Source organism: Dromaius novaehollandiae, chromosome W, assembly GCF_036370855.1.
Source record: "Dromaius novaehollandiae isolate bDroNov1 chromosome W, bDroNov1.hap1, whole genome shotgun sequence".
Classification (NCBI taxonomy): domain Eukaryota; kingdom Metazoa; phylum Chordata; class Aves; order Casuariiformes; family Dromaiidae; genus Dromaius; species Dromaius novaehollandiae.
In genome coordinates this window covers 15,407,792-15,659,969 of record NC_088130.1, presented here as the reverse complement: position 1 = coordinate 15,659,969, position 252,178 = coordinate 15,407,792, and the positions used below count along the sequence as shown (strand labels likewise).

Here is a 252,178-nt window from a genome sequence, read left to right as displayed (position 1 = left end):
AAGACTCCCAACCATTGTTCTGGCAACTCAGCAATGGGAAGCTGAATGTGTTTTCTTTTTGTTTATAAGATGCTATGAAAGTAGATAATTATACTCATTTTTTCTTCCCTTTTGCATGAAGAAACACATGAAAGATGTTTGTGTGTTTAATGTTCAGAATTATAAGGAATGTTGTCTAGTTTATAGCAAAACTTTAGATATCTTAGATGTAAATTTTACTGTAATTATACCACCTGAGGCTTTGTCTAGTTTCAGAATTACATCATTTTAACTAAAGGTGTAACTTTAGTCGGAGTTTAACTAAACTGGTTCAAAACCTTTTATTGATATTCTCGATTTGGTTCAAGTTGGCTTGAGCCAGTATTTTGATTTTGATGCAAATGGTCTCGTCACTGTAAATTCATTTTCAATTGTGTGGGTTTTTTAGTTGATTATTTCATTGGGTTTTTTAGCCAATTTAGAATGACTTTGCATTGATTTTTAAATCAACTATCTGTGGAAAAAATAGCAAATCAGAGATGTCTAGTCAGAGTTGAGAATTAAAGTGAAAAGAAAACTGCAAAGTTGGTTGACTCAGAGTAAATCAGGACTATTAGATTGAAGGCAGATTTTTCCTCTTCAGCGGTACCTTTTAACAAGAATCCACTAAAAGAAAAAATGTTCATAATTATTTAGAATTATTAGGAATATGAAGTATTTTAATTTCTATGGAAGAATTTTTTTTCTTCCCAGTTAATAGAGCAATGTAATAATAAGGGTGTGTATATATATCTACTGTGTGTTTGAAACGCTTTGCCTTTTGCTTGGTGGCAGATATGAAGAATACTAGCAACTACAAACCCAATCCTGTCTTTTAATGAAACATGCTTTAAAAGTAGTATGAAAAATTGCTGAGCTTTTACATAAATACTCAGTTCTGTGAAAAGCTTATACTGTCCTAGTTGTTTTTACCATGGACTTGCCAGTGCTTTCAGGTTATCTTGCATGCCTGGCAGCTGTTGGTTGCCAGCAGCTTGTATTTCAATGAAGAAAACCTTAATTATGGGAAAGCCTAGAGATTTTCAACTGAGAACTGGCTCCCTCTATACTACGGACTCCATGGATGCACGTTAAACTCTTTAGGACAGGAATTGTTTCTTAAACAAAACTTTAACAGCCAAAATAAATGATCCTGAACCTTCTTCCTCATCCTTTCTTATACCCAAGTTTTAATGTTGTTTCTGGAAGAAGCAGAAAACCAGCATGCTCACGTGTCCTACGCTGACAGGATTTCTGTGATTTTTGGCAGAGCTGGTAGTCTAGCTTTTTGAGGTGCCATGCAATTCACGCACCAGAAACTGCTGTGGTGGTGGCAAAACAGGCCGTGAGCCCATTCAAAGTGGTGCAAGGACATCCTTTGGTCCACTGCTGGCTGGTGAGATCTGAGATGGACTCTGGGTCGTATTGGCAACCTCAGTGCGGCATTAACTGTAATGTTGGTGTGGAAGCTCCCCATGTGAATTTGAGCGTTGTTCAGAAGTAAGTTACTTGTACGGTAATGTACCTGAGGCCTGTTTCTTTCTACTCCAGTTTTAAAACCTTTTAACGGATTTTAAATTGGTTTGGTGGAAATGCTTTGGACGACTGGAGCCGTGTTGTATTACACTCTGCCAACTTAACGTCAACTGAACCAACTTAAACAGGGTGCCTGAGACACTATCCCTGTTGTGGACCAAGCCACCAGAGGAGGCAGGCTGGTGTGGCAAAAGGTAATTCTGGGATAATTTAAAAGGTAAGGTGGAAAGGGCATTTGCTTCTAGCATGCAAAGGTGTCTGCATTTGGCGCAAAAAGATGGTTAGGATGCTGGCACTACAACTTCCTGGCATTTAGGGCCTCACTTGGTGACTTGGGGTAACTTATTTGGTACTAAGCTTAAATTGGTACTAAAATTGACAGATTTGTTTGGTCCAGGTTTCATTCTAGCTGTGTAATTTTATTTTTAAAGTAGTAAATGTTTATTAGTGAGATATTGGGTTTACCCTTAAACTGCTGCTAAATAACTTAAAAGCCAAGGGAATTAACTATCCTCTTCTAGGTTCAGAAGCTGTAGAGAGCTCGTATTCTCCCTCCTTCCTCAGAGGAAATCCTCACACAGCCTCGCACAGCCGCCCGTGACAGCGCACCCAACGCCTCTCCCGCACTCACGGCGCTGGGGCGGCGCGCGACCTACTGCGCCTGCGCGGGCCCGGCGGCGCCCGCCCCGCCCCGCCCCTGGCGCGGCCGGTCGGCGCATGCGCGCGGCGGCGGCGTTGTGGGGGGAGCGCGGGGAGCCCACGCCCGCGGAGACAGCTCCCCTTTCTAGTAACTTCCCCGATGCGGCGCGTCATCAGCGCGCGCCGCGGCCGAGCCGGGTAGTTTCCGTTCGGCGCTGCGGGAGCGAGTGCCGCGGGGGCGCGAGGCCGCGGCGCGCAGGGCAGGGCCCGCCCGCAGCCGCCGGGAGCCGCGCGGTCCGAGCCAGCCGGGCCCCGCCCGCCATGTCGGAGAGCGCAGGCAGCCCCGCCGGGGGCCGCAGCCCCCCGGACTCCCCCGCCCAGGGCTCCGCCGCCGCCGAGCCGCGGATCATCAAAGTCACGGTGAAGACCCCGAAGGAGAAGGAGGAGTTCGCCGTCTCCGAGACCAGCAGCATCCGGCAGGTGAGGGGCCGCGGCGGCGGCCTGGCGGGAGCCGAGCCGGGCCGGGCCCCGCCGGCGGCAGCGTGCGCGGCCGTGGTTCCGCCTCCCACGCTGCGGGGCCCGGGCCCTGCCCGGTGACAAAGCAGCTCCGGCCCGGCCCGGCCCGGCCCGGCCCAGCCCAGGCGAGCTGCTCTGGGGCGGGCGGCGGCGGAGACGCCTCCTGCCTCGGCGGCTCCGCTCCTGATGGTTGCGGGGCTGCGAGCGGGGCCGGGAGGGGGATGGAGCTCGTTTCCTAATTCTGAGTTGTGCTGTCGAGCTGAGTCAGGCTGGCGGCAGCCGTCCCGCTGGCCGGCTACCGCGGCCGTGGAAGGCTGTGCGGTCACCTGCACCTGCACGGCGGTGCTGCTGCGGTGCTACTGGCTCTCTTGGTCTAAAACAGGCCTTAGAATGAGTAGGCCATGGCGAGCGATGTCTTAATTTTTGAGAAGCCATGTTTTTAGATCACGTTTGTAAAACTTGCAGTGCCAATAAAGCGCAGCTTCTGTGCTTCTTATTGATATGGTAGTTAGTGTTGTGGTATTGTCCGGGAACTCTGGGTTGTCAGGGTCTTTGTTCTGTATTCTCGTGAAAGTCAGTGTCCCATGGTGCCTTTGGCTCAACAGAAACAGTGACACCTACTGAATCATCAACACTTATTTCCTGCAATGCTTTTTATTTGGAGGCCTTCCATGCAAGTATTGACTAGGCCTTCATTTGTTTAGATTACGTAGCTACAAATCATAAAAAAGTCAAAGTATGAGGCAGGTGCCTGCAAAGCTAGAGGCTTGTGACGGATGTAGACTTTAGTACACTAAAATATTGCAGAAGGTGAAGTTCCTGGAAGGAGACCTAGAGCTTACTTTGTTTTCCATAAAATTTCTCTGAAATTCAATGTACACAACTGAGTTTGACTTCATGGGGGTTTTTTTTGCATAGTTGGTAACTGCAAACCCTCCTGAAAAACAGGTTACACGTGAAAGAGTGCAACTGGTGTCTAGAGCTTGAAATTGTTAGTTATTAATGAGCCAAAAGATACTATGTTGTTTTCAGAGGAGAATACAGAAGGTGAGCATAAAGTGTAGAGTCAGCACCCTGGCTAGAATATCGGACTCTTGCCCCACCTAGTTGCTGTGAAGAGACAAAATGCTAGTATTTCTTTCAAGTTGTTACTCTTGGGGCAGTTCAAGATTCATTTTTTTTTTTTTACATCAGTGTCCCAGGCATAAGTTTCATTGAGGTCTCTTCTGAAGCTGCCAAAAAGGTGAGATTATTCTCTTGTCTTCAGTGGTCTTTTGGCAGCTGCAGTATTGCACGCTATCTGCTACTCTGTCTGCAAGCTTGATTTCTAGGCTTTTCTCCCAAAGGTGAAACTCCTGTGTTTGCTTTTGATACTGTCCAGCACTTTCCCAGGAATCTCAGTGTGAAATGAGCACTTTTTCACTTCACTGTTTTCCATAGGTTTGTGAATAGCATCAATGCAGCTGCTCTAAAATTCTTAGTACTCCTTTTTTTTCTAGAAAACATCATACATTTTATCTAACTTAAAGATTGTATTTGTCCTGAAAAGCTGTTTGATTGCAATTAGATTAGATACTTCAGGAGTTATAAACAAATTCACGTAAGATGTGAATTTTGTAATATATATGACTTTAAGAAGATTATTTCAAACATGAACCCGGTGAAAATGCCAGCTTTCCTAGTAGACTGTCTCAAAAACTGAAATAGTTAAACTAATTAAAACATATATTTTTACTGAAAACAGTCATACAGATTTAAGTGATTAATAGAAAGCACTGCTTAACATATCTTTATTGTTTACATGTATCTTAAACTTTTAACGTTGTCTTGGTATCCCTTTCAGGTGCTATTATCAGATTAGTTATACAATTGAATCTTGATTCCTGTGAAATAAGACTGCTGCTGCTCCTGTGGGACCACTGTTTGCTTTGATTCCCAGACAGTGTCACAGCTAGCACCAAAAAAAATGCAAGACTTGCAGTCCCTGTAGTGTGACTAGTATTGGTTGTTTTTCTTAAACTGTCAAAATGACCTGTTGTTAATAATAAACGTCAACAATAGATGTGATGTTTCTAGTGCCAGCCCTGAAAATAGCTTAGTCTCAAATAAGAAACAAATTGAACATCTGTTCAAATGCATTTGGGATCAACAAGTGGGTTGTTTTGCTGGGACAGACCGGCCAGCAATGTCTGCCATATTTGCAGGTGAGGAAAAAAAGTGGCCTAAACTCATATAGCAAAATAAAAGCCATTTGGTTATGTTTCTGTAGCTAATATTATGACTCAGTGACTTGACTCCTTTTTTATTTGTTTATAGTCATTTCAGAATACTGCCAGAACATAACTCTTGAGATTTTTTAGGTAAATATTTTGGGTCCTGGGGCCAAATTTAGGGCTATGCAAAGTGTATTTTATGTTGCTCCATTGATGTAAATCAGGTTAGCAACTGTTCAAAGCTGAGGAAGATTTTCCTGTGTTGGAAGACTTAAGTAACAGAAGGTTTATTATTGTTGATCCTATGTTGCACATCTAGAACAGGCAGTATGTAACTTGGAATGGAAAATAACCTTTAACTACAAACCACTCGGGAAGGTCAGTTGACTGCAAGTGCCACCCATCCATCTTTATTTTCCGTAGAACCTATTTGATTATACTGAGCACAGCTTGGCTCAGTATTAGGACGCGGACTAAATATTTGCTTTCTTGACTGGATATGATACTGAACCTGCAGGCCCGTACACCGTTTTGTGCAAAGACTTCTATTCACGTTAGGTAGATGAATACCTAACTGCTGAGCCTGCTGACTTGGAATTCCAATACATGGGAGACTTCAGCTCAGTAAAACTGTTTGTCTTTCATTTTTTTTCTTTTTGCATGCTTGGTTTATTTTGTGAGGTCATGGCAATACAGTCCATGCAATTCCTTGCTTACTAAACTTAATTTAACAGCGTGTTTTGGTAAAGCTCTTATAAACAGAGCGACTGAGCGGTCATGTTACAGACTTCTCATGCATTAATATCTTTTCTTAGTGAATGACTTGAATTGTTGGAGTGATGAGGTGCTGGAACAAGTTAGGGGAAAAACAATTTATTCGTTTAGTCCATTTAATCTATAGGAAGATTTTAGAGAAGCTAAAGCTTGCTGAGGCTTCATGGTGCACTTCTTGGAATGCCAACACAGCCCACTGTTGGAATTTGCAATGTTCAGGGTTTTACTGTAATTGATTCAGAGTTACTATCCGCTAATGTGTATATAGACTGCAAGATATCAAGTTAGGCATTTTGCAAACACTGCAACTATGAAACAGAATAATGTGGCTTGCCTTGTATTTTTAACTGTTAGGCCTAGAGCACTGTTAATTTTAGAAGCCCACAGTTCAGAAGCCACAGAGAATTATTGTCAGTTCTAAGATTATCTGAAAATTTCAGGGTAATATCTATTTGGAAAAGTTAGTAAAATCAAGTTTAGTTCATACAACCGTAGAAAACGATTTCAACTATTTTCTTCATTTTTATTTAACTTCAACCTTTTTATGTAATTTTTTCCAGCAGAGGGTATAGTTTTCAATAGTAATATATTTATCATCTTACAGTATATTTTGTAAACTAATTATATTCCTGGAATATGTGCTTTCTGTTTTGTGTTCAGTTTAAAATAAAATGCTGACATACTGAATTATATGTGTAATTATATACATTATGTTGGGACTGCGTTCTGACAAGTGGAGGTCTGTGCAGAGTTGTATCCTCTGATTAAAACTTGAATATGGACTAAAGATAGTGGTTGAAACTCTAAATCCAGTGTTTCAGATTTGTGCCTGGTTCTCACAATCGCAGATTGCCCACGTTCCCCATATAAAGATCACATAAGTGTATATGTTAAGGGGAGCACTGGGTGATTTGGTAGTAGAGTCTCTTTCCTGACTCGCATATGCTTTTAATATTTCTTATAGTGCTTTATTTCATAAGGTCAGTTTAGTTTCAGTTCTTTTAATGTAATCCAGTTCTGGCTCAGTGTTTTCCCTGTAGTCCGTGGATTACTGAATGGTACCACCAAAAGAGGTTGAAACTCTATAGTAGTCCAATCTGTTGTTCTTTTTTGTTATTATGATCTAGCTTTCTGTTGGCACTCGAGGAACTTGAGTGCATGGATTGTTTAGCACTAGAGTTAAAGCATTGGATTTTCCATTGTCTTGTGTCTGAGTGTGTTGAAACACATCACTGATGCATCTGTGTGACTGTTTATGGAGTCAGCCTTGTAGTATGCTCTGATTATTCATGTTTCTTTGAGATAAAGAAACCCTATTTGATTAACTATTCAGCACCTAAGTCATTTTTTTTCAGAGTTTGAAACTTGATTAAAAATTATTTAGAACAATGGTAAACTGCTCTCTGATGAAATAGAAACCTTTAGAAGGCAGTATATTGACTTTTCTGACAGTTGGGTTAGTTAATGGATATTTTAAAGATGCACTTATGTAACGTAGGTACTTAAGTATTTTCTGATAAATGACTAGCAGATATAATGGGATATTTATATCTTTTGAAATAATACTCTGAAATCTCTGCTATGCAAATACTATTATGCAGAGTAACAATTTCATTTTGACATTTCCAGTTTTTTAATCTGTTTAACTGCTTATCCATGTCAAATAAGGCACAAATACACTCTTCCTCCCTACTCTGATTTACCGTGTGTTTGTTTTGTTTTGTCTGGATCAGCCATCCTCAGTCTCGTAAAAATCACAAAACTTTAGAAGTTTGTCCTGTATACTGTTAAAATTTTCAACAGCGAAAAGCACCCTAATGGATGAACAGCTATTGCAGAGGTATATTGGTAAAATATTCTATATGCTTCTTTTAAAGCACAGTCAACTTCTCAACCTAGTGGCTATTAGCCTCGGTTATATAGGGAGGGCAACTAACTACCCGGACTGAATTTGGGACAAAAACTTAAGAATTGTGGGTTACATGGTGATATGAGGAAAAATGCTTTTGTATGGACTACTTCTTGCTGCTGAGATTAATAGTTCCTTACCCCTAACAGGATGAAAAAAATTTTAGCTGTAATGTGTGTAGTTCACTCATGTTTTATATTCTGTATCCCTTTAAATTTAAAACTTGCTGAAGCTAAACAATTTAGAGAAATTTACCTAGAAGGTCAAATGAGTAAGAATTCTATTGGCAGTAAGTCAAATGGCAGTTTTTCCTCGGGAAAAATGGATGTTGCCCAATCTCTTTCCAGTTAAGTAGAAAAATTAAGCACCTTGTGCTGTCTCGTGAAAAGACGAGTGTAAGGCTTGGTTCTCAACGTGCAGCTGTACTACGAGAATCACTATTTACATATGATCCTTTTATGCCCCTTTCCAATCTGTGACTTGCTCCAGAGCAGACTTACTATGTTGCAAGTGCAGCACTTTTAATCGCTAGATTGCAGAGTGCCTTTACCAAGGTAAGTGCTTGCTAATCCTTCCTCCTCGCTCAAGGTGCGGAGGAATGGAGTGGCTTGCTAAAGGCTGCCTGGAAGGGTTAGATTGCATTGTCTCAATTTTCTTTTCTGGACTACCAGCCTTGGAAACTCAAGAAGCTGGATTTGTTTCTTGAAATGACTTTTTGATAGATGTGACTTGATTGCAGAGATTTGAGGAAATGATTTGGTTGCAATTGGCATGTATAATCGACAAGGGCTAACTTCTAGGCATAGGAAGATAGTAACCCTCTGTCGAGTCACGAAAGTCAGAAAAGGCTTGACAGAAACCTAATTTTGGGTGCGCTTTATAGCTGCACTTCCTCTGCTGTAAGCCATAGGCTGTGCCAAAAGTGATCTCCTGCCTGAAACCACAAATTCTTGTCCTTCTTTCTGTATAGTGTCCAGCAGTTGTGCAATGTGTCTGTTTTCACTGAATCACTTTAATTCACAATTGTATTACCAGATATGATTCATGAGGAAAGGAGACTGTACCTTTCAGCAGTTATATTGCCCTGAGTGTATTGTAAAACTTAACTATTTGCGTCCTTTTGTTTCTTTTTTACTTCTTGGGTTAAGAAGACCTGCAGCCATTAAATCTGTTGTATGAAAGAAGTCTGGAGCTTACAGATGTCTGCAGTTACTCTCTGTTGAAACTTCTGGGACACGGGTATAAGAAAGACTAGAATCCAGTTAATGCACTTAACTACACATTTTAATAGGAATAGCAGTTGAAAGTTTAAGTCATGGTGGGTGCGACTTGAAGCAACAGTTCTGAACACGGTAATGTCATGTGAAAATCAGTCTTTGCAATAGAACTGTGATCTAAGGGACTGCGGGCAATGTAAATTTTAGCTCTGCCATCCACATACAAACCCTTGCCTCCGTGTCATCCACCACCCTGTTAAAAACAGAATTTGGTTTGGGAAGAGTCAGCAACTTTGTTTCTTTTTTATTGTTATCTAGATAAAGTTGTAGCTTAGTATTTTCAAAGCAGTTGCAGTTTTTAGGAGCCTGTTTCAGTGGGTGTCGAATGTTTAATTCCATGAGACCTCATTCAGACTGATACTGAAACCAAGGTTAAGAGGAACTGGGAAAATATTTTTAATTTAATTTTTGTTTTCCTCTCTTTTTTTCTTTTTTCATGGCACTTTTTCATGTGAATGGACAGTAATGCTACTATAGTTGCTCTTTTTGATGGCATACTGTGAGTCAGCAAAAAGCTTTTGAATTGTTACATGGTGGTAATGTATCAAAAGACAGTTTTGTTTTAAGATTTTTACTTCATCTGGGATAACTTTTTTTATGGAGCCTTGCGAGGCCAGCTTGTCAGAAGTTAACAAGTTCATGTTTAAAGTATGGATCTGCTATGCAAAGTGTCTGTACAAAAAGGTCCCTTTTAGTCAGCTGTTCTACTTCATGTGTATTCAGACATTTGCTTTGTTCAGTCACAAAACAAAAGTTTACTAGAACTAGCTCAGTTACGAGAATGCAGCTTGGATTCCCTTTGCGTTTGTTCAGAACTGTGCATCAACAGAGTTGTGTTCACCTACATGTGGCAAAAACCTTCAGAGGCAATCGAACGGAGCAGGTGTAATAAAAGTCCTTACTTCACTTGTGGACTCTGATTTTGTTGTTGTTGTTGTTGTTAGCTTGGAACAAAAGAGTGGAATTTTGCTAGCAGAGTTTTGGGTTGAGTTTTATTTTAAGGTCCTGTGAACTTGAGGATATTTGGCGTGGAAACCAGTGAGAGTGAAAACAAGAAGTGTTGGAGTGTTGCTAAATGTGTTCTCAGTGTGAAAAATTATGCTATTCCCATCCTTTTATTTATATATATATATATATATATATATGTATGTATGTATGTATGTAGTATATTATTAAGAAGAAACAAATTAACTTAGGGTAAATTGTTAATGCAAGCAAGGTGCTTCAACAGGACTAGCTTCAGCTCCTCTTAATTCATGTCAAATCTACAAGTTACCATGCTTTTAGAAGTCTGTAACCTTGAATTAATTCACTCTGGTTAAGAATGCTTTTGTTTCCTTAAGGAAACCAGGCTGCTATCTATCTAGATGGATAATCTTCTGTTTCTGTCCAGTCTTTCCACTGATGCTACTATTACATCTAAATAACTAACATCACTTTTTACCTTATTTTTATTGAATTCAGCTACTCAAGCAGTACAAAGAACAAGTTTCTGTGAACGTGCTATATGTCAAATATGGCAAAATACTATTTATTTATTTATTTTTACATCTTCAAGCCCCTTTTTATGCTTGGATAAAAGCAAACACCTTTACTATCACAATGCATAGTATTATTACAAAACTCGTATTTTTGAACAGTAAAACAATTTTACTGAAGCCATTGTTTATAGTACTACATGTTAATAAAAAGAGAAGAGTCAGTGCAGTGGGAGAATCGGACATAGTTTCCAGCGAGTTGGTGAGACTTTGAACTTCCTCTTCTGGTTTCCCCAAGTGACAAACTGTTACAAAGCATTACCTCCAATTTACTGTTAGAGTTATCTAGCTCAGTTCTACAAATTGAGGATGTAACCATTTCTAGAGTTTCTTTTCTTACAGCAGCCTAAATAGGTATTAATTACCATCTTTTCTCCTTTCTCTTCCTCTCTTTGTTGTCAGTTGCGTATATTTAATTTGAGGCACTTGGGATGATAGTACTAGTTTGACATTTGCTATTCTGTTTAGGGAAAAGAAAATGAAGCTAGTTGTCTTCACTGCTCACATCTAACAGCTTGCAGAAGTTGTATTGTTTTCATTACTGTGGCACTGGAGCACCTCATCCCCTGAATTATTTGTTGCCAGTAAGAATGGTGAGGAGTCCTATAAAAACTACAGAGATAAGGCCTGTGGGAGTAAGAGTGGAATTGCCAGTCATTGCTCTGATCCTTTCACTGTCTGAATCTAAAGAAACTTTTTTTTCTATTCCTTTTTTTTTTTTTTTTTTATTTACTGTGGGGGAATGGTCTTGCAACTTAGTTACAGTTAACAGTGAGACTGAGAACAATGAAGAGGGGTGTTTGCCCACAGAGGATGGTAAAAAGATCTCTCTTCCACACATCCCCATCACCTTTATTTCACAGTGCAACCAGTAGTGATTTATGACAAACTCCAGCCCACAGCTAATATTCTTCCATTATTGGCAAAGATCAGGTGATGGTGAAGTCTGAATTATATTTTGATAGCTTTTTCAGAAGCAACATGTTAGATGCTGTCAATTTAAAAAAACACTTGTAATGAAATTGGTTTTCAGGACTCTACAGATATATAAATTACTTGCTTCCCTCTGCCTCAGCAGGAAAAAAAATAGTGTGATTGTAGATGTGTTAAACTATTATTGATGGTATCTTTGATTGTTAACAGTAATCAGGAGACTGACTTGCAAAACATATAAGATAGTAACCTAGGTTTTGTATGGTCTTTTGTTGTGGATGAAAGTTCAAACAGAAGTGTCAGTTTTGTTCTTAACTTTCTCATTCTAGAGTTGTGAGGTTGTGCTGAATGCAAGGGATGCTGGTGAAGAGACTTGACTTTTTTTGCAGCTGTGTTAGCCTTTTAATGTAGATATATGCTTCAGGTAGCTGGAAGTGACTGAGTATTCACAACAGTTTTATTGTCCTGGCTGGAAAGAGATCCCTTGCCCTTTGGATCATCCACATACACTGCTGTAGGAGTTCTTTTATTGTCCTGGTACATTGGCTGTTGCATTTGTTTCTTACTGCAGTTTTGTTTGCAGATGATCTAATTACCATGGCTACATGTTAAGCAGAGAAAGGGAAGTGTATGTGCTTTGTTGCCTGTATATTGGTAATATTAGATACTCTGTGGTTATGTTCTATAATAAGTGTCTTGTTTCTTTGACCTTATGGTAAATAGCTGCTTCAAGAAATGTGTAACAAGACTTGGTTTAGAATAAAGTTAAAGTAATCTGAATGGCCATTATCCTACAGCATCAGCCTTCTGACAACAACTAAGTTGGGGAATTTGCTGTTACAACATATTGTAGAAAATATGATAGTAAATGAGTTTGGATTACTCTTTGGTCTAGCACAATATGGTAGTTCTTTATTCTTATGTATTAACTTTGTACCAAATTTTGAGGGTTTCTGCTATTTTTTATGATAAACTGGAAAGTATATTGTTAAGGATAACTTTCCTGTATGGATTTTTTCATTTTTTCTTATAAATGGGAATACAGCTTGCAAGCTGAAGAGTTTTTCCTTTTGTTCTGCTAAATATGGATAAGAATTTATGTAGAATATTGAGCCCAGCACTTACAGAAAGATATGATTGGATTTGGATATCTAGAGAGTAGTGGGAATGATTGCAATAGAAAACATAACTTTCAAGGAAAGGTTAGCCTTGCCGCAGTCCTTTATCCTGAGGAGGAGAACAATCTGCTTGCATTGTCTATGGTGGACGGGACAACGAAGAAGCAGGATAGTGAAGCACTGAAACAGATTTCTTTTAAGAGTTAGAGAGTCTCAGTCACTGGGGATCTCTGAGAACAGGCTAGATAAACGTCAGGAATAATTTAGGTAAGTAATCTGCTTTGGGCAGGAATGGACTGCATGATTTTCTAGAATGCCTCCAAGTCTAAATGTTACCAGTATCAAGGCTAGCTTAAAAACTGTTTCTCTAAGAACTGGAACAATTCTGTGTGAGCAGACTTCTAAATGACCAAATGTGCTGCTACCCAGGCACAGTGATTTCTTACCTCTGTTGTCTCTCAGACTCACTTTTAGGGTCTGTTTTGAATCTTTCTATGATATCGACCCTTTCAGTTAGACACTGAAGGTGAGACCTAAACCAGCAGGGTTTTCCTTGCCTGATATGAAATATAATTATTTAGTAATAAGTTATTGCAAGATTAATATTTGGGGTTCCTGTATGGAATGAGAATTCACTAGGGTGTTTGGAATGGGATCCTTTTAAAATTAAGTTGACCATACTACTTTAACAGTGTTAAATACGGTGAACTTCTAGAAGGCTTCCTAACTGCCTAAGATCCTTTCAAAATTACTTTGTCTACTGAGTGATCATGTTGAATAAATTTATCTGATTTTCTTATAATCAAGTTATTTCTTAATGTTTTTCTCAGGTATTTCCCATTTTCCATTTTGTGAACTTTTTGCTTTCTGGGAGAGTGCTTTTCTACAGAATAATGAATCTTTGTTAAACTCAGTCAAAGCATGATCTGCTTGTTTTTGGCTAAGAAGGCAGGAAGGAATACTATTGCTTTCCATATTTAGTTGTTTTAATAAAGGTATGATTTTATGGTCAGCTGAAATATGTGGCTATTCACCATGCCCACGGCTGGAACCATGTTTCATGTAGCTGTGTTGGGATTTGAAACTTTTGACTGTATGGAGAGGAGTGCTAGTTTTGACACATGCAAGGCTGCAGAAATACGTGAGAGAAGAAAGGATACTGCTCCTTTCAATGCACAAATGAAGACTGATTTAACAGAATTGTGACATACCATCCTCAGAATGTTAGCAGTGGATTGCGTCAGTGATATATGTACCAGTATATTTTTATTGTGTCATGGATGCATGCCTGATTGAAGCCACAGTATAGCATTTAAGTGGAAGCAGATTATTGCTAACTATATAACTGGTGATCTAGATATCAGACACTTTTGGTTTTTATTGTATGGAAAAGGAATGACTTGATTTCTTGTCTTCTTTTGGGGAAAAAGTGTTGAGAAAACTTAATGGTATTTCTAGATTGTGTAAAGCAGAACATATTGTGCAAGTTGTTTAGCATAATAAATGTGAATAAAATAGCCCTTCCTTAAATTACAAAAATCTAATAGTTTGATATTCAGTTGCATAATTGTGTACTATTAACTTTGTTTAGTTCAAGGAAGAAATCTCTAAGCGTTTCAAGTCCCACACCGATCAACTTGTGTTGATATTTGCTGGAAAAATTTTAAAGGATCAAGATACTTTGACTCAGCATGGAATTCATGATGGACTCACTGTTCACCTGGTCATCAAAACACAAAACAGGTGAGCTTACTGATGAACAATCTTCTATTTACCTCATAAGAAGTAAAAATATTCTTAATTCCTAGTTATAACAGCTTTATGTCGGGCAGACCTGGATTTGACTACAGAACACATTCAAAAGCAGTGAAAATGCTCCTACTGTTGAGCAAGAGAAGCACCCCATATATCATATATAGACTTTTTGAAAGTTTAATGTTACCTTCTAAACTAAACCATTACTATTAAAATCACTTTCATCAGTTCCTTAGTCAGTGTGGTTTTGCCCCATAGTTTTCTTGGATATCAGTTCTCGGTGTCCATGAAGATCTGCTGTGCAGCTTTTCTTTTAACATGCAAAGAATTGTAGTGAATTCTTGTGCACGTTTTTGTTAAAAAATAAGGAAAGAAAATTCTTACGAGACAGCTGCTGTAGCGCAACTAGTTCATCTGGCTGAGCAGAAAGTCTTGGATTTTAAGAATTGTTCTTTCTGGGAGGCTACTTTTAAATGACGATGAGAAAGGTACATCAAGTTGAGCTACGTCATCTGCATGTAACTTTCCTTGAAATGACCAAAAGGAAAAGAATTAATTGAAAAATCCTTTCAGTAACTAGGACAGTGCATCCCTCATTTGAATCTAACTTGCTTAGTTAACATGTTAGCTCTTCTAGTCTAAAAGCGTTCCTGCTCCTTTTCTACTTATGCCTCTCCTGTTTGTGGTGAGGATCTTTTCCAGTGGAAAAACTTCAGATGGTGGAGAAAAGAGCACGAAACTAATGAGAAAGAGGAAGCACGCTTTCCTTTCTAGGCCTCACTAAGTTGCAAAGGCCTAAGAGTAATAAAAACCTCCAATATGCAGCATTAGCCTTAATTTAGGCACCTCTTGAAAATGATGTGTTCAGTTACATGCTTGCGTCCCAGCAGCACTCTCTTCTCTGTCCCGGAGTCTTGTCTCTTGCAAAATATTTTTCAGTTAGCCCTGGTAGATGACTCCCCTTCTTCCTTCCTTGCCCTACCCCACTGCCCCCTCCAGCCTGAAATTTAGCCCTGGTGACCATCCCAATCTTGTAAGCAGTATTAGCTAATATATAAATTTTAAAACTACTGCTTTTTGTTTATACACTTTTGAGTGCGGCAGAGAGACTTCATAAGATGTGGTAGCAATAGCAGGATACTTTTGACTTGGGATCTGCAGTAGGTATAAGTACTGAAATAGCAGTGCCAGTGGCTACTGATGCTGCATATCTGAATTAACAGAAGTTCTCTTCCAAAACTAGATCTGAAAAAGGTGATCTTTTCCTTTCTAAACAATATTAGATATGTGGATTTCAAATGGGAATCTTTATATATCAAGCCTGGTTGGAAAGAAGGATAGTTTTGTAATGACATGCTAGTGTTTACAGAAAACAGCTTCTAAAATAATACAAGCTTCTGTTGTAATCTTTAAGGTGGCCAATACAATTTCAAAGTAGTAGTGATTAGCAATGGTTAGTGAAGACGCATTGAATTTCTCAGTACAAGGTTCCAAGTGAAAACCTAGAATATGTTCACAACCTGACAAAAGAAAACTTAATTCTGAAGTAGATGTATAATAATATGTGCGCTTTACAGGAATTTGAGTCACTGAAAGAAACATCTTTAGGGTATATACTCTCAGTTTCTAAATGGCAGTGCTATGAGTTAAAAATGTACCACATCAAAATAAACAACAATTTTAACAATCTTTTTTTTAAAAAAACACTCATTTCTCAGGAAAATCACTCCCATATTCTCTTTTTACTTTCCATCTATGTCTAGGAATGTTGCAGAAATTTCTTCTGCGTGGTAATTGTTTCTCTCATAGGTATGGATTATACAATACTGTTGCAATAAATACCTTAAAATAATACAGAAATAGGCAATCAGTTTTTACATTCTTGTCTACTTTCCTGTCCTGCAGCAAAACCTCTGTTGCTTGTTACATCAAGAGGTAGAGTTGCATCTCAAAAGAGAGTTTTTCAGTTGCAGAACTGAAGAGGTTTTTATGCTTATTTTCTTTTTTTTTGCTTATGGGGAAAGGATTGATATGTTTCTGAGACAAAAAAGAAACCAAATGTCTTCATTAGAAAATCATCTTTGCCACAGATGATCTTCAAGACCATTAAAGTTGCAGCTGTTTGACCAATGGTAGTAGTCTTGTGTTCGATGTTGGTAGTTGCTGTTAATGTTACAGAGTATTAATGCTTTTTTTTTTTTTTTCCTTCTTCCTGCAAGAGCCCAGGTTTTCCCGCACTGTCTCAGATCAGGGCAGCCTATTTCAAAGCTGAGTATCCAGGTGTCCCCTTACCTGGATTATTAGCTTTTATCTGGACAGTTCCCTCTAGTATGGTTTTCACTCAGCAGTATCCACATATGTTTGGATAGACCTGAAAGTAAACAAGAAATCAATACAAACTCAAATATGCAAAATCAAATTCATAGGCATCATTATGGACTTTAATAGCAGCTGTAGCAGAATTTTTAGATCTTGTAGACTTAAATTCATGTCTTTTGGTTCACACACAGAACATCACTGGGAATTTGACTGGGGTTATTAGGCCCCATCGCACCCTATACCTTCATGACTGGGCATGCCACATTTTATTTACTTATTCACAAGAATGCTTGGCATAAGGATAATGGTCAAATTAGCAAGGTATACTAGCAGATGGGCTACTGTAAGGTAACATTGTTGATTTGGTGAAAGAACTTGCAAAGTGCGCACAGGATTTCATACTCCCTTCGGTTTCTGCCTATGACTTAGATGGCGATGCTTAGCTTGAAGTCAGAGAACTCTCAGAAAACTCGGGGAAGCCTTTGGGGAGTATGGACCTAAGGCATCTCTCAAGCTTGTTTTGATATGGGTTTTTTTGGCCTTTGCTTTAGGGAAATAATCACAGAATTCTATTGCACCGAAAGATACTCTGAGATGAATTGAGGAATAAAATTTAGTGTACTGTCTAATCCTCAAGTCTTTCTGTGAGGGCTTAGTGCATAGTAAGTACAAGTTATTTTATTCTGTAGTTCTGCAAAAACATGCATGTGTGTCATTGATGAACCAGATAGGGGAACTGACGAGGGTGTAAAACTAGCCTCTTTGCTTTTGAATAGAGACCAGGTTAGCTTTCAGCCAGCTCAGTTCCTTGATCTGTTTCACCACGTGTCACTGCCTGTGCTTATGCCTGTGCAATAGACAGGTATGGTGAGCATATGAATTGGGCAAGTGGCCTTTAGTGCCTGTGTCGGTTTATGGTGCCTTTACCTTTGTGTAACTTCACTGGTACCCTATTCTTAGTTGAAGAGTATGGAGATTCTGATATTTGCCTTGAGATGAAATAAGATTTTAACTGAATTTCAGAGTCAGTGAGGCATCCTATTAAAGGTGTGGTATGGAATAAATCTTGCCTTAGACCTTGCTAGCTTTTTCTTTAAACCCTGGGCGTGGAATCATTATGATTTTGAGGGAATTGGAGTACAGCTGGGGTAAGGCTAAGGATCCCTAAAGCAAGGTAGGGACTGAGGAAACAATTCATTGGCAGGCGTCCCAGACATAGGATGAAAAGGTTGTAGTGGCTGCAGTGATGCCCATCCATTTTTGTAATGTTTGAAACTACTGTTCTGAAGAACTGATGACATTACAAATGTCTGAGGATGATTTGTTACAGGAAGCCATCTAGAGATAATAGTGTAATTTTTTTTGAGAAATAATCAAAATGTAAATTAAGATTCTCAAGTATGACGCTATTACTGCATTAAATAACGTGACTTAAGTTACCCTGTTAAACTTGTAATTTTTTTAACTTGCTTTTTTTTAGATCACAAGACCACCCAGCTCCACAAACAAGTACCACTGGGAGTACTGCTACTACATCAACGTCAAGCAGTAGTACCTCAACACCAGCTTCAACAAATAGCAACCCTTTTGGCTTGGGTAAGAATGTTTGTTAGGTAGCATGGTGGGTATATTTTTTAGGATTCAACTAATTGTCTCTGGAGATTTATGTTCATGTAAAAAGGACTTAAAAAAATTACTGGTTATAAAAATCTGTGGTATTGATTGTAAAAGGTTTCCGATCAGTAAGTTATCAGGGGAAAGATATTTCCTTAATTTTTGTAGACAGAACTTCACAGACCTGTGCTGTGTCATCTTCAGTGGTAAGGTGCACCTGATGTCATGTTCTGGCACTGTGGGTAATGAAACTCCTTGCAGTCTCTGTTTGCTCCTTAACAGCATATCTAAATTGGCCTGAGGAGAGTATTGAAGAAGTCGGACCCATAACATCAAGCCAAGATTTGGAACAGAAGTAACAAAATTACTGCTATCTTAGGAGCAAATGTTTCTCAAGTTCCGAGTCTGATAGGATTGTCAATCATCTGTTCCGGGAATAAAGAGGCTACAGAGGCTTACAGTCTACTGATTTAAAAATACTGTCTCTTTCCATAGCCACACTGGATTTTGTTATTCATGCTTCTTAATCTCATTTGCTTTCTGAAAAGTAGAATCAGAGAAGCTAACCGTGTTAAGTGATTGCTTTTTTAGGTTTAAACAGTTCTTCAGACTGACTAGGACCTTCTAAAAGTCTGAAACTTTTGTGGTTTTGGACTCAGCAAAGGTAGAGAATTCAGAGCATTACTTGCTTTTGGTAACACTTCAGAAAGAAGAGTTCTGCTTTTAATTAGAATAGGGAATATGCATTGTATCAAGAGATCTCTCTTGGTCATCTGTCTGCTCTTGGTTAGACTATAAATAATTATTATGAATGTGTTGGAAAGTGTGGGGGATAAACCTGACACCCCAAAACTCAAACATCTCTTGTACCTTAGCTATAAAAAAGGGGAAGAAAAGCTCTTAGAATTTTAACAAGTTATATTTCCGATGCAGTTTGTTGGATTTTTAGTTAAGTGTCTTGTTATTTAAAGAAACAAACATCTCAGTGGATGACACCTTAACAGCCTTGCAAAAATGGAATTTCCATTGGGTTTCATTATTTTGAAGTGTGGGATATGTTTTAAGTGTTTTGTATTTAGAAAGATCCTGGATGTGTTTAGAAGTATACCAGAAGCTGAAAGTTCAATTATATTTTTTCATCCTCTTAAAGGTGGCCTTGGAGGTTTGGCAGGTCTGAGCAGCCTGGGCTTAAATACATCAAACTTTTCAGAGCTGCAAAGTCAGATGCAACGACAACTTATGTCCAACCCGGAAATGATGGTTCAGATAATGGAAAATCCATTTGTTCAGAGCATGCTTTCAAATCCTGACCTGATGAGGCAGTTAATTATGGCCAACCCTCAAATGCAGCAACTGATACAGAGAAATCCAGAAATCAGTCACATGCTGAATAATCCAGATATAATGAGACAGGTATGTAGAAAGATCTCTGTAAGTTCATGACCTTTGATTATACTGTAACTGCGAACAACAGAGCAAAAATTGGACCTGCTTAGATGAGTGCTGAAGCATGGTAGAGGAATTTAGGCATGTTAAAAAAATCTGTAAAAGGTCATTGTAGGCTGCTGATGTTTCTATTTCCAGTTGTTAGTGTCTGAAATAGGCTGCTAATTCAGAAAACTTGCAGCATAGTTATGAAAGGTACTGATGACTTTATAACCCTATCTTCTGAGTTAGAATTGAATGTCACTGTGCACTTGAAATCTTCTGTTTAGCCAATAATGACTTTACCAGAAGTAGTAATTCTCCAGAATACACTACTATTTCCAGTTTATCTAACTGTGAGTACTTCTGAGTGCTACTAAGGTTACAAGGTACATAAAGTATGCCTATGCATGCCTTAAGTGGTAGACAGTATCAAGAAACAAATTGAGGCTTTTGAAAATTGAGGTATTTATTTTTAAAGTTCATGTTATAAACTGCATGCCATACTGATATTAGAAACGGTAGGGATATATTGTGTTGAAAAGGGGAAGAAAGAAAAGGATGGTACATTCAAGCTCTTTTTTTCTGTTTAGTCATGCTTTCTGACCCAACCAGCATAACAACAGTTGTGGCAGAACACTGACTAAATATCAGGTCTAGTTGACTCCCACTAAGCTGACATCTTGATTTGGCTCTAATCATAAGTTCAGACTGAGCTAGACATTAGTAACTGTGGTAATGCCAAATGCTGACGTTTTCACTTTAGAATGGATTTCTTATTAATACAGATTAAACGTTCCACTTCCTTAGACACTAGAACTTGCTAGAAACCCTGCAATGATGCAGGAAATGATGCGAAACCAAGACCGAGCCTTGAGCAACCTTGAAAGTATACCGGGTGGATACAATGCCTTGCGACGTATGTACACAGACATTCAGGAGCCAATGTTGAATGCAGCACAGGAACAGGTGAGAAATGCATGTAAGCACCACTAAAAGTTGACCTTTCTTGAAGGGAAAGAAAGGTACATGATGTAGCTTTTCAAATGGGTACTTGACAAAATCTACTTTCTTGAAGCTTGAAGTCAGGAAGCTTGCAGTCACTGTGTGTCCTGTTCCTCTGAAAATTCTGTGCTCCTTAAGCTTGAAGGAATAAAGATACTGTTTTGTGGGTTTGAGAAGCTATATTAAAGTTAATGAATTTTGATATTAAATAGATATTCTAAATTCAAATTTCTTTAATTCTTTGACTTACAAAATTCCAAGGCCCAGCAAAAATTTTTAAGGGTGTGTTTAGTAACTTGAAACTTAAGGTGGGAAGAAAAAAGGCTTTGAAGTTTGTTTTTGAGTTGGAAACCACTATGCAAGATGCAATCTTACTGTGATCAAAGTAGTAGTATAGTAGCAACATTGCTTTCAAAAAGAAATGTTACTGTATTTTTTGGAGATGCGAGTATCTCTTTTTCAATGTTGGTATCTTTTCAAAATATTTATGACTTACTTTAGACTGGTGAGTATAATTGATCAGCAGCCATCAACATTTATCTTCATGTATAATTTTGGAAAGGTAACTTGCTATTTCTAACACACTTCAAAATAGTTGGCTTTAATAGATGATACGTGTTTGTTTTTCCTTCCTCCGTAGTTTGGAGGTAATCCATTTGCTTCTTTAGTAAGCAATGCATCATCGGGAGGGGAAAGCCAGCCGTCTCGTACAGAAAATAGAGATCCTTTACCAAATCCCTGGGCTCCTCAGTCGAGCTCTCAGAGTTCCACAAGTACCAGCACCAGTGGAGAGAGCGGTGGCGGTAGTAATGTTGGAAATAGCACCTCTGGCAATACAGGACAGAGCTCAACTATACCAAATTTGGGACCTGGACTAGGAGGTATGCTTGTTGTTGCAATTGTATAGATTTGTACATATGCAGGAATTTGCTGAACTGATTCTTTTATCAGAAAGAAAGATTTTGATTCAGATTTTTTACTGTTTTTTGCTTTCATAGAACGTTTGGCTAGTATCAAAGTCCTTTGTAGAAAAAAGAACAAGAAAAGTAAACTCAGAGTACTTGTGTATTGCCTTAAAATGAAAAAGTGAATGATATTCTTCCCGTTTGGAGCCAAACATGAAAACAGCTAATAATGTAGACACTTAGTGGAACTGCGTGTTGGATACAGCCTCTGTCTTAACTTGTTTTTAGGACAGATGCATCTGTGTGAGCAGAACCACATTGAAGCCTACTTAAGGGACTGAAACTCTTAAAAATGAAGAAGTTATATCCCAGTTTTAGGCAGTCTAATTCATTTGATTATAGACAGTATATTTACTAAAGTGGCCTTTTACTTTTTTTTTTTTTTTTTTAAGCTGGTATGTTCAACACACCAGGAATGCAGAGCTTGTTACAGCAGATAACAGAAAATCCACAGCTTATGCAGAATATGTTGTCTGCACCATACATGAGAAGCATGATGCAGTCATTAAGCCAGAATCCTGATCTTGCAGTACAGGTAAATGCATTAGATGTAGCAATTAGTTTTGTGCATTAAAGTGGGGAAAAGGGAGTTTGATACGGTTGTATTTTCACTGTATGGTAATTCTGCCAACATCTCAACAATCACTTGTTTGTTGTGAATAGTCCAGTTTTTAAAGTATGTAAAAGCCTAGCTCACTGAAATTATTACCTATGTAAGCTTCTTCAATTTGTAGTTGGAGGTCATGCCAGGCATTATTCTGAAATAACTTGTAAGTGTATGATTTGTACAGCCCTAAACTTGTGACCTAGTGTCAGAACCAGTTAGACAAAACAAATGCTTTGATCATATATTAAAATAGCTCTCCTAGTGAGTAAATATAAGGAGGAGGAGAGAGGTGGAGTGGAAGGAGTTGATGCTATATCTTGGTGTTAATCTGGTTTTCATTTCTCATCAGTGACCCTTGCTCACTATAAAAGAAAGTGCTGATGCTTACTGCTGTTTTGTGAATGGTATCACGGAAGTGCTTTCCAATTTTACTTACAGCAATAATATCCAGAGTCAAATCTTGAACTAAGAAAAACATACTATCTTTTGTATATTAAACACTTTGGAAGGTATCCCTGCCTTTTTGCAGATGATGTTTACAGGAAAGCTGTCACTACTGTCTGACCAGAAAAGGATTTTCTTGTCACATAAATGAGGTGCCTTGGCAAGGATCTGGCACAGCATTCACTTAAAAAGTGTTTTGTTTCTGTTCTTATTTTTAAAGCAGGGGGTGGGGGCGGTAAGAGGGATCAATCAGTTCAGTCAGTGTTCAGGCTGGTGGTTTATAAGAAGTCCTAGCCAAAAGAGAAGTAGGAGGTAATTATTCTGTGAAGTTAGTTTCATAGATGATTATCTTGTTCTGTATGATGTGTGTTTGGTAAATAGTTGTCTTAAAATCCACTCTAGTGTTTACTGCTTGATCTTTGAAGTTACATATTTTTGTCCCATAGATGATGCTGAATAATCCTTTATTTGCTGGAAATCCTCAACTTCAGGAACAAATGAGACAACATCTTCCTACTTTTCTTCAGCAAGTAAGATGTGATACTAGCTGTCGTTAATAAATGTCTGCAATTCAATGAGCAATTTTTGCAACAAATTGGTGTTTTTCCTTGATTTGGCTAAAAGCTAGATTCTGTTATGTATATTCTTTTTAGCTTCAGACACCAAGTTGGATTGTCCCTTGATGAAGTGGTGCTTGATTCATCTCTTTCTTCTTTTGAAAAGTAAAACCTGACTTTTAGTGAATATTTTCGGCTGTAGCTTGTGCAACTGCTTTGATTTGCTCTTGCTTCTTTGTTTAGGAGTGACTTGTTCTTACGGAGCGCCAGTCAGAGAACACCTCTTTGCTACATGGTTTGTTTTGCAAATTAAAGAAAAAGATCAGTGCTTTTCCCACTACTAAAATCAGCTTTTACTGTGCTTTTCTTATACCTCCTCCACCCTGCCTAAGTTTTTGTATAAAGAGACCTTACAGCATGACCTGAAAGCACCAAATCACGAGCTAATTGAAAAGAAGTGGAGTGGGTTCTGAAGTTATGTGCCTGTAAAGATTGCCATACCACCAGACTCCTCTCTTAATACCAGTGAAATGGCAGCCTGGATATATGCTTGATCTTGGTTGTCACAGTGTATATAATAGGACTGTGTACTCTACATAGAAGTAAGCAAGATTTTCAGGATTTGAAAATATAATCCGGTGCAGGAGTTCCATCATTAGGCAGTCCTTGCAAGTCAGAGTAGATGTCTGTTGCCAGGATCTCATTGCAGGCAGTCAGTATTATGAGTAAAATAAGTAATTTATTGACATACATACGAATTAAAGTAGCAAGTTCAGCGTTCAGAAGAAACTCTATAAATTGTTTTAAGCAGGTGAATGGTTGTAGCATTTCATAGCGACACTGCTTTATGATGACTCAGTAGTATCTGAGGAGCTAATACCAAATTTGTGTTTTGAAATCTGTAAATCAGTGCTAATTAGTATATCATGCAGAGGCAGCAGAAATCCTTTCTGCCTCCTTTGGGTATCTCTTTCCATCGGTATCACTTCAGGGTTTATCTGTGAACTGCTTTATCTGTTCCTTTCACATGAAATCTTACCAAGAATTGCTGCTAATCTACAGCTAGAATTAATAATGTTAACAGAGATAAGATACAAGTCACCTAAATGCTCAGAGAATTGTTGGGCCACAGTTTTCTGTAAAACAACTCCAAATATCAGACAGTAATTCATGGCTTAAAGATCATTTTCTTGAAGTAGTCACAGCAGCTTACTTCAGAAAACCTAAAATGTTTTCATTCACTAAGAACTTGGATAAATTTCACCAGCTGTGAAGCTGACTTCTTTCTATCAGGAAGATAAAAATCCAAGAGACAAATCGAGAATAGTAAAAACATGCTGTGCTTAAGTCTCATAACACACTCATATTCCATGACAGAGTCAACATTTGTTCTTTGTGCCCTATTCTGCACTTCTCTTTTGCAGCAGAGGAAGTTTAATCTGTGCAGTTCTCTGTGAATCAAAAATATGTTTGCTGCGGAAGGAATTTGGTCTAGTTGCCAAGTGAAGGCTGCTAAGATTAATCAGCCGGTCTGGCTACCAAGACTGCCTCACTTGTGACTGAAACAAATAACTTTTCACTTACATGTGGCATCTCTAAGCAGAGGTGAGAAAAGGCCATCAGTTTGGGTTTCATATCTAAAATAGTCCAGTTTTTGGACATTTAATTTCAGAAATCAGATGGATTTTCTTTTTAAATCATCTGCAGATGTGAACACCAATTTTTAGTTGAAGTTGCAGTAGAGTGATAGTTCTCGAGTATTAGACATCTGCTTGTTAGTATGTTTTGTACAGCGTTTGTATGTCTGTAGGCTGTGATTGCACTATAGATGTGAACAGATGCACAAACTGTCATGAGCAGACCGCTGTGGCTTGAATTTAGCTAGGAAAAATAAATATTTTATAACTCTCTTAGATATCTTTTGATCAAGTTTCGTTGTATTCAGCCTTGTGGCTTACCAGCAGTTATGATATAGGAGACTAATTTTAAAATTACGTTGGACAATACACTCCTATGACTTTGGAAGATGATAAAGTCTAAGAAGACTAGAAAAGGTAGTTTTCATTACCTAGAAGAGGTAATGAAAAATACTTTTCTTTACGTATTCCTTACTTGGAAGCCTTTGTTCCAGCCCAGGGAGCACCTCCAGTAAAAGTTTTCTCAAAAAAAGAAAAATATCTCAAGGATTTAATGTAAATATTGAAATAGAAAGTTGAGAAACAGCAAGTTCTGAAAGCATGTCAGATTATATAAAATGTCTGGTGTTAAAGATTAACTTTGAATGTCTGTATATGATTCAGTTACGGGTTTCTCTCCTGTTCCTAGATGCAGAATCCTGACACATTATCAGCTATGTCAAACCCTAGAGCAATGCAGGCTTTGCTACAGATTCAGCAGGGCTTGCAGACACTAGCAACAGAAGCACCAGGACTTATACCAGCGTAAGAATTTGTCATACAAATTAACTTTTCTCCTGTGTTGTGTTGTTCTTTCAGCTTTTTGCCTTTTCCTTTTAGATGTAGAGATTTATCCAGTTTTACAGACTGTTCCTCATGCATTTTCTAGTTTCACTAAACTTGTTTTAGAATCTGTCATGTTTTTGTCTGCAAAGCACTTTTTAAACAGTGATGCATGGTCTTTGTCATCCACTCCTACATTTATTTGACAGGATTTTTACTCTGTAATTAAAGATACGATGGGAAGCGACATTACGGTTAAGTTTTTTTCATTATTAAAATGATGTATTTCTCTTTCTGTCATCTGTGCAGATTTAATCCTGGTTTAGGTGGATTGGGAAGCACTGGAGCTCCTACAGGGTCCACTGTCCCTAGTTCTGTTCCTAGTGAAAATACAAGCCCAGCATCAGGAGCTGCTGAACCTAGTCACCAGCAGTTTGTCCAGCAGATGTTGCAGGCGCTTGCTGGTGCAAATGCCCAGGTAAAGTAGATCACTATATTTTAGGGCTCTTTTCTTTTGGAATTTTTCAATGTAGACCATTAGAGAGGAGAGTGTGCTGAGGAGAGAGCTTGCTGAATACTTCTGGCCAAAGGAGAGAAGAGGAGGCTCAAAAGTGTTGTAGTTGTGCAAATAATTGCTAGAAAAACTTGAGTAAAAGTAGTAAAAGAGTAAAAGTGTCCTCCGAACAGTTGTTATACACCCTTAACAGCTTAAGTGTACTGAACACCTTTATCTGTGTTTTGTGTCTGCATTGCTGGCCCATATTCTGTAGCTTTGATTAAGCCTCTGTCCCATGCTTCAGGATAGCCACGCTCAGGTTATTTGGGGACTGAATTTGCAGGATGTTACATGCCATTCTGTAGGTCCGGGCCATACAGTACCTTGTGTTAATGTCCTAAGTGGAGTTCAGGCTTTCCAGAGGGTTCCAGCAAGGGTGGCAGCTTTGCAAGTGGTTGTAGAGTGCTGAGCAAGAGCAGATTTAAAGGAGGCGCACTCCTAACAGTGGAGAGGTATCTCAAGGGGGCTGTGTGAAACAGCATCCTTACCCCGGGGTATGTAGCCAGTGTCATAGCAGACTGCTGGTAAAAGGCGCAGTCCTGCTCTTACCTCCTCTGTTGCCACAGGGTGAGTCAGTTCAGTTTGCTGATCTAAGAGGAAAATAGTTGTATTATTGTTTTATTTTAGCTAACCACAAAACAGTGGTGGTCAGTGTAGCTGTGGGAAACCATATTCCCTTTGATTTTTTCACTTTTGATCTTGCTGAATCTTACAGTACAAATTCAGTATTCTGTTTAGTTTTGCTTGGGGGAAGAAGATGGTAGGGGAGTTTTAATTTCAGTTGATGTCTTTACACTGCATTGATATGGAAGGCTATGTGGATTTTAAATACTGATAGGAATTTCTCAGTGTATGAAACTGTTAAGTAGAACAAAAGGCAAATTAGTAGTAGCTGCAGAAGTCTTTTGTTGATTTGATTTTCAAAAAGTGACTTCCGAGTATTACTCCAGCCCTATATACCTAAAGCGTATTATTTTCATGCAGTTGTCGTGTTTCAGAAATCCCTGTGAATTGAAGTTCATACCACTGAAATAATTGAGAATTTTGCCATCAGTTTATGTATGAGCAGGGTTAACCCATAAAGCACAGCTGGCGGTTTGCCTTAGGCTGAAGTTTTCTGACAACTAGAATTCTGGTAAATTTAGGTCAGTGAATACTTGGATCATTATAAAAGAAGTAATTTTTATGCCAAGAATAAAATAGCCTGCCACATTCACTGTTGCCAACAGAGAGGTCATCCTAATCCTGCTGTCCCATGTTACTAGATTAAACTGTTTCATTTTCAAAAATGATCTATGTGCACATCTTTAAGAAACTGTTCTCAGGACACAATTTACCTCATTTAATTTTGTTTTTCTTTTTTATTTGTCAAACAAGCAACACTTCCTGTAGTTCAAAAATGTCACATAAGTGTAGATACTCTTAAAATTTGAGGTGAGCCTGACTTGCTCAGTAATTCAGTTGTGGATTGAATTTATATCATAGCCTAGTTTGGGGAACTTGGAAATGCTGTATTCAGAAATCACTAAAGACAGGGAGTGGTGCAGAACTATGTTTAAATCCTGTACTTTGCCAAATGTGTATTGTGCCTTTATAGCTTGACATTTTTCTTCTTAGCAGTTACAAAATCCAGAAGTTAGATTTCAGCAACAACTGGAGCAGCTGAGTGCAATGGGCTTTTTGAACCGTGAAGCAAACTTACAAGCTCTAATAGCAACAGGAGGAGATATCAATGCAGCTATTGAAAGGCTGCTTGGCTCTCAGCCTTCATAGCAGTGTTTCTTTAACTTGAAAAAATGTAATTTATTTTTGATAACAGCTCTTAAATCTTTAAAATACTTGCTTTATTTCATTCAGACTCTTGGGATTGTCTTGTTATAACTAAAATCAGTCCGATGCATTTTAAGGTGGAGTGCAGTAGTTTTCTTCAAACAGTGGGAATCAGTGCATTTTCACTCAGTTGTTGCATGCATCACACTTCTTTGTTCTGCATTATTTGTGATTTTTTGAAACAATATCAGCTTTCACAGTTGGGTGAGCAGGTTTTGTCTGACCTACAACTGTCGAATTTATTTACTACTTAAACATTAGCCTTCAGTAGTAATTTATGTAGAATACAAATTAAAAAGGAACAAATTAATTGAAGCTATAATTTGTGGGTACCAATACTGCTTATTGTGACTTCGGCATGTATTTTTTGCTAGCAAAATGCTGTAAGATTTATACCACTTGAGTAATCTACCATTTTTGCTTTTATTTGTATAAAGTATAAACACAATATATACAATGGAGACAGCTCATTTCTAGAAATTTACACATTGCAATAGAATGAAATTATAAGTAACCAAAAAAAGCCAGGAAAAAAAAAAAGTTGTAAGACATGTTTTCAGTGTAGAATCTTCCAGCATCTTTGGTAAACATCTCAGCAAAAATGCTTAGGCAAATTCATTTAAAATATACTAGAATTGCTGTTCTGGTTATCTCTTTACATCTAATTGTACAGAAACTTGCATTGTAACATTGTCTCAATATTCACAAAGATTAACTGTAAATTACCTTAACCTTTGTGCAAATTAAAGGAGCACTGCCTTGTGCTCCGAAACTGCTTCTAAGGCTTTTTGGCTTGTTCCATTGAGATTCTAACATGTATTATGATTTGTAATTGGAAGCATTACTTTCACTCATTGTCATGTGATATTCTAATTACTTTTAACCACCATGTAAAAAATACTGTATATCTTTTGAGTTTTTATTGGTAGTTACTTCTCTTGTGCACAGGTAATAAATGAATTAAAAAATCTTTAAGCATCTTGTCTCAGTGTGTTTGCAGTTGATGATTACCTGGCATTCAAGATGACTGACCAGCTTAATGGTTGGCCTCTCCCTGTAACTTCTGGGAATATTTACCGACTTGGGGCTAGGTTAGTAAGCAATACTTGAATTATAAATTGGAGGGGAGAGAGGAAGGGGCATACGATATTGAAGACCATTAATTTGGATAAAGTGGAGGTAGTGAAATAAAGCATTCTGCTGTGTGTATTAGTGAATAGCCTCTGCCTTTTTTGGTCTTTGGTGTCAGTGCAGTTGTGAGTACTTTGATTTAATTCCTGTATTGCATTAAACAGTTAATGTGGACAATCTTCTTTTGATAGTACAAATATAAATTCAGTTTGCTCTAAAAAGACTGCTTGCAGATGGTTTAAATTTACCAGTCCTAACTCAAAGTTGTTATTTGGTTAACAGAAGCAAAATTATGTTGGGGTATAAAGAAGGATGTTGAGCATATATTGTCTTTTACGTACGGTGCAACTGTTAAAACTCTTGGCAAAGCCAAATAGGCAGACTTTGCAGGGAGTAACTGCTGTATTCTCACAGAAGTGTTTACTGTCCAGTAACCTCGTCTCCTACTTTGGCAGTAAGTAAATTGATCAAATACTGCTGATGCACAGTACTGGGAAAAGGTCAAGACAATCTCTTTGTTGGCAGGCCTCTGCCTCTGGATCAAAGTCTCATATATACAGCAGCACGGTATTAAACAAACAAACAAAAATCAATTAAAATAAAATCCCTTGGTAGGTCGAGTTTTATATGATCAAAGCGTTTTAATATACCTATAGTTTGGGTGGGAAATTATTATTACTTTTTTTTCTTTACCAACAATAGTAAACCTGCAAGGGATCTTACCTTCACAGTGACTTCGGTTTGGGTAGGTGGCATTTGTTGCACTGAGTATGAGGTTATGATAGGGAAATGATAGCAAGTAGTTTCTGTAGAACTTTTCAGTTATTTTCACAATTACTCTTGGGCTCTTCAAAGTAAGTTACCTGACTTGACATTTTATAACGACCTTGCTTTAAAAAGTGAGACCTCCAGTCATTCAGAAGGCAGGTCTTTTTAAGAATAAAACGCATAATTTCTAAAAAGGCCACTGTCAAATGAAAGACCCAAGGATGAGGTGGGGAAAAGAAGTGATTTTTAAATGATGATTTTACTGGTGATTTTAAAAATTACCAAGCTGTACCAAGATACCAAAACACTGAATATAGCCTACATGAACATCCTTTTGAGATGACATTCCATTTACCTATTTAAGTTGCACACCAACCAAGAAACACTATATTTGAAGTCAATTCTGTTGAAATTTAAGAAACAATGAAGTTTGACCTGAATTCCGCAATGAACCTTGAGCTAAGTTTACTTCTTGAGGTATAATCAATGTTTAATTTATCAGTAACTCTTGTCAGCTAGACTTTCTCGTAAGAAGTGGTAAAACAGAGACATCTTTTGCATAGGAAGAACTTTATTTTTTGTCAGAAAGCACTGTAATGTTAAAGGTGGTAGTAAGTGGAACAAAGTCTCTAGGTAGGGAAAACTTTTATTGCCTCTTTAGTAACAAAAGATGATCACACTTGTTGGTTTAATGGCATATTAGAATCTTCCTGTTTGCTCACTCTCTCTGAGCAGATACTCACTGCCCCTTCTGCTTTCCCTCTTTAAAATTCTCTCTTCTAGAAGTCTCATCTACTGTTTCTTTCAGAAATGATCTTACAGTTAACTCTGAGCAGTTAGATAACTTGTATTTGAAGTCTGCTGCTTGCATTTTGGACCAGAAGAAGAGCACGTGTGCCTGAAGCTTGTCTTTTTATTTCCCTGCTTCCCTCTTTTGCCCCCCACATTGGACTAAATGATCTCATAGGATTATATACAAAGCTGCCTTGCCTGCGTCCTTAGGTCATCACACTACTGCTAAAGAAACTAATAGTAACTTGCAAAAAGAAATGCCTTCCCCCCCCGCCCCCCACATACCCTAAAAGTCAAAAGTTCAAAGTGATGGAGGTTTAAAATTGGTACATTCACATCAAACCTTGGTAAGTACCATTGGGAATTTATTTATTATTTATTTAACAAGATGGTTAGTTTTGTAAATTGTTGGTCTGACTAATCCTCTTCTTGAGGGGGTGTCTGCATAATAAAATAGCCCCGTCAGTTTAGAGCTGAGATGGCAGGCAGTTGGGTTGGTTCCTTTGCTTGCATAGATACTCTGCAGTTTAAGACTCTACCCTTCCCTTGTTTTATCTGTGAATTGCTACCATTATTGGAAATTACCGTATCATTTTTAATTTCCTCAGTATAGCATTGTGAAATGTTTACTCCTTTGTAAACATTTCTTGTAGTAGGTACAGCATTTACACGGCATGTTACCAGCTGTGCTCGGCCCACATTCCTAAGTGGTACGGTGCATATATCTTCTGAAGATACTAACTTATATTGTGGTCACAGCAAGGTAGGAAAGGCAATTTCTAACTCCACATGTGTCTTCCTTAGTTTTTGGGTTCCTTACTGGTTTAACTGTATTTCAAAATACAGACAGAAAATTTGCATCAGAAGAACTAAATACAAATAACCTGCCTGACTAATCCAAATTGCAACAAGATACTCCTCACTGAGTGAAAGTTCATTTAAAGAAGAAAAAAAAAAAGTAAGTAAACCAAATGTTGCAGGAATATGCTTTTGGATGATTAGCATCTTTTTTTTGTTGTTCATGATAAACAAGCAGGAAAAGTGATGCTGAAAGACAACAGTCTTTTAGATTAGCAGATAACAGACTGTTTAACAGATTGAGTCGACAACAGTCTTTTATATGCAGTCTCAAATTGTAGAGCTGGTGGGATCCCAGGGAAATGCAAGTTCACATTTTCTTTCAAGCAGTTTGTGCGTTCCTGCAGCCTTGCATGTGAAGCAGGGTTGCAGCATCCGAGCAGGCTTTCTCCTGTAGTGGGAAAAATGCCAACTGTCCCTGCAAGCCACTGTGGCATTGCAAGCATTGTACAGTTAGGAGGTGTAACACTGTGCCAAAAACTTGCAAAATAGTGAACTAGGATGGCTGTACTCTGCTAATTACACAAGTCTTGTTCCATATTGGCAAAAATAAATCAGCCAATGAGAAGTTGTTTCCAAAGAGTCTTGCAAACTTCCCTTCCTAAATGAAATGAAAGCAGGAGGAGTTTGGAGGGAAAAGCAAATATGGAAAGTTGTCTTGCACAGATGATTTTCCCATGCTTCCCACAGAGAGTAATGGTTTCTCAGATGTTACTTGGGTTTTTTGTTGAAAGGGAGGTTCTACTATTTTGTGGCTATGTCTGTGATTCTCTGAGACTGAAAGAGGTAGGGGCAAGCTCTCCTGTTCTGCAGTTATGAAGAAGAAAGGAAAGATGCTTTTGGCCTTGTCTTCAGATCAGAGTTTTATGAAAAAAAGTGGTATATTTTTAACATCCTACCATGGTCAGTCATTTGTCAGCTACCCTTAAAAATACAGGGTTCTCATGAACATTAACTCGGCAACATTTAAATAGCTTTAGATGCAACAAAAATGTACTGATACCTTCTGGCTCTTGCGGAGGTTAGAAAATCAAAGTGCAGAGGTGTCAGCTTCTAATGGAAGTATGTAAGTAGGTATTATGACCTTCAAGCACAGAGAGGATATAACAGGTTAAAGTATTGAACTGCAATAGCAAAATCTGCACCTGTCATTCATAATGTTAATGGCATAGTATTTAAATGGTTGATTTGTTGTCTTCTCTCATCATTTGAACCGGAGATGTTTTGTTTTGCTTTAAGTTCAAGCAAAAGGCATATGCATTTAGGAGCAGGAAATATTCCTCTCATTGGAGATAAGGCACATCAAAGCTGACTTTGAAGGAATAAAATATGAAAAGTAGTAAGAATGTACTATTTTGTTTAGAAAAGAGACTTCCAAGGCAAGGTGCCTAAACAGACTGTCCCACGAGAGGAGCGATTTTTAAGTGTGGAGCACAATTTCCTGTTGGTGCCAGCCAGTTTGTAAGCATAATATAAATACACAGATCTGAAAGAAAGGGCTCTCCTATGCAGGCAAAGAATCTAGCTTTTTAGATCCTCCTACTTAAAGATGCCCAGTTTCTTTTAGTTATGAGGTACTGAAATTGAATCATCTGCTTGATACTCTGTTCTGTGACAGAACACAGCTGCTTTCCCACCACTGTTATGTCCTGAATTAAAGAATTCATTATTGCATCTGAAAAAAGTGAGTGTAAATCTGCATTTAATAGTGGGCATATCAGAAATGCTGTTTTCTTGTAAAATGGCATAATGGGAAAATATGAAGACTTCATTAAAAATGATGGTACCACAAGAGGGTGCCGTTTCTTTAATTTTCATAGTGATGAAACGTTTTTACAGCTCTGATCAGTGACTCTGAATAGCTGCAGCCTCCGAATTTTGAGGGTGTTAAGAACCACTTGGTCACTTCAGTTTCAGTTTTCACTTTCAGTTCACTTTCAGTGAACCTTGCCTCAGAGTCTTCCACTTGCACCCTGGCTGTCCCTCAGAACAACCATGAGTGTGCAGAAATCAACTCAGGATGACTTGAGAAGGTTTTTCCCCAGTAATCTACAGCTGCACACTGTAAAACTGCTAACTGCCTGGTGTCTTCCCTCCGGGTCAAACACACAGGAAAAGACTACTTCCGTGTGGGTGCGTTTACAATCCCAAATCAGTATCCAACATGTTTGATTTCAGTCAGATTATGTTCATATATAATACTGGGCTAAGCACGGTGGTTAATGTCTGGCAAACCACAAAACCCCTACTACCACTACAAAATGAGAAACAAGATGAGCATCTTTCAACTAGTTATCTAGATAAAAACAGATCCAAAGATGCTTCAGATCACAAGTTTTGTTTGAAAAGGAATTAACTAATCCCCTTAAAAGTCATAAATTTGCATGCAAACACTAAAAATAATAATCTGTGTGCAATTGCACACACAGATGATTCCATTCAGTCTAACTTGTGGAATCTTTCCAACAGAAATTACTGTAACCTTATGAAAACTTTGCAGATAAGAGGCATCTCTCCTGCAACAGGGGAAAAAAAGAACTTTAAAAAATTGGCAATAAAAAAAGAGGATTTAAACCTTAATATCTATGACTATATTCAGAATTTCCTGATCAGAGAAAAGAGTTAAACAAGTATAGTAGAAACGGTTTGATCTCAAGTTTTAAAGTAGCTGTATGAAAACCTATCCATAAGCATACAGTGGACTAGGCATAATATAGGCTTGGGTGGAAGAGTAAAGCATGCCAAAAGAGAGAAGTGAAAGAGAAGGCCCAACACTGGAAGAATGAAAGTTAGTTTTTTAAAAGACGGAAATATCTATCAGTCCTGTGCTCAGTATCTTACCTTGCTGGCTGACTCACTTCTGCTGGCTTTCATCAATGGGTACACTTTGCATATGAGGAATGTTAATTCAAAGCCAATATGATGCCTCTTTCATTTTATTTCCAAAGCTTTCCAGAGAATTGCATTTTGTGTATTGCATTTTGTGTATTGCCTCCCCATCACTGCCTTTTTTCCCCTCTTTTTCTAGCTGCTGTTCAGATAACACGAGTTCATAGCGTCCCAGCCCCCCGGTGGGGTTGCCAAGCACACAAACATGGAAGCTATAACTTGTTCAAGATCTGACAGAACTTCATCATTCAAGTTCCTGCCTTTTATACTTGTAGAAAAATAAATACAGCTTTTTACAAAGCTGTTTATTATTTCATTACTCAATGGCAGATTTGCCCTTCACCTCCATGTTTGACAAAGTAAAAAAAATTAAAAACAAGAATTTCAATTACTGTGTGACTCCTGATGGGATTTTCAAAAGCAGGTTGTGCTTAGGTAGCTCCACTTTCACCCATACTAATGGGAATTTTAACTTCATACGGAGATGCTAAACAACATTGATGGATTTTGAAAGTTCCATGTTATACACCCTTTACTGAGCCATGATAAGAATATTGACAGTAATAAAACAGCTTGTGATACTGCAATCCATTTAAGTATTGGGAAAAGTAAGTAGATTAACTTAAGAAAATAATTAAAATGCTGTTTCACAGCTCAAACATCCTCGAGAGAGTCTCTGTACATATAATTTAGAAACAACTCTGAAAAAGCCTCACTCTGAAAAAATAGCTTTCTCAATTTCCAGCACTATTTCGGAAAGAGATTTTTCTACACTGACAGTAATAAAGTTTTCTGGTGCTCTAGGAGGCTCCAGAGTATCAAATTGAGACTTAAGTAATTCAGGTGGCATAAAGTGTCCTCTCCTCTTCTCCAGGCGACGAGCAATGAGCTCTATAGGCCCATCCAAATGGGCAAAGAGGATCTTCAGTGCTGTGTTTTCTCCTGGCTTCTCTGGCTTGTTGCTTTCAAGTGCCGATGCTCCGTTAACTAATATACATCTATACATTTTCTTCAGTGCAGAACAGGCCAGAACTGCATCTTGTCTAGATGATTCTTCTCTACCAAGAAGAAAAAAATATGTCCACACTTGGTATATTAAAATAGCAGCTATTCTGTGCTGTATCTATAGCAGACAACCCCTGGTTCCTCGCAGAGAACAGCCTTAGATGTACTGACATTTTTTTGTTATTTTGACAGGATTTTGAAATCAAATTTATAATGAATGTAAGGACATGGTTTGAAAATAAGAGCAAGCCAGCCAGTCTCCTGCTAAAATCTCTATCTTAGGGTGCTTCTGTATTATTAGAATCTGATTGAAAGAATGGTGGCTAATAGTGCAAGGAAGTGCCATGAGCATTTCCTTAATTGCAGAGAAATGCAGCAACTGAGTATCCTTAGAAACTCCCATCCATCATCTAAAAAATGATGATAGGCAACTCTCTAGAGAGTAAGTGACTGCTGAACAAAACAAAGCTCTGTTATTGAATGTATATTCAGGTTTATTTTCAACACCTGTTTTCATTGTTTCAGATTTAACTTAATTGTTTGCTGTAGCCATAATTACTAGGAGCACTGCAGGTGTGCTCACTTTAAGTAATACAAGGGATTGGATAAAATTTAATTCATACTCTGTGCATGTATTTTTTCCACTGACGAGGTTTCTTAAAATAAAGACATAAAAGTTGTGGGGGTAGTCTGTTGCACCAAAAATGCAAATCTAGAATTAGTTTTGTCTTTATGAATCAGAGTGACTGAAATGTCTGCACAGGAAAATACATTCTCTAATCAAATTAAAATTAGGTATATTTAACAATCATGCACATTCCTCAAACAAAGAAAAGAGAACTTGTAACACGTAGTGTTATCACCTAGGTGAGCCCATGCCAGCCTCAGCTACTTACAAGTACAAGCACTTACACCTTGGCATCAGGCACTGTTAGAGCATACTTGATATTGCAGAGTTTCTGGAGCTGCCTTGGGCAGGCGTGTCACAGAAAGCCATGGTTCACGTTCCAGCATAACAAAGCCAGATAAATTTCTCAGTAAATTAACCCACACTTCAACAAGGTACAATCTCCTGATGCACATGTGCAAGTAACAGCCTGTGGGAAGGCACAGTAAAGAGAAATTTGGGGAGCAGGAGATACAGGGGAAGCTGGGCTAGAGGAGAAGTTTTGACAGAATAACCTTTGAGACTACTTTCGTAAGCAAGGTGGTACAATGAGAGGTAAGTGGCTGATGCCATAGGATGGGTGGCTAGCTTCTCCTTCCTTCTTCTTTTATCTATCCCTAAATGGAGCCCAGGATCCAAGAAGTGATGCAGCTTACTGGGAGCAAGCTAAAAGGAAAGGGCACTTACTGGCTGTGATCCTCCTCCTCTTTCTGTTTGCAGTAAATGTACGAAGAGGTGAAATGCAGCATTACAGAAATGCAGTTGCGACTGGAGAGCAATCATGGGATGAGTCATAGCTCTAACTAGCTGTGTCAGGTGTCCAGTTCCACAGCATTTGGTAGGTATTTTGCCAGCCTGAACCTTCCCCCTACTCTGAGTTTCAGGTGCTTCTAGATGCTTCTGAATAGGAACCAAATGCCCCCAAGGGTTGAGGCCCAGCAGTTCATCAGCCTCCTGCCGTTTTTAGAAGACACAGATAAAACTCACAGAAATTGTTCTTTTATCTCCCACTTACTTGAAACATCAAGAGAAGACCTGATATCGGAGATAATGGAAAAATATGTGGCCAAGGATGCAGAACACAAATTCAGCATTTTGACCATGCTTGAGCTCTTTGGAACTTCTTATTCCTCTTGACAAAGGAGGCTTGCTAGGTGTTAAGTATAATAAACCAAATTAAAGCAGGGTGAAAAATAAAGTATTTGAGCTTAAAGCTATATGTTTTAGTCTTCTCACTTTCAAGTTGCATGAAACTTCCTTTGAATTATCTTTGCTTGTTTCTGAACATTTGAGGTAGGATTATTTAGGAAGTGTGTGTTAATAACTTCAAGGTTGAATGATGAGTTGGTCGGCTAATTTAAATCTTTGAAAATAAATGTTTCTGAAGAGAGATTCAATTTTATGTTTAGCAAAGCTCTAATCATTTTGGACTGTATTTGAGTGAAACTAGTAAGATTTTAGAAATATGTCATCCTAAATTCATTACCAATGTATTCTGTGGTTATGCCCTCTGGAAGCAGCTAATGTCACATTTAATATTTCAAAAGATCCAGTTCAAAAATAAGTTCTTAATACAGACAGTAGAACAAAACTATCATTGCCAACAGCTTTCCCACATTATTACTCAGGAGTTAGCTCACCCTTATTATGATACCTCAGATCAATGAAAAGAGAATGGCTCTACTAGCTGCAGAGTATTTTTATACCACTACATATATTTCTGCTTTGGAATGCAATTGGGAAAATACTTGGTTTTGTTCAGCTACAACTCATTAAAGATAGAGGTTCTCTTACCTCCTTAATATATCATGCAGTGCACAAAGCCATGGAATCCTGTCCTAAAAACAAAACAAGTTAGCTCAAAATTATTTATGAAATTGATTTGAAATAATCACTTCTAACATTCAGAGCATCTGACTAGAGAGCAAAATTAGCATTGTAATGCAGAGCAAGTTCAGTTTTGTATCTCTGCTGCCACTGCATTAAGGCTAACAAGATGTGCTAGTCTTTTTATCAATAAGAGGTTTTTAGTGGAATAGTACTTTTTATATTACAAATATCTAGAATTATCTGATGGAAGTAATATGTATTTATGCATAGCATGTGCCTTGTAAATCTTTGAAGAACAGTCAAATTATCTCTTGCCTCTACAGAATAGACTTAACATTTGAAATGTCTAAGACAGCTGCTTACGCAAGTTGAATTGTTATTTCTTTTCCCTTGCACCTTGGGATACTCAGGTAATGCTTTGGATCAAAGTTGAGGCTTTCAGGAACTACTCCGAGGTATCAACACAGATCTAAATGTACTTATCTGCAATAAATTAATAATATCATTTTTATATCAGCAGCAATCACAGATAAATGCAATCACAGCCACATTTTGCAACACCTTTGCCCAGTAGAGTTTGGAAATGCAATGCAAGTGATTAAAATTAGATTATATTGTGAATCTGATCAATCTTTAAGCTCTTAGTATCTTTTTTCAAACCTACGAGCATTAAACCATTGTTCCCATTTCATCTTTCAACGCACTTACTGCTGGATGAATGGAACAAATGACAATGTGAACAAATAAATGCAACTTTTTTTTTGCTATTGTCATTACAGAACAATTTCCTACTGCCATCGAAGGCAACCCTCACAATTTTGCATTGCTGATGTGTCAAAAGAACTACCTCCCTCCTGCTTGGCATCGTATGCCAATGAAGAATGGTCTAGTCATTCAATTGTGCAATGCTGCTTTGAAAGAGATACTGCCTTATATGAACTCCCAACCACTAATGATGAAAGACAAGAACTTTTAATAGGAATCTAGAATATTTTTCTCAGTCCCTAGTCAGTGTTTCAAAGAGCACCCTACTTCAGCCTTGTGTTTCTAGGGATTTCCCAGAAGAAGTTCAAAAGCATCTCATCATAATTTTTGTAATTTACTTGAGTCTCTAATTTTGTAAGTATTATTTATAAAAGTAAGCTTGACCAATCTGACCTGTTTGGGTTGAACAGCAAGCTAAAGGAAAGGAATCTCATTTTAAGTAGGATTGTATAAAATGCAAGATTATGGAGTAATTACTGTAGCAACTGAAAGTGGTGAGATGTATTTCCAGGAAAGAGAAGTTTGTCTGTCTTAGTGTATTTAATTCAAAGTAAAACATGTAATTTAAAGCTACAGTTCTCTGTATATTGACTAAGAAACAGAGATTTCTGATAGATGCTGGTTCAGAATTTAACTACTTGTGAACTACCAAGTATAATTTAATAGCCTCTACTCTTTTTATGCATAACTCTTTGTTACGTAAAAATGCTCCCTCTCTTCCCAGCTGCAGCCGTACAAATTCAGCATGTGTTTACAGTCAGTCTACCTTACATAAAGCACAACATACCATACCATGATTTGTCAGAGCTTGTGAAGAAAAGTGTGTTGATGGCTATTCTGTCAGGATGTATACAAAGTTACCTCATCATTTAGTGGTATTCCTTCTGCCATCTTCTTTTTATTCTCTGGAGAATGATAATCATCTGCATCATAGAGTTTCCATCCCAACTAATAAAAAAAAGGGAAAAAAAGGAATTGGGAATCATTCCCCTAACCCAGATATTAACTAATAAGAATCTCAGAGTTTATCAAGACACCTAAAGAATTACAGGCCTCTTGCACCACAGTATGAATCACCATCTATGTAATGACATTTGCCATAACTACAAAGTGAGCTTAATAAGACATCACAACAGCTGACGCATAATGGTTGTTGTTTAAGTCAACTTAGGCCACACTGCATTGGTGATAGCCACCCAATCCCAATTTAGTGAGAAGACAGACTAACCTGATAAATTGCAATTGTTCTGCCATGGATAAACACTAGCTATTTGTGAACTACAAGCTGCCAGAAGCAGCAAGAAAAAAAAAAGCCCTATAGAAGAGTGGTAATAAGCACCCAACATCTGGAACATAACACAACCATACCTTTGCTGCCAAACGCGACCCCACCGTGGTTCTGTAAGAGAGCACAAGAAGCCCGTTAGATAAATATCACTTTATAATCCCCTTTCTCTCTGAGAGAGGAGATGTTCTCCTGCCTCCCCCGGATACAACCTGGTAACTTGTTATCATTCCTTCAGCCTGCTTCTTCCTGCCCCAACAGCAGCCAGAATGAGACATCAAAGAAAATGCAAGCCTTGACCATGTCAATAAGCCCAGTATTTCCAAATAATACCTCCCAATAATCCCAGCATATTTAATAATTACTTTAAATTTACAAACAGACTCCAGCCGCAGGAAGGGCACCCGGGACAACGCGGCAGAGGTCAGAGAAGCCGCTCACGACCTCGGCAGTGCCGAAACGGCCTCCCGGCCGCCGCCGCCGGGGCGGCCTCGCCTCGTCACGCACCCGGCGGCTCCCCGCGGCGGCCCCGCAGCGCGGCCGGGTTTCGGCGGCGCCGCCTCGGGCTCCGCCTGGGGAAGAATCCCCCGGAGACGGCGCAAGGGCAGCCCAGCCGCCGCCCGCCCGCGGTACCTACTTCCCCGAGCCGCTCACTCCCATGACCACCACCAGCACCATGGCGAGTCCCGCGGCGGCTCCCGTGCCGCACCTGCTCCTCCAGCCCGGCCCTTTCCCGATCCACCGCCCCCCCAGCCGCGGCGCGGCGCCGCCTCCGTGCCCGCCCCGGCGCCTCCCCTCGGCGGCCGCCGGGCGGGAAGGCGCCTCGGCGCGGGCGGGGACGCGCGAGGGGGAGGCTGCGCGTGCGAGGGAGACCTCGCGGCGGCCATGTCGGGGGGCTGCCCCGAGCCCCGCGGGGGGGCAGTGGCGGGGCGGGCGGTCCCCGGGCTCGGCACGGCGGCGGGGCGGGTGCCCGCGGCCGCGGTGGGGCCGGGCCGGGGGTTGCCGTTGGGCCGCGGGCAACTCGGCGGGGGGGGGGGGGGTGACCCTAAGATGGCGGTGCCGCGGCGGGAGCGCGGGGCCCTGGGGTGAGGAGGCGCGGCGGGCCTGGCTGGCCGCGGGGAAAGGAGGCAGTTTTCTGCGAAATCCCTCTTCGGAGGGGATTACCCCATAGCCCTGACACCTGTTACGTTGGTCCTGAGAGCGTGAGGACGTGGGACAGGCCATCCCGGGTCAGATGCCGCGTTCACAGCCCGGGGAAGAGCACAAGGGCAGGGCGAGCGCCACGGGCCCTGCCCCGGCGGTTTGGCCACAGAAAGGGGCTTCCCGAGCCGGAGCGGTGTTGTCTTGGGTAGCCAGCGGGGTTTTTTGCTCTTGGTGCCTCTGGCTGCCTGGGCACCGCAGCCCCGTGGTCCAGAGTACTGGCAGCGTCCGCCACGGCTTGCAGAAGTGCCTCCGCCGGGTCCATGTTGCTGATGGCATGTCGCTCCCTTGAGGTGTCTTCGCTGGAGGAGACAGCGAACTCTTCCAGCGCTCCTCTCCGTCAGCCTCTTGTTACACTTGTACCTTACCTCCCTCTCACTCACGCCCCTGCCAGGTGCAAGGATCTTAACTTCAGTTGCTGCTTGGATTGAAATTACTGGATAGTCTTGTTCACCCTTTTTTCCCCGGTAGCTTTTCTGTCTGGTTTAGGTGTTTCTGGTTTTCTAGTAATTCCTAACATTGTATTTACTACTTGCAGCCTAATAGTGTACACGAATTAATAAGCCTGCGTATTTATATTACCGTTTTTCTGCTTTAGCGACATTATTCTTTAAAGATCAAATGGAGTGGTACTGTAGAACGGCTGGGATTTGATTATTTCTGAATACGGAACGCAACATGTATTGGGATCGTGAAAGCTGTTCTACCTTGTGGCTTAAGACAAGCATCAGCCTATTATGTATGCCCTGCATTAGTGTCAGACAAAAGACTGTGGTTCTCTGTAGATGTTTATTTTGAAATCTAACCAAGAGAGCCCTTGCTGTATGTCTCTAAAAGTCCCTTTTTTGAGCGCAGTCTCTGGAGGAAGACCATGAGAACTTTCCTATCTAGCTCATTTTTGGCTTCCTTTCTTAGAGTTCACCTGTGCAGGATCACATCATGCCCTAGCCAGAGACACTGCTGTCCACAGCTAATGCTGCAAACAGTGCTGCAACACAGTAGCAATGAGAAGTAACAGACTTTCATGCATGTAAAAAGAATTGGGTGACAGTCCCTTCACAGAAAAGATTGCAGTTTGAACAGAGAATACAGACAACAAGAAGGTATGAGGTTTTAGTCTTTTTTATAGTCTTTTTTGCAAGGGTTGTGCTAGGTCTGTATCTTCGAGGGGGGATGGACCGCTTTGAGGGAATGGGTAGAGGGATGTCTCAGACCTACAGCTCAGGCTTCTTACTGGTGGCCTTTGCCTGCAGGTCAAGGTAGATACAGAACGTACTATGTTGCCCTTGCACAGGCCATTTGCAGTACACGAATAGCAGAGTTGCTCTGTGCTTGTACAGTGGGCATGGCAAGCATTTATGGACTTGGGGAGGTTGGTCCGAGCTGCCACTCTGGCTAAACAGCCAAATGTCCAGAAATTCCAAGCAAGTCCAAAGTCTGTATGTGCTACCCACACGCGGTTTCCCAGTGGAAAAAGAGAATGTGTTCAACAGTGCTCAAACGTCTGTGATTCTAATGGAGGGAAGAGCTAGCCAATGTTAGGGCACTGGGAAGGGAGGAAGTATCTAGGAAAAAAGTGAAATGCTGGTCAGACACCAGTGATGATTATATGATACTGAATGTTCTGTTGTAGCTGTATGGGTCAGCCGCTAGTTTATGAGACACCACAGCTGTCAACGTGGAGCAGTGCATAGTGAATACATCCTCTAGGTTACAGATACCAGATTGCCATAATAGGCAATAGTGCTAAATATATTAAAGCAATGTTTCTCATACGTGCATGATTATTTGACCTTATATGATAGATTTCTCAATGTTTTAATGTAACTGGAGTTTAAAATCATGTTTTATAATAATATTTTCTCAAATACGCTGTCCTATGAATTTTGAAGTAGTGTACTTTGCTTACTTTGCTTTCAGGCTTGTGTATGAGAAATAGTAGCTTAAAATAATAAAAGAGGTCTTAAATGGCCACATTATTAATAACACAATGCATCCACTTAATTTGATTCTTTCCTTTCAAATTTCGTGTGCTGTTTTTTGTGTTATCATAGAAACATATAGAAGAGTGCTTTTATTTTTCTTTAATTGGCAGAACATTGTCCGTTCAATTGAAATGTGAAGACTTGATTTTGTCAAGGGAAAATATCTGCTTATTTTCATTATATGTGTTAGATTTCCTCTTTGTTTTTTTCCTGCAAAGAAGGGCGGTCTTGACTGCAAAATGAGTAAGTTTGTGACATTGCACATACCAAAGAAGAGAAACTGTGTTTAGGTATGAGAACTGATAGTGTTTGCATTTTTAATGAAATGGAATACATGTGTTTTTTCTTTAACGTTCTTACATACACTTACTAAATGTACATCAGTTAAGTGAACTGTATCACTAGTTTCTCAAATAGAAGCAAAATGAAAAATATTGAGTCAGTCCTAGTTCCTAAAGTTAAAAAGGGTAGCATGACTTTATATGAATCAAGCTTCAGAAGAAATTATCAGGAAGCATATTAAGTCTCCCACTGCCTATGAAACTTTTATTTCCTTTGCAGAGCACTTCAAATGATGTAATGAGTGATGAATGCCTTGCCTTTTTTTACTGCCATCTGTCTTTGACCATTTCATTGAGATTGGAACAGCCTGTATTTCACTTGCTTATTAAGAATTTCCTAACAAAGACCAGAACTTTGCAAGTTACTAGGCTATCATCCAAACAGCCCTGTCTACAAATTACTAGTAGACCATGATGACACCTTTAAGGTATTCATTGACTAAATAAAAATTATGCTTTAGTAGCAATGGGATTGTGCTAAAGCGAATTGAATTTTCCTGGTATCTTACTCAATTTCTTGGCTGATTACTTGTGAGGCAGTGGGAGATGTTTCATTCACATGAGAATTCTTGGGAGATCCAAATGTCTTGTATCTCACAAGCTATCAATTTCTAATGCTGGTGTGAACAAGCTTGAAAAACACCCATGGTCATTTACACCTTGGAAGCATTGTCAGACTTGCTAATCCCATTCCCAGAATTAAAATTTTAATTTATCTTGTTCTTTCACAACAATCATTGAGATTCTCTTGACATCAACAGCAACTGACCGCGTAGCCTACCGTGCACGTCTAACTCTCTTTTCGTAACCAGATTATCACAGTTTTATCTGACTTGATTATTACAAAACATATTTTCTCTATTTGACAGCTTTTTTGGTAACGTATAACTTTGCATTTTATGAAAAGCTCCAAGCCAAGCTGGCATGACATCACCTAACAGCTATTTTTGTGTCAGTGTATTTGCAGAAAGTCTTGCCAGGAGTTCTCTTTTCCTGAAGCTTGGGCTAAGCTACCATGCGAACATGTGCTCATAGTGCTGTGTGAGCAGCAACGCGCTGTGCAGATACTGCAGAGAGAGCAAGAGGAAAGGGAGAAAACTAATCAAATTTTACAGACACAGAAGCCTGTAGGCAACCCGAAGGTGGTATAAGAAGACAAACACATTCAGACTTCCTGCTGGTGTAGTTCATTTGATTTGTGCAGATGTAATTTATATCACTAGTCAACTAGACAGCTGACTGGATAAAACTCAGGTAAAAGGTTGAGTCTTAAAAGGATCACATTATGTATGCTTCAGTATCTGCTTAAAATGTTTTTAGTTAATTCATAGATCCATTAAGGTCTGTGAATCCCTTTGATTTGAGTTGAATGAGGATTTCACTCCTAGTTCCAGATAAAATGTGCTTTTTGTTAGTTTTTATTTCTTTAAACATCATAACACGGAGGAGTGTGGTATTAGGTTTTGTTAATTAGGAATCACAGGAAATTTATTGTGGTACTGTAGTTCCAGTGAAGACCGTTTGCCATAGTGGGAATAGGCGCCTTCTCTGTAGTGTTGAAAATTCTTGTTATTTAGCATGGTGGCAGAGCATATAGCTTGGTTCTGAAGCTTTGATGTAGTTATACGTAATAAGCTGTGTGGTTTCATGAATTCCAAAGTACACTCAATTCAAGCAGGAGACAAATGTAAATAACTTCCAATGTTTTATTTATTACATTTAATATGTAATAACAAGTGAACTTAAAATACAGTGATGAAGGATGAGCATTCAGGAATTCAAAAGCCCAAAACTAAAGGATACCTATCAGAAAATCCTTGTCTTGCATGTGCTTCTAGCCCCTTAATGACATTTAGTGTCTATTTTAAAATCTAGTATCTGAAAAAAGTCTTAAAAAGGTGAATATTTTATGACATTTTGGAATGTCTCTTCCTGAGCCTTTCTGGTTTGACTTATTACTTGATACTGAACTCATAAAAGTCAGTAAAGCATTATCGTCAACTTAAATTAGTTGCCTAATTTTAGAGAAGGGGAACACAAAATATGAATTTAGTAACTCTAACCTTCCTGGAAGTATTTCTATTTATCTTTACTGTATCTGCCTCCTTCCCAAAGATACCAGGAAAGGCCTGGAAAAGAATGAGCATTCTGTTGTATACAGAATATTATGAAGTCCAAAATGGAGGAAGAATGTACCCTTCCTGCTGCTAATTCCTAATTGAAACTTACCACAACATAATGGAAAACTCCTATAAAAGTTTTAAGGTCTCTTAAAACTTGCCAACAGTATCCAGCATCACAGATGCTGGGTTTTTTTCTTTGTTTTAATAAAAGTGAGGGCTAGGATGCATTGGGTTATCTCAACTTCCTGAATCATAAAGGGGAGAAAGGCTATCTTTCAAAGAGCTAAGGCTCAAATTACTGAGACCTTTAGGGATTCAAGTGAAGTCCTCAATAGCTAGTGACAGGAAATATAAATGAGAGATCGCAATATGATACGTTCTCTGTAAGAAGTGCCACTAAATAGCATACTGTTTTGTTCTGTACTAGACATAATTAATCCTCATTATGAAGTAAATTGGCTTCAAATTTTGGCTGTGTTAATTAAAATCACACCAAAAGTTTTCAGGGTCTGTTTTACATAATGTGAAATCAGTCAATATGCTGTCTAAAATCCTTTCCCTTTTCCTTTGGTCATACAGTAGATACGTGGGAGGCCGAGGAGAACTCAGTACAACCAAAGTGGCGCTCTGCTCCAAGCAGGATTTCACAGTACTGAGAAAATCATCCATCTGATGAATATGCCAAGCTTTCAGCAATTTGGGATCGGTAAATCAAACTAAAGCTGCTGTAGCTTTTATAAAAATCACATTAAGTATTTGTACATGTTACCTTGTGCCCTTTGTTCATAGTGAAGTGTAGTGCTTTGGGCACACTGCACGTGAGATGAAAGATGAGTTGTAAGTATTTTTTATTATACTTCCAGTTTGCAATACAAAAAAAAAAGTAAAAGAAAATGGGCATGATTTTTCTTCATTGCTCCTGTATAACATAAGTATGTTCTCATGTTGACTCTGAAGCTGGAGAAATGACTAAGTAAGTGAATCTAACTGTAGTTAAGAACGCAATACTTCGTACTCTGCTAAAACCTGTACTCATCCTAGTTAACTAATTCTATAAAGAGAAGCTTATGAAAACATAGATCTAAGAGTTAAATACACTTAGTTCTAAACACAGAAGCTATTGTTATTCCTTTTTAATTTGGCAGCAACAACAAAGGAAATACTATGTTCTGCTTACCTGATGGTTAGTTGATTAACTTTTGAGAAAATTAATGTAGATAAGCAGTGGAAAATTAGTTGTGTTTCTGACATGGTAGTTCCTTAGTCTTTGAAAACAACTTTATGGGCTATACTGTATCAGTGTAATGCAGTTGATAGCAACTCCAGGTTTTCACAAGAATCTTGCCAAACTTAATTGAATGTAAGAAATCAAAGTCTGTGCTCCCACAGAAAAATTCCTCCCTGCAACCTGACTAAAGTGGATGCATTAACGTAACCACAGCATCACAGAACGACTGAGGTTGGAAGGGACCTTTAGGGACCGTCTAGTCCAACCAGTAAGAGTCCTCACAAATGTTCAACAAAGGAAAATCTGTCTGAAAGCTTGTATAATAATGTGTTATTTCTTGACTATGTTGGAAATGTAAAAAATTAGGAAATTGGAAAGCTGGGTTGTTGTTTTAGTCCAGAATAGCAGCTAGTGCTGCAGCAGTGTAGTTCAAAGGTGACTGAAAGTCACGGCTTTCTGTTCTGGGCTTATGTCTGATGCTTTTGTGCTCCTCTGGAGCAGAGTTAGGAAAACACCTGGATCTTTCTACCTGGGTGTAGAAGGCTGCTGAGGCCATGGAGTTATGGGAACAAAACCAATTTCCTTTAGTCTCTTCAAAAGGAAGTCTGGCACAGCTAAAGATGACACCAGCAGAGCTATGCTGGTTTTATTCCAGTTTAAATGAGATTAGAACCAGCTTCCGCAAGATTACTTTCTCACTCTAAAAGCTTCTGGTCTCCATTGGAAGTACAGGTTCTACAAGAGCTATATTATTTTATCTTCTCATCTGTCACTTGCCTTCTAACACCCAGGGGGTAGAACTTACATACTCTATTTCATATATACATACATACATACATACATACTATTTCAACATTACTTAGGATAACAACAACAATGTGCACTGATGTAGCACCATGAATTTTGAAAGCACTCAATGCATTAGTAAAATGTAGCCACCTGTAGAGTTTGGAGGGTGGCAAGGGGAACAAGTATATTTTAAAATGCTGCTCCTAAAAAGTAACTTGTAAGATTACTCTTACTGAGCAATTAACAGTGAATGCTTTTAAAATGTGCTTTCTTAGTGTATCTGAGGTTTTTTGCATTTGGTTATTCCACATCTTGTTCCTGAATAGTCATGCTTTCATTCTGCAGTCACTTATGAACATACTTAAGTGTTATGCCATACAGCCTCTCAAATGCAAGGAAGTCAGCAACAAAGATAATTACAATTTAGGATCCTGCCCTTGTTAGTTCTTACATAATTAAAAGATCTGGATCAATAAAGAGCAAATAATCCTTGAAGTAATTTAGAAAGGAATTAATAACAAAAATCAGAAGCTACAAAGAGAGCTGTATCACAAACTGAATATTGTTGCACAGGATTATTTAAAAATCAAGGTGCTAATTACTTTAATAACAGATTCTGTGTAGAAATTTGATGCTGGCAAGGTTAACAAACCTGAAATACCTGTATATGATCCACATTCTTCCTGTACTCCCTAATCTGTGGGCAAAATGTACTAGGAACCTGACTTGCTTATGTGCAAAGCAGAAGTTTTATTTTGTGGACTCTTAACATGACTTACACTAATAAGAGCCAGGTGTAAAATTTGATTTTCCATATAGGCCCTGACTTAGAAGAGAATTCCTGCTTGGAAAAGTGCTTTAAGCCTATTTAAAGTTAGACAAATACCAGTGTAGACAAAGGATGCAAAATCAAAAATGTATGACGGAAATATTAAAAATCAAAATAACCCAAACGAAGAAAAGGAACTGTAAAACAGCCAAAACCAGTCTAAGCACCTTCAGCTGTTTCAAAGTGCTTGTGAAGCAGCTATGGAAACAGGACATTATTGGAAGCAAGTTCTGCCCAGTAGTGGCTAAATTTATCCAGTAACAAGAACAGTATAAAAGAACACACCGAGTGAGTGAGTGAGAGTGTGCGTGTGCACGCGTGTGTGCGTGTGCATGCGCGCTCTCTGAAGCCTGGCTCTGAAGATGTTGCAGGACTGGCCATCTGGTAACTTAGGTTAACACAGATTTTCTGTATTTTGTGACTAATGTTAGCATAATGATCAACTTTCAGTCTTGCTTTTATCTTCCATGCAATGGTCCTTATTAATGTTCATTAATTATTTAAAAAAAAGTAACTGGTCTAACAGACTTTTTTTTAATTGGAGCCTTATTAAACACTCATTTAGATAAATACTAAGAGGAGCTATTCAAGCTAGAGGTGGGCACTACCTCTTTATTCCACCTGCCAACACTGATTATAAGAATCTGCAAATATACCCCTAGCTATTAAAAGTCTAACTTTTTTTGATGAGCAGGTACAGTATGATGTGCATTGCTATATTCTTTTCCCATGCACAGATCCAGTCAAGAAAGCACAGCTCCAATTTTAAGCTTGATCCTGAGATGCAGAGTATCTTCATTTGGACTATTGAATCATCGATGCAAGAATGTTTCTTTGATTTATCAGAGACTGGTAAGATACATGGATGTGGTACCTACCCTGCATTCAGCCAGAGACAGTCGTTTTAGGTAATGAGATAACTATAGACATCTGAAACCATCAGTTGTGTTACATGCAAAACCTGTTAACCTTTCAGCCATGTGAGCTGTAGGGTTTCTCTGGGGCTGGTAGCAAGTGCAGAGGCTACTGCATTGATTGTATGGGAGCAACTAGAGAGAATGGGTAGTGAGAGAAGTATTGAGGAACATGGCTGTGGGGGGAGAGAGAGGCTCCTTGGAGAGGCAGCGATGGAAGCTGAGAGGATGCTGCCTGCTGTTGTTTTCCTGATTACGTTGTTAGCAAGCATGCCTGGGTATGCGTTCTCTGAAATACAGAAGTATACAAGAGTATATATGTATAGAAGTGTATAGGAAAGTTGCCTGCCCCTGCTGGCAGAAACATCTTGGCAAGGCCCTGTACCTAGTGAATATGATAATTGTCTCACTAACTTTGTACCCTCTGAACCAGAGGCTCTGAGCTGACGTTTGACTTAATGGAAATTGGCTCATGGGTTAAAATCAATGGAAGCTTTCTTCTAGCAGGCTGTGTTCAGATGTGGTATTGTGCAACCCTGTTTAACAGGCTGATAAATGCTGTTTGGTATCTGAGCTTCAAGGTGACATCTGCAGGAAGCTTGGTAAGAAGTTTGTACAGCAAATGCAACCCTTTATTCTGGAATGGTGCATGGCAATGCTTTCCTAGCACCTCTTCCCGAGTCTCAGCCAAGATTGCTAAACTTTCTGCAGCAGTTGCAGAAGAAAATACATTTTTCTGACTTGCCTTGGCTCCCCCTGTGAGCCGTGCCCTCGTCTGCCTGCCATGCATAAGGAGCTCAGGGGTCAGCAAGACCATCTGCACCATGCAAGCTGTGGCACATCCCTGCTGTTATCAGTAGGACGTTAGCTCTTTCTGCTGGGATAAGGGTGACCAAATATGTGACCAATAGCCCTTCGTTTTAGTGAACTTGCAATGAGAGCAATGAACGTGTGGGGTTTGGGTTTTTTTTTTTTTTTTTCTAATATAAAAACCTTGAAACCTGGTGTGGGTTAGCAGCCTCTGGCTCAACTGTGTTCTCATTGTAATCAGTAGGAGTTTTACTATTTAAATATTTTTTTTCTTTGTGAATTATGTGTCTTTAAATACTCTTAGGGTTTGTTAAGACAGTAATAAGAATTATAAAAATATGCATTAGTATTTTATATACAGTCTAAATTACTGGTGTAATATTCAGATGTGAGAGACCTTCTATTTCCAGATGCAAAATAACCCTTTTTCTTAACAATTGTTTGTTGTTATGAAGTGAAATCAATTGTGGGATTTTTTTCTTCCAAATGCTTACTTAAGCTTGAAACAAAAGTCTCCAGTAGATGTGGGATCTGTTTGAGTACATTACCTCTGAAGAGCTTATTTGTTTTTGTCTCTTGAGAACTGCCTAGTATATCCAGCTCTATTACTACCCAATATTTTTATAGTTTTTAATTTGAAGCAACCTTTGTAACACTCTCTTCTTAAATGAAGTATTTTTAAGGATAAACCAAATTGTTATCTGTACTTTGTGTTACCAAATAAGTATTATAAAATATCACACAGCAATTGCTATGCAATAAAAAGGGATAGATAAAAGGTCAGTAAGCAATATTACATGAAGAGACTAGGTTGAAGTTCACTTTATTTCAGTACTAATTTAGTCTTGGCTTCCAGATACATTTTGCACAAATAGAATGTGCTTTTCAAAGACAATGCCATGGAAGAAAACAAAGTATGTGCACAAGCGTTTGTAAACTTGGCGCCTTAGTACAAAGAAGTCATCTGGTGAACTGGAGCCTTTATAAATCATCCAAACCTCCTTCAGTATAACTGCACATCTAGAACATGTAGGAAGCTAGGTCTTCTTTGTAAACCTTACGGTATTGAGAACAAAGTCAGACTTCCCTGACAGTGCTCCTTAAAACTTTAGCTCATTGCTGGATCAACCTTCCCCCCCCCCTTTTTTTTTTTTTTTTTAGTATTCTCTCACCTTCTTAGGAAATATTCTAGAGAAACCTAATGTCCAGACTGTCTGTTTAAAAAAACCTTAGAGTTACAAATCCTCATCCTGTTGTAGAAGGGGACGGATTCTAATCTGAGCTGTACTAGAACTGATTTAATGAAGTTGCTGTTATTTGTTTATGTTATTGTGATACCTGAGAGACCTAGCCGCAGCTAATCGCTCAAAGTGCTGTGTGGCCTGGCTGTGAGAACCTTATGGGAGGCCCAAGCCCAAGGTGATGGATAGATTTGTGGGTTTAGAGGAAGAAGGATAGTGATGTGGCACAGGACACTCCTGCGGGAATGCTGAATTGTCTCTCTGCTCTGCCTGTGTTAGGACTTGAGGTCTGACCCAAGGCAGGCATCTTTACAGCTTCAGCAATTCTATTTATGGGTTAATATTTGAATATTTGGAAATGCACATATACATATATATTTGTCTAAATTACAAACATTAATTCAAAGAGTTAAAGTCCATGTGCTGATTGGTCACTGAAGTTTCCCCTTGACAGTTACATTCCACAATTTAAATCCATGCAGAAATCAAAGTACTAGTCAAGCTTAACAGTGATTCTTGCTACCCCTGAATCTAACCTCACATCTGGCAGCAACCCCTAGGCAAATAGGGTATATAGGCTGGTGTCCCTTACTCATCCAGATGTATACAGCCCTAAGCAAATTCATTCAGAAAACAGCTAGATGAACAAAGAAGGAGAACGCTTCTATTATGGCGAGAGTGGTAACAGCCCTGCAATTGATGAATCTTAAACACATTTCAAGCACATGCCTACCCACCAGGATTTGCTCCAGCAGCCGTAATTACCTTGTACTGTGATCTCTCAGCAGATCTCGCAAACTCAGTAGCAGGAAGCCAGGCCTGTGCTTGGATAGAGCTCCCTGTAACGCACTGGCCTTCCAAGCTCTGGTCTTGGTGGCGATAGCAGCAGTTGATAATCTCCCACTGAGTCAGAACTGAATCAGTGTATGGGCAGTGGCTTTTATTTTATCCCCCTCTGTCAGCTCAGCATCAGCTGTTAACTGAATTATATTTTTTACATGAATTAAATTAGAAAGTATTGCTTTGTTTTCTGATACTGACCACTCTATTTGATGTGAGTTCCTGAAGTACTCAGCTTTTCAGGTGATGTTTTTAAACAGCTGGATAAAGATTGTTTGGCCTCCAAGGTACAGCAAAAAGGGGTGCATTCAGGCAGGCATGATTTTTGGAATTTGTGGGGTTTTCTGTGTAGTTTGTAGCAGTACGTTACATGTAAGACTCCTGTTTGTAGAAAAAAAGACCCATAATGATTTTTGAATAATGTGGAGATGCCAGTCATAATATCTGGAACAAAATCCAGCTGGTGGGTTTACATCCTGTAGTTTTCAACTATATTTATTTCTGTTAGATTTTTTTTTTCCTGTGGGGTGGAATATTTGTTTCTTTTCATTTGCTTGGTAGTGGAGTAATCCTGTGTGTTGCTAGATAACTGCTGTATTCTGTGCTAGTATTGTCTCTGTGCATGAATGAGATCTAGAAATCTGTTACTCATTTTGCAGGACTCCTGGGCATCTCAAGTCTACATGGGATAGTGTATCACAGAAGCAAATGAAGTGTCAAAAAGACATGCCTGACCTGTCTTTAAAACCAGGTAAGTAAACTTCTGCTGAGTTCTGTGCTCCTACAGCTGTGCCATCTGTATGTGCTATTTTACACTTGCCGTGTACCAGTTTACTGTAGACGTTTATTCTGCAGTGCAGTCAGCACTGCCCATAATACCGAGAATGCCTAGGAAGTTGATTTCTCTGAATAGAGCTCATAGTTTGAAGAATGAAGGGGAAAGTCCTCTGACTAGTAAACTCTGACCTGCTCCATAAAACTGTAGCTCATCCTTGGCTCAACTCTGTCTTTCAGTTTCCCTTTTGGGTGGATGGAGGAATGCGTGCTGGAGAGACCAAATGGGAAGGTAAAAGATCTGACTTCAAAAGAAAAGATTCCTCTTCTGGTGTAGGGAGGAAAATCTGTGTAGCCTCCAAGTAAATCCACATGTGGGCTGAAGTCCTGGCTATACTGAGCTCCCATGGGTCAGGACTATTGGACAAAAAAATGTTACTTCAGTAGGTGGATGTGCACAGCTGGTGGCTCAGCTGATAAGGGCCATCTCCTTTAATTTGTGGGCTGACTGTGGCTATTGAGGTAAATAATCTAGCTTGCTTCACCATTCACAATTAGAAGCATTTATCATTTATGAGAAGCATATACTTACAGTTTTTATGTCCCACATTAAAGGACTTTGCATGTTTATTAGCAAAGTAGTCAGCATTATATATGTGTGAATGCTTGTTTCTCTGGTTGAGGGTTTGACTGACAACATCCTGCATGATATACTTATTTGTTCATGGTTGTATTTCCTGCTGCTAGTTGTCCAGCAGAGAGCTGAAAGAAGAGTTTGCAGGAGTAGCAGTGCTTAGGCTTTTCAGTGATTTTCCAAATAACATTAAAATCACACAGAACTATTTTCGAAATACAGAAGTCTCCAGGCCATCAAGGATGTAATTAGGCAAAATGACTGCAATACACTGTGTGTGGCTGTCAGCACAATTTTCTCTTCTGTAACCTTTCGATCACATCCCATTTCACACCGGCTGTTGTGCACCAGAAGTGCTCCTCTTCCATCCCGCTGTTGATCCCTGTTTTGAAGGCTGGTCGATTTTAGCGCTTACTTCCTACATACTCGGTAAAGTTTTGCACATATATACACCCTTCCACAAGAAAGAGCCCAGCAGGGAAGCTACTGCAGGCTGTGTTTTCTTTCCCACTTACACAACAGTCCGGACGAGACAGCTCCTCCCTAATGGACCAGTCTTGCCTTGGGGAAACAAGTTTCCAAGACTTAGCTCAGGCTCTTAGGTGAAGGGAAGAAGAAGTCTGGTTATGTGCCCTTCTAGTTTCTTGCAGCACCCTCCTCTCACTGCGTGGTTTTTGTTGTATTTTTTTTATTTCACAAGGTCCCCTTGCTGCATCCGCCTGCCACGACAGGACAGCGGGAGCTCATGCTGCGGGCGGGCGGGCGGCGTGCGCACCTCGCTGCTGCTGCTGCTGCCGCCTCCTTGCGAAGCACCGGGCGCTGCCGCACGAGCACCGACAATTCAGGTAAACGCCAAGAAAAGCACGGCGCGCGTGTCCCGGGGAAAAACACACACGCGCGGGCGCCGGTGACTGCTCGCTTTGGGAGCGCTTGCGTTGGGCTGGGGGCTGCCTTTCTGCCGGGCGGCGGGAGCGCAGCCCTTCCGCCGAGAGCCCCCCGCAGGCGGGGGCGGCGGCGCAGGTGAGGCGGCGGAGAGGTGCCCGGGGCCGGGGCCGCGCCGGGGGCGGGCCGGGGGCGGGCCGGGGGCGGGATGCGGAGCCCGGCGAGCCCGGCTCGGCCTGACGCAGCGGCGGCGGCGGCCCCAGCCGCGGCGGGCGGCGGCGGGGCGCCGCGGGGCTGAGGGGCGGCGCCGCGCTGTGCCGTGCCGTGCCGAGCCGAGCCGAGCCGCGCCGCGCCGGGGGTGTCGGCCGGGCGCCGCTGCAGGCTGGCCGTCTGCGGCTGCCTGCGGGGCGGCGGCGGCGGCGGGCCGGCGGCCGGGATGATCCGGTTCCGGAGCTCCAGCATCAGGTCGCTGAGCCCGGAGATGAAGTGCACCGTCCGGCTGCTGGACGACTCCGAGATCGCCTGCCACATCCAGGTGCCGCGGGCGGGGAGGCGGCGGGGCGGCACCGCTCGCCGGCGATGCCCCTTCCCCGGGCTGCCGAGGCCGGGCCGGGCTGCGGGGCGACGGGCCCGGAGCGGGCGGGGAGCGGCGGAGCGCCCTGCCCCGCGCTCGGCTCCGCGCACCTGCGGCGCGGGCGGCAGCGGCGTCCCCTGCGCGCGGAGACGCTCCCCGGCCCCTGCCGAGGTGCGGGGTCGGGGCGGCGCCGTGCCCCGCTCCCGGCGCGCCCCCCCCCTGCCGAGGGCCGGGCGCGGAGCCCGCTGAGCGGGAGCGCCCGGAGGAGCGCGGCCCCGCGGCGGCAGCGCCTCCCGCCCCGCCGTGCCCTCGCCGGGCGCCCGGGGGGGCTCCGCGGTGCTGCGCGAGGCGGCCCCGCTCTGCCGTGCCGGCAAGCGCCGCTTCCAGAGCAAGGCCCTGGGCGCGCAGCCCCGGGAAATCCCGGTACGGAGGCAGCGCCCCGAGTTCAAAATGAAGTGCCGCTCGCCTCTCCTCCTAATTCGCAAGCTAACTTGGGGGAGGGTTTTCAGTGATTAGCGGTTGTGCGCTTGGAAAGCAAGCAACTTTAGTCCCTCTTCCCGGTTCCTTAACCAGTCCTCTTTATTCCTTTAAGGGATAAGGGTAAGGAGGCAGAAGGCAAGGAGCCCATCAGTTTCTCATGCAGCGTTATTTGTGCTGTGTGCAAGCGGGGATTTTTTTGATGCGTTTGGGTGTGACAGGAGGCTCCTAACAAGCCCAAACTCCGGTGTGTTGTGGAAGTCTTGCAGATTCCTCAGCTGCAAGCATCAGAAGCCAAGTTACTCTGTTTGAAATTTCACTGACGTTAGCAGAGTCGCAGTGACATGAGCTTTTGGCGTTCAGATTGGGAGACGTGAGGGGTCTTCTAGGAAGCTGTTGGTCACTCACAGTTGGTCTCCTCTTGTTCTGCTTTCTCTCTCTGGCAATGCCGAATATCCACAGCTCTAAATCAAGTCAGTAGTCTTGTATAAAGGGTAAATATGTCTGAAAAATCAAGCATCATGGTATGCGTAGCTACCTTTTTTTTTTCTTGGAGCGAATTCTGTTGTTATTAGTCCCGATGGAGCCATTTGAAGAGATACAATGAGTTACACTCAAGCAATATGTAGCCTGGAAGTAACAGGAAATTGCTGAAACATCTTGTATATATACTGTTATAATGCTCTTGTTGATGCATAGTGTGGTTATGAGATCATAGCTTTAATGTGTAAGAACCAGAATGGCCTTCGGAGTGTCTTTTCTCCGAGCTTAATGCAAGCTTTGCGTAACATCTGTCATCTTAAAAAAAATAATTAGGCTCTTTAAACTATAAAGACTTTAAAGTGAGAGTGTAACGTGGTGTGAATCATTACAGTTCTGTGGATTTGTAGCTAAACAGACTTAGGCCTGCTAAAAGTATGCCGTTTGCCCACCAGGTTGAAGAAAAAGTCATTACTTTAAGAATTCTGTTGTGCAAGGTGAGGTAGCGAGCTCAGAGCTGTGTTGTGTTGTACTGCCATGGCTCGTTTCATATCTAACATGTGCAGGGGGAAAAGTGTTTTATACTATGGGTTAAAATGTTTTTAACTATCATAGTTCCAAGGGTAATGCTAAAAACTGAATTCTGTTATAAACTGATCTAAAACTTGTTTTGCCGAATCTGCCAACAGACTAAAAAGATGTAAAATGTAGGAATGGCTCAATTTTTCTTTTTTTATTTTCCAGGAGTTTTAGGTGCTGAAATCCTAAGTGTATAAATACAGATCCTAGTACTAGGAACTTCTTTGCTCTTAGTCACTTTAGCAGAAACATCCAAATAACAAGGACTTTTCATGCTTCTGAGTTACCTTTCATTCTTCCTCTGTGTCAAATGCTCCAAACTGCCTTATCCTCTCTACAAATACTACATCTTGTCTATCATTGCCCAATGGTATACACAAAGGAGATATAACTTAGCAGTATGAGTTATTTAACCTCTTGTATATATTTAGCTTCTGATACACTGGAGATTAGCAAATCCCAAGCTTTCTGTCTTCAGCCTCTTGATCAGTTTTGTATTTGAACTTTATAACATGGACAAAACTTGCTAGGAACTTTTACGATGCTGCAATTTTGTCTTTCCGTGCAAAAAAGAAAGATGTTGCGAGTTAGTCGCATATGTGTGTAATGATGCGTATTCAGAGGGACAAAACAGCCCAGATGATGTGCTGCTGGGTTAATGGCAGAGATGCCAGGGCTGTGCCAGCTGGGACATGTTGGACAGCTGTGTTTTGGTCATTAAGAGGATAAGAAAGCCTAATTCCACAACACTGAGAAATGGCAACAGAGTCTCATAAGGACATGGGATGCTGTAAGAAATGGTGAAGGACTGAAATTCTAGCTCTCCTTTTTTGGGGGGGAGGAGAGGAGATACTCAGCTTGTCTGAATGGTGGGATATGCAGTTGGTGATATGCTGCATTATAGCTCTCTCAGTTCTGACACACCGTATTTTTTCATGTATATCTTTTCAGCAGTTAGCTTGCACTCGTGGGCTTGTATTTGAGGGCCCCAGTAACACTTCGGTGCAGAGATGTCTGCTAATTAAATCTTTGTGGATGCACTGTAGGTCTTTGACCCTACCAAATGTGCAACCAGAACTGTGTTACTCAGCTAAAGCATTGGGAGGTAGCATGGAGAAAAGTTGAGAGAAGCAGACCTGTTTAGGTGCTGTATAGCTATATATTTTTTTTCCCTGTGTAAATTTCATTGCGTTCAGGTAGGAATATAAAATACAATTTTCATTTTAATATTGGACTTCTTTCAAAGCTACCCAAGATGCTAACAGTGCTTGCTCTTGGAAATTATATTTTATAGCGAATAATCAAATGACAACATATGGGATGATGTGGGGAGAATCACAGATGAATCATGCATTTGCAGACTGCAGCCAACTAGTTATCGAGCTGTGGAACTGTCATGTAGGTCACCGAGTTGCTCAAGGCTAGGTTTGCAGCTCAAAGGTCAGGATTCAGTGTGTCTTTGTTGGAAAGACTTCATGACTGCAGATCAGATGAAGTGGTGACTGACATGGTAAAGGGTTGGGGCCCAAGGGAGGCTTAGCTAATTCCTGTGATGGCATTTATTTTCCAGTGCCTCTTATTTATTTGTGAAGCTTCTCTGGGATGGGTATGTCAAGCAGTCTTACAGCAGCACTAGAGTGAGGTTGTAGTAGCACGGCTGAAACGGAGGGGATGTGAAAAACAACCAATGTCCACTGTCTATTTCCATTTGCAGAAGAGAGGTGACCTGCTTGTGCAGACTGCCTTATAAAGTGCAGAGCCAAGGCTTAAAAGAGGGCACTGGGGGAAGTAGGTCTTCAAAACTATTGGAAATTTGACTGGAGCAGCAGGAAGACCTCCTTTCTGGAGGAACTAATGAGATATTCATTTTCTGAGTCATTGAGATCACAAGCACTTTAATTCCTGTTTTTGCAGGCTTCATGCAAAACTTCATGCATCTTGTTAACCTTTTAGGGGTAATAACCTAAACAACTTAAGGAGTAAGGGAAAAGCATTTTTGACTGGTGTATTCTGGATGATTACGTGTGTTTATTTCAATAGTGTGTAAAGTTACCAGTCGAGGCCCTGCTGTGGTAGGCTGTTTGTTATTAAATAGGCAAGTGTTCCTCAGCCTCAGAGGTGCCTCTTGAATGTTTAAAATTAGTCACAGTCTTAAGTATACCTTGTTGAGTTGAAGTCTTAATTATTCTTCTGTACCTTTACCTGAAGGTGTATTCTGGATGTCAGTGTTTGATCAGGGACTTTTGAGTAGGTTACTGTCACATTATTATTATTATTTTTCATGTAAGTGTGTATTAGGTACCACTGTGTCTCTAAACTTATTTTTCCACATATGTTCATAAACATTCTAGGCCCATTCCCTAGGAAAATGGTACTTTTAATATGTTACTTCATTTTAAAATTCATGTAAGTTATACTCCTTGAGCTGTTCAGTTCAAACTGTGTTGACTGGAAATATGGTTGGCATGAATGACTTTTCCTCCCACCTAGAGCTTATTATTGACAGTGATAGTAAACTGCTTTCTGCATGATTATTTGCAGAAATACTGTATGACTTGATCTTTTTGTGCCTCAGTAAACCCCAAAGTAGAACTGTGTGGTAATGGTACTTATCTCGACAACAGAGGCGTTGTTTTGTATGAGCTTTCCCAAACAAAAACCCGTGTAGATATCCAAACAAATACCACTTGGCTATGCTACTGACTTTATGTCAGTGTCTAAATGATTATTCAAGTGTCACTTAAAAGTACTAACTTAAATTTCTGTGTGTGTCCAGCTTTGCTCGTTTTCTTCTCAATTTCCAAAACATTTTTAAAATACTTTTTTCCTTGCTGGAAAGCAAGACTTTGATTTACTTATGGTCTGCTCTTGGACCTTGCACCTTCCGTCGTGTAACTGAGAATAAGGGTGACAAAATCTGAGGATTCCCCTCTGCTCCTAGTGGTCTAACAGTATAAGACTGCCTTGTGTCTTTTTACTCTTAATTCAGGAGTAGCATCTGTACAGTTTGAATGCTGCTGTCTGTAGTTTGGGTAGTAACTGGCTAGCTTGACTTTGGTTTTCCCCCCTCCTTTTAAAGTGTGGCGTACACTGTTAGCTCTGTTTGTTTGTCCTGTTTTTAACACATTGGTGACTGGGAACATGCCTGTTTGCTTAGTGTTCTCTCCTTGTTCTGTGTCTTGCAGACAGATGCTAAACTTAAAAGAAATCCGTAACCAAAGAACTCTCTTTAAAATTCGTGTCCCTCAATGAAGTGTAAAAAACAGCAGAACATTTTGAAGTGAGCTTTGAGATAAAAGGGCAGTGTCCTTTGGGGAATGAATCTTACTGTGAAGATATGCTGAATGTTGACAGTTTGGAAAAACAAGAGGGAAAGGGAAAGCAGCATGGGAAATGAAGAGAGCAGAGAGGCCAGGGATGAGGACAAGGCAAAGAACCGTAGCTGCGGAAAGGGAAAGGTTAAGGGATTATGTAGACAGCAGGCAGGAGATTTAGTGAATTTATATTTATCCCGTAAGCAACGTCAGAACCGTAACCAGCAAGTGCCTTGAGCTGCTGGGATGATGCTGTAACGCATCAAAATAGTAAGATGAGATATGGAAGCGGATGCAAGTTAGGACGGATTCTGGGCCATATTTTGTTGACGTATTTTAAGAAGAGCATACTAAGGCTTGTATTCCTAACTCCATGTTTGAGCCTCTAATTGTACAGTTATGACAAGTGACTTGACACTTGGCAAGAGTTGCAGACGAAAAGCCTCCCTTATCAAGTTGAGCCTATGGGTTAAACCTCCCTCTGTTGTCATTTCATGTGTGTGATTAAATTTGTAGTAATATGTTTTCTTTCCTTGTTTTTAATAGCACTTATGGATGTGCTCTTTGCTCTCTTAAGGGCTGAGTAAGAAACAAGAAGTAGAGATTATTACTAGAGAGGTACTGGGGTATCGAGAGTTCTTATTTATGAATTATCAAATCCATCTAGACAAGTTATTTTCTTAGATGTTTATGAAGCTTGGCAGTTGCTTAGCACTGGTTTTTATATCTCTGGTAGGAGAGAGGTGCATATGTTTGCACATTAGTTATGTGCTGCTCCTAGATCACAAACTTTCTTGTTCTTTTTCATTTATTATTCTTAAATGAAAATACTTAAGAAGCTGGCTTATGCAGGATGATAGCTAGTATATACTGAACTGTGGCTGAAATGCATTTCTGCTAGAGAAAGCTTATTAATGACATTGCGTTTGTCTTTTTCCACGCACCAGGTTATGTGGTTAATCAACAAAATCTGAATATTATATATCTTAAAGGTGATGCACTTGCCTGTTGTTTTAACTGTGTATTTCCTGTGTATTGTTTTTGGCACCTTCATCTGAGTCTTGACTGCTGGTAAACAAAAGAGGGGAAACTTAGATGCATGCTTAAGGACCTGCCTAATCCGAGGTTGAAGATAAACCTATGTTTCATTAAATGCAAATGGTTTAAATATAAGCAGGTATTTCAATATGCTGCTGAGGCCTGGTGCTGCGATATGGGGGTGACAAAGGAGATGAAAAATACAGCTATCCTTACACAAAGTTAGCTAACAGTGGCAAGCTGAAAAGATAGTTACTGGTTTTAAAATGTCATTATAATCTTTTGACTTTTACCCACCTTTTGTTAGTTTTACAACTTTGACTCAAAACTTGTGCGTTCTTTATTGTCATGTGTGTTTGGACACTGGCACTGCTTTGGGCAGCAGAGGTGGAGCTATAATAATAAAAGGCAACTGGAAAATCCGTAATAGAGTTCAGCACAGCTTAGGTCTCCAAACTGCAGATAACTGCTTTGATCCCGTGAGGTTGAAAGCGGCTCCCATGAGACCCAGGAAAACTGTATCCAGGAACTTCATATACTGTTATGTCTTGAAAGGGCTCTTGGCACCTCATGAGGTTGCGTTTTGTGGCCCCCTGAGATATTCTCATTTGTATCTTCAATACATTGATATGCATTTAATATATGACGCAGCTGAGAAGTGATCTTTCAGCAAAAACAGTTGGCCTAAGGTTAGACCTGAAATGAGTCATTGGTGTAGAAGTAGCGTATTTTCATTTTCTTGGATGTATTCACTTAAATTGAATGTTCTGTGTTGTTCGGGGATTATTTTTTTCCAATAAGATACATCACTTTCACCAAAAAAAAGAAGATGATTTGTGCCTTTTCTACAGGAAGTGGCATTAGGGAGATCTGGATTTTGACAGTACAGATTTGGCTGGTCCTCTGGAATTGACAGTCTATAAAAAGCTCAGGACTTAAACACTTAGGCAAAATGGTATCTGATTTTTCTCTTCTCCCTCAAAAAAAAAAAAAAAAGAAAAAGAGTGAGAGAGATGGGTTGGGAGAACTGAAGGGTAATTCTTCCTCTTCCTGTGAGAAAATGCTTGTTTTTCTGTAGCACCTCTTCCTGTAGAGGAGAGAGGCCTCTCTCCTTCTGGGTATTTTATTTCATTAAATCAAACATGCTGTAAAACTGCTCTCTTCATCTTGCTGTTCTTCTCTTGCTCTCTTTTTGCCCTCTTCCCCCTGCTCCATGTGGATAATATCAACCTGTTGTCAAGGTTCATAACATCCAGATAATCTTTCTCTCCTCTTCCTGTTACAGTCAAGCTGTCACTGAATGACTTCTGCTGTGTATTTCTCTGATACGTATGGAAAATACCTACTTTTAGTTCTTCCTTCAGCTAAAGCTGCTTGTCTGTTCCTTCGTTATTTGTTCTTTTAAATACAGCAGCCTTTTTCTTTCTCGCCTTCTTTTCTCTGCTTCCCTCTCTAGACCTTACAAATCATTTTTTAATCCGTATCTCAGATTCCTTGTGCTCACTCTGTTTTAATCCCTTCTCTGATAATGAAAACACAATTTATTAATTTGATAGTAATTAAATTAACACTAAATCTGTTTCCTTTAGACCTAAAAGTAGAAGAAAATGAAAAACACTCCTTCTTCCTCCCCTCCTCCACTTTTGGTTTATTTTATCCTTTCCAGCTACAGGCACTTTGCTCATGAAAGCATTCTTGTTTTCCCTCTTTGTTTTTGGTGGAGGATAATTGATTATCAGCTCTTGCTATTTCAGTGTGCTGTCAAGAAAGCTGTTCGCTAGCTCGGTTAACTGTATTTCAGTAGTAGGCCAGGTATGAATAGTAATCACGCTATTCGCGAACGCTCTTCATGGGAGTTACTGAGTAACTTGATTAAGAATGGACATCCGTATGCTAGTAATGTTACATTTTTCACCTGAGTGAAAGTAACCTAGGAAAAAACTTCCGATAAAATGGATCATAGAAGTCTGCATAGGGTGAGCATATGTATAAAATTTTTCAAGACTGCTCACAGCCAGCAAGCAGAAGGTACAGACTACATACAGCGAGTGCTTTCTCAGCAGAAGGGTTCACAAAAAGAAATCACTTCTAGAGCTGCAAGAATTGGAAATCTGGCCATTCAAAATAGTTATGATTAGAAACATGAGTATTAAATGGCTGCAAAATGATTGCTCTTTAAAGACTTCCTCTGGAAAAATGGTAAAGGAGTCAACTTTTTCATTATAAGCATTTGTTATTTCTCCCTTGTTTACTTAAACTCCAGGAAAAAATAAACAGTCTGGATTGAAAACATGCATTGCTTATTGCAAACGTATTATCTCACAATGATATTTTCCCCATAGCAGCAATCTTCAGAAGAGAATTTTGTCTTTAAAAGAAAAGATTTCAAGATGTGCACTTGGTTACTTTTGGCTTGATGTTGTAATATGTAAGCCTACTATAAAAGGGGATGTGTTACAAAGGTGACTTTGGGTATTTCTGACAAACACTGTGCAAAAGGTTTTGCCCCTTTTTCCATACAGTTGGTCGGTCTGTCCTTGTGTTTGTAGGTCTTTCACATAACTACAACAGGAAGCCAGCAAGAAATGAGATTGCAAAACTAGAAAAGCTATCAGGAGAATTTATGGCTGGACTTAATAATTTAAGTCTAAAAAGACTGGAAAGTAGTTAAAAGCAATTTCAAGTTAATGGTGAAATCCTGCGGAAATTGATGCATAAAGTTCAGATTATAAGGGTCTGTTTGTATGGGTAAATGAATTGTTTCCAGGCACGGAGGCTAGTAAAATATGTTTGCCTCTGCAACAGAGTGGCTGCATGCACGCTGGCTTTTGAGAATGGTTCCTGGACCATTATATCTGCCAGTCGATGCCTGGGAATTGCTCAGGAAGAATGCTAATTGGCACAAGCCAGGCTTTTGCCAGGGAATGGTCTAACATGGGTGATGGGTTTCAACACCCCAAAATGCTTGATTTGGGTGTTAATATAGATGCAATCTCTGTTTTCACAAGAAAAAAATATATTTTGGGAATGACTAAAGATGTACTTCTGATACTTAAACATGTCAAATGGTAACTGTGTTCATAATGCTCTGTCCTTCTAAATGGAAAAAATGAAATATTGTGTGCAGCATCTTAAACTGTTAGTGATAGTTAAACTAAGAGCAGTAGTGGTTTTGGTAGGTGCTTACAAAACAGCTGTGTTCAGGATTTGTGGCTGTAACCTTGGATTTGAACCTGTAATCTCTTCTGGGAAGGCAGATTCTTGATTTTTATGGTTTTTTTTGAATGCTCGTAACTACAGGGACTTATACAAAAGTACTCTGCAGTGTCAGGACCTCAAGTTGTTGGGTTTTTTTTTTTACTGGCACAAATGTCTCTTAACCCCAAGTCCTGTAGTAGAATACAAAATGAAGCATAGTTTTTTCTTTGAAGCCTAAATGCACATGCAGCCTCTCTGTAGAGATACTAGAGGACCTAATTTTAATCCTGTTTCTTCAGGGGTAAAATATAGCTCATCCATCACTTTCCCTCTGTTACTTTAAAATTGCTTAATAACAACAAATACTCCACAGAGTCGTGGTTTCTCTAGTCTTAGATGGGATAGTTAGCCAGGCTTTGAGTTGAACCCTGAAGCTGTACAGCACCAGCTTGAACTCGAGTAACTTCAGGGATTTATCCTGAGCTGTTGAGCGTGCCAGTATGGAGTATACACCAAACATGCTACCTCCGCTTTCTCTTGCTCTCACTCTATGTGAATTTTCTTTAGCTCCATCCTGGAAAAGGAAAGAAATAACACAGGCTTTTACAGATGGGGCTGTGAGTGATTCAGTGTGCAGCCTCTGCCATTCACAGAAAATTACTCCAGCAGCTCGCTGTGCTTCAGGCAGTTGCTAGGTGCAGAATCAGAGAGGCTTTTCTGTTGTGACTGGAGAATCCACTCACGTTGCCAGGATTTCCGGATTAGTTTTCTTATACAGTCTGGCAGTTTGTACTTTACAACTGTCAGAACTGAGGACACTTAAAGAATAGGAATCATCAGTCCACAGACAGCAAATCCTGCTGTCTGGTGTCTATTAAAGAAAAAAAAGAGTGGTACATGTAAAGGAAACACAAACAATAATGTATAGTTTGAGAATGTTCTGTGTTGTCTGCTATTCTGGTTATTTGGATTAGAGGGGGAAACTAAGTAGTAATTCTCATCTCGTAGCTCCATGCGAATCAGAGGCTGGTTTGTATCATGCCCAGAAGAGTTTATGGTCTAATCTGAAGGAAGACACAATACGGAAGTGTGTAATTAGTGTTGTGATTATGAGATTGCACAGAGTAATTTGTTTAAGTTTTGAGCAATGGAAGTTGGGGGATGATGACTACTGTAGATGATGATAATGATTTGGATGCTGGTTTGTGTGGGGAAGGAAAGCAAGGGACTTCTGAGGTTACATGGTATGTTGCAGAGAAGATGGCAGTATTCGCTACACTCTTCCTCATTTGTGCCTGGTTTCTATTTCATTCCGTTTTTCTGTGTTATTTGTAAAATAAGGTGGGGTTCTACTGTAAATCAGTGATTTCGTCTGCTGTGTAGTTTTTACTCTTCTGATCTGATTCCTTCCTGGTTGTTGACTTCATGCGTGTACGAAGATGGCAAGAAATCAACTCAATTGTAGCTAGTCGTATAAAGGATCTGCTGTCTCCCTGCTCCATGACAGGCTAATGCCATTTGTGAATGTAACCAGATCCACAAAGGTTTGGTTTGGGATGGTAGGGGGAAGAGAGATTAGCTGTAATTCGGTCCTGTAGATACATCAGTTTTGCTTTCTACTCCTGCCTTTTGGAAACTCTTAGCATTATTGCTTTCTCTATCGTGGATGAAGATATCAATGCCAGGCCTAAACCCAAATGCCTGAATATGCTACACCTTCATCTAAGACACCAGCTAGCATCTGATTTTCATGAACCTTTTCTTCAGTCCTCCAGAAGGTTTTTTGTTCCTCTTTGCAGTGTTTGTATTCACGACACTTCTAAGTTATATGTATATATATATTTTTTGGAGTGGGGCAAGACACTGTTAGATACGCAACAAAAATCTAGATCTGTTAATAAATGTTATTCCCTGATCAGCCTATTCTTGTAGTTATTTTACAGTGAATGATCAAAGAACTTTTATAGACTTGCACTAGATGTTTCTTATTGACTTTTTAAGGGTTGGTTTTTTATCTTGTTTTGATGATGATCCGAAGTTAAGAGTTATTGGATATTGATTACCAGAATTACTACTTTTGGAAGTTCTGTACTGTATTTTGTTTTTTGCAGTCCTTTGGTAGTTTGCTGGCTCAGTGAATTATCTTGACTCACTTCTTTTAATGTTGTTGCTTTTGGCCACATATTGTCTGCACATGGTAAAACTGTTAGCACTGTTTTTTAGATATTTGTCTTCTGTATGCATATTCACATCTTTTAATTTTTCCTGTTGTGCTGGAATTTATTCAGACATGCTGTCTTGTTTACAGGAAGTTGTATGTGATAAATAGTTTATTGGATATCTTGTGTCCTGAAAAGATAAATACAAACTGAATGTTTATGTATTCATAGCTCCAACATCTGTCTTTTTAAGTATTTTTTTCCGCTCTGTGAATATTTAGGCTGTTGTTGCTTTGTCATTAGAGCTGTCACTGTAATTTAAAAACAGTAAAAAAGTTGTATTTCCTTCTCAATATTTCCTTATATATGAATGTGTTGAGGATGGGAAAATTTTTGCTGCGTTTGATGGGTTTAAGCTGCTTTTGTGAGCTCTGGCTAGCAATATCTTTAGCGATTAGGAAATACAGACAAAGGAAGATGCAGATACGGATTTTAGGCACCTTCTCGTCTCATCCCCAGTCTCCACAGCTGGAGCTTTTGGCTGTTTTCAGGACACTGATTTATAATAGTGATTTTGGTGTACTCCTCCCACTTAACCAAGCTGTGCTTCTACAGTAATTCAAGGAAGATGAAAACTCTACTAGGTGTTTGCTGTTTTGGCAGGTAGGAATAATTTCTTCTTGATGCCCAGGCAGGTCACTGGTTAGGCCTGTGATGTTCTCCTCCTTCTGCCCCCAGCTGACCTCCGCAGTTCTCTTACTGGTTACCTGTCTCACAGGTAGATGCAGACCTGATCTAAACGTGGGAGCTGAGCAGCTGCAGACACGCCGTATGGCATGAGCTTTGTAGGCCGGCGACAGTGTGGGCAAGAGACATGAATCCTTGTTTTCTTCTGGCAAGATTATGCTTGGTCCAGCCTGATGTGTCTTGAGTTACGGAGGTGAATGAGTGATGCAGGGTACAGTATTGTAAGACATTTCTTCTTTCTCTTTAACAATATAAATAGTTAATATTAGCCTTTTTATTTCTGTGAAGGAAACCTCCTCTTTGCTTTCAATCTTGGCTACCCAGTTAATCTTTTAAAAAGAGAAATTTCTTCTGTTCACTGTGTCAAAGTGTTTTTTTTCTGCTTTTCTACTTTCTGTGTTTTTTTTTTTTAATAGAGCAAGCAGGTAGGCATGGCGATATGTAAATGCTCTTTGAAATTCCTAATTTGCTGACTTGACAGTACTTACAGAAGACAAGAGCTATGTTCATCATGAAGCTGCAGAGCTGCTTTGTGCCCTACATAATGTTTGGCATCTCTGAGAGAGATACAGAAAGAATTGTATTTTCTAACCTCGCTCTGCTTCCTCTGTCTCCAGAGGGTTCACTGCTTACGCAGAAACCAAAATGTTTGCTAGAAGAGGATTCTGTGTGTGTTATCCTGCAGGCTGAATGATGAAGAAAGGGATATGATTCTAGGGGGAAGGGAGTTTAATGAATTCTGTTTTCCTATTGTCTCCATAAAGATTTGATGTTGCTTTATAATTAAAATTGGATCTCCATCTACAGAGTGCTCTCTCTCTCTCTCTCTTCATTTTGAACTATGTAACCCTTTCTCATGCATTCCTGAAATAGAACAGCCAGACATATGCTTAAAAAAGGAGGGATATAAAAGGGAAAGTACTGTCCTCCCAAAGGTGTACGGGGATTCCTGTATTCATGCAGCAGCATTTCTTTGTAGAAATATTACTGAGAAGATGAGTTGCCTTGCCCAGAGAGGGAGGTTTCTGCTTTATGAACAAGATAATTGTATACTTCTGTTCAAAGTAAACATCATTCTGACACATTTCATGACCGCAAGGTATTTTATGTGCTCACTGGAATAAACAACGCACAGGGCTGTCTCAGACACTTAGTCAACGGCTAACGCTGTGCCTGAACTTATGCATCTTTCAGCTAAAGCAGAAATGAAAAGCAAACTCCAGCACTTGAGGGCATGTGGGGTATTTTTGACACTCTGGAGGAAAGCAAGTCTGTAAAGCCTTAATGATTGCTCCTTCATCTATGCAGATTTGCTTTAACTGGTGCCAGATCTGCTGTAATATTGATGACATTCTTCATCTAATTAATGGCCCAAACATAACAGAGTGTATGCTGGTAATGTAGTTTTTTTTCTTGATGTAGGGAGAGCACAAATGACGAAAACTGCATGTAAAAATGTGAGGTATGATTGCAAATTTGATATGTAATATGATTTTTGTTGAATGAGTGAAATATATTTTCAACCATGGCTTTGTTCACCGGGCCATTTCATGGCTTAGCTGCCATAAGAAATTTCCTTAAGCATATTCTGGAATCGTTCCCTGACAGTGAGGCAATTAACATAGTGTAGCAACATATATTGTTAAGAAGAAGGCTGAGTGATTTGTGACTGCATTCATCCCAAACACAGTATGAGAACTGGTGGTGGTGAAGATTGCCTGTTGCTTTTCACCTTGTCACCTGTCTTTGTCTGTGTAGTTTGGGGTTTTGGCAAAATGTTTTGTAGCTAGAACAGAGCAGTGGTTGGTGAAAAGTTAAAAAAGGGTAATATGTATGTTTAGCTAGACATGACCGAGCAGTAATGGAGTTTATAAGATTGGGAATGATCAAATTTGACAAAAGTGGAGCTGTAAGGACACATGGTCATAGCCAGGATTGCCCCTGGGAACTGGGCTGGCTGATACGGCTTTGTCCCTCTGAGCAGTAGGAGACGATGTTAACAGAAAAACTCCATCCGCTGACATTTTATGGCCTTTGTGTGACCGCACATCCTCAAATGTCTGTTTCTGTTTCCATGGGGCATGCTGTGAGCCGTATATCTAGATTTTAAGGGTAAAGGTTGCTGTTGGGGGGGGCATCAATGAATCCGTTTAATTTGGAGCTCTGTAAAAGTTTTACAAGAGTATCTACAAACTTTACAAATTTGGGATAGAAACACTAATAAATGGCTTCCTCTCTGTACTTGTACATGTAGTTGTGGGGGAATGTCTTCCCTGAGATTCATAAGAAGTGTTTTGTTGCTCGGGTGTTTCTTTGTGGGGCAGTTAACTTCCATTGGGATTGACCTTGTGTTCCCGAGGGTGTCAGAGCCCTTAGTACCTTGCTGTCTCATGATTCTCACAAGCAGAGGTATGGCTTTGCGCATGGCAGCATTGCTTCTTGACCTCAGGTACTCGGATTTGAAGCATTATGTTTTGCTATATTCTTAACGAGATAACTATTCAGCAGTACGAATTGAGTGTACAGCACAGGGAAGCGTTCAAAATTCAGCAAAGGCCAAAATTCACACCACATGCCTTTCAGAGGCTCATAATTTGGCTAAGGCAGAATCAGGTTTCTTTCAGAGCCCATTGCTCCATAGTACTAGTATTGTCACAAATTTCTGATGGATCCTTTCTTGTTTTCTTGCAAGAGGAACTAATAGGAATTTTCTTCCATGCTAGCAATTTGTTTTTCTCTACCATATTATCATTTTATTTTTTGGAGGATTTGTGATTTTTAATAATACATGTACTGACAAGTTTGTGCAACTTTCATTAAGAATGCATGCTATTTCATTTATCTATTTAAAAATAAATCTCAAATGCTTCAGTTGTTTCAGTATATCAAACAGATGCAAAGAGCTTAGGGTCAACAAGCAAGTGGAAGCTTGACACAGAGAACTAAATGTGTGGAGTGCTTCTCCATGGGTGGTGATAGCAGTGTTTACCATATTATCACAATAGTGCCTAGTAGCCCAAGGCAGGGGTAAGGACCCCGTTGCTATACAAACACAAACTAGAATGCATTTCCTTCACAAGTCGGAGGTCATGGACACCTAGTGGAATACAGTGAGTGACATAAATACAAGAGCTTACTACAATTTAGAGGAGTCTTACTTGAATCTATCTGTGCTTGTGGCTCATGGCAACCAGAAGCAAAAATGTAATAGCCTGCATCTTTTTTGCTAATATATTTTATATATTGCAGCTGGACATTGTTTACCAAGATGGGCAGTAATCTACTGAACCTTCAAATACAATTGAGCTATATTACATACCCACACCTTAAAAATAAGGCTGTAGGAATGGGCAGACAAAGAAACAGCACTGGGCAGCATGATACAGTGGTCTCAACATATTGTCATCTTTGCCAAGAAAACAGAGCTTTGGAGGATTTTAATGGAGGATGTTTGTGGTCCCTCCTTCCTGGAAGGAAGGATTTTCCTGGAAGGAAGTGCTAGCTTGCTTGTTTTGTAAATGTAAGAAGTGGGCAGTGGGAGCTGAAAAGGATAGGTTATTGCTCTTCCCTCTCGCTCAGCAGCAAGAAGACAAGGAGGGGTAAAGTGAGAGGGGCCTTGTTGGTACAATTGGAGTTATAACTGAGGACAGACAGATGAAGAGTGACCAGTGGGAATGATGAAGTCACTGGAGGGATGCACAGAAGGATATATTGAAGCAGAAGACTAGGCTTCAGGAATAATACCGGTGGAACAAAACGGCATTTGGCAAGGCCAGAGAATGTGACATTGGGATAATCTAGTAGTAACATGATGGTAACAGAATAATGTCTTGTTTCATTATACCCTTGTCTCCTTTGGGGTTAGGAGGAGTAGTGATTATTTGTAATAAGAATATGATTTCATTAAACGAAGTACAGTGTGTGTTAGTAGAACATCAGCTTTGACATGCTTAAAAAAATTAATTGGGCAAATAAGAGCTTTTTAAAAGCCTTCTTTGATAGGCCAAGGATGCATGGACTGTGAAGCTGGTTGTACTGCATAATAGGTGGGTCCTCCGAGAAGGTAATAAATCTCTTGACGCTCAGCAGTAGAACCCCATTTTCCATTAGGAAATTGTATTTTAATACTTCCCTGTTTGGCATAAAGCGTTCTGAGTAACATACCAGCACCTAGTTGTGCTCTGGCAGAGTCGCAGTCTTCTGGATGATCTCATTTAGATTTCTTCTGTTCTGGGATTGTCCATAATGCAGTCTAAAGACTTTAAAGGTGAGTCTCAATTCTGCTGAGCTGTTCAGCTACTCCAAAATCGCTATTCTTGTAACTTACCTAACAAATTACATGTACTCGGACCGTGAATGATATGATTTTGTTACGATCAGCAGCTTTTAACGCTTCAAGTGCTATTACACTCTTTAACAGTAGAAGAAGGTTGACATTTCTATTATAAAAGTTTTAGATAGCAAAATTCAAAGAGGTTCCATGGAAGATCACAAAATTACTGTAATTGCAAGGTATTGGTGGCCATGATCATCATGTTATGGATGCTGGGAAGAGAAAATTGATCTACAGGCCTAATTCTCCTTGGAGGAGAAATGTAGAAATTCTGCCCTTCACAATCTCTTTTAGCTTTAAGGTTGGCTTTAACTAGGTGTTAGGGAATGCTGCAATGGGTAAAAGTGCTGATGAACTCCTTATTGGCTTCCGAGGTAGTTTGCTGCTTTGAAGAAAAAGAGTTGAGACACTAGGGAAAATGAAAATGCGTTTAGAAAAATTAATGTGAATATTAATTTATATGAAGTATTTGATTAGGTTAAGGGAAATTAGACTAGATTAGTTCACTAGACTAGATTAGTTAAAATTAGACTAGGTAACAGGTTTTTGGAATAAGGCAACCAGCACTGATGCTGAAAGACTCAATTCTGGGATTGTCTGTTAGAAAATTAATAAGCTAAAGAACCTAAATACTTCTTAATGAACATTTCACAGTTGTTTTTTAAAGGATTGTTTAATGTGATTACGTATTGTGTGTCGCAGAATGCTAACAGACTGCAAGTGTTCCCAATTCCTGACCAAAAATGTGAAGGAGAACTGGTTGTACGCTTATTCCATAATTCATGAACTATTCAGAGGTATTATGCATAAGGCTTAATATGGCATGTCTGAAAGGGGTTTTCTTATTAGCAAGAGATTTCCCCTTAACTTTATTGACTAATTAGAAGTGAATGCAAGTATATATAGTGCTCTCCTTACTGCTGACACGAGAGCAGTAGGAATGGGAAATGCAAATAAAGTACCTTTCATTACATCTAATTTTTAAAGTATTTAAATGTTTTTTCATCAGTTATAAGTAGACTATGTGCCAGACTGCTTGTCTGTCAGCTGCAAAACAAGGATTGAACAATGGATGAAATGCCTCTGAAAAGAAGATGGAAAAGAATTTTAGGCACTTTAAAATGCTTTGTCACCCATTTGACCAGGCCAGAATCTTTGTTTTTACGTGTTTTAATTCTGGCAAGAATGTTTCCTGCCCACTCACTTCCTTGTCTAGTGTATAACTAATGGGATGGATCCATGCCTGTTCCCTTCAAAGCCATACCGCTAGCAGCTGAAGTTGGAAGTTAAATGCTAGCTTTACAGCTAGTCTCTGTTACTGTGGGAATCATGTTATAATTTAGATCAACCTTAGGCATAGCCATGCAATGGAAAATAGGCAAAGCTTTCACAGAAGAACTTTATTTAGGTTAAGATGTGTACAACTATTACTTGTTTAACCAATTGGTGACATCAGTTAAAAACAAATCTGTAATACAAAACATCCAGCAGGAAATGGATCAGTTTTCAAGTGTAAAACATTTCAAAAGCTCGGGATGGGAAAAAGAGGTTTTTATAGAGATTTGAGTTTGAAAACATGGTTAGCTGTTTCTCAAGAGTGTCCTCCAAAGTGTGCTAAGGTAGGTGGGACCAGCTGAGTCATCCCAATGCAGTGAAATCAGTAGGGCTTAGGATATCTGGAGGGTGCATTGTTACACGCAAGTTAGATGTTGCTTTCATTTCCAAAATCTTACTTGAAATCTTGAGCTGCACATGCACAATGCAGAGAAGTAGTGGTTCTGAAATGCATATGGTTGCTTTTTTATTATTTTGTGGTATGCTTGCACTGACCAGGCCCATTTTCTTGCATAAATGACTTCATCTTGTTTTTTAAATACACTGTAAGTAATTTCCCAATTTGCTCTTGTCAGGTTTACAGATAAGAGATTTGGAATATTGTATCCAGGTTTTCTGGTGTAGGCATGTTCATGCTGATAATCTTCAGCAAGAACAGCAGTTACTGTTTTAACAGATACAGCTTTTACCTTCAGTTTTGTTCTTCTAAAAGGCTGAGCATGCACTACTGAAATCACTTGAGCATCACAATGAACTTTGAAAGTTAATATTTTGTAACAAGTCCAAGATCTTGTCAGACCAGATAAATAATGTGTATGAGGCTACATATTTCTCACCAAGATAGTCTTTTGCAAGCACTCAGAACACTGAGGTTGTTTGCTGTATGTACTTATAATAAAGCTGGTTTTATGCCTGATGCAAACAAATAATGAACTTGAGTTTCCTGTGGTGATGCTGTTAAAGCTGTCTCTGATTTTTGAGTTGCAGTCAAGTGCGAAGGGAAAGGAATAAGCTATTCCACTGCCATAAGAAGCTGCTAATCCATATTTTGCTTCATTTTCTCTGCACATTATGTTAATGATTAGATGATGTAATATGGAAGGGAATCTTATCTTTGGCATGTTTTAATGGTGCTAAATAAAGAAGTTTGCCAAAACAACAAACCTTACGAAAGCTGACCACTTCTTAATGGTTTCTTTATACCTTACTTACAATGCCTTTTTCTTGAACAATCATGCAGAAATTATTGGTTGTGTATAAGTAGCTGATTAAAATTATTTTAAAACACTAAGAATATTTTCAAAAAAGCTATTTAGCATTACGATAAATTAATAAAGAATCCTCCATTAAGCATCTTAAATGAAAACCAGGTACTGCTTAATATTATTTGTGGAAAACTTTAAAAGAAAGTCTAGCTCCTGAGATCACAAGGCAATCATTTAAACCTAGAGTTGGCATGGCAGCTTCTCCTTCTCAGCATTAGCCTCCTCGTCAGATGAGGAATGAGTATTTTCATTCCACTGCACTCAAGCAGTTCATCTCAGTGACTCGTGCAAACTTCAGAAACTGCTCGGGAGAACTCAAGATGAAGGAAGGGTTTTTTCCTCTTCAGACCTATAAATGAAATGATTGCAAGAAGATGCAAGTTCAGGAACATACAAGAAAGTAGAAATATGAACAGTTCGAATCTCCCACTGTACATCTTACTTTCCTTTCTTTGGTAAATTGTTTTTACATCTAAAACACATTTAAGTAACTTGTTGGATTCCCTTCCAATTCGTATTTTCGTTTTACTTAATAGACACTTCTGTTTTCTTTTCACTTGCATTCTAATGTCCTTTCAGTTAGAACAGAACACAGATTATAAGTCAAATGCAAATGAAGTATTGATCATCTTCTGAAATAACCAGTCCAAGTAAGCTCATGCTTAGCAGTATAATTGTTTAAATAATTCTGTATGTGTACTCAGTATAATGGCATGGTTATATTTGTTAATCTGTTTTTAAGGATTATCAGCTAAAAGCAATTAACATAGAAGTGCAAATAAAAAATTATTTATTTTTCATTGAAGTAGTTTCCTGGTTGCTGTTGTAAATCACATTAAATCCACCTTATCCGTGCACAGGTGGTCAGCGGGCATAATGGCTGCGGTGTCAGTTTGCATTGAGGTTTTACTAGCAGAAACAAGCAAACAAACCTCCAACTAGTTTATAGCTGCAGATTCTTCCCTGTTACTGTAAAGTGTGCCTGCCAAGGGATTTTTGTAAATGTTTCCACCTCTGCAATTTACATTGTGGGCTAAATTTGGCCTCTAAACTAGAACCTTGGTTCATCACTTATCTCACAGTGTGGAATGAGTCTGGGCTGGATTTCCACCTCAGAGCTGACAGCTCCTGGGTTCATATGTTGGCTCTGCCACTGCCTTGCTTTCTGTTCCTGGGCAAGTCCCTCTGCTGTTCTGTGCCTCATTGCCTCTTCACGTAAAATAGAGTGAATTGCCAATTGACAGAGGACTTGCAAGGCTATGTGTCATTTTTTTAAAATTGTTGTGTTTAGGAGGAGACAAATAGAAAGGTCCCAAGTATTACTGTTATTCACATTTCTAAAATAGACTTGCAGGTAGTTTTTCTTTGCAGAAGGGTCACAAAAGTGTGACAGTCCTAACTTTTATGATTTTTTTCATAAAATGATTTTTGAAAGCATCCTAAAAGAGAGAGCCAGCATTAAAGTTGGAAATTCCTTTTAGCAATAAATTCTGCTCTGAGAATAGAAAGGCAGTGTTCCTGGAGACGCAAGTCTTATTCTGCTTATGAAGTGGATGAAAAGAATCAAACTCATTAAGGATATGAATTTTTGTAATTATTTTTAAGAGCATACACCCAGATTCTGTCTTTTTCAGTCACATAAGCCTGATTTATCCAATATAAAACAAGCACTTAAGCATATTATTTAAGTGGGAGACAGCAAATACCCATCTTTCAATTGAAGAGAGGAAAACTGAAGCATGCAAATCTGTCCTGAAACATAATTTATAAAAGGGAGGCTTTTGCGAATCCTGCTAAGTTTACCACAGAATCCTACATCATAATACCAAAGATTGAATTACTGGTCACAGAAGACATCCTTGTGTCAGCAAGGGTTTTTTTAGGTAAATAGGAATAAGTGTATTTTATTACTTTGTAAACACAACTTTCCTTTTTTTTTTTTTCCCCCCCTCCTTTCTCCCTCTCTCCCAAATATCAAACACTGAATTGGTTGCATCTTCTTGTGCTGTTGTTGACAGTATTTCAGAGAATATTTTCATCTTTTTTCACAGCTCTTTGTAGGGATGTCTTGCCTGCTGGGATGGGAGGCAGCGTCGGAGTGACCTGGCCTCTGCCATGGCTGAAGCTTTCAGTGAGGTGACAAAATGCCAGGAGCCCTGATGTTGCTGTGAAAGCTCCTTGTGTCCCCTTGCTCTTGGGCAAGTCCCTCTGCACCACAGAGCCATGCAGTCGCTAAAAGCTGCTCTTCTGGGAGATGCTGGGTTTTTTTAGGGCTGCCTTTGAGCACAGGCGACAAATAGGTAGCTTGCTAGGCGGGAAAAAAGGCCTGTAGCAGAGGATTTCTGCTGGTACAGCCCTCTACTGATGCAAGTGCAAAGGGGATGAGGATTAGCATCTTCTGCTGGAGGGGTGATGGTGGTGGCCTATGGCTGTGCCACCAGGAGCACAGGCTGTCAGAGGGCCGGGGGCTCCCTGGCACTATCGGCGGGCCTGGGCTGGGCCTGGCCACCAGGGAGCGGGGCGCTGGGGGCAGCCCCAGCCCTGGAGGGCATCAGGCACCACTGTGGGGACAGGCCGGCACCGAGGGGGTTGGGGGGCCTGTGGCTGGGCAGGGGCAGGGGCCAGCACTGTTGTGGTGTTTGGAGGCAGCGACTGACGGCCATGGGCTGGGTTGAGATGAGGACCTGGGGCTGGGCAGGAGGGGGAGGTCCGAGGGGTGGGCAGGTATCCGCAGTCCGTGGTGGTGCTGGTGGTGCCCTTGGGGCCCAGACGCAGGCTGCTGTCTCCATGGCCTCTGCCTTGGCTGTTTCCTCACCCTGAGTCAGGGGAGAGTGGTACTGTCTGTAGCTTGGGGAACGAAGGGCATGGTGGGGGATGCTGCTGAGAGATTGCATGGGGGGACAAGTAGGGGGGACAGGTGGCTGCATACCCATAGCAGGAAAAGGGCAATAAGGGTGTCCGTGGGGAGATGCTCATGCTGTGCCTTCCTGAGGACTGGCTCTGTCGCCTCTGCACTCCTGAGCTTTTGTCATGGAGGCGAGGACAAAATGACGTGTTTTTTTGCAGGAACCTTTGAGCTGGCTCTAGCTCTTTCGGCCTTACGCGTTTCCTTACCAGCTTCATTGTGTGGGTATTCGTTCTTTGGGAGTGTAAAATGCTGTGTATAAAGGTGTTAGTTCTATTTATGTCATTTCTGACATTTCGTGCTGGCAGTGGTCTGGACAAAGTCCAAACCTTAAAGTTTGGAGTAATTATTTTTCAAGTGTATTTCCGTTACAGTCACAGCAGCATATCTCTAGGTGTATTTGTAGCTTGAACATTAGGTGCCTTTTACATTTTATTGTAAAGCTAACTGTATTGTTAGCTAACTGTAGCTAACAAGTTCTACCAATAAAATATCTATAGAGCATTTTCAAATGAACAGAATGAGCATTTTCAATGTGAGCTTCATAGTATTCTTCTCGTTTCAATTAAACAATATATCTTGAAAATTTTTTCCACTCTACTCTCAGTACTGTGCCTGGGGGATATAATTAGAGTGTAAATGGGTCTTCAGGAAAGTGACTGGCCATACCAGATGCTTGAAAATTGAGTAAGATGGTACAGGTGAAATTAAGCAACTCTGAATTTGGCCCTTATCTCTCTGCTTTATGGTTATTTCTTGGGACACGCCTTGTAGACTTTCGTGATATTTAAACTTAGTTCTGTAAATTAGTCCTAACTCATATCCCGTAGCAGTCCAGAGGAATTTGCTTTTCCATTTGTCTGATGTTCTTAATTGTTTGTCTTTTTTAAATTGTCCATTAGGCCAAATATATCTTCACAGAAGGCACATTATTCCCATAGATACATAATGTTGTAAGAGTTATGTTTTCTGTTATGGTCAATCTGTGGAAGAAGAATCAAATCTTCCAGAATGCTCCCTGAGATGCTTTGGTTTATGCTTGTTCAGGGTTTGATGGTTTTTTTTGTTGCCAGTGCTGAGGTTGACAATGCCAGTGTACCTTTGTAGCCTTAAACTCAATTGAGCATAATAGGATAGCTTTGAAGTTCTTGCAAATAAGCATGTGAACAGGTAAGTAGGGCCTGAGAATCTGTTGTGGTCATGTTCCCTGGTAGAATTTTACTGCGCGCAGTCAGAAATGGAAAGGATCTTCCAGTATTCATTGAGAGACTGGCCAGGAATCGCAGTGTTTTTTCAGCCAGCCCAGCTGCTGGTGAATGATATATGAACTGTTTCTCTAGAACCAAGCTCAAAAGCCCGTTTCATTATTTTGAGAGAGCTTTTTAGTGGTAGTACACAGTATTTGCTATTTAAGGCAAATTTAGAGTAAATGATCAGAACACTGATTTTGCTGTGCTTGAAGCTGTGCTGTTTTTGAAGGTCATGAGTAACAATCTGTTATGACTAATGCTTCTGATTCAAAAAAATCTTCATTTAAATATTTATAGATTTGCTTTTATTATAAATAAAACCAAAGATTCTCTTATTTTCCGTGAGCAGTCTCAAAGGAATGATCAAGACTCCATCTATACATTTATTACGAGGAGAAAATATGTCTGAATGGCTGAATCATACTTGCTTGTCTCTGTTAACTCTGGTGGAGTTAGTTTATTCTGTAACAGATTTTTCCATTGGTAGCTATAATTCCTCAGTCATTTCAATGTATGACATTGGCATGTGTGCGTGTAGAAACTGGTCAGGCTCTGGATTTGTGTAGTGTAAAGATTTTTCTTTTTAAATACATTTACTTCTTTGATGTAACAATGGTTTGTTATAGCTCTAACTGCAGTTCGTGTGATCATGATGGCCTTGCTGTATATTCAGTACTATTTTTTTTGAATTATTATAATGCATTGTGTATATCAGGACAGGTTCTAGATATATAGACCAGGTTGATTAGAAATGTGCAGCTATTGGGTGCTAAGTATAGTGTGTGCCTTGCATTTTCCACAGGCTGTGGAGGTCAGAATGTCTAATCCTAATGTTATCTGTTTGTTTCTTCTTGTTTATATAAATGAAATAACATGGGCCATGCTTACGTAATCCTGATTCTATAGGAAATGTAAATATTTTAAAGCCTAGTAAAAAAAGAAATCCTCCACAGACAGCATCTTGTTCTGTAACCCGTGCTACTTTTGTTCCTCCCTTCACGCTTTTGCTAAATGGTGCCTGTGGTGCGTATTTTCACTTTATTCTGTGTTCCTTAAGTTCTGCTTTGCCCTTTAACACACCCCTCTCCACAGTACTTGCTTTTCAAAGGAGTTGCATGGGGTGACATAATACCTGATTCAGTTGTGGAAGCTAATGACAAGTCTGGCTCAGTTTCAGAACCTGATCTGATCCTAGCTAGGGACTCTTCGCTTTTTGCCATTGCAAAGATATTTCTTTCAGTTTGCTATTGCCTCATTCAGCATGCTATTGTTGGAGCCACTCATTGTATAATCCTTCCCTAGTTAGCCTTTTTTAACCTATCTGTAGTCCCACTCTCTCTCTTCTCCAACTAATCTCCCCTCCTCCCTGTATACAAACTCACTTGTAAAGCTGAGTTGTACCTCTCCAAAAAACTGATGACAGATTATTTAGTGGCCAATAGAAGCTTGATGCAATTTGCAGGAAGTCCATATAGATGACTTGTGGAGAGATTACAAAAGGTCTCTTTCACAACGGCTGGATGCAGCACCTGCCCTTTGCTTGCAGGAGCTGACTTCCCAGAAAAGCTGTATTCACAGGCTTTCGGTGGAAATTTTGTGTCCTTTTGATGATCTGTAATCATTTTCTCATTTATACTGACTTGATCACTGAGATGTTTACTCTGTGAATATTGTTGTTAACGGAGGAGTACATAATTGCTTTGAGTCTACTGAAAGTAGACCTTGATTAATTCAAGGTCTACAAGGTCCAGCATCAGGGAGTAGTTGCAATGTGCTCACTCCAGCTCTGCAATGCCAGGAGGGGCTGTGAGTTTTCAGAGTGATTGGGAACTGGAGCAGTACATTGCAGCTACTTCGCAAAGCCCTGGGCAAGCAGCAGAAGCATCAGAAGTGAAGGATTTCCTGTGAGAAAGTAAGAGCTATTGAATATCTGGGCCATTGGTGGAGCCTTGGCAAAATACACAGCCTGGATGTGGACCAGAATCTGCCGTTTTAAATCTATTTATGCCTGGTTTAACATGTTAGAAACCCTTAAGCAACTGGTAAGAAAACAGAATAGTTCAACATACTTTGAAAACACCTAAGAATTGGTATGAAAAAATCAAATATATGTAGAGTCTTATTAATGTAGCAAGTTTAATTTGTATTTGTACTGTTATTTGGCAAATACCATTTTGTAACATGTTACAGCATTATAGTTTTTTTTTAAAAAATAAGCTACAGTCTACTAGTACTGCTAGTGACCTTGACTTTCTTTCTTTCCTCCTTTATTTTTTTGTGTTCTCTTTTTATTAATTTGTAGCGATACTTACCCATGAATCTTATCTGGAAAAGATGGGAAGGAGAATAGGGGAAAAGAAAAGAGAAAGCTAAGTAACAAAGGAGAATGGAAAATGTAATACTGCTTTAAAAAAAATCAACCAACTATTCTTAAAGCTTTATAGTAGCATAGTAGATGGTCACTTGCAACTTCTGTTTTTCCTCTTTAACCTCTGTCAGTCTATTTAGTATCTTTTAAAAGTGTCATTAAACCTACTGGATAAAAATAGTTTAAAAAATATGCAAACTGTCCTGTAAGCCTTAGTGAATTAACTGAATTGTTCAGAAGGGTGGAGGACAGCATATTTCAACCTTGGGCTGATTAGCATCAATAAATTTTCCTAATATTCTGTCCTAGGACTAGGTTTAGGGTGAGGTTAAAGTTCCCGCTCTTGCAGCCTCAAATGAGGTTGTTTTCCATTTCCCAATCAATTGCCCTATATCTTAGATACAGTGCCATATATTTTTACAGTTACTTTATTATCTTTCTTTTCTGTCCCTTGCACACATGCATGCATACACATGCATGTATACATATGTATGAATTTATTTATAAAACTAGGTACAATTGCAACAGAGGGGAGAGGGAATGAAATGTATCCCAGGGTAGCAAATAAAGTAAGAATTAGGTCTTCCTTTCTTGAGAGCGTGTCTGATTCAGGTAAGTGTGGACTCATCCCTAGGCGTTAAATGCTCTCAGTGAATGTCCTGATGTCATGAGATGTCTGAGGATTTTCTCTCCATTGTTGACAGAGAGCTGGTATCAGTAATGTTTTTCTTGAAGCTTCAAATGCGGTGAATTGACATTGCTAATGAAAACTGATTTTGTCCCTTCAATTAAGAACAAAGTTGACTAACTTTTTTACTAGGCAATTTCACGTTTAACTCATTTTCCAAATTTATGTTCAGTGTTCATAAAAGTATATATAGATAGTATGGAAATTATCTTAGAGAGTCTTATTTATTGCTTTCAGTTTGAACTGTGGAAGTTTTTCCTACCCTGTTGGATACTGGGTGCATTGTGCACTATGAATTTTATTATATGAACAAATACGAGAGGACAGTATTAGTGACATTTACTGCATTTAATGTTTGAGTGTTGGTTAGATGACTTGTAAGAAGAATGTGTCTTTTTTTTCCTTCTTCTTCATGTTGCCAATAAGAAAAATCTATTCTTCTGGCATAGTCTCCTAATGCTTCTTTTAATTAGCTGTCTATTGGCGGTATTTCCCCCTGTGCCACCTCAAGCGATCCAGTGTGGGATTTGGAAGGGACACCTTGATGCTGATTTGCAAAGACTGCAAGAGCTGCTTTCTCCTTGGGCTGGATTTTTCTTGCTCTGCCAGTTCAGTTTCAATTAGATCTTAGTGTGGGAGTCAAAATGCACAGAGCATGTGGCCAGTTAACTTTAAAATATTTTGCTGATGAACTTCAAGGGTTTGAGGGTCTATGCAGGGCCATTCTAGGAGAGTGTGTACTTGCCCAGGATGGTAGCCAGAGCTGGCAAAATGCTGTTGTCTTGCTTCCTGGGCAGAGCTAGAAATGGCTAGAAATGGTTTTTAATTTTTTGAGCTGACTCTGGCCTTACAGACAGGCCATCTGTCTGAACAAGGAGCAACTGAAGACTGAGTCTTCCAGCTCACGCTTAAGTGATTGATGCATAAAACTTCCACCACCTTTTAGGATGAGTTCTTAAAAAATAATGTGGTACTATTTGTTTTCTGTAAATGGTCTCATGGAAGAGACCATTGTGGGATACAGTTGCTGCAACTGTACCATTGCACCATTTTCTTGCATGACATCTTGAGTTGAAGTGAATGGTGTGTGCAAGGCTGGGGGAGGGAGAGGTCAGTGGTTTTGCAGAATGTTAGTCCTTAACATCTTTGAATAGGTGATAAACTTTGCTTCATCCATACCTATTCCTGTCTGTGTAATCTGACCTACTACCTAGTATATCACAGAATGGTTGAGGTTGGAAGGCACCTCTGGAGATCATCTAGTCCAACCCACCTGCTCAAGCAGGGTCACCTACAGCAGGTTGCTCAGGACCGTGTCCAGACAGCTGTTGAATATCTCCAAGAATGGAGACTCCACAACCTCTCTGGGCAACCTGTTCCAGTGCTCAGTCACCCTCACAGTAAAGAAGTTTTTCCTCATATTCAAATGGACCTTCCTGTGTTTCAGTTTGTGCCATTGCCTCTTGTCCTGTCACTGGGCGCCACTAAAGAGTCTGGCCCCATCCTCTTGACGCTCTCCCTTAAGATACTTATACACATTGATAAGATCCCTGTCAGCCTTCTCTTCTCCAGGCTGAACAGTCCCAGCTCTCTCTCAGTGTTTCCTCATAAGAGAGATGCTCCAGTCCCTTAATCATCTTAGTAGCCTTTTGCTGGACTCACTCCATATCTCTTTTATACTGGGGAGCCCAGCATTGGATCCAGCACTCCAGATGTGAACTCACCAGGGTTGAGTAGGGGGGCAGGATCACCTCCCTCAACTTGCTGGCAATGGTCTGGCTAATGCAGCCCAGGATACCATTGGCTGCCTTGGCCACAAGGGCACATTGCTGGCCTCATGGTTAACTTGTTTTCCACCAGGACTCCCAGGTCCTTGGCAGAGCTCTCCAGCAGGTCAGCTCCCAGCCTGTCCTGGTGCCTGGGGTTATTGCTCCCTGGGTGCAGGACTCTGCACTTCAATGAAGGGAAGTGCCCAGTAATATGTGAGTAACAGTAACACTGTCAAATGCAAATGTGTCGAGTTGTGAAAATGCCTGGCTGTGAGTCAGCTGCTACCTACAGGGTGGTTTCCAGAAGCCCAGTTTCCCAGGCTCAGCTTGACTCTTCTCCCTCACATCACAAATGGTGCCTCTCTCTGTGACAGTGGGGAACAAGGGGTGGTGGAAGGAGCCATTGGAGGCATCAGATGAACTGTCCTGCAGGTCAAGTCTCTGTATTAGTCAGTCTCTCTTTTAAAAAATAAAATAAAATACAGCATATGGGGAACCAGAGACATGACCAGCTGAGCTGTGGCCAAGTCACATGTTAGCAAAAGACAGCATCTGCTGTGTAATTCTTTTCTAAGGAAAACATTAATCTCATTGAATCTTAATTTCTCACAAGATAACTTTCTCCTTTTGCTTGGCTTGATAGAGGTGGTTGACAGTATTTACTAGGCAGAGTATGTACAGCTATGACTGACTGAAAGGCTAGGTGTGGTGACTAGTTAGATCTATGGAGAAGACTGTACAGGTTAACTGTAGAGTCTGTGACATGGCAATGTTTGGACTCATTCAGAGCATTTGAAATGAAGTGCTTTAGCCTCAAAAAAAATGGAATCATATGAGTGATTTCTTGTAAAAATTACATTGAGAAGAATATAATTTGAATACTGAATGTGGGTTAAGCCTGTGTATATAGTCTGTGTATAAACATATAGAGATTTGGTAAAGAAAAATGAAAATGACAAGATGAGGTGTGTTCAGTTTTTCCCATTGCAGACTCCACGTCACATTTTTAAGTTTGTAGAGTGCAAAAATGGCACCGTGTTTAGTTCAATATTTGCTTGTACTTGAATCTTATTAGCTAGATGAGGGTTATAGCTAATTTTGAGCCAGCAGTAAAAACTTGAAGGTGATCCAAACAGTCCTTTGATTTTTCTACTCATGCTTGTGCTGCTTCAGCCAGCAAAGTCCTGTTCAGAGCTTTGGAGTATCTTTACCTGCTGCTGTATTGTGCTGTTCAATATATGCCAAATGCTGAGTCCCTTGCTGCTGCTGCCTTCGTAATATGTGCTTTCCCTTCTCTGCATCCAAGAGAAGCTGCAGCTGCTAATGGGAGCTGTTAGCAAAGAAGATACAAATTTTGTTGTCTTCCTCCTTAACTCCGGTAATTTCTCTTTATGTCTCCTCCTGACTTAAGAAACAGGTGATGCTGCTGGTAATGGCAGCGTCGTGGTCTCAAGTGGCCATTGCATATCTTCTGGGATATGATGTTGCAGGTGGAACTTGCATCGGTGTTTCTAAAAAGCAGCTGAGAAGATTTCTGTGAGAAGATTCAATAGCTGAAACCAAAATTAGGATAAGAATTATAACTATGCCCTTATTTTGAAATTGGTCAATATGACTAATATCTTGTGTTCTCCTCATTGTAATTCTAACATACTTTTAACTGATAATATCATCTACTTCCAGAATAAGATTAACACTGTGTATCACTTGAAAGCTGTGATTACAAGCTTCCTGTTGGCATACACATTTGCTTTAGTTCCATCAGTTCTGCTAGAAACAGCCTCATGAAATAATGTCAGGAATCAAGGAAAAGAAAACAGAACTGAAAGGATGAAATCTTTTGTTGCAAAGCACCCTAGCTAGTGGATATTGTTAAGACTAATTGTCAACCTAGAATTCTGGGAAACTATTAAAATTTTCAGGAATTACAGGGATTTTAGGTTGGTTTCTGAACTTAAAATCCTGAAGTCCATGCTCAGGATAAAATTGCTGACATTAAACAGCCCATATCCAGTGCTTTTTAAAGTAATCCTGAGGAGGAAGCCTTAACATTCTCGATTAGGATTTTGTTTAGCCTATTTACAGGCAGTAGTCCCAGCAACTTCAGTTAGAGCTTTAACTCTAAACTTTTCCCTGGAAGTGATCATTGCATTGGCACTTACTGGTGGTCCAACCAACTGCGTGTTTTTAAAGATCATCAGAGAGATGTATTGGGGGAGGGAGGGAGGACTGGAAGGTAGAATGAACTATCATGACGCACGAAGCCTTCTTTGTGCCAAAAGGAGGGGCAAAGAGAGGGGTTTTTTGAGGAGAAGATGCTTGATACCTGAGAGAGAGAATTCCAGGAGGACGGCTAAGATTTCTGGGTGCCCTCTATCAGAGCTTCCTAATCTCATGGGTCATCTTGAGAACGGTCACTTTGCTGCTTTTCTGTGGGAGAAACACAAGTAAAGAAGAATTTGGGTGCTGAGGGTGATAATTGCGCCAGAAGTCTTTTATTAAGTAGTAATGTACTCAAAAATGTTATTGAAGGAACAGCTGCTATGGATTTTTTCTTCTGTGTAACTCTAATCCATTACACTAGACTTTTATATAATGCTGTTTGTCTCATATTTCAAACCCTTTTCCTTTTTCTTTGATTGCTCTGCTATCTTTAGTAACAACCCAAATAGGGCTCAAGATGAACAAGAGAAAATGGAAGGGGGAGGGAAGCAGGTACAATTTTAAAGCTAGTGAAAATTTCCAGACAGAGGCATCTCTGTTAACATCAAAGAAAGGGCATAGCTACTTGAAGAAGCAATATTAATAATTAAGCCTCCGTAGGAGACTTATTCTGTACCCAAGTCATATTTATACAGTAGCAGCTGGATTGAACTACTGGTGTGTCTGATTCCTTCAAATCGGTCTAACCGAAAACAGGACTTTTGTCTGTTCTTGGCCCAGTAGGAAGAGCATTCTCTAGCTAGAGGTAGGTGTTCAAAAAAGCTTCAGAAGGTCTTTGTTGTTTTTTGTTTCTTTTTGTAGTGGACTATGCTAGGGTGGGGTAAAAATGAAAGGGGAGGAGTTATAAATGAGTCCAGACTATGTCTAACACGCATGCACATCTTCAGGGCTTGCACAAGTATGGATACTTCTGGCTCGAAACCTCCACTGCTCGTTGCTGTTCTTAGGTGGATTTGGGTGAATGGTGATGGTGGGCAAAGGGAGGATCTCAGCTCTGCTCCCCTGCATCTGACGTTCTTGGTCTAAGGAAGTCACAGGCCTATTTGGCAGATTGCTTGGCTGTTGCCTTACAACAGTGGCTTAGACCACAACTTAAAAGTATTCTGCTTTGGAGATAAAAGTTAAGGCTGCTATAGCACTGTCTTTGGGCCTGGGAACATAAATGTTATTCCATATTTCAGATATAGTTATTTCAGTATAGTCTAAAGAACAAAATGGTACACATTTTATGCTGTGAGCTTATTCCTAGACCTAATTTTAGATGGAAGAAAGTGATTGTGGACTTATTTTGCAAGTCTCCCCAGGATAATCAATTTCAAATAATTAACGTTAACTGTTAGAATGAAGTTTTTAAAAAGCAGAAGCTCACACTGTTGTACGAAAATGTGTCTGCATTTGTTGCATTCATCCTCCCTGGGCACATCCAGACTTTCTGTTGAGTTTCTAAGTCTCAGGCTCTATACTTAATAACCGTGGAGACACATCTTTTACGATGACATGTGTAAACCCAGATGTATGCCTACATGCAGCTTTTGTGGATGCCTCTCAAGTGTGTGTGAAGTCTTAGCCTCCTCCTCCTTTTTAATCCTGGAAGGTCAGCCTAGAGAGATGGTTGCAAGGCTCAGCAAGTATGGAGCTGAGGTCCTGTTTTGAAAAACACCTTAACAAGGCACTCTGGTGAGGTGAGGTTTTTAATGTTTTTGTTTTTTCCTACCAATTTGAACTCTGCAGCAGAGAATGGAGTCACCAAATAGTGTTGATATAATGAAGTGGCTATGCCTACCTCAGTGTGACTCCTCTCTGTAGCACATCTTGTGTCTCTCAAAAGGAACGTCATTGTGTTCCCATGCTACATGGATTGGCAAATAATTGGGGACTACACTAAGCAAGAGCTCTCATTTGCTGAATGGGCTCTCTTCAGAGAAGTCAAGGACGTTTCTAGGTTAGTGTAATTTTTCCAACAAAAGGGAAATGTCGTCACCACATTTAGATGTTGTCCTTGCTATCGCATAATTGATTTTAGCCTTCTCCACTTGTTACCTGGCTGTCTATAACTCTTCTACGCAGTTCTGTGAGCACAGTATCCTCCATAATGGTCTTTCTACACAGAATGATTGTAGTGGGTCTCTTCCCTAGTAGAAAAGAGATAATCAACCTTCTTCTGACCTTTTTTGTTCATGCTACGCAGTAGATTTAAAAAACAAAAAGTTCCCTAAATGAAGTCCTGCAGCAAAAGCCCGGATTCTTTAAGGTTAAATAATACCAAGAGCAGAGCTCTCTGTGGCGTTAATTATTTTCTTAACATAGGAATCTTTACCTGAAATAATGCTGTTTATTTGTCTCAGGTAGATGCTTTCAAGGGCCAAGTATGGAAAGTTTCCAAAGACATTAAATGCAAGAAGGTGAATGCAACAAAGAAATTGAAGCTGACCTGCAAGCAGTTGTATTTTCCTTGTTTTTTAAGCATATGCTTAGCTCTTCGACCTTGGATGATTTGGACTCCATATATTTTACTCTAAGGATCTTGGCTTTGAAAAGGTGCCATCCATCTGCTTCATGATTGGAGGACGTTATACTGTCCATTAATGCTGATACCATGGTGATAATGACTGGAGCTGGTGAGATTTTTCTGGTAGTTTCATTACGCTATCCTGTAACCACTCTTCTTAGGAATGCAAGTGATATATTCAACTTCAGTTACTTGTATTAAAAATGAAAGGTTGGGGGTTAAAAAAAAAAAAGGAAAAAGGAAAAACAAACACAATTGCCTTTGGGGTTGGTTATAAAACTGGAGGTAGTTTACCATCATACGCTGTTTGTCCTAGAAAGTGGAGTAGGGAGGGAGAGTTTAGTGTATTTGAAGATTTTCCCTGTGTACTGCACATTCTGTTTTTCTACTCTTCCATTACTGCCCATTGTTTTTTGTAGAAAAAAGACATTATATTTTAGTGGTAATATTGGTTAATAGTTGCTGCACATGCTGCATATAAAGTTCTTTTAATGTGGTAGATACCATTTATCCTGCACTCAATATTAGCATGTTTTTTGGATATGTCTGGTATTAACCGATAACAGCATCTAAAATGTTAAGATGCTTTTCTGCTTCATGCTAAATTTTTCTGGAAATCACCATTGATAGAAGCAAAGTTCTTTCTGTCTTTAAATAGGTATTCATTCTTCTCTTTGCATGGGTAGACCTCTTCCAGTCTTTTGAAAACTGTATTTTTAGCTTTTGTAGTGTGTTACAATCATTCATGCTCTTGCTTCTCTGTCAGTCTGTTAAATGTGCAAGTCAGGGAAACTCTGATGCAGCAGTGCTTCTCAGAGGATTTGTTTATGCCTAAGGGTTTGTATACATGCAGGCTTTATTTCTTGTTTGCAAGGAATAAATGGTTCCTGCATCCATACTTAAAAAGATATTTTTTTTTATACGCTCATTTGGGACAGCTACTGAGAATGTAAGTGTGTGAGGGGGGGAAGATATGCCTCTTCAGTCTAATTATATTTTGAGTCTCTGTTTTGATGTATTTTTAATCTTGTTATTGGTTGATGTAAATCAGCGGTTTTGATGCAATATTTTTCTTCAAAGATATTCACAGGTTAACTAACAAGTTGGACAGCTGTTTGTAATGAGTTGCTTTTGGCACACAGGAATCAGTTCAGACATGCTAAGCTACTCCGTTACAATGAGATATGCTGATCAATTTAGACAAAGTAAAAATGAGAACCTTGAAAAGGTAACTCTGGACTTAGTAATTGTCTAAGAATTATTGTTTGCCAAATACAGACGTTCAAAAGTGAACGAGAAACTTGTTGCTGTAGAGTCTGGAATAGTTTTTAAATGAAAAAGCTGCTGAAAGAACACTATAAATTGGAAATTAAATGGAGGGCAACATCTGGGGTCTCATTATTTTAAGAGTAGTCAGCTTCAGATTAGTTAACAGGGATGTGCTTAATGAGAGGATTTTCTGGCAGCAAAACTGTAATTGCCTTCTGCCAAAGATGAAACTTTTTTTTTCCTTCCAGTTTAATATAGCTAGTCTTTAGAAAATAAATAAAAATTCCTCATTAAAAATGTTATGTTCTCCCTTTATAATTATTTTTTGTAGTTTTTTTTCCTCTCAGTCATTTAATACTCTTAGTGTCAGTCTTCATATGAGTCCATATGACTTATTATCAATCACTTCATAAGTATGATTGTATTGAGATGACTAATTGTCACATTCAGGACTTTTCATTTCAAGGCTGTCCAGCTTGTTGTGCAGTTGTGACCTGGACTGATGGATCACACAGTGAAGGAAGAGATTTGCAACTGCACTCACTTTCATATCAAGGGGTGATTTGAGGACAGTAAGCAAATCCGTAAAATACAAAAGAAATTGAAGCAAGAAGTAATTGAACAAGCCATTTCAGCAGTTTAAGTAGATTTTACCTTGGTGGTCAAGATGGATAATGTAAACAGTTGTGTTGCTGTAGGAGGTGCATGTTTAATTGCCCTTTGATTTACAGTTCATCACAGTAACTGCTCTTTTGTGAGAGGATTCATTCTGTTTTCCATGCTTTCTTTTTAATTGCTGGTGAAATACAGAGAATTTTAATCTTTAGAATCTGAATCTCTCTGCTGTTATGTATGATATTCATTATACATCTGCAATTTGTTAACAGGTAATATGATTAGATGAAATGTTCACCATTTCGCCACTATGGTCTTTGTTTCCTTCTGCTTTTCTGTAGGTGTTGGTACCTCCAGAACATCTGAAATGTGAAACCTGATCGAATCAATGCACATCATACTCTTAGCTTTTGATTGTTGGGGTGGGGAGGTCTGCCTTTCTTCTAAATTTAAAGTAGTATCTGTTTTAAACCTTTCACATAGAAAAAGGTTCTTACAAACTGTGAGCAAGTCGCCTCTTCTGTGGATAACATTTTGGACAAATATGTATTCCTGAACTTGCTCTTTTTAGCCTGTGTTCTGGTTTAAATGTATTTCTCTTCTCATCAAGGCTATAGAAATTGGGAAACTGAAAGTAGTGAGGAGGGTTAATGGTATAACTTCAACAGAGCTTGAGAAAGCTCAGGTTTTATCTGCTTCTGCTGATTTCTTACTTGCGTTTCCACATATCTTGCGGCCTTTTTCTTACGTTTTTAAAATGACAGTAAGTAGTGATCTGATTACAAGGAATTGTCAAGCTGTAAAACTGGTACTTCACTGCACTTTGCCCCTTATGCCATAATGAGTAGTTTAGTTGGTGGAAAATACTATGTTTTGTTTTCAAGGAAGGGAAGATGAAGCCTCACAGAAATATTTCCTCTATTCAAACCTTTACTGTAGTGCTTTCTAATAGTTCCTGATACAATGCATCACAGGCCTGCTAGGCTGAGAGAGACCAATGTTAATCCTCTATATTTTACTCCCATGTGCATTTCTCTTTTCCTACTGGTGTGTGTGTGTTTATTACAAGTAGATGTGCTTTCAGCTGTATTCAAACTCTGGTGATGGAGGCAGAAAAATAAATGTGGAGATACTGGCAGCAGTGAATTTACAGTTAAAGAAAATGTCTGAGAGTCATTTTTAATAACTCTTTAAGCAGTTGCCTGATTTTAAAGTGCACTGATGCCCCCCTGCAAACTTGGGTATTTACAGATGAAATACATAGACCTGAAGAGGCAAAGGTAACAGCATAGCTGGTGTGCATATTTTTTTCCAGCTGTTTTCCAAAAGAATTAATTTTCATTTTCACTTCAATGAGAAAAGTGAGTGGTTTATCTCCATTTTATGTGAGAGCAAACAAAGACTCAGATGTTAAGGGATGCAACTAGATTCATACAGGAAGGGTAAATACAGTAGTACAAAGGCTTTCTTTGGTAGTGGGAAGCTCAGACCACTGTATGCCCACATGGTGAGAGGGAAGATTTGAGCAGAAGTAACAGTTCTGGCACAGCTTTTGGTAAGGTTCACACAAGTTTCCTCAAAAATGAAGTGAAAATGCATAAATGCCTTACCTTCAGCAATATTGTGTATGCACACCTCTTTCTTAAGTAGGTAACATGAATATGAAGATCCTCTTTGTACTGACACAAATTTATGAGTGTTGTCCTGCAGTAGTGTATGTCTACAAAATAATTTGCTAGAGTAACAACAAATCTTCCACTTTCCAGGGAGACAGTGAAGCCTCTGGAATAGTTACAGTCTTCAGCGTGGTTACTCTGGTGAATTTTCAATCTAGAAAATATAACAATTACATGCAAAATAGCATGCTTGGCTTTTTGATGTTTGGAGGAACTTTCTCCTCTCAGAATTTAGCCTGACACTTCTAGCTGCTATCAGATGCAGTGAAGATGGGTTCTTTGCACGCTTCCCTGCATGCCGCTTCATGTGTAGCTGCGCACCTTGATTCTACCTTACACTTCTCACTGACTCCCATCGGAGTAATTTTAAAAGTGTGCACTCTTGCAAAACATACAGTCATCCTACTTTTGAAAGTAATCTTCAGATTCTTTATTAGTGTTCCATGGAAAAAAAACTGACAATCTGTGTGGAGTGAAAAAAGCTAGGTATTTTGACACCACCTGTAGGCCATTCTCTGAGATCTGCTACACTGATATCATAACTGTATTATTCATGAGCCTCTTAGCCCCATGAGGCACCATTTATTGCAGGTTTATTTAGAATAAATTTTAGGAATGTATCTAGTTTGCCTTTCTATGTCAGTTATTTACAAAACCAGTTTTCATTGTGCTAAGGTTTTATAATACATTATGTATAATATTTACTAATAAGAAGTTACCTTTATTATCAAAAAAACTGCTGAACTTAAACTGATTAAGAGATTTACAGTGATTTGGAACAAAGTTGCTTAACTTTTTGAATTGCATAGCATCACTGTAGTAGAGGGCTGCAAGGGTTCACTTCTTGTACTTGCACATGAAAATTGGTATGCAAGTGGGAAGCTGAATAGCTGGTGGGAGGCTTTTAACTCCTCTCCCCACAACAGTTTGGCAGAGTTTGTATGAGAGCAATGGGCTGCATTCCTCTGTTGTCGTGTTCAAGAACATTGGTCTTTTATTGTACTCCTGTAAGGCTTAACCTCTGTGGTATTTTTGACAGGGAGTAGATCTCTTCTTCATGCATGTTTCTGAAGTGAAATGACATGCGGATGAATAAAGTCGTAGGCTGACCCTGCTCCAGCCTTGTAGGCATCACATAGCTATTAACCAAGCAGCTGGGAAACAAGCAGGGTCATGAGCTGGGCACAAACTAGTGTTTCTGAGAAATGTTCTTCTGTTGGGACCTGATTTAAACAATCTGAAGAGCTGATAAGGTCTAAAATTGTTACAGAGAGGGATGAGACTGAGGAGATGAGAGGTAGATATGAACTTATGCTGCCAAGCAGTAGATATCCGAGTTGGCATCCTGATAGAAATGTTAATGTAGTTCATCGGGAATTGGTTTATAGCAGAGACAGAAGAGGAGAAGGAGGGATATTTATGAGTAAAGAGAAGATCTCAGCTAATTCACTTAAATTCAGTTTATGCAAGTGTCTAAGAGAAGAAAAAAACCAAAGTACTGTGACTGCAGTTTTCAAAATTGGAGAGTCCCAAATGGGTGTGAATACATTGGTTTGAGATGAAGGCAAGGTACTGAACATGCACTAGGAGCAGGTGGAGTTTCTTCTTAATCTTCTCAATCTCAGTTTCTCAAATCAAGCTAAAAGTATCTTCATTTTCTAGCCAAAACAGGAAGCACAGTGCTAATTTCCATCACAGAGATGCTGCAGGAATGATGAATCCGTTAATGTCTGAGAAGTGCTGTTACATGACAGTGATAGGACCCTTTGTTATGCTCTACAGTGAAGGGACTGCAAAACTTTGTGTGTGCGTTTTTGCAACATTGTGATATGCAGCTGATTCACTAATGAAGCAGAGACCTCAATTAACCAGGGTTCTGCAGCTCTTGCACAGACAGATCTTTCGCTGGGAGGCCATCGTACAGATTGCTTTTACCTAGAAAATTCTTGGTTCTCGAGCTGCTGAGACTGAATACATACGCTGTCCTCTTCATCTCCAAGGAAACTACTTGAGGTAAATTTTTAATGGAGCATGTAAGGACTGTTTCAAGCCTCACTCTTCTTACATTCTATCTTTTAGTAGTTGTCCATCCATTTTATATCTCCATGTATTAAGTAATTATTAAAAAAAACAAAAACAGAACTAATTTTCTTGGATGTTTTCTCATGTTTTTGCCAGAGGTGTGTTACTTCTGCCATCAGCAGAATGACTTTTCAGTAGGTCATTTACAAGAAAGTCATCTCCTTTCTTGTAAATCTGTAAGCTGTAGGATAGGTTGATGGGAATCCAGCACATGGTTTGTAAGTGGAAAGATTACAAAACCCTGTATTTTTACTTTTTATTACAGAAAATATTAAGCAATCTCTCCGGACAGAAAAGCTTAGTGTCACGGGTCTACAAATAAAGAGGAGAAGTGAATGTGAAGGAGGGAGGAATACTCCAATCCAGAGAACATTTCAGTTTCTCTGATGAACCAGAAGGATGTTTAATTTTTTTTTTGGGGGGGGGGGGGGGAGGGGGAGTTGGTTTATCTTAGTTTCTTAAGGGAGCAGGCACTGAGGGGTTTTCCCCTTTCATTTTCTTTTGCTTTTAGGCTTTCACTCCATTCCCGTGGTGACCGCAAGTTTTTGAGAACTGGCCCAGAGCACAGTGAGCCTTGATGGCTTTTCCATCACATTCTCTACCACAGTATTCCCATTGATACAGTGCTTATTACGAGGCTAGAAAGCCTAATATGAGACTAATAGACTAGAGAAGAACTGTGTGTGCCTAAGAGACAGTTCTTTTGTGGCTAGGCTAGGCAAACAAATCAACTCAGTAATATGTGGTTCTTTTTCCCGTCTTCTTGCATTTGTTTACATGCACATAATGTTGCATAAGTTTGGGTTTTTAAAAGCCGATAGCCTTTTTTTTAGCTGTTCAAAGAAACTTACTGAGCATAAGTCATGAGAATTTAAGTTGCAGCTGAAGTCTTCCATGCCATTTAGATGTTTAGTATTCTGAATGTTTTAAAACACTGGCTACTCATGAACCTATTTTTTGTAGGCATTTTCGGAAGACTGTATTTTACTTAAAAAGATAGAAAGTAAGTTTAGGAAATCAGTTAATGGATGGATTTATTGTAGCATTTGTTTGTCTTAACTAAAACCAAAGGGAGGAGAGCACTAAGAAACTTTGTAGTGTGTATCCTTGCAACGCTATGAATAAATTCAAACTAACCAGTGTAAGAACGTCCACATGTGCATCTCTAATGGTTTATACACAGAAACAGAGGTGTCTCACTTCCAGGCAAAGGAAGCTTTGTTAGTTGTTAAAGCAGACGCCTCCATTTCTGTAGCCGGAGACTCCAGGTGTCACTGATCCTTGCTATTCCAGCACAGCTTTGAATGGCCATGGAATGCCATCAAGTCCTAGGCTAAAGTTGTCTATTTTTTCAATTTATTTATCCCTTTATTTTGCACTGCAGAAGGGCATTCTTGTATTCATTCTAGTCAGCTGCCCCTCCTCAGCTCCCAGCGTGGTGATTTCAGCTTCTTTGCTACTACCATGGTGCAGGGCCAGAGGTCGGAGAGGAGCTCCACACTTGCTGTATAGAGCTGAGCCTTGCCCCATGCCTCAGTGAGGTTCCCTGATCCCTGGGAGGGGAGCCTGAAACAGAGAAGCATGTTGTCATAGGCCCGCTTTAGTCGGCCCTTCACTGTTCCTGTGCCTATTAAAGGAGAAATACGAGGTGGAAGGGAGAGTGCTTAATCTTTGCCTTCCTCTTCCTCCGACTCCCTCATCTTGCTGCTTTCATAGGTGTCAGAACCCTTTTATTTCTGCTTTAGGCATGCTTTGACAAGAGGAGGCACCTAGATTTAAGCATCATTGTGTGAGTCAGAAAAGCAGCCAGACTTCAAAATTAAGAGGGGATTTATTCAGGTTAATATAAACCCAAAATACAGAGTGCAGCATAAGGCATAATGTGTGGTCACACACATTGTCAGCGTTTATTTGTCAGTGCTAATAATCAGCATTTGGATCTAATTCACTGAAATAATTTCAAGCTGACTTCAGCTGAAGATGGATCGAGCACTTTGAAAAATCTTTCTAAATTTTCTATGTGCTTCTAGTGTACTATCTAGAAAAGGTCAGACTTCGAATGTGAAGCTGATCAGCACTGAAGAGCCTGTTGCTTACATAAACTTGAGAAGAGTCTGCAGGGATGGATGTCTGTGCTCTGTAGAGCCCTTCTGAAGTCTCCTGCTGGCTTCAGCATTTACCCTCAAAGGTAACTTGGGAAGTTAGTTAGTTGGGAGCTAACACAACGTGCTTGTGATGTGCACTGGATTGAATGCTAGATTTGATGTAACTGCGCTCTGGATGTGGGTGGAAAAGGAGAGATGCAAGTTTAATCAGGAAGGAAATATTTTTTGTTCCACTAAAGAAAATTACTTCCAAATCTCTTTCTTTGAGATAATAAGTAAAAACACTGCACTGAAAAATATTGACCACTGTGACAACTGAGCAATTTAAGGGAAGGATTACAGTAGACTTTCTTTTTAGCACCACCAGTAATTTTTATTAAGTGAACATTTTATAAAGTGAGCATTTTTATATGCTCACTTTAAATATGAGTTCAGTATGAGGTTTTTTAAACTCAAAACACCTATGATTCATTTTGCCTGTGTAGTTTTGTGTCATATTCTTTCAGATCTTTTTACCAAACTTTAATTGATATCTTCCTTTCAATAGCACCGTGGTCTGTAAAAACTGGGAATTCTGTTGATACATATAAAATGAACAAGGATTTCCCACCTGCTCTTGTAAATAAATTTTATAAGTAAATTCCTCTATGCTTTTGTAAGTACAAGTGCTGTCAAGTCATCAGTGTTCTGTGTCTCAGTAACAACAGAGCATGAAAATACAGAAAGGGGCTGTGCTGGCAGCTTTGCTGTCCATTACAAGTTTTACCTAAAACAGTAGCAGGCAAACCTCGGAGAAGAAAATCTTGCTGTTATGGTTCAGGGAACATGTGAGAAGGCTGTGCTTGATGTTAGTAACAGGCTTAATTCTCTTCCCTCTGCATAGTGGTCATTTCTGCTATAAAAATAGATCTTTGCAAGTAGATCACAGTCAAGCCAAGTAAATCTAGTGTCCACTGCGTGCTAGTGTGCTTTTGGTTTGCTTGTTTTTTCTTTTAATTTTCCTGGCACCTTTTTCATATCAAGAACCAGTTTTTGTTTGTTTGTTTGTTTGTTTGTTTTTTGCTTTGTTCTTAGAGTTATTTACAAGCGCCAGGTCCCCAGGGAAACAAACGGGGATCCGCTTCTGAGGTCAAAGCAAGGTCTGTAATTGCCATGAGCTCTGGAGCGTGTGTTATTCCACGTTAGCTCTCTGTGCAAGGACACACAGAGGAGAACGGAGGAAGAAGCAATGATAACTGGATCACTGAACTGCGTGAAGTCACGGGACGGTTCCCTTTAGAGAGGGGGTACATGGAAGACATGCCTGCAGAAGTGGCTGAAATGTTGCTTTGGACTGACTGGGAGAGCACTTCATTCCCTCACCTACTACATACATCATTCATGCAAAACCCATTTGCTTCAACTTTGCATGCCAGAGGAACAAACAGCCCTAAATCCTGGATTGTCTGATTTCATTATTGTATCTAAATGACTTATTTTTTTGGCTCCAAGCAACAGCTGCTCAGTAAAACTTCAGTGATATATTAGTTAAATTTATTAAAGTGCTAACTGCAAAGTCTTTTTTCCATTTTTTTTCCTTTGTTTAATAATGAAAATCAATATCAAGTTCTTATAGGCTGAGTTGTTTTATAATGTGTACTTTTTCATTTATAGCTTAGTAGTATTAGATGTGCTAAAACATAAAGATGAAGGACTGGCATTTCCTCGAAAGAAAGATTAAAAAGCATAAGGATTGGGCAAAATAAAGATCAGTTGTGTTACTTAGTTTCTTAGGGGATTTAAAAGAAAATTTCAAGCCCTGCTACTTTTAAAATATTTAAGATTTATGCAACTTACTGGTCAGCTTGCTTTTGAAGTAATGAGCATAAAAGCAAAAGAACTAAATTAGCTTTTTCATCTCTAGAAAACTTTATTAATTTTGAAGTTAAACATAATTAATGAAATTAATACACAGATGTCTTTGGTTTACATGAAAGGGAAATGGAGAGTTGAGGCCACAACTTTCTGTTTCATTGCATAATTAACTTAATTTGAAGAAATCCATTTGCCTTGAAGATGTTATTCCTCTTGTTCCTGCTCCAGTTCTTACCTTCCACTGAATAACACTGAAGTAATTTCCCATAACTGCACCAGTTGATACTTGGGACAAGCCTACTTTTTCTGGCTTCCTTTTAGGAATATAACAAACTTTTCAAAGGCTCCTGCTGCAGTGGGTGAAGGGATCTGGCTGTCATCAGTTGGTAACTTTTTCATCCTTGGTAGTTCCCATGAGTTATCTCCGGTCCTTGCAAGTGCTGCACTTCCAGATTCGTGCCATGTAACATGTCTTTTATCCACCAGTAAAAGTAGTATGTATTTGCACTTTTTCATGGATGCCTATGGGTTGTTGCTCAAACTTGTGAATGCTGGCAGTTTTTTTGGTTTTTCCCTACCCCTCGCTGAGGACATACAAGTGGACAGGGCAATTTGGGAGAGGAAGGCATGCCCTGAGCCCACATCTTCCCCTCCGCAAATCTGTGGCTGGTCCCCTTTACGCTTGTTCCTGAGAATGCATATATGCATCCTGATATGTACGTGTGATACTACTGTGATACATGCAAGTCTTGCATGGCTTGCAGTGATGCATCTTGCAGTGTTAACGTGCTGAAAACAGAATAAAGTTTGATCTGAGAGTAAAGAAAGTAGGTAAGCGTGTTCATGCAAAGACAAGCACAGGAAAGGGTGATCTTGGCTTGGCATTGCTACCTTGAATGTTACTGAGACCTGGACAAGATGCTCAGAACATAAGCACTGAAATCTTTATTCAGGTTTAGGAGTTGCATGCAAGTTTCAGCCTCATAAATTTAGCATGAAGAAGTCCTTTGTGGTGTGCAAATAGCAGCTTACAATGTAAGTTGAGACTCCTGCTTGAAATTGCAAAATGCTGAGTGTATGTATGGTGGAGGATTTTTTTTTTTTTTTGTCCTTCTTCAAGCTGTGAACTTATTCAGCCTCCATTAAAATGTGAAGTTATGGGGTCATTTGACTCTTTGCAGGATTAACCTCTAAATGCTTTTAAATAAAAACAGCAAGAGTTGCAGAGTTGGGTCCATGATACATTTAAAAATACCGTCTTTTGCAGGAGGTATTGCCTAAAATCAGCATTTGAGCTAATATTCTTAAAATGCAATTCAAAAATATATTAAACTAAATTATTTACTCAATTAGAATGGTTTAATAAACTTTCCTGAAATAATTCTTCTCCTACATATATTTTAGAAAGCAAAAAAAAAAAAAAAAAAAAAAAATTGTAATGAGCAGAAGACTTGTATGTTCTGAATGTTTTCTGGATGGAGAGGGATACGGACTACAATGAGGGACAGAAACATTAATTCATCTCTACTCAGACACTCCTTTCACCCAGAAGAAGCTAGCCTTAGTGAGGTGGTAATAGTATGTTCTTTTACACTGATTCTTCTACCGCTCTTACTGTTGTGCATTTGAGGCATGAAACATCCTGCAGTGAGTTAGTATTAAGTATTTGAGAGTTATCCTTGCTCTCTCCTATATCACTGGTAAAGCTAGTGTAGAGCCAGCCTTGATAAACTGCATCAAGCCCAAGCTGAGCCCATTGCTGTATGCATCCCATAGCACCCTTGTAATTTTTTCCTCTCTGTTATCTGGGATATTCTGCTTTTTGTTACCCTGAATAATAGAGTCCTGGCAGTAGAGCCATCTCCCTGTACTGGGCGGTTATCCAAATGACTGGCTGGAGGATAAAAATGTCGATAGTTCCTTTATGTGATCTCTAGGATATATTGGACCATGACTAATGGAAGGAATAAGACCTTGCAGTTGTTTTAAAGTTGTGTGAGAAGCCAGTGCATGCAGGAGAGGAAAGAGCTGGTGTGCTTACAGTAGGTTATGCTGCTGAGAGATGTGCTGTACCGTTCTGTGCTGTGCAGCTCTTGGCTTTTTTAGTCTTATTGTGAGTAAATAAATTTGCTCTTGAAAAGAAAACACATGTAACTTTAATACTTACATGCTTTCTATGAATGTACTGAGCACCCTTGAGATGTTCTTGTAAGAAGATCAGTTTCCTGATCCATCATCAATGCAGTCTCTTTCCAGAAGAGTTAGGTTATATAATACCCATTATTTTTTCATGGCCAGGAGATTATCATTACATCCCTTAAGACAAAGAGTTAATCAGAATTGACCTTCTGGTTCTTTGCCCAGGGACTGATTCTTTGTTCAGGTTAGTCCAGAGTGGGACCATTGTTGTAACTGAAACGCTAACACAAGTGTTAACGCACCAAAAGATGGAATGGATTCATGCTCCATTCAAGCTGCTCGGTACTTGCTGAGTATTGAGCTGCGTAATATCACTAAGCATCCGGACGTTTTCCTTGCTGTATTTTAGGGTGTCCAGCGAAGGAAGAACATAATAGAAAAGGATTTGGAAGGCTTTTGTTCCTCACTATACCCAAAGAAGGCTTAAAAACATCAGGGAATGGAACATAGCTTTTTTTGCACATTTTCATGGGAAAGCAAGTTGAAGGGCAGAACGTACTTTATTAAATGTAGGCAGTTTGTCGCTACGCTTTTTACTGAGCACTAAAACTTATGAAATGGAAAAGATTACCAAATGTTTGTCATAGATTATAAGTATAAAAACTATTTATACACTTGATGTAGTATTTAAACAGGAGATATTTCTAGTAAATCACTTTTTTGAGAGTTTGCATTTTATTGTTTGATGCCATTAAGCCACCTAAATAAAATGTGGCACACTTCAGATACAATGCTGGAATAAATTTATTCAGTTTTCTTTTAAAATTTGAACTCTGTAATGGAAATAAGTTCAAATATTTAGTCTTCTCACAGTCTAGACAGAAGAATATTGCATTAGGAAAGTAGAATCTTCATCCTTGATGTGAATTAATATTTCTATGTTCAGGAAAAAAGCTGTTTTGTATCTAACGTATGCACTCCTGGCTAGACCTGTTGAAGGCTGATTGATTAATTGATGCGGTTTGTGATACAGCAGATTTACTATTCTTTTCCAGTGCTGCCAAGAGTAAGTATACAAAAATCATCCCCCAAATTGCAAGATTTACTTATGAGGTAAGCAAACCGTATTTACAAGATGCCGTCTGCCTCTTTATTTACCTTCTGGTGCTTCGGGTCTTTTTCTGAGCTTAGGGTTCCTGTTTTCCCTGTGTTTTTGTGGGTTTTTTTTTTTTTTTTTTTTTTTTTGGTCCCACCAGTTTCTTGTTCAATTTTATGGCAGCTGAAGCTTTCAGGAGTGGATCAAATATCACAACAATTTTAAGGCAATAATGCGAGTTGTCAGCTTCAGTCTGTGGGTAAGTTCCTAACACCATGTGATGTAGAACAGCAGATAGATGATGTTGTAGACAAGGGTAGGGTGATTGCTGCCTGCTTGTGCAGTTGAGAGGTTGAGACTTGCTCCTGTTGTACCACTTGTTTTGCAATGTCAGTGTTTTTTTTCTTTTGCTGATTGGACAAGGAAACTGAAAAAGCTATACAGATTTTTAATCTGTCTGAGCCTTCTTGATGTGCACAATGTAGTCATTTGGTAATGTTTTCACAAGTGGCAGAAACTTTATGTTGTAGTTTTCCAGTTATTTCGAAACTCTTCAGCAGGGTCCATAGAATAGCAGATGAGGGTAGGTGAAATTAAGTGGGGACGTTCTGACGAAAACAGATGAGAAGCCTAAAATGGCTATGCATAGTGAAGTGGGTGGAATTTCCACCCTGCTGTGGTCAGAATCTGTTCTCTGTATTTGTTTCCTTCTTAGCTGAGCTTTTTTAGGGAACTTTGCAGATAAAACTTCAGCTCGTGTTGGGCATGTGCCTCCTTGGATTTCCCTCCGGTACTTTCTGCCAGGAGAGAAGACCCACACTTATTTTCCTCCTGATGTAGGGTAACAGTAGAAAGATGTTGTGCTGCAGTGAGCCAGAAGGGAAATGCGACCGTCGCACAGCTGGGGTCTGACGTCTGCTCCCGTGAGCCCTGGGGAGAACCAGGCTGCCCTCCAAGGGCAGGGTGTCCGCCTGCTTTCTGTTTCACCAGTCTGTCACCAGCTCTTTGGAAATGGGTGTTTCTAAGGCCAGTATTAAAGGTATATCTGTGCACCTCATCCCTTCCTCAGCTCTAGCACCATGTCAGCTACTGGAGGGTGCTTCTGGTGAAGGACAGTAGGTGCTGCAGCATCACTGTGTTTTAGCGCAAGCTTGGTGCAAGGCAGTGTGGAGTGTGTGTTGGGACAGAGGGAATGCCCCAAATCCATAGGGCCAAGTCGCTGCTGGAGCAAGGAGCTGAAAACTCACTGGACTTGGGAGAGCTGCTCTCACACCGAGCGTGGCTTTGCCCAAGTTGCAAAGGCATCCAGCTGCTTTGGGTGCAGTTATAAGAAATGGCAAATCAGTAACTCTTGCCTAAAACTGTGTATAGAACAAGCTAGCTGCTTCCAGCATAAATTCAGTAACTGAACTGAACTGATTATTGTATGGGATTTTCCTGATGTTTGAATGCTTTGTTGTTCTGCTTATGCTTTTTGGAGGCAGGTTGTTTAAACTTCACAGCTATTCAAAATATCAGAAGCCCTTAGGATGGGCTTTACATCAGTGTTTTAAAAGTTGATGCTGGAAAAGCAAAGTAGAAGTTTGAAATAAATTCAGGTATATTTACATAGATTTTGGTCTGGCTGGTCTGAAAGAGTTTCACCCAAAGGGTGCTTGAATTTGGCTGCGCATAGCTGTTTGAAGGACTAAGTAGGATAAAGATGAGACTGTATTTCAAAACTTTTAAGAACCGTTGTGCTCAAAATTTGAGAATGTGTTCTGCTTTATGATAAAATGGATATTATCAAATATGACAGCATATTTTTTTTAAGTAACGATTTTTGAACCCTGTCGAACAGATCATGGGCCTTCTTTAGATCCATTTGATGAAAGGAGATTGTTTGAGAGAGAAAGAGAGAGAGACAGAGAGCCGTATGTATGTATTTTAGTATTTTTAGTTAAAATATTTACAGAGAATTATGGTAGGCATAGGTGCTATGCCGACAGTTTAACTGAAGCATGATTTTTTCCAAGTTTGATTTTTAAAATTCCTAATACGGTAGAATAAACCAACAACAGAATATGCAGATTTTCCATATCTTTTTGAAAGCTTTAAATCAAGATTGACTGCCTCGGTTAAGATATGCTCTAGGTAGATGTAATTGTTAGGCTTGACAAAGGATCAAACTGGATAATATGAGGCTGAATGAAATTGTATGCTTCAAATTATACAGTCAAGATGATCTAATGGGTCTCTTGGTTTTAAAATCCTTTGATTCTTTTCCTTGACATCTTTATCTATATTTATTTGTATAAAGTGTGTGTGTATGCATTAAAAAAAAAAAGAATATGTGTGTGAGAGATGTCAAAGATATATTATAGGCCAGATAAGGGCCTTTTATCAGCTGAATGGAGAACATATTATAAGTACATGATGGTATTCAACGCTTTTGATCTATGATCCATTACTATTATAGGATCTTAAAATTAATATTTCAAGAATAAAATCTGTTGCACTCCAAGACAGATACCAATGAGTATGTACTGCAGTTACCCATGCAAGCGGGGTCACTGCTTACGTGGGTAGTCATATGTAGAAATAAATATTGGTAGTTAATTACTGAAACTTTTCAATGCCACCATGAAACTGTGTCCTTCAGCAGTCCATTTCTTTCTGACAGTTGTGCACTGCTAACCACTTGTGCCTTCTCTCATGCCCTGCCTATAATTCAGTGTACGTTACAGTCAGATGCTTGGAGCTCCCAAGCTGAAGTTTGTTCACTTTCGATTTTCTATTCTCTGTTGGGGAGAAGGCAGCAAAGGCAAAGCCGCAGAGCGTATTGGCTCTTCGGGGCCTCGATGTGCTCTTCCCTCCGGCCTGTCCTGGGCCTGGTCATCCACTATTTTGTACAAAGGAGGGGATTACAGAAAGGCTGGGTGCTGGGCCTAACTCCAACAGTAAGGCTTAAACTCCTGGGAAAGAAAGGGATCTTTTGCCTCTCTCAAACACTGCATGCTGGTTGTCTGGGTCTCCCCTGACTTGGCTACTTTTGTGCTTAACCGAGGTACTTTCTCAGCTGAGTTGGGAGTCCAGCCCTTGAAAGGCTTCTGATCCCCCTGCTAAGGCTCTTTGGAGAATCCATGAAGATTGATGGGTTTGGTTTACTGACAGAAGTGCACTGGCTGGTCAGCTCTTTCCGTGCTTTTCTGCCTTCCTTCTGCTTAATGCTCATGCTTGTGCTCAGGGGTGAGGATTGTTTCTACTTACTGCATGAAAAGCACTAGGGTGCTGAAAGCCCCACTTGCTCTCTGTCTGTTCCCATGCTCAGTTGTTTGTCACTTTATTTCCCAAAGCTCCCTTTCTCTTTGCTGTTTCAGGCAGAAACAGAAATCCAAAAAAAAAAAAAAAAAAAAAAAAAAAAAAAAAAAAAAAAAGAAGTTGATTTATGCTGTAAGACAAAGGTACACTTTCTTCTTTGGTGTCATTTGCTCATTTATATAACTTTTCCAGTTTTGAAAGGGAAGATCATTATATAACAATTGCATCCTGAGGTTTTGCCTGCAGTTTTGGAGTAGCATGTATGAAGCTGTCAGAGCTCTGCTTGTTATAATCTGCATGTCAGCGCTGTGCTGGCTCTAGCTCTTTCTTCAGAGATTTTTTTTGACATAAACCTGTAGCAGCCCTATTTAATCGAGGTGAAGAGAAGGAAAAATGTAGCCTTAGTCTGCTCCCAAATTACAAGAGGTTCAGCAGAAATATTTTAAAACTCGGGGGGGATGGGACAGGGCAGGACAGGACTGGAGAGAAACCCTCCTTAGCTTTTTAACTTGAGATAATACTTGAAGTTGCTCACTTATTTGTCAAGTTGCTCAGTTTTCTCGTTGACATGTTATGGCTCTGCTTTTACTCTAAATGGGATGGAAATATAGATAGAAGCCTTTCTGCTGCAACTGGTGCCCTAGGAACCAGTCGTACAATGTATTTGTGGATGTTAGAGTATGGTAGAATTTTTGACGAGTACTTTTTTTCTCTCTTAATAATCTTTGTGAGAAATTGAAGGCTTTTGTTTCCAGAACTTTGCTGTTTTGTTTTTATCTCTCTAAATAAGATACTATTTTTTGAATTTCTCACTTTGGAGCTTTGACTTATCTGAAGAGACTTCCATAGGAGAGCCATGCCCTTCCTAATTGCATATGATATATAATTTTCACTATATTGCTGCCTAATCCACAACTACACATATTAAAATAAATGCAGGCAATCCTCTTCGGTATCTTCCTCTCCCTTTTCTTATTTTAATAAGTTTTCCTCTGCATATGTTCACTTGTCATAAGCTGCTTGGATAGCTCAGGGAAACTGGTCAGTGTTATAAAGATCCTCAACATCATATTCAATGGAGAGCTGCTTTGTCCTGGGTGACGTCGATGCTTTTGTTAAATACCATCTACTGTGGAACGCAGCGGTCAGCTTGGACTCCTAGTGGTGTCGTCTTTGGTTTCAGCAGGGACCTAAAATTTTAGGAATAACGAAGAGAGAGCAAATTGTGTCCTGAATAGGACCTACGCAGTGTTTCTGTAGGGTCAGTGCTTGCGCTGGAGAAAGAGTAGCTGTGCTGTGAGATGTCGTTTGGTATGTAATGCAGGGCTTTGGCTTCTCAGTTACTAGATACGGGAAATTTCTCCAGTATCCCAGGATTTACTTAGAATCTGGGGATCTTACAAGGAACATAAGACTGACTACTGCTATGGAGAATCAAATGTCATCAGTTCCCAACACAGTCAGAAAGGATGCGTTTTAATAGTGTACCATTACCTAAAGATTTAAAAAACAGGAGTTACTGAAACAGTAAAGAGATAGGCCAGATTGCCTTTGATCTTTCTATTACTCTGTTGAGTTAATGGAAACAGGAAGTCTGAGCACAGAACAGAAACATGGAGATGCATCTGACAGAGTAAAGGAGAAAGGTGAAATCTAGTAAAGGACAAACAATTTATTACAGGACCTGTAAAATGTATTGCTTTATTAACAGTCTTTTTGCAACCACAGTTAACAAGCCTGTAGAATCCTTCTTTTGGATTTTTGCCAGCTATTGTTCAAATGTTTTATTTTGTATCTTTTGTGGTGGTACTTTAAAACAAAAATTCTTTCTGAATTTATTTTAACCTGGATTATATCTAATTGTTCTCAAAAGAATCAGAAAATATTTCCCATAGTTGTAATTTTGTGAAGCAATGATTACAAATGCAAGAGGAGTTTGTGTTCTGACTGTATCAAAAATGAGACCTCTATTTGATAGCAGTCCTAATGAGGCAGCTGATGTGGCTTTCAAGGACTGAATGACCTCCCCCCCCTCCCCCCCCCCCAAAAAGGCAACTTCTGTCCAAACCCTTGTGCTATAAAGTTTGCTACCTGGAAACTTCTTTTTGGCATGGAGACAGAAGCTTGTATGGCACAGAGAATGAGTCCTTCCTCTGATTACACTAGCTGGATTTTATTAAATGCTGTTGGAGTGCATTGGTGTGGGCACTTTGTCCAAGGAACACTTCTTGAAAGACTTCTTCCTCCACCATTGTTAGTCCAGCATTAAACTTGTTTTTCTAAAGACTGGATGTCCAGTCTTGCAAATTTAATATTGTCCGTTTTTCCTTCACAACAAGCCTTTTTTGTATAATTATTTCTTCTAGGAATATATACTTATATATATGTATCTATAAGGTATTAATGAAATAGTTTGTTTGGAAACAATTTTTCATGGTAAAATTTTCTTTCAACTTACATGATACCCAAAGACTGTAAAGCAGTAAAACACTTGGTGGCAAAAATGAACGAACATGAGCCTTAAAAAGTTAAAAACCACATGGGAAAAGTGAGAAAACATAGTGCAATATTAATAAAGAGTGGACTATATCTTCCAAAAACTGAGTTATTTACCTTGGACAGGTGAGCAAGATGAGTATTTGAAAGAAAAAGTGTGTTGATGGATTTTAAATCACCAAAAGGTGGCAGAGATATGTGTACATCCTTGCCCTGTTCCAATGCATAAAATCTTTTTGGATATCCTTTACAGGTGTGCTGTGAAGCCTATGATATGATTATGTGATGTGGCTATCAGACACTTCAAGTGCCTAGCATGGTGAGGCTTCCTCAGCCAGCTAAAAGTTTTTTTATCTAGGTCCTTATCACATGTGATTAGTGTATTACTTACACTTTTAGATGGATCACCAGGAGCTGTTGAGTTCATCACCATGATTGAGGGTCTTGCCTGCCAGGAGCCATTTTCTCTGATTTGCAGCACTTCAAGAGATTCAGAGCGCTTCAGAGTTGATATTGCCAGGCCACTGACTATGCAGCTGAGCTTGTGACTCTGGATTAAGCCGCGTACAATGGGAATTTGATCCATCATTATCTAGTGATGTATTCTGTTCTTTATGTAAGCTCTTAGCCCCATGCATCACTTTAATAGCCCTTCTATTGGGATTAACCCAGCGTCTTTCCCTTCTCTCTCTGGGCATTATGTTATATGACCCTCCTTTTCTTTCTCCTTCCCTCCCACCCAGCACACGCAGAGGCCGTGTCATGCACGCCAGCACACGTGCTGTAGCTCCCTGGGGAGAGGAGAGGGACCTGGGTGGGCACCCCAACCTGGCGGGGATAGGGAGACCAGGCAAGGTGCTGGCAGCGGTGTTCGCGAGGGCAGCCAGCAACTGCCCGTGGCAACAGCAGCTCCCCTGTACTGCTGACCTGGTGTTCAGACTTGCCCCACATCCCTACTTCTTCCCTGCCCAGCCATGTGGCTGTTCCTGCACCTCCCACACCACCATGTGGTTTGAGGACGTTCAGCTGAGCCCTGAAATGCTGCTGCAGGGGACATTTTTACCCCCCACCTGCTTGGCTGTTTTTCTGTGAGCAGCCTGGCTATGCTCAGCCATCCAGTGCTGGTTCTCTCCTCTGCCTGTGCTCGGGGAAGTGTCTTGTTAGCCAGAAGTGTGGAAATTTGGCGGGTTTTTTGTGTTGTTTTCCTCCCCACCCTTTCTGTTTCTGTATACCAAGTGCACAGTGCTGCATCTCCCTTAGAAAACATACAATTAAAGAGCCGTACTTGGAAGAGAATATATGGGAGACCTCATTTTCTGGGGCTGCTAAACCCACCGAGGAGATTCAGTATTGGACAGGGCCAGAGGAGCGTTGTTGGCCATTACCTGCACTTGGGGGACAGCAGGTAGTTCTGTCAAAACCCTCATCTGGCTTTTGGACTGCTGTGTGGGTAGGACTTGAACTCCTTGAAATCTCTCATCTGCTTTGCTAGACCTGGCATATTAGTATGTATGTTGGGGTGTGCTAGCTATGTCTTCTGAGTTAGTTTTAATGTTGAACATGCAAGAGTGAGAGAAAGCAGACTCAGCTTTGCAGAACAATGCTGGAAATTAAATAAAATGATAGGAAGACTTGTTGACAGAAGCACTCAGTTCCTTTTAAGAAATCAATAGTGCCTCAGATAGCATCATGAATACTGCACTAATGGAAGTTGTTACCAGAAGTGAGCAGTCAGTGCTGCAAGCCTTCTGTGAGGCCGGCGCTCAGGGACGTAAAATCTAAATGGCCGCGTATTGCCCATGCCCGGAAGGACAGAAAGCGATGATGAACCCTGTAAGACAATATTGCATTGTGGTTTATTCAGCGCCTGCCTGGCTGGTAGTGACTTTTGAGAACTGCATTATGTGAATTATAAATATTTCCTTTTATCATTTATAATTTACTCCTGGGTCAGAGTAATTTACTGGCTGAATAGCACCAGGGTCGAGAGCTGATTGTGTGAAAGCACGTTATCTCTTCGGTTATGTGTGTTCACTCCTGCTGTCCATATTTTACTGTATAATCAGTGGAATAGACTCTTCCTTTCCCATATAATTACGTCTTGATGATAGTTTTCATTGCATGGACTGACACCATGGAATATTTCTATGGCGTAGTTGTTTCTTTTTTCCCCTTCATCTTTTATTATTTGACCAATATCATCCTACAATAGCCTTTAGTTCCATAGAGGGCAAAAATATGCTGTTGTCCGGACAAAGCTGTCTCACTGTTGCAAATCGTTAATGCAAGACTAAAATAAAATAAATAACCTCAAATGACCCCCCCACACACTTCCCAGCTGAGGTAGCATGCCAGAGAAACCGTTTTTGACGAATGTATTTCTAAGCTCACTACAGCATATGTTGCAGGTTAAATTTTCAACACAGTGGAGATTTAGCCATGCTGTTTCCTTTAAGACCACTAAAGCTTCCACAGCTGTATTCACACATACAACCTTGACATTGTACCCCTCTTGCTTTTTTCTGCTCGATATAGACATTTTTTTCTCCTTTTTCTTTGTACTCTCCTTTATCTTTGAGATGTGCTTGTATATTTCTTAACCAAAGGAAGGAGCAGGAAGAGATTTTTTTATTTAATTCTGTTAATTAAAATATAGCACTTGGGGCTAAACTGATAATTAATTAAGGGCTCAGGAATTTGAGTTTAAAGACAGTGATATCCTTCATATAAATGATGTTCTTAAGGACCCAATTTGATTTAGCCAATTAGTTCTAAAAATGGGGTAGTACCCATTTTAAGTGGAAAATTGTCATATGTTGTCTCTGTTGTTCATTTCTGGCCTCTCTGCTAACGTAAGTCCATCAGGCAGTTTGTAAGGGTAAAACTGGTGTGTGTTTTTTGTTTGTTTGGTTGGTTGTTTTCTTCTTCCCAAATAGCTCATGAAATTTGTCTCTTGGGCTATTGCATTTTAGAGTAACCACACTGCAGTTTCCCTTTAAGCTCATCATTTCAGTTATCCTTGGGGAGAAATACCACTTTATCACCTAACTCTGGGAAAGATAAAGCATAAAAGTCTGCAGTTTAAATGCTTTATGGTTTAACATGATTGTTTATTCTTAGCAGCAAAAAATTATAAAAGTTATTTTAGAAAAACAAATATTCTATGATGCAGGCTTGCTTGAGATGTGTTTCTTGGCCACACAGCGCCTATCTAGAAACCCTAGTTACCAGGTGGCAGCGGAAGTCAGAGCCTTGGGCTAAGTGTTTCCTCTTCCATGCTTGTGTAATCGGTAAATAAAGATCAGCTTCCCATATTGAAGATGGAGTGCTCTTGTGTACTGTAAACGTAGCTTACGTGTCAGCTGTGATGTGTTTTGGGGGGCAAAGTTATCACTGGTGACTGTTAAATTCCGTGAGAAGTAAAAAGGGAGGGACGCAGTCGTGCTTCATTTGTGCATTCACATCTTTCCTTTTCCTGAACGTCTTTGCTGCTTCAGACGAGGGTAAACTACGTTGCTCATGCGGATCTAAAGATCCCTTCCCTTAGTTGTGAGTGGGTTGGTGTTGTAGCATCACTGTGCCTCTGTTCAGTAAAAGCTGCTGGGAAGGTCTGGGTTAAAATGTGCTGTTGAAAGCCCTGCAACCGAGGCAAACACGTAATCTGATTGCTTGTCTTGTTAGGGGGCTTATTAGGAATTAGATGCATCTTCCATGAGTTTTATTCAGGAAATGAGGAGATAAATAAGGGCAAGGATGCTTCTTGCCCTCGTTATGCCTATAGTCTTGCCCTAGTCTTGGCCTCTCATATCGTAAAGTATCTTTGTGCATTATCATGTTGGGTTGGATTGCCACTCTCCTCGTTTGAGGAGTGTTTTTGTTCTTTGGCTTTCCCGAGCCTCTGCATCTTGTCTGCATAGGCCAGTCAGCTCCACTCCCATGACATCTGTGTGTGGAGGGGCTTGCAGCTGGATTTCCCACAGTGCAGTGCTGTGCTAGTTTTTTGTTTTCAACTATCCAAAAATTGATAAAAACTTTCTTAGTGAGAGCATGTCCTTTGATTTATTTGTGCTATATTAGATGAGTGCTCAGTGATGGAGGTGTTTAGAAAGACCTGGACATATGCAGGTAAAACCTTTTTACAAAAGCTGATTCCATAATGTTGCATAGTGAAATGAGTAAATTTATACATAAGCAAATTTATTGGAAAAATAAAATTCTTTCCTCCATTCTAGTGTTAGCACTTGTTGATATAAATTATAGGTAGGTGTAGAATTAAGTGTGTCATTTGCAAGAGGTGATTCATGAAAGAGAGTGTATGGAAGAGGACTCGTCTATTAAGTAAGCAGCAACTGCCTTATTGTAATGTAATTTTGTGTGTTTTTTTTCCCCCTAATTAAAGGACTAACATGTTGATTTCCCCCACCTCCCTCCCTTGTTTCAGGTTTGTAGAAATGCAATTATTTCCTCATTGTAAAGGGAAAAAAAAGTTCATTATAGATACTTTGCTTCTAGAATAAAATGTGACTGTTCCAGTTAGGTTTTGATCAGCTGAAAGTGTGTTTTTTAATTTGCAAATTTAATAGAAAATAATAATTATAGCTGGCCCTTCTCACTATTGCCAAAATTTTTCAGTTAAATACTAAATAATAGGTTTCCAGCATACCTTCAAGTAATTTAAAATATTGGAAAGCGCTGATTATGAGCAGGAAGGAATGATGGGTTATGGCATTTTAGTTAATTAACAACAACAGGCACATTTTTAATTGCCTTGTATATTTTCAAGGCATTATGTGATATTCTTACAACTATTTCAAAGGGCGGAGCAATAAAGGCAAAGAGGTTGTCAGTGTATCCATCTTGTGAGCAGTTACTGTCATTTGTAATCTCGGTGAATTCGTAAATCCTAAGAGCCGTAAGAAATTTGCCCAGGGCCCTGGAGTGAGTCAGGATTAGGGCTGGCAATTGCCAGGTCCGAGCTCAGCCCTTTCCACCTCCCTGCTTTCAGTTGTTGCATCCTAATTCTTCGCTTGATTTTGCTCTCAGGGCAGGACTTAAAAATTTGCTTAGAAAAAACTCAGGCAATGGCTGCTTCCCTGCCCTCAAACCTCTCTATTCAGCTCCACGGGGTTGATTTTTAAACTTGCTGTCGTAGCGTGTGGCCCGATCTGCCAGCGCCATTTAGCGACCTTTATTGCCGTGCCGCCGGCAACGCAAGCAGACGCGCTGACAGCTGTCCCAACGCGCAGGTGAAGCCGGGGTTGTTCCCGGGTGCCCCTTTGCAGCCTCGTCTCTGCGCACAAGGGCAGGCCCCACGCTGAGCCGTCGGGTAACGGGCAGCAAGGTGGCGGGCCGGTCCTGCTGGGCGCCAAGGCGCCTCTCTTGCGAGCGGCCCCCAGGAGCTACGGTTTTGTCGCCGGGGCAGGCCCGTGCTCTGGGCAGGCAGGCGTTGGAAACGGGAGAGGTGCCTCTCGAGGGGGCCGTTCGGCTCTGTAAATCTTGCTGCATTTTTGATATTTTTGTCATTGTAACATTTTAGTGGTCCAGTCGTCGGTTAACGTTATGAAAATCTGCCTTTTGAGTTGTGTTTCTGCCTCATGGGTGACTTGTTTTGTCTGTTTTCCAGACCTGCTTTCATTTTGTGGTGGTATTATGATTATTATTGAGTTCAAGTGTTATGTTTAATCTTTTAGATCTGTCTCACATGTTAAAATACCTCATGCCTTAACCAAAACAAGCATACCAAACCAGATGTTATTCCTGCCTTGCCTGAGAGCCTAGACTTTCCATTTATCTTAACAGAAATGCTGTTTCTATTGTGGTTTCAGTTCACTTTTTCTGGAGTGGAGTTACATTAGTCTTGCAAAGCCACCTCTGACTGCGTGAGGAGCTTGACACGCAGGGTCGCGGGAAGCGCTGGCACGTGTGAAGACCCTTGTGGGATGGGGGTTGAAATCCCCTGTACAAATAAACGCGACCTTTATAACGGCGCAGTGTTTCTTAGCGGTAGCAGTGGCTTCCTGACTGAAGTAAGCCCAGCTGGCAGGGCTTCAGTGGTTAGGTAACAGCATAAGTGTTGTGCTTAATCCGCTTGTGAATCTGGCTTCTCCTGGTGGCAGTGTTCAAATAAACAGACCCAGAACTTCACAGTGAAACAAATGCGAGTTGAGATGCCCTTTCATTGAATGTAAAAGCCCAAACGTCTAGAAAGGGTTTTCCTGCCTGTCCTCTGGCTTTCAGAATTCTAGGACAAGTAATGACTCTTTTGCAGCTCGTTTTATATCATCAGAGAGGATTAAATTGGGGGGACAGGATAAATTCTCCCTTGTTTATTAAATTGCACACAGAAACTAGGAATTAAGAAAAAGAAAAAAGTGCACAAGTGCACATATTATTCTTGTGTTCGATTGAAACTGCCCAAGAGCTGCTGAGGTCTTTGTCTGGGTTAGTTTTTACGTAATAAAGAAGATATCAAGGAAACGGGTTACTTGGTCATAAATTTGCAGAGGTGCAGAAATGGAAACCCTAATAATAGTGTTTGGTAGTGCAAATGCATCTTTGCAATGTCTTACCTGGCTCTTAGAAGTGAAGAGGAAAAAGGGGGAGAGTTGCCCTGCAACTCACTCACTGGAGGACTTCGGATATGACTGTGGCATGTCAGAAAGGAGGGTGTCCTTTGCTTGGCTTGGCTTGTTTCAGTAGAAAACAAAACTCTTGATCCAGCATGAACAGATTTTCACAGGTGCTTCCGAGTTGACCTTGCTTGCATTCGGTGATTCTGTTATTTACGTGGCATTTTTTCTGTTGCTTGCGTGTAGGGGTTTGTTGTGGGGATTTGGTAGCATTCATATCAGATGTTCAAGCATGGCCTTAAAAAAGTACATCAGCCTTGTATTTTTCTAAATATATCAGGTAGCCATTCCTTTAATTATGTACAGGAATCTCCAAAAGCCTTTGCGTGCAAAAGGGCCACATTACAGGACTTGGTTAAAGGCCATTTTTAAAAACATCTTCATCAAGTGTGGGTTACAGAAATCTGCAGGAAAATATAGCAGAGTCGAGGTAACCAGATGTTGCATTTGAATGGCCTGGAAAAAAAAAAGTGCCTTGTTTTAAACCTCTCATTCTATCCTTGAAAATAAGGTGCTGATTACAGCCTAGGACATTTTGGCTCTCCTGTTTGCACACCTCTGTGGCTGCTGTTTCTGCCCCAGTTGTACGTCTCCGCTCGGGAATGCCCAATGATTGCTGCGTGAGGTCGTGGTGTGATCATCAGAGCCTGGAAGCTTTCAGAAATCGGACTTGATTTCTGCGCTCAGATTTCTGTCGTCTGACAGAACATGTGCCCGTGTTTTCAGCGGTGTTTCAAATAATGTTTTGCCTAATGATGCCTTTTTTTGTCATGTTCTGACAAAGTGCTGAACTGTGACATAAAAATATTTTTTATGTGTGTGAATTGCTGCGAAGTACTTTATGGGTATGGCACTTAAAAAAGGAAAAAGGTTCATTTAACTGGAAAGCTATATGATAACTGTCTGAAGTTTCAGATGAAATTTTATATTCATTATTCCATGACCCAAATCCATTCTCGTGCTTTGGTGTGGATGGCTGGCAGTTCCTAATTTAATTTATCCATATTCTTTTGCAAGTGAGAATAAGCTTTGAATTTAATATATGCTTTTATGCTACAATATATACTAAGTATATCACAGAATGCAGGAGAAGACATAGATCATTAGATTGCTAATGCTCAAGAGAAACTGGAACATTGTTAGAGAAATTTTGAAAACGTCTATGGATGCTCTCTGTAGAAAACAAAAAGAACAAGTTTTGCCCATCATTTTTTTTGCCATTCTGTCTATTACAAATGCAGACTTAAGGTAGTCAGTGCCACATCAAATATTTCTTTCTATGTATGAATTATCTGGAATTTTTCAGATTTTAGGTAGTTTAAAAGCATAATAGAGAAGTATTTAAAACTATTTCTTCTGAGAGGCAATAACATTCTCTATGTATCAGTTTATTTACTTTTATCAAAACAGAGCCTTTGCTACTATCTGGTGATCAGGTGGAATTTGAAAGCTGGCTGTTTGAACAGCGCAATAACTGAAGTGCATCCTAACCAAAGGTATCTGCGGAGGGTTTACGGATTCCTAGAGCATGCGTTTAGCCTGGAGGCTTTTGTTTGTTCTTTTTGTTTGGTCGGTTTCTATCATCTATCTTTCAAGCAAGAAAATTAGAGCAGCCCTTGATTTTTAGGAAGGCAACTTTGTTTTAGGGTTGAAAAACACAGTACGTGTTCCAGCCTTTGATCACATGCCTCAACAACTCTTAGTATTTTTTGTGATCGCTTAGGTGGAGGAAGCGAAGGACTTGTTAAGTGAATGGATTAGAATGAGAACCTGTAGAAATACGTAGATTTATTGACTGTCCTTCCAGTAACGCCCTCCGTCAGATGAAGATATGAATAGTCTGCTTTCCTTGTTGGCAGTGTTTTAAAATTGGATTACACTTAGGCACTGTTGTTAGTAAGATCTATTTTGATCTTACTATCTGTCTTTGATCTATCTGAGTCACCTAATAGCTGTTGTGCCCCAGTTCTATTTAGTACATCATATGTCTATCTTAAAACAACATGTAACTTGAATTTCACACTTGCGTTTGAATTTTTTTCCTGCTGCCTATGTTCTGAAATGTATTGCAATTTGTTTGTAATTTTCTTTGACGCTCTTAGCATAGTCACAAATAAAAGTTTGCAGAGACTTCTAAGGTTTTTAGCTAGTAAACTTCATGGAGCTATGGCTGCATAAATTTAGACCTGAAGAGATTTTTTTCTGTCAGTCGCACGGAGAGTGACTTTTTGTACTTTTGAATCTTTGCCACAGACCTTGCCTTTTGAGGAAGGTTTTCACTAGGGTGTCCCTAGCATGCCAGTACTCATAACTGCATACAGTATAAAATATCCATGTATGTGTTAATCATTCTGAATAGAAAAAAACTCACTCTGTTTCTCTCCAGCCTCAGGACATTTTAAAAAAAAGTTACAGAAGGAAACATTTTGCTGCTACCTTACTGGGAAGAAGGTAGTGCAAGGGGTGAAGCAGGAGGCTGAGTGAGCATGTACAGACAACAGACAAATTAAGTTAACATCATTCAACACTGGCTGTTAATAACAGGAAAACACAGTGCGGAAATATCATGGGGCGGATAAGGCAGCAGATACCCTGCAGGCAAGAAGTAACATATGGGAGAGTAAAGAGACATAGCGAAGGGTACATATATAAGAGATGGAAGGTAGAGGAAGGAAGGAGTAGCGGAGGTAGCTTGCATATACAGAAGGCGGCGTAACAGAGGCCCCTGTTTCCAGGAAAGAGAAATGTGGACAGAAATTAGCAGTTTGCGGCTGGAGGTGAGTGAAGAGAGACGCTCAGGTGACAAGGAACGGAATAGTCACAGAAGCTGCCAAGCTCAGTGGAAGGACTGCACAGCACTGTGTAGATGGCTTAAATGAGAGTGGTGTGGTATTTTATTTTATTTTTTATTTTAATTTAATTTTATTTTTTATTTGTTCAGTGATGGGAGTGAAAGGAAGAGCAACTGTATCTGTCAGAAGTGTCTTAATTGTAAAGATAATACGATCACAAAACCACTGCACTATTTTGTCCTTATCTGTGTAACAGTCTAGTTTTCAAGCACAAATCACTTTTTCTGTAGGGAGCTGTGGGCCTCTCTGGACTGGTGGCCTCAAGGCCATTTCTTCCACTGCACTTTACAGGACGACTTCGGGCAAGTCACAGCACTGTTTTTGCCTCAGTTGCTCTTCCATGAAATGCAGATGATAACAATGTCCAGTTTTCTAAAACACTTTGAAAAATGTGGGAGCTGTTTTGTTAATTTTTGTGTAGCTATGCTGTGCATAATTTAAATTGTTGCCTTCTTAAGGTTAAATACAGCATGGCATTTATTGTTAAGGAAACAATTTGGAGGAACAGTTAAGTATTATTCAGCACATTTGTAATCGCCCACTCCGTGTATTTTCTGTGCTGTAGACACTAGGGTGTTAAGTTTGAATTGTTTCATGGCAGCAAAGAGTGGAGGCTTGCAAAGTAGCTCATGCAGGTTCCACAGCGGAGGGGTCTTGTGCAGGGCTTAGGTGGAAAGAGGGGAAGAAACCCAGAGCCCGACACTGCGACAGAGCAGAGCATCTTTTCCTGCCAAGAATCAACTATTCTAGGCAGACAGCTTTGGCCCACGCAGCACAGCTGGTAATAATATGAAAAATCATGTTACTTAGACCAGAAGAAATGTGAGGGTTCACGAAGGTTCCCTGTATCTGGCATTAGATGAAGAAGAGATGAGACAGTGCTAAGATTGAAGAAAGAAGTAAAGAGTGAAGTTGTTAACTAAACATGATGTGTAGAGCATGCTTCCTTAAGGCTGTTGTTACCTAGTGATGATGCAAGGATGAAAATGTCTTTTTCTGTCATTCATTTGGGCATTTCTTCCTTGTACTGCAGTACTGTTTAGGAACTGAGGATCAGGTCTCTCTTGCTGTGGGCTCTGCACAAAGATGCAATAAGGGTAGTCACTGCCAAAACTGCTTGCGAACTTGGGGACACGAAAAAGCATACACAGTTTTGAAAGTGTGTTGAAATGGCTATCTGTTGTGCCATTATAGCATCAGGTGGAAATATGGTTAATGGTAATAAATTAAATATTGTAAATGTGCAGCTATTAGAGTAGCATGAGTTTTCCTGAGGCAGAACTTAGAGTATTCTTGTCAAGAATCAGTTTGTGAAGGTGCAGGGAGTTTATTGATCCCTGAGGAGTACGTTTCAGTTGCTGCATATTTTAGAGGAGACAAATGTTCAACTCCTTTGTCCTCATCTGAATAGCCAAAAATAGATAAATCCATATGCCTTTTTCTTTGATGCTTTGATTAATCCTTTAAAGCTTATAATCATCAAGTTTAGAATATTCAGAGTAATGTATCAATTCTTTCTCTTTTTCAGAGGGAAACGAAAGGTCAGTTTCTCATAGATCACATCTGCAACTATTACAGCTTGCTGGAAAAAGACTATTTTGGCATTCGATATGTCGACCCTGAGAAGCAGAGGGTATGTATATGAATACTGACTACATTTGTTTTTAAATTAATTTGTTCAACAAGTAGGCAAGATCTAATGCAAAGTTATGTATCTCTAAGCGATTATGCTCTGACTAGAATCCAGAGGTTCCTAAAGCAACTTTATTAAATTCATTTTATCCTCAGCTCATCTATATAGGTTTCAGGTTAATTGATATATTCGAATTTGTATAGTTCTCCTGGTTGCTGAAGATAGAAAAGATCTTTAGTCAAGGCTCAGTGGTAACGTGGTTATTCTAGCTCTAGGCTCTGTCAGTGCACTGGACTCAAGGATTTCTCTTTTTTTCTGTAGAGTGTATTTCTTGGGCGATATTGGCAGGAATCGTATTGAGCTTAACAGCAAAAGATGTTCTGTTCTATTTTTCACAGGGGATATAAATTTGGATATCTCTAATACAGAAACCAGCTATGATTGTCAGGTTGGGAGGGATCTGCAGTTCTCACTGTGAGCATCTTTACATCATATTTGAACAATAAAATTTAATGTGCTTACAGGCCTGTACTCTAGGCATTTGTGTGAATAGTGGTTAGAGTCATCGCTCTTAGGTGAAAGGTGGTCCTGCAGTTTGTCTTCTCTAGGTGACTTGCTGCTGCCAGTCCCCATTTGGGTTTCAAATGAATGTTACTGTTTGAGAGTGGGAAAGGATGGTCAACTCTGGAAGCAGATGTCTTCAGACTGTGAATTGCAAATTCGTTCTTCACTGTGTAGTGAAGTCTCAGAAACTGCTGGTCTCAGAATTTAAGGCTTGAATATGACTTTAAATAGCATGGAGTGTATATACAGCCTTTTAATCTCTGGAAATGAGCACCAGTTTGAAACTGGTGTGATTCAGGAGGAGAAAATCAATTTGACATATATCTTCGCTAGACACAAATTAGCCAACATTTTGGCAAAAATCACTGGAATTAGGACCCTTTGCTCAAGCCTATAGAATTGGAATAGTGTGGCAAAGCTCCAGTAGATCATTTCCATTGCATCTTCCTTTTTAGTAAATTAGCAGTTATTCTGACCAGTGTACTAAATCTTTCATGATCAATAAAATTGAAAGGTAATCACCTAGTAGAAACTGACTGAAATAGGTGGACTGTTGGATTAGACTGTGATTAGATAGGACTTAATGAATGCTTACTTTTGTTGGGTCTGTCTTTGACAGTCATTCAAAAATTGCTACAGAAAAGTTGGTTTACTTAACAGAAATCAAGACATCCTGTTAGTAAAAATTTTAACTTTTCCTGGCAGAATACTATGAAAAAGCTTCATCCTAAAGCTCAAGTTTACACTTGTTTACTAAGGAAAGACAATTCTAGAAAAAAAAGATTGCATGTCCTTTCCCTCAGAAGTATGTTCAGAAGAAGAAAATATTTCCTCTGCAACAAACCCCATCTTAAGGGCTAAAACACAGAGAAATGCTGTAATAAAGAAATACCATGTAGTATGGTTCTTTTGAATCTGTGCTCTTGTTGTAGTTCTCTCCCCTGAGTTTTACCTCCATAACGCATATGAATGCATGAATACCTTCCAACCAAGTACAGGAAGACTGTGAAACTGTTTCAGTCTTTCTCTTATCAACAGGAAGACTCTTCTGATCTGAAAGAGACATACTAACCCACAGTCTCCTGGCACTATAACAGGCAAGTATATTAGGGCCCAAACACTCTAGCTAGGTAAGTTCATCAGCAAGTGACTCATGATCATAGTCATAAAATGCGGCAAGTGTAAGATACAGTGAGTCACAGAGAGGAGGGTCCCATCACAGTAGCTGCCTTACTGGAAAGAGTAAGTCCCATCAAGGAAAAAGGGAGAGATGTTTTCTGTAATATATTCAGATGTGTTACAAAATAGAAACAATAACAAGCAAAGTCAGTAAAGATCTGTAAATGGAATTCACCAGGTGTTTTGTTTGTAAAATAATACATCCATTTGCATTTTTGAAAGAACTTCTTTGTAAAGTTACATCTGGTGGTTTGACTGAGAGCAATTGCTTTGAAGGGAAGTGATAGTTCATTGTAAATCAGTTTAATGGTGAGTGTGACAATATACTTCTGTGCTCTGTAGGCAAAAAAAGAAGTGTAGAGCAATGTATAAAATAAAAATCTCCTGGTCCTGTTTCAGTAGTGATAGTATATCATTGTAGTCAAGATAGCAATAAGCCACCAGCATGATATGGCAATCAAAAAAGTTAGAAGTAGCAGATGAAGTGTTTTCAGGAAAGTATTAATGTCGTTATACAAGACCCTAATGAGATCTCAACTATTCTAATCTCGGCATCCACATTCGTGAAAGATTGATTTAACTGAATCAACAGAAGGAGCATTAGAATGGAGAGCCTGTTTATGAGACTATATTAAGAAGTGTGCAACCAATGTAGTGCAGCAAAGCAAAGGATAAGAGGATATGGTTACCATTTATAGATGCGTCAGAGTATAAACTAGAGAGAAAAATAAATCTTGATGTCAGTGAGGTGGATTCTCATTTAAGCTAATGAGGGCAGTACGTGCTGGAACAGCCGTAACAGGAGCAGTAGGGGCAAAAATTTAACTGTGTTTAAGATGAATTTTTATCGTTTTAAGAAAGGCACTGCATCACACATTAACAGAAACAGCTAGGTACTAGGCTTTATACTCTGAAATCTCTTTCGGAGGATATGTACTAAAAAACAAGAAAACATAATATTTTTTAGAAGGGTTACTAATGATACTGACACAGGTAGCAAAAAAATTCCTGTTGCTATTTTCTTTTGCTTGGAGCTGCGAATGCCTATATTCTAGTTATATTCCACTGCGTAGTCTCTGTCTTTACACAAAAAAGGTTATATCTGTGACTCCAAAGGATACAGCCTAAATTATGCATTTAATCCTGTCTTTTAATGTATTGTTCTTGATTAGCTCTTTGCTAAGCTATATGAAAATAATAATGTGTATATATGTGTGCATAGAGGTACACATATATAAGTATTATGTAAAATTTCTCTTGCTGGCATTTAGTGTACAACTGATGCCTGCCTCCTGTTTATTTGTGTATTTTTTTTTTGTGCAGAAGTTGTTCCAAAAGCTAATTTGCCATCTTTCTGTTCCATAATCATTGAGAGAGCTCATGCAGGCAAAAATACCAGCTTTAGTTCCTCCCAAATATGTGTATTTCAGAGCATCAGACCAAAATGTAACATTTTGACTTAGGAGTATTAAACTACTTGTTTGAGAATTCAAAATATGAGATGTTTCAGTATTTCAGATGTTTCAAATGAAATGTTTCAGTATTTCTGTACAGAACATTCAGAACTTCTGACTCTGTGAAAAATGTTGATAATTGAACTAATTGTCTTAGGTTGAAAGAAAATTTTGAAGTATTCTCAGTGGTGGGAAACAGCTATGATTTTTATAAATTATTTTTCAAGTAAGTCATAAGGTATAGTCTTTTTTTTTTCCCCACCTTTTCTATTGATTCTTTCCTTCTGCATAAGTAAACATGTATGGATATATTTTAGGCATGCCTAAACCTTTTAGAAAATTTCCCAGAGTTTTCCACGTCACACCAAAAAGAAACTCTGGAAGACGTTCATAATGGAATGCAGCATGATTGCTTTCTATCTATCTTTGGATAAACAGGAGGAGAAAAATGACAATGGCCTCAAATACAACTTGAATTTGAAGACTCTAAATTCTACATGATATGTGCTATTTTATCTTCCAGCTTCACGTTTGGATGTTCCTTTGGGGAAATTGAGCCATATGGTAGCTTCACAAATAATACACTTTTGCTAAAAGTATGCTTTTTTACGTGTAACTGTACTATACTGGGAGCAAGTGAATTCTTTGTATTCATATTTTATTAACTGTTGAGGTTTTAACTTGGATTCCTGAGGAAACTAGGCATATCAATCACACTGTCATTCCCCCCAACTCCCTTCTGTAATAACATCTGAAATCAGTTTCAATGAAATTTGACCGAGGGTAGAGGTCTCAAATATTAAGTTTCTGTAAGGTTTCATGAAAACAGGCTACCACATCGGGGAAAAAATCCTATTAGTCTTTTCACTGAGGGAAACACTGCAGGGCAAACCCAGCCCATAGGGAATCTAGAGAGAGTTGGGAGGGAGATACTGTGAGCACCCAGGAACTTTTATTTGGAGCTTGTCCTTTTTTAAGAAAAAGTGGTTTCAAACAAGAAGCATACCTGGAAGAGGTTTCACTAATTCTGCTACTCAAGGAACAATTTATTGGTAGACTGATTTTTTTTTTTTTTTTTTTGACCAGTAGATCTCACAAGAGATCCTAAAATAATTGAAGCCAGTTATTACACTCTCACTCTTGAGGAAATGCAGCATGGCTAATTCTGTGCCAGAAAGCCCAGGTTGACTGAGAGCCTTTTCTCCCATTCTTTGAGCTGGTGGGAGATGGAAATGGGATGAAATAACACTGTTTGGCATCTCTCACTAGAGAGAGGATTCCTTGTTGAGGGAGGCCACCAGTGCTGAGGACAGTGGAGGATTGTGCTGAAGGGACATGGTAGTGTGGTGAAATTCATTCCTGAAATCTCTTCAGGAGGGCATCGTAGCAGAGACTTAAAGATGAAAATACCAGGTTTCTTATAATGATTGGAGTATGGGCTTGTGATTATGCTTTTGGGTTAGAACATACGAGGTGGTAGTTGCACAGAAACACTTTGGAGCTTGAGTAGATTGGAAGCGAAGATGACTTTGTAGGACCCAGAAACATTTGTGAGATCTCAGCTGTTGCTATAGAAATGTTTAAGACTGTAATCACCCTGAAGTATTAAGGTCCTTTTTCATTTGGATATGCCACAGGGTTGTCTGGGAGCAGCGCTGTCTGTGGTAGTTTTAGTTACACACAGCTATGCCTGGCAGTGTGCAAACAAAGCTTTTACATCCCTGAAACTGCAGTGTGAATACACTCCCACTGTGTGGCAGATCCTGAATGGGGTATGAGTACACTGGGATTTCCTGACTTCCCCAGAGCACAGAGCCCGGCTCTGTGCGCTGCTAGAAAGACAACATTGTGCACTGCTGATCTGATAGTCGCCTGCCTGCCCGCCCCAAGAGGACTGTCACAACTCTGCTTCTCTTTGTGCTTTCAAGTTCAGAAGCACTCAAAAAAGGTAGGCCCCCCTACAGACAGATAGTTTTGGCAGGTTAAATATTCATATAGCCTTCATATTAAGGCTGTCATAGAGTCTCTTTGCATTCTCGACTTTGTCATTTACAATGGAACTGGACAGTGTTTGCTTAATCCTATAACAGAAGTAGTTCAGCAGCATCTCAGTATTTACTAACAAAGGAAATTGCAACCTTCTGTTGGTGACTCATGGATTTCTTTATCGTGGAGTAGCAGTTCTGTTTTTAATGGGATATGTACACAAAATGTACAGCCGTATCTCATCAGAGAGACCTCTTGAGAGGGTCAGCAAGTCTGGAGTGCAGCTGATCTCTGTTTTAGCAGCAACAGCTATTTAACACCTGTTCTTCAAAATGCACGCTTGGTCCCATGTGGGTACCGTGAAGGTTGTCAGAAAGAGACAACAGAAAATTTCCTACCTCAGCTTAACAGAGCTATGGGTATGCTTAATGTCTTGTTAGGCTCTGTACAGCTACAGAAGGAGAGCTATTTTGTAGTTCTGCAATCTCTTTGAAGGGGCTGAGCAGAAGTATTACAGACCAAACACCAGACTGACTGAGCCCATAGGCTAATTAAAGTTTTAATGCTTCTTTGTATCTATGAATCTGTCCTCCTTTACAGCATTATCACAAAAATGATGTGCATTTGCACAAAGTCTTGGTGTGACCATGTGTAGTGTGTGCGATTTGGATCATGCTATTTCAAAAAGCTACAGTAGAACTAGAAAAGGAAGAAAGAAAGCTATGAGGATGATATAGAATGTGAATGTGGATAATTCAGCTGGGAAAAGAGGTAATAGAGAAAGAGAAGATATGATATCAAATGGCTTGGAGATGGTGACTAGGGAAAAATTACTAAGAAATTCTTAGTACACAACTAAAAGGCACCTAACGAAATTACAAAGCAGTTGATGTAAAGCAAACAAGTACTTTTTTTTTTGAATACTGCGCATAGTTGTATAATTCATTGTTGGAGATACCAGAAAAAATCAGAGAATGTTTTCAAAAAATAAATGTTTAGACAGATTGGTGAAAATCTACAAAGACTAACAAATTGTAATAGAGGCTGTTGCAAAAAGCCCAGTGGATGCAATGGGAATTATTGTTCTTCACTAGTTCTGTTCTTGCAGTCTTTCTCTAAGCATTTGCTTCAGGACACTTTCAGGGACAGAGTACTGAGCTAAATGGATATTTATTTACTTTTGCCAGTAGAGGTGTTTTTATGTAATAAGCAAAATTTGAAATCGATGAACAGTAGTATAAATATACACATTTAATTCAGCATTAATGCTACTAACTGAATTAGTTTATGTGAAGATTACTAACCTTGCAAACCAAATGATTGTGCAGGCTATTTTAATAAGGATCCAGATGATTCTTCCATCAGTTGTGAAGCTGTTGGTTGAGAAAGTTTGGCAGGTCATGCATGCATGAATATACAGAGATTTTAGGGGCGTAGAGGTTATGGATCAGTTGAACTACGTTGACTTACATCACTGGAGGGTCTCTGACTCTTTCAGTGTAAAATGGAATGAGAATTTGGAAATCTGTGTAATAAATCCCAGCCTAGAATTATACCACTGCTGCTTGTGCTCCAGCATGGGGCATTATTTCTGAACCAGGTTAACTTCCCTGACAGCTGATGTACATTGCCTCTCCTGGAATAACATACCACTAACCAGGGCTGTTGCCCTAATTCTGAGAGCAGTAGGGAGGAACAGCTTCTTTACTGCAACAGCATAATGTTAATATCCTTGTTGTACTAAGAGGTTCTTCAAGGCACAAAAAAATGGTGTTAGCCCTTGAGCATAAATAAGGAGACATGCAGCTGCCATTGTCATTTGGCATCTGTTGTGTGGATAGAGAGTGGGCATCCAATTAATTCCCCTCTCTGAACTCTCCGTTAGCCTTGGGTACTGTCACTGTTGTCTGAGTCTGACTTTTGGCAGGCAGTGACCAGGTGGAAGATGCTGCCTTGGGGCTAAAGCAGATTGATTTAGATTTGCTTTTCTTTCAAGAAGAAGGTGAGGAATTTGAGGTATTTATTTTAAAGATTAATATAGGGTTGAGGTTCAAATAAAGTTAACTTTTATTACTCCTCCAGCATGTTTCAGTGCATCTCTGCATTTTCCTGTTCTGTTCTGTTCCTTAAAACAAAAGTCTCCAAAAAAAAAAAAAAAAAAAAATCCTTGCCTGGCCAGAATATTCTTGTGACATCTGCAAATTCTTCTAACTCTGTTTTAATATGTGCACATCTGAGCACTTGACTGACTATTGCTTGCCGAGGGTGATTTCAATATCCATGGTGTTGGGCCACTCATGATTGCCTCTTCATTCTTGCTCCTCTTGCAAACAAGGGGTCTGATTCAAAAGCCTGTTCTGTTGAAGGAGGAGGGAGTTTTTTCACCAAGTTCATTGGGTTTATGGTCAAGTCCCAAGCACCTCATTTTGGCCTAGCAGTGCCTTAGGAGCTTAACTTTCTTTTATGCCAGTCTAATGCAGGAGTCCACAGGAAGAGGAAAACGAGATTGGAGCACACATCTTTGCACTGCAGAGTGGCTGTGGCTGTTACAATGTGGAGGAAGAGCAGTACAGGGATTATAATTACACTTGACAAAGGCTGTGAGAATACACATGGGACACGGTGTCCTCTTACCTTCTCAGTTTAAAACCCATGCCCCTATGCTATACTGAGACCAAACTCAGTCCTGTCTGAGCTTCTCAGGGAATGACTTCATTTGAAGCAGTTTGTGGGCTGAAGGGTCTTTGATAGAAGCACATCAGCGTTTGCAGAGTTTAGTAATAAGCTTTCTAAGATGGTGCTTTTACCCTTGTGTGGTGTCCTTGCGCCTCCTGAGCTTTTGCTGTGGAAGTTCGTAACACCTCAGCTGCTCGGCATTTGTGGGTAAGCAAGCGCACACCTGGCCTCACTAATGACTACTCAGTGCCACTTAAATGTTGAGCAGAGGTGAGGGCTGTATTTACAAAGTAAAAACTGTTCCAGTTCAAAACACAGCATGCTGTCTCAATGAAGCCTTAGTCAGAGAGACTCGTAATTACTGAAGGGCAGATCCAGAAAGCAATTTTAAGCATATTTTATATCCAAAATACTTTGCTTACTCACCACTGACACTTCAAGCACCAAAACTCGCTGAATATCTGCATGTTTGCTCTTCAAGGTCTCTAAGTATCTTTAGCTCTGCCTTTAGCTTCTGCCAGGACTTCTGGGCAGGCTGTCTTGATACCCACCTCCCATCCAACCTCTTTGGGCAGAAGAGATTAGAAGTGGGCAGCACTGAACCTGAATCTCCTCACAGGCTCCTCAGTAATACCTAATAGCTGAATTAGGTAGGATCAAAGTCTTCTCCTGTCTGTTACGTCATGACCATACTGCTGGCATGCCCTCAAGGAAGAGGGAGGCTAAGCCTCTGCAGGAATGGCCTCTGATTGCTGTTTTGAGCCATCATGTATAAAGCTAAACTGAGCTGAGGGCACTTGCCATCATCCAGCTAAAGCAAGCTGTATGGACAACAACAGTGTGGAATTCATGAGGCCAAAAAAGCTGTGTAACATGATTTGATTTTTTTTTTCTTTTTAATTTGCTGGCTTGCACACTTCACTGGAGGGAGAGGAGTTCTGGCTTCTGGCCTTTGCTTCCAGGGTCATTTCTGACTACTTTGCTTGTTTGTTTTATTTGTCTAATGAGGTGTTAGAATTTGAGACACCTAAAGTCTGTTTCTACAAGGTAGCGTGGCGCAGAGTAGAGCAATATTGTAACTGAAGATTTTTAAATATTTCCAAAATTTAGCCTGACAGGCTAACTCAAAATGAGATATTAGAGCTTCCTTTTTCAACTGATTATTTTAATTCAGGAAAATTGTAAAAAAAAATTTTTTTTTTTTTTGATATGTGGAAGAAACATTTTGCACAGTCAAACCCCTTTGGATAGAAAATTGCTGAAGAAACCCTTGGATGAATTTACAGAAACCTTAATCTGGTCCTAGCTATAACAGCTAATTAATCTTGGAATAAATATAGCCTGAATACTCGATAGTACAGACAAGGCACAGTTATTAATTATTAATAGTTAAGGCTGTAAGGCTGAAAGATAAGTACTCAGGGGAAAATCTTTCTTAAAACTCAAACTGAAATACGCAAACAAATATAGGGATGGCTATTTTCAGAGGTACTAGCAACTACTAGGTGTTTATCTTCCACTGACACAGCATTAGGCACCTAATTGCCCTGTCTTTGAAAATCTCCACAAATTATGAAGTAATTGCTCAATTTTCTAGAAGATTCAGCTGAATTGCCTGCGTGTTGGTAACCTTCCACCATCAGAAGGTCACCACAGAAATGTGAGCTTCTAAAAACTGCGTCTTGGTTCCCTGACCTGGCAGGTAAAATCTAGCCTGCCAAATTGTTCTGTTTCTTTTCAGTCCATTTTTAACCCATGAAAGTCGGGTCCCAGTGAAACAAGCATTCGCATCCGGGTATATTAGCTAAATCTGTATTCCTGGGGTTCGATGTGCTGCGTGAGGAATTTGATCCACATGAGCATAGCCTGTTTTATAGGATGCTCAGGGATATGCTTCACTACTTGCTCCATTCACTTCTCAACTCCCTTAACTGAATAAAAAGGATAATTGGATTCGTTGTTCTGGCCAGTTTGCCCTTTTTCGTTATTCATGTGGTGAATTATAAAGGTTTCATATTTGAAAATTTGCTTTTTTGCCTCTGACTTTTTGTTAGAATAGGTGATTGACTTTTTCAAATAACCATAAAACCTGGCCTTGTCTGGGCTGATATTTCAGCCTGGCCTTTTAAAAAGAGGAAAAAAATACCAAACAAAATGTGTTGCGCTTCTGCTAGATGAAAATAGTGGGAAAAACACCTCAACTCTCAGTTGCGTGGGAACAGTACAGCATTGCTGACTGTCCAAGTTGCTCTTTGCTGCCTGCTTCCTCATCTAGGACTATCTAGATCCTGGTGGAGAAAGGGTGAGTGGGGGAATATGGTAGGAAGAAAAACTTGCACACCTGTGTGCCTTGTCGGGGTTCCTATCTGTGAATTCATTCTGGATTATGTAGCTATAAAGTACTGCAAGCACTAGCAACTTTCTTTAATTACCTTACCATTTTATGAACACTCCCCTCCACTCCTTCACTGTTCTTCAGAGCAAAATAAAGCAATATTGTATCTCTGTGATCTGAAAGAGTCAGGCAAGCTAGATATTTCTGGTAAGTCGGTGACGTAGATACTGTTTTTTCAGTTCTATTTCTTTTTTTTTCCCGAAACATCCTGTTCTTTGGTATGAGATACACTGGGGAGAGAGGGAGGAAGACGAAGAAGTGGTGTTTTCTTTGTTTGGTCTGGGTGGGGTGGGGTTTTTTATGTGTGTTTTTCTGTTTGTTGCGTACCAGGGTTCCAAATCAGCCTCGCTGTGATAAGCAAGCTTCAAACAGAAACATGTAGCAGTGCCTATCTCCAGTATTGTCATTAAACATACGCAAGAGTTTCTGAGCAGCCCGGACACAAGCTGCAGATATTTGGAAATGTTCTTGCCAAGGTATTTGTTTTGCAAGAAGGAAAAGAGTTTACAGGTAGAGCTGAATTTGACTGAGTTCTTGAGACACCATGATTTAAAAAATAGTAATTTTCTGTCGCCTATTCACAGTTTCTGGGAAATATCTTCCTCTTGCACTTCTCCATAGTAAAATTACTATATGTTATGAGGCAAAATTGTAGCTGTTGTGAGATGTTTTAAGTATTAAATGTGGTTGTGAAAATGCTAAGGTTTCTTTTTGTGGGAGACTGGAGGATTCATTCAACTGGAGTTGAATGAAAAGGGTTAAAAATGAACGCTTTGGTGCAAGGCCTTTCAATGTTGATTATGCTTATTAAAGCTGAACAGTGTGCTTTTTTACCAGCTGCTTCTGCAGCACAAGTCTCCTTTTAGTGTAGAGATTTTTTGCTTACAGGAAAAATCCTAGTACAAATGCTGCTGGCTGTGGTCAGAAGTGGCACTTGAATATCAGCATGTTCTTCTGTCAATCAAAATATCCTCCTGAACGGTTCAGCTTATTAATAGTGTTAGCAGGAGGTGTGCTAGGGCTCTTCACTGAAATACAAACCTAGTTTTTCTTCATAGAAGCATCTGAGTTTATCTGCCAGGAGAAATAAAACATGAAGATTTTTCTTCCCTTGCAATTCCTTTCCTGCAAAGCTGTAAACTGACTGGTAGCATTCCATACCTCTGTCGTACCTTATGGAAAAGCGCACTCTTCTCTTTCAGATTTCCAGTTCTTAGAAAGATTCTGAGGGTATTAGTTGAGAGTACAGTAATTATACATGCATTAGTTATAAAGACTGTGCAAGACAACATTAGCGAGCAGAGGGTGTAAAAGTTTCTGAATAGTCTGTCTACTTAGTCCAATATGAGGATTCTTCTGGAAAAAATGACTGAAGGTTTAAGACTGAAGTGTCTGCTGCAAACTAATCAGTGGAGCCTGTGTGCTTTAATGTTTGTCTTACTCTGTTGTTTTGACAACGGCTAATAGACAGTGGTTACATCAATTGCGTTTATACAGTGCAATTACAATGATACAATATTACAGCATGGGGATGCTTTTTTCAATTTGTGTGTGCCCCACTGAAACCAAAATCCTTCTTTTTATTTTTGTTTCCATGTACATCTTTCAGCGATGTTACCTGCTGTGTATTAACCTCTGATCTCTGTTCTTTTCCAGCACTGGCTTGAGCCCAACAAGTCCATCTTCAAGCAAATGAAATGTAAGTGTTGATAGCTCATGTCTTTAATCTGGTACCTGGTTTTGAAATGGCTAAAGGTTTTACTCTGCTTTTCTGCACTTGTTCAGAGTGTGCTTCATTTGTTTCCTGCTGCAAAGAGACCTTTCATGTCCTTTTGGGAGCCCTGCAAAATCCACGCTACCTTCATTTCACTGTTGTTTCACAGCTCTGCACATCAGGAGCTTTCCCTTGGGGCTCCAGGTTGGAGCCAGAGGCCAGCTGATGTGTGGAGTGACATGTCTGATAAGAAGACCTGTGTGTTCTGGCTCGGTTTTGTAGTCACATGTAATCAGCCATGGGTAGATTGCAATAAAATCTGGAGCATGGCAATCAACCTCTGGGGCTTTTTGTTTTGTTTTGTTTCCCCCTCCTCACTCTCCACAACCTCCTGGCAATGCCAAGCATTAGTTTTAGATCATGGTTACAGTCGAGTAATCTCAAAGCTATGTAGTAGTTTGTGCTGAGTTTCTGCCACAGACGAGCAGAAAATTATAACTGTTATTTAATTAAAAAAAAGTATCTTTTAATTGTGTTTTTGAAATGTTATGTTATGTCTGGCTCATCCTTTCCATTAAGTGAAGACTGGTTCAGTAAACAAAACTACCTTGATGCTCAGAAGTTTACATCCAGCAGCTGAAGAGAGAGTTCATTTGGCAGTCCCTGAAGACTTGAATTAGGTCATTGAGTGTAGCTTCTTGTTTTATTAAAAGCTGTTGTCAACCTGCATAGTTTGTGACATGAAGGAGAATATCACCCACATGCCTCTTTATATGAAGTTGTTTTGGTTTTTAAGCATGAGTACAAGCTGCCTATTGTGTGGTAGATAGTATATTTATTCTTTTAGAATGTGATAAGGCTAAAGAAATTAGCTAATGAGCAAAAACAATCCTGGGTACTGGCTGGACTACATGGAATGCTTCAAGAAATTCTTCTATTAGTACTGCAATACTACATGTTGCAGGATGTGTTTACATGTACATGTATGCATGCACACATATATTTACATGTTAGATAAGAACTGTTACATTTAGTGTCTAGCTAGCTGGAGTATTCTCCAGTAAAAGTAAGCAAGCTCAAGAAGATCAAGCTAAAACTAAGTAGCTCATCTGCAGTGCTAATGAAGGAAGAAATGGGGGACTAATAATTACATATTACATTACATCAAAAGTAGAACAGTGTTTCCTCAAAGTATCCTCTAATCTGCATTTATAACTTTCCCCTAGTGAAGCATAAGAGCTCATGCTTCTTGTTGCACTTTGCATAGCAACATATTCAGGAACTCTGCCAATAGATGCTCTGAGAGTGTTTTGATTTATTCAGAACAACTCTATCTGCATATAGATGTTGCCCAGATGTGATCAATGGTAGGTACTCCCTAAATTACATGGATGTTGTGATGCGATGGGCTCATCAGAGAACCTGTGTGGCTTTTGTGGTAGCATCCCAATGGGAGCTCTGAGGACTGACAAATAGATTCATAGAAAAAAGCAAAATAAAATGCAGCTAGTACGAGCTTATTTATCACTGTGAAAAGTGATAGGTCTATCCCCTCAATAAAATTAGAGGGCAACAAAGGAGTTTTGTCAGCATCCTTAGATACAGGACACAGAAACAGAGTTAAGTATGTGGTTGGTTTAGTTTTTCATAAGCAAATTCAGTTTAATACCAGTGTAACCTGACTTTTTTTTTTTGTCACAGATGCAGGACTTAAGTTCTTAACCCTTTAAGGGGAAGAAAACAAAGATATTACCTACAGCATCCATGTAGATTATGAATATATCTTTCTCTCCCATAGGTTTCAAGGACACTTTCTGTTGAAAGCATTTCATATCAGAAACCTCTTGATATATTTTTTTTAAAAGTCCTGCACTCCTGTACTATATTAATATAATACTTTCTAAGCAGTTTCTAAAGTAAGTTTCTAAGTAATTTCTAAAGTAACCTTTCTAACATAAGGTTAATTTGCATTTTGTCTACAGATATTCAGTTTACTATGAAAAGACTCAAGACTCAGAAACTGGCTTATAAATTACCAATACTCATGCAAAAAAGCATCACAATCTCAGGTGATCCAGATGAGGATTGAAATTAATAGTAGGTGGAAAGTATGAAAACAAAAGCAATGAAGTGACTGGTAAATAGAACATATATTACGCGTATATGATTTGTGGGAGACATGGTGACAGAACGTTGCTCACAGCGAGTGTATTAGGTGGAGAGTTTCTTTTCTGTCTTTGTGAACAGTGAAATGATCTGTTTTGTCAGAATGGATGTTTATTTTCTCTGATGCAAGAGTAGGCTGTAGTTAATATTAATGATTTTAAATGTTCTAAATTCAGTTGACCAGTGGGATTAAGATAGGATTATGAAGCACTTGGATACATGCAGCAAAAATAGAGAAGTGCTGTGTGCTCGATCTTAGCTGCCATGTGTGGGAGATTTAATTTTCCTCCAGCACAGTAACAAGCTTTTCATTGTGTTTATTCACAGAGCACAGTATTGCCAAGTATTCAGAGTGGAAGAGGAAGGCTGGGAGTAGTGGTGTACTCCAGACTTCAGTAGGTATTAGATCTCATGGCAGTCAGTAATACATGATGATTCAGGCAAAATCCCAGTATACAGTCATGTTATACAGAGAATCCATTTCAGCAGCTGTACGTTTCTGCCAGTAAGATAGAGCAGACCTATACAGGCTTCAGAGCTTCAAACATAAAATGTTCTGTCGTTTTAATTTCTTTAACAATGGCAAAGAGTTCTTTAAGTTCCTATTTAGTAATACTGGGATATGAGAGAAGGACTCTTTCAGCATATTTTATGTTTTGTTATATCACATAGGAAACCTCATTTGAGTTTGTGCTGGTGCAACATAAGAAGAATGAAGGCATAGCATTTTTTTTAGCATTTACTTTTTGGTTGTCCACTTACGTTGAAGTGTTGTCTGTGTCGTAACATGATGTGCAAATTCTAAGTCTGTGCCTCAGCAGTTTTTATTGCTAATAATTTATTGTTAATTTCCTGAGAAAGAAAACTCTGTCTGAGTCCCCAGGAAGTGTCCTGAACCTCTGCCAGTCTTGTTTGTCATGGTTGCAGGTCAGTTGGTGGCCAGTGACCGCTACCTGTAAGCCTCATACTTCACTATGTTCGTCAGCAGAACCAACTTCCAATAATGTATTTAGAAACTCTGTGAGGTTGCCTAAGGTAGCTGCGTGTCCGTGGTTCTAGGTAAAGGCCTTTTTAAACCTGTTTTTCCTGTTCTTTTGTGTATTTTTGTGTATGCCGTTATTCTCCCCCAGATTTTAACAGACAGAGCTCCTCTCCACGTTGCCATCTTCTCACAATTTTTGACTTGTTTTCTGTCCAGGAATTTCTTGGTGTGATTCTGACTGGTCACATCAGCAGCAATGTATAAGTAAAAGATACAGTTTTCCAGCCTTCTTTTTTAAAAATTCGTTTTAAGGTTATCTTCTGTAATAAGTATGAAGCTATCCTGTCTTGTGGGAAATACCCAACTACATGGGTGTTGTTCTTGGCGACCTTTAAAATTTCTAAGAAAAGAATATGATATAATGGTGAAAGTGAAGGAGGTAAGTTCTGTTGCTCTGATGTGCACGCGATCAAAATTTACATGCTTTTTTCCCTGTCTTGCTTCTCAGATGATCTGAGAGAGCAATGCAGAAAGAATACTCTCCTGTATCAGGTCACTGGGATTTGCTAAGAGACTTTAATTTCCTTCATCTCTAATGCTGCTGTGAAATGTAAAATGAGATGGAATGAACCAGGGAAAACACTTGATGTTTCAGTACAGATTTAAAAAACAAGAAAAGGTTGCACCAAGTACGACATTTGTAAATCCCTACACAGTGAAAACGAGAACCTTTGTATGACTCCGTGGGCACTAAGCTGAATATCCCTTATTCTTCTTCTATACAGACTTAAAACACAAAAACACTTGGAATCATTATGAGGAAATGTTGAGGAAAATCTGCCCTGCCCTGCGTTGTACCAAAACTGCTTGAGTGCAGTGAGGAAGACCCCACAATTTGAGGTTTATGATAGATCAGGTATCACTTATGCAAAAATAAAAACACTGGTTAGTATTCTGTGTCTTGAATGTGTTCAGCAAGTGGTATGGATAAACAGCTGGCTTACTTGCTAAGGGAAAAGGTATATGGAAACAGTAGCACATGTTGTAGGGGTCCCTAGAGATGCTTCTGCAGCTTCAGTGAATTTAAAGACTGTTTGGAGGCGATGTTTTTTGGTTTTGCTTTGTTTTTTTAATGAATGCTAACTTTTAGTAGGATAACGTAGGTCAGAGAATATGTGGTAGAAAGAAAGATGCAGAAAGTTTTCTGTCATAGTGCATTCCCAGGACTATGAAGATAAGTTAGATATCTGCTTTTAGCCTTCAGTGTCCATCTATAAAAAAAAAATATTGTCAATAGAGCTCCTTAGAGGAGCTAGCGTTTGTGCTGGGTAAAAAGCAGCTTGTTAAAAACAACCAACCAACCTTCCTGGAAGTGGCAGATGAGAATTTTCCATCCTTCTCCCTCTTTTGTTCATATTTCTAGAACTTTAGCCAAGCTTTTTCACCATTTTTAAATACTTTTTCTTTTAGGTAAATAGCACTTCTCTACTGTTTCAAGTTGTCTTTTTGTGAACAAAATGATTGTTTGAATGTGTATTTTTTTCTTAGGCTTCTCATTCCCTGTAAGCCTTCAAATTCATAGAGGACTTGAATAATTCAGGATACCCAGCTTCAAAACGAAAGCATGTGAGACTCATTCCTGTACACATTAGTATCTGTGCCAAGGGGTGAAACTCCCATAGCCCTCCTTGGTCCAGCCAGGGTGTTAGAGGTTTATCTCAGCTAGGAACTCATTACTATTTAGTATACATAAGACAGCTTGCCTTAGCTAAAGGCAACTGAAATAAATCTTTAAAAAATACAATCAGTTGCCTGGAAACCTTCTAGGCTGTGTGTATAGTTGTTTCATGAGGGACTAGATCACGGTTTACTGCAGTCAATGGTTTCAGCATGTGATATCATTCAAGTCGGTTTTATTCTTTTGTCTTCATCTCTTATGTGCTGTTAGCACATAAACTGGCAAATTAATAGCCCTATTGTAATGGAGTTGCAGCTAGCTCAATTCTCTGCGTTAAAATCCTTTGAAATGATGATAATTGTGAATCTCTTTTAGTAAGATGGCAAGCCTGTGATGGTAGGAAATTCTGACAAAGCCTTGGGCACTTCACTACACCAGCTGCTCCTTATCTGACAGATAAAGGCCCACTCTGGAAGAAGAGGCTTATAGCTATTTCAAACTATTCATTCTATTCAAAGGAGTTTGGGGCTGAAGGAATGTTCTGTTGAAAATCATGCTCTGTCTTGGGGAGATTTGTTGTTGTTTGTGTTTACACTTGAATGTGGGAGTAAATGGTAGAAAGTAATTCTGATTTCAAGAAATTGGGGGATTGTCTGGTTGCGCAGTCTCATCTCCTGGGCTCTTACAGTTCATTGCCTATCTTGCTTTCCATCACAAGAATAGAGCAACTGAAAGGATATGAGGTTCTCGTGTGTGTTTCCCCAGTGCTGTAAAACCCAGGAGACAATGACCTTGAATGTTTACATACAGTCAAATGGATTTTGGAGGGAGCATGAGGTTTATGCTGATTTTAAAGTTAAAATGGAATGTGGATGGTCGTGTGGGTTTCCTCCCTCCCTCCCCTTTCAAATGCTCATTGTTTATGTCTTTTTCTTCTAGTGGGGAAGAAGGAACAGAAAAGACAATCATCTGTTTCTTTTTGTAATGGAAGGGTGCCTTGTTATCGTATACCTGGGGATGAATTGGATAGATGAGCTCGTGTTCTTTTTAACGTTTCAAATTACCGGTCAGAATTGTGACAACCTTGCAGGTGTTGCTAAGAAAGGACATATATTTAGCAGGCTGCTGCAGCCTTATTTTGTATTCCTTGCTGCACTTCTGAGGACTCATATATTGCTACAGAAGCTTGAGTCTAGGGAAAGGTTTGCAAAGTAGCTTCAAACTACCTTACTGAACCGTCTGGATTCTGCATATTCTGCGTATTGGTGTACTTTTCCCATCACGTACTGCCCTTCTGCTTGAACTTAATCAGCCTTTTCTATTAACATAGGCTATTCTTCAGTGCAGTGCATGTCATCTGTTCCTACCCATACGTGCCCTCACTATAATACTCTTTATGCGTGGGACAACTGTTGTTCTTTTATGTTTACCACATACTGCTAGAGCTTAGCTCTTCTGCTGTAACTCTTACACACTTTCTTTCTTTGTGATATGGAAATATTATGGACCAGAACCAAAGTGTCAGTCATTTTATTGACATCAGAAGATCAGTGCATTTTTAGGGTCTTGCAGTAGGCACGTACTAGCTTGGGTCCTGCAGAGCCATGTACTAGCTGTTCTTATTACTGTGTTTCTATTTCAAGCACAAACTACTTCTAAATCTGCCAGGAGCTTTAAAAGGACTGTTTTTTCTTTTTTTTCCCCTTTCTCTCTCTCTCTCTCTGAGAAAGCACTCCAGTTCCTTTAATACAAGTTGGCTCTTCTATCAAGTTTGGTTAGCAGAGCCATATTCTGGAAGTGAAGTTTTTCTCCCTCGCTGAGTTTTTAGAAGGCTGTTAAGAAGAGACAGAGCCATTTAAAATGACTTATATTATCTTCTGCTTTACCCAGGCAGCGTGACTTCTCAGCGCGTCTCTCAGTGGTTATTTTACTTGGTTGTTTTCTGGTACATTGAATTCAGTTTACCATCTAGTTTGCCCTGACGGAGCACCTGGAGGACATAACAATTGGCTCTGTTTTGCAACCTATTTCCAGTCACTGTAAGAAAATGCTGTGATTGCATCTAAGATGCCAAAGCCCACAGAAAGTAGTCTGATTTCCTCTTACCTTCTGAACAAGTGGCCTCATTCAGATTTGATTTGCCTGAATGTTCAAACCGTGACTAGACAAGACTTAAGGCTTAATTCTTTTTCTTTCTCCATTCCCTCTTGTTTGTTTCTCTTTATTATTATTCCTTTCTTATTTCTGTATTTTTTTTCTGTATTTGTATTTTTCATGTCTCCATCCCCTTCTCTTCTGACATTTCTTCCTGTGTTTGAAATGAGTAGTTATGTAAATGAGGAAAAAAATGAGAAATCAATAGTTCTTTATTGAGGCTGACCATATTAAAATTAAATGCAGCATGAAGTCTTGGGAGGGGAAAATATTTCTTCATCTTGAAAAGCAGTCAAATGCTCCAAAGAATAACAACTGTAACAAAAAATGTAATGCTTTTTTATTTTCTGTTGCTTTTGTACATCACATGGAATTATGTGATATCCAAGGATGTGTTTGAGGAAAACGGCAGCATACAGGTAAATGCTGCAGTCAAAGGAGCTTCAAGAATTTCCCGATTGTAGAACTAATTTCTGTGTGCAATTAATACAAACCAATGAGCTAATAAGCTTGAGAAGATGCTATAGTAAAATGTTGCATTAGCTTAATAATTACTGTTATGGATTACATTCACTTAAATGTAATTCTCTGTTCCAACTGTTTCCTTCCTCCATGGGCCACTGTAATCTCCTTTTGCCCTTCTCTCCTGATTTTCCTCGTTCTCCTCCCTTAAAGGCACCATCTCTTTAAGATATAGGAAAGTTAGGTTGACTGTGTGCCGACACTAAAACAAAGAGACTTTTAAAACTAAGTAGAGTATTACAAAACTATGCATTACTATTACTTAAATTTGCATAGATGCTTTCCTTTAAAACAGGAAAAAAGAATAAAATCTTGTTAAAACTAAGGGTCTGTAAGTGTCCTATACTAGTGTAAATGTCCGCTGAAAGTTAGTTTCATAAGTTAAAATATTTCGATAAAAGGATCGTAATTCTGCAGTCAGGTCTGTAAGATGCTACCCGAAATAAGTACAATGCTCACATGCTTCAATTGTGCTTAAAGTCTTCACTTTTCTTCTTTCTGTCCATCTGAGGACAGCTATGCTGGCAAACTTTGGTACAAAGGCCCCTCGCACTAGTTACTGTATGGAGGCCTTGCTTGCTCTGCTAGGAGTTTGCCTTTGCTCTTGCTCCATCCCTGCTCTCTCTCGTGTTGTTACCAGCGGGCCTGACAGTTACATTTCTAATTGGAACCTAAACCATAAAAACTATCAGGCTACAGGTAGCCCTGAGGGCGCTGCCTACCAGCACCTCATGCCTGACGTGACATTTTGAAGTCTTCTACGTGGTTTTCACACTTCTTTTATCCTCAGGTGATTGTCACAAGATACCTCTTTGATTTGCTCTCATCCTTTCTGTAATCACTGAAAGATCACTGCCCTAGGATCCGGTAATATCTTGAATGCTATCAAAGATACAACAGTGGGGTAAAAAGCTGTCTCATTAACGTAGAATTGAGAGAGACTGAAATCATTCTTTTACTGTGTGGTGGTGGTGTTTTTTAGAGAAGTGACATTATTTTACTTATTTACAGCCCAGTGCTGCTACTTGCGTTTGGGAGTAGATAACACAGTCTAACTAAATATCAGAAACAGAAACATTTCTGTTGTGCTCTGGTTGCATTAGCCTAATTTAATGAATGGTTTGTTTCATTTTGTAGTCTAGGCATTATCGTTACCAGGAATAGCAATTACACATAACGTTTTTGCACTTCACAATGACAAGATGCAACTGCTTCCTGTTTATCAATTAGAACAAAGCAAAACAAGCCCCAAAACCAAAAACCAAACCAGCAACCCAGATGAGTTTTGTACTGCTTGGGTCGAGCAATAAAACCTGTGAGGTGCAAAGCTGTGTATAAATTGATTTGCATAGTTTGTCCATATTTTGCACACGCTCTAGTTCCTTTGTCATATGTTTTGTTTCTTTTTATATGTATGTATAATATATCTTGCTTAATCAATGCTCAGGCTGCTTTGTAAGACTTTTAGAGGCCACTCTTTCGGAGTGACCAAGGCAATGTTGTTTGCTATTGTTCTCATGTTTTTTCTTTATAATGTTTCAGCTCATCCACCATATACCATGTGCTTTAGAGTGAAATTCTACCCACATGAACCCTTGAAGATTAAAGAAGAGCTCACCAGGTATTTTTTTTTGTCTGTGCATTTAATGTACACTGTTAACAAGTCCAAAATAAGACAGCTAGTTGTGTAGGGTAGGGTTTCCATTGTTCATTATAAGTGCACTATTTATAGCTTTTATGCTTAATATGATACCTATGGCATTCTAAAGACAGTTTAAGGGGACTTTTCTATAACATACAAAGAAGTAGTGTTGCTGCTGGGGCACTCTTGGAAAGAGATGCAGTGGTCAAAGATTGGGCAAGGATTATCCTGACTCTTCCACTGACAAGCATTTTGATCTTCCTCTTTTGTCTTAGGCTTTCTCTTTTTGTAAACTAAAACTGTGAAGTTTAATTCAGTAATGGCCCTAACTCTATAAATAGGAGCATGAATAGCCTCACTGAATTTGCTGTTGCGCATTTGTCTTTAGGACCAGGATAAGCACTGGTAGACTTCCTTTAGAAAACTGATGTAGAGGTGCAATGTAATTATAGTGCAAAAGTATAGCTACGATAGAGGTTAAGGAATCTTGCTGCTTACCTGATAATCTTCCAGCAAATGCATTGAAAGCACACCTGTGCAACGGATCAGTCATACTTATTAGATGGGAGTTTTGTCCTCTCTAGTAGCCGTTGTGAATGCTCTGTTGCTCTGAGTATTTTCAGGAAATGTACTGGGGAAAAAGTGTTGGAAGGTAGCAGCTCTTTTGACCTCTGCAGCAGCCATGCTGTGCAGGACTGCGTGTATGCCTTTCCACGTTGTTTGTCAGCAGATCGTGTTGCTGACTAATAATTGCACGTTGCAGAAGCACTGAGCACTTGAGCACTTTATCTACCTTTTCCCTAAGCTCTGCAAATTCTTATGCTCACGAGTCACTTTGTGAATGGGAGAGGTCCCATTATCACTGGTCTCATACTGAAAGTTTTCAGGAACAGCTTGCATTCTGCTAAATGGTAAGTTTATAGCTTGTAAGGAGCAGCCGGAACATGCTGTTTGTATTATGGCTGTTTATCTTGGGTAAAATATTAAAACTGTTCAGCTGAGTGAACAGGTTGTAAACCAGGAAGTCAAGGGATTTTCATTATTTGTTAGTAATTGTCCTTGGATGAACATTTTACTTTCTCTGAGCTTGGTATAGACCTTCCCTATTCAAGTGGTTTTGTTTTGTTTAAGCCTCGCAGAAAAAGTTTTGTCCAAATACGAAGCACCCAGAATCAGCTCATTGAAGTGTATTGTGCTGTCAGTATGTTTTAAGCTTTTCTGGAACATTTCAAATTAGTTTTAAAGTCAAGCTGCTGTTTGAAAAATATTTTATGTTCTTTTATTTCAAGTAGTACTATTAAGGTAATGGAAAACCATAAAAAGGAGAAATAATCCCTTTTCATTCGTTCAACTTGTGCACGTGACAGCACTTTGTACGCGAGCAGCTTTACCCTTTTCCCCTGTGTTGCTGATTGGGAAGGTTTGGTATCTGCACAGGTCTCCTATACTATAACAAAGTATAGGAAGTGCTCCTGAAATGAGCAAGTGAAACGCAAAATCATGTAACTCGGCTCTGAGGATTTGCTTCAGCATACATAGAAGAAGGTCAGACTCAAGGTGACACTCTAAAATTGGCTTAAATTATATTTTTTTCTTGAATTGCAATGGTTGTTGAAATTGAAGAAGAAAAAAGTTCATTAGTATGTGGCCAAAGGCAGTCCTGAAACCTTGACATCCAGTAGTTGGGGTCTTTTTTTGTTTTTTTGAATTCTGCTGTATTAACTGGACAGTAACATTTGTTGCAGTAAATGCTTAAGATTGAAAAGAATAATGTTAAGTCACCCCTTTGACTTAAAAGCGATCTGTACTTCACATCTGTATGTGCAGTCAGCTGAGTCACAGTAATAGTACTCTGCATTTCTGGTAGCAACTGTGCCTGAACATGTTACAGTGTCGCTATTACTGGATAGATATCTAGTGGGTGTCTGTAGTCCCCATTTAGATAATGAAATTAAGATATAGTGAGACTTGTCCTGTCACATTGTCCTACTACTGTTTGGTTCAGAGTATTAATTAAACCTGTCTTAAATCCCCCCCTGTGGATTATTGTTGATGCAGTATTTGTAGAAGCTTCATAGGAATAAATCTTTAACAAAGTACCTTAGAGACTTCAGAGGTGCACAGATGCTAAGAGGAGCTGTCTTACTTTCTCTTCCATGGCAATATCTGATGGAAAAAAATCACACATTCAGTTTTTGAAGCTGTGTGTTGTGGGGGGAGGTAAATTGTTTGATTTCTTGGAAAATAGTATAAAATGGAGAGGAATAGTGCTCTGGATTTAGACATCACTTTCAGGAGGAGAATTGAGCATTTGTCACCTCAAATTACTGCTGCTTCATTTCTGTGCTACCTTCAGTAGAATGGACTGTAATTCTTGAGCTAGTCTGTTTTACGGTTGGAATTGTTTGGGGGAAATTAAGATAGAAAATTGACCTAGCTGAAGCCATCCTTGCCTACTGTGTTATTGGGAAAAAAGTCTGAAATAATCTGAAAATTTATGCACACCGCATGTTCAAAGGCTCTGTATCAGGAATCCCTTGGGCAAATGATTGAGCCACTCACTTTGCTGTCATTGCGTTTAGTTCCACTGTTAGGGAAGTGTGTGAATATCGTCAGTTGTATCATACCATGTTCTAACCATTTGCTTTCATCTTCCCTCTTTTTAATTAATAGTGGTTTCTTTAGCTATGTTTTTGGAATAAAATCAGTGCCTGCCTCTGGACGTTGGCGATTTTGAGATAGGAGGCTAAAATTTCAGTGCATCCCTGCAGAAGTAGATTCCTTCTGTGTGGTCCTTGCACACTGTTTTTTCTAGATTTTGCTAACATTAAGATTCAAATTCACAATATAACTTCTTTAGCCATGGAGATTGTCACTTTGAGCTCTCTTGTTTTTGTAATAACAGACTGTGTGAACACCTGCCTGTCAAAAAAACCCTAAATCTTGCTGCGCTTTAATGTGTAAGAGATGGATGCTCCATCTCTTTAACTTGCGTCAATGTAGATTTAGAAGATTTGCTCTTATTTTTAGAAATTCTGCTTCTTCAGAGGGGCATCGAGGCCATACGTGTTTGAAAACAGTGTGAGGAAGACTAAAGGCACACTTTTCTTTTAAACACCTTTTTAAAGAATTTTGTGATGAGGAAATGGCAAGGATATCACTTTGCTCAAATGAGTGGACCTCTAAATTTCTTTCAGATGCCCTGGAGACCCAGCAGATCTTAACACAAACAGTGAATGTAGGGTGGTGGATGGCTTCTGGTTTTGTTTTGTTTTTTTTGGAACAGTTTGTTATTCATTTACACAGAGAATGGTGCTCAACCTTAGTGGTAGTGTTCTTCTATACCGTGGCCACCTCTGAGAGTGACTTGTGTTTCATACGCAGCATCTGGAAGGTGTCAGGTTCTTCTGATTTTTGTATCTATGTCTTTATAGAGGAGATAATCTGGCAGTCTTATAGACTGTATGAAGTTAGAACAAAGTGCTTTGGGAAAGCAGCATGTATCTGGCTTCACTAAGCATCCCTCCTGAGACTAATAACTACTAGTTTTTAATTAGGCAATGGCCAAAATAATAAGCAGGTCCTCATATCTCCCTTGTTCTCTGCCGTGCATACTTGTAAAGCATAATTTCAGTTTCTTTTTTTCATTAAATCAAACATCTGCTCTGCAACCTGTTCTTCTGGTCGACTCTCCACTGGATTGTGGTAGGAGCCTTGAATACATACACTTTCAGTATTGCTGCTAATTTCCTTTTTCTTTGTCTTTCACTTTGATGCATTCCAGTTGCTTTTCCACAGAGTATGATACGCTCGGTGGGGAGACTGGTTTGTTTTTAGCCATGGGCATGGAAACACATGCAGAAAAACTGATGGATATTCCAGAGTTCACTGTAATGATTAAGATTATTCTACTGACATGCAAAGATATAAAATTGGCATGAAGGAAGCTGTAACAGCAGTAATCACCTGATCTGCTGTGTGCTTGGTGTCCCAGTACCCTTTCTGCAAAGCACAGATTCTTTCGCTCTGTGCTCTCTTTGCTCTTTTTTGACCACTGGTCATGGCCCTGGGAGGGTCCACAGCTATTGAATTTTGAGAGATTGCATGTGAGGAGAATGGGAACATTAATGGATGGATCCAAAGGCTGGTCACACTTGAGCACAGATTTTTACCATACTATTTCTCTTCAGTGTTCTTGTTTAGGTAATAAATAAGTCAGGCTTTGTTCTTTCTTAAGGAATAATATAGCAGAGTGCTTTGTGCCTTTTTATGTCCACATCCCTACATCTTACTGTATACGTATAATTAAAATGAGTGAATCTAATGTCATCTGAGGTCCCAAAGGGACACTCTGAAGTGCTATAGATAATACTGAATCAGAAGTAATCCATGATAACTGCAGAGAAAACTGAGCCCCTAAGAGGCATGACTGAGTAGCTGAAGATAATAATCAAAGATGGATTATTCCAGCTAGCCTTCATCTTGCACTTTTTTCCTAATCCATATGTTAGAAGCAGATCTTGAATCATTGGGCTGTTGTAAAACAATGTAGTAAGTATTTTGCTGTCAGAAAAGCAGCTAAAAAAATGCTTAACTGGAAATCGTATAAGATGGCAAAGATGAGGGGTATGTAAACAGGGCACAATTAAAGAACTCTGAGTGAGCTAGCTTGGGTGAGGAAGAATAACACAGCTACACGCGTGTGCTGCTTGACAAGACCTATCTCAGCCAGCTCTACCTGCTGCTCCCTTGTGCTGTAAGATCCTGGCGCTTTCCCCTCCAGAAGAGAGTGGGGCAGCCAGTTGAGGCCAGTAGTGCTCTCTTTGGTTGTTACCCTTGAATACCAAACTGTTTATTGGCAAGCCTAAAAGAAGATTTAGGATTGCTTCATTTGAAGTATTTTATTCAACATTTCAACTCCATTTTAAAAATTTCATTTCTCTGTGTAAAACTGAAAGCCCTGTCATCCCTTCCATAGGAACAGTTTTGTTAAGGGTTCACAAACTCCTGAGCTGTACAATGTCACCTGCTATCCAAAACAAAGGTACAATCTGCTGCAAACTTTCTTTTGTCATCTTTATCATTGCTGATCAGTTACATTTGTTGCATCTAAAAAATGTGTTGTGTAGCTATAATTTTTTTTTCTCCTGCAACCAGTGCTTTGAAGCAGTGATGCTCATCATCCTGTTTTTCATGTCCAGTCCAAAGTAAGACCGTTCGCTGTGATGGAGGTACTGACCTGCTCTGAAGCCAGGAAGACAAGCGCACATATTGCTCGAGCTAATTGGCAGTCTTCAGTCTGATCACAAAAGTGAGAGTTTTGAGACTACTGGGTAGTGACCTTCCCACCTCCACCTCTGAGGGTAGCAAATAGACTATTTCTTTCTGAGGGATTTTTTTTTAACGATACTGTGGTCCAGATCTCTGATGGATTTGACCCTCTAGGAGGGACCAGGGTTCAGGATGCAGTTATAGGATGAGGCTGCTTTCATTGTGTTTGATTCCTTGAGTTATAACTTCTTTTCACAAACTGTACGGGAAGGGAGGTTTTGTTCATACAGGTGCTTGTTAACACAAGAGGCAGTCATGCACTTGCTCAAATAAGTTAACAAAGCAGTTTCCGCTATTGGAGGGGGTGAGATTTCAGGTGTCCTATGAGTAGCTTTAAAAAGCCACACTGCTTTTGCTTCAGATTTAGCAGATAATAGCTGTAGAAAAGCAAGGTTTTGCAGCATTGGCTGAAGTGCAGTTTCCATACAGCATTCCTCTGAAGCAGTCAGTCTGAATAGGACTGTTATCAGCAAATCACTCTAATAGAGGTGTAACAATAAAGGTGTAAGATTGGTAAAATGCAGAATCACGTATGGAAGGCTGATGTCAAATTCTCTTTAATTAGGAGGGAGATTTTAATTAGTCTCTCCTGCTTTTTTGGAGTTAGATGTTTGCGAGTGGGTCATACAGTTGTCCTTCCTTTCTAGATAAGAGAAATAGTTATTTTATAGTGTTTGAAAAGGTCATTTTTTGAAGTCATTGTGACTATGTCTGTAGAGCCTGTTCTGCTAGAATTTGGTTTGTGACTGACTGCATGTATTGAAGGGGCAACTGCTGTACTATCATCACCGTTGCATGCTTATTACTATGTATATCTATTTTACAAATACTGTGGGTGGCTTAAACCATCCTGCTATGGACAAAATTCATTTTTTTCCAGAAAAAAACAAGAAAACCAAGTAGATGATCTCCTCCTGACCCCAATTCACTAAAACTTAGGTTTCTTGAATTGTTATATTAAGGATTTTTGGTAGGTGCATTCTTGACTATTCATTTTTGGTATTGATTTCTGGATCTGTTACTCATGAATTTTTCTATGGTGTGGGGTTTTTTTCATTTGTTTGTTTTTAACTTAATGGTACTGTTTGTCTTACTGCTGCTCCTGTGGCAGTTAGCTCACTAACTGCTGTGTAAAGAAGTATTTTCTTTTATCTGTCTTAAACAATTTCCTGCTAATTTCACTGAGTTCCCCATAGTCCTAGTATTGCAAGATTCAATGTGTAACAGTTCTGCATTCACCTGTTCCACTGCCTTCATGATTTCCTAAACCTCAGTCTTATTCCCCCTAAGGTACCTTCTCTCCATACTGAAGTCTGTCCTTGCGAAGAAGGCTCCACTCATTTTAGTTGCTCTTCTCTTTATCAAGCTCAGCTATGTTCTCCTTAGGATGCAAAGACTAGAACTAGGCACAGCACTCAAGACATCAAGGTTACACTAAGGCTTTAAATAGTCACAAAATGTCTTTTTCTCAATATCCTTCCTGATGATGCCCAACGTTTTATTGGCTTTTTTGGCTGCTGCTGCACATTGAGTTGATGATTTCAGCGAACTATTTGTGATGACTCCAAGATCAGTCAGCTGTGTGTTATCATCACATATCTAATAAAATGATGGCTTTTCTTCAATGTATAAGATCAAAATACTTCACAAATATTAATAAGTAGACAAGTAATGTATTTTTAGGGAAATAGTATTATTTTCACTATCTAGATGGCACTGTAAGCACAGAAAAGAAGTTTTTGGTTTGTGATATTAGATATTAGTATGTAGTAGTTAGTGTTTTGGTTAGATTCCTAGGCTTTGGCAGGAACTAGTGTTCCTGCAGTGTAATGCCTGCTACCTACCAAAGAAGCGAGATTGAAAAATTAGTAGTAGGATAGTATTACATAAGGAGCTCAAATCCTGCTGGGTTGGGGGGGGCCACGGATGACATGATCCAGGAATATTGTAAACGCGGGCACTTGCACTCTGCTGCTCTGCTCCTCGGTGTGCAGAGTAGCTTGGGAAAGAGCAGTACAGTCAAAGCCAGTTCCCACGCTGAGAACATTTCTTGACACATTCCTGGAGTTCTCAGCGCAACCATGTCTGTCAGCTGGGAAGGCTTCAGGACAACACTGGGAGAAATGCTTGTTACTGGAATAAAATGAGCAGCTGCTGCACGGACAAATCACAAATTTTAGCTATAGAAAAGCTTTCTTGCCTCATTGAGTATCTTGATAGTTAAACAGTTGGAAACATGGATGCTGAGGTTTGCAAAGTCTGCTTGAAAACAAGTATGGATATTGCAGACCCTCCATCGGCAGCTGCATGAAGGGGATGGCTGACCTGGAGTTGTTGGAGTCATCTGTATTACAAATAGGGAATAGGTAGAAGAGAGGTTATTCCAGTGACAGACATTTGTGATATAAGGAGTAGCAACCTAGACTATAGGACTTTTACTAGCTTGCTGCTAAGCCTGAGTACTTATACTAGGCTGTAAATCAGGCTAAAGTATCATGCCACGGCTTGGAAAACATAGATGTGATGGAAGGACACAAGAAATGGCAAAATCAGATCCATTTCTGTAAGTTATTTCTGTAAGTTATTTCTGTAAGTGTAGGTGATTTTAAGTACATACATAAACCTCACTGAAGTCAGTAGTCAGGTATGCATTTGTAGGTCTTTGCTGACCTGCAACATAAATTATTTCCTCAGGATTATAGGAAGTGTCTGGGGTTGAGCCAACTCTTTTACAAAGCTTACAACTTTGATTTCCAGTCTACACTGTGTGTATCCCCTTCACTTGAAAGAACTCCTTAACATCCTAGTTTTGTTCCAGCCCTACTTGCTTTGCCTAAGGAAGATGAACTGAATCACATGTAATTGCTTGTGTGGGTGGTCTCTGGAAAATAAGACATTTAGACTCTGATTCTGGTCTGCATGGACATGCTTCTGCCCTTCTTAAAAGATCAAGTGCCTCCCTTGTGTCCCAGCCAACAGTTTCTTCAGCCTCCGCTGTGAAGTGAGTGCTGTGTCTCTCTTCCGCTTGACTGCTGTCTGCCTTGGAGGTGGCTTTGTTCCAGAAGTGCAATAATTCCTGGTAGTATCACACAGAAAGTGCAGTTTAGAGCCCTCTGATTTAAGAAAGTTGTAAGACATCAGTGTGACTGTAACTGGTTTTCTCTACCCAGATTTCAGTGGTCGAATGCACGCAGCAATTCAGTAGACTAGAACCTCAGTGTTTAAAAATAAACCTGAGCATTTTTACTTAAAAGCTTACTAATGTAATAGGGAAGGTATGTGAGCAGTTTGACCGAAAAAAACCTACAACAAAAAACCCCTGCTGGTTTAAGGGAAGAAAACAAACAGAGCTTCTTCCTGGGCATACCAAGTACTAGGGTTTATATATTTTAAAGCAAAGACAGATGCGTAGCAGCTACGGCCCACCGTGATGACAGAAGCTAGCCTAGGTAACAGCTCTCTCATCCCAGGACTATCACTGGAAAGAAATGAGCTCTGAGGTATTATTCTTCTTTTTCCTGAAACTCTGCCTTATGTGCTATGATGGTTACGTATCCTCTGCTTACTCTTAAGTAATTCTTGTTAACGTATCTCTCAGCAAAAATTGAATATGTTGTGTTTTTGCAGTCTTTAAGGAAAGGAAATATTCCCTGGTATATTAGGGAGACAGAACAAAGAAAAATGCGATATACAGAGCTAAGTGAATGTTATGGAAAAAATGTAATGGAAATTTTTTATAATTTTTTAATTCTGAAAAAATCATTTATTCTAAGCAACTTACAGAGATGCTGATTTATTTTGGGGAGAGTGAATAATAATATATTTTTATTAGCTTTATGTAATTTATAAAAATGCATAAGTTGACAGTTTAGATGTAAAGTATATAGACTGTTTTTATCGTAATGAGGATATCAAAAACCTTCCAAAAACATTAAATTTTAGTGCTTTCATATTGCACTCTACTGTGTTTTTTGGTTTGGGCTTTTTTTTTTTAACAAAAAGTAGAAAACATACATTTCTTGTTCAAGTTTAGCTCAGATAAGTGAGAGACAATTATGGATGCAGAAATGTAATACTGAGGGTCCCTGATCCTGGTCAGCAGCAAACTATTTGCTTAGAAACAGGTATGCACACTCCCACCCAAGCATCCGTGTTCCTCTATACAGAATTTTAGTAGAATGCCTAAAAATGAGTTTGTGTTTGCCCTCATTCTGTGGGGGCTCTGATGCTGCTAACGTTGTTGACCCTAAGCACCAAAGTAACATCTTAGTGACCCATCACAGACTGTTGTATTTAGGGCTTTTAGTATAGTCCCCCTGTATTAAAAACACCTGGTTTTGAATTCTAATAAATGCATGTGTGCGTGTTTCCAGGCTCATTCTTACATAATTGTGTAATGTGTCTGTGGGGGTAGAAAGTCCATGCCATCTCACTGCAGGAATCTAACTTGTGCTTTCTTGCACGGCAGTTGAGAGAGAAGGCGAGGCAGGCTGCCTGGCGCTTTGAATAGGTGCTTTGAGTCGATTCTTGAAGATTTTTCTGCTTTTCGTTCTCTCTTGTGCTCTGTAGTGGCCTGTGATAGATGGGTCGAGTTGAACAGTATGAGTGCCTAATCCTCTAATACAGGAAAGAATTCCTTGCAGAATAGATTTTTCTTCGTGTAAGTATCAAAATATTCATAGCATAGTTAATGGTCGGAGCATTTGCTTCCATTCATACAGTTTGAGAGTCAGAACTGGCACAGCTGGTGAGAAATACTTAGATTTATATTAGCTTTCTCCAGCTTTCTCACAATACTGTTTCACCCTTGAAATACTAAAGGACCCCTAAGAATGTATACACTTGTCAAAGAAACTTAAGTTTTGGATGTTGTTGCTGTGTAGCAAATTGCTGTTTATGTGGGAATTGTGAGTTAAGGGATTAGCTCCTGTAGTATCAAGTTGAGTTTAAAAGACAATATGACAAGGTATTGGGGCTCTTCTAGTACCTCCTTGCCCTCTGCTGTATTTCCATGGTTGCCCTCTTTTTACGCCCCTCTAAACTCGTAAGGTGTGTGACTTCAGAATTTTGGTTCTAATAGCCTGATGTCTGTAAAAGCAGGTCGGGAGCAGTGGGTTAATACGCTTTTCTAGAATCCTATTTACCTTTGCATATCTCATTATACTCATTTCCAAACTCAGAAACCATCAATTTACAGGGTCTCTGAGGATCTGTTGACCTCCTGATTTGGCTAACAAGCCATGCCGTGAAATCTCAGGATGCCCTTTCATAGGCAGCTTTTTTCAGCACTTCCTAAGAAGTGAATTCAGTGTGGCCTCGGGCTAATGGTCGCTCCCGGGGGAATCACAGCCTGATTTTCCTGCTGGCAAGAGTTATTAAAGGTTTTAGAATTGGGGACTGCTCATTTGCCCAAGTTCTGTGGGGTATTTGTGTGGCTGTACCACGCATTTTCTAGTAGGATGTCACTGCAGAGGGAGAATTTTTTTCTGTGTGTCACTGAGGCCTGCAGTTCACTCTGATGGAAGTAAACTATTCCAGGAGCTACCTGCGCTGCAGTGCTACCAGATTATGGAAGTGGATTAGTGAGCTGTTAATAGGGATTACAGGAGAAAAGGCATTGTGAAAATGGGGCCTTGAAGAGCAGGACTTCTGTAGAAGCTTGGGATCCTGTAACGTTGTGAACGGAAACGTTCACACCAAGTACAGGTTGTTTTTCTCAACGATACAGGCTTGAATTTGTGTAACACACAGAAATAATCCGGGGAAAGGAGGCAGGCTTATCTCACCCTTCAAATAATACTTTCATTCTTGCTGTAATCTAGAACTTGCTGCAAACTTTCAGATAAGCTACTTGGTACAGGATTTTGTGGTACATGCACAACTAAATAATTTACTCAGGCAAAATATTTCTTACATCAGCGTTATTTGAAAAGCCCATTTTTATACAATGCAGTGTAGCCTGAGGTTGGAAAGGACCTGCAGCATTGAGGCATATCCTGAGGACTTGCAGGAGCAGCTGGATCTTCTAAAACCCTGTGGCTAGGTGATTTATCTGCCTGAAGCCAGGCTCATACGCTTTATTTTCCCAGAGGAGTGAGCGCTGAATGGGATAGCTACAGTGAGCCAGCTGGCGGGGAAGGATGTCTCTGTAGCTTGGCACTGAATTTGGGGCCCCTCTGGGAGATTGCTCTCTAGGGGAGAAAGCAAAGGAGAAAGCGGGTCCCTGCAGCTGCGCCTCTCCTCTTGCTCTTACAAGTAATGCTGCTGTGTGGCAAGAGGCAGAGGGCAGCTACAGAGAGCAATTTCTTTTTTCTCCTCAGTTCTTCTCTAAGGCGAACAGCTGTGAGAGGAAGGGAACCTGAGAAGTCTCCCAGACAGGTTTCTGGTGCCCCATTGCACTGCTGCGCCTCAGGGAGGCTGTTTTGCCTCAAAATTTCAGCTAGGATTCTCCACGGATTAAAAAAAGGAAGGGAATGCACTAGTTTACATTACTATAATTAATTTCATGTAACTAATTAGTATTGTAACAGCTATTTGTTTCTAATAAGATTTCTCCATCCTATCTCTTAGTGGGTATTGTCACTTCTGCTGTCACTATTTCATTTTTCACGAGAACAATCTTGTCCAGAATCTAGTTTTTCCTATGGTTGCACTTTACCTCTTTTTTCTGCCACTTAAGTAGCAAGAGAGAGATCTGGAATAGTTTCACAGTGATAAGTTAAATCTGTTACGAAAAGATGCCATACCTTATTCTAATCCTTTTTTTAATAACATTTTAGATACCTCTTATATCTACAAATAAAAAGGGACATTTTCCATGGCCGTCTGCTGTGTTCTTTTTCTGATGCTGCCTACCTGGGTGCCTGCATTGTCCAAGGTAAGTACGAACAGCAGGATTTTGTGAAATACCTCGTAACTTTTAGGAGAGTTCAGTATCAAGAGAAGTCCAAAACTGGGATGGGGGGTTAAACTAGTAATAACTTGCATTTTTTTTGTTGTACTCTTTCCCTGTATTGACATGCATTGGAAAATTTTGAAGCAATTCAGCTGTTTAGCCAACTTAAAGTAAATTGGACCATTGAAAAAATTAAAAAAAAAACAGTTGTCTTAGGATGTAAGTGAAAAAGTGTGACATCGATACTAGATTCAAATTATAAAGAAAGCAAAATTCTGTTCTTTTACTTTCATGAATATAAACGTAGCCCATTCCATGCAGAGTGGCATTTTGTTATGGTATAGACCTGTGTGATGATGATGGAATCCCTGGCAAAAATAGTAGGTGCAATTCAAGGAGAAAGAGATTTTCCCCCCATCCCCATCTTTTCCGGAGGGCCAAATTCAGATATGTGACTTGGATTGCTCACAGAAAAATTGTTAGCTCCGTGTCTAATTAGGGACTTCATATGCATGAAACCACATTCTGCCTTAAGATGAATGAAGCTCTTAATGTATTATAAGGCAGTATATCCCAAACTAGATTGAGCCTAGAGCTTACTAAAAGAGGCTAATTTAGAGGAATAGACACCAAGTGCTATATTTGGCTACCTAAGTGGTACACTTTCCAGAGGAGGAATCAAATACTGTAGGCAAACTTAAATAATGATGCAAACTGTGTTTCTCTGCTAGAGCTGAATTAAACCAAACCACGTTGGTGGGGATAAGCTGGTGTAGAAAAGAGAAGAGCTCGGAATGCACTGATATATTTCTGCCTGGTACCAGGATGATAAGTAGTGAAAGGGGAGAGTTTCCTATACCTATGCTTTCTCAGAGCATGTTTCTGCCACAAAATTGGTTGCAGGGGCAGCTATAAGGATTTTGCAATTTCAGTTTACCAGCTCATCAAAATAGCTTTTCTTCAGAAATGCTGCATTCTTAGTGATCTTGGAAGTCTTCTGAATTACACTATACTTGCTGTCTTTTTATTTTCTTATTAGCTAACTTTGCAATTTAATTTATTTTGATCTATTTAGCTGAGCTTGGTGATTATGATCCTGATGAACACCCAGAGAATTACATCAGCGACTTTAAGATTTTTCCCAAGCAGTCGCAAAAACTCGAGAAGAAAATAGCAGAAATACACAAAAATGAATTCAGGTAATTTCAAATGCTGCTTGTTAAGAGACAGCTACAAATTATTTTTATCTGTTTCTACATATTGTACAGTAATTGAAGAGGGATTGTTCCTTAGTTTATAATAGGTACTCTACCAGCATGGTCTTTAGCGCTGTATTTGAAAATGCAAATCAGTTTTAGCTTAGTGGGTTTTCTATTGCTGTTAACCTTTATTAAGCATAGCTGATTCCCACGTGTGTGCTGGTAAGTTAGACTGCATTTACTTGAAATGTAGGTCCGATTAGTGGGAGTGGCTCATATCGTGAGTGCTGCTGTGGCTGATTAATGGAAGAACATTGTTCTTTTAGGGATCAGCTTTCTGTGGAAATATATATTTATGTCTTTTGCTGTGAAATTTCTGTACTTAGTGTAATGATATAATTCCCAACAGATACTGTCTTGGCTGAAACTGTAGGGACGCTATTTTATCTATGGGGCGGTAACACAGTGATGAATTGTACAGAAATGTATTTAGGTAACTCCTTTGGAAGACTGAGGTGAGATGGAGAACTCTATCAGCCCTTTTTCTGTCCTAAACTTTTAATATATTCATAAACTGGAATGGGCAAAGATAGATAATCAGTCTTATAGTTTCGAAGTTGAATGTGTCCCAGAAGTACAGTGTTTCAGAGCAGAAGCAGCAGTGCTTTGTACAATCATACCCCCTTCAGGATTGTCAGTGAATAACATGTACAGTAGTAGCGAAGATAATTTGATACTCCAGCCGTTCTGCTCAGTCAAGCATAGTCCTTGGAGAAGCTGGAGGGAGTAGGATGTGGAGAAGATCCATTAAAGGCAAACAACTAATTGCATAAGGTAGAAGGAAAATCTGTTATTCAGAGATTTACAAGGTTCCTTGCACTTGCTGAAAACACGTTTGTTTTTTCTTACTGCTAAATACATAAATGCTGTTCTTAAGTAAACAAATACTATTCATAAGAACATACGATTTTATGTGAGTCACCAACCCCCTGAAAAAAAATGAAATGGGCAATTCCTCTCAGAGGAGTTAAGTGATTAAAGCATAATACAGAGGTTGATGGAAAAGTCTGTCAAATTTTTTGTTAAACCAGGAATGTAATTCTCATGACAGTATGGAAAGGGAGCTCTTCACCACCAGAGGTGTAGTTATTTCTTATAAATAAATAAATAAAGACTTTTGGATCCTATAGGAAAGTAAACATAACTTCCCTTTTTCCCTCCTAAAACCTATGCATTTTGTTTATATCTCTTTCATCAAAACAATGTCTTGAATAGTGCAGCCATGTCTAATATTTTTAGAGCGTCATAGTCCAGGGTGAACTTTACACAGACACAAAGAAACAGTACTTTAAAAAAGAAACCAGAAATTCTCTGTCTTTGAATAATATTCTGTACTACTACAGATTTCCAAAGGCTAAATTCAACCATTGCAAACCAAGAGTTTTCATCAACTCAGCCCGGGTGCAATGGAAAAGACTAGTCTTTTGTTTAGGGTTAGGAGAGGGGAAGGGAAGAGTGGGATGAAAAGGGAAGGATGAAAGGGAAGACTCATTCCAGTATTAATGGGGGGCCGTGCTTCCAGTGTGCAGGGCTAGTCTTTTTGTCATCACAGACCTCTGGGTAATATATTACAGTCTGCCCAGCAGAAAAGGATATACCAAGGTGAGAACTAAGACAGTGTGCTGCAGCAGCTCTCCAAGAAATTAAGAAAATGGTCAGAAAACTGTAATCTCATGTAGGAATATGAAAAAGATACTGCATCTGAGCTCTGGGGAAGGTCCAGGGTGTATTTATCACCCAGACTGGGACTGAAGTTTGCTGTTCAGATACCTCGGTATTAAAGTCTCTGGCTGCCTTACAGCAGGGTCGTGTCTGCGGGCAGGCAGATTTTGCTTCCCTGACAAACATCACTTTTGTGTAACTCACTGAAACTAGCTTGGACTATTGGGGGTTACAGCCTTGAAAGCATTAGTATACTACAATGCACTACTATAGTTAGAAGCCAGATTTAGAAGGAAAATTTGTATCTTTGCATTACTGTATTAACCAGAACTCCTGTATCTGCAGGTCTGAAGGAATCAATCCTTTGATTCTTTCAAAGAATTTGAGGAGATGCGTGAGGCATAACATGAATTTGTAACAGAACTCTCCTCAATAGATCCCATTTATCTATATGTTGGTAAATTCTCTTTTTATTCTAGGTTTTACCAGTTGACATGCCATGAATGTTAGGCTCACTGGCTTTTAGCTCTTTATCGTTTGTTTTCATTTTCATTTTCTTTCTGTTATGTCAGCATTCAATGTGCCTTATCTGTTTCTCTGGTTACAAGACATTTGGAGAGCTGTCTGGATGGCCGCTATCTGGTCCTGGCAATTTTCTACTGTTGCTCTATGTTCTCAAAATTGATCATCCTGTTACATCTTTTCCATCAAATGCTCACTAGTCACATAAAGTTGTATTTTTTTCCCCCCAGATATTTAATACTATGAATCTCTATTCTAGGAATGCAAAATGAATAAAATATGTCTGTCATATAAAAAACTTTTACATATAAAACTCCAGTGGTGTTGATAATCAGATTTCAATACTCAGCTGGGAAAAGTAAATGGGAGATAATTAGAAAAACCACTAAGCTTACCCGCTAAGCTTGCAGGCTTTTATTTGGTATTGATTAGCACATCCTGTTTCATTAGGTTCAGCAGCTAGAATTTTCTGATAAGAATTAAAATTTTTGCTCCTCAGTGAGTATTTTTAAAAACGCTGAAAAAGGTACCTAAGCCTTTTTTTTTTTTCTAACAAGATAGTTGGATGATATGTTAGGTACTATGAAGACAGAGGAGACTGAGAGACATTTTAAATCTATCTGTCATTCTGCTAACTTCAGAAGAGTTACTTTTGAGTTTCAGCACTGCAAATGAATCTGTTCTTTTTTTGTTTTCTTCATACATTTGAGTGAAAAAAGATCATAGCATCTCACTTCTGCAGCAGGCTTTTGTATAGTCAAAGACCTCATGGCTTGGAACAGGCCGGTTCTTCACTGAATCCTATCTCGTAGTCCTCAGGGCCTGTTAACTCAGCACATCTGCTCTGTCATCCTAGAGAATGACAGAAGAATTTGTCTTTTGAAAGGCCCTTAAAAACAGTGAGGGAAACGTCTGGGAAGTAGCGATAGTGTATGGTGACAGCTGCCAGTGACTTAGTGACTGATTTTGTCTCATTGAGAAGTCTTGTTCTTATTAGTTAGAGCAGATGTATGGTGTGGTGCCCTTGTTTCTCTTTTTTTTTGTGGTTGTGAAAACATCACCAGATTTTAGCAAAATGCAACCTTTACTGTGACCTTCCTCTGCACCTAATTGCATAAATTAGAAGTGTGACAGACAGAAATGCATGACAGTTTTATTGAGGTGTGATTAATTGTCTTGTGAATTTTTAATCAATTAATCTTCCCTCAGTGAAGAAAGGGAGAGGTGCAGGAATAATTTAATTGAACCTTACCAGTGGGTAGTAAGCAAACATCTGCTTTGATTTCATCACAATATATATTCTCATTTTCCTGTCATTCCAAATAAGGCCTCTCTGAAATGTGGCATACTGATGACAGTAAAAGAGATAACGGTCGTCGGACTAGACTAAAGTCAAAGTAAATCTTAGAATATGTGAAGATCCTTTAGGAACTGATAGGACATGGAGGCTTGTGCTTAAAAGAATTCAAAGTTGCCTTGTAACTATGTTTTGGGGTATGGCTACAACACAGCATGCATCAAATAATTGCAACTGATTGCCTGTTACTGTTCTTAGTAGCTATGAAGTCATAGCTGCTTGCATTTCTGTTTTGCTGTCCCTGTAACAGTTTGGAAAACATTTTGGCTGTGAAAAGCTGCATATGCTATGAGTGTATTCCGGGATACCTTTTTCTTGAAGGAAAGTTAATGGTAAGATTCCTCCCCAAGTTGTTCATTTGCGTGTCCCTTAGCCCTTTTAGTTGGGACTAGTACAAGTACTTGTAAGGCTGCATTGTAAATCACATCAGTGAAATGACCTGAGTTAAAAATAACTTATTTTGCTTGACTTCCAAGCAAAAGGTACCTGTTTGGTTCTCATGTATTTTGGCACTATTGAAGATATTTAGTACACTACAAGGTGCTAAGTATATAAAGCCATAGCTCATTTTTATTTCTGGTGACTAAAAGCCACCAGTTTAACAAAAATATGGTAAGAATACTGTATAGATCTGGAAAAATAAAAGAACTAACACATCAAATGAGCGTAAGCAGAACCATGAAATCTTCTAGATGGAGGAGAAGGAAGTTGAGTGAGAAAATTCTTCAAGCATAACAGCAGGAATTGCTAGGATCGCTGTTTATTTTTTTATATAAGACCAGTCAGATGATCTTAATAATATCTTTGGGATTTGAGGAATTTTTTTTAATACATCAGGAGGAATTTGTTTCTTTCAGATGTTCCCTAAATAGATGTATTTTTTCCGTGACAGAAATAGTATTGTTTGTTTGAGCAACCTACATCAGTCGTCGGCCTAATTTTGGTTCTAGCTCTTGCTGTTTGATTTTATGGGCCTCTTACAAATGGACAGACTACATACCTGGATGTGTCAGTACTAGTTCCAGATTGACTTCCATACTACTACAATTGTGGAATTTGCTTTAGATGTCAGAATAGTAAGATATCTCAGGTGGTTTTAGTGCATTCATACTCCTTTCTCCCTTTTTCAAGGCAAAAATCCCTTCCCTATACAAATCTTCCTTTAATGAAAGATTTGTTTATTTGATAAAGCCCCTGACAAGTATTGGCAAGTACTTGTCACAGAATCACAGAATAGTTGGGGTTGGAAGGCACCTCTGTAGATCTGGTCCAACCCCCCTGCTCAAGCAAGGTCACATACAGCAGGTTGCCCAGGACAATGTTCATTTGGGTTTTGAATATTTGCAAGTATGGAGACTCCACAATCTCTCTCGGCAACCTGTGCCAGTGTTCTGCCATGCTCACAGCGAAGAACTATTTTCTTTAGTTCAGATGGAATTTCCTGTATTTCAGCTTGTGCCCGTTGTCTCTTGCCCTTTTACTGAATACCACTGAGAAGAGTCCAGCCCCATCCTCTTTACACTCTCATCAGATATTTGTACACATTGATAAGACCTCCGCTGAGCAATGTCTTCACCAGGCTGAACAGTCCCAGCTCTCTCAGCCTCTCCTCATATGTCAGATGCTCCAGTCCCTTCATCATCTTTGTGGCCTTCCTCCAGTATGTCCATGTCTGTCTTCTGCGTGGGAGCCCAGAACTGGACCCTGCACTCCAGGAATGTTTCCCCAGTGCTGAGTTGATGGGCAAGATCACCTCCCTCCACCTGCTGGCAATGTTCTGGCTAATGCTGAGAATACCATTAGCCTTCTTTGTTGTGAGGGCACGTTGCTGGCTCACGTCCAGCTTGTCCACTCAGATCCCCACGTCCTCCTCTGCAAAGCTGCTCTGCAGCTGGTTGGCCCGCAGCCTGTCCTGGTGCCTGGGGTTATTCCTCCCCAGGGGCAGGACTTGGCATTTCCATTTGCTGAAGTTCATGAGGTTCCTCTCTGCCCATCTCTCCAGCCTGTTGAGGTCCCTCTGAATGGCAGCTCAACCATCTGGAGTATGAACCACTACTATGAGTTTGGTCTCATCCATGGACTTGCTGAGAGTGCATTTGGTCCTATCATCCAGGTCATTTAATGAAGATGTCAAGCAGTATTGAACCTGCCTTTGACACATGGGGTACAGTACCAGTGACTGGCCTCCAGCTGGACTCTGTGCTGCTGGTCACAACTGTCTGAGCCCAGCAGTTGAGCCATTCTTCATTTGCCCTCACTGTCTGCTTACCTAGCCTGTACTTCATCAGCTTGCCTGTGAGGGTGTTATGGGAGACAGTGTCGAAAGCCTTGCTGAAGTGAAGGTAGACCACATCCACTGCTCTCCCCTCATCTACCCAGCCAGTCATTCCATCATAGAAGGCTATCAGGTTGGTTAAGCATGATTTCTCCTTCATAAATCCTTGCTGACTACTCCCAATCACCTTTTTGTCCTTTATGTGCTTGGAAATGCTATCCGGGAGGATTTGCTCCATCACCTTCCCCGGGATCAAGGTGAGGCTGACCAGCCTGTAGTTCTCCAGATCCTTCTCATTGCCCTTTTTGAAGATAGGATTGACATTTGCTTGTTTTCAGTCCTCAGAAACCTCTTCTTATTGCCATGATCTTTCAAAGATGGTAGAGCATGGCCTGACATCAGCCAGCTCCCTCAGCAGTCATGGGTGCATCCTGTGAGGTTTCATGGACTCGTGTATGTCGTTTGTTTAAATGTTCCTTAACATGATCCTTCTCCACTGAGGGTAAGTCTACACTGCTCCATGCTTTCTGTCTGGTCTCAGGGGCCTGAGATTCCTGAAGGCAAGACCAAGGTGAAGAAGGCATTGAGTACTTTGGCCTTTTCCCCATCTTTAGTCACCAGGTCCCCTGCTGCATTTAACAGCAGGCCCACTTTTTCTTGAAAATCAGACTAACAAATTAAAGCTCATGTTTTATTCAAGCTAAACAAGGAATATTCTTTAATCTTAGCTTGAAAGGCATTTAAGCATCTTTATCCCATGCTGCATCATCTACACTTAGACTAGCCAGTGGTGATTTGAGCATTTTGACCTTTATTCTGTTGCTTTAACGCTTACTTTATTCCTTTCACAATACTATCAATTATGTGGAGTGCTCCGATTCTGGTGTCAGCAGAAGGAGTACAGGATTTCCCAGCCTATGCTAATCTGGCTCTGCACCTCTCATGCAGACATGGAGCTGCCAGTGGAGCCGTTGGCAAGCATAACAAAAAATGTTACTCTCAGAACGTATATTGTGGGAGGCTGTCCTAAAAGCCTCGGCAGGGACCATTAGAAAATGTTTGTGTTTGTGGGTGTTAGTAGGATTTGATCCAAGATTAAAGCAAACTTCTTGCATGCAGTTGACTACATTCAAAACTGCTGAAATTAAATTCCCATTTAGCAAGTGCAGAATAAGGTGGATCTTGCATGGCACTTAAGAGCTTCTTGCAAATAAAACTACGTATTGTCTGCTTTTATGCATTTAAAGCTGGCGATGCACTCATCTACGCTTTGTATTTACTTTCTTATACTGTCCTAATCACTTTGGTATCTAACTGCCTCATATACACGAAGGGAATCCAATTGGAAGGGCTTACGGTATGCTTCAAAACTTGCAAGTCATGTTATAGGAAACACAAGCTCGTTTGCTGGGGATCTAGAATCTGCTGAGGTTGACCGGGCGGAGGAGGATTTTGGAAATGAGCAGGGCCTGAGATACAGCAGGGAGAGCTGACTTCCACACCTGAGGAGCCTCACGCCAAAATGTTTGAAGCTCTTATCCATAAAAAGCATGTACTTGGCTGAGCTGAGAGGAGGGGGATATGTAAGGCGGATTCACAGGTAGATAGTACTATGAGCTGCTAGGGGTCAAACCTGCATTACAGCCAGAGGCTGTGCCGAATGTCCTCTCAATTTCAGCCTTGACAGCCTGTGCTGGCTCATTTGTTTCCCAGTGTAGCATTTGGATTTATTCACCAGGCTGTGTGTTGGCACAGCCCTGCTGGTAGCCATATGTTCCTAGCTCTGTTCTGCGAAATGCAGCTGAACTGTATGCAAGCTCTGCGCACTTCAGCAGCCACAAGCTGGCCACCTCCGATCGTTTGGCTTTTCTTCCTCTTAGTGGTTCCTGAGTTTGTAAGCTTTTTAGATTTTTGGTTTAACTTCTCTCAGAGGCCTTTTGTTGAAAACTGTGATGTCTGTGGGTTTATTCTCTGATCTATTCCTGCTTATAGGAAGACATTCCTAAGATTGTTTTTAAAATATTCAAAACAAAAGCAGTCGATTTTATTCCTTGATCCCATTAGGTAGTTAAGACTGCATGATGTCCTGTGAGCTTTGTTGCTAACAGTGTTGAAGAAAAAGTAACCATAGGTAATTTTGAAGCTATCAGCATTCCTCTGTATGTAAGCATATGTACTTAAACTTCAGGATTATGTTGGTGGCATGAGTCACGCTAGCACCACAGCAGATCTTGCAGCTCCAGTGAATAAAAAGGCTCAAAATTGGTATTTGATATTAGAGAATTGCAGTTGGAGGCAAACATATTTTTGCAAAGGTATTTGAATGAAAAAGTGAAAGCCATCTTGTCAAATAAAGTCTCTGAAAAGGTTAAGTTTTGAATAATTGCCAGTCACAATTGATGTACTTTCATACAACATTTTTTATGCTTTTTACTTAAACCTGATCAGTAACTGCTAGAGAATCTCTGAGTGAGAAATATTGTAATGGTAATCCTTATTTTGAAAGAAGATAGACTCCTAGCTGCACTGGTCTCAAATATCTTTATGCTTAATCATGTTATTTCTTATAAAAATTGCTGTATTAACAAAAGCCTGGTTATTTGCTTGAGTTGGAAATAGTGACTATCTGGTTGGATACTTTATTTATATCAGAAAACTGTTAAAAAAAATGGGCTTTTTTTTTTTTTTAGATGACTATATGGTGATGAACCATACAGTCATCTAAACGAATTTCCATTTCTGTTGTCCATGCGCTCAACATGTCCAGTAGTTCCACTATATTTTAAAAAACACTGTGTGTTGTCAAAATGGTAACAGAGGAGCAGCAAAGCCAAATGCCATGCATGAGGTCAAGAAAACTGCTTGGTTATGTGTTTGAATGACTCACTAGTATATATGGTGTCTTTCTGCATTCCCATTCTGGTCTGGATTAACAGGCTTCTGCTTCTGTTTTGTTTGATGTAGGTGAGTCCATTTGTGTGACGTTCTGTCAAAACAAGTAGACCTCTTCAGCAAGAAGCACACCCCCACACCCCCACTTGGAGTGACTCTCATAAGCCCCAACATGGCATGAACAAGTGCTGAGATACATCTTGAAGGCTCCCACAGTTCAGCATATTCTTCTTAAGCCTGATACTAGTTTAGACTTCTTGGCAGGCCTTTGTGTGTTTAAGGATGTCTCTGGGCCTGCAATTTCAAAATTATACAATTCTTTCTACCTTAGAAGTGTGATACTGAAATGGCACTGTACTTGCTGTAATAAATTCTTTGCTCTACTTGAGTTTCCTATTTTTCTGTTTCTTGAGGTGATCATCCTTCTTCCTCTCCTTAATTCCTCTTAGCAGTCATAATTTGACTGAGATGAATGAAGCAGTGTTAAAAATCTGAACTAAAAGAGCTCTTCTGGTCACGTAGTCCTTTCCCTGAAGAATAATGTGTGTTGCATTCCTCCAAGGTTTGTTCTTCCGAACCTCCTTTTATATACATATATATACACAGAAGTATTTTTAAAACCAGTTAAAATAAACAAGCTGTACCTGTAGTTCTGGATGTGCTTCCTAAAAATGGCAGTTCTTTGGATCGCTCTTCACACAGCACAGAGAGTACTTCCAGAAGCTGTAGGGTGGGAGCAACTTCTCCTGAGCAGGCATTTTTATAGACATTGCAATTTGAGTACTTGTCTAGAGGGAGGTACTTTATAGACAAAACAGATGTCTCTTCCCTTCTCTCTTCCCAAAGCTCTATGTGATATAAAAAGAAAATAGAAGCAAATAGATAATGCAGGTAATTTTTCTTTTAATAGGAATTCCTGGCAGTATGTTATATTCAGTAGCAGAGATAATTTACTTGAATTGAAAAATATAGCTGTTTTTATCATAAAATTTGTTTGATCATTCTTTCGCTTCTGTATTCCCAAGAGAGCTTTTCTGTTTGTTTTTTGTTTCTTTCTGGAAAGTGACCATAATCATGCTCAGCAAATGTAGTTGTTTTCTTTTCCAGGCTAGTCATTAGCTATCTGATGGTGAGGTTTGGACTCAGGTTCTGCTATTTAGCATAAGTATCATTGAGTTGAGCTGTCTGTGCAAGTTCCCAGAAGGCAGGGATTTATTCATCAGCTGCATGGACCTATTCCTCCCTCCGGCCCTTTAGGGGTTAGGTATATCTGGACTACCAGGGATCAGTGTACTATGCTGTTAACAAACACAGAGCTCGAGAGATGTCTCGGTATCATGGGAATAGATTTTAAATGAAGAATAAAGAAACCAAAATGGCATCTGCCCTATAAATGTGCTCTTTTTTGTGAAAAGATGTAAAGCTCTTTGCATTGCTACATCAGTTTATGAAGTAATGTTGAAATCTAAGTATCTCAGCATAGATTTTGGAGGTACTGTGTGGCTTCAGGGATAAGGCTGAGACAAGTAATTTGAAACGATCCGGTAGAAGGAGTTAAGTAAGTGGCACATGTTATTACAGTTAGCATGGTGTAAAATTAAACCATTAGGCCTTTAGTAGATTCACTAAGAGAGGCTGATAATTGATTTAAAGGAATTACTTAAGTTTTTATCATCCTAGAATTCTGTCTGGGAGAAAAAACAATTTTGTAATACAAGTTCCAACTGATATTTGGATCTTCTGAAATTTGTTAGGCTTTATATGCCCCAGCAACTTTTCAGCAATTCAGCCGCTTACCAGGTGGTAATCTTTCTTTTCATATGCAGACCAGTTTAAAGCCTTAGCTCTCTCCTGATGCCTATGGCCAGAGCCATGCTGAAAGAAGCAGTGCCATTACTTGGGAGATGTGCTAAGTGCTTTGCTGTTCTGACAGACTCAGACACAGGGCTAATAAACACCACTGCAGTTACCAGTATCTTCATTCAGTGCTTTTCTTTGAAATTATCTTTGAAAATATGAATTATTATTATTACCATTAATACCTTTGTGATTCACTACCAATTAGTCCTCTTTAGCACCTTTAATGATAAATAAAAATACAACCGGAAAGGCTGTATTAAAAACAGCCTTATTGTCTGCTGGAATCTCCCAAGCTTAGAGGAAAAACTAAACAGTCACTCGAGACCTTGAGCACCATGATCATACAGCTTTTAGAGTCTCAGCTGCTCGTAAAAAGTTTTAAAGAAACAAAAACAAAACCCGAACCATTTGGTGTAAGTGATTGTGAGATCCGTATATGTTGTAATTAAACCTGTTAGTTCTTTATGCAGATTTCTGGCTTTTTTAAGCTTGAAAGGAAACCCAGAGTATTCCTGTTCTGCTGAAGGATGCCATGTGTGTGATCTGGGATATAACAAAGAGAATCTTGCATAGATGGATATCCTCCAAATAGCCACCGTTGTCTCTTCTAAGACGCCAGTGAAGGATGCCCACAGTTGCAGCGCAAGGCGAAGGGTATTTGATGGAGATTGAGGCTATGTTTTTTAAAGCCTTATGGCTTGTGCTTTTTGCCAGTTTGAGTGCAGGTGTTTCACTGTGTTTCTAAAGGTCAGATCATTATGAGCATACTCATTTATTCTTTGAATTAATTGCATTTAAATGCTTTGCAAGACCATATATATTGAGAAGTGACTCCTGTACGGGGCATGCTAAGGAACTGTATTGCTAGTGTATTCTGCGGCAGGTAACTTTTGTGTGGCATACAGATGAGGCAAAGGATGGACAATAATTATGCTTTTTATTAGTAGGTTTGAATACTTCATAAACCAGTAAGGCAAGGTAAAGGAAATGACTTGACCAGGGTCATTCAGGAAGCCAGCTACAGTGAATTAAATTGAGAGTGTGTTTTGCTTTGCTGTTAATGCTTTATAAACTTCTCTATTCCTTTAAAGGAATTAAGATTCAATAATCCTGTGATACCTCATCCTTGACTTTGACTAACTTCAGTAACAGTTATATACCTCAAATGGGAGGAATGAAGGGGAAAAAAATTCTAGAGTGAATTAGTGTGAGGAGCCAGCAAAACAAGCAGATCACTTCTGTGGCACACCCTGGAAAGTATTCCCCACTGAGCTTCCTGGCCTTTGAAAAGCTTCGGAGTTGGAGGCCCTTTGGGGAATAAACAGAGCTTTTACATCCCTTAGTGTGTACTTGTCTTGAGCGTAAAGGAAAAAACAGAACATGTTGCAGATTTTTCAGTCTTCTGTTAAAGTATTTTTTCATTAAAATTTTATTAGGAATGTTTAGATTGATTGATTCCTAGGGTGAATGATTAATTCAGAGATAAGAGCTATGGAGCTCTAATTTCACAAATAACTATTTTATTATTCGTGTGGTATGCAGAAATATTTCTACATAGTATGTTATTGGTCCTATTGAGTAGGGCAGTAGGGCACGCAGGGGCTGGGTACTAAAATGGTCGCAACAGCTGGAAAGGGAATACATCTTCAATTTAATGCTGAATACATGCTGAATAGGTTGGGCAATCGTGTAAGGTGAATTGGAGCTACTGCACATGCTGACCTGACTTTCCTGAGAGAATTGAATTAACAAATAGCAAAGATGCGTTGTCTAATGATGTTCTGTTTTTCCACTGTAAGAGGCATTAGTGGAAACATTTGCACAGGTGAGGAAATCCTGCGTGTTTATGTGTAAGGCTCTTGCAAGTAGAAACTTTTAAAGGCTTTTTAACAAAGCCGATCAAAGGAGTATCTAATGTTAAATCGGTGGTCGGAATAAAATGTTGGCTTTCCTTTGGTGATAGGATTTGCTGTAGACAGCAAATGTTGCTTTTTATTTAGTAAGGAAAAGTTCATTACTAAGTTGCAGATGAAAAGCATGTCATCAAGGCTCAGACATTATTCTCTTGATAAGGGATGGATCAGAATTTTTTCATTTGATATCGCACTTGATTCTAAAAAGATTATTCTGCTTTGCACTTTTCTTTTAAGGCTTTACAAAGTAGCCATTTCAATTTTCCTGTAATCCAGTAAGATCAAACTTATCCATGTATTCTGCTTTATTTTCAAGTATCACAGTTCATTCAGCCTGATATGCACAAAGACCGCATAGTGTCAGAGGTTCTGCGTGAGGAGAGCACATTGGTCATTTTTTAATGTGTTCTCCTACTTTAATAATAATTGCAATTTAATAGTGTCTTTCCCTTTTGGAAATGCCCCAACCAAACAAAATGGTGAAATTATATTGTTTCAAACTATCTGTCACTTTTAAGTCCTTTCAGACTAGGGGACAGATTACTTTCCTTTTTACCAGCAGAGAGAGGTAGGAAATCAATGCATTTTATGATGCTATTTTTCTGTAAGGGGACAAATCCCACTAAGCAATCAAACCTTATTTTTGTTTGGCTTTTCTTTATGCAACATAAGCAGTCTAAGTAATTTAGGTTAATTTGGTTAATTACTTCTATGCTGTGCAGTTGATAGGTACATGAAACAAACTTGTAGCAGTCCTAAGGCTCCTTTACAATCTGTCACAACTTTTATGGTTTATTAGTGTCGAGGGGAGAGAAAAGCAGGTCAGTACAGCCATCAAAAAGCTTTGATTGGAAAAAAAAAAGTAAACAATTTTGTTTTGTTTTGCGATACTCATGCTATCTTCTCCTTCAGTATTTAGCTATGTAAATGCATGTTTGCAGTTTTTGATTTTCCACCTGTTACCTTCATCACTGGAAAATGGTGACAAACAGAGACCAAAAAGGTAGGAGAAGGAAGGGCATTTCTCTAATGTTGTTTGTTTTTTTCTTTAAAAGCTAAATAACAACAACAATGTGATCTGAAATAAAATGCAAATAGTGTAGTAACAAGCAGGACCCAAGCCATATGAAGACAGCCAGATCAGTATCATGGGACTGACTGGGAGGCAGTGGAGTACGAACAAGCATGAATTAGAACCTCGTGACAGAAAAGGTTATAGCTACTGATATTGCCATAGGGCATCAGTTTGGTAGGTTTCAAAATAGGATTTGACATCTGCAAGTATGCTAGACATCATCTTCAGAGTTAAACTGAACTTTGGGGAGGATACTGAGTCTCTTCTGTCTGTGTTTGCTGATTTCTAGCTGTTGAAGAACAACGGAGACTCTACTGCAGGGAAATTATCCTATGTGGATGCACAAAGCTGTCTTTGAATTCCTGTTCCTGAGTGAAACTGGACCCCGAAACACAGGGGTTTGACTTAGTATGACCATTCCTGTGTTCCTTGAAGATATGTCTATGCCTCATTTTTGGGATGACTTGTTGTGAGAAGCCTTTATGAGACCGGACTTTCTAAAGGTCCTAAGCACTGTTCATTGTCTCAAGGCAGTATTTCTGTCAGGCTCATATACCATAACCATGCAAGCATATAAATAACACAATACTTACTCAGTCCATTTCATTGGCAAACTGGGATTCCAGATTTCTGTTAGGGCTTGTTATAAAAGCAGGAGTTAGAGGAGCTAAAATGAAGTAATAAAACTTTCCTCCAGAACTCAAGGCTTGAGTGCCATATTTCAGGCTTCAGTGTATGTTCATGGTTGATTATAGACACCCTAAAAATAGGGGCATATAATGGAAATGCTGACAGATCCTAAGCTATCATGATGGTAACAGGCACTGCTATAATTAGGCATGCGTCTCAGTAGACAGTGTAATATGATTGCCTTGTTTATATCCCGAGCTGGAAGGCATGTTTGTTAATCTAGACAATCCTTTTAAATGAGTTTGGGAGCAAGGGTTTGTGGAAAAAAGATGCAGAGGTTTATTTCGTATTCTGGCTGACTTGCATGTACATCAAAAGATAGCAAATACTTGCAGGATATTGGATAACTCTGGTTAACTGCATAGTGTGCTGGTATCCTAGAGGCAAGAAAAAAACACCAGAACTTACCTGAAAAGATCAGGCATTGGACAATCCAGGAACAGAAATCATGTGAAAAGTTTCCTGTCTTAATATTATAAATAGAACATGCTTGAAATTGTTCAAATGTCAGGGGAATTTTTTTCCTCCTTTTTAGGGATCTAAACTCTCCAATCAAAAAGCCCTTTTCTCCTGTTTTCCTCTTGTCCAACTGTTGTTTCTTGTGTAATTTTAGAGGTCAGAGCCCAGCTGTTGCTGAATTTAACTTGCTCCTGAAAGCACATTCTTTGGAAACTTACGGTGTTGATCCTCATCCTTGCAAGGTAACAGTTTTTTCTCAATGACATTTAATAAAAAGCCATTAAATGAATTGATATTGCTCTGTTTCTGGAGGAGGGAAGGGTTCATTTGGTTTGTTTTTTTTATCCAGGCACAAATACGGAGTAATTGATAAAAGAACCTGTCTTGTAACTATGGATTTCATTTCAGCCTTGGAAAAACATTGCCTGGTTGAAATTTCTGGGTCAGTCCAAAAATAAAAAAAAAAACCTCTAGAGGAAGTAGAACATCATAGGAGAGTGTAAGAGGGTATTAGGGCAAAAGTTTTGATTATAATTAATCGTTTCTTTGCATTTACTGCAAAGGTTTCAATAAATACTCTCAGCGTGAAATACTTCGTGTTTGCCAAGATTTTCAGGATCCAGTGCATTAGCATTGTCCAAAAGCTGCAAAAAATTGTTAGGCCTTGCTAGGTTATTATTTCAAACACCAGCAAAATATGCAAAGCTTAGCAAGAAGAGCAAACTAAATGTACAGAGGAAAGAACTGGGTAAGCACGTTATACATTTAGGTATTCCACCACTTCACTGTTTTGTAGTTCTCTATAGGAAGGCAATTTTGGTTATCAGTTCTGATTATTCCATACACCTGCATTTCTAATAGCTTTATCTCAGTTTGTTTTTAATGTTGTCTACTTCACATTTTAACTGCCATTTTTGGTTGTCCTCCAGCTTATATGCCATCTACTTTGGTGGAGCAGCAGAAGTATGTGATGCTGTCTGCTTAGCTGCTCTGGTGAGCGCCTTTAAACAGTCAGCTCTAACCTGAAGCGCTGATTTCACATACACATTGCTAGAAATGGTGCTCCTAGTATGAGATATGGTGACTTTGTAAACTTTACTTCCAAAGCATAGTGCAGATTTTCAGAGCACTTCTCAGAGACATATGTTGGCACTTGACAAAATCCAGATTGGTTCAGCATCATCTCCTCTTTGCCTGTGCAGGGAGGCTTATAGTATGGGGGCATGCAGGGGTTCATGGCCCATGCTGAGAGCTTGAGGAAAATAGATGAGATTTTTGGAAGCGGGTTGCAAAGCAAGATGTTTTCCCGGCTCCTTACATCTTCCTGTGCAACTCTGTGGCTGCTACGCAAGCAGCATCATTGTTTTTGTATACCCGTATTTTCTTGATAGATCACATGGAACAATAAAGCGGGTTAACTTTAGCATAGTGAGGGTCTGGAGCCTGGGATGGACAGGAAAGCCAGCTAGTACAAAACTCACCTGAATCTTTACTCAAAAAACTTGAGCCAAAACTTTTGTTGCGGAATTGAAAGCAAAAAATGGTCTTTCCTAATTTAAAGGCAAGTATCAACCAGATGTTCTTACTGCCACCCAGAATTAAGTACTTGCTTACTGTAGTAAATGCTATGTGTTAGCCACACTTCCAACATAATTGTTTGAAATGTCACAAAGAAACAAGATGTTGTGAAATCTTTAACACCAATGAAGTAGACATGAATCCCTGGATTATATTTAGCCATCACTTTTAAGAATGAGACAATACAGAGAAGTATGTTTTCACCAAAATAGTAAATATCCCTAGGGACTCCCTATGTGACATCAGTGACAAGTAAATAAAAACAATGCACAAAGTGTTGTTACTCAGTTAAGTGAGTATGAAATGAATGAGGCCTATGCTGCCAAGAGCAATCTTTGCTCTTCAGAAATGTATAATTTGCAAAATTTATTTCTAAAATGAAAATAAAACACAGGTAGTCTATAATGAAGTAAGAATTTATGCTATCAGTGAGAAGTACCCCAATAGATAAGGAGAAGATTATGTTTCTTTTTTCTCTTTAAAGGACTCGACGGGGATGACTACATTTTTAGGATTCACAGCTGCAGGATTTGTAGTTTTCCAGGGGAATAAAAGAATTCATTTGTTAAAATGGTAAGCATATGAAGTAAGAATAGAATAATATGTGTAAGAATCTTTTCCCTTTCTTCCTAGTATCTTCACCTGTATTTGTTTTCTTTAAGGTCAAAGAAGTGAATATTTCTTTTTCTGTCCCATCATATTTCATTTTTAAAGCATCTTAAATGAGAAGTATAATAATAATAATTTAGTCTTATTCTTCTTCCAGAGAAAATTATTCCAGAGGTTGAGTTAGTCCACACAATGCACAACCCTAAAATTAAATAAGAGCTCTACTCTGGCTGAGCATCCCTCTCTACTATGCTGTAAATCGCCAGAGACGCTTGTTGGCAGAGATGTCTGGAAAAGTTTATGAGTATCCACCTGCATCTTTATTTGGCTCTTGTAAAAGTTACCATTTCCTCATTCAATTAATTTTCTCCAATTAGAAGAGAAAACAAGATTTTATTTGGCAAGCACAGGAGGAGAAGAGAATGCCTTTGAATTTTTTTTTTTAGCCTTTTTTTTTTTTTTTAAAGAAGAGAACACTTAGGCAGTCACCCTTTGTTTGTCTGGCGTTTCTTTTTTCCTCCTGTAAAATATTTGACTTCGTTGGCCAGCATCAGCCATGCTAAAGGAGGTATAAAATTGAGTTCCTGCAGGTGTTGTGAAAATAGTGCCTGTGCCGTGAGCCGTGGGGTAGGGGGTGAGCACGGGCATGCTCAGACATCAGGGCATCTCCTTTTAGCCCTGCTGCTAAAGAGGTGCCAAGAGTGGTTGGTTGCTTGGACACGGCTGCTTCGCCTCAGTGCTCCCAGCGTGTTGTATGGGAGGAGGTGGGCAGGAAGGAAAGAAACGGTGAGATAGTTTTTTGTATAGAGCTAGGCTTTTCCCGGCCTATGCATAGAAACCTCCCCGCAAGCTGACTACTCTGAAATCTCAGCATAGTCCTCTCTATACTATTCATCTCCCTGTGGAGAGCACTGGGGATGTGTCTGTCAAATACTATGCATTAGTTATCCTGGACTTGTACCATAGCTTCCCTAGGGTTAAGCTCAGGTAGTCTTGGTAACAGTACTTTAGGTGGTTTATGCTTTTGGCGTAATGACAGTGTAGCCATAATGTCATCCTGTGCTGGAGGGAGGAGCGACTATGACGCAGCAAGCGTGCGTCACCATACTTTGGGAGCTGAGGTTTACCGTGTCTTGTTTTTCGTGTTCTCACTCAAGGATACCTTGTTCTTTTGGATATCTCTGCGTATTCATTTAGTCCATTGGCATGTAAACAAGAAAATGAAATAGTGATGAGAAGTCATTAAGCTGTCTCAGTGTTACACTGGCTTATTGGAAGGTGAATCTGATGAGATTTATCTGGACGTGATACGTTCTTCGTTTAATATCTGGGACCTTGTTTTCTGAAGAACTGAGTACTATAATAGCTCTCACTGATATTATCTGAAATTTGCAACAATCAGTAAAAGTCCAAATTCATTTTTGAGATTTTCTTGTCTTCAGGTTTTATTGAGCCTGTCCCACAGAATCTCAACAGATTTTGAGAACATATAGACTTCACTAAGCGTTAAGAAACACATTAATTGTGATGGACACACTGAAAGACATTTTCTTCAACTGTCACAACAAAAAAAAATGAAGCAGAGCATGCTATATGTTTTAGTTTAGGTTAAAAAAAATTGGTTCTGTTTGAGGTGATGCAGGGTAGATTATTATCAGTGTAAGGTCCGCACATTATATGAATTTGTTTTATTGCTTCAGTTAGACCAAAGTTAGACCAGTTAGACAAAGTGTTTTGGGGTTCCTAGTTTGCTTCCAAGACTTGTTGTCTTATTGTTGTTTCAAAATGCGTTCTTATATTTTCTTGAATAATTTTGGATTCATAAAATAAGTAGTCTCTGTGGAAGATTCTAAAGTGTATTGCATCTCTGTAACCTGTCCCAAAAATCAGTCTGTTTTTGAATAATACAATTTGTTAGAAATTCCTGAAAGGAACATTCCTCCTTACCTCCAGGATCTTTTCCATTTTAACCATCTGCTATCTAAAATCTTAAGTTTATGAGAAACTAGAGTGTCTCCATTTCAGCTGTGGCAATAATGAAATTTCTGTTACAGCTTAAACATAGGCAACATATTGCCTTAATATTGTGTAGCACCATTGCATTCATAGTTTGTGTTTTGAAACTTGGCTCAATTAAATTTTGACATAGATGTATAACCTAGTGACTGAAGACCCAATAATGAGTGCTGTCAAACTTTTTTTTTTCCTTTCCCATGATGTAAGTACGCAGTTACCAAGATAACGTGATATAGAACCATAAACAAATAAGCATATGGATAAGAAGTTGCTGGCAGGAAGTGCCTGCATCTGAAAAGTCATATGCCTTTTTATGCAACATGTGCATGCCAAGAGTCTTCCCTCACTTTTAATTACCTAACAGATCCTAAGATTTTAAGAAGTAAAAGGAATTCTAGACTGTATTATAGAATGTAAGCATAAGCTTCTGTCATCGTTTTACTTCCTCCTCCTCTTCCAGCAGCCAAAGTTAATTCTTCGAAGGGGCATAGAGATGTAAAACAAATGCTCCAGGCTTATGTTCTGTACTCTAAAAGAAATTAGAACAGTACATGCTTTTATGGTAAAGGTTATAAGACTTTTGATGAGGCTCTTTGCTGTTTGATAGCCTACTTGGGTTTGGGAATCAGTGACATTTGCATACAAATCACTTTTTTTACCTGTAGGTCTATCTATTGGTCCAATACTTAAATGATTTTTCTCTTTTTAGGTGTGATGTCTATAAATTGAAATTTGAAGGGAAGACTTTTTATGTGTTTGGAGCTCAGAAAGAGGTCAGGTTTAATGTTTTTACAGAAGTTGTATTTGATTTGGAGTCAACTGAAGTATAATAGTATCATCTTTAACTTTGATCTTAAACTTCGAAAAAAACAATAATTATTATTTTGTTATAGATCAAATGTAGAATACAAGTGAATGTGAATATTACTGATTTCAACAGAACATCTAACTTGCAAAAAGATCAGACATTTGTCCCTTAACCTTCATGCAGTGCTGCACTGATTGTTGATGTTTTTGAATTGTTTGACTAGTTAAGTTTTAATAGTTGCATTTTTAAAGCATGAAAGCTGCACCTACTGTAAGACATGAGCGACATCTCTATATGATCAAAACTTCAGATGGGCCTTGATTCCTGGATCAGAATGAGATCTTTTGATTTAGCTAATTAGGATCACCTCCTCAAATCTTGCTTAGCTAACTGGACTGGAGTCTGACCTAGATAGATAGATGTCCTGCCATTGGCTTGTTAGCATTGAAATCTAGAGACTTTGCATACTGTAATGAGTTCCTTCACCCCTGGCAGGGTGATATAGCTTAGGATACAATCTGGGTGATAAACAGAAAACAGAAGGAAATAAGGCCTTAGATGTCAGGCACTGGTCATGTGATACCAGGGAGGATTTGACAGCAGAAGATGGTGACTAGGGGGAATGTGGATGGTAAGCAGCAGAGCAACTGTGCAACAGGGAATAGTGAACATAGAGACTTTGTTCCTGTCCTTTTGGCCTGCAGGTGGTCAGTAGATTTATCCCAGAAGCCACTTTATAGGCTCTTCTCTAGCCCCTTAAAATGTCCCTTTTCATTTCTGAAGCAGTTGCATGGGCAGTCGGAATATTAACTACATATGGGTTGTACTTCTGTGGGTGAACCATGGATTGAGGCTATACAGAGAAAGTTGGTCTTCACAATATCCAGGTCATGGTGCTGCTGTCAGTTCCTGCTACTTCAGTCTTTCAGAATTCAGTATATGAATTGCTTTTATTTCCCTTCTTTTCCTTGCACTTAGAAAAAGGCTATGCTGTCTTTCCATACCTCTACACCAGCAGCCTGCAAGCATCTTTGGAAGTGTGGGGTGGAGAACCAGGCTTTTTATAAGTAAGTAAACTTGACTCCATTATGTATACTAAGTAATATGCATGTGAGTGGACAGCAGTTCAGTGTGAAATGTTCTCTGTTTCATTAGCAGCATTCAAAATGTGAACAGAATATACCCATGTTAGTGGAGAATATGACTTAATTTCAAGCCAGTACTACAAAGTGTTTAAGATTAGAAAGATGCTGAAGGGTTTGGGGAGTGAAGAATTAAACTTCTCCCAGCACCCTGTTTCTGCAGCTCTGTAGTGTGAAGTCAGATGGACAGGGTACCATACATGGTGTCTGGGAACACAGTTGTTAATCTCAGCCCTGCTGCTGAGTGCCTTGAAAACCGAAGAGACCATGTGCTATGCTGAATTCTCTGGGCTCTTCTGCCAGTAGGTAATGCTTTCTCAGTAAAATCCAAGGTTTAGTGAGTTGATTTAAAAAATCTGTACAATGAGTTCAAAAAAAGAAAATATTCTTAGATCAATTTTTGAAAGCTGACAGCTATCTCGTTTAAGAAATATGTAGCCTGTAAATTGACAAGAAAAAAAGAAGCATCCTCCCTATTCTCCAAAAGAGATCCTGAAAATAATTCCTCATTAAAAGCCCTTTGACTTTTTTCCTGCCTCTCTTTCCTCAGGTGACTTTGTTAGATCTTTCTCTTTGTTTATTAACACTGCCCTTTCGGAATATAACTTTTATTCTTGCTACTTAGTCTCTCGTTATAGCATCCTTCATATTTTATAAATTTACTCTTTCTCTGCTGGTGCATAGCAACACCAGGGACTGGTATAAAGGTAGATTTTAACTGGGTAGGAAGAATGCGTTTCCTATTGTGGATGTTAATGACCTGTTTTATTTTGGAGGAGATTCCTTCTTTTATTTTAACACTGATGCAATAATATATTCAATACAATTTACTCAATTAAAATATTCAGTGAAAAAACAGGAAATACAAGCTGCTAAAATACAGCTGTTAATTCTGCTTTATGTAGACATCTACTCTGCTTAAGACTGAGTTATAAAAAGATCATTAGGAAATGTTTTCCCTTGGAAGTGTGTGTAAGTAGGAGAATAGTGCATGTTGTTTGAATAGTTTTATGTTACTAGAACTAAATGTCAGGAACTGAGAAGTACAGTTCCTCTTATCTATACCCAAAGGAGAGGAATCAGTACTCAAAGCGAAGATGTATGAGGTGGGCTCATAGGAATATGATCTCTTTGCTTTTGTAGTTGCATGGTTGTAATATTTACTGTTTGGCTTTTAGTCACAGATGTATGTTTTCCTCACTTCTGCTTTCCAGGTGGCTTCAGGGCACTGCTATGGGGTTATTTCTTCAATGTGACTGCTTAAAATTGTCTTGCCTGCGTACATTTCAGTGGGTCTTAGAAGAGGACTGTGTTAGTCAAGTGAGCAGTGGCCACGGTATTCAATGGCCAGGATTGTTAGGGAAATAGTAATGGTTAATATGCAGAGTATGAAAACAAATAAACAAAAACAAACCCAACTCTCCAAACACGAAACAGAGGAACCAAAGAAATCTGTGAATAAAAGCTAGGACAGCAGTTTAAAAGCAGCAAAGGTCTTTGTATAGTCAGTCAGAGAAACCGAATTAGGCATTGTGGATCCTCAGTTACTTAAGAGCATTATAGATATTATGGCCTGATTGTCTGTTTATGTACTATATGATATCAATGAGATACTCTGATTAGAACAGACATAGCCAGGTCTTGTACATAATTCCTGATAATGACACTTTACCTTAATTATATTTGGGCCTTTCCTCTGCTAGAAGAGATTGAGACTTGAAATTTAAGCTAAGATTGTGATCTTAGAGCAAGTCTTGAAAAATGGAGCTTTATTCCTGACACAATCCAGGCTCAGGGTTGACTGCTGTGATTATTTTCAAATAGCTATAAATTGTAGAAGATCGTCTACTAGGATCCAAGAGTGAGAGAAGCTGATGTAAAATCAGTTTGCCATTTCAGAACTGCAGAATGTCAAGAAAATGACATGTCTGAAGCTGTACGTGATCTTTGTAGGTCAAATTCTGATAGCTGTGATAAAAGGTTGCTGCATACTTTGTGATTAGGGAGAGGAGTAGAGTATGATGTAGTCTGCTTATAACTTGACTGTATAGATGAATGGGAAATGCAGCTGCTCTTGGAGGCAAACATTACTGTTTCTTTGTTCCTCATTTGTTTTACTAGTGGGAATGTGGAAATAGCCACACCTTCCCACAAACAAGTTGGTGTTAAGCAGAACTTGTCGTAGGGGCTGTTTGGTTGTTACAGTCTCTTCTGCATCCTATGAATTAAAGTCCCTAGGTATGCAACACTCATCTGCTTTTTATTTTCTTGCTTTCCTACCCACTTGTTTTATGCACAGTCATTCTATACTGTCTAAATTGTTTTGTGTGCAGCTTTATATTAAGATTTGTATATAGGCCTATGAAAAGTTGGAAGGGCTAACTATTGAATATTACCTTGTGGTATAAGAATAACAAAGTTTTTAGATGATCTTGTTCATTTTTGCATGTCAGGTTCCTTCAGTGCTGCAAATGTGACAGCCTCTGTTCTTTTCCTTCAAGGTATGCAAAATCCAGTCAGATCAAGACCATGTCCAGCAGCAAAATATTTTTCAAAGGCAGTAGATTTCGATACAGGTAGGTGTTTGCTGTTTCTTTTTAGGAGGAAGTAAGAGAAAGCTTCAGTAATTACTCATGGCAAATTGAGGGCTTCTCCTTCTTGACGACCTGTTCAAACCTAATTCAGGTCAGGATTGAAAAGTATTTTTAGTGTTTGTCTAGAGTCTTTTATAAAATAAATTGGTGGCTTCATGCAAACTTCTGTCAAACAGTAGTTCTACCAGAACAGGGTTCCACTTCTCGTATAACTGCTGTAAGATGCAGATTTGCGGTTAGTGTAGAGACTGAGTTCCCCTTTTACTGGGCAACTCTGGAATAGAGATGCATTAGTGGGACATTGTAGTAACACCTAGTGTTCTCCCACAAGCAGCTGCTTTTTCTTGAGTGGTTTTGCAGATAAATGGTCAACAGGACTTCTAATCTGGAAAGTTACATATGCACTATATGTTACCTGCTATATGTAGCTGTTTTGATATTAGAAAAAAATTGTTGCGTTTTTCTTTTTTCTTTTGAACGTAACTTAATTGTTCATGTATGTATAGCTATTGGCATGTAATTGACTTTTCTTAGTATTGGCTTGAATTTTTAATTCATGTTTTAATACAGTGGAAAAGTAGCCAAAGAGGTTGTGGAGGCAAGCTCTAAGATCCAGAGGGAACCTCCTGAAGTTCACAGGTATGTTTTGACATTCAATATTGAAGTTGAAGCATTGAGGAGGATTATTATGCTCTGCACAGAAATTCTCTTTTCTTTACTGTGAGATGCAATGACTGTCGTTCTGAGCTCCCGCATTGAGGCATGCAAGCCTTGGGAAAGACGTGTTGCCAGTGTCACAAAATTCTGACAATAGCATATTATACAATATGCATTGTATATTATACAATACACAATATGCATATTATACAATACACAAGGGTATTTAATCTATGCTGCTTTGAAGTTGCCTTTAATCAATCAGTCAGATAAGTAGTTTATATTATTTTCTGTGTTATGACATAGAAAGTTGTTAAATGATCCCAAAAGGGAGATACATTTCCATTTTATTCCTGGTTCTTATCCAGTTTTGAAAGACGCTGTTTTATGTACATATATGGGTCTGTTTAAAGGTTTATGTGATAAATTTTTGGTAACACAGATTAAAAAGCAAGAAGTTCACTCAGTATCTAAGAGGAAAAAAATGTGGCTTGTTAGAAATAAGCAGCTGGACTTTGCAAGCAAACTAATATCTTTCTGGTGCTTGTTACTCATGTTGACAGTGAAAATTGATCAGAACCTAATTAAAGCTAACAAAGTCTTACTAGAAGATGAGAAAGAGGCCATCAGGAAAACACTATTTAAAACCTCCTTTTAAAAGAAGTTCATTCATTTTCTGGGTATTCTACAGCCATATCCCTACTTTTATTGTGCAAAAATTGTGGGGGAGGAGAGTTGTTTGGTTTCTTTTTAATTGAATATGGCAATTCCATCTATACCTGAGGGAAAAGTGGATAGTCTTTACTCCAGGATAGGAATATATTAGCAGTAAATATTTATAAATATGTTGTCCGGTACCACCACATAATAGTCAGTGCACACAGGGGGGCCTTTGCACATGCTTTTGCAGATTCCATTTAAAATTGTGTAAATGATGGTCTGGAAGGTATTAACAGGGAACACAGGAGGCAGAATGTGGGGTCATCAGTGAGACAGAGTAGATACTTGGGCATACAAGTGTATTTCCAAAGAAATTACTTAGATACAGAAATATTGTGTTGCCTGCCTGCCATCAGGTTTCTTTTTTTCCATGAGATAAAGATTTTAAAATAATTTTTAGCTTGTATTTTACTTTTGCTTTCAAGAAGAAAATGTTGTTTAAAACTGTTACAATACGTGAAGGAACAGATCAGAGGGAAATGTATTAAGTTTATAGAGCAATGTCATGTATTTAGCATCTGTAGATAGTAGTGTGTGTTCCTTATAATTAACCTTCTTAAATGCTTGTATTTATAATATTCTGATAACTCCAAATTCAGTTCCTTAGCCAGATAGGCTAATAAAAAATCTAGTGCTTCCAAGTGTTTTTATCATGCATATTTTGAAATGGGGGCAGAGGTAGCTACTCCGCCCAGCTAGTAGCACAAGTAGGCAAAAGGGATAGTTTTCTATGCAAAAAAAGCAGGCTTAAGAAACAAGTGACTCTGCAGAAGAAGATTTAGAGGCAGGAAATGGTAATTTTCAGGTGCAGAACATTTAGAGGAAATTACATGATTGAAGTTGGGGGAAAAAAAGTAAAGCCTTCCCCTAAGCCCCAAAGTGTCAGTTCAGTGGTACCATAACTGCCTTGAGAGAAGAACAGTAGTTGTGAAGAGGTCGCTGCTCAATGTTGTTGTGGTTTGGGATACTGCACTCACCAGCACTGAGGACTGAAAGTCTACTGGAGCGTGTGCTCATACAGCATTAATGCAGTGGCAAGTTTTTATAACAAATATACAGTGAAGGATTTAATTCTGTGCTCTCAGGGCATGTCTGAAGGAGAGATCCCTGTCTTAAGTATGGAGTAGGAGCCATATGGGTGCTAGCTGGCACATCTCCCTTCTTAGCTCTTTACAAAAAGCACAAAGATCCAGGGAATGCCTAACAAACCTGCGGAGGTACTGTTGGGTTGGCGTGATTGTAGTTACAGTCATGCATCAGTGAAGAACTTCTTTGGATAGTGAAAACTTAAACTAAATAGTTAATGGAGACTGCTCGCATAATGCAAATGAGGACATAAGTACCTTTGGGCATATGTTAAAGAGCAGGCAATCATGGCAATTGAGCAAGAAAGCCTATTTATCCCCAGAGAATATTTAATGACATGTAATGTGACCTAAAGCAGCGCATCTGGGTCCTCAGTTTACCCAGACTCTCAAGAACACACAGACCCTTCTTTTTACTTGCAATAGGTGCTTTAATTAGCTTGTTTACCTATATGGAATTGTAAGTTGAGTCTTTGTGCAAACTGAAGATCTGTTCTGTGAAAATTTAGCACTGTTCCTGGGTCTGCTGCCAGTTCTTTCACTTGCAATTTTATGATGGAGTCTAATCTGGAGGAAGTTGAAGATAAATGAAAAGACCAGGGCATGGGCAGTATTCCTAGCCTATCTTCAATGCAAAGCTATGTACTGTCTGAAGTCAAACAGAAGCCTCTTTCCTTTCATCTTTGCTTTTGTCAAAAATAAATATTCTATAATGTAATGGTTCAGCTCTGTTGCAGGACTCTTGCTTCAGGCCTATGTCATGTAAGTCCTAGATAGCTTACTTTAAAAAGCCATTTCTATTTTCTCAGTAATATGATTTTAGGCTAGTGAGTCGCATGATTGAAGCGAATCAACAGCATTCCTTCAACTTTTCTGAGAAATTTCAACACCTGCTATCAAGGAAGCCTGTTAGAACCCAGTAAGAATGCAAGAAAACCAGTTTGAGGTCCTGAAGGCATAGTGTAGAGGCAGTGTATGGAGTGCGTGAGAACGAGAGGTGTGCTTATCTTTTGACTGAAGGGGTAGAATTGTTCCAGTTTTATTCTTTAATCTGCCTTGCTCAAACCACAGCAAATGCTTCACCCAGTCTCAGAGGCAGTGGAGCAATTTCAGCAAACTGATTTGTATCCTCTCTACTTTCCCCTTCCTTGAAGCCAAATAATCCTATCTGCTGTACAGTGTAGAGAGGAGCAACACACTGCAATCCTGTGTGAGATGAGAAGAAGCTAGGCTGCATAAGCAGAAATGCACCTGCACAAAGCCTTCTCTTACACTTCAAGAGTTGAAAAGTTTACATCTGCTGAGTGTGCAGCATTACACAGCTGAAAGTGGCAGCCAGTGTGCACAGCCTTGATAGCTCAAGGCCTATCATAATTTATGCAAAGCGATTCTGAGATAAGACAGATATGATTGTAATTGTTTGCTTATGAACAAACTGACCCTGTTTTCCCTGTTGGTTTAGAACCAGCATTACCCAGAGTCGCAGCTCTCCCTCCTTGAACAAGCAACTCATAATTAACATGGAGCCTCTGCAGCCCCTCCTTCCTTCCCCATGCGAGGGGGAAGAGGTGCCTTTAGATGAAGGTGAGTCACTTACCTGATTCTTGCCCCACACTCAGTAAATATTTATTATGAAAATAGTATATATGAAAAAAACTTACAGGTGTGTTACTGACTCTAGTATATGGAAAATATGGAACAATTCTGTTTAGGAGTCACACCATTAAGTCTTTGCACATTGTATTGAGAAATGATCTTTGGCTCTAAGAACTGTGCACCAGCTTCATGCAAGATTTGCTGGGAGGAAAGTTAATTGTGTCGAGTTTATTGTATCTAAAATCTTTTCAGAGATTGTCATGTGAAAGGGACATAAAGTAAACAGTCTCAACATACAGGACCATTTTACTAAACATGTACTGCAGTTACTCTGAGGTGAAAGCTGACAATTTATTGCCAGGTACATTGTTTTACTTGGTTCCCTTTACTTTTATATTTATTTCTGCCTTGTTCTAATGCAGGAAAAACTCTCTGCTAATTTAACTCCACTGACACAAAGGGACATTATTTGAGGATGGGTTTAAACATGTTTTGTAAAACAAAGCTTTCTATGTGTTTGCTTATTCCTTGACACTTTAAAAATCACATTCAGCACCTATGCTTCTGAGATGCAGTCATTACAAATAATGGTGTGAACATCTTGGCCAGTTTGAATGAGGGTAGCTGCAGTCTTGCATAACCAACCAAAAGAAGCCAACCAGTTCTCAGTTGAGATACAGCGAGCTAATAGAGTTTCACAAGTTGGCGAATATGAGCTCTACTGCTGCTTTATTGTGGATCAGATCATTTGCAATGTGAATGCTTGGGAAACAGAAAACAGCTGAGCTTTTGCAAGTATGTTCATTTTCATGGGAGGCTGTCCTAATTTTATTTTACACCATTCATATGTGAAATCCTGTTTTGTTCATTCTGTGGAGTTTCAACATGGACTCTAGTAAGAACAAAGTGATTTCGCTAAGAATTAGGTTGTTTGTGCACTTAGATCATAATAAGTAACAGTAATAGAGGAATGACATGTAGTTAATGTCAACAATTGCTTGCTTACCTCTGCTACGAAATATTTCCATTTTATGGGAATTTTGCTTTCTGGAAGCCAAAAACCAAGCATTGTATTACTGCTAGGCAATTATCACCATTGCAGAATGACAGCAGCTTGCTGCTTGTGAAGGCTTTTGGGCTACACTTACGACTCTAAGCAATGAAACCTGTTTTTGAAAACTGCTGAGTTACCATTGCTATATGCTCCTCAGAGAGTGCTGATATGTTTCAAATATATGTTATGTAAGTTCAAAAACCACTTTTCCTTTTAGTCACACAGATTGTTGTTAGCTCTGAGACTAATACGAATATTTGCTGGTGGGTTGTTTCCTGTAAGATGTTTTACACGTAGTTAATACCTCCTGCTGTTAAGTAACAATACTTGATTCTCATACAGTATTTTCTGCTAGTGAACTTAGCTGTATTATCAAATGGTACCTTGAACTGATCTAACAGCTCACTGACACTGAAACTGGCCCTCCTCCCACCTCCCTGCACACTCTCATACATCCTTCTGCTGTGGATTCTTGTCTCCTGCCTTGCACTGGTACAAGCAGTTAAAATAATAATAAAATAACTCTTAACTGCAAAATGTCCTACTTCCTGCTGGCTCAGCATTTTGGACTGGCTCGTCACAGAGGGTCAGGCAAGATCCTCTGCCAGGGCAAGGGTGGGAGTAGGAGTTTGTAGGCAGGGAGAGGGAAGGCAGCTAGCCTCACGACTGACTGGCTTAGCTGCATTAGCAAATGGTTTTTAGTGCATTACAGATGCGAATCAGCCTCAACATCTCTAAACGCTGGGGCCTGTGGTGGGGACAGAGCGTCTGGGGAGCTTCGCAAAGGGCCCGTTGACCCTGTGCAAAAGAGCGTGGTGCAGCCATGCCTAAGCTGGCTCTGGGGCAGTTCAGCTGCCTCTATGCTATGTAGGTCGGCTAATGCAGCTTCAAGGACCCCCACTAACGTTTCTGTAAGGCTCTGCCATGTGCTCCTTGCGCAGTCAGTGGAGTGCATGTTTTTCTCTTTTAACAGAGCAAAACTTGTTCCTATATTTAAATCGACTTTATATGTGACAAGCAAAATACACTGCCAAAACTACCATGGCCTAGTGATTTGTAGTATTATCCTTTTTAATCAATGTTTTGAATATATCTCTGTGCTTCCTAAAATTGCTGGAGAGATTAATTCTGAGTTGGCCGAGTCTGAGAGGTATGAAACTGAACTAACAGAAACTGCCAGATGAGAGGAAAGATTACGTGCCAGTTACTTGAATGTTGCTAGGGAACAAAGCAATCGAGACAGTGCTAGCAGAAGAAGCATTCAGTAGGGGATTTTGAACAACTTCAGCCTGCCTCATTCTCTGTAGGAGAAATCTTTCAGATGGAAAATAAACACAATGCAACAAATATTAAAAAATAATTAAAGCCCAGCCATTCTCACACATTAAATTTTGTCTTTACAAATCTGTCAGGATTATCATGCTGAAATGAAAGGTCTTCCATGAAAGTCCGAAGTGTCCAGATTTTGCTGACATAGAAGAAAGGGTATGTTGACTAAATATTGTGGTCAGAAAAGATTACAATGTGTGGGAATAAAGATATCGGATGTCCATGATACTATTGTTATAGGTATTTTAGAAATTTTGAAAATAAATAATTAAATTATTTTTTGTTAGAAGGGCAAGCAAAAATGTCCTGAGTCTGTCTGTTGGTGCCTCATTCTTCAAGAGGGTCCACAAATCTGCACTTAGAGGCCATATACAAGTGTGCAATTACTAGTTTAAACACCCAGATTTGAACTGGTATTCCTAAATGTACCTTCTTACCTTCAGAGATTGACCACCAATGCACCTGACAGTACTTTTCTTGTCAACTTAGACAGTGAGTACGCCAACAGAAACTCAACTGAAGCCCAGAAGATCTGCCTTTTAAGAAATAAGCAATTTCTGATCGTATTTCAATGGTATTTTGGTTCTGTGCAAGCCGCTGGCACCCAAGTGTCAGTGGATTTCAGTGCTGGGATTCAGGAGCAAGGAGCTGATGCCTCACTGATTGGCACAGAGGCTTCCAGATGCCAGTGCTGCTATATAGCATCTAATCTGGATGACCTTGGCTTACTAGACCTGGGCTAGAAGAGCTGCAAGACTAAGGAGAGCATATTTCATACATAAAGTGACTTCTCTTCCACCTCAAGATTTTAAATGCATTTTTTCAGATGAAAATCAAGAAATACTTAGTGATTCTTACTTTGCTGACAGATGAAATTGTCTAACTTTTACTGAAAGCCCTGAAGAGCTGTAGAAATTTGTTTAAGAAATATGTTGGGTGTTGGCAGTAGTTTTCAGGCTAGACTCACTGATTATATAAATCAAACGATGGCTAATGCATTTTTATTTAGTTAATGAAAATTACTTTAAAGATAATATTTTCACAGGATTCTCATTCTTGAGTCTCAAGCTGCCAAAAAAAAAGGCAAAACAGTATTCCCCTAGATTAACATTTTTATAGATTCTTTCTGGTAATAACTGCAAATATTTTACATCATTGTAATCACATCCTGTCTTCTATAACTCAATTTCACAAGGTTCTTTCAGAGTTTCCTTAGGTGTCGTGAGGTAGGGAGCTCTCTCCAGAAACAACGGTATTTTTTTTGTCTTTGGACATCTTGAACATTTTATTTTCATCTTTTTGTCCATGTAAGTTTTCATTTCCCACTAGTTTAGCTGTTCTGTGTGGTCAGTTCTGTGGTTTCATAGTCTGTGGCATTCTAATGTCTATATTTCAGTTGTTTCTACTCTAGACTTTGTTCTTTAATTCCTGTTTCATGCATTAGCATCACAGCCTCTAGCATGTGATTCCCTTCCCTCCCCCTCATGTTACTGCGTTTTTGTATATTGCTTCTCAACTCTCTATCATGTTCTTGCAGCATCTCCTTCCCTTTTCCACTTTGTTATATCTGTCTTCAGAAAATTCATCTGAAGTCCTCATGCCTTAGGTTTTACAGGTCAGTTCTCAGTTCCTTGTTGATAATGCTCAAAATTCTTCATGTTTTCATGTTGCTTGTTCGTGACTCTTATTTTGCTGTAATGTCCTTCCACCTCAGGAGGAGTAAAGAGGCATGGTAGTGTATAGATGAAACCATAAAATGACTATCCTGCTTACAAGATTATCATGTGGAATTTATTTTTACATGTATGAGTATAAGATATGCTTGGAGAGGTCACTTCTACCGCCTGAACCTAAAGGATGTTCTTCTAAAGACACCTCACTGCAGAAGTTGTGTCCAGAAGTCTGTTTGCAGGGTTCATCTGTGTCGCAGAAGCCCAAATTAGGTCCTTTGGACTTGCTCCATGGAAGGTTTTTCACCGTGGTGCAGTTGAACATGTTTGTATTTTTTTTTTTTTGGTATCACTATGACAACTGTATGGCTGCCCTCTTTTGTTATCTGATACGGTTTTAAAGATTAGTTCCTCTCCTGATCACTTGGCACCACTTGCAAGCACAGCTTCACATATTTGAATACTACAAAAAAAAAAAACAAAAAAAAAAACACCCAAGCAAAAAAACAAAAACCCAACCCTCTGAGTCATAGAATATTAATGTGGTATTGACAAAGTGGTGAAGACTTAAGCCACTTGATACCTATGTGCTCAGGTTTCATACATGACTCATTTCCCTGGTGACATTGACTTGACTTGGGAGTGAGTGAAAAGTAGCAAGCTGCAGTCATTCTACTGAGTGATCTATCTGGTACTGCATTTTACAAAACAGGTGATGATGCAGATTCATCCTAAATTCCTTTGGTTTAAGGTCCAGGTTTCTTAACCTTTTTTTTTCCCAGAGATTTGCATGCTTTTTAGATGTCCTCACTTAGCTGGGCAAGCTTTTAAAGACTTTTCTTTTTTTTTTTTTTTAAGGGGGAAAAAAAAAAGGCTGTGCATGTGTGTAGTGTGTGGAGCGCTCTTATCCTTTCCTTATGTTAGCTGTCTGTCAAAAGCAGATGTGTGCCTACCGGCTGTTCATCGCTCCATAAAAATCTGCAGCTAGTGCACATTTTGCTGAACTTTATTTTTGCATATCACTTAAGGATGTAAGCAATATTGATGGCATTAATTGGTATTAATGATAGCTTTCCTCTATCGTGCGGAGCCTCTGCTGCATCTGACAACAACGTATGGGAATGAACGCACACCAGCTACTGTATATGTCTAGTCGTCTGGCTGTACTTGTGAATTCTGATTTGTGTAAGCTTCGAGTATGTAGCTGATGCATGTGGAATTTTGGGCATACAGCTCAGGCAAAAACACGTGAAGTGTTGGCCACTTACGCATAATAGTCTCATAAGTATTAAGAATATGCCAGTAAAATACAAAATAATGTTATGTAGTTGTTCACATGTCAAGTTTATACAGCAAGAATACCATAACAGATAATTCAGTCCACTTTTTTTTCTTGTGCACAGCTCAGTCTTGCTACATTACTTCTTTTTATTAGAAAAAAGATTGGTTTAGTACCAAGTGTTACTTTAGGGTAGAAGTAATACACAGCTCTTCAGCATGCATATTTTTTAAATTGTATCTGTTGTATATAAAACAATTTATCTTAATATGTCAGATGGAGAGAATCGTGAAATGTCTTGTGTCACAGAGCATCAAACTGCTCTTCCCCTTGAAATTAGCAGAAGCAATAGTCCTGGTAGCTAATTGTACCTGGAGGGTGTGCATGTATGTATAATAATAATAGTAAAAAGAAAAGCGGTTTGCAGGAGGCCATCAGATTTCTTAGTGGCTTTTCAAAATAAAATAACAGTTCCATTTTTAGATTTCTGTGGTCTGGAGAGATAATTAAGTTTTTCTAATTTTCCATTAAACTTGGTAAAGGCCAAAATGAGCATCCTTTATTGAGGTTATATATAATGGGCCTTCCTCCTAATTGTTTGGTAATTTTTTAATGATGAGGTCTTTATCTCATTTATGGAATAAAGCCTGGTCATCTGAAGTTTCTTCCTCTGCTGTGCACTTTGTCTTGCAGATTTCTGGGAGTCTCCCAAAGGTTGCTCTGGAATCAGGAGATGTTTGTGCATCATTATGTGCATCATCATGTCTATGTTCAACAAAATAACTTGGATTCATGGTCATCTAACCTTTTAATTTTGTGCTACCATGTTTGAAATCAGGCTTTTTACAGGCAATCCTTTTGCTTCGAGTAATCTTCAGTATCTAATGCTAACGATAATAAGCTCTGCCAACGTTCCTTTCTAACATAATTACAAATTCTCAGATGTTCAGGTATTTAGCACAAGGCATTATGTTCAGAAGATAAGATCACTATTTTTGTTCAAAACAAAACAAAACCCCCATCATTGTAATGCTGTATCTCTAGAACTTGAGGGCAGGTGATACATTTCCTTTTCACCAATATATTAGAACTGTTGTGTTTGAATAGAAGTTTCCTGTTTGCAATTTTTACTGGTGGAGGGAAGAAGCATACAAGTTTTGAAGAGTGCTTTTATCAGCTTTACTTTTGTGTTGTTCGGTGGGGATCGTTTTTGCTTTTTTTTAAACCATACTTTTTAAGAGAAATTACAACACTCCACCATTTTCAACCTCCAATGGAAATGTGCATGAATGCTAAGGGTCTTGCTAACGCAGTTTCCACCAGTGGTTGGAATTGCAGTTGTATCAATATATGTAATTGCAGTTTAGGAGGAAGGAGAGTGACAAGAGCTGCAAATTCAGGAAGTTACTAAGACTGGAGTCATTGCTTTCCTGGCTTTCTCCTGCAACCAGAGAGTTTCAGATGGTTCTACAGGAGAGAAACAGGCTTCTTGTCTGGAAAATCCTTGCTGAAAAACATCCTCCAACTATTACGCAGGACTTGATGCCAACATCACGTCATGCAGTCTTTTCTGTGCTGTGAGATGGTCTGTTCCTTACTTGCCAAGAGTTAAGTAGTAAAGACAGAGGTGCTGACTTAGCTGCATGATTTCAGAATAAATCTCCCTTAGTTCTGGATATATGGTTCATGGGCAGTGTCATGCAATCCCACAGTCATTTCTGTTTTACATGAACACAGTCACATAAAATACAAATTATATATGTATATTCATCTACATGAATGTATTGCTGTTGGAAATCATTCTTAGCTCTGTCCAGGTGACATTTACTTCCTCAGTTAGGCTTTCCTTTGGGTGCTTAAAACATGCTGGTAATTATACTTTTTTAAGAAGTGGCGCTTTACAGTTTTCTAGCTATGTACACAATGAGGACTCAGCCCTTTTTGGTGAGATTTTAATTATATGCTTTTGGTGGCCACAACAGCAATAAGAATAAAGATGAGTACGGCAGACAGGAATCCTACTTTTGAAGCGGTGACAACATAGAGATAGAAAGCGGAAGGGCATTTGATCTTTCCTCAGCCCCACAAGGAACTGGCTTGGGGAGAAGGAAAGGGGTTGCCCCCAAAGTAGCGGTGGAGCATCTGCTCTGCAGGAGGAAGCAGTGCAAAAGAGCACTGCTGCAAATTGCTATTATCTAGGCCAGACAGGGGATAAGGAGCCACCATAAAGGTGCTTTCCAAAAGCTCCATCAAAATAGATGAGAGAAATTGCTTGGTGAGAAATTTCTCTTTCTGTGAGAGAAATTGCTTGGTGTGAAACACGCATTTGCAGGACCGTCTCCCTTTCCCTCTTCTCTCCCACATATTTGCACACACGCCAGTCATTTCATGGCGCAGAGAGCAAGGACATCGGGTAACAAAGACACTGCCAGCACGGCACATCTCCAACGTTAAAGGTAAGTGTTTTGGGAGGTGAGAAACTACCACCTTCCCCCTGTGGTTTCAGTGGGCTCAGGAAGAGTGCCTTTCGCAGTACGACAGCGCAACGCTACGCACATGGTGCTGCCAGCTGGAGCAGGTTATCGGCAGTCAGCATATAGGCGTCATGCCTTTTTTAGCAGCCTGCATATCCCCACTGGACAGACTGAAGTGACCGGCCTTCTGAAACGGCCCATCGTTCTGGTGGATACGAAGGTGTTCAGTAGTTGTCTACAGCTGAGAACTGGAGCGTATATACAGAGACAGACATTTTTCCCAAACTTAGGATTTTTCTTTTCTCATTTATTCACAGGCAGGTCAGGTTTGACACTAGGCTTGAAATTAAATCATTTTCGTCTTATTGGTTTCCCCGCTGACTGAGGGCTTGTAAGCACATGACAGGATTTGTCCGTATGTCACTATGTGTTTTTCCATAAGTATTTTCCAGGTAATAGCAGAGAATTGACATCAGTGACCAAATCGAAGCTCTTTAGAAAAATAATAGCCACGGTGTCATTTTGTTCTTTGAAAAGCCGGTGCTAAACGCTGGTCTTTTGTTTCATTGCACTCTGTTCTGATGTCTTGGATATTTTTATGCTTGTGTGTGTGATTCAGCTGTTATGCTAGCAACTGCTAACTGAGATGGATGCTGTGGAAGTTTGTATTGTACATTAGGAGGCAGTTGGAAATGTTTAAAAATAACCTCTCGTTCTGTTCCCTACCGGGATATTTTTGTTGGCCGTGTTAGAAGCTTGTCATTTGATTCATTGAGAGGGACTTGTTAGTCTATTAAAACTCAGTGGAAACGCACTAAAAGGTCAAAGCCAGTATGGGTTGAGCCTTTACAAGACTGAGAATAATAGTCAAAATGGTGAAATGTCTTGTAAAAATCCAAACCAAGAGAAGTATTCATTTGCGTATGGTTAACCACTGTAACAAGGAAGTGAGCGTTCGATTACTGCGGCATGGATCCAAGATCACAGCCAGAAGGGCTGGTAAAGTTAAACTTCTTTTGCTCAGCTACTTTCATGATTTTCTGCAGAAAAAGCTAATTTCTAACTTTTTGTCATAGTTTGTTATACTAATACTGGTCACTGGGAAAGAAACAAACTGTACTGGGAATGACAGTATTACATCAAGTACAGCAGAGGATAAAGGGGAATTGCTAAGGGGAGAAGGTTTGCAAATGGAGTATGAATGAGGCAAAACTTAAGTGAGATTTATTGTAACATCTTAAATTGTGGATTTATTTGTTAATTGCTAACAAATTAATTACTGGGATTTTGCTCTTGTAGTTTTCTTGGACTGATGGGGAGAAACACCTGTAAAACTGATAATTTCTGACAAAACTAAATAGTTCTTAAATTAGCAGATAGGTTGCTAGCAGATTTTGAATGTCAAGTGAATAAACCAGCAGATACTGCTTAGCTCGTAGCTCACTTTTACTACAACTGACTGAGTTGGGCTAACAGATTGTAACTTTTTTAATATCTATTTTACTAGATACTGAATAATAAAATATAATGAATAATAGTACTGAAAAAATAGGAGCCAGATTCTCATCTCTTTTGCACTGTATCTAACAGGAGGGCATCCTAAGAAACAAAAAATATTCAGTATTGTTCAGGATAGCAACTGAAACAAAGTTTTATTTATTTTTATAAATCTTTTTGTTTGCCAAAGATGGATTAGTCCATCTATCAATCTGTCTCTACTCAATGCAATAAGACATTTTACAAGTTGTTTTTTCCATTGCTTTCTATGATACTGTTTGCTTTTTATATTTTGCATATATAGTTGGACAGATGTTTCCATGCATCTTGAATCTTTGTTTTAGAAATAAATGTTTATAGGAAATTAACTGAGGATGTTCTGACAAAGACCAGAGTATTTTCACACCTGCCAGCATTTGAAAATCAAAAACAGCAAGTGCAGCAGGTATGGGAGAACCTGCTTTTTGCTGTGAGTTGCCTTTGAGTGGCAGCAGCTCCTGGCTGCCTTTATGTAATGAATTCACCGCTCAGGAGAAACTGTGGTATCTGTGAGAATGAACCTAACTCCCTTGTTGCAAACTTCAGTGGCAAAATTGAAAAAGCATGAGTGTACATATACATGTATTCTTAGAGATGAAATGCTGGCTCCAAGCACATACAAGCCATTGTAATGGTTTAATATGGGACTGCTTGAGCAACGGATGAACACTGGGGCTATACTGGCTCTTAAAAACTTTATGGTAAAACAGTGCTATTTATATATAATCCTTTTTGGTGTACGCATTCAAAAAATCTATATATCAGCATATAAAAGCTAAGGACTGTAGTTGGTTTGTGCTGCAGACTCTCGGGGGACAGGCAAGGTGCATGCAACTCTTTGGGAGAACCCCATTCTGCATGTGACTGTTTCAGAGCAACGCTGACTTGCACAAGTGCTGATGCAAGCCGAGCGGGGATGCTGAAAGCGTCCCGCTTGTCCTTCCTCAGGTGCTAAGCTTTCACGTCAGCACCCAGTCCTTCACAGCCTTGCTGGTTTTGACCTTTGTTGGACACGGCATCGCTCCAGTCCTGTGATCAGCTCCTCCCCGTTCTCTGATCTGCTGGCACGCACACGCTTTGCCATTGCATTCCTATTGCCGTGCTGTACCGTTCCATCGCTCTGATGCTCTTTTTACCCTTTTGCTGCTTAATCCTAGTTCAGGAAGGGGGTCAGCAATGCTGGCGTGGGTTGCTTCCAGCATAGAGGGAGGATAAGGCCTTCTGTACTGCATGCGCTGTTTCGCTTTTATCTCTGCACTTTGGGTGTGCTTTGCGGGGGGTGAAAAGCAGAGCGGCAGCCTCGGGTAGCTGCACTGTCTTGATGTTAGTTGAAAACTGTGACAAATGACACAGTTGGAGTCCCGTTGTAATGCTGCAGTCTCAGTGCTTGCAACTGGTGTGAGCTGGCAACTATGACGTTGCTTTACTCCCTTTTAAAACCCCCAGTAACTCTAAAACAAACTGGAATTGCAAGCTGGAAAAACACACCTTGCAAAGACAGAATAGGTTAATTTTATGAGTGTAAACTGGGCAAGGCTGGGATCTATGACTGCCTGGGTTCAAGAGCTGGATGTCTGGCCATGATGCAGACCCTGTTTTGATGTAGATCCTGTGTAGGGGAATATTTGAGTTTAATGGAGCTCTAGATTCTGTTTCCCTTTCCTACATGTCTTTTGGGACCTCTGCATTTTGTTCACGTGAGACAGTTACCCTCTCCTTCCCTCTAAAAGAAGGAAATCTTCACACTCATTCCCTTCGCTCCAATGCAAGCCCGTTACAGGTGGGCAATTGTGTTTGCATGCCTGGTGGGTAAAGCTGTGCGCAGTATATCTGGCAATGTGTGAACTGAATTTTTTAGCAACAGTGCATACGTTTTTCTGAGATAGGCACTTTATTTCCAGCAAACGTAGCTACTTCAGAATAGCGGAGCTGGGGCTGCCCTTCACTCTGCTAATCCTCAGCTGCTGTTTTTGGCCTCTTCAGAAACACGAGCAGCTGCCAGCATTTATGGCAGACCTCCTGCATGTTCGTGTTCACAGCATACGGCCGCTGTAAAGCTTGTGTTTTATTCAGCTGTTCGCATGCTTATCTGCAGTAGCAAGTTAGAGGTTTGGAGCCATCCCAGCATTTGGTGGAGTATAGTGAAGGGCGGTACGGAGTTTTGGCTAGCATAGTGAGACCACTCGTGCTCCGTAAAACTCATACGGTTGCCAGAGAAGGGTAGCAAACCTTTGGAATAGATGTATAATATAGGAAATAAAAATTAGCTTTTTCACTTGATATACCAGTAACATGTATTAAAAGATTCTGATCTATGGAATGCAACTGCCTGTAAAAATAGAAAATGAAGAAAGGAAGGAAGAAATGCTCTCACACATAATTTAATACTCAAGGCAGATTCCTTTAAATCCAAATACAATATAAAATTTAACTGTTATTAAAGAAACAGTAGGCTTTTCAAAATCTAGCCCCCAAATTTAAATAAAATTTAACTTTATAAGGGTGACAGCAGAGTAATTTTCGTGTATGAATAAGAGCAAAGGATTTGCAGCGGTGTCACAGAACTGATTAAAGGGTGCTGGCTTCAGGCTTGCTTTAGATTCTGTGTTCTCTCTTTCTCCTGGAACTCGGTCTTTGAGGATTTCTTTTTTAAACCTTGGATTCATTACTTGAGATAACTGACTCTCTTGAAGCATATCCAAAAAGTAACAAAGGAGCCAGTTTTTCAGATTATATAAGCTTTTATTATTGGAATATTTAGTGTGGTTAAGTCTCATGATTTTGAGTTTTTACATTTTAATGTGATATTCTTATGCCTGCATAAGAAGTCTCAGCATTGTAAATGATACGTGCAATAACAACATGACATTCATGTCTTTTGACACTGTCAAAATCTGACATACACAATGTAGGTATCTGTATACTGCAGTGTGACTGGGCTTATGTTGACCACAGTTAATGAGTAAATGTTTCCTGAATCTTTGACTCCACAAATGTTATAGTGTGACATTGGATATGAAGGAATTAAAAGAACTGCTTTATATATTTAATTTTTTTAATTTCAAATCAGCTTGCAACAATACCAGTTAATGCCTACTCTAAATTATCAAATTTTTTATATTAAAACAATTTTCATTTACACTTGTGTCAAGCTGGTGTAAAATACAGTTGCTTTGATTTAATATGCTCTAACAGCACATGTTGTAAGATAGTTAAAATCCTGTCCCTTTCTTGAACACTGTTTTGCTTTATGTTAAGGAAACATCAATTGCCATATGAGCAAATGAGTATGGGTAGTGTGGATTGGCAGTAGTAATTGGGTTAGTTTCATATGTGCCTTCCTCTGATTGTAGCTCTCCTAAATAAGAAGTTCAAAATGAAAAATGGACCACAAAGTTGATAGTAACTTAGGACTGTGGCATATTCTAATTTTAATACAACCTCTTTAGAAAGCACTGATCTGAAAAGGCTACTCTGCTGCCTTCTATCTGCAGGTTAATCACAAAGTCAAAAAAGTTTGCCAGCTCTTTGAGAAAAGAACAATGTTAATGTTAATATGAACTTTCTTGTTTATGGTCACAATGTGTGTTATGCACACTGGAATTTACTCTGGGGAAGGAGAGAAGGCCTCAGAATCATAATTCGAGGTGACCTTTCTTTGGAGTAGTTGCAGCTGTCCTCTGCATGATAAGAAACATGAAGAACAGACATATTACTGACCTTGCATCTAAGCAGGTATAGGGAGGCTTATGGCCAGGATTCGCTAATTTGGGGGGTTTAAAATTAGGTCCTTTAATCCATACTGAGGTGCCTAAGTAAGCAGTTCAACGTACCTTTTACTCCTATTAAATTTAAGAGGAAGTGCTGTACCTCTGAAAAGCAAACTGTTATACTTGTATATCAAATACATGTGTAGATGACTCATTTTGGGCTAGAAAGTTTGAAAATTTTGGCATTTCTATTCAAGATCCCAGGACTGCACTCTCATATAGCTTCAGAGTATGGTTTGATGATCCAGTGTTACCAGCTGTTACAGGAGGAGGATCACCCCAAATATATTCTCGCCTGAAAAAGTTCCACTGTAAAACATGTTTTGTGTTTAAATGTGATGACTGTCTAAAATGACTGTGATGGGAGAGGACGGAGTAGTTGAGGCAAGGAATTGTTTGCTAGCCAGTCAAATTAGGCTAATAAGGAGATAGTTGCATTTTCTTTAATAAGAACAAGGTTTCAATACAGTTAAGCAGACCTACTGGCTAGCTGTTGCTGAAAAGAGCAATCCTGTTCTCTGTCCATTACTGGCAACGTGCTGCTGCTGGTGCTCATGAGAACATCTAACAAGCCAATTCAGAAAGAAAAAACAGCAGAGAACTAACCCAGGAAGAAAACCAAACACTTATTTTGCCTGTACAAGCTGTACAAACTTATCTTCTACAAAGCAAGAAAAAATGAAAAATTTCAGGAGGAGGGGTCTGTCTGGGCCATTCTGAAGACTTCAAAGGGGAAATCAACTGCAGCAGCTAATGTGTGCTACTGACAGGGGAATGCTTCCTGAGGATGGTGTTCTGTACTGAGGAGGCTTTGTCTAAAAAAAAAATATATATATATATACACACACACATACGCGCACACACACACATGTATAAAAAACCTAAGGCGTAAAACTCTGCACAACAAAGGGGATTCTGAAAGCTCTCTTGTCAGGTAAGGAGCTGGCTTCTTCAAGGAGAAATTTAATGCAAATAGGTCAAGTTTAGTTTTTCTGTCACTGCTTACACCTTTTAGAAGTATCTGTAATAAATTGAGTATTTCGTATGTTGCACTTTCTGGCATTTCACCTCAACCGGTATTAAATTCAGCATAATTTCAAAGTTAGTGGATATTATCAAGGCATCACTCACCCAATTTGTGGCAAGTCTATAAACTGGCATACTTAACAAGTACCTTACTTACTATGTTCTCCAGCCTATCCAAAGGGTAACAGAGCTGCAGAGGTTATATGGAGGATCTCTGGTATACGACATGGTACTGCGGTAGATATTTCCACGAGGAAGTGTCTTAAACTATGAGATTCCTAGTGCTGTGGCCCATTCCCACAAAGTATTGATCGTTACCTTTTATCAGCAGGATTTCTACAGTTAGTATTTCAGTAGGTGGCACAGAGCATGAATAAAACCATAAAGCTGCACATGTTATGTACTGTGGCTCTAGCAGAAATGCAATCATGTGTCTGTGTCTGGCCCAGGACAAGTCTGCTGTTGGGTGACACCCGGTAGTGCACAGATGTGGTATCAGTTACTGTGAAGCTCTGATTTTTTGGATATGTATGTTCTGTCCTGAGCATGATAGTCATGCTAAACGTAAAAGCAAAAAAAAAAAAAAAAAAAAAAAAAGAGAGAGAGAGAGAGAGAGAGAGAAGAAGAAGAAGAAACATAGTTATGGCCTACTGCTAGCTTAATGATCATTAACCAGGGGCATAAGACTGTTCTTTTGCTGTCTAGTCAAATGGAGGGAAGGAGGGAAGGTAGACCTCAGAAACAAAGCTAGTAATTTCAGTACAGGGAATGTTATCTGCAAGGCTTAAGACTAATACTGGTAAAAAAATCACAGTGTCATTTTCAAGAAAAAAATGAAAAGGTGTCTGATCTCAGAGGGAGATTCTGTGGAACATTTTGGTCAATTATAGTGGAGTTAATATTTAAAATTGTAGCTTAGTATTGTGATGCAAGCTATGCTGCATATTTTGCTATATTGTAGCTATTTTATGACCAGGATTATTACTTTTCACTTTTGTCCTGTATCCTGTATTTACAGTGCAGTGGTGTGTCTTTTCATTATAGTGAAAGCTGTGGCTCAGTTCACACTTTTCTGATTTCTGTTTTTTCTGTAATAATACATTTTTACACCCTATTGCTTTAAAGCCTCTGAACCTTAATCTTTGTTATTGCACTGAAACTGAAATGAATCTTTGAAGAGTACAGTTCTCTATCTTTTATAGAGATCTGTTACTAGAATCAAAGATTGGGCTAATTTGAATTATAAATACTATTTTGACATGAATTTTCTGGGTTACTTGTTGGACAAGTCAGGTAAACTTGTGTAGGTTTTACCTGCTATTCTGTATGTTAACACCGCATCTGGATTAGTCATTTGTGAAGAATGGAGAGATGCTTAACATCATAGAACAAGAAGAACTGAGTGTTATTTTATTATGTATTACTACAGCACATGATGCTATGTATGGCCTGTTCCTTTTGCACATAGGTGGCATCTGATGATGCTAATGAGTGTCAGACATGGGAATACATTTAAAACTCTTTTCCCATCGCTTTGTCTCAAAGTCCCAGCTGTCTGCCTGGCTCTCCTCATTCCCTCCACTCCTCCTGACAACTAATAGCAGCAAACGGATTCCAGTCACTGCTGTCTTCACGTAGCAGTGTTCAGTTGAGATTTACTACTGAGTAACTAGAACTAGACTGGAAAAAGGGTAGTGAGTTTTGAGAGGCGAGAGTTTGAGCTGAAAGGGGGAACATAAGAAAGGAACATATGGGAAGACTGAGAAGATAAGAAAGATTTGTCTGTAAGGGAAAAAGAAACTTGAAGGAGAGGGAGACAAAAGACTACTAATATGAAGAGTGGAAAGATGACTGGAAGAAAAAAATGAGACGTGAGGAGAGAGAGCTTTTTACAGAGGTGAAATACTTACTCAATTTCCATCATATTTACTTTTCATAATGTGGATTTGCCTTCTCTTCTTTTGTCCTCTCTACCCTTAACATGACTTTATCATGATAAGCTGCTGTCTCCTTTTTAATGTCATGCTGTATTGAAATTTGCTAGCTTACCACTTTCACCTCATTCATGCAGATGTTTTTTTTAATTATTATTATTATGAGCTGCACCCTAATAGCACCAATTCACATATGCAGAAGATATTCACTTGTATCAGAAGTCTAATTGCCAGTAGAAAATGAACTATTCTGTTTTGTATGAGACCACTACCAGTGGCAGCTGCATCAGACCAGAAGTTAATCATCAGGTCTGGAGTGCTGGTGTACTGCAGTGCTGTAAAAAATGCTGCTCTCCGGAGGTGATGCAACTTTCAAAAGGCTTTTCCAGTTTTTGCTAGTGGTGTATTGTCAGGTTTCCATGTTCAAAATGATTGCAGAATCTTCTTTCTGACCTATATTAAATACTGTTGGAAGGCTGGGTTCTGTCACCAGGAAAACAGGAATTTAGCATCACTTTTTTCTTCTTCTCTTTTTTAGGTATCCAGTTGCCAAAGGAAGATGAGATCTCGGTCCCTGTGATTTCCAGCTCCCCAGTTAAGGAGACTGGGCAGAACGTTGATCTTGCCATTGAACAGGAAGAGAAGATGAGAGAGGAACCTTTAACCATCTCAGAACTAGTCTACAATCCAAGTGCCAGCCTGCTGCCCACCCCAGTTGATGATGAGATTGACATGCTCTTTGATACCTCTCCAAGAGCAGAGAATGAGAAAGATGATACAGATTCATTTGAGGAACTGGAAGCAGATGAAAATGCATTTTTGATTGCAGAGGAGGAAGAACTGAAAGAAGCTCGGAGAGCACTTAGGTGGAGCTATGACTTCCTAATGGGCAACATAGAGGTGAATGCTTTTGTGAAGAGTTTCTCCAGACTCCTCCTTGTAGGCCTTGGACTGTTGTTGTTTGTGTTCCCACTTCTCCTTGTTCTCTTGGAGTCGGACCTTGAAATCTCTTTTCTCCATGAAATCCGTCAGACACCAGAGTTCCAGCAGTTTCATATTGAATATTACTGCCCGCTTAGGCAGTGGGTGGCTTGCAAAATAAACTTCATTCGTGACATGCTGGGCAGCTTTTAAAATTTAAAGAAATGTGCTATAACTAAGGGCTATATTCAAATTTCAGTTAGTGCCAGCTTTTCGTAATACCCCTGGGGCCACCAATAGGTAGCTGTCTTCATATTCAGTTGGTTACAGGCATTCTTAAGTTTCCTTTACATAGTTAAATAGCTGCTTTAGTTACAGGCTTATCCAGTCGCCTTTCAGTAACCAAAAAGGAACTTTTATTTTCATTGCATTTCAGACTTCCTGCTCATCTATTACATCATACAAGATGGGATAACAGGTTCACTATTCATAACTTATAATCCATGACACTAAATCTAATGAAACCGAAAGAAAAATGTTTTTGAATATACTCCTTAGTGCAGCAGTCTCTTCTAACCAATGCCTATACAAGCAATGTTTATGCTGGGTTTTTGTTTTTTGGTTTGTTTTTCTGTTTGGATTTTTACAGTTTTATGTGTTTAAAATATTTTGGTAACTTTTTAGCAAAAGACAACTTCTGATGTTATTTAAATGTACAGATTGGTAAGACTAATGCACAAGGGCACGTAGGGTATTTTTAATGTTTCAGCAGCAATTTGTTTTTAAACTGCTTCTGGCTGGAGAGTGAATGGGTTTAATATAGCCCTACACAGGGGGGCTGTGGTTTGGGAAATATATAGAAAGTTCACTCAAGTTCAGTAGGGGCTGCCTAGGGGAGATGAAACGACACCAAGTAATCAAAAGAATTTCTGAATAGCACGGCTGTAAAGCTTGGGGAACTGAACAGAAATGAAAGTAATGATCCTTCCTCTTCTGTGTCAGTTTGTCGTACACTTTAATCAGTGCTGCAGAAAGTCTCTACAAGATAGTCCAAGTATGTTTTGGAACAGAGTGAGTCTTTGGTCTAAATGTAGATTACTGTACATAATATGGAAAGAAGATAATAGTAAGTAGGAAAAAACCCCAAACCCTAGCTAAATCAGTAGATGAGTGACCTACTTTTAAAAATGGTAGAGAAGAAAAACATATTCCTTTTTTAAAAACAAAGCATTAGATTGTACAGTTGACATGAAAGTATTCTACTGAGTCACAGTTTAAGGATTAAACGCTAAGAGATATATCTTCATCCTTGATGCCCTTTAGTACTAATCTCGTAACACTTAACATTTTCTGTGCATACAGATGGGTCTTCCTTTTACACGTAGCAGCATACTTACCCTCTTTCCCAAATATTATGCGCCTAGTTACAGGGTCTAGTGCTGTTTCATGTTACATGGATTTGTGTATCTACAGTTATTCCAGTATTGCTTAGACGATATACTTATATAAAATCTTGTCCATGGCTGAGAACATTTGAAGGTTCCCAGATGTACCATAGAGGTTGTATCTAAAAAGAGAAGAATTTTATTCTTTCCTTTCCCTGACCTTAGCACAGACAAAGCTCCTATTTAAGCTAGGGATATTTCTGCCTCAGAGATTTGTGCACTGGAGGCATATTTCAGGCTGTGTTGTTAGACCTGGATTTAACCTATTATAACCACATCTGTAATTCCTACTGCATAAATTCTTGTAGTTTTGATAACGGCAATTTCCTTACAGGATTCCTCCTTTCCTTTTCTCTCCACAGTTTTTAAAGGACAAAACCATTGACAACTTTTAGGAGTTCCTTTTCTCAATTCAAAACTTATGGATTGCTCTTCATTTTCCAACCAACAAAGGCTAAATTGAACAATTGTCTTTTTTTCCTCATCATTATTTCTCCCTGCCAATCTGTTCCCCGGAAAAAATATTGATCAGTTACTTGATGTGTCTTTCATCTTGTGCTACTTGCAGCTAAATGATCCTTTCCCATTAGGTGATAATCACTCAGCCTAATAGAAATGGAGAGTGAACTAAAGTAGACATTTGGCCTTATCAAGAAATTATTCACTTCTAGCGTTTCTAAACAAAGGTGTGAGAAATGGTGTTTTGAGTGGTGAAGGCTGTGAGAGCTGGCATCCTGCTGGACTACAGAGACAAGATTCCATATAGGCTCCTATTTAAGTCTGATAATTATACAGAAAAATGTTAGGTCCTGTGTTCTAAAATGTAGTCTTGTCTCTGTAAGTCACAGCACTCCAGAAGTAGTAGCATTGCTTTAACTCTATCAGAGAATAGCTGAGTTGCATGAGAAAGTAACCTCAGAGAATGTGCAGTGCCGTAAGATTTTGTGTGTGGTTACATGCAAGAGCATGTGTGCACATGCGCTTGCCTTTACTAACCATGTGCATACACTCAGGCCTGGCCTTTTAAAGCTATTCCCATCCTTCATGATACATTCTGGTCTACCAAAGTAATTTAATTGAAAGTCATGACAGTCCTGTAACTTAAAGCGCCAGGACCACATAACACACACAGAAGCATATGGTCGGGCATATTCGGACAGAGTAGCAGTCTTTGTATTTTATCGGCAAGAATGATAGAGTTGGATTATGGAGAATCTGTAGGTACAGTATTGTGTATTTCTGTCTGTGCTTGGATTATATTGTAAAATGTTATGTACTTGAAATCTATTTTGTGGTTTGTCTAATATTTATAAACACAACTCTGGGAAGAATTAAAAATGGTTTTATTTCATTGAAGACTGGGGGAAAAATATACCTGTAACTCGAGCCTTATCTTTGTACAGTGAATTTCACATTTCTATGTCAACATCCTGATTGTTTTGTATGTTGATATGATGGCAGGAATCCCTAATAAAAATACACTGGAGAAAAGCATTCTGCAATTATGACATTTCCTGTGATGAAAGGTACTTTGTGAACTTGCTTTTCCTAGAACACATTTTGTTGAGAATCAGCTGGCACGTGAAATAGTACTGATTTCTTACGACTCTTACAAATTCTTTTCTTACATATGTTTTTTCCTCCATTATCTGTAGAGACACTAACAAAGTGCCAGTCTTTCAGATGTTCTTAGCATGGTTTCTGATGCATTAACCAATAGCTTAATCGTTGGCCCAGTTACCATAGGAGAATTAGTCACAGTCTTGAATTTGCCCCCAAATAAAATTACTGTGCACAGACTACAGATTGACATGTCTGGCTTTAAAGTCAGACCCTGGACACAGATATAGGGCCTCAACTTTTTGGTGGCAGATCTGACTGGCGTGTTGCACTAATGAAACTGTGCAGCTTCTGAATGGAGCTTGCTTAGGTTAAGTTGGTTGGAAGCCCAGTGCAAAACACATCTGTCTGGTAAGAAATGTCATCTGCAAAAAGGCACTTCCCAAGAGGCTTAAGCAACAGGAACATCATTTTGGAGCAGATAATTTAGAGCAACTGAGGCCAATTCTCGAGCATATAAAACATAAAGATGCAAATATGTCTGTGCTCTATATAAAGTGCCAAAATCTAAATGGGCTCTCTAGTGATTTGAAATGTAAAGAGACTTTTTAGTACAAACACAGATCTATTCAGTTAAAATGCTGCAGGTTATAATGCCACCTTCAAGTGAGGTTGCATTCCTGCTTTAACATATGAAGAATACAGCTTATGCTCAGCTTATTTTTTTTGCATTCAAAGTCCTGAGCATGTATTGTGAAAATAATGTTTACTTTGGGTAGAAATTTCACGTTTGTCATAAAATCTTCCCAAATGATGACACACAAAATAGTTTTTACAGACTTCCCCTAAAAATACAGCTCACTGAAATGTCATGTCTCGGCTACATTTGAAGATCAAGCCACAGTTAACCTGAGCTAATGGTTATTGTAGTTAATTCTTAGAATCTGACAACCACCACGTTGGCCAAATTACAGATCACTAGCAAGAATGCAAGCAGCATTATCTGGAAGGTCCAGCTGTGTTTCTGAACTTCTCTTGTTTAAATCCCAGAACTGATTTCTCATCTGTTTGTACCAGCTTGCTCTGGATTCTCTTATAGCAGTGTTTTATGCCAAGAAATACCTCTACTATTAACGCTATATTACAAGACCTTGATCCCATGGTCTTACTTCTTTCATTCTGCTCCTCTACAAAGGTGATTCCTTCATCAGACTCAACTTCAGAAATTTGTAGGAGCCACTCTGATGTTTTGAAGCTGACTTGTCCTGTGGTTGCTTTAAGGCAGATACTGCTTTTATCTCAGCAAGATAAACTCAGTGCCATCATTTCATCTTACACTGTTAGAAAGGCTCACAAACTGTCCTTTACATGTCTGGTAGCTCCCTCCGAACAAATCATGGACACTCTCTGTCCCTGTGAAGTGATGCTTAATGATGTAGAAGGACCTGAATTTAATACTGTGGCATCACTTTTATCGCTGAGGTTTTCCTTTTATAATCAATCATAACTCTGTGCTACTACATTACAATAAAGAAGAATAAGGAATTCATTTTTTATCTTGTGATCATGTGGAGGAAGGGTAGAAAAAATGGCTGTAATAATATATGTGTTAAAATAAAAATTAAACATGAGCAGGACATTTATTCCATTTTGATCTCTCTCATGTTAGCTTTTACTTTCTTTTGAATGCAGTAATGCAGGTAACATGCTTGCTGAGTTAGTTACCAAAATAACAGGTACTGTCGTTCAGAGGAGCAAAGGAGCCTCTAGAATCTTCAGCACTGTCCTGATCAACAAGTATCACCTAGCTATTGCTCAGTCACAGAAGATGAAGGGAACATAATTGGTTTAAATGGACTAAAAATTGAGATGAAATACGTTGCATTTCTTTGATTGAAGAATTATTAACTATATTGATTGAATAGTACATGTATCATTAGAAAGAACTGTAGAGAGAAGAACATGAAAAGCCTCTAATTGCAATCCTATATATCCTGTTTAGAATCTGTAACGAAAAAATTTGCTGCGTGTAACGTCTCCTGGAAAGTCTTTATTTTAATCACTTTAAAAGTATTTTGTTTTTCGATATTTTGGATAGCAAGTTTCCTAAAAAGAAGTTATGAGAGGGATTGTAGGTATTTTAAAATTAATTTTCAATGCAATGCACCTAGGAATGAAGGTTAGTGTTGCTAAGTGTGCCTGGTAGTTCTTACCAGATCACATCCTCCTTCAGATTCTTCTGCCCACTGATAAAGCTGTGTAGACATAAGGAGATGCATTTTATGTACAGGAAAAATGGACTTTTGCAGCCAAATCTAAAAAGAATCTGTGCATAGTCTGCCTAAATCCTATTCTCGGCATCTAAGTCAAAAGTTGCAATCCTCACTCAGCAGCTACATAACTACTGGAAATGCCAAAACTCGGTGGCATAATAGAGCATGATCTCTTCATGACCACCACTTTACTGCTTTTGCCTAACCGATGGCATAAGGCAACCTGAGATTCTGGCCTGTGGACAGGTAACTGTAACAAGGGGTGAGTATGGAGATCCTGTCTAAGCTGGTATAAAGTAGCATAAAAGTAAAATGAATGCTGATTTGCAGATGAAAAATAGATTAATGAGGTGAACTGAGCTTCAGCAGGGGTATGAAAGACAGAAAGAAGGAAAAGAAGGCCTGCGGTAATCTGAGATCACCATCAATCCCACAATTATAGTTAGTGGGCACTAACATGGATGCCCTCTGAAGATGTAAGCCTGGTCAGCTCTGCTTCATAGCTACCTATCTGCTCATGCTATTTCAACCTGTCGCTTGTTCCCAATAAAACACACCTTAAGCCAGAATACTTCAAGTAGTTGCATTTTCTTTGTACAGCTCACCAAAAAATATTATTAACAGCATGACCTTTGAGACCATTAGTTTTATCCCAACTTTTTCAGCCTGAGATGGATGAGAAGTCCTCGTCCCTTCTTTCCCCTTCCATGTTGCTTTGGAGTTTCATGAATGAGACAAAATAACACATCTCCTAAAGAACCTGATACGGTAGGGACACACAGAGCCAGGACCGATCGCTTCTTTAATGTGCGAGTAGTCCATTTGTTGTTACAATAGCATAGTTGGCAAATTTGTGTGGGAAGAGAGCTCAGGAACTGCAAACAAAGTCTCTCTTTTGTCAGCCATATACTCTTACACTTCCTCCTTCCTGTATATTCTTTCTGATGAAGTTTCCTTTGCAGTACTGATTTGGGCAACTACACTCCACCAAAGCACAGCTGTTCTTAGCTGTAATGTTTCCTAAGCCCCAGTTCAGGATAAGTGTTTTTTGGAGTGCCTTTTTGGAAATGCCTAGTGCTCCTCATGAACTCTGCAGAGTCTTGATGCTTAACACTAAGCTTTGGACTTTCTGGGCCAGATACCTAAAATACACATATGTAAATATGACACATGTAAGCACGCAAGGCTTCTGCTTAAACTGGTTCATGGGGCTCTGTTCCTCAGTTCTCAGCAATTGCAAATATGGGTCAGCTCTGCTTTGGCCCAGGTAATTCAGCCACATTAACTCTGCCGTAAACATGACTGCCTGACCTTAATTCACAACTAGCATTTTCACAAAGCAAAGAACCCTTCCTCCTGCTTCCTCTAGTCTCCCAAACCACTGATTTCTCCCAACCCTGTGCTCCCTACCCCTTGCACAGCCACAGCCCTGCCTCCTCTCCAAGATCATCTCCAGCCTCCCCTCTCAAAACCCTCACTTCCTAAGTCTCATGTGCAAATGTAACCCACATCCTGGATTCCCAAACCATTGCACTGAACACAGCATACTGCCTCTGTCCCCAGCACAGTCTCCATCCCTAGCTCTCAGCTGCTCCCCTTATTCGTGCACAGCCCTGTGCAGCCCCTAACCCTCCACATGCCCGGCTCCCACATCAGAAAGGCGCTCAGCTCAGGTGGAGCCTGACCTGCCTCCACAACAGTGGCACACATTTCTTGACCTATAGGAATGTGGTTTTGGTTTTGGATACCTGATACTGTCACCATTCCTCCTGCCACAATAAATAATACTTCCTGTCCGTAGGGCAGCTTTAGCATTGTTGTTCTGTAACAGGGTGAGTTAAATCTTTGGCAATGCATTAACAATGATATTCCCTTTACATTATTCTGTTATTTTACAAAAAGCAACTTCTGCATTGAAATAGGCAGTTCTGAAAGCAATCAGTTCTCAATCTCTTTCCCAGCTTGTTTAATTACAAAGTACTTTGACTCGCAATTCCCACAAACTGTAAAACACACACAACTGATTCCTGTATATTGTATGCTGAACAATGTTGTCTTCTGTGACTTACACAGCACTCACTGTCATTATGTATTCCCTAAAAATTCACAGTTACAGCAAACGCTATAATCCACCACTCTTGTGACTAGTATGTAATACAATAGCAGCTGTTTCAAAGATTTTGGCTCTGCTGATGCCTCTATTCTCCTGCCTTTGAGTAACACCTCTGAATTTATGGTTTTATTTTGCACATTTACTTTTGCAGTCATCAGGACTTCCTTGGCAGAACCCTGAGTAGAGCATTTAGCAAGAAGCAATCAGCAGAACTCTGAAATCACAAGGCATTCTCACCCAAAGGTTAGCGCTATTAATGAGAAAAAAAGAACAACTCAGAAAAAGCAATACAGCAAATTTGGAATTGCATCATCATTACTGAGCACTAATAAAGCATGCTTCACACTTAGCTAAAAAACACTTTTACAAATGTGATTGTGCATCAGAAAGCCTTACTAATTATAGGGTTTGGGCTCTTTCCAAAGATATACAAACTGAGGCGTATAATACTATTTGCAGCTAAATTTATCTAAGTGTTCAGCTCCCATACAGATTACAAAAGAAAAAGAAGAAAAGAGGAAAAAAAATAGTTTGTATTGTTACCAGTTACAAGCTGCATGTGCTTCAGAGGTATAAGCACCTACGACTATTTTATTACAAGTTTCTGTGCGTTCTCTTTAACTTAAAACCCCTTGCTGGGTATTCTTGATGTGTTAAAGCTATGGAACAGCGACAGTGTGATAGAATTAGCCTGCTGGGAATGCGGTAGTGCATCAGATGGGAGCTGGCAGCATGGGAAAAGTTGTTTTGGTAGTACCACATCAGACCTAATGAAATTCTGTGGACAGATGCTAATGGTCTAAGTAAGACTTGGCTGAATATCCCAGAACTGGCTGCGCTGGTCGAGATGAAGGTAATCGTGCTCTCCTGCACCCCTGTGACCCATGCTGCTGTGACAAAAGCCAAAGTTACAAGTGTAGCTTCCGGGCTTTGAATAACAATTTGAGGGTTCCTCTCCTCCCCAAAAAACGTAAGCGATGCATTAAAGAGCAAGGCTTAAGTCCTATTCTCCCTGATAATAAGCACCATTCAAATTCCTGATTTAACTTTAAAATGAAATTAAGTATGAAACATATTTAACCCAAATAAAACCAACATCACCAGCTATCCTAGCGGAAGGTGTGTACTTCCTAATTAATTACTCAATGGATTGTTAAGCTGTATGTATAAGGAAACAAAGCCATCATTTCGTTAATTGCATTTTTTTCCTCATTTAGGCCACAAAACTTACTGCAAAGCACTTACTAAAAAAAAAAGTGGAGGAAGATTCCACTTGTTTATTGTAAACACTCGTTCCGGTAGAGTTTGTTGTAAGGAGGCAAGATAATTTATGTATTTGTTTCCTTTCTGTTCCAAAATAATGACTGGGTTACGTCACTTCAGGTGTTTTAAATACATACTTCATATATTGTAATTACTTGCTTGGCTCTCACTAGCAAAATTGTACCCTATGTCTCTAAAATAACATTATGGCAATGAGATAGAAGCCATTTCAATACTTTTAACACTACTGCTGATTTTATGAACCTAGATTTATGTTTCTGGAAACTTTGTTCTTAATTAAAAAAAAAAAAGCATGCATGCTAGGTTGTTTTGAGCAATTAAAAAACAAAGTGCATGAATAGTGGTAGCACACCTTTATAGAAACTTAATTAAGAAGTTTCTAACAGTGTTGTAATTAATGTGTTAAATATGTTATCTGCTCTCAGAGTAAAGCATGGAGAAGTATAAGCACAGCAGTGGAAAAAGCTGGAAAGACTGAAGATTACACAATTTGTATAAAGCGATACAGCTGCCAGCTGAGCTCAATTTTTTTTAAAGAAGCCAAAACAAGGAATTCTGTTTATTATATGTTTACTACCTGCATTCTGAACTTGAGCAAGATTTGGTCAGTATAAAGAAAGGTCCTTATCTTTTGTGCTGCTGGAAGGTAGAAATACACATTTAATCATTGAACACAGACTTGTAAAGCTGCAGTGCTCATAAAAAATGGTTTAAGACTGTCCTCTTCTGGCACTTCTGAGTAATCTCTCACAAGTTCTCTCACATAAAAACACTTAATTGTAAGAAAGCAGATTTTTAATTATACTAAAGAAATATTTGCAAATAGACTTCAATTATGCATTTGTAGTTTTAGTTGCAAGTTTTAAATCTTGTTGACCTGGGAATAAATTTTGTCTTGTACAGCTTTGTGGAAACACAGCATAAACAGTGTAAGTCTGTTTCCTTGTAAACAACACTTTGCATCCTAGGATTTTAAGTGATACAACTGCTACAGCTTTTCTAACACTGAATTTAAAAATATGTGATCACATGGAATTATTTTGAAAGCTCTTTTGTATGTCATGGTTTCTGCTGGATGTTACTGAGACCGTCAATACCTTCACTGGGATACCAAAGGAATTCCTCCGATGCCAGTTACCCCACAGAGACATCAGCTTAGATCTCCCCTTGATATAACCAGACAGAAGAGGATTCTTCCTCCGTGAACAGCAGCTGATTATACTTCTGTTTGATGGCTTCGTAAACAAGACTGAGGAGAAGGCAGTATGGCAGTGACTCCTGTGCAGGGGTGCTTGTCCCGATCCAGTATCGGGGGGGGGGGGGGGGGGGTCGTTACAATCCCAAGGATGAGATTAAGATGCTAAAACCGGTCAAATATCGTACAACCTTTTAACTTTATTTTCCACGGAGTGGGAAGAAAAGGTGGGGAAAGGCAAAGGGGAGGAGAGAGAGAAAGAGAGAGAGAGAGAAAAGGGGGAGAGAGAAAGATCACCACCCATGGATCCAGTGGCGTCCTGTTGGTCCTCTTCACCCTGGGTGTAAATTTTAGCGATGCGCGTGCAGTAATTACAACTCGAGCAGGGTCCGACCCTAGGTTCCTGCTGAAAAGTTCGGAGCCAAATCAAGGCAAATTAAATAAATAAATTGTAATGACACGCGTGAAGTAGTTACAGCTCGAGTTGGGTGCCTCCGAAGAGGGACCCTGAACAAAGAAATCCCTGGGCAATTATAGCTTTTTCAAATTAAGTTTCCCACCCCTCACGCGGTAGTTCAGACCAATAGTAATTTTTGGGTCTGGGGTCTCCTGCTCCCTATTGGGTCTCATCGTTGTTCCTAGGCAGGCTGTTTTTCTCCCTTATCTTTACTGTTGCGGTTTCTGCTGACAGATGTGTTTTGATTCCTCGGGTTCTGCCCTTCTTTCTCAGGGCCCTGACAAACAGCTGTTGTTCCAGCAATTAGCACTGCCCCAGCAGTGACAGTAGGTGTTATCTTCCAAGGTCCTGAAGAAGAGGATATAATCCAGACCCCCCCCCCTAATTAACACTGTTTCAGCAGCGAGGGGAGGCTTTGTTTCCCAAGGTCTTGGCGCCCAAGCAGGCCTTATTTCAAAGCCTTCACATCCTCCCTCCCGGAGTGTGAAGCATAGGGATGCAAACTGCTTGTAACTCCCTTATCTTTCCAGTCTGCACCAGCTCTGGGGCCCTTTCTCACTGCCTAAGGCTTCAGCAAATTTAGGTACTCATGCTAAGCAAGTTTTATAAAAGTTGTGCTAAGCGGCAATAATTTACAGTCCAGGTCCCAAAGTCTCTGCCCGATCGTGCCCTGGTTCAGCGCAGGCTCGGTGTGTCCCAGGTGGTCGCAGGGAGACCACTTCGGGGGTCGCAGCAGCTCAGTCCTGTTTCCGCCAGGAACAGATGGCTTGTTCGGGGTTACGGTTTGCTTGCACCTTATGTACCAAGAAATGTTTAAGGCAAAAGTTCACTCATCTGTCCACCACAGTGCTGACTCCTGTTACAATCTTCTTCGCAGGCTGTCATGGCCAGGTTGTACAGTTTAGAGGTCAGCTGAGGTGTCACACCGAGTTAAAGTGCAAAAGGTAAAGACTTGGAGATCTTATCCAAGAGCTGTGAAAAATGGGTCTGTCTACTTTCAATTTGCATTGCATTAACTGTAGACTTTTAGGTATTTACACTTGTGGGCAATTATACTTACCTAGTGATTTCATAAGGCTCTGTTTTCTGTTGCTTGTTATCTCTGTCAAGCAGCAACCATTTGGGTTGAACTTCTATATGCCGAGTCTTTGTCTCAGTAAAGACAGGATTCTTGTTTTCAAAAATTCTCTAGAGTAAAATGTATGTGACTATTCAAAAAACAATAATTTACATTGCAATAATTAGGGTTTTCCAGGCATGCTGCCCACTTAGATTCTCCAGCCTGCCCTGACTCTATTAGTTCTGGGAACCCACAAGAGAGTCTTTATTCTTCAGTGTTCAACTTCTTGTTATAACCTGAACTATAGTCATGGCAATTCCCTCCCCCAAGCATAGCAGAAGTGCCAATTAACTAGGGATTTTTTTTTTCTCTAACAGCAATCTCACAAGTATACCAACCTCAGGTGGGCCATACATAGCCACTACAGCTAAAGAACAAGAGTTACTACAAGGTGAAATAGCAGCTCTACTGCCATTTAACTGCAAGATTTTGCAGTTTTAACCATCTTTTTACCTAGAGCACTCGCAATGAAGCACCAAGAGCACTTTGTAAGCATGCTGTGCATCACACTTCAAACTTCATCAGAGGGGATGAATAACTGAAATGGATTTTAAGCCATTTAAACACCGAGAGACACAGGCAGTCACCATTTCAAAAGTGCATCATCCTTTTATTCCCAGCCAGTCAGTCAGTCAGATGCTCTGAAATCTCACAAGGGAAATGAACTATGAACATCAGCACAAACGCACATAACTACCTGCTGCATTGGGACCACCTCTATGTTGCCCCACGTCTGAGAAGGAAGCAAAACCACTGCACAGCTGGTGCCTTTTCTTCATTTTTCCAGGCACCCCCGACCGCGGCGCCTGGTAGAGGGCAGTTGCGAGCCACGGGAGGAAGCTTCGAGAAGCTGGGGGGGGGGGGGGAATGGCACCTCGGTGCCCTCCCGCGCTGCGTGGCAGGAAGAAGCTTCGAGAAGCCGGAGGGCCAGTGGCGCCTCCGCGGCTCTATGCGCACCCTGCTGCCACAGCTCTGCTGCCCTTCGGTATCAACACGCGGCTGCCGGTTGGGGGTGGAGCTCGGTGGGAAACCGGAGGCCCTGAAACGCGGCAGCTGCAGGAGGCCGATCCGCCCCTCTCCCTCCCGCGAGGGGCCGGGCCCGTGGCGGCCGTTGCCGCGGCGCCGGTGTTGGCGGAGCAGCCCCGGGACGAGGCGGGCAGCTGCCCCGGCCTCGTGCACCGCCGCCATCTCCTGCGGCGCCTCTGCAGGGGTGTGTGTGCAATACGAGCTTCTGCAGATGTGTGTGTGCAATACGAGCTTCTCTCTGCGTGTATAGACACGTTACGTACCCTGTGGTACGCCCCGAGCGCCGTTTCTGTAGGAACGGTAAAAACAAGCGCCTTTTAAGGCCTGACCTTTGTGTGGTGTGGTGGTTTGTGTGGTGGTATGGACCCTCTCACTGCGCCTCCCTCCACCAAGCTCTCTGGTGGTTATTCCTCTCATTCCAGCTTTAAAATTGCAAGTGCTTGCAGCAGTGTTGGGCTAATGGAGTAATCATAGGTAAATGCAGCTGAACAGAGCTTACCCACTTGTAGTTTAGAGACTTCTAGTTAATTTCTCCCCTGTCCACCCTATGCTTTATGGCTTTACACCAGTCACAGATGAATTTTAATTTACTGCAGCACTGCTATAGCTGCAGGCTCCCAGGGTGATGTTACACAGCATGAGAGAAGAGAAATCAGTTTATTTGGGATTGATGGGCTCTGCTGTACGTGTGCCTCTTTGATTGGTCCTAAAGGTACTAAAAATGTGTTTTTATGTAGGTAGCTGCTTCTCAACAGTATGGAATAGGAAGGGAGGCTTCAAGAGTTTAATGTCAAGTTGCAAAATTTGGCTGTAGGGTAAGATGACGCCAGCGAGGAGACTTGGAAAAAGGAGAGAAATGAAGACGCTAGAGGTGTGTAGCAGCTGAGAAGTATAATATCAAATTGAAATGTTTCATTTATTTAAAAGGGATTTTTTTTTCTTTCCTAAGCAATTACAGAAATCGGAACACGGCCTTGCAGTACTTTGGTGAAGCAACGTTTTCCACTGACAAGTTCCATTTGAAAATTTCCTGTCAGCGGTATTGTGTTTAGCGTGGATAGCTCAAGTGCCACTGCTGCATTTCACTGAACGATCACAGCAAAAAATAATCCGTTTTGTCAGTTTATGTGGCTGCTGTCTTGAATTTCATGAGAAAAGTATAATTATCTCAAAAAATTGTCTCAGTTACCTGTTACTCCTTGAGAAAGTGTTTTGGTGATATAAAAGAAACATTCACAGGAAGTTGCTCAAACAGCAAGATGAGAGTAGAATATCATGGAAGTGTTCCCCGGAAACAATCAAGGATAGTGGTCCATGCATGTATACTGCTATACAGTGCACAATTTTGCTCCCTAGCTTATCTCCAAGACTAAAAGCATTGAATGGCTATGATATCTTCCTTTTTTCTCATTACATATGTAGATGGGATTTTTGATTGTTTCTTTTTCTCTTAGAGGGGAAGAACAGGATGTACTGCTAAAAATTAAGAGAGTTTGATCTGAACCGGAGAGGTTTGGGTTTGGATTTCATTTTGTGGTGGGTGGGGAAAATCAGAGAATATTTAAGAACTACCCCTGGAGAAGTCTGACAAGCAAAAGCACCTGGGAGAGGCTTGCTGTGAAAATTACGGCGGTCTGATAACCTGAAAATCAGGTTTCTGAGAACAGTTATAAAAAAGCATAGTGTAATTTTCTTGCGAATTCAGATAGTGTTTGTAAGCTGAAGTTAGTTTCCGTGTTCTTGGGTGTTGTTTATGTGCTTATATTTGTAAATTATTTGAAAATACTGATTATTCATTTTATGTTGAGTTTTATCAAAGCTACAAGAGCTTAGTTTGCATTTCTTGCTGTGCCAGGTAAGTTTCTGGGTGAACTGCTTAGTTGTCATTGTTTTTCTTAACTCTAGCAACTGAGATAATGTTTATAGCTTACTTAAGGCTGTAGGTGCCAATTGTCAACTGTGCTGTATTTTAGAAAATGATAAGAATTTATGAGGAATTTCATATGATATGTATTTTGCCTAGATATGACTTGCTCACTGTAAACATTAGTGGAATTTTTTCTTGTTTAACTGATGGGTACCAGCTTGATTAGAGTTGACTGTCCGTCTGACAGTCTTGTACTGCCTGCTGCCTCCTGCTGCCTCATACTGCTTGCTCTGTTGGTGTGACATGGAGTACGCAGACGGCTTGGATCCATTCCAGTGGCTTCGCTGACGTGGAAGTGGTTCCTGAGGCTGAGCAAGTATGCGAGAACCCTTTGTTAAAGCAAAGACTGGATGCAAGAATATTTTTTTATCTTGACCGCTCTGAAACCTGAGTCTACCTCCTCCGCTCTGTGTGCAGAGCAGCCAAAGGAGGAGCCAGGGCAGGATGTGTGTCATTAGTGAGGTCAGCGTAACCCATCTTGAACCTGAGGAGTTCTGCTACTTGGCTTATGAGTTTTGGCTGTACTCATTCTTTAGCTGCTTAAAATTAATTAGTCTGCTTAAATAAGTTACTTGGGCAAAAATCTAAGATCAGGATGGGCATAGAAATCCAAGAACCCATGACAGTTTTGCATAATTCTCGATTATTTAGATCTGTTCACTGTATGGTCTTAAAGCCTAGTGGAAGCTTCAGATTTTAAGGATTCTGTCTTGTCTTGAAAGTATTTGTTGTCAATTTTACCTTGGAAGAATTTATTCTAAGAGCAGCCTCTGGATCAGTGTGGTTTATCACTTACAGTAACTTGGAGAATTGATGTTTGAAACACAAAGGCAGTCTTAGCTGTGATTTCAGTTTGATTGCTTCATGGCTCCATTTTTACTCTGCATTAAAGTCGTGATTGATTAGCATGTCGTATATTACGTTGTTTCTTAAAATAAAGAAGTAGCAATATGAATCTGAGGGCTCTCCTGCTCGGGTAAGATACCTACAAGTAACTAGCCTCTGCTTTCAAATGAATACCCCAGTCTTCCTTACTTTTAAGATCTAACTGGGGTGACGGAATTATAGGATGAAAGCATGTGCTTGGAAAAGCTGATCGGTCAATGAAAGAGACTTTGCTGCAGTTCCTTCATGTTAAGAGACGTTCAAGAGCACAGAAGTCAATCCATGAAGTCAAACATAGCATGAAAAAGACACTGAAAGTGAGCCTTACCCAGGTTTTTAATCACGCTCAGTCACATGCCATATGATCATGTTATCAACATTCCTTCATTTGGCTGTGACATCACTGTGGAAGACAAATGATGTTATTAGTTTGGTAAGAGAGTGACGAGGACACTTTTTATGTAAGCTAGGATACTCATATTCACATGCTTAAAATTAAGCATGTGAAAGGTTTCATGTAAGGTTAAGGTCTACATCTGTACACAAGTAAGAATGGATGGAGTAAAAGATCTACTATTTATATTACTGTTTTTTCTCTCCTGTAAGATCCCAAAATGTCTAGATTAACAGCAAAAAGATTGTAATATCTCATTTATCATTGCTTTTAAGTTTAAAAGTAAAAATCAAATTAAAAAATATTATAAAACTCTTTTTAATATCTTGATTCTGAAGTTTCAAACGGAACTGTGTATTTCCAATGCCTCAAGGGTGTTTTGCAGCACCATGGTGTTCATTCAAGGGAGTTTGCTTGTGTTCCCTGAATCTGAGGCAATGTAACTTTTCTGCAGCCTTCAGGACTCAGCTGGACCTTGGAAACAAACAAAACCGCTGACTTCTCCTGTTGTTACCAATGGAAATATTTTCAGTGATCTCAATGAAGTCAAGATTTCATCCTCAGGATTTTTGGAATTTCATGTGGTTTGAGTAGATCGCACATTAAAGAATTTATTAAAGATATGAAGGCATATATGCATGTACTTGTGAATTTGTTAAGTATGTAACAGTGCCAAAAGAATTCATTCTCCAAGAATTACAGTAAAATTCTGATGAGAGAAGTTTACCTGTTCTTGTTCTAGAAAACTATTTTACGTTTTGAACAGTGAGCTTTGGTTCAGAATTTTAATTTAAATTGGGTTTTGTGTTTTATTTTATTTTTCATTGTTTCACGCCTGCTTTGCTGGCTAAATCTCCCTTTGGCTTAATACTGTGTATTATATTTCCACTCCAAAATGTGATTTTGGAGATGGTGGGTTCGTTATTTTTTTCTGCTGTATCATTTATATTTGTGATTGTTTTTCAAATCATCCAATTTCCTTCTGTTTCCTTTGGGCAAAAACTTACTACGGATTTGAAAGCAAGCTGGAGTTTTTCGTATCTTGGTATCTAGTTCAAAGGTAAATGTGAACATACTTGTGTTTTGATTTGATATCTAATAACATATGTAGATAGCAACAGAATCCTATGTGAAAGGTCTGCTTCCTTTTAACCAATTATATTAAGTGTGTATCACCTAGCTTTTTATTTTCATATATTCCTTAGCAACACTTCATCCAGGAGCTGGATTAAAAATAAAGTTCTGTTTTCAAGAAAATAATTGAAAATTTTTGTTTGATTTACCATGAATATTCTAAACTAGGACAACTTTAAAAAGCCAGTAGGACGATCCTCGTTTTGCATTTTACATCCCCGTTGTAATGAGAGGACATTTTTCATTTGGGATCAAAAAAGAAAAAGATACTCTCTTCTCTTCAAGTTAAGCACACAGTAGAACTTCAATGAAGTAATGCTTCTCATATCTTGTTTCTTCATGCATTAAGCTGTTTGCCTTGAGGGCCTTCATTGCTCTCAAAGGAAATAAAGCATTTCCTTTATTGGAGGCAGGATCAAGTCTATAATAATCTTAGTTATTAGTAAAGAGTAAAATACAACTGTATTTTGATTTAAACATAAATAATTTAAAATGGATTTGCATGTTTGGAATTTTTTGTTGCCGCTATTAAACTGCTTTCCTTTAATCATATGGCTTTGAATATGTTAAGGGAAGATTCCAGTTTGTTTCAGTATGTGTATTTTTTTTTCCTTTCAGATGGACGCCTTTCTGAAACAGCAGCTGAACAGCTGGTTGCCAAAATGACTAATGAAACAGACATACCTTGCACTTGAGTTCGCACGTTCATATGGGCCAAGCACTTAAATGGTTATGAAAAAAGAAAGATTAGCCACCATAATGCTGATCATAGACCAGAATTAGCAGTTTCCAGGGGAACAGTTTTGCATTCTATAGTGATGACAGAAAAAGAAAAAAAAATCAGTCGTCTGTGTCAAACAGCTGTCAGCCATCCAATGAGGTAGCAAATGGCAGGAAATCTCTCATGCAAAGATCACATGGAATACCATATCCAGGAAAAGATCAGATAACTACTGCAGGTTCAGAAGTATCTAGAAAATGTACTGGTCTTTTGGAACTAGACCATACTCTTCTTGATGTGTCTGTTCCAGAGACACAAAAACTCACACGTTGTTAGCTGGGCACAGTTTTTTTCTTAGTAAAACTCACGAAGGGACTTGTATATCAAAAAATTTGCATTTGCACCGGGAATGAGTCCTTTTGCAAGATTAAGTGAAAAAAACACCATTTAGCAAGATGGAAAAAACTAACAGTTCAGACAGCTTTTGCTCTTTGTGGGCAGACAACCTCAATTTGCATGCAGATGTGTGCAGGGCTTTGTTCAGCTTCATCAAATAACATGGAATATGCAGAAAAATCTCTTCCTCTAAATTTCTTAAGAGAGAATGCATTATCTCTTCAAAACAAGTGTTTCTCTAAGATTCGGTCTCATACCAGTCAACAGAAGACGGTCATTATGAATGAATGTGAAGGAAAGCATCTTGAGATCACCAGAGTTATGTTGGGCCAACCTCCAGCTGTTGACCAGCCACAAAACCTCCAGGAAATATACTTTGAAAGCTTGGATGAAGGAGAGACAAAGGCAGAGATATGTCATCTCCAACCTCTTCCTGCTGTATGTAATGATGATGATTAATATACAGCTGCAAAGGCTCCACATGAAACTACGGATAGCTGTTTTGGGGCCCCCCGATTGATAGTTCTGATGAAGACAGTGCAGAAAGAATTGCAATGACAGGGTTTAAAAATAGATTTGATTGGACAGTTTTTGTATTCAGTCTTCCTAAGAACGTCTCTTCATTCCAAACAAAAAATAAAAAACGTTTTAGTTTTGCCAGGTCGGAAGGCAAGGCAATGTTTCCTTCAGAAAAAAGACCAACAGCAATTGAAAATGCAGTAGGAGAGAAACATATACAAGATAATAAAGAGGATGACTTGAAGAATTCCACGTTTTGCATAATGGCTGGCACTACCCATGGAGGTAGAAGTATTACAGATAGCAACAAGGGGCAGACTCTCCTAAGTCAAAGGAAAAAGTAGATGACTTGGAAGATTTGTTATTAAATTTTGCAGTTTTGAAAGGACAGACAGGACAGAAAAACAAGAAAAGATCTGAAGATCAGACAGAAGAAGAAGACAGAAGAGGAAAAACTGATGGTAGAAGTGAGAAAATGGATTTGCACAGAGCAGAGGGATAGCATCTTTACTGAATCAAGTGTCGACAAGAATATTGGTAGTAAAATAGGGCTACAGTCACCTGCAAAAGGCTTTACTATAGAAAGTACTTGTCTGATGCTGAACTTAGTAGTCAGTCCTTCAGTAACCTGTCTGTCCATTAAGGTCTGTTCTAATTGTTAAAATCTCAACTGTCCTAATACAAATTCATGCAGTGAATATGGCTATACACTTTTCAGTATCACTTATCAGTAAACTCTAGGAAATACAATGTGGAACAGCAGACTGATGAGCAGAAGGAAGGTGTATTAAATCAAATAAGCACATCTACTACACAAGCTTTGAAAAGTAGCTTAGATGAAACTCCCCAACTAAGAAAAGTGTTGTGCTGGGAGGAGGAACCAACATTAAGTTCAAATCGCAAAATGGGTGTTTTGGATGAATATTATTTCTATTTGAAGGTGCTGAGTATGATTAAAAGTCTTTAGCCCAAAGAGAAATGAACTATCTTTTCTCCACGAATATAATGGGTTTTCTGAAGGGAATACAGTTTACAGGCATCATGGAGACAAAGTGGTTGAACAAGATCAGATGGAAGAAACTAACAATGACTAACTAACAAAACTAGCAAAAAAAGCTAACAAAACTAACAAGATCATGCAAACTAAGTAAGAGCAGTGATGTGGAACAAAAGACCATACAGCTTGAGGATTAGAGCTTTGAAGGAAAATTTGCTGCAGAATGTGTTTTTTCAAAACCTTTGGATAGTCCTGAGGTAAGTAATAAAGCAGAAAAAAAAGTCAAGTTCAGCTAGGTAAAGACTTTCTAACGTATGCTTAGCTATTCATTTTAATTGGGTAAATAATCATTATTAATGATTCCATTAAATACAAGTCATGTATTTTGCTGTGACTATCATTTCTTTTCTTATTTATTCACTTTGTAACTGTCCTTAATGTGGTAATAAATAAGTATGACACTGAAAAATAACACTCTTTTATTCATTGAAACATATAATAGATTGGTCTGTTTTAACATGGTAAAATCCTGCGTTAGAAAAATGTTGTCAAGTAATACATAAAAGCTGCTTGTATGACTAACTTCTTAGCCCTTTTCCTGGACATATGTAAAACACCTCAAATTAAGTTGTTCTTTAGAGTTGTTCACAAGAAGTGACGTGTTTCCCAAAGTGTTTTTAATGGAGCACAGTATAACATAGAACCAAGAAACTGTACTTCAGCATCACAGTTATCTTACAGTGGGGTAAAAGTTTTGCTCTTTCCATATTAAAAACAACACCCATCATACTTCGCATTAAGTACATGTGTTTGGTGACTCTTAGTGTTGTTACATGTTTTTAGACAGGAAACTCTGTGAAACAGAAATCATTAGGACAAAGTAACTGGTCCAAGGAGGCACTGGGAGAAATCCAGCCTTGCATGGTCATCTTACGTATGTGGAGAGCTAAAGCCAAGGTTTGCTTACTTTTCTAGTTTGTATTTCTTATAAGATATTTCTTATCTTTAGTAAATGTTCCACTGAGAGCTTTAATACTGATTTTCAAGACTGCAGCGTCCTTAATCCTTATCTTCAGCTCTAATATTTTCTTGATTGCAAGTATGTTGCCTTAAGGTTACAGTTGTCCTGAGAGCAATCTAATTTAACCTAATTCAAATAACAGTTACTAGAGCTTAATTTTAAGACACTGTCCACTGAGGTGGTAAACTAAAATGAATATATTCTTTTAATATACATTTCTTTTTGTATCATATCCATGAATTAGACAAGATATGTCCTGTACTGTTAATTTCCTGTAAGACCTCCATTAGATTTGCAGTAAATTCTTGTTTGGAAGGTCTTAGCACTTCACTCCTTTAAATAGGCCTTAAACAGCCTAATATTTAAGACAGGGTATAGGATAACTATAAGAAATATGAAAGCTTATATACTTAAGTCGAAAGTTGTTTAATGAAGGTCTGATTTATATCTCACCTGATTTGTATCTGATTAGACAAAATTAGATATAAATATCTAATTATCTGATATATATATCTGATATGTCTTTATATCCAATTAGATATAAATCTAGTATAAAATCAGTTTAAAATGAGATAAGGATGGGGTGTATGTTAGAGCCAACTGCCAAAAGTGATCATGTTTTCTGTGTGTATGAGACAAAGCAGAGTGTTGCTTTGCCTGATTTTCTGCAGGTGAAATGTCCTACATGTAGTTTGAACCAGTGCTGCTAAGCTAGTTTCTTGTATGCAGTTCTTGTATGCGCGGACATGGTTATCTAATGACAGAGGTCCTGCAAATAGTACTACTCCACATCTTTTTGCTGTGCTTGAGCAGAATTTGATCTGGGTGGAAAATCTGCCCCATTCACTGATTTAAAGGGAAAGTACTGGGCCAAAGGTTACTATTCCGGCTCCTTGCCTTGCGGAAGGCCTATCGCCTGTATTTTTCTTCAGAAGCCTTTGTTGATTTTTATCTTAGTTTTACTTGAGATTCGTCTGAAAAATTTTTTTTCCACAAAACAGAAACAAAAAAAATGGCTGTTATTGTCACAACCTTATGGTAACATTCTGCTTTGAAAATAAAAGTTACAATATAAAATATATATGGAGGTAATACAAAATAAATTATATAACATAAAATAAATTTGAAAGACAAACATTTTAGAGTCTCTTAGAATTCTTTTATTGAAAGTTTTGTCAAAATGGTGACAAACTATGCAGTTTCTGCAGTCAGACTACTATGTGCATATGTTGCCAAAACTGCATGCATCTTTTTGAAATATGAGAGAGAAAATTTCATTGAGAGAAGAAAAAAGTTTTTGAGTCATACTATCTTTTCCTTCTCTCTCTCTCTCTCTCTCCATATTTTCGATCATAGTGTGCCCTTACTACCAACTGATTATTAATGCTTTTCAATACTCTGCTGTTGTTCTTCTGTCTTGATAAATGTATGAGGTTATACTTTAATACAGGTTAATGAGGTTATACATTAGTAGAGGTTTATTAATTTGATAGCAGTGAATTTCAGTCATGGCTAGAAGTATAGGATGTAGTACTAGCCACATGCAGCGCAGCGAACTCAGAGACCTGCACAGTCTTCTCCACCCCTATGTTCCTATGAGTTCTGCTGCAAACTCTTTGTGAGAGAAGTAAGGTGTGGCTTTTCAGTAAAAGGAGAAATGATGTACTGGTATGAGAATCTCTTGATACTCTTCAGTTTTTCCTCTCTATTTTACTTTTCCTCTAAATGGATATCATTAAATGTGATATTCTAGTAGCTGCTATCCCACTTCCAAGTAAACAAACTTTATATAATAGAGACATGGAAGCATGCAATCATCTTTTTCAGCCCAAAAGGTGGAAGTGGAGTGCATATACTTAGGACTACACAGTGAAACCAATGTAACATCCTGCGGTCTGGTGACAATCATGTTGCGCTTATCTCTTGCCACACAGCATTTGTACCCTGTGGGTCTGTACTGATTATTACCCTTCTCTTATCTCCAATATCCTCTGCAATATGATGGACAGAGTTACTAAAAGCTTGACTGAATTGCCAAATGCTGGAGACCATACGCTCTTCTGATAGTTTTTATATTCCTGCCGCCATTTATGGAGCTTTCCAGAGCCGTGGGAGAATCACCTTTGAAAAGTAATTCAGAAGGCCATTTATTCAAATGTACTTGATTGTTATATCCTCTATGCACTCATTTTCTTGTTCTCTTGTGTCCTCTCCTACTCTTTTGCTCTCCATCCATTTTTAGAGGCATCCTTCTACAGTCAGTACATGTTCCTGCTTAAGGCCTTATTCACAAAAAGTTGTACTTTGTGTTTTGCTTTTTTGGTTTAAATGTGCAGAGCAGCGTTACTCAACTTCTCACAAGATTAAAATGAGTAAGAATTGTATGGTTTACACTGCCATAATAAAGAGGGAAAATCAGAGCATTTTTGAAAATCTGAGAGTGTAAATTAGTTCATTGGTTGATCAGAATTCTTTGTGTAGAGTTGTGTGTAATCTAATTATATATGCAATGTAGTATGTAATATAATACTGACTATGCAAAAGTTAGTTATTATTTCATGTAGGAGCAATAACTGATATATTACTGGGCATATACTTGATGGTTTGCTTAAGCAAGTATCTATTACCATTATCATATGAAATACCAGATTCAATTTTGTGTTCTGCATTCTCAGTTCCTGGTCCATATGAACTTACTGTGCTTTTTCCACTTTTCTATTTCCCTTTTACATTTTTAGTGTTCTGCACAGATTATACAATGACAATTATACTTTCTGTAACAGGTAGATGCTTATTTAGCTGTATTTTTGTCATGATCTGCCAGTAGGTAGTTATTTGACAATTCTTAATTTGTAAATCAGTCTTAAATATCTTTTATAATCAGAATACTTTAGCTTTCCAACTCAGAATGAAAACTCTGAGTATAAAGCTGGTCAAAAACATTCATCAAAATGAAATATATCTTTAACACTTATTTCACAATCTAAGTAAAAGCCATAGTAAATTCACTGAAATCCTTAGGAAAGTTTCTACTGACTTCTGAAGATTTTTACCTCCAAAAGTCTCACCTAAAGCTTGCTTTTGGGATAAGGAAGTCAAGATTGTGTGGTTCTGTGGAGGTAGAACTTTTGAGAGATGCTGCCTTTGCTAACCTTTTCCTCTCCTTATTGCTTGCACCCAGATAGCTCTCCTCAAAGCTAACTTCTTACCTGAGCAGGTATTAAAAAAGCTTGTTCAGTGGAATGTCATGTTCAACAGAATTAGGTGTACCCAGTTGTTAAATCTTACTTTGAATTTATAGATTTATGTATAGATAGATAGATATTCTTTGCTGGATAGAGCTTCTACAGCAGAGTTCTTTGTAGGCAGTGTATTGAATTAATTTTGAGTTGTGAGCAGGCAAAGGTTTTGTGCTGCCATGCTGGGTGTCCTGCGATGCGAGCGGTTTCCCTTGTCCACATGCTGCCTCGCAGCAGCCCTCAGACCCCTGCATCCCAGAGCAGCGATGTGGCGCAGGGCAGGATGATTCCCGAGCACCATGGCCTTCAGCGGCTGTGGCTCCCCCTGCCTGCCCGCCGCCCCCCCCCCAAAAAAAAAAAAAAAAAAAGAAAATAGGTCCGTTTGATCTCAAGTGGAAACTGGTCTGCTTTTGTAGCAAAAGGGAAAGCAAGCACAGCACAAAGACTGTTTGCTGGTTTTGCTTGGTAGATCTGTTTGCTTCCCTGGATGATTTTAAATCCTTTTCTTATGGCGCTCTTGGAGCACTTGCTTCCAGGAAACTGCGTGTGGTGGTGAACGGTGCTGAGAGAAACCATGTTCCTGTTGGAGTCCAATCTGTCAGCTTTCTGTCAGCAGCAGACTTCCAAAATGGTTTCTTTTCAGCTCGCCCTTGTGAATGGGTTTGCCCAAAGCTTGAATCTTTGGTAATGACCGGACTCCCTCTTTTCTAGGCCAAAGGTTCCCCCTGAAGAAAAGGAAGTTCTTGAGCATCCTCTTATGGTTGATCCCAGTGGTTCTTGGTGAGTGCCACACAGGGAGGCATTAGGGTCCCAGCTGAGCACCTGAAATCAGCAGCTCCTGTTGAGCCTGAGAAGGGTGATGTCATTTGGAGAGGGTTGCACCTGTTCTGTGGGGAGAGAAGACGGCCCCGTTTGACAAGGGGATGGTAAAAACACTGCATTAGCAGCATCTCACCCCACTCAGAGACTTGTGGAAGCTGGGAAAACCCTTGCGCTGTGGAGGCTTGGCCCTCATCCCCAAGCAGGCAGCTACGCTGGACTTTCTTGCTCAGGGACAGAGGTTTTGGCTACTGGCAACTTTGTGGGAGCGAGACTGCACAAGGGCTTTGCTCTTGTTTCTTCCCGCAAAGCCGCCGCAGCGTGAGCAGCACCCGAGCTGTGTCCTGTGGGAACCAGAGTCTGCGGGCTTGGGAACTACCCCCAGCCCTGCCCCTTGCCTGCTCTGACCCGCAGACTTCCCCTCTGTCTCCTGGTCCACATGGGAGCTGTGTGGTACCCACACAGTGGAGATGCCGGCACTGAGCAGGTGTCTCTGGCGGGAGACGAGGGCCCTTGCCAGAAGGTGAGGAATGCTGAAGATCATCCCTGGGCACAGAAAGTTAGACCTCCCTCCTGAGGTCCCTTCTCTAGGCTCCCAGTCACACTGTGTTTCAGATCCCATGGGGAGGTGGGCGCTGAGTGCTGGGCCCTCACTCCATGGGGTGGGGGCATTGTCTTGGTTATGCCCCAGGCGCACCCTGGGAGCAGGCAGCAGTGGGCTGGGCGGTATTCCTTCTCAGGCACAGCAGTGACAGCTCATCCCAGGAAGCAGGTCAGCAAGGCTCAGGCCATACAGTCAGTGTTTTTTAACATGTCCCACATTTACCACAGCATCCCACAAAGACATGAAAACTGTAGCTAGTTCCATAGTACTCGAGTGAGGCAGGGATTGCTTCTGTTGCTTCTGGTGCTGTTTGCTTCTGGTGCAAACATGGAGTCCCAGGCAGCTGCTTCTCCACGTCCCTCACAAGCCTCTGTAGCACATAGTGTAACGGAGGGAGTGGAGAGGGATGGGAGGCGGCCCTCAAGCTCTGCTTCAGAACCAACTAGAGCCAGCTCCAAGACTTGCCCTGCCTGCAGGCGGCCATGGAGCACGGGTGTCCCCCATCCAATTTTCTAAAAGAATGTGGCAAGGCAGCAAGTAAAATCTTACACAAAAGCTCCTCATGTTTTAGAGAGGCCCGAGGCTGTACCCTGCGCTTGGCTTGACCTCCCAGCTCCCAAAATCAAGCTTGCTTAAGGCTTTGCTGCCCTCCAGCTCTGTCAGGTGTTGCTGGTGACTGGACGCACCTGAGAAAATGTCTGCTGCTGGATGCCCCCCTGGGTGGTAGAGGAGGACATAACCCAGCAGCCTTCTGGGGGGGGGGGGGTCTCCTGCAGTCACAGGAGGAGGAAGGAAGGCAGGAAGGAAGGAAGCTCATAACCTGAGGATGAGTGACCGGAGAGGCCAGCCCAGCTGCAAAGGGGCAATCTGAGAGGGTATGATGAGTTGCATGGATAGGCAACTTGAGCCCAAGTTTCCCTAAAAGAATTGGCTGCCCTGAGATCAGGTGCCAGCAGCAAGGTGGCCAGGGCTGGCAATCAGACTGGGGAGCAATGCTTAGGAATATTTTGCCATCTTGTGGCAGTTTACAGGTAAAATTGCTCTGGGTGATTGTGAACACTCAAACAGCCAGAAATGGGATTTGTCAAATGCACTATTTTCAGGTGCGGCTAACTTAGATGCTGGTGTACTTGACACAGGGTGGGAACCCTGCATCTGGTTCCCTGGAACTGCCTGGTATTTGTGGTTTTCCTTACAGGTGATCACTCATTTCTCACTGCTTTCCCCCCTCTCTCTGTGCAGGCAGTGACTAGTAGCACGGCCCAGCATTGCTGCCCCCAGTGAGAGGTTCCCTGGGTTTGGCTAGGTGCCAGTTCCCTCCAGAGAGCCCTGGCTGTAGGGAAGCATGGCAGGCTTGTCACCAGGCGGATCCAATAGGGGAGGTGAGGAGGGGAGGGGAACGATGCAAGAAGGGCACACACAAGGCCAGAGACAGGGGTGAGCCCTGGCATGCGCCCTGGCTACCCTGGCAGCAAAAGGGACACCCACCTCCCTGCACAGCTCCCGGGCAGCACTCTGGAGCTCCTGCTTCTCCTCCTCCTGCCTGCCGAAGGCACAGCACAGGGCTTCAGAGCAGAGCAGAGCAGGGAAGGCACAGAGCAGGGCCTCAGCGGGGGCAGCCCCAGCTGGGCACTCCACACCTGCCAGACACCGCAGCAGCTCCTGCAACTTCCCCTCTCCTCCTGGCTTTGCTCCAGCCACTCCGGCAGCGTGCTGAGCTGGGCCAGCAGCCCTTCTGGCTCCTTAGCTCCTTTTCTGGGACTTTGCTACCTGCAGCAATGGGGCGCCATCAGATTTGCCCTGTACAGGCCCTTCCACCCGCCTCCCCTCCCTCCATCCTCCTCCGCGCAGCATCCCAACCTCCTGTGTCCCAGCGCCCAGAGACATCAGGATCATCCTACCTGGCCATGTGCTCAGTCAGCTGGGCGTTTGTGACCTGCAGTGCCTCACTCTGCTGCTCCAGCATTCCCAGCAGCTTTGCCTGCTCGCACTTCTCTGCCTGCACACGCTTCAGGGCCAGCTTCAAATCCGCCACCTCCATGGCTTGGGCTGCGTGCTGGGAGTCAGCACAGCATGAGGGGGTACGGCCCGTGTGCTCAACCATTCAGGGATGCTCACATGATCACTGTCCTTCCCAGCGCCTCCTCATCATCAATGCACGCGTACATATGTGTGCTCACACAAATGCTCTCATGCATGGCTATGAACAGCCATGCCACCTGGCTCATCCGCAGTCATGCCCAGGGACATGTGCGTGGGCACAGCTAAGGCGGACGGAGCCCTGGGAAGGAAAAACCTCCATGTTAACTAGAAGGGCCATTTTGCCATCGAGAGCACATGTGGGGCACAGCGTTTTTCCTTCCTCCTGGAAGATTCCAAGAGAGGAGAAACGCTGTCTAAAGCAGCTGTCAAAAATTAGCAAGAGCAAAAATCTCTTGTCTTCTCCTTCCTGGATCTTTGGGGCCTCTCCAGGAAGGCTGGAGCCCTTCTCAGGGGGGACAAAACATGCAGCCACCTGCCATGGGAGCCCAGCAGGGCTCCGGGTGCCTGGATGCACTGGCTCGTGGCAGGGCAGGTGCCTCTGCCCAGAGCTCCCCTGCTAGGCAAGAGGGGTCATTGCAGATACGTTGCCCCAGGAGAGCCGTGGGGTTCAGCACCTCCTGGGTAGCCCCCAGTGTGACCTCAGAGCCACCACCTCGTGCTGTGGCAGGGGATCCTGTGAGGGAGCTGGCTGCCCTATATAAACCCCACTTGGAGGGAAGAAGCCCATGGTCGCCTTATGGCTGCTTGCTTTTGGCCGGTGCACTCCTCCTGTGGGTTGGTTTGGGTCTGCTGTCTGAGTTACTTGCCCTGGGCAGGGAAAGAGACAGGGCCTGGAGGGGAGGGGTAAGCTGCTGCTTGGCTTCTCCCAGAAATGGGGGGGGGGGAAGGCTCCCCAGAGAAGGCCATGATGGGAATCGACAGCCTCACCAGGGAGAACTGGCGGCGACTTGGCAGAGGATGCAGCGGGGCTGAGCTGGTCCCTGGCAAATGGGTACAAGGGAGGATTGTTGCTCCTCTGGGCATCCGGTTGGGTTGGTAGCATAGACGGAGCGTAACGCAGCGGTGGGGGGAGACATTGTGGGAAGCCTTCCTCAAGGCGCCTGGCCCTCGTGCTCACCGACAGACATGCAGGTGCTCCATGCTTGGCGGCCAAGCTGAGGGGCCTGGGAGTAAACTAGGGCAGCGGCTACTGTCAGTGGAGAGAGGCCCTGCGGTCTGTAATGCCCAGCTTGCTTTCTCTGCTCTCAGTCCAGGCCTGTGAAGCCTGGTGGGGAGAAGTGGGCAGGGTGGGGCCAGTGCAAACAGAGCAGATGTGCTGTCTCCTGCAGCCGCAGCTGAGATATCCCCTGAGAGGCTTCCCAAGCCTATCTTCTGGCCAGAGCCTGGCCAGAGCCTGGGAGGGGGGGAGGAGAGGGCTGTGCCTCACTGGTTCCTGCAGCTTGTCGTGCTTGTACCAAGTCTTGCCCAGGGGCTGTCTGTCTGGTTTTATGCCGGTTAAATGGTCTCCAGGTCTCTCAGGACCCTCTACTCATCGCCACAACCTTTCAAAGAGGACGGAGAGTGGCCTTGCAATGAGAGTGGCCTGGGCAAGGTCCCTCAACACTCGGGCCTGAGGACCCGTGCACTAGTGTATGTCCCATTTGCTTAAGTGATCACTAAGCCCATCTTCCTCCACCAAGGCAAAGTCGTCCTTTCTCCAGACTTCCTCCATGGTCTGCAGAGCCTGGGATTCCAGAGGGTGGCTCCTACCAGCAAAGACTGAAGCAAAGGAAGCATGCAGCAACTCTGCCTTGCCGGGATCCTTTGTCACCAGGGCCCCTGCCCCACTCAGCAGCGGAACCACCTGTCCCCTAGTCTTCTTTGTGCTACTCCAGTAGTTAAAGAAGCCCTTCTGGTTGCCCCTGACATCGCTCACCGGAGTCAGCTCCAGCCTTCCTAGCCCCATCCCTGCATACTGAGGTAATATCCTCCCATTGCTCCCAGGCTACCTGTCCCTGCTTCCACCTTCTGTACACTTCCTTCTTCAGTTGAAGTTTTGCCAGCAGCTGCTTGTTCATCCACACAGGTCTCCTGCTACCTTGCTGGCTTCTACCTACCTGGCTTCTTGCTCCTTGGCAGAGACTCTTGTGCAGCTTGGAGTCGGGCACCCTTGAATATCAAGCAGCTTGCTTGGAGCCCTCTTCCTGCTCGGGCCCTAGTGCATGGGATTCTTCTCAGAAGGTCCCTGAAGAGGCCAAAGCTTGCTCTCTGCAAGTCCAGCCTTGTGAGCCTGCTTTTTGCCCTGCTCCCTCCTCGCGGTATCCGGAACTCCACCATCCCAGGGTCACTGCAGCCAGGCGTGCCCCCTGCCTTCACAGCTCCAACCTGCCCCTCCTTCTTTGTAAGGACAAGGGCCAGCAGAGCACCTCTCCTCGCTGGCTCCTCTATCACCTGCTTCGGGAAGTGGTCACAGAAGCTCTCCCGGAAGCTCCTGCATTGCTTGTGCTTTGCTGGGCTGTGCCTCCTTGCTTTGTTCAGCCTTGCTTTGTCGAGTGGAGGAAGGCTCGGCAACTCAAATGTAATGACACAGCAGCAAGCGAAGAGCTGCTTGGCTTTGGAGAGGGGAGGGCTGAGGGAAAGGCTCTAGGGGACCTCTCTTATCTGAAACTAGAAACCCCAATCATTTCCGGGCCAGGCAGGCATAGGGGTGTCCCCACAGGGCTATCTTTCACCAAGTTAAATTATCTAGACTTTCAACGGAAAATAAAGAAGCGGAAAGAAGAGCATTTTAATATTTCATTGCTAGATTCCAAATAGAAGACTGCTGTGTTATTCAAATAACACCTTCACGTGAAATCATCCAGTTTTATTGTAAAAGAAGTTAGGAATACCAAACACCTAGTTTCTTGTGTTAGCTGAACTTTCTTAGTACTCTTTGCCCCCCCCTTCCAAATTGGGTGGGGGTGGGAAGGAAGCAAACAGTAAGAATGTAGCTGAAACCATACATTTTTCAGTGCAGTGGTGGCACAGAATATCCACACCGGTAGCCCTATATGCCATCTCTGCCCTGTGCAACGTCCCATGTGAAAACAAGAGCTCTTTGCATCCCTGGCAGCAGAGGAAGGGGCTGCCCAGGGCTTTCTCCAGGTGCCCCAGCCTGGGGTTTTCGCCCTCCCTGCCTGGGCAGGGGGCTGGGGGAGCAGCAGGATGCAGGGGCCTGCGTGGGGCACAGGCCGCCCCTGGGCCAGCGCACACATGGGCCCTTTGTGACGGCCCCGAGCTATTGTGACCGCGCAGCGCCGCAGTGTTTCCCCGGGCGGCTGCAGAGTCTTGCCCTGCTGCCTTGCGCCTGCACTGCTGCCGAGCGTATGCGCCAGGCGCGGGGCAGCACGGCAGGTGGAGCGAGGGTTTGGGGCTAGTGCTGGCCTGGTGCTCTGGAGCGGGCAGCAGCTGCTCTGGGTGCCGATTGGCAGAGGTGCCACTGCCTGGGACTCCTCTTGGCCTGCCTGCCGCATGCGGCTGGGGCCCCCCCAGGGCTCCCTTGCAGAGCGGAGGGGAGCTGCGTGGGGCACATGCGGCACAGGCCCAAGCCATGGAGGTGGTGGGGCTGCAGGTGGCCCTGCAGCGGGTGCGGGCCCAGAAGCGGGAGCTGCTGGAGCAGCTGGAGCTGCTGGAGGAGGAGTACGAGGTGCTGCAATGCACCAAAGCCCGGCTGGCGGAGCAAGTGGCCAGGTGGGATGATGCCCCCGGTGCTGGGCGCGGGGATGCAGCAGGCAGGGCAGGTGTGTGGCGCCAGGTGCGACACGGTGGCCCCTCTGCCCTGCCCAGCCCCCATGCCTCCGCTGGCCCACAGGCGACTCCACTCGCTATTGCCTGGAGCTGGTCGGCTGCATGCTGGCTGCCCTGGTGCTCTACGCCTCTCGCTACAGCCAGGAGCTCTTGTGCTGCTGTGAGTGTTAGCAGAGCAGACCTATGCCAGCCTGCGGTACTTGATGGGACAGGCCCTGGCTGTGCGGAGAGTGGGGCTGCTGCCCTTCTGATAGCCATCCCCACCTCACGTCTGCGTAGCACTCGGCCTCCCTGAGCCTGCAGGGTGACTGCTAAATAAGACTTCCTGTGTTCCCAACACAGTGCAGTTCAGCGTGCTTTGCCCATCCCCAGAGTTCAGCTTCAGGCACTTCACTGCTGGAGGGGCAAAAGCTCCTATGCCCACTGCCCCCTGCTCCCAGTGTGCACCAAGTCTCGTTCTGCAGGGTAGAAGCAAGACGCTGCCCTGGACCCAGCAGGGAGCTCCCAGGACTTGGCACCCACCTCCCCGCAGGCACCTCAAGCGCTCTCCGATCCTGGTCCCTCGGGAACCACACTTCCTATTTTCCAAGCAAAATGCAGCAGCAGCAACCCCAGCGCTCAGACCTTGCCATTTGCACCACTGCCCTCCCCTCCCCACCTGCCCTGCTGGAACCACCGGGTGGCAAGCCTGCCACGCTTCCCTGCAGCCAGGGCTCTCCCGAGGGAACCGCTGCCAGCCAAGCCCAGGCACCCTCTCGCCAGGAGCCTGGAGGCGGCACTGCTGGGGGCAAAGCAGCGAGAAGCAGGACAGACAGAGAGACAGGCGAGACCAGCTGGCACTGCCCTGGGAGCCGGGCCTCCCCCCAGCCCCCTCTCCCAACCTGCCCTGCCCTTGCTCACCTAGCCTGTACTTCCTCAGCTTGCCGATGAGGATGTTATGGAAGACAGTGGCAAAGCCTTACTGAAGTCAAGGGAGACGACATCCACTGCGCTCCCTTTATCTATCCAGCCAGTCATTCCATCATAGAAGGTCATGATCTCTAATTCTTCCTGTTTATTCCCCGTGCTGTATGTCTTGGTGTACTGACACTTCAGAGAAGTACCCAAGTGTGCTGATTTCCTAGAAAGGGTGCAAGAGGTGTCCCCATAGTGTTGTCTTGCAGGTACTTCCTTGCCTGCCTGCAAGTGCTTGAGGTTCCCCCACTTAAGCCCCGTTTTCTCTGTAACTCTCTCCCTCGTCTGTTGTTGCTAGTTTAAAGCCCTCCTTACCAGGTTGGCCAGCCTACTGGCAAAGACACTTTTTCCCCGCTTAGTGAAGTGGAGCCCATCTCTTCCCAAGCAGATGTTGATCTTCAGACAGGGTCCCCTGGTCACAGAAAGCATAATCCTGTTGCTGACACCAGCTGCGCAGCCAATTGTTGACTTGCAGGATCAGTTGACTCCTCCTCACGTCCTTCCCTATCACTGGCAGGAGAGAGGAGAAAACCACCCGGGCCCGCATACCCCTGACCATCACCCTGAGAGCTCAGTAGTCCTTTGTGATACTTCCCAGGTTGCCCTGGCTGTATTATTGGTGCCCACATGGAAGAGCAGCAGGTGGTAATAGTCAGAGGAACAAACAAGCAGTCGGCAGTCTCTCCACAACATCCTCTCTGAGCCTCCATGAAGCAGCAAACCTCTCCTGATGACAGGTCAAGTTAGCTGATGGGTGCCTATGACACCCATGGCAGGGCTGCCCACTCCTATCACTCGATGCTTCCACCAGGTGTTCCTACGTGGCTCAGGGACCACTGGCCCAGATGCTTTGCTTGAAAGCAGGCCTGGCTGCTCCTCAATTTGGAGGGCAGTGACCCTATTCTGTAGCTGTAAGGCTTCAGGAGAAGCAGGAGCTGGTATGAACGGTGTTATGGAAGGTTAGGCTTGCCGGCCACCATAACAGGGTCCGACCCTAGATTCCTGCTGAGAAGTTCAGAGCCAAATCAAAGCAAATTGGATAAATAAATTTTAATGGCACGCATGCAGTAATTACAGCTCGAGCTGGGTGCCTCCGAAGAGGGACCCCGAACAAAGAAATCCCTGGGCAATTATAACTTTTCAATCTAAGTTCTCCACCCCTCACGGGGTAGTTTGGACCAATAGTAATATTCAGGTCTGGGGTCTCCCGTTCCTTATTGGGTCCCATCGTTGTCCCTAGGCAGGCTGTGTGTCTCCTTATCTTTACTGTTGCGGCTTCTGCTGACGGATGTGTCTTCGTTCCTTGTTGGGTCCCGCCGTTGTCTCTCAAGGTCCTGATGAGGAGGAGGTAGTTCCAGACCACAACAATTAACACTGCCCCAGCAGTGAGAGGAGGCTTTGTCCCTTGAGGTCCTGACGCCCTGCACAGGCCTTATTTCAAAGTCTTGACATCCTCCCTTTTGGAGTGTGAGGCACGGGAACACAGACTGCTTGTAACTTCCTTATCTTTCTGGCCTGAACCAGCTCTGGGCCCCTTTCTTACTGAACTAGGTGAAAGTTCCTCGTGTTAGCTGAGTGCGGCCTAAGGCTTCAGCAAATTTAGCTACTCATGCTAAGCAAGTTTTATAGAAGTTGTGCTAAGCGGCTACCTCTAGACAGTTTCAGTTCAATATTCTTTAACGGTCCCCCCCCCTTTGTTTTTATTAAGCATCCCTGCTAATACTTTAAACAGAGTTCTTGAAGTCTTTCAAAGCATACTATCACGTTCCATAATCTTATGTATAATATGATCGTAAGTAATAGGCGTAACATGGTTAAGCTTAACACAACTACTACTGGGTGAAACACGTGATTATAAATCCCCGTTGCAGTTGGTGATCATCCCAGAAGAGTTTGCCACACATGTTCTCTGTCCTTCTTCACCCTTTCCAAGACGTGGTGTATCTCTTCTGCATCATGATGAACAGTGATTAGAGTTTTTTGTCCATTGTTTCGGATGCGTTCTAGCAGTCAACGCAGGTCATCATGTTGTAGTAGTTTCTTCACCAATCTAAGATTCATTCCGATGGGGGTAGGCAGCAAATCTTGACTCAGTGTATAATTAGATTGTAACAACTGATAGGACATAACAGGAGCTGAATAATTAAAGTCACATCCCATACTTTTGGTAAAGTTACAAACACAAATATTTGAGTGATTACTTGTACTCACAGCAATGTTATCTACGAATATAAGAGTACAAAGGGTCCTCATACATACACATCCTTTTCCAATATATACAAGTACAGTTTAACTTTAACAGCAAAATAAGAACATGGTATGCCAGTATATGGCCCGTCCCATTTAGGTTCTAACTTGGATTTTCATAAAAATACTTTACCTAAAACTTCATCCCCAGGCTGTATATCATGCACTTGTATTTCAGGTGGTGTGGATTGAGCATATTTTTTAAGATTTTCAAATCCCCCAGAAAAGGGCTGTGGCTGTTGGGGGAGAGAGAGACTCCACAGCAGAGAGTTGAGCGCCAGCATGCCCTGTGGAGGTGTGCCTCTATGTTGTTGCAGGACAGGCAACTCCTGCAAAGGCGAGCTTCTGGCGGTGGGTGAATAAAAGCCCAAACGCTCCAGTTGCCTGCAGAGTGAAGTTCTGTTTAGCTTCCCTTCGCCAAAGGGAGGCAGTAGCTTCTGCTGTGCCTTCCTCGAGAAGGCTCTCTGGGAAGCCCTGGCAGTGCCTCTCATCTTTGGTGGCTCTGCCTGCATTGCAGAGGTTCATATTTCCTTGCAGGATGCTCCTGCCTTTCCTGCCCGCTTTGTGGCCTGGGGATGGAAAAGCCTTGGCTATAGGCCACTGCGGCTTGTGCTGCTCCAGCTTGGAGCCCCCCCCCCCCCCCCCCCCCCCCCCCCGGTCTCAGAGCAACTCTGCAGGCTCTTGGTCAGTGTTGGTGACAAAGCCACAACGGAACCGGCACCAAGCCTGTGTGGTGATGCCTCTGAAGGCCATGTGGCCCGTCCCACTCCCTCCCAGGGGTTTTAGGCCAGCCCTCACCCATGGAGACACCTACCCTGGTGCACACAATGGATAGAAGACCAGAAAGAAGTGAAAAGTGACCTTTGTAAGAAAATGCAACGTTCAAGTGTTCTCCACAGCCAGCCGGTTATGAAACCAGCATTCCTGGGTGCCAAGGCAAGTGTGCGCGGGAGGAGCAGGTGGCAACTGGGTGCTGTGCACATAGCCCTGTTGCCTGCCTCGACGCCCAGCCCAAACTAGCCTTAGGAAGCCACTGTTTGCTGACTAGGAAACGTTAGATCCGTCCCGCAGTTTGCTGCGCAGGTAGCTGAGCTCTTTTCCCAGGTCTTGCCCGCATGGTTCGCCCCGAGGAAGAGCCTGAAGAGAGCTGAGCCTTAAACTCTGAAGCCAATGAAGCCAATACTTCAGTGGTCTCAGGTCAGGGACAGCCGTGCACTTCAGCCCATGTTTCTGCTTGGACAACACTACGTAGTCCTGCATGGCTCAACAGCGAAGGTGGTGATGTTAGTGAAGGGTTTTGTTGGTGCAGTCTCCTGACATCTGCTTCTGAGAATATGGCTCTTGACCACCTGTTGAACTAGTGGTGGAAGCCTCCAGGTGTGGAGATTCCTCAGCCTTCCTGGGCAACAGACAGTGCTGTTTAGCTGGCCTTACTGTAAGAAACTTCCCCGTGCTGCCTAAGCCGCAGTTTCCTTCCTAGGTACTTCTGTTCCCTACATTGGCTCTTCAGCACTGCAGAGGGCTGCCTTGGAAGGAGACCCAGAAACATCATGGCAGCCCTAAAAGGCTCTGCTCAAGCTGTCTCACTAAGCCAAGGGAAAGAGACTAAAACCCACACAGCTTGCTGGCTGCACGGAGACAGGAGCAGCAGATCATTTCTAGTGCACTGGAGAGGGAGGCACTGTGGTGTCCAAGAAGAGAAACACCCTGGCCATGATGCATTCAATGTCATTCATGGATTCACTGTCTTCCAGTGCTCTCCTGTCCCAGTAGGTTAGACGCAGAGGTAGTGCTTTGAAGATCTATGTGGAAATAACAAAAAATGTGCAACCTAGCGGAAGTTCAGAAGATGAGTCACGCTTGGGAAAGACCAGCTCTTTGCCGGGGCCATGGGGAGTTTTATCCCACTCTGTTATCCTTTGATCTTGCTGCATCTTCTTTTCCTGGTCAGAAAACAGCAGCGGGGCTAATCTTAGACCCAGTGTTGTGCAGCAGCTCTTGCTGTCAGCGGGAGTTTGGCTTGAGGAAGGTGAGTGCAAAGAGAGGAGTGGTGAAGGGAAAGCTATGTATGAGTCTGAAAAAGGGGGGCAAGGATAGTGGGAAAGGAGAAAATGAAATGCTTCATTTCTCTGCCAAGAGGAGTACAAGCAATCTAAATCACAATTAAATTGCAATTGCAATCCAAAAAAAGATGAGAAGAAAAATCTCAAAACGACGAGAACAACTCCTCTGTCAAGGATGAATTTAGAAAAGAGCAGTGACGTTGTTAAAGAGGGAGAAGTCGGTTGGGGACCCCCGCGGGAGGGCGGTGGAAGTGGGGCCCCGGGTAGCTTGTGGGGTGGGCGACAGTGGTGTGTTCCAGTGCAACATCACAGCACACCTCGTACCACCTCACAGCCTCCTGTGAGGTCACAGTCGGCTGCCCCTTATCGCCCCGTGGGAACGCAGCTGCCCTCAGCCCACTGGAGGGAGCTCGCCGTGGCCTCACGGCTCGGTGCCCTCAGCAGGCACGCTCCTTTGGGGGTTGGTTGGGTCTTTTTGCCCCATCCAGCACAAAGTGTGTGTGTGGATGGGAGGCAGCAAGCTGCGTGCTGCTCTCCTCCCAGCAATGGGCAGGAGACGGGCTCCCCAGCGGCGATCGTGCCGCCTGGAGTCACGGACAGCCTCCGCCGAGTGGGACTCCCAGCTGGTGCTGGGGGCCCGGGTGGCCAGGGCTGTCTTCAGCACAGCCGGCGAGGCACCCGTGAGCCACAGCCACCTCGCCAGGGACAACGCCGGTAAGTGCCATGCCGCGGAGCCCTCAGGGCAAGCCCCTCCCTCAGCTACATTGGTGCTTCGTGTTACCCGTGGAGAGGCTCCATGTCTGCGTCAACCCGGCCTGCCTCGCCCGGGCCTAACCGCCATGCTAAAATAACGAAATGACATTCACAGTGAGGTTTTTGGAGCAATCACGTGATGATGATGCAATTATCTACAATTGCCATGTCGTTGTGGGGTCCTGTGGTAACTGAGGGCTACGCTACTGAAAGCTGCCCGGCCGAGGGGTGGCGGCATTGCCTGGAGGGGACGGCTCCTCGGCCCCCATTGCAGCCCTGCTCCAAGGCACGGCCACGGCGCTGCCCCAGCACGGGAAGGGAGCACGTGGGGCTCAGTACATCCCTCCCGTGGGCAGCTGAACGGTGTGGGGACCCCACAGAAGGGACCTCAGCAGCGAGACCTCACTTTCCTCTGGTTTCTTGGCCCAGGGAAGATCTTCCGCCTACCTTGGCACCTGGCCATGCTCCTTATGGTGCTCTGGAGGCATTGCAGCACCTGTGTCTCTGCCCTGTGAGTATTGTTCCTTTTGGAATCTGCTCTGTCAGCTCTCTGTCAGCAACAGGCTTCCAAAATGGCTTCTTTTCAGCTTGGAAGTGAACATGCCCTGGTGAATGGGTTAGCCCAAAGCTTGGAACTTTGGTAGCAACAGAGCTGCCTCTTTTCCAGGCAAAAGATGCCCCTGAAGAAAAGCAGGTGCTTCCAAGTCCTCCTGTGGTTGATGCCTGTTGCTCTTGGTATTTGTGAGCAAAGATCTGCCAGCAGTAGCACAGAGGTGCTGGATGCCAGTCTTCCAGGTGAGGCAGAGGCACTGGAATGTAGCTTGGCCTTTCTGTGCTTCAGGGAGCCTCAGAGATGCTCCCTACAAGTGGGTGACAGCTGGCCCAAGCACTGCTCTAGGTGCACACAGCCTTAGGAAGTGGACCAAGGAGGACCTTTGGGACAGAGGTCCCTCCTGCTTTACAGCTTTCCTATTTGGGTGAGAGCCTCCCGTGGCCCAAGGGCTGCAGGAATATGCCCACATCAAAGTCAGACTGGTGCTTTCCCAGGCACGCTTCTCCTGCCACTGCAACAAGCCCCTTGCTTAGTCTGCAAGCCTGTGGGAGGAGGCTGAGTTGCAGGTTGTGTGCCCGGGCCTGGGTCAGGCCAGCACCTGCACTGCCTCTGCCAGTGCTGCTGCGGTAGCCCCCTGCTCGGAGGCGTGCTGTTGGAAGCAGAGGCGGTGAGAGGTGGCCAGGGTCAGGCGTGTGCATGGCTTGTGGAGTAGAGCCCAGCTGCATTGGGTCTTTCTTCTCCGGGGGCAGCACAGCAGAGGTGCTGGAGAAGTAGCTTTCCTAACCCATGGCTTCTGGCTTTGGTGCTGTGTGGAGCAGTGAGGGGAAATGGGCAGTAGCTGTGGGGCATGAAGCACTGCTGGAGAGGGTGGCTGTGCACTCTGGAAGGTTGGCCATGCCCAATTTACAGGATTTCTTTTCCCCAAAGATACAAATCATTTGCCCTTTCAAGCATCTTTCATCTCTCTCTGTTAAAGTGAATGAATAATGCTCAACTGCTCCAGACATGGACAATGTAAATTTCAGGGTAATATTACTGTGACAGGTGCTCCAGCCCTGCAAGAGGCAAGATGTCAGGAATGGGGTCCAGAGCCCCTGCTCTAAGTAGTCCCAATTAGTTAGTGACTGTGAGGAGAGAGGAAAGAAGCATAAGATAAACTGTTTCTTCAAAAAACTGGGGTGTGCTGCTTTATAATGGAGGATGTGCAAGACTCCTTTCTCTCGCAGTCAGACAGCCAACCAGCTGGGACAAAGCTATGGGGTGAAGAAAAGCACAATAGTTCCCATGTGAAGAGCAGAGTCAAGGGCAGAGGTTTGCCTGGGTGCAGTTTCTCCATTAATGTCCTGTGCTGTCCTAAGCTACACCAGTTTCCACAGTCAGCAATCCCTGGACAGAAGGGCCAGAAGAAAGCTGAGAAGTCAGCAGACAGAGGTGACTGGATAACAAACAAGCATTCCCTTTCTTCCCTGGAGGTGTGGTAGTCTCACATCCCCCCCTCTGCATATGCAAAGTCATTGGCATAGCTGAAACTCAGCTGTCCAAATTCCCTAGCAGACCTGAACAATCTGGGGTAAAAGAGCCTCAGTGGCTATTTCAGAGCAATTGTGTATTCAATTTCTGCTTAGTCCTGTTGGAAAAGCATTCCCAATGCATTTTTTCCTCTTTGCCCCCCTGGGTTTTGGAATCACCACAATCCCTATTCACTCTGAAGTTCCAGTGTCTAACAGGCAGCTGAGCCTGTTGGCTCTATCTGCCTTATGCAGAATCCAAGATTTTCCCCTAAAGCTGTGAATGCAATGCGAAATGGAAATACATTTAAAAATAATGTGTGGAGTGACATGTTCCCTTGACTGCAACAAGTTTGAGGCAATTCCAAACTAAAAATGAGAGACTGGAGCAGAATCATTTGGACCTCAGCCTGGCTTCATGGCCATTAGCAAAACCAAAAAAAAAATTGCATTTCTATTGCACCATTCATACAAACACCTCAAAGCTCTGAGCATACAGTGAGGGATTAATTTGCACATCACAATGAAGGTGAAAGCCTTTGCTTCTTCCTTCTGTAGCAGAAAGAAACAGACCCTGGAAGGCACTATAGTGGTGATTCAGCACAGCACTTGTATGCACACTTTAATTAAAGACATGGGTGGTTTCCTTCCAGTCATGTGGTGAAGGGCCTTGCTGAATCAGGCTCTATGTGAGCTCTCAGGGCCATCCAAGAAATTGGTGGCATTCCAGGGGAGAACCCAGGTTACCACAGTCATTCTCTGCTTAATAATTAAAACATAACATTGGATATTGTCACACCTAGGAATCGCAGACATAGCCTGGGATCCATTGTGTTTTATCTAATTTCTGATACACTTGATCTATGCTTTGAAATTGCAAAAGAACCTAGTGATTCTTGCTCTTGGCTTCTTGCTTGAAACTCATCTGGCTATGCCCCACACCTTTCCAGCCCCATCCTATCAAACGGTTCAGTCATTCCTGATCAGTGATCACTCAGGTTCTTACAAGAAGTCTGCTCTATCCTGGGTTCACTCCCAACTGGCACTGTGTAGCAACAGGTGTTTGCAGGCTTTTTCCAAGAAGCTCAAGCCCCCTGTACTGTGTTCCTACCCCACAAGTCAAGAGCAGGTCTGGTCATTCAGAGGCATTTGGCTCTTCCTCCTTTTCATAAACCTCTTTAGGACATAGATTCTCAAGAACACTTTAGAAATTCAGCTTCTCCAGTGACTCATCTACTGTTGAAAAGCAATACTTAATCTCATGCAAACTATACAGAAACTAATACAATGCTAATCTCTGGTAAGAGAAGGAAATCACTCTGCTTGTTCTGATGAAATATATTTGCTACAGTTACACAACACATGGTATCTGTCTTATCTAAAAACATTAGCTAACACTGGTCATTAAAACTGGCTAATACATCAATATTCACAGGATAAGTGCTACCCTGTAATTGTTTGAATTTAACTATAAACTTAGGATAATTGTCCACAATTGTAAAAATGTGAATTTGTTCTGACTTTCATATTCCTGCATAAAACATGTCTTATCACAGTAAAAATAAATAAAGTGAGAAGGCATTTTCCTGATATATCCCCAACAGAAATTGTATATTTTTCTGCAAGAAAAACCATTATTTTAGTGAAACACTTAGTATCTGGATTTATTTGCCTTTTTTATTATTTAGAAGAGCTCTTTAAGTCATATTATGCCTTTCTCCACTAATGAAAATAGCATTTTTCACTTTTAAAAGTCTTGTCACATATTTATACTTGAATAACTGAAAAAGAACTTTGCTTGAGAGCTTCAGCGTAACATATATGTTATATGTACAACTATATCTCTCTGTCTTGAAAAAAATTCATTTGTCAAACAGCTATTAGCCAGCATAGGGATAGAAGGTAGCCATAATCACTGAGACATCAGTGTGTTAACTGCTTGCAAATCTTTTTATTTTGATCTCTTATAGGTTTATATATGTCCCTCATTACTTCCAGTGCAGCAACTTTTACTGTATTTATCCTCACAATCCCTTATCACAATCTTAATCACTAACCTGGGATGAGATGAATCAATGTCAGGAGGAGCCTGTCTCTTCACTGAGTATAGAAAGAGCCTAGGTGAGCAGTTTACCTGACAGGCCTACTTTTCAGAGGGTTAACTCTACATCGGAATAAACTGACTGCTGATTAGGGAGTGTCAGACTCCTATTCATCTATTCATCTGCTGTGGGGATGCCTATTTAGCTGGTAAGGGGAAGCATAGCCCCTAAAGCAAGCTAGCAGAGACTTTGGCAGGTAGTGGGGGGGAGTTGTTTGGGTTTTTTGGGTGGAGGGCTTGAGTGGTGGTGGTTTTGGGGTTTTGGTTGGTTGTTTCCAGTAGCTTCTTGGGTTAATTTTTCTTTTATCCCCCCTTGTTTTTTTTTTTTTAAAGCAGTTTCTGCATTTTTTTTCCTTTCTATTTTTCAGCAATTTCTTTGTTGGTTTTGTTTTTTTCCATTTACTCCCCCACAGGTTTGGGGGGGGGGGGGGTTCCCATGGTTTTACAGATGCTTCTGAATATTCCGAATTTTGTTTTTCTTCTATCTGGAGTTCTGCTTTCAGCTGCTTTTAATACCTCCTAGGGCCTTATACAGCAGCTAACACCTTCTGTTAGCTGTTCCCTGATTGACAGGCTCTGGACTGCTAGCTGTTTTCTGATTGGTGAGTTCTGGATTAGGGTGGGCCTTCACCTTCAGGCTTTAAGCACCTGCTGATTAGGCTGCATTAGCTTTTTTAGGCAGCTGCTCTTGGGAATTGGTTAGTAGTAGCGTGGTTAACAGGGACTGTGGTAGTGGGTGTGCAGGGGACTCAGAAGCTCTGCTCCAGAGACTGTGTGCCTGTGCAATGATGATGGTGTTGATGTGCTACAGGGCACAGCCCCCAGAGCACTGGTTGGAGCAACTGTCCCTGGCACAGTAGAGATCTTGACTCAGATAGACCTTCAGTGATTGGGCTGCAGGGAGTGGCAGTCAGGGTGCTCCCTTGGCACCAATTAGGTTATTGGAGGTTCCTTTGCCCGTCATTGTTTCTCTGTGCTCCTTTGTGTTTATGGAGATGATCCTTTAATCACATAACCTACCACAAACAATTACATCTACTCTCCTCCTTCCCTAGTCTCAACTTCTCTTATTTTGGCTGCAGGTTTCACTCAGCCTGTCAAAATTCCTCCAGTGAGGTGACAGGAGCCTAAGAGGTTGAGGTGGTATGTGTAACAGTTTTCTGCCGCTGCCCCCTCCCCGATTCCTCAGTGTCCCTGCTTCTGCATGGGTTTTCCACAGGCTGCAGTTCCTTGTGGAGACTGCTCCTCCCCACACCCAAGAGTGTCTCCAGCCCCTAGCAGCTGACAGTTTCTTTCTTAAATGTGTTTGAGCAGGGGTGCTATGCGCTTCTCTGGATAAAGTTTTAGCATTAAGTTTTGGTGTGTGATGGGTATTTTCCACTGTTTCATCTGCCTCAGGGCAGGCTGGAACTGGTTTTGACTGGCACATGGTGGTTCATGACCTCCTCCCACATAGGTCACCATTGCAGCTGTAATGCACCAGTGCAAGTATTCATTATGATCCCAGTAAGAAAGCATTTGGATTCTGTAAGGTATTGATTAAAATACCATTTATTGGAGCTAACACAAGAAGAAAAAAGAGGATAGATAATCTTGCATCCCTTCAGATGCTGGGAACCCCAAGTTGTGCAGCATTGGACAGACCTCCAATCAAGGCATGGCACGTGATACAGATCCCATCTGTGGAGAGGTTCACTACCCTTTTGGTCTTTAGAGCTCTTACAGGATTTTCTTAGAAGAAAACAATTCTATTCATCATTTCTACTGTCAAGCAAAAGGATGTTCACATGAGAACGTGCTGCTTCACTTTAAAGACAAGGACACGCAGGTGGTGCAATTGCTGGTACCAAGTGGGAGCTGCCTACAGGCACCTCCTTTACAATTAGCCAGCAAAGTTTATCCTGTGGCCAAGGGATATGCACAGCACAGCACAGGCCTGCGCCTACTCAGCTCAGCTGTTGTGAGAATCACTAGCAGTAGTGTCCCAGTTAGGATCACTACAGCAGCCCGCTGCAACTTACAGCCTGTAAAATATGCCCATTACAAGATTATGGAGCAAATACTCCTGGAAGTCATTTCCAAGCACATGAAGGATGAGAAGGTGCTTGGAAACAGCCAGCACATATTTACCAGGGGCAAATCATGTCTAACCAACCTGATTGATAGCCTTCTACAATTGTTGTCCGAAAAGCGGATTCGTTGCCCGGTGTGCAATGAGCCAATAATTACACACTCAGGAGAGACATTTGTTTATTTATTTCAGAGTTGCGCAAGCCTGGGTGCTCAGTGGTTTTCCACAAATCGAGCACACCCCCCCCCCCCCCCAACTTTTCAGGTAGCATTTATACAATCAAATTTGCCATATTTGTGACTTCCTTCCTCTTATTTGCCATATTTGTGACTTCCTTCCTCTTTTACACTGATTGGTTAATGATTTCTTCACATTTCCCTGGGTCCCACCCCTGCTTCTCAAGGTCCTGGTCAATTAATTAACACTGCCCCAGCTGGGTCAGTAGGTGTTATCTTCCAAGGCCCTGAGGAAGAAGACATAATCCAGACCCCTTAATCAGCACTGTTTTAACAGTGAGAGGAAGCTTTTTGCTTCCCAAGGTCTTGGCGCCCAAACAGGCCTTATTTCTCAGCCTTGGCATCCTCCCTTTCGGAGAGTGGGGCACAGGAATGCAGACTGCTTGTAACTCCCTTATCTTTCCAGCCTGCACCAGCTCTGAGGCCTTTTCTTACCGAACTAGGAGCGCGGCCTAAGGCTTCAGCAAATTTAGCTACTCATGCTAAGCAAGTGTGCGGCTACTCATGCTAAGCAAATTCTACCTAAGATAGAAGTTATCCAAATCTACCTACTTCAAACATTCTTTTTGAGCTTCTCAGGGTTATCTTGTAACAATTCCCCCCTTTGAGACTTATATGATCATTTTCATATTAGTCTCACTCTTTTAAAATCTTTCCCATATTAGTTTCATATAACACTTAGAAATACATTGAATCACTACATAAACGCATACAAAAACTACTAACACCAATCCTAAAATTGTTAAACATTTTTTAACCCATGAGCTCACATCAGGGAACCAGGAAGTCAACCATTTCCATGTTTCTTCAAATCCGAAAGAAGTATCATCTTTCTGAACCTCATGTAAGATTTCAGTCTGCTTCCATATTTCATTTAGATTGGTAGAAATTCTCCCGCTTTGATCCACATATACACAGCAACTAGTATTTATTACTGTACATACTCCTCCCTGAGATGCCAATAACATATCTAGAGCCATCCTGTTTTGGGTACTTATTTTAGCAATTTCTGAAACCTCCCCTCTTGTAAAGCTGCAATGGCATCAGATGTTTTATTCCCTATTTTTTTCAATAACTGCTGAAATATTTACTATTGCTTTTTCAAGTTCACTCACTCCCAGTTGTGGAAACAGCCACCTTACGAATGACTGAAACCTAGTAGGTCGATCTATTAAAGGATTATTGACCCTCTTTTGTCTCCTCATGAATGTTCTTAGCCAGGATTTTTGATATTTATTACTCAGTTCTTTTCTTATAGTAACATTAGGGATTATTGCCCCTAAAGTACATGCCCCTGACCAATTAGGAGGTAGCACTTTTCGTGCCTTGTTCCCACACAACCAATACCATCCACTACCTTTCGGAACATGCCACCCATTTAGTTCCTTACTTGGCCACTTATAACCTATTTCAGGTATATGAGAGCAATTTTTATAACCTCCCACCTTAATGGCTCCAGTACAGTTGATCGGTTGCTTTCCATAGGGTACAGTTTTTTTCCCACCATCTATTACTATTATTACATCTTCGGATACATTGGTAATAATCTCCTGTCACACTCTGGACTTCCCATTCCTGTTCGGTTGTTTCATCATATTTCGTTTGATCACTATCATTTCTTATCTGCCTCATAAATTCCATAAAGGAAAAATTAAGAGGCACTCCAATTAGGGGGAAGCCCTTGTTGGAATGTTCAGGGAAGTGGGTACACACCCAGCAATCCCTCTGGTTAACTATCTTCATAGATTTCGTAATTACTTCCAAATGGAGATTATGGCTCCAAAATCCTTCCTGATTCCCTTTAATTGTTTGGCTCAGGTAACTTAGAAAAACTAACCACCACATTTCTCTCCTGGTTATTTGGGAGAACATCATTTTTACACAGATACCATAGATACCGTAACAACAATATTAACCCTATTCCTAACAAACAGATTAAAGCAATTCTTTCCTGAATACAATCTAAATTTAAAACCGATTCGCTTCCAATACAACTCATATATCTTTATATATTTTTAACTTTAAAGGTTGAACTTGTTCAGCTTTCCACGTCTCTCGAGGTACTGCTTTCACTCGGGTGTAGTGGATCCAGGAATCAATTCCCTGCAGTTTCACAGCAGTATTTGTTGTTAGCAGTACAAGATACGGTCCTCTCCACTTTTCTACCAATGGCTCGTCCTTCCAGGTCCGAAGATACACTTGATCTCCCGGCTGGAATGAATGTACAGGTGAATCTAAAAGTACGGGAGATCTTAACTGGATGTACCTACGGAGAGAAGTAAGAACCTTTGCCATAGACAAGAGATAATCACTTAAAATTTGATCGCTCTTAACGTGCATTTGAATTTCATTTCCAGTTAAATTTACAGTGTAAGGTTTACCATACAGAATCTCAAATGGACTAACTTTCTCCCTAACCCTTGGGGTTATTCTGATTCTTAATAATGCCAGAGGTAAAACATCAGTCCATTTCATCTGAGTCTCCTGACACAATTTTCCTACCTGTCTCTTAATTGTTTGATTCATTCTTTCCACTTTTCCACTGGATTGTGGCCTCCAGGGGGTATGTAAGTCCCATTTAATTTGTAGTATTTTTGAGATTTGCTGTACTATTTCTGCTATAAAATGAGGTCCTCTATCTGAAGAAAACCCTTCTGGTACCCCAAATCTTGGTATAATTTCTTTTAATAACATTTTCACTACCTCCCTGGCTTTATTGGTACGACACGGGAAAGCCTCAGGCCATCCTGAAAAGGTGTCAACAATTACCAACAAATATTTATATCCATTACATTTTGGTAATTCAGAAAAATCAATTTGCCAGTAATCCCCAGGCATGAAGCCCCATTTTACTTCCCCTGGGGGGGGCTTCTTCTGAAACACATTAGTCCATTTTCCCTCTGATAATTCCAGAGCCCGGGCTAAAGCAATCAGTTCTGCTTTCTGGGCTGATGTATTTGCTGGTAGTGATCTTGCTTCGATTTCTCCTTCCAAAGTGACGACAGCGTATCCAGCCCTTCTTTCTCCCTTTATTATAAATCTGCTCCCATTGGTAAATAATTCGCAGTCTGGATTCTGCAATGGAACATCTCTCAAATCTGGACGGCTGGAATATACTCGCTCAATAGTTTGCAGACAGTCATGAGCCAACCTCCCCTCTTCATGAAGTGGTAATAAAGATGCCGGATTAAGGGTATTAGACACCTTCATGGTTACATCTTCTTGCTCAAGTATCACTGCCTGGTACTGCACCATCCTACTCGGGGATAACCAGTGATGCCCTTTTTGTTCTAAAACTGCTGCAACAGCATGTGGTACATAAACAGTCACTCTTTGTCCCAACGTCAATTTTCGTGCCTCTTGTATTAACAGCACAGCAGCTGCAACTGCTCTGAGGCATCCTGGCCACCCTGCACTCACTTTATCCAGCTGTCTTGAAAAGTAAGCCACAGGTATTTTCCAATTTCCTAAAGTCTGTACAAGCACTCCCAAAGCCTGGTGCCCTCTCTCATGTACATAAAGTTTTTTTTTTGTTGTTTTTTTTTTTTTTTTTTTTTTTTACAGGCAGGATTGGAGTATTGTACTTGGATTGACATTCTCGCAACAGTCCATACTTTAAGAAATTATTAATCATAGGCTCCAGTCCAACACGGGCCTCTAACTTCATGGGATACTGTTTTCGCCTTACCGGTTTAGCTCCTTGTTTTAATTCCACCTTTACCGGTTCTGCACATCTGGCTCTTCCGGGTTTCTCCGTTGCCCACACAAAAGGGATTACTGCGTCCATTACTTCAGAGGGAATTTCGCTTGGTCCATCCTCCACCTGTTCGGAATCCAGTGCTTTCTGCAACATATATGCTTGTGCCTTCCAGGCGTTACTTTGTGGAATGTGCACCTTAACTTTGTTTTGATCAAAGGTTATCTGTGCCCCCAGTGTATTCAGTAAATCCCTCCCCATTAGGGGTAATGGGCATTCTGGCATGTATAAGAATTCATGTGTTAACACCCTATTTCCTATTTCACATTTAATTGGTTGAAAGAAAGGTTTGACCTCTCGCTTTCCCGTGGCCCCAATTACTGGCATAGAGAATTTACTCATTGGTCCCTTACAGCTATTTAGTACTGAATATGCTGCTCCAGTGTCTACTAAAAATTTAACTGTTTCGTTCCCCAGCTTTACTGAAACCAGGGGTTTGGCTGGGGAATCCAATTCCTCAACCCCCGGTCCCCATCAGTCTGAATCCTCTGTACCAATCATGAGCAAATCTGCCTCTGGAACAGATGCAGACTGAGGCTTCCAATGATCTGTTTGTCTCTTCGGGCACTCATTTTTCCAGTGCCCCTTCCCCCTGCAAATTGCACACTGATCTCTCCTTAGCGGAATTCTATCTCCCAAATTCCCTCTTTCTCTATACCCTCTTCCACGTCCTTGTCCTTTCGGAAAACTCCTTCCCTGAGAGGGAGTTTGTGCTTGGGCAAATGCAGCTGCCAAGATTGCAGCATTTTGCCTCTTATCTTTCAGTTTCTCCTTTTGTTTTTCCTTTCTCTCCACTTCTTCCCTATTATTGTACACCTTATCTGCAATTTCTATTAATTGCGATATCGACATCCCCGACATACCATCTACTTTCTGAAGCTTTCTCCTTATATCTGGTGCTGATTGCCCTACAAATAATGTAGTAAAAGTCATCTTATTTGCTTCGTCCTCGGGATCCAAGTCTGTCCATTTTCGGGCAGTTTCACATAACCGCTCGTAAAATGCAGAGGGATCCTCAGTCTTACCCTGTGCGACTTGATATAGTTTTGCAATATTTTTGGGCCTAGGTACTCCATGCTTTACCCCATATAATATTAACTGTTGGTACTGTTTAGTCATTAACCTGCCTGCCCCTGTGTTTTGATCCCAATCCGGTTCCCGGGTCGGCATAAAACGGTCTGGTCCATCTCTAGCATTTTGTCTTTCATTCTCCTCTTGAGCTTTGTCTAACACCATTCTTTTCTCCTCAGGTGAAAGCAAAGTATTTAAAAGCACCTGTAAATCCTGCCAATCTGGATTATGATTCTCAATTATCATTTTAAAGGATTGATACATCTTTTCTGGATTTTCTCGGTACGACCCGGCAGACTCCTTCCAATTCATTAAATCTGTAGTTGAAAAAGGGACCTTCACATACACAGGCATCCCGTCTGGTCCGACTGCTTGACGCAGCGGGGCCTGAATCGCGGGATGTTTAGCCCGAGTAGCCCGAGTTCTGCCTGCAATCGGGCTACATGCTTCACTTCCCTTATTTCTGCTATCGACACTACCTTGATCTCTTTCCGGAGAGACCAATAGTTGTACATCCTCTTCCTCATCACCCACTTTTAAACATCTTTTCCCAATGCTACAAGCAGAGCAACACCGAGACATTTTCTCTTTGTTTCCCATCATCATTAACACATTTGAGTCAGAGATCAACAGCTTACATTTTTTTCCTAGTTTCATGATCATTTCTCAGAGAAGAACAAATCTACATATGGGACCTCATCCCATTTGTTCTGTCTTCTACAAAACAACATAAGTTGCAAGATTGTATTATAGTTTAGCGTTCCCTTTTCTGGCCATTTTTCCTCATCCTCCAGTTTATACATTGGCCACCACTGAGTACAGTATTCCTTTAATTTTCTCCTTGTTAAAGGATTCCCACCAAACTTTCTCCAGTGTTTCAGGATGCATCCTAAAGGAGAACAGGAGGATACCCCCACAGATTGTCCTGTTCCCATATTACCACCCTTAAAAGAACGTTCTTACCAATTACGCTTTCGTACACTCCAGTCGTCACTGTCCAAACGTGTACAAAGCTTACCTTTGGTTACCACAACCAATTACCCTTGTATCATACCCTTTATGCAATGTCTCTTAATAATTACTGCGTTGCACCTTTGAGTCGCTTACCCGTTCCGACCAGGGAGGGTGCTCACGGAGTCCCCGAACAAAACGGTCGGTGCGCGCTGGAGTCCGATGAGCAGTGTCTCCCCACTGGAACTGGCAAGACAATCCGGGCAAGGCTTTACAGCGAGAGTCCCACCTGGGTCGCCAGAAAACTGTTGTCCGAAAAGCGGATTCGTTGCCCGGTGTGCAATGAGCCAATAATTACACACTCAGGAGAGACATTTGTTTATTTATTTCAGAGTTGCGCAAGCCTGGGTGCTCAGTGGTTTTCCACAAATCGAGCACACCCCCCCCCCCAACTTTTCAGGTAGCATTTATACAATCAAATTTGCCATATTTGTGACTTCCTTCCTCTTATTTGCCATATTTGTGACTTCCTTCCTCTTTTACACTGATTGGTTAATGATTTCTTCACATTTCCCTGGGTCCCACCCCTGCTTCTCAAGGTCCTGGTCAATTAATTAACACTGCCCCAGCTGGGTCAGTATGTTACAAGACAACCCTGAGAAGCTCAGAAAGAATGTTTGAAGTAGGTAAATTTGGATAATTTCTATCTTAGATAGAATTTGCTTAGCATGAGTAGCCGCACACTTGCTTAGCATAAGTAGCTAAATTTGCTGAAGCCTTAGGCCGCGCTCCTAGTTCGTTAAGAAAAGGCCTCAGAGCTGGTGCAGGCTGGAAAGATAAGGGAGTTACAAGCAGTCTGCATTCCTGTGCCCCACTCTCCGAAAGGGAGGATGCCAAGGCTGAGAAATAAGGCCTGTTTGGGCGCCAGGACCTTGGGAAGTAAAAAGCTTCCTCTCACTGTTAAAACAGTGCTGATTAAGGGGTCTGGATTATGTCTTCTTCCTCAGGGCCTTGGAAGATAACACCTACTGACCCAGCTGGGGCAGTGTTAATTAATTGATCAGGACCTTGAGAAGCAGGGGTGGGACCCAGGGAAATGTGAAGAAATCATTAACCAATCAGTGTGAAAGAGGAAGGAAGTCACAAATATGGCAATAAGAGGAAGGAAGTCACAAATATGGCAAATTTGATTGTATAAATGCTACCTGAAAAGTTGGGGGGGGGGGTGTGCTTGATTTGTGGGAAACCACTGAGCACCCAGGCTTGCGCAACTCTGAAATAAATAAGCAAATGTCTCTCCTGAGTGTGTAATTATTGGCTCATTGCACACCGGGCAACGAATCCGCTTTTCGGACAACAGTTTTCTGGCGACCCAGGTGGGACTCTCGCTGTAAAGCCTTGCCCGGATCGTCTTGCCAGTTCCGGCGGGGAGACACTGCTCATCGGACTCCAGCGCGCACCGACCGTTTTGTTCGGGGACTCCGTGAGCACCCTCCCCGGTCGGAACAGGTAAGCGACTCAAAGGTGCAACGCAGTAATTATTAAGAGACATTGCATAAAGGGTATGATACAAGGGTAATTGGTTGTGGTAACCAAAGGTAAGCTTTGTACACGTTTGGACAGTGACGACTGGAGTGTACGAAAGCGTAATTGGTAAGAACGTTCTTTTAAGGGTGGTAATATGGGAACAGGACAATCTGTGGGGGTATCCTCCTGTTCTCCTTTAGGATGCATCCTGAAACATTGGAGAAAGTTTGGTGGGAATCCTTTAACAAGGAGAAAATTAAAGGAATACTGTACTCAGTGGTGGCCAATGTATAAACTGGAGGATGAGGAAAAATGGCCAGAAATGGGAACGCTAAACTGTAATACAATCTTGCAACTTATGTTGTTTTGTAGAAGACAGAACAAATGGGATGAGGTCCCATATGTAGATTTGTTCTTCTCTCTGAGAAATGATCATGAAACTAGGAAAAAAAATGTAAGCTGTTGATTTCTGATTCAAATGTGTTAATGATGATGGGAAACAAAGAGAAAATGTCTCGGTGTTGCTCTGCTTGTAGCATTGGGAAAAGATGTTTAAAAGCGGGTGATGAGGAAGAGGATGTACAACTATTGGTCTCTCCTGAAAGAGATCAAGATAGTGTTAATAGCAGAAATAAGGGAAGTGAGGCATGTAGCCCGATTGCAGGCAGAACTCGGGCTCAACAAAATCCCGTGATTCAGGCCCCGCTGCGTCAAGCAGTCGGACCAGATGGGATGCCTGTGTATGTGAAGGTCCCTTTTTCAACTACAGATTTAATGAATTGGAAGGAGTCTGCCGGGTCGTACCGAGAAAATCCAGAAAAGATGTATCAATCCTTTAAAATGATAATTGAGAATCATAATCCAGATTGGCAGGATTTACAGGTGCTTTTAAATACTTTGCTTTTACCTGAGGAGAAAAGAATGGTATTAGATAAAGCTCAAGAGGAAAATGAAAGGCAAAATGCCAGAGACGGACCAGACCGTTTTATGCCGACCCGGGAACCGGGTTGGGATCAAAACACAGGGGCAGGCAGGTTAATGACTAAACAGTACCAACAGTTAATATTATATGGGGTAAAGCATGGAGTACCTAAGCCCAAAAATATTGCAAAACTATATCAAGTCGCACAGGGTAAGACTGAGGATCCCTCTGCATTTTACGAGCAGTTATGTGAAACTGCCCGAAAATGGACAGACTTGGATCCCGAGGACGAAGCAAATAAAATAACTTTTACTACATTATTTGTAGGACAATCAGCGCCAGATATAAGGAGAAAGCTTCAGAAAGTAGATGGTATGTCGGGGATGTCGATATCGCAATTAATAGAAATTGCAGATAAGGTGTACAATAATAGGGAAGAAGTGGAGAGAAAGGAAAAACAAAAGGAGAAACTGAAAGATAAGAGGCAAAATGCTGCAATCTTGGCAGCTGCATTTGCCCAAGCACAAACTCCCTCTCAGGGAGTTTTCCGAAAGGACAAGGACGTAGAAGAGGGTATAGAGTAAGAGGGAATTTGGGAGATGGAATTCCGCTAAGGAGAGATCAGTGTGCAATTTGCAGGGGGAAGGGGCACTGGAAAAATGAGTGCCTGAAGAGACAAACAGATCATTGGAAACCTGAGTCTGCATCTGTTCCAGAGGCAGATTTGCTCATGATTGGTACAGAGGATTCAGACTGACGGGGACCGGGGGTTGAGGAATTGGATTCCCCAGCCGAACCCCTGGTTTCAGTAAAGCTGGGGAACGAAACAGTCAAATTTTTAGTAGACACTGGAGCAGCATACTCAGTACTAAATAGCTGTAAGGGACCAATGAGTAAATTCTCTATGCCAGTAATTGGGGCCACGGGAAAGCGAGAGGTTAAACCTTTCTGTCAACCAATTAAATGTGAAATAGGAAATAAAGTGTTAACACATGAATTCTTATACATGCCAGAATGCCCATTACCCCTAATGGGGAGGGATTTACTGAATACACTGGGGGCACAGATAACCTTTGATCAAAACAAAGTTAAGGTGCACATTCCACAAAGTAACGCCTGGAAGGCACAAGCATATATGTTGCAGAAAGCACTGGATTCCGAACAGGTGGAGGATGGACCAAGCGAAATTCCCTCTGAAGTAATGGACGCAGTAATCCCTTTTGTGTGGGCAACGGAGAAACCTGGAAGAGCCAGATGTGCAGAACCGGTAAAGGTGGAATTAAAACAAGGAGCTAAACCGGTAAGGCGAAAACAGTATCCCATGAAGTTAGAGGCCCGTGTTGGACTGGAGCCTATGATTAATAATTTCTTAAAGTATGGACTGCTGCAAGAATGTCAATCCGAGTACAATACTCCAATCCTGCCTGTAAAAAAAAAAAACTTTATGTACATGAGAGAGGGCACCAGGCTTTGGGAGTGCTTGTACAGACTTTAGGAAATTGGAAAATACCTGTGGCTTACTTTTCAAGACAGCTGGATAAAGTGAGTGCAGGGTGGCCAGGATGCCTCAGAGCAGTTGCAGCTGCTGTGCTGTTAATACAAGAGGCACGAAAATTGACGTTGGGACAAAAAGTGACTGTTTATGTGCCACATGCTGTTGCAGCAGTTTTAGAACAAAAAGGGCATCACTGGTTATCCCCAAGTAGGATGGTGCAGTACCAGGCAGTGATACTTGAGCAAGAAGATGTAACCAGGAAGGTGTCTAATACCCTTAATCCGGCATCTCTATTACCACTCCATGAAGGGGGAGGTTGGCTCATGACTGTCTGCAAACTATTGAGCGAGTATATTCCAGCCGTCCAGATTTGAGAGATGTTCCATTGCAGAATCCAGACTGCGAATTATTTACCAATGGAAGCAGATTTATAATAAAGGGAGAAAGAAGGGCTGGATACGCTGTCATCACTTTGGAAGGAGAAATCGAAGCAAGATCACTACCAGCAAATACATCAGCCCAGAAAGCAGAACTGATTGCTTTAACCCGGGCTCTGGAATTATCAGAGGGAAAATGGACTAATGTGTTTCAGAAGTAGCCCCCCCCAGGGGAAGTAGAAAGGGGCTTTATGCCCGGGGATTACTGGCAAATTGATTTTTCTGAATTACCAAAATGTAATGGATATAAATATTTGTTGGTAATTGTTGACACCTTTTCAGGATGGCCTGAAGCTTTCCCGTGTCGTACCAATAAGGCCAGGGAGGTAGTGAAAATGTTATTAAAAGAAATTATACCAAGATTTGGGGTACCAGAAGGGTTTTCTTCAGATAGAGGACCTCATTTTATAGCAGAAATAGTACAGCAAATCTCAAAAATACTACAAATTAAATGGGACTTACATACCCCCTGGAGGCCACAATCCAGTGGAAAAGTGGAAAGAATGAATCAAACAATTAAGAGACAGGTAGGAAAATTGTGTCAGGAGACTCAGATGAAATGGACTGATGTTTTACCTCTGGCATTATTAAGAATCAGAATAACCCCAAGGGTTAGGGAGAAAGTTAGTCCATTTGAGATTCTGTATGGTAAACCTTACACTGTAAATTTAACTGGAAATGAAATTCAAATGCACGTTAAGGGCGATCAAATTTTAAGTGATTATCTCTTGTCTATGGCAAAGGTTCTTACTTCTCTCCGTAGGTACATCCAGTTAAGATCTCCTGTACTTTTAGATTCACCTGTACATTCATTCCAGCCGGGAGATCAAGTGTATCTTCGGACCTGGAAGGACGAGCCATTGGTAGAAAAGTGGAGAGGACCGTATCTTGTACTGCTAACAACAAATACTGCTGTGAAACTGCAGGGAATTGATTCCTGGATCCACTACACCCGAGTGAAAGCAGTACCTCGAGAGACGTGGAAAGCTGAACAAGTTCAACCTCTAAAGTTAAAAATATATAAAGATATATGAGTTGTATTGAAAGCGAATCGGTTTTAAATTTAGATTGTATTCAGGAAAGAATTGCTTTAATCTGTTTGTTAGGAATAGGGTTAATATTGTTGTTATGGTATCTATGGTATCTGTGTAAAAATGATGTTCTCCCAAATAACCAGGAGAGAAATGTGGTGGTTAGTTTTTCTAAGTTACCTGAGCCAAACAATTAAAGGGAACCAGGAAGGATTTTGGAGCCATAATCTCCATTTGGAAGTAATTACAAAATCTATGAAGATAATTAACCAGAAGGATTGCTGGGTGTGTACCCACTTCCCTGAACATTCCAACAAGGGCTTCCCCCTAATTGGAGTGCCTCTTAATTTTTCCTTTATGGAATTTATGAAACAGATAAGAAATGATAGTGATCAAACGAAATATAATGAAACAACCGAGCAGGAATGGGAAGTCCAGAGTGTGACAGGAGATTATCACCAATGTATCCGAAGATGTAATAATAGTAACAGATGGTGGGAAAAAAACTGTACCCTATGGAAAGCAACCGATCAACTGTACTGGAGCCATTAAGGTGGGAGGTTATAAAAATTGCTCTCATATACCTGAAATAGGTTATAAATGGCCAAGTAAGGAACTAAATGGGTGGCATGTTCCGAAAGGTAGTGGATGGTATTGGTTGTGTGGGAACAAGGCACGAAAAGTGCTACCTCCTAATTGGTCAGGGGCATGTACTTTAGGGGCAATAATCCCTAATGTTACTATAAGAAAAGAATTGAGTAATAAATCTCAAAAATCCTGGCTAAGAACATTCATGAGGAGACAAAAGAGGGTCAATAATCCTTTAATAGATCGACCTACTAGGTTTCAGTCATTCGTAAGGTGGCTGTTTCCACAACTGGGAGTGAGTGAACTTGAAAAAGCAATAGTAAATATTT

At 40.6% G+C, this 252,178-nt stretch overlaps 3 protein-coding genes and 1 long non-coding RNA gene across 6 annotated transcripts; 3 read left to right on the top strand and 1 right to left on the bottom strand.

Moving 5' to 3' along the window:
- Positions 1–2,258: 2,258 nt before the first annotated feature.
- On the top strand, positions 2,259–28,990 carry LOC112978764 (ubiquilin-1). Of its 2 annotated transcripts, none has more exons than XM_026092458.2 (11): positions 2,259–2,673; positions 14,063–14,214; positions 18,026–18,141; positions 19,310–19,572; positions 20,395–20,553; positions 21,230–21,470; positions 21,947–22,089; positions 23,052–23,135; positions 25,488–25,603; positions 25,931–26,099; positions 27,798–28,990. In XM_026092458.2, exons 1-11 carry the CDS (start codon positions 2,272–2,274, stop codon positions 27,948–27,950), a joined length of 1,998 nt encoding a protein of 665 aa, XP_025948243.2. In that variant the 5' UTR covers positions 2,259–2,271; the 3' UTR covers positions 27,951–28,990. The 2 variants fall into 2 exon arrangements, with proteins under 2 accessions (XP_025948243.2, XP_025948242.2); XM_026092457.2 differs by having other exon boundaries at positions 27,795–28,990.
- Positions 28,991–34,476: 5,486 nt separating this feature from the next.
- Positions 34,477–40,752, bottom strand: LOC135324366 (probable gluconokinase). The gene is made up of 5 exons (XM_064500416.1): positions 40,635–40,752; positions 40,081–40,111; positions 39,574–39,660; positions 37,912–37,955; positions 34,477–35,503 (listed from the first exon to the last, which is right to left on the bottom strand). The coding sequence occupies exons 1-5, from the start codon at positions 40,673–40,675 to the stop codon at positions 35,158–35,160; spliced, it is 549 nt and encodes a 182-aa protein (XP_064356486.1). The 5' UTR covers positions 40,676–40,752; the 3' UTR covers positions 34,477–35,157.
- A 12,229-nt stretch (positions 40,753–52,981) lies between these two features.
- LOC112978800 (FERM domain-containing protein 3) lies at positions 52,982–199,583 on the top strand. 2 transcript variants are annotated; one of them, XM_026092531.2, is made up of 16 exons: positions 52,982–53,048; positions 53,312–53,363; positions 54,406–54,550; positions 117,440–117,544; positions 129,455–129,497; positions 138,557–138,635; positions 150,767–150,864; positions 151,958–152,081; positions 167,001–167,088; positions 168,909–168,997; positions 171,759–171,822; positions 172,836–172,924; positions 175,501–175,575; positions 176,164–176,232; positions 179,518–179,639; positions 196,262–199,583. In XM_026092531.2, exons 1-16 carry the CDS (start codon positions 53,006–53,008, stop codon positions 196,855–196,857), a joined length of 1,881 nt encoding a protein of 626 aa, XP_025948316.2. In that variant the 5' UTR covers positions 52,982–53,005; the 3' UTR covers positions 196,858–199,583. The 2 variants fall into 2 exon arrangements, with proteins under 2 accessions (XP_025948316.2, XP_064357056.1); XM_064500986.1 differs by lacking the exons at positions 52,982–53,048; positions 53,312–53,363; positions 54,406–54,550 and adding an exon at positions 54,935–55,122.
- Positions 199,584–210,782: 11,199 nt separating this feature from the next.
- LOC135324182 (uncharacterized) lies at positions 210,783–217,036 on the top strand. The gene is made up of 3 exons (XR_010385542.1): positions 210,783–210,972; positions 214,076–216,347; positions 216,934–217,036. It is a non-coding gene; the product is annotated as an uncharacterized LOC135324182 (long non-coding RNA).
- Positions 217,037–252,178: the final 35,142 nt, after the last annotated feature.

What these genes read in the sequence shown, in the direction of transcription:
- LOC112978764 (XM_026092457.2), top strand. Translation starts at nt 2,272, where the DNA reads ATGCGCGCGGCGGCGGCGTTGTGGGGGGAGCGCGGGGAGCCCACGCCC. An exon ending in AGACCAGCAGCATCCGGCAG is followed by an intron (nt 2,674 to 14,062) that starts GTGAGGGGCCGC and finishes AACTTTGTTTAG; the next exon opens with TTCAAGGAAGAAATCTCTAA. An exon ending in TTGCTGGTGCAAATGCCCAG is followed by an intron (nt 26,100 to 27,794) that starts GTAAAGTAGATC and finishes TTTTCTTCTTAG; the next exon opens with CAGTTACAAAATCCAGAAGT.
- LOC135324366 (XM_064500416.1), bottom strand. Translation starts at nt 40,675, where the DNA reads ATGGTGCTGGTGGTGGTCATGGGAGTGAGCGGCTCGGGGAA. An exon ending in GAATACCACTAAATGATGAG is followed by an intron (nt 37,956 to 39,573) that starts GTAACTTTGTAT and finishes TTTTGTTTTTAG; the next exon opens with GACAGGATTCCATGGCTTTG. An exon ending in CTGCATGATATATTAAGGAG is followed by an intron (nt 35,504 to 37,911) that starts GTAAGAGAACCT and finishes TCTTCTTGGTAG; the next exon opens with AGAAGAATCATCTAGACAAG.
- LOC112978800 (XM_026092531.2), top strand. Translation starts at nt 53,006, where the DNA reads ATGAAGTGTCAAAAAGACATGCCTGACCTGTCTTTAAAACCAG. An exon ending in GGGTGCCTGCATTGTCCAAG is followed by an intron (nt 150,865 to 151,957) that starts GTAAGTACGAAC and finishes TGATCTATTTAG; the next exon opens with CTGAGCTTGGTGATTATGAT. An exon ending in GGCAGTAGATTTCGATACAG is followed by an intron (nt 175,576 to 176,163) that starts GTAGGTGTTTGC and finishes GTTTTAATACAG; the next exon opens with TGGAAAAGTAGCCAAAGAGG.